This window comes from Urocitellus parryii, chromosome 8 (genome assembly GCF_045843805.1).
Source record: "Urocitellus parryii isolate mUroPar1 chromosome 8, mUroPar1.hap1, whole genome shotgun sequence".
Classification (NCBI taxonomy): Eukaryota; Metazoa; Chordata; class Mammalia; order Rodentia; family Sciuridae; genus Urocitellus; species Urocitellus parryii.
Genome location: NC_135538.1, coordinates 43993167 through 44281524, shown reverse-complemented (window position 1 = coordinate 44281524; position 288358 = coordinate 43993167). Strand labels below are relative to the sequence as shown.

Sequence of the window (288358 nt, the reverse complement as noted above, 5' to 3'; positions counted from 1 at the left end):
GTCACCCTGCTAGAAGTTGAAAGTCAAGAGGTGGATCTGGGCGGGACTCTTTGGAAACTTCTCTGGGATCCCCAATAAAACTGGAATGTAGGAGAGGCACATTGTCCCCGTCCTCTATGAGAGGACCCACTGTTTTCCTTTAGAGTATCCCCTTTCCCTTTTCCTGTCCCTTCAATAAACACACTCCGGTTATTCTGAGTGATGTGTCTGAAATCTTTCTGACTTGGTTGCAAGAATTGGGGTTTGAAGGGTGTCTTCAGTTTCTTGGAAAGCCCCAGCCCTGTAACAAGAGTGCCCCTTGCCCCTGCCCTGAATCTAGCAGGCCCCTTACCCTCCTGAGCTCCTTCTGAGTTCTTAGAGGATTTCAAAAGCTCCTCACTTGGTTTAATCCTGCTGCCCCTCATGTGGGAACTTCATCATGCTCAGCAAACTCATGTGGGATTAGGTATCATTTTTACTTGGCATGTGCAGGAGTGTTTGAAATTACCCGTCAGCTCCGACGTTCACTATTAGGAAAAGGTAGAGTTATGCTTTTCGCTAATTCTCAGCTTAACATTTTTCAGATAACAATTTTCCTTTTTGTATATGACTTTCCCATCCCCAAGACAGGCAAAATGAACGTGCTTATAAAAATGATATTTTTGTAGTTACCAGGGGCTGCGGGATATGAGGAGTTACTGTTTTAACAGATAGAGTTTCTCTCTGAGATTATGAAAGCATCCTAGAAATGAATAATGATGGTGGTTATACAGCACTGTGAATGCACTTAATGTCCATGAATTGCACACTAAAATATGGCAAAGATTGTAAATTTTAAGTTATATATATTTTAACACAATAAAAATAAAGTGATACTTTGACATGAAAGGTTTATACAGACATGATACTTTCAAGTAAGAGAGTTTTCAGGGACCCCAGTTTTAATAGTCTCTCATTTGGAGCTAGAAACCTATAGTAAAAATACTGCCTTCCAGAAGTTATAGGGACTTTATTGAGGTGACCAGAATGCTCTGCTTCCTCATTAGCCTATAAATTATTTGCATAGAATTAGATGCTTGCGGGGCTGGGGATGTGGCTCAAGCGGTAGCGCGCTCGCCTGGCATGCGTGCGGCCCGGGTTCGATCCTCAGCACCACATACCAACAAAGATGTTGTGTCCGCCGAGAACTAAAAAATAAATATTAAAATTCTCTCTCTCTCTCTCTCTCTCTCTCTCTCTTCCCTCTCTCACTCTCTCTTTAAAAAAAAAAAAAGAATTAGATGCTTGCAAAGTACTCAAAGGTTGGTTACTTTTGGAAACTTTCAAAGTCATTGACCCTTTTCAATTCATTAATCCAATTTATAGACCAACTGTTGGTGCATCTCATCAAATGTTATAAACGCCACAAATAGAGGAAGCAAGTGTCTTTCAAGCAAGCAGTGTCTAGAAGATGATTGGTTGGGATGTAACGCTTAATAACTTTTTCTTTTAAAGCTGTCATTTAGCAACTTTTTATTTAGATTTTCAGGAATGATGGTTACTGAAAGGAGAGGTGAAGGATAGTTATAAAAGTAAATCTTCCCACTCCTCACCTCTCCGTTCTACTTAATTTGAGATTAGCTGGCATCATCCAATTCTAGATTTGGTAAGACATTTATATTTTAAAAGTAGCTAATCCTCATGGAAACACCTAAACATGTTTTTAAAGTTCTGATGTTTGCGTGATATTGCTAAAAATCATTTCCTGGGATGGATTATTTTCTATTTTTCTGAGGTGAGGTAGTTAGGGAAGAGATGGCCTTCTGTGTCTTAGCTTTATTTCAAGAAAGATTGTGCCTGTGAAATGCAGATTATCTTTTTTTCCCTCCAAGCATCTTTCTCTATTCATTCTTCTTCCTCTTTCTCACACCAGGCAGTACAGTAATCATACTTTAAATTTGTCTAGCATTCTCTTCTTTCCATTTGATCTTGAAACAACCATGTGTGATAGAAGATGGTTAAGGCAAACATTGTTATTGCCATTTTAAAGATTTTTAGATAATGAGATACTGACAATTCACAATAGCTAAATTGTGGAACCAACCTAGAAAATGGGGTATATATACACAATGGAACATTACTCCGCATTAAAAGAGAATAAAATCATGGCATTTGCAGGTAAATGGATGGAGTTGGAGAATATTATGCTAAATGAATTGAGCCAACCCCAGAAAACCAAATGCTGAATGTTTTCTTTGATATGAGGATGGTGATCCATAATGTGGAGGTTGGGGGAGCATGGGAGGAATAGAGGAACTTTAGACAGGGCAAAGGGGAGTGAGGGGCATGGGGGTAGGAAAGATGGTGGAATAAGATGGACATTGTTACCCTAAGTACATGTATGAAGACACAAATGGTGTGACTCTACTTTGTGTACAACCAGAAACATGAAAATTTGTGCTCTATATGTGTAATACGAATTGAAATGCATTCTGCTGTCACGTGTAACAAATTAGAATAAATAAATAAATAAGTGCATATATTCAATGTGGAAAAAAAAGAGAAAGAAATGAGATGCTGAAAATTTAAGTTTACCTAGGTAGCTAGGTACAGGAAAACTTGGTCCTGAAACCCACATCTCCGGACTCTTGTCTAAGTACTAGTTCTATAGCTACAACCAGGATTCCAAGAATCAGGTAGTCCATAAAGAGAACAGGGACACAGCATAACCAGACATATGGACCCTGTGACTTAGACAAGTGCTCAGCACAATTATTATGTTCTCCCTGGAAATACTTCCACACACTGCTATCCTGGCTCTTGAGTGGCCCCCATCCACCCATACATCCACCCAGAAAGGAGGTGAAGGAAGCATTCAGTTGGAGGAAGTCAAGAGATACATCTGCCCTCTGGACCCTGGAGACTACAATGTTGAACTCCTCTTAAAGTCAGAGTGAGCACTAAATTCAGCCATTTTTTGGGTCCAGATAGCTGGAAAGATAACCTATCAAAATTATTTCTCCATATGTAATAAAATGAAATTAGATTCCTATTATCTCTGATCCTGCACAAAACTCAACTCAAAGTAGATCAAGGACCTAGGCATTAGATCAGACACCTGCTCCTACTAGAGAAAAAGTAGGTCCAAATTTTGATCATGTTGGCTTAGGAACTGAATACCTCAACAAGAAGTAAAATCAAGAGTCAAAAATTGGGATTGTATCAATCTAGAAAGCTTCTTCACAACAAAGGAAACAATCAAGAACATGAAGAGAGAGTCTACAGAATGGGAGAACATCTTTGCCACCTGCACTTCAAATAGAACATTAATCTCCAGGATACATAAAGAACTCAAAAAACTTAACACCAAAAAAACAAAACCCAAATAATTTAATAAATAAATGGTCAAAGAAACGGAATAGACACTTCACAGAAGATATACAAATGGTCAACAAATTATATGAAAAAAATGTTCAACATCACTAGCTATTAGAGAAACGCAAATTAAAACTACACTGAGGGCTGGGGATGTGGCTCAATCGGTAGCGCACTCACCTGGCATGCGCGCGGCCTGGATTCGATCCACAGCACCACATACCAACAAAGATGTAGTGTCCGCCGAAAACTAAAGAATAAATATTAAAATTCTCTCAAAAATAAATAAATAAATAAATAACCTCACACTTGGCAAAATTTCAGTATTGTCTAATATTCCTTAAAAAAAAAAAAACTACACTGAGATTTCATCTCACTCCAGTCAGAATGGCAATTATCAAGAAGACAAGTAACAATAACTGTTGGTGAGGATGTGGGGAAAAGGTACACTCATACATTGCTGGTGGCACTGCAAATTGGTGCAACCACTCTGGAAAGTAGTATGGAGATTCCTCAGAATGCTTGGAATGAAACCACCACTTGACCCAGTTATCCCACTCCTAAGCATGTACCCAGAAAACATAAAATCAGTATGTTGTAGTATCACAGCCATATCAATGTTTATAGCAGCTCAATTCACAATATCCAAGCTATGGAACCAACCTAGATGCCCTTCAACACATGAATGGATAAAGAAAATGTCATACATATACACAATGGAATATTACTCAGCCATAAAGAAGAATGAAATTATGACATTTGCGAGTAAATGGAAGGAACTGCAGACTACCCTAAGTGAAATAAGCCAATCCCCCCAAAACAAAGGCTGAATGTTCTCTCTGATAGGTGGATACTGACTCACAATTGGTGTTTGTGTCGGGGGGATGGGCTCACTAGATTGGACAGGGGGTAGTGGGGGAAAGGAGAGAGGATGGTAATGGGAAAGACTGAAAGAATGAATGAATCGTATATAACTTTCCTATGTTCATATATGACTACACGACCAGTGTAACTCCACATCATGTACAACCACAAGAATGGGAATATATATATATATATATATATATATATATATATATATATATATGCATTAGAATGTGTTCTACTGTCATATATAACTAAAAAGAACAAATAAAATTAAAAATAAAAGATGATCTTGATCCCTTAAAAAATAAATAAAATTATTTCTCAAAAAATAAATTCAGTTGTCATACTGAATGTGTTAGTCATTTTTCTGTTGTTGTAAGAAATACCTGACAAAAATAAACTTAGAAATAGGTAAGGTTTATTTTGGCTTACAGTTTTCATGTTTTCCTTTCATGGTCACTTGGCCCTGTTGCTTTGTGGTCTGTGGCAAGGCAACAAACACATCATGGTGGAGAGTGCATGGAAGGGTGTCTGTGAAGCCAAGAAGAGAAAGATGAGACAGGCATCCTACAATCCCTTTTGAGGGCACACCTGCAGTGACCTAAAATCTCCCATTAGACCCCACCTCTAAAGTTTTCACCACCTTCCAATAGTGACAAGCAGGGGACCAGGTCTTTAACGCATGGTCCTTTGAACATATTCTAGACCTAAATTGTAGCACTGAATTATTACCCGGGTAATTCTAGCTTAGCATATACTGGATTTGGGTAAATTAATTTAAAAAAATGTCTCCATTTCCCTTTTCCCTCAAAGGACTGATTTAGTAATGTTAAATTTCTAAAGATTAGGGCTGGGGATGTGGCTCAAGCGGTAGCGCGCTCGCCTGGCATGCGTGCGGCCCGGGTTCGATCCTCAGCACCACATACCAACAAAGATGTTGTGTCCGCCGAGAACTAAAAAATAAATATTAAAAAAATTCTCTCTCTCTCTCTCTCTCTCTCTCTCTCTCTCTCTAAAAAAAAAAATTTCTAAAGATTAGTAAAATTATTATTTTTACTAATTTATGTCCATCATGCTGGAATGTCATAACTTAAGAACTCTTCACTAGCTTCTTAAATCAAGCCTGTATTTTTTTCTTTTTTCTTAAATTTAAAAAAGAGAACCTGGTCTGAGAAGCCTGAAAAGTAACTTTTAATGTATACCAGAAACAATTTCTAACTTTTATTCTCCATTTGCTATTACCTGGAGAGGAAAAGCCTTAGGAGAAAATCTCCAGTTATAAATCAGATGACAAGTCACATTAAGATGCTCAAGTGAGAACTAAAGGCCAATTCAGAATTAGATCTATTTTGGGGGCACCCTCTGGTGGCTGAAAAGAGTCACAAAATCAGTGTCCACGTGTACAAGATTGTAAGTTTCACTCAGTAGGACCCAGAAGACTGTGATTTTTGTGCCTTTTTCTATGGCCATCACTAAATTTTCCACACAACATTGAAAATGTATACAGACCAGGGAAGCAAGAAGGAGTGGAAGGAATTTGTAACCATATGACTTGGACGTAAGTCAGAACTCTGTCATTTGGTAACTATGTGAACCTGTGTCTGCTGGGTCAGTTTCCACAATTAAGGCAGGATCTGGAGTTTCTCACTGGAGATAAGAAGCAATGTCAAAACTGCTAAATACTAAATGGCATATGATCCCATTTATCTGATATGCCCAGAAAAGGCAACTCTGTAGAATCGGAAAGTAGATTAGTGGTTGCCTGGGGCTGGGGAAGGGAATGGGGATTAACTATAATAGGCATGGGGGATCTTACTGGGGTGATAGAAATATCTAAAACTGGATCATAGCGATGGTTGTACAAATCAGCAATTTTCTAAAGATCATTGTATTGTACATTGAAAATGGGTGGATTTTATGGTATATAAATTATAACTCGATAAAATCATTTTAAAAAAATTCCTGGAGGGAAAAACTGAGTGGATAACCTCTGGAGACATTCTAGGTCCAGAGCCAGAGCATACCTTATAATTGAATGGGAGGAAAGGGACTATGGGCTAGGGAAGTGGGTGAGCAGAAACAGTGTCTATCACTTGTGTTGTTGGAACTTTATTGTCCACTCCATACAGTCCTTAGTGTGTGCCCAGGTGGGCCAAATGGGGCCAGAACACCATGACCTGGTATAGCCTCCTGTTGCAGGAAGGCTCAGGGCTTCCATGAATTCAAAATGGGAAGTTCTGATGATTCAGGGCATTTCTGATGGGGCTAAATCACTAAAGCAACCAACTTGATGTAGTTGCCTCAAAATGACCGTTTTGAAATGTAAAAACCATGTTTTCTTCATTACTTTTCTCAGTAACAAGTAATTCAGTGTGGTTTTGAAATTGGGCTACATTCAAGAGTGGGCTGGGAAAAGAATGTCTATTTTTTACATTACTTACTAGATTGTGCAAACTTGAGAAGGAGGATTTCTAAAAGTACCAGAAGAAAACTCAAGTGAATACCTCTACAGAGTTAGGATAAAGAGGAATTTATTAGGAATAATACCTAACCAGAAACTATGAAAGAGATAATAAATGGATTTTTAAGTGGGGGGCCAAAGAGAAAGAGGAAGAGGAGAAGAAGAAGGAGAAGAAGAAGAAAAAGTTAAGACAAAACAATGTGTTAGGATATAATACTATATTTTACAATATCAGACAGAGATTTAATGTTCTCAGTATAATAGACATTTACAAATCAGAGAAAAATGGATAAAGGATAGATAATTCACAAATGGAAAAATAAATTAACAAATATAATCTGTCAATATATAAAATAGCATTTAACTTGGTTACTAATTAATAACTGTATTAAGAAAACAATGAGATCTTTTTTACCTATGAGATTAGTAAAGATTAAGAGTATAGATTCAAGAGTATAGCTTGAGTAAACTAGTACAGCTTTCTGGGAGGCAATTAGGCACTATGCCTCAAACTGTAAATATGTGTACCTTTTGACCCAGCAATTTCGTTTTGGAGAATTATTTTGTGGTAATAATGACACATGTGTGAAAAGATACATTGGGATGTTCATGACTAAGTTATTTGTGAAAGCAATGCCCATCAACAGGTATTTGATTACATCAGTATTGTACATCTGTCCAATAGAATATCTTCAGCAATAAAAATGATTATGATCTATATTTGGGATCATGGGAGAAGTATTTAAATCATGTTGCTAAGTTAAAAATATTCATGTAGGGCTGGGGATGTAGCTCAGTGGTGGAACTTGCATGAATGTGTGAGGCCCTGGTTTCAATCCCCAGCACTGTTAACAAAACAAAAAAAAAGACACAGTAACCAAAAAATAGGATCATAAGAGCACAGATGATATGATCACACTTTTGTTTAAAAGTAAATTGCATGTGTGTGTGTGCTTGTGGGTATGAGGGAGAAAATGAAGATGTACTACCAGGTATCCTTTAATGAAGGACTTGTTGCCCTAGGTGTCCCTTTAGGGATCATCTCAGCTGCAAAGCCGCCTCCTCCAATGTCCCATCTCCCTGAAGAAGTGGGGTGGTCACATACTGGTTGAGGCAGGAATGGAAGGCCAGGCCATTCCAGCCCAACACAGCACAGTTCTCCTGGGCCATTTCCACCACAGAGCTCCCAGTGGGAACAGCCATGGCTGTTGTCAGGCCTGTGATTCAGCCTGATTTCTATCTTTACCCAATTCTGCTTTCTTTCCTTGCTTTCCACAGGTGTTGACCCCAAGGACAATTCTTAAAAGATATCATGCAGTCAAATGGTATCTTCCATCCAGATTCCTTAGTTTAGAGCCTTGAACTATTTAGCAAAAACCATATGAGGTCTATGCTGAAGGAACTATCTTTTAGTTTCCCTTTGACTGTTTTGTGGTTTTTTTTCTAGACTTAGGCTGCATCTTGTGGTCATGTTCTGGGGCATAGGGAAATCTTAGGGCTAAAAGCCACTGCTGCTGAAAACAAAGTTGTTGGGTTTTTTTTTTCTCCCTAACACAGACTTAGAAAATACTGAATTCATCAATTGTGGTGAAAACTATGAATTATTTCCTAAAACCCACCCACTTTCATTTGTTAATAGAAAGCCAAAGGCTTTATTGGCCCATGGTTGTGCAGCTAAAGACTGCATTTCCCTTGTGGCTGGGGGTGTGGCTCAAGTGGTAGCGCCCTCGCCTGGCAGGCCTGTGGCCCGGGGTTTTGTCCTTAGCACCACATACAAACAAAGATGTTGTGTCCACCAAAAAAAAAAAAAAAAAAAAAAAAAAATATATATATATATATATATATATATATATATATTATTTTTTTTTTAAAGACTGCATTTTCCACCCTTCCTTGCAGCTAGATGAGATTAAACAAGTAATATCTGGCAGTAGACTCAAAGTTCCAGGCTGTCTCCTTAAGAGAGCAACTTGTCTTGCTTCCATCCCCTGCCTTCGTGGTAACTGGGATGCAGAACCAGCAGGTATGATTGTGAAAGTTCTATGCAACACTCTAGGGACTGAATAGGCAACAAGATGCAAGCAGTTTGGAGACCTGTCCCAAGGAAACTACCCTAGCATCCCTGAGTACTTACACTTGAGCCATGAAGATAGAAACAAACTCCTTAGGGCACTGAATTTGTTGATGGAGGAATTGAGTGGACTGAGTGTTTATTATGTAATTATTTATTTACTTGTCTATCTCCCTCTTTAGAATATTTGTTTCTGAGGCTTTCCACAAGTGTTTTTAAAACGTGTTAGTAATTGAGTGGTGGGAAAAATTGTAGAAAAGGTGAGCTGGGGAACTAAATCTTAACTTCAACTTTACAATTTCAGGTAGCTTAAGTTTCCTCAGGACTCTCTAGCCTGGCAGGGTGAGGGCAGGGACAATAGGGTCACATCAAGAAATGCATAGGACAATAATTATCATCACATCAGTATTCATAGCTTTCCCCTGCAGAGAAAAGTCCCGTGTTTCCTACTTCACGTTTTGTGTCAAGTCACCTCCTTTGTGATTGAAGCTCACAGCCATCTTTCAGATCAGGTTAATAATCATTGTGAGGAGCACCATTGAGATGGCAGGTTTGTGTCAGAATGGTTGAAAAAGGGAACTGGGAGGGGATACCCAGGAAGCTACAGCATGTGAGAGTGGGAACCCGGAAGAAGGGGACTGGAGATTATAACCCATAGTTTGGTTTTTTTTTTTAAATGTCACCCAAGAGATACAAGTTAAGACTAGAATTGGTTTGCTTTTGATTGTGGTTTTGTATTCTTTGAATGACACCACAGTAAAGACTGGGGCCACAGTCAATGGGATTTTTATTCTTTCACACAGGTAATAACTAATTTTACTGGCTTTTACCCACCTCTTCATGAAAGAATTTGGTGTCTTTCCCAATTCACAAACTATTTTAAGTTTTCCCAGATATTGCTTCTCTTGTAGAAATGAATTCTGACTCTCAATGGGATGTCCACTGCCCATGAAGACCCAGGAAGGCAGCCTTGACTCTCCATAACTGCCACTGGTATCCTGGGGTAAGTTGCTATCTCTGCCCAGAGTATGGTCTTCATATGCTCCAAAAATCTTCTGTTAAGGGTGGTTCTTTATGCCATGAATTGTCCATCTCTGACCTGGCATTGACTCTACCTTCTGAGTTTGTTCCTTTTCTCCACAGAACCCAGATGTGAGTCTATTGCAGTGGATTGGCAAACTTATTTTAGTAGAGGGATAGATAGCAACTATCCGAGGGCTGGGGATGTGGCTCAAGCGGTAGCGCGCTCGCCTGGCATGCGTGCGGCCCGGGTTCTATCCTCAGCACCACATACAAACAAAGATGTTGTGTCTGCTGAAAACTAAAAAATAAATATTAAAATTCTCTCTCTCTCCCTCTCTTTAAAAAAAAAAAAAGAAGATAGTAACTATTTGAGGCCTTATAGGTTATACACTGTCACATGTTGCTCTTCTTTTTTTTTATTCTTTACAATCTTTAAAAAGGGTAAAAATTCTTGTTAAGTTGCACACAGTACAAAATTAGTCTCTGCTTGATTTGGCCTGCAAGCCACAGTTTGCAGACCTCTGTTCTCTAGGAATGTCCCAAGAAACTCATATCCATAATCAAAGACTTCCTCATCTTAAATTGCATCCCACATGTGTATACAAAAATTAAAGATAAAATATTCTTTCTCTCTTCCTTAGCTGAAAAATCATCAATGCATTTGAAACTCTTATGGTCCTGCCCCTCAGTTTAAATGACAGGTCCAAATCATTCTCAGGCTCCAGCTGGGACCTGGCGTTAGTCTAGTTAAAGCTAATCTTAGCAGAATGAACTGAACATGAGAGCCTTATCAGCTTTTCAGCTTCAGACAGCCTTGAAGTTGACACGCCTGAGCTGTGGCAGGTGGGCAAACCACAAGTAGCCAACGTTGCCTTATACTTCAGGAGTCTGAGTGCATCTTTGGACGGTTGACAAACCGACTTTTGTTATTCATTTGTCTGATGGATGCACAGTGGGAAGCCATATCTGAAGGCTGGCTGTTTCTGAGCTTTATCAAGCATTATTAGTTTATTTAAATGATCCGGAAACCTGCAGCCAGTTCATGGAATTTTGAATACTCAGGAAATTGAGCTGATTATGAACAAGATTACTGAATTTGCAAAAATGCACTTTGTTCTCATCTTTTGACAAATATAATTTTGCTTCAGTTATTTAAGATGTAGCTCCTCATGGTTGGTAAGGAAACAATCTGCTGTGAATGTGCAAAGTCGTGACATTTGCAAAAGTGGGACCTTCGGGCAGCAGCCATATGGTTCATTTCTGCTGCTGAGTGAGCTCCCTGCTAGACTGTGTGTGAAAAGGTATGGGAAGTATTAGAATTCTGTTTTGGCAATAGAGAATTAGGGAACATTTACTAAATACATTTTCTGTGCATCCATATTTTAGTAGAATTCCAGAGTATACAAAGCGATACAATCAGTAATTTATTCAGTAAATATTCTGTGTGAGACACTGTGCTGAATATTGATACTATTTTTTTTTTTTAAGATACTGTGGAAGAAACCCAGGGCTTCGTATATGCTAGGCAAATGCTCCACCACTGAGCTACATTCCTTGCCCCTAATATTAAGTATTTAAGCATAGTGAATATATTTGCTCAATGAAAAAAAATCCTGATACCTCCTAAAGAAAGAATAGAACATTTAAAATAACTGTTCTAAAGTGTGGTCAGTTTATGTAGCAGACATAAAGCCTGTAGCTATTTATAGCACCCAGGATTGTAAAATCTATGCAAAAATGTGAAGTAACACACACACACACACACTCACACACACACTCAGTACTTTATGGGAAAAGAAAAGGAAGCTGGATCTGCCTAATTAAAGGATGTCTTTTCTAACACTTTAGTTATTTGAAAGCTAATTTAAGCTCTGAGAAAAAAATGTAAGTCATCTATTAAGTGATCATTGGGGCTGCTCCAAGGCAACTATAGATCTCAAATGTAATGATTTAAATGTCAGTATTTTCAGTCTCCTTTCCTGTGGTGATACAGAGAACTCCATTGTCTATTCTCTCGGACAGCTCATGCTGGCAGATTCCACATGCAACCACAGAGAGCAATTCTCCTTCTCTGGAAGTGGGCGTAGTGGGAGGAGCACTCTGCTCCTGGGGTTAGTTCAGCTCATACAGCTCTAGCCTGCTGCAAGGAGAGGGTCTGGCTGGGGGAGGCACAGGGCAGCACTGACTGGCCAGGAGGTCTAAAGCTCAAGAACAGACCCTCCCTGGGTTGGTCACACACTGACCCACCCGCTGACTTCTGCAGTGGGTGGAGCAACACTAAACCCCAAGCAACACTAAGGGTTTCATTGGGCCAGCCAGGCCCCCACCTCCGTATTGCTGAAAATCTATCCTTGAAGATTTCCTCATGCAGGACATCTAGAGATGAGCAGAAGAAACTGAGTCCTGGGCAAATGAAAAGACTGTTTGGAATGAAAGAAAGAGCCGTCATGTAGTGTGTGTGTGTGTATGTGTGTGTTGGTGTGTGTGTGTGTAGTGTGGAAATTGTAGAGGGGTGGTGATGGAACATTGTCAACTCTTCTTGAAAACTTGAGAAAAATCCAATTAGATTTCTACCTCACAGGATGTAATAAAAAAAGCAATAAATAAATAAATAAAAACAGATGAATTATCTGTATATAAAAAGATAAAAGGAGACTGGACATATTTGAGGAAATATTTAGGTGAATCAACAAAACTCTGTGACTGAATTAGATGTGGAAAGCAAGGGAGAAGGAAGAGTTAGGGCCAACAACTAGAAGTCCGGCTTCGGCAGTCATGGGGCTCCTGTGCCTTTTCTCAGATTTGGAGCTGGGTGGATCACCCTGAATCACCCTCTACTTGCTGCTCCCTGCTGCTCTGTCACCAAATCTCTCAAACAAGGCAGTCCCTGAATTCCATCCTACGATAATCACTTCATTTTGCCTTTAGTTAATGAATCTATTTTTTTAAAATTTCTTCTAATTAGTTATACACGACAGTAGAATGCATTTTGGTTCATTGTACACAAATGGAGCACAGCTTTTCATTTCTCTGGCTGACACAATGTAGAGTTGCACCATAAATGCAGTCATACATGTACCTAGGGTAATGATGTCCATCTCATTCCACCATCTTTCCTATCCCCATATCCCCTCCCCTTCCCTTTGCCCCATAAAAGTTCCTCCATTCTTCCCATTATGCCCCTACCCTCTTATGGATAAGCATCCACTTATCAGGAAGAACATTCTGACTTTGGTTTTTGGGGATTGGCTAACTTCATTTAGCATGATATTCTCCAACTCCATCCATGTACCTGCAAATGCTATGATTTTCTTTTCTTTTAAAGCTGAGTAATATTCCATTGTGTATATATACCAGTCTCTTTATCCTTTATCTATTGAAAGCCATGTAGGTTGCTTCCACAGTTTAGATATTGTGAATTGAGCTGCTATAAACATTGATGTTGTGGCTGTGTCACTATAGTATGCCGATTTTAAGTCCTTTGGGTCTCAACTGAGGAGTGGGATAGCTGCATCAAATGGAGGTTCCATTCCAAGTTTTCTGAGGAATCTTCATACTGTTTTCCATAGTGGTTGTACCAACTTGCAATGCCACCAGCAATGTATGAGTGTACCTTTTCCCTACACCCTCGCCAACACTTACTATTGATAATTGCCATTCTGACTGGAGTGAGATGGAATCTTGGAGTAACTTTGATTTGCATTTCTCTAATTACTAGTTTTTTTTCATATATTTGTTGATCAATTGTATATCTTCTTCTGTGAAGTGTCCCATTTATTGATTGGGTTATTTATTCTTTTGGTGTTGAGTTTTCTGAGTTCTTTATATATCCTGGAAATTAATGCCCTATCTGATGTGCATGTAGTAAAGATGTTCTTCCACTCTGTGGAATCTCTCATCACATTATTGACTATTTCCTTTGTTGAGAAGAAGCTTTTTAGTTTGAATCCATAATTCTTGATTTTATTTCTTGTGCTTTAGGTGTCTTGTTAAGGAAGTTAGGACCTAATCCGACATGATGAAATTTGGGCCTACTCTTCATCTATTAGGCGCAGGGTCTCTGGTCTAATTCCTAGGTCCTTTATCCACTTTGAGTTGAGTTTTGTGCAAGGTAAGGGATAGGTTTAATTTCATTTCATTGCATATGGATTTCCAGTTTTCCCAGCACTATTCATTGAGGTATCTTTTCACCAATGTATTTTTTTTTATGCCTTTGTCAAGTATGAGATAACTGTATATATGTGGGTGTGTCTCTGTGTCTTCTTTTTTTTTAAGATTTATTATTTAGTTTTTCGGTGGACACAACATCTTTGTTTGTATGTGATGCTGAGGATCAAACCCGGGCCGCACACATGCCAGGCGAGCGGAGGCGAGCGCGCTACCGCTTGAGCCACATCCCCAGCCCAGTGTGTCTTCTATTCTGTACCATTGGTCTACATGTCTATTTCGGTGCCAATATCATGCCAATAAAATGAATTTATTTTTTATCCAAAACTTGGGACATATATATTCCTCTTCAGTCTGACACTGAGACAGAGCTGTGTCTGCAAATGAGAGTGTAAGGTATTTGAGACTGATCTGCTTTTAAGACTCCAAAAGTGTGTTTCAATGGGGGATCAGGAATGCAAATGTAAATTCTTTGATAGTATGTATTCTAGCTCCTCAAGTCAGTAGGAGAATCATGGTTGATTTTATAAGTGCATATAGGTAAGGTTGATCTAAATGAACCTTGGGGTTCTGTAATCCTCAATGTGACCCCTGAAAGAATTGTGTTTCTGTAAATTATACTCTATATATGTATAATATGTCAAAATGATGCAGTGGTAGTGCACTTGCCTTGCATGTGGGAGGTCCTTGGTTCAATACCCAGTATCACAGAATACACTCTACTGTCATGTGTACCAAAAAAGAACAAATAAAAAATAAAGAAAGAATTCTGTTTTTGAAACCATTCTAATCCCATAAAACTCCAAGAAAGTAAAAAAGGAACAGAATTTCTGATTTCTTTCCTTTTTATTAACTAAGTAAAAGAAGCCCTAATCCATTTCTTTATCAATGGACTTGAGTTCCATTTTTAGGCCAATTGGAAACCTAATGAAGAAAATATGACTAGAGAGAGGCCCTTCAGCAATGATGGGAGCAGGAAGTGCCAGTTCTAGTCACCACAGCAGTGCATTGATTTGGGGTGCAAACAGCAGGTTTTTTTTTTTTAAAGATGGATACAATATCTTTATTTTTATTTTTATGTGGTGCTGAGGATTGAACCCAGTGCCTCACACATAGTAGGCAAGTGATCTACCTCTGACCCACAACCCCAGCCCAAGACAGCAGCTTTTAAACTAGCATATAACAGCAATAATAGTCTTTCCTCATCATTTCTGGAAATTATAGGAGCTGTGTTATTTCAGATTTGATAAGAGGCCATCAATGTTCTGATAAAATAAAAATTTTTATTACATCTCACCTAACACAATATCTCATTTTGAACTCTATTTCTATCAATGTCTTTGGAGGCTGGGAAATAATTATCTGCTGTGTTTCAAAGTGTCTTATCGTATACTATCTTTTCAAGGATATTTATATACAAAACCACCTTGGAAGATAGAATCTCTCTTTGGGGTAGATTGATTTCCAGGCAAGGATAATAAAGATAGTGTCTCTCTCCAGGACAGAGTTTGGATGGGTTTGTTAGCAATGCACTTGTAAGTTTAAAGGCATCCTAAACTTGAGGTTTCTCAGGTGTGACATGAACCAAATGCATGCATAGCATCCACCTGGGCCCACCTTTTCATCATCACAGCAGATTTTGGGCTCAAGTGAACATGAAGCTCATGTTGCCTGCTATGCTATGAGGAACAAGTCTTTTGTCTTTGGCCAGGAGTCTCATATCTTCTGCCAGTTTCAATGACACTGACTGGCTCACTTTTACTTTCAAGCAGGGAAACACAAAAACAACAAACACCCCAGACCTTCACTATTCTTTACATTATTGTCTTGTCATCTCTTTGAGCCATCATTTGACTTAGAGTTGGAGGAAATTATGGTGTAGAAAAGATAAGGACCACAAAGGCAAATTAAGTGACTAACGTGAGATTAGTGTTGTTCTCTTCAAGGATCTGCGAACATCCTGATCATCTTTGCCTCTTTCTTGCCCCCACAAAGCAAGGATCAAGTCAGTGTATTGCAGGCATAAACCTAGTTATTGCTAATAATAGTTCTGCCATATAGTGATACTTCCATGTACCAGCCCCTACTTAACATATGGTTCCTGGTTGTCGAAACAGTTTGAAAATTTGGTATTAACCCTGCCCTAAAGGCCAGAAACATTAAAAAAGCTGCCCAATATCACAGAACGTAGTTGTAGAGGCAGCGTTCCCACACAAATTTATCTGGTAAAAGCTCACATTCCTTCCACCACACCCCACAATATCACAGCTATTCAAAAAAGTTTTCAGAGGAAAACAAGAAATATTTTGGTGGTGATGTTGGCCAGTTTTCTTAACTTCCTCTCCCCAAAAGACTACTACCCCAGTTCCTGGCTTGCTGCCCTAAATTTATTTGATGCATCTTATTACCAATCCACAGCTATTCTTCTGTCCTTTTCCCATTAGCATCTCCTAAAATGCAGAGCTATTGATAGTATTTTTTCATAGCTGTTTAGAAATCTGTGTGAGGAAGTGGGCTAAAAGGCATTGGGTTATGTATGATGAAACAGAACAAATGAAAGGAAGTATAAAATGAACTGACACTTGACAGCAATGAAAAAATAATCCATGACCTCAGCTTCCGGTGCAGTCCTCAGGGTTTACTATGCATTCCCCGGAAACCTGAGCTGGGAGCTTACCTCTCCAGATCTCCTCCACGGGGGCTCATTTGAGGGATAGTTGACATTCAGTCTATAGTTTCAGGAAATGAGACTTCAATTCCTTGTAGTGTTAACTTTAAAGGGAAGGACTTTGATGATTCTTGAAAGGGGAAGAACATTTGAAGAAAGCCAAATGAAAAGATGGAAAAAATCATCACTCACTTTTATTTTCCCTTGCACAGCACCTGCCACTGCATATGTACTGGATGCGAAATTCCCTGTGGCCTTTGAGCAGTGGCAGAACATCCTCTGCATGAGCTACTGATTTCTATATTTCCAAGCTCCTCTTTTTTTTTTCCTCAGACTTCACCAAACTCCTCAGCTCCAGGAATTGCTTAGGGCAGGGAAGATTTACCATCTAAAATGTGTTTACAAACTCCCCCTCCCTGTTAGATGAAATAATGCTATATTTTCCCAGCAAAATGTTCATCCGTCGCTGCTTTCAGGATAATGTCAAGGGTAAACAAACTCTAAAGTATACCAGAGTTCAATATTTTAATGTTCATTTAAACTATCATTAGAGTTGGGTTAGTGAAAATTACATAGTTGAGAAGTCATTTGGAAAGGCCCAGGGATGCAAAAAAGAGAAGAGAGCATAAGAGGAATTAGGGAGATGGTTCCCAAGGGTAGAGAATGAACAGTATTGGTACAGGAACTAATGGGATTGATCCAAGTCTCTGTGGTTAAGCAAAAAAGTTCAGTGTAGGGCAAGACTTTTGAAAATCCTCCTTTTCTTATCTACTTGTTCTTACCCAACTGTCATAGTCTATTCAGATCTTGTAGCTCCTGCCTCTTTAACTGCACATGAGTGTAGACTACAGCAGCGATTAGGTTAAAGAAGGGTGAGGCCTGGCCTTAGAAGAGGTATCCAAGGAGATTCCTAAGAAGAAAGAAGAGACATGATTTGCAGTTTTTGATCTGTTTATCAATAGTCTCTGGTTACTTCTGTGGATAGTCAAACTAGCTATGTCTTATTTCCTGTCAGCCCAGCTAGTTGCTAGCCATTCTCCGCCCCCGCCCACCCCGCCCCCAGCAGTACTGGAAATTGACTCTACTAGGGGTGCTTTGCCACTGAGCTACAATGCTAGTTGTTGTTGTCCTCCTCCTCCTCTTCCTCCTCCTCTTCCTCCTCCTCCTCCTCCTTCTTCTTCTTCTTCTTCTTCTTCTTCTTCTTTTTTTATTTGTATTTTGAGCCAAGCTAAGTTGCAGAGGCCAAGCTTGCCCTTGGGATCCTCTTACCTCGGCCTCCTGAGTCACTGGGGTTACAGTTTTGCCACTCACTGCACTCAGCCCTGGCTACCTTTTTGACTGATGCGGATTTCTATCGCTGCAAGTTTCCCCACTCTGACTGGTTTTGCCAAGCCACATTGTGGTTTTATTGGCAGAACAGTAGAGTATCTCATTATTTAAAAACATTGGGTTTGTGTGGCTTGTGGAACAAGTTTTATTTCTAACTTTGGTGTTGGTTTTTGTATTTGTGTGGTGTAAGTTAATTTGTTTATTCTAATTAGGTATATGTGACAGCAGAATGCATTTTGATTCATGGTGCCCAATTGCATCCCAACTTTTCATTTCTCTGCTTGCACACAATGTAGCTGTGGTTTTGTTTGGGGCATAAGCAATGTGACACAGCTTTTGAGGCAATGGATGTTATAAAAGCTGCAGTGTGGGACCCTCTGTATCTAAGTATTTTCCTATGTACTGTACATCTGCCCATCTGTTTCTGGACCTCGGCACATCTTTCTCTGCCTTTCTCTTTGCATCACTTCTCTTTTTAACTCTTCGTCTCCTTTTATTTCCTTCCTCTGTTTTTTGCCTCCTCTCCCCCACCCTTTCCTCTCCTTTTAGTTGGATTGAGTGCAAATAATTGTATGTTATCACTAAAAACTATACAGTTATCTTTCTTTCTCCAAAAGCCCCTAAATCAAGTGGCGTTTTCATGTACGTACCTAATTGATCTTGTTTTCCATCCTTCTGATCCCTGATGGAGTTTTCTGAGAATGTATATTATATCAACCATATTATAGTCAATACAGTATGCTATGCCCTTCAAAGGTGGTAAGAAATAAACTGGGAAAATGAGAGCAATTTCTGGTGTAGAAAAATGAGACAATAATTTCTGTAAAAAATGTAACATTTAATTAAGCTTCCTGATTTTAAAGTTTTTTTAAGGCATGAAACATATGGCCTCTAAAAAGCATGGAAAAAGAACTGAAAATGTGACAAGCTGGTCAAAGTTTGAATTTCCTTCAAATCTACAAACAAGGCATTTAAATCTTAAAATGATTCAGACCTGTGTCTGGGTTGCTCTTAATCTATTTTTTTTTCTTTAAAATAACCAGAACACAGACCTCCAAAGGGCTTTAGACTATGAGTACTTCCAGAATCCTAAACTCAAGAAAGTTTCCAGAGCCAGTACCATACCATTTTGCATTCCAGCACTAAATACAGGAGTTGAAATTCCTTAAGAAAAAAAAAAAAGCTGAAAATTGTTTTTCCCTCGAATATAGTATCACACTTTCTAAGAATCTCTCAACAGCCTATAATTACTGGAAGTCCTCACATTTCATACCAATAATTCAGTATTAGTGGGAAACTCAAAAGACATGAGGAAAGACAGAATTCATTATTAATGAAAGTACCGCAGCCCTTTAAGGGAACACAGTGCACTTAATGCTCAGTTTATTTCATCTCCATCAATAAATCCATGCTAATTGTTTATGGCCTTCCTTGGTAGGTTCTCGGGGGAAGATGACAGCTAATTAAACAAACACACTTTGGCCTTAATTAAGCCTTCCTTTCCTGTCTGTGTCTTCATGGGCGCTACTTTCATGTAAATTAGACATTTCCTGCTTTATTTTTCACTCCCATTACAGAACTGGCTCAGATTATTTCTCTTAAAACATGGTCCAATTAAGTTCCTCTTATCTAATGAAATGCATGTATTCTCCCAAATTTTGTATTTTAACATGAGGGGAATTCATTTAAAAAATGTGTATCACTCATCATCACTGCTTCCTTGTCCACACAAGACACTGTGCACTTAACCTTCCCCTTCTGAAAGAAGACATCCGAACTTAATACTTGGGAACATCGCATTTGCACAGCAAGCAATGCACTCAGGCTAGTGGAAAAAAACTAAAGCTAACAAACTGGTTTACTCAGAAAAAGGTCGATTTACTCCTTAGCTATATTTCTGTACTTGTTAATGATTCTCCAGAGGCCGGGAGAAGAGAACATTTTCTCTCAAGAGGGTGAATCGCAGCCCCAGCAATTCAGGTTCTTCCTGGGCATGGTCCTGCTCCAACCCAAGTGTAGCACTGCGGCTATCTACCAGTGGTGCAGAGAGGGGTGTGTACGGGGCCGGGCAGGCGGCTGAGAACACTGCTCTATACCAAGCAGGGGAGATTGAGTTATGAATCTCCAGGAAATATAAACTAATTGGGTAATACTGATGGGCTCCAACCAGATTGTTAAAAATTATAAAATGAGAATTGCTTTAACAACTATTTAGCATAATGTTTAAGGACAAAATACATATAATATTTTTATATTATATATGTATTATATCACATACTCAGTAAGAAATGCTTATAATCAATCCAGTAAATTGAAAATAAAATTTGATATCTCTGTATTTGTCAGTTTACAGGATTCTAAAGTGGATGCTGCATACAGAATGGTAAAATTTTCAAAGGTAGCCATGTCTTTGGTCAGTCTGGCTAACTGCTGTTCATTGGAAATTTGTGGACCTCCGGCAGGCTCAGATAAAGGAAACATCCAGAGCCCCTGCAACTGAGTTTCTGAGTAGAATCATTCTGGTGGTGGAGTCAGCATGCCATCCTTATTCCAGTATACCTTTCACAGCCTCTACAGGAAGTCCAACAAAGGCTGCAAAATCACCAGCGATTATCAAGGCGAATGCTTGGTATACCAGGGCAAAGGCATATCTCCTTGTGGCATCTCAAGTGTGTCCATGATTGGCTGCACCGTTCAGACCACTGGTGGGCACTAATGATCACACAGATACCAGAGAAATCTCACTGCCAGATTCTCTGTCCTACTGACTAAATTCCCCCAAGTTCAGAATTCGCAGATTTTATAGCAGGTGGTATCCTTTTTTCCAAAGATACCTCGTATTATTCATGTTATTGTGAAGCAATTATGAAGCTAGAGGCTGACCATCCACTGGGTATGTAGCAATTCCTCCCCCAGGCGTGCACAAAGACCTGTCACCACTGAGCCCATACTCAGGCATGGGGTCAGTTCATTCAGAGATGGGGACTTTGGGGATGTGATTAAGTTATGAGGACTCTGCCTTCATGAATACAAGTAATGCCTTGATATAGGAAGCTTTGGACTGCTGCTAGGCCCTTTTTCCTCTCTTGCACTTCTACCATGTGAGGGCACAAGAAGGCGGTGCCATTTTGGAAGTAGACAGCCAGCCCTCACCATGCACTGAATATGCTGGTGCCTTGATCTTGGTCTTATGAAGCCTCCAGATCTGTGAGAAATATTTTAAATTACCTCATCTGTGCTATTTTTTCTAACAACAAGTACAAACCAGGCAGCATCCCTGCCTCATCTAAACTGGGTTGTGTTCTTTCTTGGTCCTCTCATCCCACCCTACACAATACTTCTTGCACGGTTTTGTGGAACTATTATATATCAACTTTTAGACTTGTTGATGTATTCATCTCTCTGCAGTGGCCAGAAGCCCTGTGTATTCATGACTGATCTTACTGTTCAGCATAGTTGTTGCTAACTGTCTTTTCTTTCATTACACAAACTGTATTGAAATAATTTGTGTGCTGAGCTCCTGTGGGCCAGGGGTGAGTATGTTAATTGTTTTTCATCCTGTGTCAATCAGGATTCTTAGCTACAAGGAACATTCTGTATGGATTTAGGTACAAAAGAATTTTGCTGAAAGAAATTGGTAGCTCACTGAATCAATGGGAAAATCAGAAAATTGGATTTGCAAAGGTAGGGAAAAGAGAAACTAAAAGCAACCAGGGCCAAGGTCAAAATCCTGCCATCAAGCAAGGGTGCACCACTCATTGCCTTTCTAGGGCATCACCAACTATTCCTGAAGACAAGAGACCTACCTCTGCCACAAATCTCCCACAGGTGCACTGTCCACACTCCCTCTTTCTGGTCTCTCTGGCTCGAAAGTCAGACTGGGGTGTGTATAGATTCTGACTGACCAAGCCTCAAAGGACCCATTGTCTGTGTTCCAGAGAAGCTGAGAAAATGAGTAGCTGGTGTTTGTGACCTGGGCAAAGAAGTAGGGAAAACCCCTTAAACAATAAGGGCAGCTGAATATTACCAAAAGTAATCTACAGATTTAATGCAATATCCATTGAAATATCAGTGACATTCTTCACAGAAGTAGACAAAAACAGTCCTAAAACTTGTATGGAAGAATGGAGGATCCATAACAGACAAAGCAACCCTAAGTAATAAGATCAATGTGGAGGTATCATAATACCTGCTCTCAAATAATACACAGAGCTATAGTAACACATACAGCATGGTATCGGCATAAAAAACAGACATGAAGATCAATAGAAGATACAGAGACAAAATCACACAGATGCACTTATCTGATCCATCACAAAGGTGCTACATACACACATTGGAGAAAAGATATCCCTTTTTAAAAATGGTGCTGGTAAAATTGGTTATCTAGAAGAATGATACTAGATCTCTCTCACCTTGTGAAAAATCAACTCAAAGTGGATCAAAGACTGAGGAATTAGACCAGAAATGAAACTGATGGAAGAAAACATAGTAGTAACACAACATATTGGTGTAGGCACTGACTTCCTTAATAAGATTCCTAAAGTTTAATACATTGTGTGCATGTACGAATATTTAACAACAAGTCCTATCATTATGTACAACTATAATACAACAATAAAAAAATGTGGAGAAAAAAGAAAATAAAAAGGAAATTTTATTGGGAAAAAAAGACTCTTGAAGCTTAGGAAATAAAACCAGGAATCAATAAGTGGGATAACATAAAATTTAAGTTTCTGCACAGAGAAGGAAACAAGAATTCAAAGAGAGAGCCTATGGAATAGGAAAAAATCTTTACCAGCTACTTTTCTAATAGAGGATTAAAATCCAAAATATATAAAGAATTCAAAACACTTAACACCAAAAAAAAAATAATAAGCCAATCCATAAATGGGCAAATGATCTAAAAGGAAATTTCTCAAAAGAAGAAATACAGGGGCTGGGGATGTGGCTCAAGCGGTAGCGAGCTCGCCTGGCATGCGTGCGGCCCGGGTTCGATCCTCAGCACCACATACCAACAAAGATGTTGTGTCCACCGAGAACTAAAAAATACATATTAAAAAAATTCTCTCTCTCACTAAAAAAAAAAAAAAAAAAAAAAGAAATACAATGGCCAACAAATATATGATAATAATGTTCAGCATCCTTAGCTATCAGGGAAATCAAAATTGAAACTCCACTGAGACTTCATCTTATTCTGGTTAGAACATCAATCATCAAGAATATAAATAACAGGCTGGGGATGTGGCTCAAGCGGTAGCGCGCTCGCCTAGCATGCGTGCGGCCCGGGTTCGATCCTCAGCACCACATACAAACAAAGATGTTGTATCTGCCGAAAACTAAAAAATAAATATTAAAAAAAGAATATGAATAACAATAATTGGTGATGAGAATGTGGGGGAAAAAAGGTACACTTATACATTGTTGATGGGACTGCAAATAGTACAACCATTTTGGAACGAAGTATAGAGATTCCTTAAGAGAGAATACTCACCATATGACCCAGCTATCCCACTCCTTGGTATTTATCCAAAAGAACTAAAATCAGCATACCATAGTTATACACACATACCAATGGTTATAGCAGCACAGTTCACAACAGCCATCAATAGACAGATGGATAATGTAGTACATATACACAATACAGTTCTATTCAGCCATAAAGAAGGGAATTATTTTGTTTACTGGCAAATAATTGGAACTGGAGAACATCATGCTATGTGCAATAAGCTAGACTCAGAAAGTGAAGGGTTCAATGTTTTCTCATATGTAGAAGTCGCGGGCAGGGGCGGGGCGTTAGTGGGGGAAGAAGGCAAAAGAAGAAGGAGAAAGAGGGCTGGGATTGTGGCTCAGTGGTGGGGCATTTACCTAGCATGTCTGAGGCACTGGGTTGGATCTTTAGTACCACATAAAAAAATAAGCAAATAAAATAAAGTTATAAAAAAAAGGAGGAGAGGAAGGAGGAGGAGGAATACAAAAGGGGATCTTATCAAAGTAGAAGGACGATCAATAGAGTAGAGGAAGGAGATTGAGTGGGAGAGTAGGGAGGGCATAGGAAAGTACTGAGGAATTAACTGTATCAAATTATGCTGTGTCCCACTTTTATGTATAATGCTCTAATTAAAATCACATTGATTGTAACGATGATAATGACAGAAAGGACATCAGTAGAACAGAGCAAGCAGATCAGGGGAGGAAAGAGAAGGTACCGAGAAATGAGATTGATCCATTATGTGCATGTATGAATATGGCATAATGAATCCTACTATTACATATAATTATAATGCATCAATATAAAAATGAACAAAATTAATGGTGGCTGAGATCATGGTGGTCTGAAATATCCGTTAGAGATCCCCTAGGCCTACCACAGCTGGGCAAACAGATAAGTAAAGGCAGATTAAGAAGCAAGTATGAATCAATCTCTTCTGTATTTCAAGAAACCCATTCTGCCAAAGAGAATCTTAACCTGGCTCTCTAATGCAATACTTTACAGGTGGTGAAGACAAGGATTGCCGCAGTCTGGCTGGGCACAATTCAGGAGCCACTTGTCAAAAGAAACGAACTTTATTTTTAGAACCACACAGGCCAAACAAAACAGCTCCTCAGGAAAAACCCTCAGAGCCCAACTGCCACCACCAGCTTCCCACAAGCCTCTCCCAAAACCACAAGCCTCACCACCTCCCACAATCCTCCTGCTCTTGAGGCCGATTGGCTGGGTCGTGTGGGCGGAGCCAAAAAAGTCCCCCAATGAGCAGCTCTGTGGTCTGAAAGGGCAGGGAAACAGCCCAATGAGCATCACCACAGAGCAGCCAATCAGCTAGATGTTGCTGGGGCCACTGTGAGCCAATCATCAGCTGGCAGTCTGAAAGGGCGGGGAAACAGCTCAATGAGCATCTCCAATGAGCATCACCACAGAGGAGCCAATCAGCTAGATGTTGCTGGGGCCGCTGTGAGCCAATCATCAGCCGGCAGCTGGAAGTTTGCTGGCAGCTGGAAGTTTGCTGGGGCCCCTTGGGCTGTGGCTCTCAACAAAGGATGGCACAGGTTGAAAGGAAAAACTAATGTGAGTGAAGTGTCTTTGACATTCTGTGTGGGCACAGTAGAGATGATCCTCACTAGGTTGGAATGTTCAAGAGCAGAGGCCCAGCATGTCTGTCTTATCATTCATCATATCCCCAGTGCCCGGCACAGTTCCTGGCATATAGTAGGTACTTGATCAATGTAATTGCTGGTGAACATTCACAAAGGAGATTGTGTGCTATTTTACTGACATCCAGAAGCTTAGGTTCTGACTGTCACAAAGCTAGTGAGCAGTGTCTCCACCTGGTGCCCAATCCCATGCTCTTTCCATCATGATGTCTGTAACATACATCACCAATATGCAGGGACTGCTTGTGTGAGATTCTGGGATTTTATTTTTAAGCATCTAATGAACAAAATCCCTCTGAAGACCTTGTGGATTTGGAGTGTGACTGCCCAGCACCTCCCAAAGGATCACATTATTAAAAGTTGATTCTTTAAAATGGGCCTGACCTCAGGGCTCAGAAGGCTTCAAAGCCCTGTTGCAGGATGACTCTTTAGGTAGGCATTTTATAAGTCTTCAGACGAGGCAGTCTTTCCATAATGATCAAATGGCACGCCTTCCGAGGAGCCTCCTGTTCTCCTGGCCCACTCCCAGATGAGATTGATTTTTGAAGAAATGTTTTCATCATGGAGTTGAACGCAGGCAAGCCTCCTGCTTTGCATTCCCAGCCTCGGTAAGTTCCTCTTTCAGGCACTTCCTGCCCCCTAGTGGTGAGAAGTTGCAGAAAGGACGGCTGACCTAGATTTGGTTTCTAGGGCTGCCCATTCACTCGTTGCTCAAGAGACAAGAGCAGGAAACAGACAAAACCCTTCAGGCTGCCCATACAGGGTCCAGTTCTGAATACATTTTAGTGAGGAAAAAGTGTCCATGAAAAAAGTGTTTGAGTATATTTAATGAAAAATATAAAGGAATATTTTGCCCGACCCCCTTGCCACCCTCCATGGACATCACTGCCCACATATTCCTGGTGGATGGTGCCCCAGAGCCCAAAGCCATGGGAATGGTCCTGCCTGGTGTTTTGAGGTCAGCAACCCTGCAGTGTCACTTCATTGTTTTTTAGGTGCTGAACCAAGGCTAAGGCAATAAGGTGAGCAGCTGTGGGGGACGGCAGGTAGAGGAAAGGGCACCACCCTCGGCTTGGGGCATTGCCCTGGCTAGTGACCACCAGAAGAGTGCTTCCCCACAGGCATAGCTCTATCTCAGGAAGTGAATGATGACTGGATGGAAGATGAACAAAGGACCCTGATGAGTTTGGTTGTCCTGCTTTGCCCTAACACAGTTGTTTCTTTTGGAAGGTGTCTTGATATAGTTCACAGAGTACTGGCCTTGGAGTCCAAGAGTTCTTGCTCCATCATAGTCCATTGTTAGCTGTGTGACCATGAAAAATTAATAAGCCTCTCTGATCCTATTTTTGTCTGTAAAGCCCAGTTAATGATACCTGTGAGAATTGCTGTGAGATCTAAATACCTACCTACCTATATATCTCATATACATCTCTCACACACATATAAATGTCTAAATGATGCCCTAACACATAGTAGGTACTCAATTTTGGTCCACTTCCTTCATCCTTCATATGCTCATGATCCTCCACGCTCCTCAGATCTCTGTGTTGTGTCCTGGAGGACAGCAGTCCTTGCGCATCATGGGGCAGGACCACCTCAATACCCTGGCATCTCCATGCATGGCTCTTGTTCCAGAGATGAGAAGACAACCGCACAGCTCACCTGATTCTGAAATTTCTCAGTGCTAAATTTCCATTTGGCAAGTTTGGGGTTTGTTTTTTATTTTTCTTTATTTTGTTTTTAGATGACATTGGAGACCTGATACTTGAGGTTTCTCCCATGCCTTGCTGGAATGCAATCTCATTTTTCTATAGTGAATGAGAGCTGCCTTCAGCCCACTGATAATTATATCTACCCAGAGACTCCCAAGTTCCCTTTATTGACTTATAAAAAAAAGTTAAGGGTGCAGATAAGGTGGGGCAGATAAGGTGGGGCGTGACGACGACAGGCCCTCCAGGAAGGAGGGGACTCAAGTCAGTGCCTGGCAGACCTGGCCACATCCTCTTCTCACATCACCTGCAAAACTTCTGTCTGGCCCAGAAGATGCTCTCTTCACCTGCTAACCCAAGCCTAGAGGCTCCCCTTCAGGCTTCTGGGGTGGGGGCAATTTTTGAGGATATATAGAACATTTCCAAAAACTGTTATAGTTATACTGACCACAACTTTTATCATAAAAATGATAAAAGTTGTGGTCAGTACAATGGAACACATTACATACATCCCTTAAATCACCATGAAATCAATTAAAATATATTTAAACCTACACACCTCAAAACTGCCCTTTGTAATAAACTGCACTCTATTTTGGTCAGGTGCTTTCCCTAAATCACATGTTGCACCCTGCCAAGTCTCCGGACGTTAAAGTGAAGACAGTCTCTCATGCACAGTAAATGTTGGTGCAGAAATACTGAGAAAAGAAAGGGGAAATAGAAAATGCAGATAAATGCTAACTATTCCTTAAAATGTCAAATATCTCATTTAACAAATATTTATTGAACACCTACTACATGCCAGGCACTCTCTAACTATTGGGAGGACAACAGTGAGCAAAACAGACAACCCCAGCCCTCACAGAGCCTCATTCTAATGAAGATAATACGATGCTAAGCCATAGTGGAGCCTCAGGCAAAACAAGAAATCAGCAACACTGATCTTTATTTTAAAATTTGATAGTCTGTTCATCGTGGATTTTTTGTATTTTTACTTTTAAAAATACTACATCAATATATTTATCTTGATTGCTCAATTTATTTATTTATTTTTGTTCCCAAATCAATCACCTATTCTTCTAATCCTAGTTTTAGCCCTGAGACAGATGCTGGTAGACGCCGGGTAGGTGGTAAGGTATACTACCCAAATTTCCAATTAAGGCCAATGGACCCATTTTCCCCCAGTTGCTGAGGATGTAGGCAGCTGACAGCTCACAGCTGAATTCCCCTCCTGAGACTGCCCTCAGCTATAGAGAGCCTTAGCCCTCCTCAGGGTCAGCCTTCATCCAATGACTGATGGAGAGAAAAGATCCCAGAATAATCAAGGCCAGGAGACCACACTGTCAAAAACAAGGCAAGAGAAAATATTTCAACAAACAGCAAAGTCGGAGCGGCAAGAGGGAAACTGACTCACAGAGGGCTGTGGAAATGGCTAGAGTCCCTAGAGACAAGATAGAGTCAGGCAACATATTACTCAATCCAAAGTGCGGTCCTTGAGCAGCAGCAGCAGCACCTGAAAATTGTTAAGAACACCACCAGTTCTTAGCCTCAGCCCAGGCCTATTTAAGTAGAAAATCTGGGGGTTGAGAACCCCAATCTATGCTTTAACAAGGCCTCCAGGTGACAATGCACTGATTAATAAAAAGAAAGAATGACAAGAAGGCGAAGGCAGTTGTGATAATAAAGGGTCAAAATTCTGTGACTAGCTTCTGTACTGATTCACTTTTTGGACCCAGAGCCTAGTGTCTGGGAAAAAAAGGCCAGGGCCTCAGGAGGAACCACTCTGCAACATCTTGGCAAGTCTGTGAGACAATGATTACCCTAGTCCTTCCCCACAGCGACCAACAGATATTTAATTGGGTAACTATACTGAGGGAAAAGAAGTAGACTAACATTCTGGGAACCACTGGATACAAGGTGAGTTCTCAATGACACCCGGTGTTATACAAAACACAGTCCTCCAGTAGAGCAGATGCACATGGCCACGTAATGCCTAGATTCCTAAAAAGCATCCACCTCCCAGTGGATCCAGCTGGTCCAAGGACCTGCTCACTAGCCATGCACTTGGCCTCTGAATGTGTAAATGGAATGGGTAACACTTGTAAGTTGGTAGAGTACATGCATGCTCACCTTGTTTCCTGGCCTGTGGGCAAAAGCAGTCATAGTGGGGAAGTCACAAGCCATCTTACATACACCCTTCAAATGACAAGCATCTCAGGGCAAATGGCAAAAATTAGTTCCATCCATAAATACCGAAAGCAAGCACATGGTTGATCTTCTTCAAATCTCCATTTAATTTATCAGTTTGACTCCTACAACAATCAGATAGGTCCTGGAAGATATCAGTGGAATACCCCAGGCTCTGTCACTAGCAGTGCCATTAAGGTAGCTTCTGTGGCAGGAGCTGTGGTCGGAGCCTCAGCTGATCTGGAGGAAGCAACTGTTAACTCAGCTGTCTCCTCTGCCATCCCTTCCAGATGTCCCTCACCCCTTGTTAGCACCTGAGAAACAGACAATATATAAATGAGTAATTTTTTAAAAAATCAGTTTTTTAGATGTTGATGGACATAACATCTAAATGTAATTTTATTCATTTTTATTTATTTATATGCAGTGCTGAGAATCGAACCCAGTACCTCACACATGCTAGGCAAGCACTCTACCACTGAGCCACAACCCCGGCCACAAATGAGTAAATTTTATGTAAGTTAGATGTCAAAAAAGTCATTGGATTGGAAAATTGGATAAAATGAAGACATTTTGAAATCTTAACTCAGGGCAGGGTTCACTGAGAGATGATATTTTCTCAGTCTGAATGAATGTGAGTGTGGGATTCTTTGGCAATTTAGGGGGAGAATAGTCCTCAAAGATGGAACAGTAAGCAGTCAAAGACTCTGCGGCTGGATCATGTCTTTGCAGAAACAGGAAGAACATCTGGGAAATTGGCATACTATGTCAAAGAGGTAGAAGCCAGCCAGCCATGTAGGGCCTTAAAGATCATTGCCATGTGAAATTTTGCTTTTATCCAGAGTAAGATGAGCTTATGGAAGTTTTGAAATAATAAGTAACATGACCTGACTTTACTTATGAACAGGGTCATTCTGACTTTTGTGCTTAGACTCTAGGCAGATAAGGGGTGGGAGGCTAGGCAAGAGATAATAGTGGCTTGGACTGTACATTAGCAGCAAATGTGGCAAGAAGTGAACAGATAATCAGATTCTGTAAAGATTTTTGATATCCCATAGGATCTGCTAACATATTAGATGGTAATAAAAGGTAAATTGTCAAAGATGACTAAAGTTTTTGGTCTAAGCAACTGGAAGGATGGAGCTCCATTTAATATGCTGAGATGGATAAAGTCTGAAAAAAGGACCTCCTCACCAGCCATGCACTTGGCCTCTGAATGTGTAAATGAAATGGATAACACATGTAAGTTGGTAGAACATGTGCATGCTCACCCCGTGCAGTATATTTTGGGAGATCAGGTATGTTATTTGGGATATTGAAATTAAGATGTCCTCAAATACCCAAGTAAAATATTGAATAGGAGTTGGATATGAGTGTGGAGTTCAAGAAATGAAACTTCAGCTAATGAACGGGTATTAAGAACTCTAAGATTGAAATGGGGATGTAAGAAATAGATGGGGATGAAAGAGAACTAGACCACTCAAGCATTAAAGGTACAGGAGAAGAGAAACCAGGTAAGGAGTGGAAAAGCTGAGGAGGTCAGAAGAGGCTGGGAAGGAAAACCACAGGCACAATGTCCTGTAAAGCCAGGGAATATCAAGGAAATTAGGGAGAGGAGAGACTCCAAATGTGAGGAATCAAGAAAGGTAAGAACTGAGTATAGCACTGAAAGTCACTGGTAACCTTGCTAAAGAAAGATTGGCATAAAAGTTAGGGCAAAACCTTAACTGGGATAGAAACTACTGGGGTGTCTGGAAGGCATCACTCCTTTCATCCAAGGATGGAGCATGATGTACATACAGATTCTTATTTTTTTCCACCTTTACTAATTCTAGGTCTACATGAGGAGCCTCACTAGGGACTTAGTGTACCTATTATGGTTTAGATGTGAGGTATCCCCCAAAAGCTCATATGTGAGACAATGCAAGACAGTTCAGAAGTGAAATGATTAGATGATGAGTTGTATCCTAATCAATGGATCGATCCACTGGTATGGATTAACTGGGTGGTAACTGTAGGCAGGTCAAGTGCAGCTGGAAGAGATAGGTTTGGGATTTGTATTTTGTCCCTGGTAAGTACAGCTTACTCCCTCTGCTTCCTGATTGCCATGCCCTTCTGGGGTGATGTTCTGCTTCACCTTGGGCTCAGAGCAACAGAATTGGCCATTTGAAACTGTGAATGCCAAATAAGCATTTCCTCCTTTAAAACTGCTCTGGTTGGATCTTTTGGTTACAGTAGCAAAAAAGCTTACCAAAACAGTGCCTCAGGCAACAGTGTCATTCCCCACTTCACACTGAGAGCCTTAGGAGACAGCAAATCATCTTAGATATGGTAGATCCCTCAAGATGATCTTGGGGGGGGGGGGTAGGGTAGAACGGTTGCCTAGCATGCGTGAGGCACTGGGTTCAATCCCTAGCACCACATAAAAATATTGTGTCCACCCACAACTAAAAAATAAAATGTTTTTTAAAAAAAGATGATCTTAGGCCTTCCAACTATAAAAGGAGTTTAATTTCCCTACAATGATAAAAGAGATCATTAAATATTGAAATTGCATTACTTCTCCATTTAAAATTATTTGGTACTATTCCTTCTGAATAGTTCTGAAAAAGATTAAAGGCGGCCTAACGTACTTAGGTATTTCCCTCTCCTCAAAGAGGATTTAGTCTCTGCTTTGTTGACAATTGTAAAGTTCAAAAATCTGGGATATGTAAACATGTGTCTTAATTGCTGAGTATTCCTAAATGTATTTCAGGGAAATACCCTTCACATACTCTCATCTATTGATTTTCATCTAAGTACTTTTAACAGCTATGATATAGTTGTGATGAGCAACTTCAGCATAGGAAAACAGAAGCTCCATAGGCAGTGACACAATAAACAGTTCTCTGCAGTCTGCAGCCTCATCTGCCCTTGGAGTATGGCCAGAAGCTGCTGCTCACAGTCCCTGGATATCACCTGGCTGCAGATGGCTAGCAATTTACCTGGCTCCTTTGGGAAAGACGATCCAAGTATCTTCAGAAACATGTTCTCTCAACTCAGGCAGTAGAACAAAATCAATAAAGTTTATAGAATTATAGGACCTGTAGCCAAAAACCCCTTGGAGAAAGGGATGTGGTAGACAGGCCAGCCACTGCTTCCCACTCAAGTGACTGTCTCTATTCACAGCCCAGGCTGTTGGGTTTATGCCAGGTGGCCACTCACACTCCACCATCCACTCCATTTTGAAGCAAGGCGAACAAATCAAGATTTTTGAAATAAAAAGCACAGAGCCAGAATCAGTGAGATGAGATGGGTGCTCATTTGGAAGAGTTAAGAGAGACCTAGAACCAGGCTCCAAAGTCTATCAAAAGCTATAGAGGACTGGAGTGAACAAGCCTTAAGCACAGACAACAGGCTTTCCAGGGGGCAGGAAGCCAGCCCACTGACAAGTAGTGGGGAGGGAACTTGAGGACCCAGGAGAGACATAGGGAAGAGCTTCAGGCCTGACTTTCCAGCTCTACAGCCATATTGATCCAGTCAGACTTTCCTGTTCTTAATGAGTCTCCCTGCTATATTCTTACAGCAAACCTACTTTTATTTCAGCTAGCTTCTGAGGTTTCTCTTTTTTTGTAACTCAATAATACTGACTCAAATATGCCTGGCCCTCTGCTTTTATGGATGAAACAACTGGCCATGACAAGATTACGGCTGGCCAATTCTAGAACCCAATTCACCTGATCAGTGGGAACTGATACATAAATTAGACCTGAAACCTTAAGCAATATTTCAACACTGGTTTAATTTATTATGAAAACCCTAAGTTAAACCATGTTTGTCTCTACATTAACATAACTTGTTTTCTCATGGCTCAACTATGCTAAGGCATTAAGGTTCCAACCAAACAGAAAAAGTGGTCTAAAAATAATTTGTATTCATAAGAGAAAATTTAGTCTCTACTTCGTGGTAAGATCAGGCCCAGTGTAAGTATGTGTGTGTATACACACCATATTTTCTTCCTTGTATTATATCTCACACTAGAGTATTTACATAGACACATCAACACTTTTATTTCATCTAGTTCATCGTTTGTCAAGTATACTTTCACAAATATTATCCTTAGATGCATTTTTAAGCCTTTAAGTGAAGAGGTGTATCTGTAGAGTTGATTTAAGAAAACAGAGTGTGTCATAAGGGGAGTGACCACCACTTCCTGTGTATGTTCTTAGTGATAGTAAAGAGGATTTGTGTGGGTGATGGTTCCATACATACCACAGAGACTATGCTGCACACAGATGGGACACTTACAGCAAAACCCCAATTGGAGAGAGTACTAACATGAGCCAAGAGCCCTTTATCCCCCTTGGATGTTAATAATATGAAAAGCGGACATGAAAGATGTTATTCTGAACACTGAGTAACCGGCACCAGCTTCCTCTCCCATCTGTGAGGTTGTTAAGCTTGGAACTAAGTTGCTTGATAAACTATCTGAAAGGCTCACAAGGTCCTGGGTAGTCCCTAGTAATAACCCCAATTCCAGAGTAGGTGGGTTCTGAACTGCTCAATGCTGTGGTCTGGCTAAGAGTTCCAGGAATCCTCCTAGTGGTTGCCCTAAACTCTTTTCTAGCTTTTGTCTTCCAGGTGGGTTAGCATTTGGGTAAGAGATCAAGATCACGTGCACATAAAGAATATGTAGATTTGAATTGTCATTAACTTGTCTTTGTACTTTGGAAGTAACAACTTCTTTAAAGACCCTAATTGGCTCTAGAAAAAAACTGACATTTTAATTTAAAAAAATGTAAATTGGTTAGAATTAAAATTTGTTAACCAAAAATGAGTCTTTATTATTAAAATTTTGTTGGTATGCTTTCAGAAAAAGCCTAGAAGAGTTAAAAATATCAGAATAATTTGCTTAGTTTTCCTGTATCTCTATAGAATACTGAAATTATAATAATAAAATTCTTTTTTAAACTTTTTAATGTAAATATACACTGAAGATTAATTTTTTACAGGGTCAATTTTTTATAATCAATTTAAAGTCTACTCTTTTCGCTCACAAAAATTAAGTATAGTTTTTATTGTTTATAATTATTAAAATGATATTAAGGAGTCCAATGACCTGTGATAAAATATTTTGGCATGATGAGTTGGAATTAAAGGTTAATTTTTACATCTTTCTTTATTGTCTGCAATACGATCCTTTAGATTCTACACATTCTCTCTATGTGTTTCTTTGATACACACAAAGACCATATGAGAGATTGTTTTAGTTGTACAATTACATAATGTAAGAAAGGAAGGGCACAGCAGGATAAAATGTGATCTCAACATATTAAAATATTTTCCATTCTGCAGCCACTAAGAATGACCCAATAGCAGTGGTAGAACCTTTGCTCACTAGTGACTCTTTTGTGTATCTCTGAGACCCAGAATTTGGTCTCTAAATATCACTGACTTCTAAAGAAAATAGATCTACCTTGGGGCTGGCTGATTCTGTAACATGGGGGAGGAAAAAATAAAAGTGGGTCTGGATTGTTCTCAGATAGCATGGATGCTTTCAGAAATATCAGGGTGCTAAAGGGACACTGGAATCAGCACAAAGGGACCACTGACCAAGCTGTGAGTCTGAATCAAATACAAGTACAGCAAGGGGCCATAATGCAAGAGCAGGCTGTACTAAAAGTTTAATTTTTTTTTTTTTGTAATTAGGTGTTTACACCAAATATTTTTCGGCTAATAATTTTGTTTATAATATTGCCATATGTGGTTATTTCTATCTGGGTAGGCACCAAAGAATAAGCAAGAAGAAATTATAATTCAGCCAGATGAGCCTGGTAATAGGTACTAAAGTTGCACAAATAATAGGATGTTGTCAGCCTAATATAAATAACAGGAGTATGATGGGCACAAATAATACCATACAGAAAATAGCCCAGGTGGTCACACAAAAGACCAAGGAAGAGATACAATTAAACACTGTATTTTAAAATATGAATTACTTAATGTTCTTGACAAGTTAACTAGAAAAAACTACAAAAATTATTTGGTTTTTTGTGGTGCTGGGGGATGAGATGGATATCATTACCCTAAGTACATGTATGAAGACACGAATGGTGTGAATATACTTTATATAAACCAGAGATATGAAAAATTGTGCTCTATATGTGTAATATGAATTGTGATGCATTCTGCTGTCATATATAACAAATAAGAATAAAAAATTTTAAAAAACTACAAAACTGAATTTCTTATCACTAAGAAATGAAACAGAATGAAGATTCCCAAAAGAATACAAACATTTTAAATGATAACAAGAGATCAAAATACCCTAATGACAAGCCAATAGGTTAGGTATCGTCAAGCATGTAAAATCCAATGTGTGTCATTACTACAAAATATACCAAGTTTCAAACATAAAAAGTCAGCTCCACAATGTGGCTCAGGTTTGAATTACTCTTGTCTATACAACAACCATATCCAGACTAGATTCAACTGGTCAAAAACCCAAATCCTCTCTTTTCCCCTTTGTTGAAGAATAATGAAACTCAGGAAAGAAAGAGTACTAAGAGTAGGAATACATTAGATTAAGAATTGTACTATACAGGAAGTAACTGACCAAGTAAAGAAATAATAAATTACTTACACTATAATCTTAATGTTTTAGAAAAGGTGTAAGTCAATTTTATGATCATTACTTGTATCTTTTATCAGCTGTTTAAGATGTTTGAAGACTTCAAAAGACTTATACATACAGAATTTGTACTCATAGTTTAAATTTTTTTAGAAATTTTAATTAGTCAATATTTGAATTAATGTTGAAATGCTTAAGAAAAATTTGTTTACCAAATTTGGCTTTCTCTAAATTTAATGAAGTAAAAGCTTAGAAAAGTACATTTATTTGAGTAATTTTCATGCCCAAAAGTTTTTCAGACAATTAAGGAATCAATCATTATGGTACAAACGCATAATTCAGAAAAGAAAGACTGTAATTAAGTAATCCCAAGGACCTTGCTAGAAGCCAAAGGAAGAAGTGATTTAAATGCACACAGAAAAACAGAGTTTAAGTTATCTATTCCTGTCAAAAATAATCATTTGCTTTATTTTAAAGACAAATGAATCATATCTTGGTAGGAATCACATTTCCATATTAACCACTTGGGTACATGTGACATGATGTATGGCTGAGACTAGGGTACACTCTTTTTTACTGACCACATAATAATTTAAGTTGTGTGAAAGGTAGGTCCCTGAGAGGAAAAAAGAATCTGAGGCACATAATGTTGGATCAAGAAAAAAGAAAACTCAAAAGATCAGTACTTCAGAAATCTACTATTTGACTAGCTGTCAGATCTTCAGAATGCTATCGAGTTGTAAGGATACCTCTCAGAGAAAAGTATTAGCCACATTTAATCTGGTGCATGAGAATAAACACAAAAGCAATATTAGAAAAACACATGATAATTCCAAGTGATAATAAATATTCACCATACTTAGTACATCCTGGGTAAAGATAAAAAAGAAAAAATAGAAGAGTTCATCTGCCTTTGGACTTATGAGTGCTACCTTTGAAGCATTTTTTTCCTGGAAAGAAGGGATTTAGGAATGAGCCCCTCCTCATTTAAAAAAATAAGATGAAATAACAAAACCATCTTTGAGAATACTCCATTTGCAAAATTAAGCATAATCCATTCATTTCGAGTGCTGTTATCACTCTTATTCAAATTAGACAACTTTTTTAAGTCATGAAGATAAACCTGAAAAATAAAACTTGATGGGGAAGCTGGTATTTGGAATGGTACTCAAAATGGACATGGATGATAGTTCATACACTTATAAATACTACACTGATAATCTGAGGGTATTATGTTGAGTCAGGGAAGGTGAATTTGATCAGAAAGCTTTCCACAATTATGGCTTTTTTCTCATCTCTTCATCCCAGTCAAAATCTAATGCTTCATCATCTAGCTCTGATAGAGTGAAGAGAGAATTTTTAGAAAGAATCAGTTTCTCAGCGGAGCCCTGCAGCTGAAAAGATTTCCTTTTACTCTCAAGCATTGGATCTGTGGTTGGAGGAGGCGGGCTGGGGCCTCTCTCACCCCAGTTCTTCCTTTCAGGAGGAGGAGGGGACTCTGATTTGGATTCCAGCAAGGAAGTAAAAGAGAAGTTTGCCAATTTGGCCAACGTGCCAGCGTGAACCTTGTTGCTTTTCTTACTGGATGAAACCTCTTCCTTTCTGTCTGTCTCACAAGTTAGATGAGAATGCCCAGTCTTGTTCCCAAGCTCCAACTCAGGCTGAATAACCCTCTTTTCAGGGCCACATTCCTTCTCCTCTCTTGATCCATCCTTCTCTGGTGGCTGATGTAACAGCTCCTTTGTTTCACTCTGTTGCTGATTGAAGTTTCTGTTTCCTGAGGTAGAGGTCAGCTTTTCTGGACCCTGCACAGACACAGCTGCTTCTCTTCGTATTCTATGTTGGGGAATTTTAGGACTACAAACTGTTATTTTACTTGTGCCAGAAGATGCATGACTGTGTTGTTCAGAGGAGTGAATCAGTTTTGACTTCTGTTCGAAAGTAAACTTTGCCAGTTTGGCTACTGGGAGAACTGGATTAACACTTTCAAGTTCAGACTCTTCTTCCTGAGCAAGGGATCTCAATCTCTTTCCCTTGGATATTTCTGGTGTTTTTTCTGGCCCATGTGCAGGAATGGACTGAGCAGCAGAAGGGTCTGTGGGCTGTGAAGGCACACTGGTGGTACTTTTGGATGACATCTGGGCCTTCTCCTTGCGCAGCCTGAGCAACCTGCTAGGGACATGCTGAGTCAGTACTGAGTCGGGCTCATCAGTAGGGACTGCTGCTTCAGACACCAGTGCTCTCCTTTTGGCCTTTTTACCCTCCACACTTCCTGGCCTCAGTGGACCACCTGTTGCTCCTGGTGATAGAAGTGGCCCAGATTCTTGGCCTGGCCCACTCTTTTCCCTACCTTGAGATTTGTTCTTAGAGATTTTCATCGCCTTGTTTTTTTTAGTTGCTTCAGGACCAGGAGAGAGAACAGTATTTTTAGGTTCTATCTTATTTGGTGCCATGAAGTCAAACCAGTCCAAACCGTCATCTCTGCCATCTTTGAGCTCAGCTGAATGTCTTCTACTTGTTGTTTTGTCAGACCTCAGATGGGGTTGGAGGTCTAGAAGTGGGCCTCCCTGGGGACTGCCTCCAAGGGAGGAAGTATGTGGGCTACAGTTCAGGTCCTGCTGTGTTGAAGTTCTAAACTTTGGTTCTTCCCTTGTATCATTCCCTGAGGACCCTGAAACAGTTTCTGTCTCCATTACCCGTGGTTGGGATTGGCATGCCCTTTCATTCCGTAACCTGGAATGGAGACAAATAAGGAAAATAGGTATTGAAGGGAAGAGAATCTACATTAACCTTTTCATTTCTTCAGTCTCTGAGATCTCATCTTAAAGGTTTAAGTCTAACATAATTCCAAATTAATATCAAACATAGATGCTTAGGGCAGCAAAAGGATTATCCTTTATTAAAAAAATCAATATAGAGTTCAGTGCTGTGATAGGCATTCTAATTTTAAATAAAATTGTAGCAAAATTAAGAAAATGAATCAATGGTTACTCTACAATTTTAAGTCTCTCTGAAAGTTCATTTAATTCATTTAAGATTGGAGGTTTGTGTAAAATGTTCAGTCTTATCTCTCATGCAAAAATGTTCAAATATAACTGGCTTGTTGCTCTCTGTAGATCTCTTCACCCAACCAAGGAACTGGATTTCAGTGCACCTAAAAGTCACTTTCCCCAGGAATGAGGTTTCTATGATACCTCTATGCTGGCACTGGCACTGGCACTGCCCCTAGAACATTCACATTCATAGTGGACAATTGCAGGTAACTCTGACACCCTTTCCTGCAAAGCCCAGCCATGCTTCAACATAAAATCTGGACAGTGGCTCTCTTATCAATCTGATAGAGAGCTAAAGCCAACCCTCTCTGAATGATCTGTTCAGTGATACTCATTCTAAATATTGGGCACATTAGAAACTGAATTTCTAACAGGGATTGTACTACTCCCAAAGTATGCCCATTAAAAAGCCCTTAACACCCTAGAAACATCTTCTCAATATAAAGTGTGACATGACCCCATTTCCATGTACTAAATCTGAAAAAAAAATTATGCCCAAAAGCAGATGAGAAAATTATTCTAAAATTACGTGTAATCATAGAGAAGAGACTAGAAGGAAATACAAATTTATTTCCATACATTAAAATGTTAATAGTATTTATCTATGGGAAATAAGATTATTATTTTTGTTTTCTTATTACTGCTAATTTCTAAAATAGCCCACCTACAAAGAACATGTTTTACCTTTATACTCAGAAAAAAGAAGTTTTAAGAAAATATTGAGTTATAGTCATTTACAGTAAATTTGGAAATATTGACATGGAAAATCCATGTTTATTATGACTAATTTGAGTTATAATTAAAAAATCAAGTAGCTTTCAAAATTACTGTTGTTCAGCATCAAATAGAGGTCAGGAGGACTCACTTGTTAAAGCTTTATAACAATATACTAAATGATGAGAAATTTTAGGAATAGAATAATTTTGCCCTATTATTTTTATCTAATTCTTACTCAGGAATTAAACACTCCCACAAATAAAGTTTGTGCAATTTTATTATACTTTCTTATAAGACATCTTTGTGCCCTCTGCTTTCTGATTCCCCAAAGTGAGTACTAGAATGTCATTATTTGAAGCATGCTGTCTCTGGTAAAGCATTTTCTAGAAAGTATGACAAAAATATCAGTGATTTTTTTTGAATTATGTGATTTCCTTAAGGAATGAAGAACTCTTTCTTGAAGAGTAAAAACCTATACGCTAGTTGTATTTTTCTCACTTGATAAGAGTAGGTCAGACTTTCAGCACCTGGTTTTGTTGCTTTGAGGATCAACATTAGAATATACTTCTGCATTATGAAGAAATACAATAAGAAACAACATTTTATGACAGAATCCTATCTTTCAGATAGTCACATACTTTTTTCCTCCTGTTCTTTCCTTTAAGCAAGTCATTCTGAATTTGGCTAATCCAACTGTCATTTTTCTAACACACAACACTGGTTCTCCTTTCTTGAATGCATCATTTTTCAGCTTCTGGTAGCTTGGGCAGGTCAAAATGAGTAGCTCCTCCAAAGGCTAATCCACATCCAGGAAGGGCTTGAAACAACTGGCTAGGTCAGACCATAAACCACCCAACAGAGTAACTGATCTTAGCATCATGCTCTGGATCATAAGAAGAGATGAGAAGCCAAAAGAAAGGGGGGCTGATTTCATACAGACTGCAAGTTAATTGCAGCCTGTCATCTGGGCACTGGTGGGATAAAGCCAGTCCCTTCATGCCTGACTTCCCTAGGGGGGCTCTGATTAGGTTTTATAAATAAAAAAGAATGCTGCTAGGAGAAGGAAGCAAATGGAAGAGAAAAGAATTCTCAAGGTTTTCTAGATTCCCTCCAATAGATGAATGGATAAAGAAACTATGGTACATATACTAAGTGGAATATTACTCAGCATTAAAAGAGAATAAAATTATGGCATTTGCAGGTAAACGGATGGAGTTGGAGACCATCAAGCTAAGTGAAATAAGCCAATCTCAAAAAATCAGGGGCCAAATGTTTTCTCTGATAAGTGAATGTTAATTCATATGGGGGAATATGCATGGGATAAGTGGAGGAACTTTCTATGGGACAAATGGGAGGGGGGCGGGGGCAAAGGGGTAGGAAAAACGGTAGAATGAGATGGACATCATTATCCTAGGTACATGTATGACGGCATGAATGGTGTGACTCTACTTCATGCACAACCAGAAAAGTGAAAAATTCTGCTCCATTTGTGTACAATGAATCAGAGAGCTTTCTACTGTTGTGTATAACTGATTAGAGCTAATAAATAAATAAATAGTAACAAAGAATTCCAAGGTTTTACTTAATACAGTATCTATCCCATTGTGGTCCCCAAATTCTCCTGGAGTTGCTCCACCTCCATATGCACTTCATTTATCAGATTCAGGTCAATTATTAAGCCATTCACATTAACATGAAGATGCCTGAATGAGCAAGCTTGCCATTCCTTACTACTCTTTCTCAGGTATACAAAGTCTAGCTTTGCAGAAACCCATGTATTTAGGAAATAGGCAAACATTAAAGTTATGGTCAAATTTCTTCAGGCAGCCAGAGTCCATGCTTCCACTGATTTGCTTTGACTAACACATTCCTTCCCATGTGTCTGTCATGACTATTATCCACATCTTCTCAAATCATGAGAAAGCTAAGTTTCTGAGGTGTCGCCCCAGCTGACACAACATGGAGTAAGTAGCAAGCCATCTCCCCTGAGCCTGCCTGAATTTCTGACTCCCAGAAAGTGAGCATTAAAGTTGTGGAATTTTTTTTTAAACCACTCAGATTTAGAATGGTTGATTTTACAGCAATAGATAACAGATAATAGATAATAGATAACAATGCTCTTTAAACAATATAGATAGATTCTATTCAGTTTACATTCCCTTGTTTCACTAAATGCCAGAGAAGTTATTTTCCACTATGTGCCTTTCTTGGTTTTCCTTCCTCACCTTTCAAGTCTTTCAAGCTCTTCATTTAAGAGGCTCTGCAGCTCCAGTTTTTCCAGAATAAGTTCACACTGTCTCTGGTACTGCGCCTGAGGATTTTCAGGAAAGGAAGTGTGGAGAGCGTTCACACCTCCCAGCAGTGCACCTCCCTACGGGGTGAGAAAATACCAGAGTCACAGGGCCATCCAGCACATAGCAAGGACACAGAAGGGTCTTCAGCTCCCAGGTGGCTAAGACCAGCACTAAATACCCCCACCTTGGGATGAGAATCAACTAGGAAAATTTTTCACATTTTAATAGTTCTCTTTCCCAGTTCTGGATGGTAATCATTGATTTAAGAAATGATACTGTCATTAGAGAGACTGTGAACATCACTCAGGTGTGCTGAGAAGAGTTGAGACACACTATTTTCCACCAATGAGCAAAAGCAATGTCAATGATGCAATGAAAGGTCTCTATAACATTTCCCCCTTCTATTAAATGATTATCTATGGATATTTTTCCAGCATTTACTAGGTCTAGCTAGAATAAGATCATTTTTATAACTCTTGATAGTATCTTTTTTTGAAAGAAAGCTTGTAATAAAGGTACACATCAGATACACAAAATATCCTTACCTGCATTGAAGACTCCATTACTGATACCACAGTAATAGCGTCTTCTAGAGTCACAATATCACGAAACATTAGCCGAGCATGAGCTAAGAAAATAAAATGCATTTGAATTTAGGATTATTTAGGATGATACAGGTAATTCTCTACTCCTGCTCTCCTCCACACACACACACACACACACACACACACACACACACAAATCATGCTTTATGAATGAACACTAATAACAAATTAATTTTACTAGAACAAGCACAAAATTCTACATGCAACCAGTTTTACAGTTGTTTCTCTAACAATAGACCTGATCCTTCTGCACACGTCATGCAATTTTGTATACATCCATGAGAAAGTACTCTGGACAGTATAGAAAGGTGCTACAGAAACATATATTTAATACTTTAGCAACTTTTAGTCCTTGTTTTAATCTATTATAAAACTACACAAAATAAAACTCATTTCTCAATTCTGTTTTTTTTTTAAATCTATGATTTATGAGCTTTTCAAAACTACTGACAAGCAAGCTTGAATTTTGGGTACTCTTGCCCTAATATTAGACATAAATCCTTGGAAAAAAATGAGGTCCATTACTTTTATGGTATCTTTTATTAAGCTTATATTATTTTATCATGTGATTCATAAAGTTCATGGGAAGTTTTTAAAATATTATTTAAACATAATCTAAAATGTAAAAGCCAATGTTAGAAAATAAATGTTTGAGAGGCACATTAGCTATACGTGTATATGTTAAGTTCTATGACTTAGGAATGGGACAGGACATGGCATTGTTGATTTGGTTGTTTTAACAATGGGGATGGGTCATGACTGGAAAATACTGAGCAAGAACCACAGAAGATATATGGAAAACAATTCTAAGCAAGTAACTGTTCCACTAAAAAAGCTAATAGAACTGAGAAGACATCAGAAATGAGGCTTTCTAAATAGTGGTATGCTAAGTTATGGGAGGTCTTGAGATGTCAACCAAGATTCCTCTTTCTTAAAGATACAACATTCCACTTGACATCCATTATCTGTCCTCTGATGAGTGGAAGTCTTAGGGCTCACAGCCTTTTCTTTTTAAGTGACTGTGAGCATCTTAGAGTAGGGATTATCCCAATTTATTCTTGACTCCACAGTTCCAAGCTACATGCTCTGCACACAGTAGGCACTCAAGAGAAGTATCACCAAATAAGAGATAAACCTTCTGCTAATCTAATCAAGCTTTCCAACAGGCGGATGGTTGTCCTGGCGGCATTCCGGGAATCACTCTGCCTTTGCCTCTGGTAGTACCGGAGAAGAACTTGATTGCCAGCATCAGACAGAGTGGGCTGGAGAGTCCTAATGAGGCAGAAGTAGGTTTTCATCTTTTCCATACTCCACAGCTTCTCTGATTTGCTTGGGTAACCTGTATATTACATGTTGGGTTAGTAAAATTTAAGAACAGGAAAATATGTCATCTTAAGGGATTTGATAAAGTTCTTATACTCATTTTTTTATAATTTTATTTTATTTATCTTTGGTACTGGGGATTGAACCCAGGAGTAACTTACAATTGAGTTACATTCCCCAGTCCTTTTTATTTTGAGACAGGTTCTTGCCAAGTTGCTGAGGTTGGCTCAAACTTGTGATCCTCCTACCTCAGACTCCTAGTCACTGGGATTATAAGGCATGTGACACTACACCAGCTTCTTGTACTCATTTAGGTTTTTGTGTTCATTGAAATCTAGTCCTATTCTTTGTAAAGCATACATTCTAGAATGGACAGACTTATAATCTAAGCTTAATAAAAACAAGCTATCTCAAGGGTTAAAATTATTCAGAACACTTTTGGTCTGCTTCATAGTAACAAATGTAAAGCTCACTTTTAGAGATTTCAACTCATAAAGCAGTTCAGTTTTCTTAATGTGCAAGAGTTGAATGGAAATTTTATATCATAAGGTTGCACCCTTTCATCACAAAGGACATATATATAAAAGCTCATTGTACCAGGTGGAGAAAGCCTCTTTTCCTTCTCCTCATTATTCTGGGGCCCCTGAACCAGATTCTCTCACTCACTCCCCTCTGTGAGATTTATTTAATTTTCTTCAAGAGAAATTTCCTTTAGTCAGGTCTAATCTTTCCTTGCCATATTGGATTATTTGTATATTTTCACATACCTTTATTTTCTAAGATAAAGGAGGAAATTACACGATCCCAGTCTTTATTTTTGGTATCAAGCAAAACCAGGATCAGGTCAAATCGACTTAAAAGTGGGCTGCCGAGGGCGATGTTCACAGACACAGACTCCTGGGGATCATACTGGCCTTTAGGGTTGGTTGCTGCTAGTATGGTGGTCCTTGTGTTTAGCTTGCACACGAGGCTATGGGGAGAGAGGGTGAAATTCACTGACTGTGAGATTCAAATAAAAACCAAGATCAATCTTGTCACTAAAATGGGACTTCATTTTCACCTTGAGAATCCAGAGGAAAAAATGTGACATAATATAAGGTGGTATCACAAATAACAAGTTCAAATTAGGTATACTGAAACTAGTTTATCTTGAAGAGAAACAACTGTTGAATGAATACTCTTTATGCTCCTCTAGTGAGCACACTCTGCTAAGAGCTAAGAAGTATATGAAATTAAACCAAACATGGATACTATTCTTCAGAAGCTCGTAAACTACCAACTATAATGTAATTCAAGGCAGCAAATCCTAGGTTCTATAAGTATAAAGTTCCCAGGGAACTAAGAAAAATGTTATTTGTCTATGTGATGAAAAAGATGACCAGGAAAACACTATGATATGACTTTTAAACTGGACCCTTCAAGACACCTGGACATTTTTAAATGGATAGAGACATATACCAGTGGAGAACAAGAGGTAGGGATGACTTTGGGGAATGGTGAGCAAAAACTTTCTGTATATTTACTTGTTTTGATTTTTCTAATCATAAAAGAGAAAGGAAGGGAGAAAAGAATAGGAAATCAGGAAATTAAGGATTGGTTTACTTTTTTTTTTTGCTATTCCCCAATACCAAAAAAAAAAAAAAAAAAAGAAGTGCTTAACCACTGAGCCACATCCCCAGTTCTTTTTATTTTTTTATTTTTTATTTTGAGGCAGGGTCTCACTAAGTTGCATGGCTACCCTTGAATTTGCAATCCTCCTGCATAAGCCTCCTAAGACACTGGGATTACAGGTATGTACCACCATGCCTGAACCATAGAGTTTTTGAGGAGCATTTATGAAAGGGTGTGTGTATGTGTGAGGAGGTTTGGGCCTGGTGGTGTGCTGGACAGGGAAGGAATGTATATGAGACATGGGTGGGATGCTAGTGTAATGGTTCAGTAAAGAGGTACTAAAGTCCTAAGTGGGATGGTAGCAGGATAGGTATGGATATGACATAACTTAGATACTGTTCTTAAACTGATAAATGTTGAACAAGTTCTCAAAATAATATGTATATTCATTGACAATAAGAAATGTAAAATAAATGATCTGTAAATGGGTATGTTCTGCACTTGATTCCATTTTTAGTTATAGTGGGAGGTCTGCTTCTCCTAAGTCACAGTCCTATGACATCAGCAAACGTGTGCTACAGCTGTTAATCTTCTATCTATTTTGAGTTGGCTCTAGAAGTTACTTCATTCCCTGAGAACGAAAAAGTTTAAGAATCTTTGTGGCAAAAACAAAACAAAAACAAAAACAAAACAAAACAAAACAAAAAACATTCATTGAACAAGAAATACAAAGTGCTTTTTACCAAAGACTTAATCCCCTTTAAAAAAGATTAGTAAAAGGAGAAAATTCTGAAAAGATAGTCCACATCTTACAATTTATGTTCAAAAATGGTTTCTACACAGCTAGTTGTTTAGAACTTGGGAATCATTTTCCAAAAAAGCAGTGCAGTAAATGGTTCCTACTGATCCCACAAAAGCACATTTAATATATAATCAGGTGAGACTTTGTATTTACCATAAAAGGAGTATTTTTGCAATACTGGCAATGAAACAAAATATACTTGCATATGAAATAATGAAAAATATTTTTAATACTATGTACAATTAATCATTCTTCCTCTGTCTGATCAACTAATATTTATAGGCTATTTTCTATGTGAAAAGGATATACTGAGAATTCAAAAAGGTGTTCAGCTAGTTCCTGACTCCAATTATTTTACAATAGAATTGCTGGAGGATGAGGAGGCCCAAGAGAGCACCTGGCAGATAGTAGGTGTGCAAGGGATTCTGACTATAGTATCAGGAGACAGAAACTTCTAAGGATACACCAGAATATCTATGAGGGATACAATCCGATGTGAGATGCAAAGACAGAAAGAAGGTGGTAAATTATTCCTGAGGTAACCAGAAAAAAAATGAAATTAAATTTCATGAAGTGGACCAAGTTAAGAGTTGTATGCAATGAGAAAAGGCTTCCTGAGGTGAAGAAATGAAAATGAGGAAAAACAGGGGAGTAGATAAAAGAGGTGACAATGTGGAATAAGAAGTTAGGAAAATCTCTATAGCAAAGAAGGAGGATTCAGACAATGCCAGGAAGTCTCTAGGCAGGTGAAAGAGGAGAAGGCAATTAATAAACCTAGTGGTTACAGACCTGTTATCATTTCTGTTAAAAACTGAAAAGGGCTTTAGAAAACAAACAGGTATGTTCTCAACAAACAGGTATGTGTTCGTTTCTCTCTCTCTCTCTCTAATCCAAAACACTCTGTGCATACTGGTGGCTCACAAAGACCACTGAATGAATGAGCTCATGAATTAGTATAAGGTAATTCATTTTTCTAATCCAATGTGAACATAACTTTCTTCAATTATATTAATAAAAATGATTACCACATTTGTAATACCAACCACTGTTAGATTTATACATATTATTTCATCTTCACAGAAACCTGAAAGTGAGTGCTATTATCACAAACTTAATAAGGAAGCTAGAAGATTAGATATTAACTTCCCCAAGATTACAATGAGACAGTTTTTCTGAGATTCAAACCTATATCTGCTAAGTTTCAAAAATCAATGTTTTTTTCTTTTCCAGATCTCCTCCCCTATGGGCTGTAACATTTTAGATGTACAACTCCCGTGATCTCAAGATTCTACCTGATGTTTTTAGGTATCTATTTATTTGCCTTATTTGTTCCTACTAAATTTGTTACTCCTTGAGGGACTGACTTATTGCTATTATCCTTACACATTAAATGCTCAATATATTTGTATTAATTAAATGATAAATAAAAGTAAATCTTAGTTCAGTAATCCTAAAATTCAGTTACTATATTTTCATAGACTTTAACAGTCATAAAACAATGCTGATACACATTTTTTTCTTCATTAACTTCAAGGAATGAAAACACTGGTTTCTAGAAAAAGCTAGCTGTGGGAAGCCATTCTAACACGTGATTGGGTGACTCCTGTTAAGGGTCTGAGGTGCTTTGGCAGTGTCGAAGCTTTCCCGACCCTTTCCTGATGAGAGAGCCCATCCGTGTGGGGGTGTGCCTGACCACTGACCCCGGGGACCCAATCACTGACCCTGACCTTGGAGTGCAGCCCCCCTCAACCTTCATTGGATGGAATTCTCCCCTAAATCTCTTGTTCCCCAATAAAAGGCTAGTCCCCGGCGTGTTCACTCTCTCTCTCTCCTGCTAGCCCTGAGTAATCCTTGCTGCCCTGCTGGGCGGCTAGAGGAGCAAACCAGAGAGGGGAGCTGTCTCGGACCTAGCAATAGAAATAAGGTAACTGAGTCTGTGTGTTTTATTTCGATCTCTTCTAACTAACTTTATGCCTAGAACCTCATTAATGAAACCATTGCGCAGGCCGCGTGGTAGAGCTAGCTTTCCATTCATTAAATCCATGTTTAACCTTACCTATAAACACAGTAGTAATTTTCTTAACATTATAAACTTAGGTAACACATATTATTTTTACCAGTACAATACTTCCAGAAAATGCTCTTTTTTGGGGATGATCTCCATGACTCCCTTTATGACTCTTATTGAGCAATCTCCATGTTTACTTGTAACAGAGGCCACACCAGTGTCTTTGGCAGCATGATACACAAGAGCCAAAAGGTACAACAGCTCAAGTGTACACAGATGAAGAAAATGAGTTCTACACATACAATGGAAAATTATTCAGACTTAAAAAAAAAGGAAATTAGAATACATGCTACGACACAGATGAACCTCAGGAGCCAGTCACAAACAAAAATACTGTGTGATTCTACTTAGGAGTTATCTGGAGTAATCAAGTTCATAGGAAAAAGTGGTTGACAAGGGTTGGGAGGAGGGGAAATGGGGAGTTATTTAATGAGTAATGAGTTTCAGTTTTTAAGATGAAAGACTGGTTTGCACAATGAAGTGACTATACTTAACACTAATGAAATAGTACACTTAATATAATTAAAATGGCATATTTTGTTTTGCACTTTTACTCCCCCATGTCAAAAGGAATAGAGGCTGTTATGAACTGAATGTTTGTGTCCCCCACCAAATTCATATCTTGAAGCTCTAACACCCAATGTGATGGTATTGGGCAATGGGACCTGTGGGAAATAGTTTTAGAAGAGTTTATGAGGGCAGAGTCCCCTTAATGGGATTAGTGTCACATACATACATATACAAGAAATATACAGTGTTAAGCTACTATTTGCTATGGCAGTTAATCTACTGTGAGTAATATACAGTAAAACCTCTAGCACGCTTCAGATCCTTTGGCTATGGCAAACCCAGTAACAGTTGAGTGGTCTCCTTACCAAAAGAATCTGGATAGAAAACAGTCTGAGATGGAACTTTCAAATATCAATTTCTAGACTGTCTCACATGTCTACATTAATTCAACCTCAGTTTTAAAAAATCAAAACCATTTAGTACAAAAAAACCAAAAAACAAAACCTATTCTCAATGCATTATATATATATTTGGCAATCTTAAATACTAGGTACGTACATTCTTTCCCACCTTTTAACAAGGTCTTTAAGTTGAAAATTACCTTTCACACCTATATTAGCTCAATGAGTAGTAAGACAACTCATAAGCAATGGGAATAGGAAAGAGGAGATGGAGGAAGAGTTCTGATTATGTGGTCATCTAGAAGAACACAAACTCTCAAAGTATATGATTTTAGATTATATTTTCATATCTTGGTGGCACATCTGGATGCTTCCAAGGAACACTTCTCAACCTATTCTATAGTCCCATTCAGTCCTCTCAGGGGGATTATGTAGAATGACTAACTTCCTCCTCTCAACAGGAGAGTAGTCTACAAAGACACAGCTTCCAAGATCTTGGGAGGTAGAGGCAGATTATCTGGGTGCACAGCAATCAGTCTGGAGCAGTGGTCCCTCTGCCAGGCTGTCCAATGAGACCTAACAGATTCCAAGGTCCATCTCAGAGACTCTGACTCAGTAGTCTAGTTGTGGGCCAGAACACTGATCAGCAATGGAGTAATCAAGTTCAAGTTTGTGCCATGGCTCTTAGAGGGCTGTTAGACTGACAGTGTACAATAAATGTTTACTTGTCTGTCTTGTAAGCACATCAAGAACAAAGGCCTTGTCCTTTCATTTTTTTGTGGGCCAGAAGCTGGCAAACAGCTCTACACTGATGAGTGCTTAAGACATGAGTTTTGAGCAAAACTATACATTGCTACCTTGCTGTTTAATGTTCAGATTGTTCTTCCTACCTGGGCATGTGAGTATAATTTAATAGCACCAAATATATAATTATAATGCTAAGTTGTCCTTAGCAAACAGCTAGAATATCCTCTATTATTGAAGAATCCAGTGATACTCTGCCCTTGATGAGGCATTATCTATAGTTAAGTTTGAGAAGAACCCTGATTTTTCCCAAATCATTTATTTAGTTTGGTATTCAAGGCCTTGAAGGTCATCATCACATAAAGTTCTTTCAAAGGACCACGCACCATTGTATGGCACTGTGCTGCCATTCTCTCAAGCACAGATGCGCATTTGCACAGTTTAAAAAGAATTTACCTAAACTCAAGTACTGTCATCCCTTTTTTAAAGTTCACATTACACCATTTGCATTTTGTTTTCCTGTTCTATTTCATTAAGCAGCTAGGGAAAATGTAAGTGAACTCTCAAACTTTAAAAATATTTGCAGATTTAAGTAACATAAACAAAGAAAAACAACATTAGTGGTCTTCTCAAACATGCATTGACTCAATAAGACCTACATTTTGGTTATTGACACTGTGATTTACATTTTGGTAGACTCTGGGCATCCTGAGCATTTTACCACTTTTTTTATTCTGATTATAAGTTTTATACTACAGAAATCAGGTAGATTCCCTCCCAGTCACGTAAGCATTTAAATGGTAAGTGTATACACTATGATGGCCCCTGAAGTTGTATGCCCACCATGTGAAACAATGTAAAAAGTTTAACCTTAACTCTAAAAGCAATTTGTGAAGTTAGCACAATTAAATGGAACAAAATAAGTATACTGTTTCTTTTTATAAAAAAGAACTTTCTAATAGTCTGCAGTACATATAAAGTGACACATTGAAAAAAAATGAGAAATTTCTGTAGTCTTGGAGGCCAGGTGGTACCCTGATTCAGTGGTTCACACTAATATCTTTAAGGGAGATTGTATTTCAAACCAAAACCATTTCACAAATCAATACCTTTACCTTTAGTCACCTGAGATATAGGAGAGAGAAAGCAAAAAAAAAAAGACATTTTACAATTTGATGATGCAAGGAAGATACCATGTGTCTCAAAGGAAAACCTATGTAAGTGAACCCTGAGAGACAGGGTGGTAGCCTGGTGAATGACTCCTATCCTGGAGTTTCCAAGCTTTGGGCCAAAATGAGTAAAGTGTTTGAAATGGAGTTTGAGGAGAAGGTTAGGGTTTTAAGGTTTTTCCTAAGGGTAAAATTTGGAGTACTATATTTTATTTTATTTTGTTAGAATTAATGATTAAGTGTTCCTGTCTTCACACTTAACCCCATGTATTACTAATTAACACCATGTTATGCTGCAGGTCTCTAGAGACATTTTCTCGAGTTTTGCACTTGGCAATTTACTGCATACTTTGCATCAGAAAGATTAACAGTCCTCTAAATGGTAAAACTTGAGATTCCGAAAGCTATTAGCCTAAAACATTAGATGGGCCACTGTTGGAGATAGAACCAACTTTTTCTTAAACTGGAGAGTGACATAGAGTAAGTGGTATGAAAAACGAACATAAACTAAAGTGGAATTTAAAGAGAGTTCTCATGGGTTCATACTGCCAAACAGATGATAGATAAAACACTGGTGATTCAGGGCACACTTTACTGCTGAACTGAAAGCAAAAACAATGTATTATTCTTGCATTTTTCTGTGATATTGTCAAAATAAAAGTTAAAAAATAAAAAAGTTAAAAGGCAACTTATATAGAGGAAAAAGTATCACTTAGTTGGTTGAAGCTTTAATCTGGAAAGAAATTATAAAAACTATTATAGAGAGGGCTGGGGTTGTGGCTCAGTGGTAGAACACTTGCCTTGCATGTATGAGGCATTGGGTTTGAGTCTTAGCACCATATATAAATAAATAAAATAAAGGTCCATTGACAACTTAAAAAAAATTGTACTAAAAAAAACTACAATGGAGTGAGACCAAGTGTCTACAGCTCACTAGTACCTGAGATTAAGTACTATCTTTAAAACCCTCCCATTCCTTCTGTATATTTCTTTGAAACCCAGTGAGCTCAAAACTTTTTTTCATAAGAATCACCTCCTATAAAGATTGATTTGCTAGGATATTATTCTGCCTGCCTAAACTACTATTTTCCAGCACTGAGGAACCTACCTTTTCTTCTGACCTGCTCTGTGGTATACTCCTGAAGTGACTTTTTTGTCCTCATTACAGTCTGGATAGGCCAAACACTGGAGTGTTCACTAAGCACATAAACCTGATTCCTTTTGTGTAAACTGCCACAGAGGAACTGAATGGACTGGCAGCTGACCCAAGAACAGTCAATCCATAAAGTGGCCAGAGGCCAAGGAGCTGTTCTTGAATAAATCTTTTAGTAGGGATGACAGTATCTAACTGGGCCTCTTTTGAAGAAGTTGAAATGATGGAAGAAAAGAGAACTCAAATATTAAATAGAAGTGAATGAGTCTAAAAGACCCAACAAACACACGAAATAGTGAATCACACTGTGGGAAAGTAGGTTTGAAGATGACTGAACCTCTGATGCTGCAGCGGCAATGAGGGAACAGCTGGAACTGAGGCTAGGTCTCAGGGCACAGAAGTGTTTGCTCTTTCCACTAGGACCACAACGACTTCTCCATAAAAATATTAACAATTTAATTATGCTTTACTTTAAATAAGGGATATTCACTGCTATTGTTATTGTTGGGCACTTGTTTATGAGAGATGACAGTACCAGTTTTAAGTAATTCTGTAAAGTCACAAAGAAGAAAAGAAAAATTTGAAAGGGAAAACATTTTCACTTCTTTTGAGTTCTTATTTCTGTATGGAAAGCTTAGAGCCTAGTAACCCTAGGTAGGAGAGATTCAAAAACAGGTTATATGACTGCTCTGATTCTAAATAAAATTTAAAATTTTTGATGCATAAGAAGTGTTAAGTCTGGTTGAAAATTTCAACAGGCCAGCATATGTTAGAAACATCATGTTGAAAATCAAATACAACGAGATGCTTGTCAACACACAGTAGTCCTACTGTTCCTGGGAGTAGGCTAGAAATGAGTTGAGTAATTTCAGAAGAGACCACTGAAACCCAGGTTTGTTATTACAAGGTAATTAAAAACTCTCTTCACTAAATTGATCAAGAAAAAGAAATCTTTCCAACATGGAGAAATGACAAAGAAAAAGAAAACGAAAGAAAAACCAAGATGGGGAAATAAAACATACAAGCCACTGAAAGTATTATATAATTATACAGTATGCAATGTTTAGAAATTGACTCTTTGCTTATGATAAGAATAATATGGTATAAATGTCTTTATAAATTCCAAAATAGTTTAGTGAGGAGAGGAACAAAACCAAATGTCACCAATATCTATACCTGACACTCAATAAAGACCTATTTAATAACAATAACTAGAGAACAAAGTCCTGTAATTCCTTAAATGCACTAAACTATAGTGATCTTTAAATGAAATAAATATGCTAAAATGCTCTGCAAAGTAAAAATTGTTATGTAAAGGTAAAGAAATGGAAGCCTAAAATATTGGTTGTAATCCATGTCTTAGTTCAAAGAGTTATTACACTTTAGATAGCAGCCAAGACAAAACAAACGTTTGCAGGTTTTTATCTTAAAACCATAATAATACAAATGTTTAACACAGTAACCATAACAACAATGTCTACCACAGTGAGGTGGTCTAAAAAGGAAGGCAAGAGAAAAATTCATTAAATCAAAGTACTCAAAGTGCTTCTCAGGCAAAACTCTGATATATATATATCAGATATAATATATATATATATATATATATATATATATTATATTTGACAGATGGTTTAAAGAAGAAACAATGAAAAATTGACTATAAGTACAAGTAGCAAGATAATTAAAGTTCAAATCTCTTGCCTCCAAGCTGTGAATCCTCTCCTTTTCAGCAGACAAAAGAAATCCAATCTGAAAGTTATTCTTAAAATTACTTCCTCTAGAAGATGTCACTCCAACTAAAAAAGGATTTTATGACAATGAATGTACATCTCCCCTGGCACTGTTATTTTTTTCCATGCCCTTCCAATCTATTCTTATGTGGTGTCTTTCTATGCTGTTCTACCAACAGGGTACGAAAGCTCAAGCTGTATACTTGTCCTGTTCGCCACCAGCCAGGGTGACACAGGATGACAGGATGAGCACAGGGAGAGTTAAGTGTTCAGAAACTTCAACAACATTTGACAGAGTGATTTCAAGTCTGGTGAATGTAAAAATAAAGATTTGAGTTTATATATTTTTAGAGTTATGGTTGTTGTGGTATATATATAATTTATGTAACAGTAAAATCCACCTTTTTAAAGGAGCCCCTCTGTAATCATTCGCCTCCCACAACCCACAACCTCTAGCAACCACTGATCTGACTTCCCTCCTTCATTTCATCTTTTCTGGAATTTTATATAAATGGAAGCTCTGTAGCTTTTAATGCTTGGTGTCTTTCACTTTGCATAATACTTTTAAATATTCACCATGTTGATGTATGCACCAACAGTTTATTCCTTTAAATTCCTAGTATATATTTATTAAAATCCACTCATTCATTTATCAGTTGATGGATTATGTAAGTGTTCTAGCACCATTTTTTTAAGTGGCTATCCTTTCTCTACTGAATTATCTTGGCATTTTCCTGAAAAATCAATTGACTTTGTATCTGTGGGTCTATTTCTAGACCTGCATTCTCTTCCACTGATCTGTGTCTATCCTTATCTGAACACTACACTATTTGATACAGTAATAAAGTCCTCCAAATTTGTCCTACTTCAAACTTGTTTTGGCTGTTCTTGTTGCTGTGATTTTCCATGTAAATTTAAAATCAGTTTATTAATTGTTTTCTTTCTTCTTCTTCTTTTTTTTTTGGTACCAGGGATGGGCACTTAATTACTGAGCCACAATCCCCAGACCTTTTTTTTTGGTATTTTATTTGGAGACAGGGACTCACTGAGTTCCTTAGTGCCTCCTTAAGTTACTGAGACTGACTTTGAACTTGGGATCCCCAGCCTCTCTAGACTCTGGGATTGCAAGTGTGCACTACCATGCCCAACAGTCAGTTTATTAATTTCTACCAAAAATAAAAAATTGGTATTTTGACTGGAATTGCATTGAGTCACATTGCTTTGGGAAGAGCTTAAATCTTAACAATAACAAGTCTTCTGATCAATGGAATTAGTATCTTTCTCCAGTATTCTCCAGTGTTTAGGGTATAAATCTAGAACATATTTTGTTAGATTTATTCCTAAAGAATTCCTGTTTGAGGATGCTCTTATAAATGTATATTTTATTTTGACTTCTAATTGTTCACTGCTATCAGATAGTGATAATTAATTTTTATACATTGGTTTTGTACTCTATTGATATTTTTAGATTCGTTTATTATTTCTAGTAATTTTCATAGATTCTTGGAATATTTTCTATATAGGTGTTCATGTCATACAAAATAAAGACAGTTTTAACTTATTCCTTTCTAATCTGAAATGTGTTTTCTTTCTGTTTCTTACCAAACTAACTGGACTTCTAGCATAATACTGACCAAAAATAGTTATGAGTAGACATTCTTACTCCTACTCTTAAGTGGGAAACATTCGGTCTTTTACCACTAAGTCTGTGATGTTTTTTGTAGGTTTTTCAGAGATTCCATTTAAAAGACAAAGGAACTTTGCTGAAAATTTTATCATAAGTAGTTAATTTTGTCAAAAACAATTTCCCTTTCTATTTTGGGATACAGTTTTTTTTATTCTGCTAATATTGTATATTATTACTGACTGATTTTCACATTACACCAATCTTGCATTCTGTGGTAAGACCTACTTGGCTATAAAGTTAATCCTTTATCTAGTGTTGAATTTAATTTACTAAAGTATTAGGAATAATTTTTGTGTCTATATTCATGGATGATATTTGTTTGAAGTTTTATTTTCCTGTAATTTTCTTGTCAGGTTTTTTTGTTTCTATTGTATAAATGTATTTTTTACATTTTTTTAACTTACTGATGTGTCTGCATTTAAAGTCTGTTTCTGTAGAGCATCGTATAGTCAGAGCTTGCTTTTTTATTCAACCTGACAGTCCCTGAATTTTAATTGTTTTACACAATTTATTATTAGTATAATTATTCATACAGTTGTATTTAAATCTATTCATCCTGGAGCTAGGCATGTATGTAGCTCAGTGGCAGAGCACATACTTAACATACAAAAGGCCTTAGATTCAACTCTCAGTACCACAAACTCTTTTTGTATTAATCTGTTATTTTGCTAATTGTATTTTATTTGTCCCATTTATTATTTGTTCCCTTTCTGATTATTTTTTATGATTCCATTTTATCTCCATAACTGGCTATTATTATGACTCCTCTGTTTTCATGTTTTTTTCTAGAGTTTACATCGTTAAGTTATTTGTCTACCTTTAAACATTATTGGACCACTTTATGGATAACGTAAAAACTTTGTAACAGCAAACTTCCATCTCCTCCTTCTGTTCTTTAGGCTACTACTGTCATGTATTTCTATTTTTGCTATAGATAATTACCTTGGTAAATGATCACTAAATCTGGTTCTGTTGATTATTTTTTAATTTTCTCTTATGTCCTACCATTTCCAATGCTCTTCATTTGTGCAGAACCAGATTTTCACTGGGAATCATGTTCTTCTGTCTGGAGAACTTCCTTTAAATAAAAATGTCTTACTTTAGATCTGCTTGTCTAAACAAATATTTTGCTGTAAATTTTGAATGCTGTTTCCTAGGTTGACAAATTTTCTTCTCAATTCTCATCTCTGTTTTTCCTTATGAAAAGTTTTTATTTTTCTTCTGGCCTTTTAAAGAGTTTATCTTTGGATTTCAGCAGCATGATTATAATGTGTCCAGATACATAGTATGAGTGTGTGTATGTGTGCCTGTGTAGTATTTTCCTGCTTGAAGTCCCCTGAGTCCTTTGAATCTGTAATTTGATATTCATCAATAATTTTTGTATAATTAATTACCATGGCTTCTTTAAATATTCCTTCTGCCTCCTTTTCCTCTGTGATTCTAGTAAACTATGTGTCACAAAATTTGGCATCATGCTATATCACTGTATGTATGTATTTTTTACTCTTCTGTCTTTTCATGTTTAGTTTTAGGTAATTACTATAGACCTATAAGTTAACTGAATCATTCTTCAGCATAATCTAGTTTGCTCAGAAGTCTAAGGCATTTTTAATTCCTAATATTGTATACTATTTGGCTTTTCCAGTTGATACTTATTTAAAGCTTCTATTTCTACCTATGTCTTGTCTCTCTTCATTCATGCTGTTTTTCTTTCTCACTAGATACTTCAACATATATAGTTATTTTAAAGTTTGTGTCTTATAATTGCAACTTCTGTCTCATCACTAAATCTGGTTCTGTTGATTACTTTATCTTTTGAAAACAAAATGTTCTTTTCCTTTTTCCTCCCTTCTTTCCTCCCACCATTTTTCTTTTCTTCTGTATTTGCCTTGTAATTTCTGACCATGTACCAGGCACAGTGAGTGGAAGCACAGCAAAGAATGAGATAAACAGTGTTTATACCAGAAAAGGACTGGTTCCTTCTAAAAGGCCATCAGTGTCTATCAGGCCATCATAGTTAAACTGGACATTGGTGATATTATTGTTACCTTATGTACCACAGACTTTTAATCCTTTCAGTATCGAGGTGCCTTTACCTTTCACTGAGTGGGGGGTTATTACAGTGCAGTGCTGGAGGATTATCGTCAGTGTCACTACTCTACAGCAACCATTGTACATCTATATTATAGAGGGGGTCTCTCTGTATACTCCTGTATCTTCCCCAGTGCCACACTGTTGTTGCTTGTTATTCAATGTACGCTCATTTTGGGGCCAAGGTGGATCTTAGTCTCCTTTTTCTTAGGCAAGGTCTATGTGCCTCTTCTTGAATGGGATTGAATACAGATGGATAAGGCTTTCTCTTCCTCCCACCTATGACTGTTGGACTCTGCCATGAAAGTATGGTGGTTCTTGGGCAGAGGGATTTTTCTGTCCTTCTTCCAATGGTAGCAGACTGCTGCTCTGTACTATATTTGTATTGGTTCAACATCTTAGACTCAAGAGAATTTTTGCCTCTATTCATCGAGAATCAGTGTGCATTTGCCTGTCTCCTGGTGGAGCGAAGGACTTATCCAGAATCAGACGGGTTGTTTGGTTCTTCCCTTTCCACAGAGGTCCTGTAAATGCAAAGGCTTACTGTCGTTCCCCCAGTTATTTATAGCTATTGCTTCAAATAAGAGGTATCCTGGGTCTCAGGCCTATCACCCAGAAGCAGTCACCTCCTTTTGCTAACATTACTGATGAGAAGAAAAGAGGAGCTCTCTGGTTTTCTTCCCTGCTCAATTTTTCTCATATCTGGTACAGACCACTGGAAAAGAGCTTGCAAGTGAAAAAGAGTTCTCATTGTGTTTAGAGCTCCCAGTTATTCTCAACTGGTATGCTAACCCACACTTGAACTTTTGGGAATTATGAAATTTTTAGTTATGTCTTATTTCTGTGGCAGCCACCTTTTCCTTCATGCTCTGTCAATGGTAAAACAGTTTGTGTGCTTCAACTTTCCCTAGAGGGGCTTGTTATACTTTGAAATTAAGATTCCTTGTGTTTATGACCTCAGTGCTCTGATAAATTTTCAGAGTTGAGATTTTTGTAGGCTATCTATATTTCTCTTATAAGGATTTTTTAGGCTTATATTTTGTAGATCTTTGCCTTTTCACTGTTATAGTAATCCATTTTTATTATGTGTTTTATAAAAGCATGGCTCGGAGAGGAGTGGAGTGGTGCACACTTGTAATCCCAGCTATTCAGGAGGCTAAGGCAAGAGGATCCAGAGTTTGAGGCCAGCTTGGGCTATTTAGTGGAAATTCCCATCTCAAAAAACAATAACCACAAAAAAAACCAAAACCAAAAACAACAACAAAAAAAAAACAGGCTCTGTGATGGACTGCAAAAACAATAAAACTGGTTATTGCCATAGTCAGTGAAAAGCATTGTTCTAATGCATAAAATGGTTATCAAAAGATGTCTAGCCTCTTGGTATCATGAAAATTGTTCAGCTAGAGAAAGCTGACTGTGAAACTCACAGCATATTTTAGATACCACAAAAAGTTCATACTAATTCACATTTTGCAAGGAGTCAGATAGTAAAGGTGGTTAATAAAATATTTCTGCTTCCAAATATTTATTCTGTAGTCTGTTATATATGGCACTAATTTTCTCCTTTTCTTAAACAGATTCATAGAATTTGTCTTAAAATTTTCCTGATAGAAGGATTAATTATTTAGAAAACTTGCAAAATATCCCAGATTATCTCTGGAAAAGGCACATGAAAATAAAACATAAAATCTACTAATCGCCAAAGATATCAATTAAATGGAGGCATAGAAATTCATTCTTGGAAGGCACTTAAAAACTATATGTCTAATTTCCCTTTCTAAAAAGTTTAGAAGTCATAATTATGCTTTCTTGTGACACTTTTATTATGAACTTACCACTTTTTCATTTTTTTTTGTCTATCTTTTCCAATCAAATAGTAATATCTCAAGGACAATTTTCAGTGCATTGTTGCACTTCTTAGTGTTTGGCAGTTCTTGGCATATGGCAGGTTCTTAAGAAACAGAGTGAATGAACAAATGAATAGATCTAATAATGGTTCTGCCTAGTTCTTTCTGGTATGCTTTTCCTATGGGGGCTATATTCTGTTCTCTTTTCATTCTTCCCTCAATTCCCATTACTTTTTCACTAAGATATATAAATAGATCTCATAGAATCTATATATACCAGCTTCTGTCTGGCTTCTAAGTACCCACTACTATTTGAAAACACTGCTGGCAGCTCTACTTGCACCCTTAATAGCAACGTTAGGGTTGAGATAGCTCTAGTCCTGTGGAAGGCCTGGAAGCTTGTTTGTGTAGGTGGCTAACCTTTATAGTCAGGTAAGTTTCTGGTAGCCACCTCAGGGCCTGGGTGAGTGGATTTCTGTCTAAACCTGGCTTATTATTCATTCCTTTGGTTATATGTAGACAGAGATTCATATACTTCAATCTTGAGCATCACTGAGTCACAAAAGGCACTTCATCTTATGAAAATATATATTACTTATTATTTAGGTTTCCATATGCTGTGGTCAACCTTTCATAGATGTATAAGAGGCTACTGAAAGCTGAAACTATGATCTTTTTTCCTTCTTGAATCTTTCAAAATTCCTAATACAATGATATGCCCAGAATACAATATTTGCTGAATAAAAGAAAAAAATGAGTTGATTCCCATATTGAAAACTTTTCATAAATCCATTCCATTGGTTATATCAATCTACATTTATACTTGCTTTTTCCCCAATAACTCATTTTTACTTCCTCACATACCTCTGCATTCTAATAAGGAAAAACTTGAAAGGTGTATCTTGAATGGTAATAGCTGATAATCCAGATAGAACAAATAAGGTTCCTATTTTCTCTAAACCATGAATTAAATAATCTGTTTCCATAGATTTTAAAGAAAAGAAATACTTACCCAGCCTTAGCAACACTTATGGTTTGTTGTTCCATTGCTTCGTGGATGCTGGTTCTATCGTGTTCTTTAAGGCTGTTAAACTCATCGATACAGCAAAGGCCTGCATCTGCAAGTACTAATGCCCCAGCCTCCAAATTCCATTCTCCTGAGTCCTTTACAGCAGTTACCGTCAGACCTAAGGAAAAAAGGAAGATGTCAGCTTTTATTTTCAAAAGCATGTCTCATACCTATAAAGGAAAAAATGCCTTTATATTAAGAGAAAGGTGTAGAATCAAGGATTTTATTTGTAGTCTACCAAAAATGGATGGCATTAGGACAATTACTTCAAGTACCAGGCAGTAGAAGGCCCCAGAAGTTCTTATGTTCTGGAAAATATTCAGGATTTTATTGTAACTAGAAGTCCCCAAATTTTCTGTATCTCCTTTTAGGTGCCCTGACTGAGTGCTCTACTATTGGAAGAATCAAATAGATCTCCAGAGATCTTATGACAAGAGGGTCCATATATGCTATTTATAGAGTAGGGTCTGATTATAGAAAACAGGAATTATTACATGAATATGTATACATTTGTTAAAACCTACAAATCATAAAAACCAAGAGTGAACCCTAATTTAAATCATGGACTTGAGTAATAATGATGTGTATCAATGTAGGTTCCTGAACTCTAATAAATGTTTCTCTCTAAAACTCGAGTTGTTAGGGGCTGGGGATGTGGCTCAAGCAGTAGCGCGCTCGCCTGGCATGCGTGCGGCCCGGGTTCGATCTTCAGCACCACATACAAAGAAAGATGTTGTGTCTGCCGAAAACTAAAAAAAAAATAAATATTAAAATTTTCTCTCTCTCTCCCTCACACCTCTCTCTTTAAAAAAAAATAAAATAAAATAAAACTTGAGTATGTATGGAGAAGTGGTATGGAAGGAACAAGGCATTCATGGGAACTCTATTTTCTGCTGTTTTGTTACAAACTTTAATATACTGTAAACAACAAACTTTATTAATTAAAGAAAAAAAATTGTGGCAGCTAGGCAAAGATTTCATATACATAATATCATACAGTATACAAAGAAAAATGATAACTTGATTTTCACCAAAATAAACAATATTTGTTCTTCCAAAAACAATGTTAAGAAAATGTGAAAGGCAAGAATTTAATGTGAGAGAAAATAACTTTAAATTCTGTCTTATTAAATGACATGTATACAGAGTATAGAAAGAATTCAAGAAACTCCATAAGAAGTAAATAGGAAAAAAAAAGACCAATAAAAAATGGGCAGAGTTGGGGATAAAGCTCAATTGGGAGAGTGCTTACCTTGCATGCACAAGGCCCTGTGTTCAATCCCCAGAACCACAGGGAAAAAAAAAAAATGGGGGCAAAGATTTGACTAGATTTTTTACCATAGAAAATAAACACACAGCAAATAAATATGCGACAGATGTTAAACATATGCTCTCTTCTGACAGTGCAGGCCTTTGTGACTGCCCTAACCAATATGGTTAAAGCAATGCTCTGTGATTTTCAAGGCTGGATCATAAAAATGCCATGCATTTCTGCCTTGTTTTCTTGGAACGCTAGGTTTTGGAACCAAGCAATTATGTTATGAAAAAACTAAAAGCAACCCAGATAGAGGCCTTTCTGAACAGAAAGTGAGACCTAGGACCTATATCCCTGGGTGCGCTACCAACCTATAGCCAGTACCAAGGTGGCAGCTATGAGTGAGCTATCTTGAAAGTAGGTCCTCCAGCCTCTAGTTGAGCTATGTTGGCTGATGTACAAGGGAAGAGAGAAAACCTGTCTTAGCTGAGACTTGCTTCAATTGCAGATTTGCAAACAAAAATAAGCTTCTGGATTTTGGAGTGTTTTTTTTTACTCAAGCACTGAACAACCTAACCAAAGCCAATAGAAGAAAGACCAACAATTTAATGGAAAAACCATGAAGAGACTTAAAAAGGTATTACACAAAAGAAAAATCCTTACAGTCAATAAATATATAACATGGTGCTTACTCTCATGGGTAATGAGAGTACTTCAAATTAAAGCCATAATGTGATATCATTACATACCCACAGATATGGCTAATATCTAAAAATCAATTCTCACATGCTGCTAATGGGAGTAATAACAGACACAACTACTTTGAAAAAGAGTTCTTGACAATATCCAACACATTGTGATTATATATATTCAGAAATTCTACTGCTAGGTCTATTCCCTAAAGGTGTATGATTGTGTGTACCCAGGGACAGATGTGTATAAGAACACTCACAATTCTTAACATATACATAATTCTCACAAATTCTTCTTGGATAGTTAAACCTAGAAACTGAAGAGTCCACCAACCAGTAGAACAGATAAATAAATTGTGTTACATTCATACTAAGGAATATAATGCACAACAATGCAAAACAAAATACAGCTAAACACAACATATATGAAACAATGAAATAATATTGAGCAAAAATATAATTTGGTTAATGTAAAGGGAAATAAAACCAAAACAGGCAAAAAAAAATTGGTGTTAACAAGATAACAGACCTACGCTACAAAAGATTTTATGGGGAGTCTTTCAGGCAGACATGAAAGGACACTAAGACAATAAATCAATTCTAATCTATGAAATAAAAAGCACTAATAAATATAACTTCTTGTTATTGTTTTTGTGATGCTGGAGACTGAACCCAGGCCCCTGGATGTGCTTAAGCATACACTCTACCACTGAGCTATGCCCTCAGCCCCTAAAGGTAACTTTTATGTATATGAAAAAGAGTATAAAACATAATTTTGCTTGTAACTCTCTTCTTCTCTTATCTGATTTTACAGAATATTAAGTTTACAAAACATGTTGATTGCTTTACAAAAGATAATAATTTGTATGGATAATAAAGGAAGATGGAGGGAATGGAATTATTTACTAACGAGTATTTTATACAATAAAGTACTGAAGGAATACAAGAATGAAGAGACATTTGTAGAAAACAAAAAGAGGAAAATGGCATAAATATGTTCTTTATTAGTAATCACACTAAATGTAGACACACTAAATGTGTCAATGAAAACAAAAAGGTTGGTTTAAAATAAAATATGATCCAACTACATGCTATCTATAAGATATACTTTCGACGATCTCATTCAAACAGTAACCAAGAGAAGATTGCAGTAGCTATGCTAATATAATACAAAATATTTTAATACAATCTTACAAAAATGTTACTTCAAGAACTGTATTCACAAGTGAAGATATAATTACAGTGGGGTCTATACTAGTTAGTTAAACTATGATATATGGGCAAAATCTACCCTAGTCGCCTATTTTTGTAAATTTAGTTTTCCTGGAATACAATCATGCTAATTTGTTTAGTGTTGTCTATAGTTGCTTTCACACTACAAAGGCAGAAGTTCAGTAGTAGTGATAGATAGACATCATCTGGCCATCCCAAACTAGAATATTTATATCTGGCCTTTTACAGACAAAAGATGCCAACTTTTTTTTTAAACATTTTTTTTTTTTTTAGTTGTAGATAGACACAATATCTTTATTTTATTTATTTTTATGTGGTGCTGAGGATTGAACCCAGTAGCTCAGATGTGCTAAGCAAGCGCTCTATAACTGAGCCCCAAGGATGCCAACTTCTGATGTAAAGTGCTAATTTCTACTTTGGGACATCACACTTTAAAAGAGATACTAATTACATCAGAGAAGGGTAATGAGATAATGGTGAACATGTAAAGAATACCATTTAAAAACAGTTTTAAGCCAGGCTCTATGGTGCTCACCTGTAATTCCAGCTACTTGAGAGGCTGAGGCAAGAGGATCCAATAAAGTAACTATTCAAGAAAAGGTAGAATGTGCACTTGACAGTGTAAAAAGGTATTTATGCAGTGAATAGGTAACCACTTAAAAGACTAAAAGTTCTAATAAAAAAACTACAAGTTTTCAACTCTATGATTCTTAGAAGTATACAAGGGCTCTTCCACTCTCTGTAATCTGGGGCAGAGATAATTACAAACTAGGACACCTAAGTATTTTAGCCCACTTAATTAATTTCTTGAATCCCAGTGATAGAAGGGAAAAAATGTTAACTTTGCCTTTTCAGAGGGAAGAAGGGAGAAAGAAATATTATTTATAGTGCTTAAAAGGTGATTATATTTAGGAAATCTTTCCTTATAAATGCTGGGTTTGTAGGAATAGGGAAGGCAGTAGAAGGCAGCCAGGGGGCAGAAGGGTAAGCCCAATTCATTCTTGCTTCTTGGAGATTTGTGTGTTCAACAATTCAGCCAGCATTTATTGTTAATATCAAAGAATATGCTGATGAAGGCAGCATAATGTGCTCAAATACTTTGTTGGTCAGGGATTAAATCTAGCTATATAATAATGTTTAATTATAAACTTGAACTCCCCTGAACCCACCCTTTCCAATCCTGCCCCCTCGCCCAACCAGATACTTTACATCTCCTTCCTCCCCCACACTTTCTTTTTAATTTCCCAACTAGAACTTCCAATTGATATACACTTACATATAAATATCCTTTAAAAAGCACAGCTGTCATGGGAAGTTATAAAAATTGAAATTGCTCAATTAAGTGTTTGGCAATTTGGGCAGAAAAATTAACAAAGGATAACAATAGCACTTATCTTCATGTTGACTTGTGGTGTGTATGTATCCTAAGGGAACGCTCAGTGGGTCAATGAAATTTATTGTATAAATATTACATTTCCTTCATGATGATATGGAACTGCTGGCCCATTCTAATAAGATTCCTTAAGAACACAATGGGTGGAACGGTTATTCCGTTTACCAGAAGTTATTGGTAAACCAGTTAGAACATCTACACTTAGAACAACTGAACAATAAAAAGGGAGCTAATCACATCATGGCATCACTTCTGGAATGGCCTTGTAAGAAGCTCCACAGACATGCTCCAGTAAAACCAGTGTAACTGGAAATTATTTTTAATAACCTAACCAGTTACAGTTTTTAGAACACAGTAAACACACACACACACACACACACACACACACACACACACACAGAGTCTCACACACACATATACACACACACAAACAAATTTACTCAAAAAATCTTGATAAGAATAGCAGGAGTCTATGACACTTAAATCACAATCTGCACCCCCCACACACAGCGTTTAGCTGGATAAAAGCTTCACAATGGATGGGTGTAGTCAATAAGAGGGGCTCTGTATCACCTCAGTCTGAAAAAGGCATAATATATCTCACCAGAAAAGTTAGATAGCATTTTTTATCTATTCAACTCTGATAATACAGGCTAAATCCCTGATGGCCAAGACATCAGGGACCTTCTTTCTTCCTATACTCTATCACAACCCACAGACCTACGTGTGACATACAAAAATACAGGGACAGGGGTTCCACTTAAGTTCAATTCAGCTCACTCTTAGGGTGAATATTCTAGTCCTGAAAAGGCAAAGCTAATAAGAGCAGAGACTACCATTCCTACCCAGAGCCTGGGACAGTGGCTCAGAGAGTTTGACCAGGTGGAGAGGCTACTAGGATTTGGATGATTTAAGTATATGCCCAAAGGGTTCATGTGTTGGAAGTTTGGTCCACAATGTGGTAGTGTTAGGAGGTGGTATGAAACACTTAAGAGGTGCAAGATGACTGGGTCACTGAGGGCACAGACCTTGGAAAGAACTGATAATAGTTTTTGTGGGACATTGGTTAATTCCTGTGAGAGGGCTATTTTTATAATAGCAAGACTGGCCCCTCCATGATCTTTTCCTGGTTTCTTACATTTGATCTCTCCCACTTGTACATGCTCTTACTATGCCATTCACCATAATATGATTCAGCCAACGGGGGTGAATAACCAGAGTGAGCATCATGATCTTTGGACTATGAATCTCCAAAACTGTGAGATAAATAAATCCCTTTTCTTTATACATTATCCAGTCTTAAGAATTTTGTTATAGTCATGGAAAACTGACTCATACTATACAGACAGTATAGTATCAGACACAAAAACTAAAAACTCCAAAGTTCTCCCTAAAAAAACTGATTTTATTTGGAATACAGTGCAGAGAAGTGACTGCCTACTCAAAATTTTGAAGAAAATAAGGAGGAGGAGGAGGAGGAGGAGGAGGAGGAGGAGGAGGAGGAGGAGGAGGCGGCGGCAGACTGGTAGCTTATTTAGTAATAAACTAAACCATAGTTGGTGCTAGTTTACCATTTAGAACCAGGAAAAGAGCTAAGAAGACACCTCTTAGGGTCAGAACAAATCTCAAATACCTAACAAAAAACTACTTCTGACCAGATGTAACTAGTCCAGAATACCTAGCAACTTATGCCCTGGGGTTTTGTCAAAACTAACAGAGAATGCCAGGCCTATAATCCCAGCAGCTCGGGAGGCTAAGGCAGGAGGATCGCAAGTTCAAAGCTAGCCCCAGCAACCTAGTGAGGTCCTAAGCAACTTAGCAAGACCCTGTCTCAAAATTTAAAAAATAATAATAAAAAAAAAAGACTGGGGATGTGTGACTTGGTGGTTAAGCACCCTGGGCTCAATCCTTTACTAAAAACAAAAACAAAAAAGTATACGGTAGTAAGCAATAAAGGGAGCCTAACAGGTACGTATTACACCAAATAGGGCAGACAGCTTAACAAGGAGATTCAGAGAAGAGAAAAGTCTTGCTGAAACCATTATCACCCTCAAGTGACTGCATGCATGCAAAAGCCTGTTCCCTTTAAGGAGTAACATCAGAGACTATACTGCCAGGGTCACTTAATTCACTAAAATAACCTAGCTGAGTTACTTAACACATAAACAACAAAAAATAAGCCCTGGAAAGGGTGAAGGGAATCAACAATATACTAATTAAAATACTCAGTTTTAAACAAAAATTATAAGACACACAAAGAAGCAGGAAAACATGGCCCATGCATAGAAAAAGAAGGCAAGAGACACTGGCTGTGAGAGAGCCCAGATGTCAGCCTTAATACGCAGAGACTTCAAAGCAGCAATTATAAATGTTTGAAGAACCAAGGACAAGGAAAGGACAATAACTCAACAAATAGAGAATATTAAGATATTAAAATGATAAGAAACAAATGGAAATTCTGGATTTGTAATGCACAATAACTGAAATGAAAAACTCACTGGATGGCTCAACTCTAGAACTAGCAGACAAGAGTTGGTAAATCTCAAAACACATCAGTAGAACCTATGCAATACAAATGGAGGGGAAAGGTATAACAAAAAAAAAATGGGTAGACGCTCATAAAAATGTTGTATGTCTTTAATGGACACATATATAAATAATAGGGATATTAGGAGGAGGAAAGCTGATGAGACAAGCAGAAAAAAATCTTGGAAAAAATAATGGTTGAGAACTTTCCAATTTTGATGAAAAACATTAGTTCACACACCCAAGAAGCTCAATAATCCTCAAGCAAAATAAAGAAATTCACAAAAACATAGTCAATACACTGAAAACCTAAGGTAAAAAGAAAAAAATAATTTTAAGTAGTAAGAGAAAAACAACTTTTCACTTATAGGGGAGCCCCTATAAGATTGAAGAGATAACTGTTAACCAAAAAGACAAAAAGTAACAAATGTTGGCAATGATGGTGATAAAGGAGAACTCTTCTACACTGTTGGTGGGAATGTAACTACTATAATCAATACAAATAACCATATAGAGATTTCTCACAAAACTAAAAACAGAAATACCATATGCTCCAGCAATCCCACTACCAATCCCATTACTTTGGCGACTTTGATAGCCAAAGGAAAGGAAATCAATATGTCAAAGAGATAGCTGTACTTCCATGTTTATTGTAGCACTATTTGTAATAGCCAAGATAATACACTTGTGTGTCCATCAACAAATTAATGGATAAAGAAAATATGGTATATATGCATAATGGATTATTATTAAGCCATAAAAAAGAATAAAATCCTGTCACTTTTGGCAACATGGATGAGTCTGGAGGACAAGTGTTAATTTGTAAGCCAGGCATAGAAAGACAAACACTACACAGTATCACTCATTTGTGGAGGGTAAAAAAGTTGGTATCCTAGAAGTAGAGAATAAAACAGTGATATCCAGAGGCTGTGAAAGAGAGAGAGGACATAAAGAGGTTGGTCATGGTACAAAACTATAATTTGATAGGAAGAATAAGTTCCAATGCTCTACAATATAGCAGGGTAACTACAATTAACACTAACTTATTATACTCAAAATAGCTAGAATAGAGAATTTTGAGTGTTCTCACTACACAAAAAAATGATGTTTAAGGTGACGTATCTGCTAATTACCTCGACTTGACCAATGGATACTTGGACTAAAATACCACACTATACACCATAAGTTTGTATAACTATTGTTAATTAAAATTAAAAATAAGAAAAAGATTAAGAGTTGACTTATCAGAACATGTGAAGGTCAGAGGCAGTGGGACAACATACTCAAAATGCTAGAAGAATTAAACTGTCAACCAAGAATCTTATATCCAGCAAAACTATCTTCCCCAAATGAAGACAAAATAAACATTCCCAGATACACAAAGCTGGGAGCATTAGCAGCAAGCAGACCCATCATAAAAGAATTACTTTTAAGAAATTACTTAATGTGCTTGCTTCAGCAGCACATATACTAAAATTGGTATGAAACAGAGAAGATAAGCTCAGCCTCTGCAGAAGGATGACATGCAAATTTGTGAAGCAGTCAATATTTTGTATAAAGTACCAATAAAAAAGTGGGAAAAAAGAAATTAAAAGAAAGTTCAGGGTCAAAGCAAAACCACCCCAGATGGTAATTTAAATCCATAAGAAAGAAAAACAAGCATCAGCAAAGGTAATTATGCAATTAGCAAAATCAGTTTAAAGGCATATTTCTTTCCTAAACTTATTTTTAAAGAAATTGTATAAAATAACATAGGTAATTACATTGTTGGGCCTATAAAATATAGAACCATAATATATTTCACAACCTAAATTTTACCTTAAGGAAATGGGAAAAAGAAGAGCAAACTAAACCCAAAGCAAGCAGAAGGAAGGCTAGAGGTTCTAGGTAGGGCAATTAGGCAAGAAAAATAATAGGCACTTGAAAGGGAAAGGGAGAAGTAAAAATCTCTCTATTTTAGAGACTTTTTTTTTCAGGTGACATGATCTTGCATATAGAAAATCCTAAGGAGGCCACTAAAAATTTATAAGAATAATTGAGTTCATCAAGACTGAAGGATACAATAAAAATTGTATGTCTATTCAGTTGCAAATACAAATAAAAAATTATGATTAATGTTTCAATTTACAAAAGCATCAAAAGAAGAATAATGTACTTGGGAATAGTTAGCAAAAGAAGTGCAAAATTTATACTCTGAAAACTACAAAATATTATTGAAAAAACTAAGGGGGACCAAATAATTGAAAAGATATTTCACATTCACTGATGGAAAAACTTAATACTTTATTAAGATAGTAATACACCTCAAAGTAATCTTTAGATTCAATGAAAATCCTATCAAAATCTCAGATGGCTCTATGCAGAACTAATAAGGTATTCTTAAAATTCATATGGAAATTCAAGGGATCCCAAATAAACAATCTTGAAAAATGAACAAAAGTGGACTTATTTCCTGATTTCAAAACTTACTACAATGCTATAGTATCAAGAAAATGTGGCAATAGTATATGATTAAGGATCAACCATCTGGGTGCAGTGGTGTGTGCTTGTGATACTAGTGACTCAGGAGACAAACAGGATTTCAAGTTTAAAGCCAGATTCAACAATTCTGTGAGACTCTCAGCAACTTAGCATGACCCTGTCTCAAGATAAAAAATTTAAAAAGGGTAGGAATGTAGCTCAGTGGTTGAAAAAAAAAAATCGAGAGAGAATATGGATCAATCACAACTCACAAAACAGAATTGTCTGGAAATCTGGAAATAAACTCATTCATTTCAGGTCTATTCATTTGCGGGGGTTACCAGAGATTGAACCCAGGGCCCCTTAACCACTGAGTCACATCTCCAGCAAGTTTTAGATTTTACTTTGAGACAGAGTCTTGCTAAATTGCTTAGGGCCTCACTAAGTTGCTGAAGCTGGCTTTGAACTCATGACCCATCAGCCTCAGCCTCTGGAGCTGCTGGGATTCAGGTATGAGACACTGCATCCGGCTGGTCAATTCATTTTTGATAAGAGTTCCAAGTCAAAGTATACTTTTTCCATTAGATGCTGTTGGTAAATTGGATATCCAGAAAAATATGAATTTGAAATCCTGACTTCAACCTATACACAAAAATTAATTTAAACTGGATCAAAGACCTAACTGTGAGGTGCTAAAAGTATAAAACTCTTAGAAGAAAGCAGGTGTAAATTTCCATGACCTTGGATTAGACAATGGTTTTTGAGAAACTACACCAAAAGCATAAGCAAAAAACAAAAACAAACAAAAAACAGAAGAGAGAAAATGGATACAATATAGGCCCTTTGCTACAAAGGATACTACCAAGAAAATTAAAAGATATCCATAAAATTGGTTTAGATTTTTGCAAGCCATGTATTTGAGACTTGTATTTAGAATATGTAAAAACCACAACTCAATAATAAAAGAATAAAAAACGACTCAATTAATAATGGGCAAAAAATCTGACTAGATACTTTTCCTTAGAAGACAGGCATATGGCCAATACATAAATGAAAGGTGTTTAACATCTCTAGCCATGAAGGAAATGCATATCAAAACCACAATAAGATACTGCTCATACACTATCATAGCTGTAATCAAACAGGAACAAGTGTTGATGGTAATTCAGAGAATCTGGAAGACTCACACATTACTGGTGGGAATGTAAAATGGTGGCTCCTCAAAAGTCTATATGTATATGTGTGTGTGTGTGTGTGTATATTTATATAACCAAGGAATTCTATTCCTAAGCATATACTCATAAAAATGAAAACCTGTACATAAATGTTCACAGCAACATTATTCATACAAGTCAAAAAGTAGAAATAATCCATCAAGGGATAATAGATTATTGGGTAATTAAAAGGAATTAAATATCAGTAAGTGCTATAACATAGATGAAAACATCAAAAACAATGAAAGATGGAGGTTGCAAAAGACACCTATTATATAATTCTACTTATATTAAATATCCAGGATAGATAAATCTATAGACAGAAAGTAATTTAGCTGCTATCTACTTGTGGGGGGGAGGGAGCACTGGGAGTGATAGGTAAGGGTATAAAGTATGTTTTTGAGATGATGAAAATATTCTAAAATTGTGGTGATGGATGCATAATTGTGAATATCCTAAAAACTGTTGACTCAGTTACCTTAAATGAATGAATTATATGTTATGTGATATGTTTATATCTCAATAAAACTGTCATTTAAAAAATATTACTGTGTAATCATACCAGATGATACTTGGAGGTGGATTTATTTTATGTCAGAATCAATACCTCTGCAGGCACAAATTATAGAAACCAAACATCTACCAATTAATTACTTATTAGCTCATTTGTGAAAACTGTCCCCTTCTTAACCTTCCCAGTTTTTGACTCTAAATGACTGTGCATATAAGGCCTCCCATCTTACAAAGCCTACTTGCCTAGTTTCTGCCAAGCGTGACTCCATCTAATGTCATTTGTCTCTATAGTAACCGACTAGAAAAGGCTGCTATGATCAGCAGTGGCTCTGTACAAGCAGTGGTCTAGCCTAGAGATGTCTTAAAGATTTGAGTCCTTTATTGATCACACTTTTCCCCTGTATCAGGTAAGAGGAGATCCTCTAATGAATGGGAGAGGCAAAGGTTAGAGACAGAAAAGGATGAAACATAAAACACGAAGGAAGAAAGACTAAGGGAGACTAAGTTCAAGAATGTAAAAGGAGCTTGATTTAAAAGAGAATGAAGAAGACATAGTAAAAAAAAATAGACATAGAAACAAAAACAATTGTGTTAGGCATTTCTATTCATATTCTTTTGGCCAAAACCAATATTATATTAAGACCAACAAACTGTCAACAATAAACATAATTATGGTGCTTCAGAAAGCTGAATGAAGCCAGACACACAGTGGCACACACACCTATAATCCCAGCACCTTAGGTGTCTGAAGCAGAAGAATCACAAGTTTGAGGCTAACCTGGGCAATTTACAGAGACACTGCCTCAAAACAAAACAAAAAGGGCTGGAATGTTAAAATGGGCAAAAGAAAAAAGACGGTTTCTTTTTACTATTTCTAAAGGACTTTTAAGTAGCCTGTGTTTTTGAGCTGACCAGTATCCTGATATGGTAAGAGGATGAGGTGATATCATCCCATTTAACAAGTAAGGATGCTGGTGCTCAGAAACCTACTTTCTTAATTGTTCAGTGGTATGGTACTTGCCTAGCATGTGCAGGATCCTTGGTTTGATCCCCAGTACAAAAAATAAAACAGGAAGCTGAATAATATAATTTATAGCTATCAAAGTTATAAATATGTAAATCATAAGGAATTAAATATATCTATATTTTCACAAACTTGTAATCTCATGATGGGAAGCAATGAATATAAGTGATGACTTTGATTAATGAAGTAGAGCAGAGAATAGGGAAAGAACACATTATGCAATGGACATGGAAACCTTATAACATGTACAAGGCTACATTTCAGGATGTATAGTTCTGTCCTCCTCTTTTGCAGCAGAAGGCTGGATCTCTGTAGTAGCTCCTTGGGGAGACTCCCCCAGCTTTGCCTCGGCTGAGTCCTCTGCTCACTCACTGCCTACATGTACCTGTATTCTCGATTGTTAAATGGGATGATAACACCTCATCCTTCACCATATCAGGGTACTGGACAGCTCAAAAACATAGGCTACTTAAAAGTCCTTTAAAAATAGTAAAAAACAAAAACAAAAAACATACCTTTTTCTTTTGCCCATTTTAACATCCATCAGTGAAGTTACAAGTAATACTTTCTATTTTGTATCACAATTATTTAATTACATAAATTACCTTTCTTACTAGACTATAATGTCTTTGTAAGTCTTATCTTTGAACATTTCACTGAGTCCAGCACAGAAATCTCACATAATACTCTCTGTATATATGCAATGAATTATTACCCAATCATTACTCTGGAATTTATCCCATTTAGCAATATCCATAAACTACAGCAAATTTCTACATTCTACATTTTTAAAGAAAAACTTAAAGCTATCATTAAATTTTGACATTTCATCATTAGTCAATAAAAGACAGCCTTTTAAACTAAAGTTCATTTAAAAACTACTTTGGTAGAGCACTTGCCTGGCAATGTGCAAGACCCTGGGTTCTATCCTCAGCATCACAAGAAACAAACTATCACAACAACAAAACCCAAAAGAACACCAAAAAACAAGTCTTACTTTTTTTTTTTTTTTAATGATGGGGACAATAATACAAATGACTCTTCAAAGGCAACTCAATGAAGTGATAACATTAATTATCCCAGATGAAAAACCAGGTGATGTGAACAAAACTAAGACATTAGTACTTTCATTCCTATGATAACTTTTGCAACAGTCAGAAATTGAGACTCAACTTAATTCCTAGTTATAATATATTTTAATACAACACATTTTAAATTAATTTTATTTAGTTCTACGGTATTTTACTTTACTCTTTCATCTTGTGTGTGACCTCACTTTGACTTCACATTTCAGATTCTTAGAAGCCCTCTATAGAGGAGACTTGGACCCACAGAGACAAGTTACATCTTGTTTCTTCAAAATTCAAGCTGTATGCTCAATAATAGATACTTCTCTGAAGAATGGCTACACCCACTACACCACACCCCCACTGGCACAGCTAAATGACCACCTCATTTCATACCACAAAACTCACTTTAAAAGTCATCAATACTAGGATTAAATAAGTTCAGACTTTCAAATAAGCTTAATTCTTAGTGGGAAAAATGTATCATAGCCATATTAGTTTGCTAGGGCTGCCATGACAAAAAACTAGAGACTGGAAGCATAAAACAATAGAAATTTATTTTCTCACCATCTAAGAGGCTAGAGTTCAAGATGAAGATGTTAGGTTAGGTTGATTTCTTCTGAAGTTGAATAAATGGCTCTCTTCTTGCTATGTCCTTACATGTTCTTTTTTGTGTGTATGTATGCCCCTGGTGTTTATTTATAAGTCAAAATCTTCTTATTTTATGAGGACACCAGACTAGACTAGGGCGAACACTAATGACCTCACTTAATTTAATCACATAGTTAAAGGCCCTATCTCCAAATATAGTCACATTCTAAGGCACTAGATGGTAATGTTTCAACATATGAATTTTGGGGAGACATAATTCAGCCTAAAACAACAGCTAACTAGGTTCATTTATTTCTGCCCTAGGCACTAATTTAGGTTTTGTTCATCTTAAAAGCCAAACAATCTCTCAGCCATTCTTCCCCTAGAAATTTGGGGCTTACATTTCACATAGCTGTCCAAACCTCTTCTGTAACCCTTTGGGTACTTAATGAATGAAAACATACATAGTGATCCATCAGTTGCAATATGGCTTGTTGTTTGGGAGTCATCAAAAAGTTGTTAAGTAACAGTTCCTCTGAAACCAGAGAGAGATGCTTTTTACTTTTTTTTCCCTTAAAGCATACTGTAATTTCAAAATATCCATCTGATGAATTATTTTGGTCTTGTACATGGTGAGGAAACTATTGAAAAAAGTGCTCAAAGACCCTTTAATATTTTCAATGAGCACTAATAACATTTAAGAGAGGCAGTGTGAGAGGCCTATAATTCATTCTTGCATATTCCAGTAAATTATTATTAAGGGGCTGGGGTTTGTGGCTCAATGGTAGAGCACTTCCCCAGTATGTGTAAGGCAATGGGTTCGATCCTCAGCACCTCATATAAATAAATAAAAGAAATGTCCATTGACAACTTAAAAAAATCATTATGAAGATGTTTTTTTCCTTAAATACTGTTGTACATGACATGTTTAAAAAAATTGTAAAATAAGCCAAACTAGTGGTATTCAGGTAGATCTTCTCAGTTTCTGATACAGCACATCCATCAAAACTTTTTTTTTTTTTTTTTTTTTTGTAAGTCTGGCTTCATTAGAAGACACCTTAGGTCAAACTGCAAAATGCATTTGTTTCTTTTCTAGGGGGTGCTAGGGATTATACTCAGGGGTGCTTTACCACTGAGCTACATCCTTAGTCCTTTTTATTTTGAGACAGGATCTTGCTAAGTTGCTGAAGGTTTGACTAAAATTGCTGAGGTTGGCCTCAAACTTGCAATACTTCTGCCTCTGCCTCCAGAGTCACTGTAATTGCAAGACTGCTCCACCAGGCTGGCTGCATTTCATTTTAACAAGCATATAACCTCATTTTTAAAATACAAGTGAATTAGCATCTGCAATAATCAGACAACTGCATGCACATTGTCATAGGACTCATGTTTCAATCTTTGAATGGTCATTTTACCTTCCCTATCCAGCATATCTTACATTACACAGCAATTTCTACTTTATCTTTACAGGTATAAAGACCAGAACCAATAAGAGTGAAGAGTATGTTGTTTATCAGCCACAGTAATCTGTTTCTATCACCAAGTATGACTTTTTTACTAATATGTGCACAAAAAACTAGACTTGAAGAAAACTTATGTAGGTCCTATTAGACTATCCAATCCATTGACAACAAAATGGCATCCCCCTCCCAGTCTAATTAACTTTCTTTAACGTTGGGACACCTGATATTAGCTGTCCCACATTAACTTTAAAAGATCATAAGATGAAGACATCTCATCAAAAGAATGCCTGTAATTCCAGCAGCTGGGGAGGCTGAGGCAGGAGGATCAAGAGTTCAAAGCCAGCCTCAGCAACTTAGCAAGGCCATAAGCAACTGAGCAAGACCCTGTCTCTAAATAAATTATAAAAATAGGGCTAGGATGTAGCTCTGGGTTCAATCCTGGGTACCAAAAAAAAAAAAAAAAAATCTACTTAAGTATGAACAATGACCAAAGAATGACTAATTAAATTTGGGGCACTATACAAAGAAAACACTCTTCAGATACTTAGGAAATAATTTCACTTTGAATTTTAGTCAAGTTTAGTGGTTTCATTTACAACGTTTAAGGAAAAAATGATAGTTTGTGAATAAAACCATCATAAAACAAACCTTTATGTCACTCTTGATTAGTAAATAATAACAGTTGACACACACATGCTAAAAACTATTTTTCATAATGGTAGTCAAGCAGCATAGATGAATCGATGTTTCCTAGTTCAGATTTTAACTGGCTACAGTAAAGTAAAGGGGCCTCAAAATTTGTTTTACTGACATTTTTATTTTTATTTAGTAATGGCTTAGGTTGTAAATTTTTTAAAAATCAAATGTTTTAATATACCTTTGTGTTCTTTCCATTTCCCTTACCTACATTTGTCGTCGTTTTGGGTCTTGGACACTTCCATTTTCTTCTTTTATGCTCCCCAAATGGCAAAAACCTGGAGTGTAACTCATCATGTCTGTTTTTGTTTTGTTTTTCTCATTCTAGAAGATCTGGAATGGTAGTTACAAAACCCAGGTGCAGCCAAGGATTACCTATTTGGATTTTCTAAGCAAAGTGTGTGTGGAAAATCATCTCCTCGCCCTTCATTTTGTATGTATTTAACGGCGCTGTCGTGCCTAAACGTAGACACTAGCCAAGAACTCGATTTCCAAAATGGCTTTGCTCCTTCAGAGCTGACATTGGTCTATAAAATAGAATTTATTTCCACTGCAACCAACCCTTCTCTCTACTCCAATTACATGATACAAGACAGCTGAGCCTAACCAAGTGTGGACAACTGAATCTGATCTGTTAAATTCAGCAGAGCCGACAGATCCGTTGCACTGATGTAAAAAAGAGTGTTAAAAGGAAAAAAAGGAAAAGAAAAAAAAAACCCCAAAACCCTCCCGGACCACACGAGGGGCGGGATCGTGCCCTCCCGCCCCGTCCGCGCCGCGGCCACGCCCCCACACCGGCCACGCCCCTTCCCATCCCTGCCGCGGCCACGCCCGACGTGAGGCGCGGGAGTCGCCGGGCCGGGGGCGGGGCCTGGGCCGCCCCTCCCCCAGCTGCCGCCGCCGGCGGCCTCCGCGAGGGCCTCCCAGCCCGTATTCCACTCACTTTGTTCTCCGCCTTTGTCCTAATCCACACCAGCAGGTGGAGCCGCAGTTAAAGTTTCCGAGTCCATTCCGGGAGCGGGAGCCTATCTTGTTTGCCGCCGAGGCCCTCGCTGGAGGAGGAGGGTCAGAGCTCGGGTGCAGCCAATCGCGGGCAACGCTGCTAGTTATCAGAGCAGAATGGGCTGTAGTTTAGTGAAATAGGAAAGCTGCAAAACACTGTGGAGTGCTCTCGTGTAAATAAAAAGAGGAAAAAAAAGTTTCTCAAGTCGCCGCTGCACGACGTCGGGCCGGTGCCGGGGCGGGGGTCTGCGCTCTTCCGAGCGGCCGCGCGCTGGACTTTATTGTGCCGCAACAAGCCCCCGTCCCCATTGTTTGTGTTTTTTTCAAAATATGGCAAAGGTTCAGGTGAACAATGTAGTGGTGCTGGATAACCCTTCTCCTTTCTACAACCCGTTCCAGTTCGAGATCACCTTCGAGTGCATCGAGGACCTGTCTGAAGGTGAGTCGCGGCGCCGCCGCCCGCCCAGGCTGTCAGTTGCGGCTGCAGACGTTGAAAGTTTCCCGGGCCCGGCCTCGCGCGGGCGGCCGGCCGCGGCGCCGGGCGGGCTGCGGCTCGCCTCTGCGGAGGGAAACTTGAAGTTGATGGACGACGGCCGCCGAGGCGCGCGCAGGTCCAGCCGCAGCCCGGGCGCCTGCCGCGGCTCAACTTGCGAGGAACTTGTTCGAGCGGAGGTAGCCATGTTGTCAGCTTTGTCTGGCGGGCGGGAGGGCGGTTCGCGGGACCCGCACTCGCGCCCGCGGCGCCGGCCGGGACTAGTGCCGGGCTGGCCCCGCGCCGGGAGCTGCCTCCGCGACCCCCGCGGCCAGTCTGGGCTGGGAGAGGCGTATATATGGTCGCCGCGGCGAGTTAGCAGCGGAGCCATCTTACCCCAGTAGAGAATTGGGCTGGCGACCCCAGCGTCACGACGCCTCCTCTGCCCCGCTGCGGGTGACGAGCACGGCGCCCCGCCTGCCCACCTTCTTGCCCCTGAGCCGAAGGCAAATCCATTTTTAGAGCTTACGGCAGAGTTGCCGTACTCTCCTGGCCGGCCATGCCCGGCCGCTCCGGGGAAGAGAGCGAGGCTGTCCTCGCGCTGATTTCTGGTTTCCTCGGCCAACCAGCGGGGAAGGCGGGAGCAGGCTCGGCCCCTCCGCGCCGCTGGCTCCCCGAGGGCCGCCCGTCCTCCCCGGCCGGTCCTCCCGGCCAGCGCCGGGGATGCTCGTGGCGCCCAGGATGCTGGCGCGCAGGCTCCCAGACCAACGTGGACTCCTTTTCCTTAGTGACGGAAATCTTCTCTCCTCTCTCTCAGGAAGAAACATATTGCTAAGATAGGAAGTTACATTTAATCCAAGAGCAGAAATAAGATACTTTAAAAAATTCCCAGGACTTAATCTCTGGCTTCTAAATAGTCCGAAAGAAGACCGTCTTCGAGAACGTGTTGAAATCTAATTAAAATAACCACATCCAGACAGATACAGAATACACCCTGAACATAAAACACAAACGTGGGCTAGGAAATAAAAGGTAAAGTCCTGATGGCAACGCAACAGTCTTTAGTATTTTTACGTTTTTAAGATCTTAAAAAGAATCTTTTAAATACTTGCAGTAGTACATACAGTACTATTTAGAAAGCTAAAACTTGATAATCTTTAATCTGTGCTTTTTTTAGATTTTATTAATACAATTCAGTGCTTTATTTTCAAAATCTGAGTGGAAAAAAAGTTTGACTTAAGTATTAATTTCACAGTTAAAATAGGGGACCATCTTTGAGCTTACATGTATATTTGAAAAAATGCATTTAAAATTATTAGGCTAATCATGGCACTGTAAAGCATTTTTTCATTTTAAAAATCAGTTCTTAATCTCTAAAATGTATTTTAAGTAAGATGTTAATTTTAAAAGCAATGTGCACTCATTGCAATAAACTTTTTAAAAAGTTGTACAAAGTAGCAGTCCTCAGTACCTACCCTCCTTTAGCTAACCACAATTAACACGTTAATATGTGACTTGTTTTAATATATACATCAAGCATAAATGCATGTATTTCATATGGAGCATATTCTGAAGGATTTCTCATTTATTAAAATGTAGTAATCTATAAAGAGGTTATGGATAATAAAAGATTATTTTTCTTACTATTTTGAAACCATTTGGTTACATACATTACATGGTACTACTAAAAGCATTTCAACTGCCAGCCCATTTTTCATACCTAAGAGTCAGTCATTTTTCTTCCAATCAATTGCATACACAAATGGGTAAATATAAGAAAAATATTGATCAATCCATCCCAATTTATACTAGGTGTTTTGGGCATTAGAAGACCTTCAAGTTACCAGTTTTTCTCAAAGATGCCTTCCATTTTAGGATGTTACAGGGTCTTTACATGGCTAGTTTGAAACCTGCCATTTATAGAAGCCAAACTGTTCCATTTTTAACGTGGATCCTTCAGAACTCAGCTCAATAACATCACAGATTTCAAGAATACACCTACTTCCACTGGTAACACTTCACATGGGGGTACCATCACTGGGCATTTATTTAGTACTTTTTAAAATATTTTAAGCTGAGTCATTGAGGAGCTGCAAAGGAATCTTTCAAAAAGGTGCCATGCTTGTGTACTCCACCTAGAGGCTGTGTGGATTAAGGAAGTTGAGTTTACTGAGCAAAGGTTCCTTTTAGGTTCCATACTTTTATATTGTAGTTAGTTTTTAATAATCTATTCCTGAAATTAAACTTCAGAATATTCTGAAGAGAATTTATAAATTACTCTTTCTTGATCCCCAAGCTATAATTAAGCCACCATTTTTCATACTGTAACTGGTCAAAGTCCCCTTTAAAAACTACACTATTGGTTTGCTTCAGAAAAAGCCTTATATAGTGTTTGTTCTTCAGATAATTGGATTGTTTCTAACATAAGGCCTATGTCAGGGAGTAAAATAGTTCTACAAAATGAAAGGTCAAGATTTAAGCAGAAGTTGGACTGGGGTTGTAGCTCAGTGGTAGAGCACTTGCCTGGCATGTGTGAGACACTGGTTTTGATCCTCAGCACCACATAAAAATAAATAAATAAAGGTATTATGTCCATCTACAACTAAAAATAAAAAGATTTAAGCAGAAGTTACAAAGCCTTCATAAGAATTGACTGATCTTTTTACCAATTTTTAAGTTTGTATATCAATAATTACAGCTACTGATAGTTGAATATTTACAGTGTATCAGAATTGAACATTGTGATTTATACTCAGCATTAGAATAAGCTTGAAAATTCAAAGTGCTGCATCTTTACCCTAAACCATAGGTCTTTCCATAGGTCTTTCCAATTAATTTTAAATCCCCTTTGTTGACTTCCTTGGGTCACTCCCACCACCACAAACAGAGATACTTTCCACCTGGGATTTCTACAACTGAATGAAATTTAACTTTTTATATAAATGAATAAGCTCTTTCAACTGGTAACCTACTTAAAGTAGATGACCTTATCCATTCCTCTTTGAAATACGGAGGGCTGGATAATTAAATCTAGGTTAAAAATAATAAAACAAGTAACACTAATTTATAAAAATTGCTGGCCATTTAAAATGCAGTAGGTTCCACAAAGATCCCACAGCATAAAAATCAATGTGTATACATTCCTTGATTTGGTTGGCTTTTACTAGCTAAGGCTAGATTATCCCTTCATCCCTTCTTACTTTCACCTCCCCACACCACCACCAATTACACTGCCTTATTTCACTATTAATTCAAGAGCTAGAGAGGTAAAAATTTATCTTCCCAGTTATGTTTTGGAGAGTCCAGACTTTGGAATTGCCCTAGCACATCTTGGATTTGATTCTTTAATATGTTGTGTAGATGAGTAGGTTAGAGTCCCACATAAAATACCTAAAAATATATACATGTATTGCAAAATTATATCTATATAATAAAGCTGTTGAGGTTTTACCAACAGTGTTAAGTGGCAGAACCAGTGCAAGCAGGTTTATAAATTATGGGTACATTCCCTATGTCAGACAACATGCCAGCTTATACCATTGAGTCCAAGATCCTAGTGGTACAAATACATATGAAATTAACAATCTTATGAAAACCTCTATGACAATTCTCAGTCTTATCCTCTCTTGGCTAGCTTAGTAGCTTTCACATCTCTTTCAAAAGCTTCTTGGCTTTTCGGTCACCTACCTAATTAGCCACTAGTTTCCTAACCTACTTTATTGATTCTTCTTTATCCCATCAATTATAATGGCTTTATATACTACTGCCAATTTCCAAATTTTATCAGACCTATTTATCTCCACTTAAATATGTAGTAAACATCTCAAACATGTCTACAACTAACAGGATAATTTTCCTCTCCTCCCACCTCAACCCCTGCAAAAAAAGTGTCTCTTCCTGCTTCTGTCATCAGAATTTATCCAGGATATAACTGTTTCACATCCACCATGGCCACACATAGTCCATGATACCATAATATTTTGCCTCCATCATAATTTTTTAATACTTTTTTTAGTTGTAAATGGATCTTTTTAATTTTACTTATTTGTATGCAGTGTTGGGGATAAAATCTAGGGCCTCACACATGCCAGGTAAGTCCTTTACCACTGAGCCACAACTCCAACCCCTCATCATAATTTTTTGAAATAGCCTCCTGTTGTCTTGCCCCCTTATAGTCTATACTGAACACAGCAATTTAAATGATGTTTTAAAATGAAAATGGATCCCTGTCACTTCTCTGCTCAAAACCCTTCAATGGGGCTGAAGGTATGGTTCAGTGGTAGACTGCCTGCCTGCCATTCACAAGGACCTGGATTTGATCCCTGGCACCACAAAAATAAAGAAGACATTTGGTGGCTTCCCATGTCATTCAATGTAAAAAGTCAAAATCTTTAAGTTGGCCTTCAAACCCTTGTCTTAGGGTTGGTTACTGACCCCCTTGTTCATTCTGTTCAAGTCCAGCCTCACTTTTTTCTGACCATGCCAAGCATGTTTTCTCCTGACTGGATGCTCACATTCCCTGCTTCTTCATCTCTATGAACAAGTAGGTGTTCCTGTGAGAACCCAAATGCGGAAATGTACGAAAAGTGGGCAATGTGAGTGGTCAAAATCTAGGATAGAGCCATGACATAATAGGCCCTCAACAGTCACTGATTTTTAAGAACATGTATAAACCTGAAGCAGCTTTCAGTTCAATAAATTGCAGTTTATAATAACATAAAAATGTACCTATCATTTCTTTTATTAAGATATAAAAATATCTATACAGTTACACAAAAATGGCACTAACTAAATTCTCTTGTAAGTGATCCAGAAACTCATGCCTTTGGGGGTGTTTATGTGGTCTCATTGAATCTACCGTGCAGGATTCACTCATGAATCCAAGAGCAGGCCACACATATTAAACACCCTAAGAGGATGAGGAAGTCTCTTAAAGATGATTTGTATTTATAGAATTGTCTTCCTTCCCCTACTAAAGAGGAGGCTCCTTTAAAGAGTAGCAGTTTTACTTATCCCTGTGTTCTCCAGAGTACTTTGTAAAAGGTGTTCAATTAAGTTTGCTATTGAATTACATATCAAAGTCTTAGAGTGCACATGAGTTTGTTTTATACTCCTTGTGCCCATTGCTCCTATATATACTCTGTTGTGCAAACAGGTGGAAGGTTCTGGGTTTCCTCTTCCCAGTTTAAAGAATATATGACCTGAGGGAAAAAAAAACCCTGTGGTCCTTTAACCACAGTTAATATAGTTAGTAATAGGCATCAGTCCCAACTAAACCAGTAATGTGCATCTTCAGTTTATAGTTTCAGCCATGAGAAGTGATGATAAAACAGCTACTTTGTTTCAGTTGATGAGCTAATAAAGCCCTTACTTCTGAGTCAAAAGGGAGTTATGCTAATAATGATTTTTCTACTTGAGAGCTCTGTGCTGATTTGAATCTCACAAGACAGGCCTTCCAAAGTATATTGAGGAGGTTGTTAAAAGATGACATGCAAAAAAGGGCTAAGGAATTCCTTAGCCAAATAAACATGGGAAGTGCTGGACTAAGGTTCCTGGTATTCTTTATTAAGGGATGTCTCAGAACACAATGTTGGCATGCTTTATAATAATCTTTTAAGACAAGGTGTATAGCATTTCCCACGTTTCTGGTCATGCAGTCTTTTTTGTGAAGAGCACTGTTCAGGGACCAGTGTTTCAGAAAAGATCATTTTGAGAAAGTGGTATGAAGAATGAACTCTGGTAAGAATTTTATAAGAAGCGGTTCATTGCCTTTCTGGATTTTCTGCTATTCGAAATCATTTTGCAGCCAATGTATGGCTAAGTAGACATTAAAAGGGTCTTTTGATGTCATCTGGGAATGTAATTACTGATATGAAAAAATGTTTTGGTTTTTAACTCTAGACTTGGAATGGAAAATTATCTATGTGGGCTCTGCAGAAAGTGAAGAATATGATCAAGTTTTAGACTCTGTTTTAGTGGGTCCTGTTCCTGCAGGAAGGCATATGTTTGTATTTCAGGTAAGATTCATCTTAGTAAACTTGTATACCAGATGTTTCTAAATTGACTGTCTCATGGTTCTTATCCTTTGACTTTTGTGTTAAATCACTGCTTCAACTACTTTTAATCTGTTGTCTTTCAGGCAGTCTCTATCATAAAGGGACTGCACTTCTTGGTTTTTGTGTACTGAAGTGATGTTAATAATATTTTGCTTCAGGGAAGTGCACAGCATGCAGTAAATCTTATACTATATGATGGCACACATGGTGATTAATCTTGGGCTCTTCTAGTAGATCAGACTTTTAAGATGGCTGTCCAGAACATGGATTCAAAACACTTTTTGCTAACTGGTACAGTTAACTGCATAACCAGGCAATAATATGAATCAATAGTAAGGGAAACTAGACCATTTAGTAATAAACATTTTCAGTTTATGGTTTCAGCCACTAAGAGTAATGGTAATATAACAAAAACAAAAACTTTATTTCAGAGTAGTCAGTAACTAAGCTACATTAACTATAGATGGAGATGTGTGATATTGAGGCATTGAATTTTGAGGGGATCAAATCCAGGAATTTCTGCATGCTGGGCAAGCACTCTATAAATGAGTTTATCCCCAGCTGAGTCACTGGAATTAAAGTCCAGTGGTTTACTAAGGCATCTAATCTACATACCTTATCAAGGACTACTGTTGTAAGTCCACTAGTCATTTGTGAAGAGGAAATCTACTAATATAAATTATGTACTGACAATATTTGGTCTGTGCCAAGGCTTCAAACATTGTCTTCTGTATGCAAAAATGTGATTTCTTTTAATTCATGCTAAGTTGCTATATAAAACTATTGAGTCATTTCTAAATTCTCCATGCTTCTTGGAGGGAGATATTAATAATATTCCAAAGAGTAATTAGCCATAGGTGTTTTTTTTTTTTAAATAAACTTATTAGTTTTTGTTATAAGTATTTCTACCAACAAAGTCTCACTGAAAAGTCTTCATCAAGAAAGAAAAGTCTGGGGCTGGGGTTGTGGTTCAGTGGTAGAGTGCTCGCCTAGCATGCACGAGGCACTGGGTTTGATCCTCAGCACTACATACATGTAAAATAAAGATATTGTGTCCACCCAAAACTAAAAAATATTAAAAAAGAAAGAAAAGTCTAACTCTTCCTGTCACAGACATTCCTGTTTTCTCACTTCATAGTGACAAACCGTATTCAGTTAAATTGGCCCTGTCTGAAATCAGCAAAGAGGGATGAAGATGTGGCTTAATAATGGAGCACTCACCTGACATGTGTGAGACTCTAGGTTCAATCCCCAGGGCCACAAATAAACAGGCAAAAGAATCACTCAAACACAGTCCAGCCCTAGGGATGCCTTTCCTAAATATAGAATTCAGAGACTTGTTCTCTTAGCCTTAGGAGCTTTATATTAGGAATGCATAAATAATGTATCAAAGCAAATGGTGAAGAAAAGCTCTAAAACACATTAAAAGGGTTAAATGAGTTGTACGAGTGTATAATCTTGTGAAAAGTGGGTAACTCAGAACGCCCAGTTCTGCAGAAGGAAGCACTGCCATTACAGACCTTGGTCAAACCCCACACCGCTGTGTGTGAATTTAGACAAGCTCATCTCCCTTAGAGACTCCACTGTAGGTAGGATCCTACCTTCATGAGAATGTTATAAAGAATAAAACAGTATCATCACTGACAATCTAATTACATCTATAATTAGAACTAAATTTTTATTTTCTTAGTTTCTTGAAATTGTTATATAAAGAGGCAGGAATTGATTTGGCGACAAGCTTGGGGAACCCTTACTTTACTGATAGTAAGTAATTCATGGTTTAGTAAAAGAAACTTGGGTTGACATATAGTGCTACTATAAATACTTAGATAAATGCCTTGGTTTTGAAATAATCTATTGAGAATCTTTTTTTTTTTTTTTTTATTGTTTGGAACAACACTCTCCTAAGCTCTTGGTTAAGTGTTATAAGGGAAAAAAAAAATCAATAGTATTTCCTTCTAGTGATAAGTAACTTTACCTAGATATCAGTGTACATATTGCCAAAAAGAACAGAAAAAACACGTCATTTGGATCATATGTGTCTCCCATGTTTACAAAATTAACAATATCAACAGGAAGTGGCTAAGGTACAGTTTTTGATGTGTTTTAAGTAAAGCATGCCATAATATTCTCCTGTTCTGCTATGATTCTGCTTCAGAATTATTCAACTTGCCTGTTTCTTGAGTTGTCAAAGACTAGCAGTAAGACAGCCAGACATCTGCCTCATATTGCTGGTTGAAGGCAAAGATCAAAGATCTCTGTCCATCATTTTCTTATCCTGAATGATCTGAAAGACTTGCTACTTTCTCTAATTGAATTTGCTAACCTGAGTAGTTTAGCAAACAGATTTTTAAACAAACATGCCGAGAACCCATTTGTTGTGTGATGAGAAGCAATATGGAGGAGAGTTCCCATAGTGCTACTGAACTATTTCCCATCTCCACCTACTGCAACATGAGAAGCCCTATGGGTACTTTAAAAGTAACCTAACCCCTCTGGGGAAGAGGTGTGTAAGATCTCTATGACAATCATCTTTGGGATAAGCTCTCTGTCCTCATCATGGTGTCTCTCCAAGGAGATCAAAAACAGCTTCAAGACAGGATCTGAATAATGAATAAATTTCAAAACACTAAATGCTTAAAGCTGTACCAAACATAAGATTATAAAGATGAACTAGATGGAACTCCTGCTCTGGACAAATTAGGGAAGACTGAAGAGTAAACATAATTTGATTGTTGAGCATACAAGTACATTTTAAAAAGCTGCTAACTCTACCTTCTTAGTTAGGGCTTATAAGGACACAAATTTCTTCAGGATGTGAGGGAAGTACATTTCAGGCCAAGGGAACACTATGTTCAAGGCACAGAGGTGGGAAAGATTATCAGCACATCTTAAAGAACTTGTTTAGTAATTCATATCTAGAACAAGAATAGAATTAAAGGAGGTATGAATGGAGTTATTGGAGAAAAATTATGAAGGATCTTAAAAATGAAGATAACCAAGATTTTGATCCCTACAAAATGGGAATAATCTATGGTTTTCAAACCAGGCTAAAGGACAGAAACAGATCTGTGTTTGAATCCTAATGCTGGCAGCAGTACAAATGATAGGCTAGAGGTGAAGAGACAAGTTAGAAGGTTTTTGCAATATTCCAGATAAGAAATGAAGACATGAAGCCAGCCTTCAGCAATGAGAGATGTTGAGAATGACTGGATGAGAGAGATAAGCATTGGCTGAAATTTTACCTAGGCCCAGGATGCTCCTTAGTGTCCTGACAACAGTAAGCTAATTTGTTGGAATTTGCTGGCTGCTTCAGGTTGAACTCAGATGTCTCAGGTATTATCACTGCCCATGTCTTCTCTGTCTGTGCCTCCTTCCATCCAGTCCATGTCTTTATTTCCTGTACACTGCTATAGATACGGCCCTAGCCTTTTCTTGTGTTTGTAGCCCCTTCTCTTCTCGTTTCACCTTCTGCATTAAAACAAGGTCTTTGATATCATCTACCTAAAACAATCTTCACCCTCATTGAATTTCCACCAATATAGGTGATTTAAACAGCATGTTTTTTTTTTTTTTTTTTTAGCAAAGTGACTATTTACAACAGTGGATTATTAACATTTTTTTTAAATGCTGCATGCATTTCATCTTCATTTTATACTGATTTACAATTAGAATATCTGTTAAGTGGGCATGAGAATATAAGTGTCCTGGTATAATAAACATTTCCTGCCAATAGGCTGTATAAAGATAATATTTATTAATTAGGTCTGTAAATTATAACTGGACAAAGTTAAAATCCATAAGACTATTGATTTGATTGCTTAAGAGTACTTAATTATAGCATGGATAAATGAGCAATATTTTTAAACTATAAGCCTATCTCAAAAATGAACACTTGCCTTCCTAATGTGATTTCTAAGTTTCAGATGCACCTTCAATTGATAGTGTTAAGATAATGAAAACTCAAGCCTTTCATGCCATTAACAGCTTTTTTGTGTTTCTTTTCTTTTTAAATTATTTTAGGCTGATGCACCTAATCCAGGACTCATTCCAGATGCAGATGCCGTAGGTGTAACAGTTGTGCTAATTACTTGTACCTATCGAGGTCAAGAATTTATTAGAGTTGGCTATTATGTAAATAATGAATACACTGAGACAGAATTAAGGGAAAATCCACCAGTAAAACCAGACTTTTCTAAGGTAAGATTCCTATCATTACTTTTAAATTACTTATAGTTTTTGTAGGAAGTTGCTATTTCACAGTACACTATGAAAGTGGCTTTGATACAAAATAAATTTGAAGTCCTTGTGCCATCTGGGCAAAGTGATTATTGTTCCATTATCATGAAACACCTCAAACCCTACATCCAGTGAATTACTAGTATTAATGTTGGGCAGATACCTTGACAGTTTCTGATGGTTTACAAAAATGAAAGTGCCTCTTGTAGAACCAGGCCTTTGTTTATGGCTCTGTCTGTTGCATTTTTCAATGCGTCAAGATTTACCTGATTTTAACTTTTAGGACAAGCAAGTTCATATCGGTAATATTATTGATTAATCACTATTTTTATCTATAAATTTTCCCAAAATTATAGGAAGAGATTTTCTGTTTGCATTGTATATGAATATTGTTATCTTATGACACCTAAATGCTTTGTTTTAGCTGCTATTCTTAGAAGTTAGACTATAGGTCTTAATTTTGTTTTTTTTCCTTCTGTACTAGAGATTAAACCCAGGGGCATTCTACCACTGAGCTATATCCCAGCCCTTTTTCTCTTTTTCAGTTTGAGACAGGGTCTCTGTAAATTGCCCAGGCTGGCTTCTAACTTGGATCCTCCTGCTTCAGCCTCTGAGAACTGAGATGACAAGCATGTGCCACTATGGGTGGCTTAGGTCTTAAATATTTCTGATTATGGAAAACAGCTTAAATTCCGTGAAGTTAAAATATGATTTAGTAGTTTCAAAGATATAGTTTCCATTAGGAACCATTAGCAGTTTAACAACTGGTGATTTTGTGAGGATGCAAAGTAAGCAAAGTTAAAATGGCACTATCTGTCAGACCTTTCAAGAAAAATTTCGTGACTGTGGAATAGAAAGTTCTCCTTTCTGATAATAAGGCTGGAATGCTTTTTATCCTATTTGTGGGGCCTTCCATTGATCTATCACTTGTATTGAAGAAAACAAAGAACCTAGTATATTGTTTCTAAGAATGAGCCATAATATTTAAAAGGTAAAAAGCCACTATAATGAAGTTACTATGTATTCATAATAATATAATATTTGGGGAACTTATTCATTTTCCTTGAAAACATCAATCTAAAGAGATATTGTTTCAATAAAGCATCCTCTGAAGCATTCACCTACAAAAGACTTTTTCCCTCCCTTTTAGGAAATAAAGTTTAGAAGAGTTAGATGGCTTATTGGTAGTGAAAGATCTATATGAATTCCCTCAGATTCTCCTTTTTTTGTTTCTCAGTCTTCGTTTATTAGTTAGGCCTGAAGGGCTTTATTTGACTTATACCTTTGTATGTGAATGCCTCTACTTGCTATGGTGATCTAACTTTCCTAGTGTTTACCATTTATATATTTCCTTCCTCTAGCTTCAAAGGAATATTTTGGCATCTAATCCCAGGGTCACAAGATTCCACATTAACTGGGAAGATAACACAGAAAAACTGGAAGATGCAGAGAGCAGTAATCCAAATCTACAGTCACTTCTTTCAACAGATGCATTACCTTCAGCATCAAAGGGATGGTCCACGTCAGAAAACTCACTAAATGTCATGTTAGAATCCCACATGGACTGCATGTGACCACCTGCCATCCCTTTAGTACAGATTAAGCTATTAAAAACAGAACTATTTCCCTGAAATTCCGTAAGTACATAGTCAAGACACAATGTGAAGAATTTGTTTAAAAACATCCTGTAGAAAGTTTATAAGAAAACCAGTATTTGAGCAAATTGTGGAATATAAATACAACTATTTTTAAGTAATTTTTTTTCTCTAATGTGTTATTTTATTTGTTCTGAAACTAATCTGATTAAAGCATATATATTATTTTCTTCTCCTTTATATGTAATTAAAGCACTTATAAAAAGGAAAATATGAACCATCAAACCAGATTGTGAAGATGTCTTAGCCTCTTGGACAATAATCTTGGGACCACTATTTTACTGGCCTTTGAAAGAACAAAGTTGACTTCAACTAAATGTTTCTTCCTGTGAAGACAAAGTGTGGTTTTAATTTAAGAGGCAAATTTCCACTGATTAACAAAAAGGAGTCCTTAAAAGGGGAATTTGAAGTCAACTAAAAACGACCAAGAACTTTAGGTTTCAGTTTTTCCAGGCCACCATAACATCTTGTAGCTGCTATTATAGTTCATGTAATATTGGACAGTAGTTGGTTTGGTTTCTAAAATAATAACAAATGTGGCTAATTGTTTATAAGGTCCTCTGGCTATGGTTTTGGTTTTATAACAGGACATCAAAACACATGAACTATAACTCATTTTTGAACAGTGATTTCGACATATCAAGAGCATATAAACTCCCTAAGTTTAAGAACATGAGATTATAATAGCTCAAATATGCTTATTAGATTTATAAAAGTACTATGAACTTTAAAAATTCTTTTGATAGATCATCTGTTGTTGGCACTATTTATATAAAAACAGTGGATTTAGAAAGGTATATTTAGCTTTATCATAACAGATTAGTTACTATTTTGGAAATAACTATATTTTCACATCTATACTACTCTTCCCCATGTCCTCTGACAACTCGAGAAGAATAGGATCAGGCATATTTGTAGTTGACACATTCTAGATAGCTTTTCTAGATAACAGGTTTTTGAAAAGCAATAATGGAAAGGAATTTATTAACTAAATGGGTCAAAGGTTATTTTTCTTTGATGATATCTAGGTACTTCAAAAAGTCTCTATACTCCATTAAATTAAAGGTAGAATATTTTCATTTGACTCTTGCTGCTAAGCAAGGTAGCCATATGATTACAGCTTATGCAGTGCCTTCATATCTAAAACTTTTATACTGCACTTTTTAAAGTTTTTATTTTGAGGAAAAGAAAAAGCATTTGTCTAAATACAGACTCTTAAGTTGTATATATTTCATGTCATTCTAAAAAAGTGAATTTGTGAAGCAAAGTTTTGCTAAATATTAAACTTTGGAATTTAATATGCCAGATTATTAGAATATTATCCATTAACTAGTTCATCGATTTTAAAAGCAAAATGCCTCCGACTGTTAAAACTATATGAAGAAAATATCATCTTTGTCTAAATGAAATTAAAAGAAAATGTTAAGGTATTAAAATGAAAATAAAAGTAATACTTTCCAACAAAGAGCTCAGTGATTAATCTAGTAGGAATAAGATATGTTCTAATTAGAAATAAAACATATAAACTAAATCACCAAATAATGCAATCCACCGCTGACTTTTTATTCTGACTAATTAAAAGATCACTTTGTAGTGACATCAAAGAGTTAGGTTTTTATATCAATTTGGAAATTGACAGCTAATTTTCACACAAATTTCGGACTTAAAAACAATTACCTTTTATTACCTTAAGTTTTATGGCTCTGTTAAGTTAGTTTTAAAAAAAAATTAATGACTGAAAATCGATTTGGAATTCAAATATTAATAACTAAGAACTAGTGTGTAGCCTTTTTTCTCCATGGTAGCCTCATTTATAGACACTATATCTGAATTTAGCTGGCAGGCTTAGAATTGTTTTTCCCGCCTTTTGATCATGAAGAATATAAATGTGAACAAATCACCTAACGGCACTGTAGAGATAAGCTGAGTAGGTTGGAGGAAATCAGGGTATCATTTGAGCTGAGAACACAATCCAGGAATCTGAGGAAGCATATGTGCATTTGTCCTTTATAACCCTTTAGATTTCTATATGGTCTTACCCTGTGGTTTTAGAATTTTGGATTTCTAGTTTTATCAAAAGTCTGACAGCAGTTTTCAAATTTTTTTTACCATGATCCAAAAAAAAAAAGCATGACCCTGTAGCAACACAAGTTTATATTAATTTTCAACGCATCCTTTAGTGTACCTCACTATGTGCTGCATGACTCCCTAATGGGTTGCAATAACAGTTTGAATAAAAGCTAATCTGGTCCTTTGAGTAGGTGAGAAGTAGCAGTCAATTTTCTATGATTATGAAATTTATATTCCCTCTATCAGTCTTTTTGCTCATATTTGGGTTATAAAATAGCATAAAAAAGAGGGGAAATGCTAATGTATTTTTACAATTCACTAACACAGTGAGTTAATAGCCATTCATGATGAAACTTCCTAAATAATCTTATGTTACTGGTAGTCCACAAGATGACTTGGACTTATTTCTTGACATACCAGGTAATTAGGAAATATTCCATGTCAACATTCCACATAATTACTTGGGAAACATCTTTCTTTGTTGCAGACACCACTTTATACAGAACCCTAGAACACTGGATTGTAAAGATTCTAAAGTACACAAGTGTTCTTTATATAATCTTTCCTACTTCCTTTCAGTAGTAGGTTTGTCCACTATTTTCAATTTATAAATTTCTCCTTGTTAATGCATATTAATGTACTGTTCTATTTTAAAATTCGAGAGGCCATTAACTTATATGGGAACAGTGGAATATCTTGTTATATGATAAACTTTGAAGTGTAAGCTTCTCATAAGAAATTTGAACATAGGCTATGGAAATTAGGCTCTCTTAACAAGTAGCAAATAACAAGATGTGTGAAACCAAAGGCCCATTTTTAGAACAGGAGAAACATTCCAATCAAAACTGTAAAAATACAAAATAGCATCAAAATACATTTTTAAAAATATTTTTTTTCTGAATTCCGAAGTTGCTTTATAAATATTTACATCGTATCTGCAAAGGCTTTTAAATGTTCTTGATGAAGAATCATTACAATATATGAATGAAGCACTATGTTATATATATGAAAGTATGCTTTCCAAATAGTAAAACAGATACCTATCTTTACCAAAGAAATTTCAGTAAGAAATACTATTACCCATGAGACCTATGAACATGAAAATGCCTTAAGTTCTACACCATCTATCTAATGTTTTGTTTACTGGAACTTCATAAAATGCCAGATGATATGTACATTTTCCTGAATAAATCTGTATGAAAGTAATCATTAGAAAATGAGAAAAATCATAGCAAAACTAAGATGCAAAGATAAGTAAAGGTGAAGCGTTCTAAATATTTCTTAGAGCTACAAAAGTTGCACATTTCTTTCAATTTTTGGCAGTTACTCTTAGAAAAATTAGCTTGACATTTATCCTAATATAGGCACCTTTTCAGAAGACATAAAGTCATTGCAAGCTTCTGAGGAATGTTTAAATTATTTGAAATTGTCACGTACAGTACCTGCACTGGTAGATCCAATTCCTGTGGTCAACACAGATCTTGGTGTAATCTTGGCTGCATATTTGAGGAATTGAGATTTCCCTGTGCCAGGATCCCCAACCAATAAAAGATGAGGTTCACCTAGAAAAAATTAAATAAAATTTAAAATTGCTATAAAAGGATCCATGAATAAATATAATCAAAAAGAAAATGATCCACTTGGAATGCTAACATAGTTTATTTTATACAGTGTTATTGATGTATACTTTTATGTAAGGTTCAAGAAAGGATTTAACTAGACAATCTTTAGAACAGTTAACTCTCATAGTAATAGTAATCTTTACTTGATTACTGAATGTGACATTTAAAATCTAAATTCTATTAATAGATTGTGTGCTATTTCCAGATGTTTAGGCCCTTGCTTAATTTTTTAAAAATTTGGCTTATAAAATTTCTGATTTTATTCTACCAATTTTAAATACAAACTACTGTTATTAAATCTTTCCATTCAAGTCATACAAGTATTTTATTCTATTTTTATTTAAATATTTCTAATTGTTGGAGATTTTTAAAAGTGCTTTATATTTGTCAAATCATGTAAGATCTAACAAATAAGCAAAAGCATTTCTTATTTTATGAAAATTTTAGTAGCTTAATAAAATATCTATCTTTAAAAAATAGGTGGTTGCAGTGGCATACACCTATAATTCCAGTAACTCAGGAGGCTAAGGCTGGAGTGTTGCAAGTTAGCCAGACTCTATATCTTAAAATAAATGAGTGGGAATGAAGCTTGGTAGATCTCTCAAAATAATTAAATATTCTTATATTTCAAATGCAACATAAACGAACAAGTGACCATTCTTTGGTACTTGTTATCTCACTGACCAAATGTCTTTAGTTTACTCTAGTGTTTTCTAAATATATTAATAGACAATCCCTATTTAAGCTCAGCAATTATCAGAGTACAATGTAGATAACAGATGATGAAAACACATAATGTATACAAACCCTATACTTAGTATTCTATGCTGAACTATTTTTTAAAGTCTCTACTAACAGCCTGATTTACAATAATGTTCTTTTAGTTATCTAGTTTACTCTTTGGTTATTATGGCCCATATGAGGGACATTCAAGTCAGTTAAGTGTGTTAGCTGCAAAAGAGCTCTCTGCTATCCAAACATAATTATACACTTAGAGTAATCTTTGCTTGAATGTGTGACCTACAGCAGCATCTCATGGCAGATGGCACATTTGCTATCTACCAACAGAAGGGGAATCAGCAGGCAGATGACTGAGAGCAGCAGTCTGAGAGAAATATACCGACAGTCCCAGATGAAGAGACTGACTTGGCAATATTAAAAATGCGCTATTTCTAATCTTCTTGAAGAAAGACTCAGGATCCCATAAAAATTACTAGTAATAAAATCATAAAAATTTTATTTAGTAGCACCTGTATAGGGTAGATCAATACTATTTACCTATTGAAAAACTTAATTTTTTAAAATGTTTCTGGAATTTGGGAGAGTAGCTTCTGATAAAGGTGCTGAACTAAGTATGAAATACACAACAGTCAGAAAATCTCAAAACAGTGCTTTTACTAGGAAAGAAAAAGCCTAGCTTCTGTATTTATATGTGTTAATTTTTTTAAATATTTATTCTTAAGTTTTAGGTGGACACAATATCTTTATCTTACATTTATGTGGTGCTTAGGATCGAACCCAGTGCCCCGTGCATGCTAAGCGAGCTCTCTACCACTGAGCCACAACCCCAGCCCCTGTGTTAATATTTTTTAATTTTCAAAACAGTATACTAACCTCTGACCCTTGTTCCTGTAGCATCAGTCCTTTGAATCCCACCAGCCAGCACCATGGCAACAGCAAGCTTTACTAGATACATCCCAAACACTTGAGGGCACAAGCTGGCCAGTATTTCATTCCTTCCTGGGAAATGTAGAAAGATCAGAAGTTACCAGCAATTTTCAAGAAATGCTAACTGGAATCTCCTTTCCTATCTTAACCGACTATAAACATATTCTTTCTACTAATTTAAAATGATCATGAGGGCTGAGTCTAAATGATTAAAGAGAGCAACTGTTGTGGTTCTTCTTTTCTTATTAATGCAGTGAGAGGATAGTCTGATTTTTATTCCTGAGACCTGCCTGCTTAAATCTCTCATACTTCTGAAGAGGCACAAAGAAAGGGATCTCCTTTTCTTCCTCATCTACTACTTATCAGGCCAGCATTTCCTTTAAAAGTATACCAGCTATACTTTCCGTGAGATGATTTCAGTAAACTTAATCCACTCCTAAATTAAAAGGAAAGTATTGAATGTTAAAAATGAGTCAGAACTTAACAGCCAGAAATCTTTAAAGGGGTAGTTGGAGCTTATGAAGCTTCTCGAAAAGTGGTAGAGAAGTAAAATCAATCCACCCTGCAAGTCAATTTGACATTTACTCTGAGGATTTTGGTAAATTCTTTTAATCTGGAATAGGTTACTGGAGTTATCAGAGTATCAGTATTAAGATCATCGCAAACTATAGCCCCAGCAAATCAAGCAGGAAATTTTGAATTCTTATAATTATGTGCTTTAAATGAAAGACTATCATTGTTTTTAAGTTCTGTTCTTATACATATCAAAACACCAATCTGAGAATCTCCATATCCCATTCATCAATTAGTCTTTTATCTCATCACTGACCTAATCAATCTATAATACTCCAGCAGGCCTTCCCCGAACCTTTCCATGATTTTTAAAAAAATTTTTTTAGTTGTAGATGGACACAATATCTTTATTTTGTGTGTTGCTGCTGATCGAACCCAGTGCCTCACGCTTGTAAGGCAAGCGCTCAACCACTGAGCTACAACCCCAGCCCCCTTTCCATGATTTATGGCCCTACACACAAGGACTTTTTGTATTGACACATTTTTGTTTGTTTGTTTGTTTACTTGTGTTTGTTTGTTTGGAGGCTGAGCATTGAACCCAGAGCCTTGTGCATACTAAGCACATGCTCTGCCCTCAGCCCAGTAATGAATCAAATTGACTCTGTCAGGTGAGCTATGGTGATTGTGACCTGGGATTGCAGAAAAGTAAAGAAACAAAAATCTTTTAGTAAAAAGGGAACCAGAAAGGAAATGGTAAATCCAGGAAGTTCATTCATTACCAGAAGTCCCTCCCTTTCCAGAGTTAACAAAGTTTAGAGAAAAAAAGTCAGGGATCTAAGCAGATAAGGTCTGAAATGAGGTAGGTAAACTGACCAGAATCTATGGCTTACACATAGAAGGAAGATACCCAGCTAGCAGATTTAAGAATAGTACACTGACTTGGGAGTCACCCAAGTCAACACTGTTCAAGAGCCAGCTTTGTTGAGTTGAATAAAGGTAGATTTAGTATCTAACGTGCTGATGGGAAGCATATCCCAGTGGTAAAATCACAGGCCCCGTATCTGGACTCAAATCTGAGTGCTATTATTTACCTCGGATTTAACTCTGGGTGTTTCTCAACCTCTCTGCTCTATTTCTTTCTATATAAAATGAAGATAATATTGGTATCTCAGAATTCTTAAGGATCAAAGGAGTTAACAAATATACAGCATATAGAAAGTTCCTAGCACACAGTAGAGACTTCTTAACCATTAATTCTTTCCTGAATTATTTGTGCTTGTTTCTGATCTCAAGATCTCCTTAATACAAAAGATACACAATGAAGGTAGAACTGGGGTACCAGCAGTAAGCAAAAGGGGAAGACCATTATCCTAAATGTGCTGTCTAAGTTGAAGAACATGATTCCTTGGATTATAGCAATAGGTGCTTCCATGGCTTTACTATGGAAAATACATTAGCGTGAATACCATTCCATCAGCTCCTCCTGAAATTTCTGGTTCTAGACCTTGTTAGTGGTATAGCCATGGCCAAGTTATCTCCTCTTATGGCATGGCCCTCAGTTACATCAATGAAGAAAACCTTTGATCTAAGATAACTAAGTCACCCTAGAGAGGGTTCAGATGGCCCAACAGACCTCAGCACCAGGGTTAAGGGGTCCTTGAGGTCATTATAGGTCAGAATAAAACTTCTTGAGTCTCTTCCAAGTCAATATCCATAGTATCGAGAAACAAGTCAACCTCCAAGAGGAGAAGAGCAACCTCCAGCCTTAAGACGCAGAAGGAAGATGTCCTGTTGGAAACAGGTCCTCATCTTCACCTCTCCTTCACCAATACACATATAGACTTTGAAATGGTCAAATATAGTGCACTGGTACCTGATATATAGGAAACTAAGATAGAAACAAGATAGGTTTTTAAATCATCAGCACAAAGTACTTGTGAAGGTTTGGTCATCACAGCATGATGACCAACCTTCACTGTTATAATGCAGAGTTGAGCTGTGACACCGAAATGAATAAGGAATGACCATGTGCCAAGGAAGAGTACAAATTATTATTATAAGGACCTCATCCTAAGAAAACAATTTTGATCAAAAGTTCACTTAAAAATATATGTGATTCTTAAAGCACTTCGTAATAAAGCCACAGTAGAGAGAACTTTGGGCTCTTTTCTATGTAGATCAAATAAAAGAAAGATCAGAAACTATTACATGTGTGTTACACACTTAAGTTAAAAAAAATCCTGCAAAATATAAACAAGTTCCCATGTTTAGGTAAATGGAAGCTATTTTATGAACTCTCATCTGTCTAGTTCTGCATGGGACGTAAGAATAAATATATATTTGATTTGTGGTGAAGTTTATTAGAAATAGTCTATTACAGGCTTCAGTTTAGTTTTCTCAGAAGGTGCCTCCAAGGAAGAATGAAAAAAGGGGAACATTTAATTGGTGTCTATTTCATTTGGTATTTCCAATAAAAATATATATATACCCAAAGGCTGTGATATTTTATTCTATGTAATTATACCTTAGTCTGATAGAATTTTTGCCGTGGTGACAAAGTTTATTCTTTGTATCTTCTCATCATTTCCTATGTCCTCCCTATTTAAAAATCTTCAGCTAAAACAGGAGAAGTTGTCTTTATTGTCAAAAATACATTAGAAAGGGGCTGGAGTTGTGGCTCAGTAGTAGAGTGCTTGCTTAGCATGTGAGGCACTGGGTTCAATCCTCAACACCACATAAAAAATGAATAAAAGTATCGTGTCCATCCATCTACAACCAAAAATATATTTTAAGAATACATTAGAAAATAATGGCTTGAAGAGAATAAGGTTTTACAACAGGATGAGTTTTGACTTTTTAAAGAATTGCATTCTTAATTGGTAAAGAAGGTAGGAAACTCTAAAACTGCTCTGACAGTATAACAGTTGTTTAAAATAACTGAAAGAAGTAATCTCTAGGAAGATCTATAAGTAGAAAAGACTATGCCAGAAAAGGGAGACTACATCTAGAGGTACTAATGCTACTCTTTGAACTACACCACTGATTTATGCAGTACATAAGGCTGTTCCCAAATCACAGACACCGTATTTACCTACTGAATTTAATACCATTAGTTCATAAGCTTCATTCCCTTGATCACAAACCTGCGAAGGGATCATTCTTATAGTCTTCCCAAAAGTCTTCAAATTCCTTTCGGATTTCCTCATCCATAATAATCCTTGATGACTGCTCATTATTTACTTGGACGTAGTTGGCTTTCAGCACTATCTCCACTTCACAGCGTATATCTTGCTGAAAGGGTTTCCACCGTTGCATTACAACCCCATAAATAGTGAGGTCATCACCTGGAAAAAGCACCAAGTAAATCCAGCAATAGCTGCATCATGCATGTTGCACACAAATTCATGTAACAAGGGACCTGAAATTATAAATAATTTGCTCATCCAGAAAATAATTTGGGAGTAAAAGGACACCCCTGGGCTGGGGATGTGGCTCAAGCGGTAGAGCGCTCACCTGGCATGCGCGGGGCGCTGGGTTCCATCCTCAGCACCACATAAAAATAAAAAATAAAGATGTGTCCACCAAAAACTAAAAAATAAATATTAAAAAAAATTCTCTCTCTCTCTCTTAAAAAAAAAAAAACAAAGGACACCCTAGATTCCTAATTTTTTTGGGGGGGGATCGAATTCAGGGGCACTCAATCACCAATCCACATCCCCAGCCCTATTTTGTATTTTATTTAGAGACAGGTCTCACTGAGTTGTTTAGCACCTTGCCATTGCTGAAGCTGGCTTTGAACTTGCAATCTTCCTGTCTCAGTCTCCCCCAACTTTTTTTAAAGGTACTTGTATATGCAGAACTAAAACCTGAAATCAGTATTTTTATTTTTTATAGTATGTGATAAACAAAATTATCATTCTTCACAGGAAAAATAATTTAATGGATGATTTATTCATTGTTAGGCTGGGCAACATGTTCATCCTCTCAAGAGTTTCTAACAATTTAGTTCCAATTTAGAGGAGATGCTGCAGCCAGGGTATCAATTTGGTGTCAAAAAGAGACAATCTCGTGATGCCTAGCACCTAGTGTAGTTTCATACAAGTTTATTTTTACTTAACATATTTGTTAATATTTTACTCACTACCTCCTTTTAGAAAATTAATCAAAGGAATTATGAAATCAATGAGTACCTTTTCTATTTCAAAGCAGGAAAGCACAAAGTGACAACCCAGCTCCTGCTTTCCTGGAGGTCCCTTCCTACTTGAAAAAAACACCTATTTTTGGTAGATAGAATATTAGATTGATGTATTTTTCCTAAAAGGCCTGGGTAGTTCATATACACATTCACCAAATGATAACATCTGTGCTTATTTCATACAATGCAATTTATCAGTTAACAATGAAATATGAATGCTTGGCATTCAGTATTTTGGTACTGCAGAAACAAATGCCAAAACTAAAAGAACAAAAACCCATGAACTTAATCCCCGCAAATTTCAATCACATTGAATACAGGATGTTGGACATCTCAAGACTACATCTTGGTATTTATATTTTGCACAACACTGTCTCAGAACTAAGAGGCAAGTCTTGATGCCCAAGCCTTTGTGCTATGTGTATGCTATCTGCTGATGCAAAATGCCTTTCACTCTCTAAATTTCAATATGTAATGTATAATCTGAAGAGCTTTTGATTTCCTGAAGAAAAGTAGTCCACAAATGCTGAAAGCCTGGAACCAACAGTGCCAATTTACAGAATAGAAAGTACATTTCTAGTTACAGGCAACTTCAGAGTGATAAACACTAAACAGGCACTTTACATGTTTCCAAGATTTTTCCTAAGCCACTGCTTAGATGGTCTTCAAAGCCAACTGAGAATAATAAATAATTTACTACACTGTGTGTCCCAATCTTTAATTTATTTATTTAGTTATTCATTTTTAATTAATTTATTTGGTACTGGGGTTTGAACCTAGAGATTCTCTACCCTTGAGTGACATCCCCAGACCTTTTTTTAAAGATGTTTTTATTTTGAGACAGGGTCTTGTGAAGTTGCTTATGGTCTTGCTAAATTGTTGAGGCTGGAATTGAATGTGTGATCCTTCTGCCTTAGCCTCCCTAGTTACTAGCCACATCCCAGCCTCCCCAAACCTTTTAGATAAAAAGAACTGAGGGAGTATGTCTCAAAATTAAAAAACAAAAGAGTCTGGGGATGTAGATCAGTGGTAAGCAAACAAATACATACATACATAAAACCATAATCAAAGCAATCTTTATGAACATTTACTTGAAAGAATTCTATATTATCGTCATTCTAATGGATTTCTACTGAGGAACTTAACTTTAGATATAGCACCCACTAGCAACAATCTTTCAGTAAGCAGTATTATATGGAAAATGTGGAGTACTGAAGAGTGTCCAAGAATGAGTGTCATCAAATTTGGATTAAATACCAGCTCTATTGCTCATTTGCTATGTGTGACCTTGGACAAATTACCTATTTTCCTGAGCCCGTTCTTGACCTACAAATTGAGAATAATTAGATTTACATCACAGGACTACAATGAGAATTAGGTCAGATTATGTATATAAATTAATGTAATATCAAAAATATAGTAAGTGCTCAATAAGTATTAGCTATTTTCATAAAAAACTTGCCTTACATTTATAGAGCAACTAATACCTCTGTAAACTCTTCAACATTTAAATATTTTCATTCATTCAAATACATCTTGAATACAAGATTTGTGTCATTAGAACAAATGTGAGATACATGTGGTAGTCAAAGGCAATGACCATTAATTTTAAACTTTTGTATTTTTTATAGTATGTTCAAAAACTATTATTTTTCAGGAAGCTAAAATTCTTTTAAACAATTCAATCTCTTTTTGTGCCTCTGTCTTCTACAGCATCTGTACTATTGCAGCCATTTCTAGTCAGACCCATTTTCTCATCTGCTGCACTGACAGTTGTCAGCACATAACCTCCAACTTTACTACTCTGCATATTTCAAATTGGAGTTTGTAACCTAAGCTGTAAATTCCCAAAGGGCAAGGAGTATGTGTATATATATTTCAACACCAAATTTTATCAAATTATTGCTAATTATTGATATAAAAAATTCTTATGCACTCTTTCTGACCTATCACCATAGTCAGTACCCTATCATATCCACACCTAGTTGCTTCATCAGCACCTAAATTGCTCTACCTACTTCCAATTCTCTCCTATTGATTCCAGAGGTCTGGGGCTACAGATAAATGAAAAAAATTGCTATTGACAGACTGCTTCCATCCATCCTTTATTATTAATGACATTCAAAAGAAAAATAGCTTATGATTTATTTTCAATGCAAAAATAATTGAATTTAATTGTAAACATTCTCTACTAAAGAATATTCTTTTCAAAATTAATGTGATTCCTTTCATAATGTCACCAATACATAGCAGAGAAGAACAATCACCTCCTTTTTTTTGGCATTAGATAGACTTTCAGCAACATTTGACAGTCATATTCTTTGACTCATTTTATGTAAGTGTCCACTAAATCCACTAGATTCTTTGTGTGTGTGTGTGGCAGGGGTAAAAGGGAAAGATAGATAGATATGTAAATAGATATGAAAGCCCCACACATGTTAAACAAGTGCTCTACCACTGACCTATATCCCCAGCCTGTTTGTAAGTTGCTGTAGTTAAGTTATGACACAAAGAAAGGGCCCTGGAACAGAAATAAATGGATCTGGATTCATACTCCTTTGCTGCCACTTAACATTCTAAGTGACCTTGGGCAAGTAGTTCTTTGTCTATAAAACAAGTAGTGGGGCTAGATCTCTAAGCTCCCAGTCCAGTTTTTCCTTTGTATCATCTCCCACCTCCATGCCAGTCTGTACTCTCAAGGCGAACAATTAAGTTTCTACATTCCTTTGCAGTGATCTTGGGGAAAATAAAAAGTGACTTTTCCTAATCAATACTTAGGACTGCCTATAGAAGCTAAGAAACTTCATTCTTGCTGGGTATGGTGGTATATGCCTCTAGTCCCAGTTACTCAGGAAATTGAGGTGCTGAGGTGGGAGAATCACTAAAGTCCATGAGTTCAAGACCAGCCTGGTCAACATAATGAGACTCCATCTCAAAAAAAAAAAAAGTTCATACCAGATTTGCAACTGTCTACTAAGTCATCTTCCAGGATAACCTTCATAGATCGTGGAATACTTCCAACAGATAGCCTTTGAACCTAGCAAAAAAAAAAAAAAAAAGAAAACAGAAAACAGATACTAAGCCTGCTTAAATACATACTAAGTATCTAGAAGTCAACAGTATTTGAAATTACTGTTTCCATTTCTCTGGTATTTTCATACAATTTAATTCTGATGGGAAATTTCAAGGAATTTTTCTTGAAAACTGTACCATCAGACATGAATTGGATGTCAACATACTTTATATACAAACAGAGATATGAAAAATTGTGGCATATATGTGTAACAAGATTTGTACTGCATTCCGCTATCATGTTATTTTAAAAAATAAAATCAATTAAATGAAAAAAATAAGAATAGAAATCATGCACTGAGTGATGCAAAAGATGGTGTACACCTGTAATCCCAGCAACTCAAGGCAAGAGGATTGCAGGTTCAAGGCCAGCCTCAGCAACTTAGCAAGGCCCTAAGCAACTTAGTGAGACCTTGTCTTAAAATACGAAATGAAAAGGGCTGTGATGTAGCTCAGGGGTGGAGCTCCCTGGGTTCAAGTCCCAGTACCAAAACAACAATAACAAAAAAGAGAGGTACAAAAGAAAGAAGTCTGAGTCCTTAACTGAAGAGACTATATACTAGCCTTGGATTGTCTATCTCCTGCTTATTTTAGATGAGACAACAAACCTCTGTGATTAGTGAAGGAAAATCATGCTCATTTTTGTTAAAGATAAAGGATACCTCCTTTGGCACAGCAATTAAAACTGAACTGAAATCCTGAATCCAGTTGTACCCATGTTTCACAACCAGTTAAAATCACTGAATTTCCCCCTTTCCTAAGTGAAGCATGGCTATTTAGAATTCTTAAATATTCATCTTAATAATAAACATACTTAACCTAATTATTAAGTTATTCCATATCTTTTTAGCAATGTTCTATCTGGAAAGATGATTATGTCATGGCCTCTAAATCTAAAAACTATATTCTGATATATGTGCAACAGTTTTAAGATTGATCTTCCATAAAATGATGACAGAAGTCTGTGTACTCCTTTTGTATTACCTAATCCTAACAATTTGACCACAATGGAAAACCACTTCCTCAAATTTGTTGTTTTTCTCATTTATTGGATCACTTACTTGTTCCTGAATTTTGATTTCCTGGTAATCTCTACACCGGGATGGAGATGCAGACAAATCTGAAAGGCAGGTGAATTTAGAAGAATCACAGCTCTCCAAGCTAGGACATGAGGATGGGCGGCAGAAGGTGTAGTACTGCTCAAAGTCAGCCTTGACCACAAATACATGTTTGCATTTGTTACACATGTAATCTCGTTCAAACTCCAGCACCTTCACCAGACTTGTTCGAATCACTGTCCCGGTGACAGATAAAAAGTGTCCCACATCCTTGGTTTTAGGGATGTGTTCCCTCACCAGCTCAGGACAGACAGGCAACCCTAGTAGAAAAACAACATCAATTTACACCTTCAGATTTGACTCCATGGAATATACTCTTCCTATTTCCTGGGAGAGAAATTACAATTTCAGGAAAGAAAATATTTGTATTTTACTTAAGAAAAAAAAATCATCAACTCAATTAAGAACATAGAAAGGACTTCAAGTAACAATTTTCAAAGGACTCTCAAAAGCATATATCAAGATGCTGTAATAACCAGGGTTAAAAATAGAATTTATCCTCATAAATTGGCTATCCCAGTAGGATCTAAATATGGGGTGTAATTGTAATCATATTTCACAAAGAAAATATTGCTACTTGCCACACATAAAATAAGCTGCGGATTCCTTCAGTAAGTCACAAAGCAGAGAGAGAGAGATGACAGACAGCATGACGACCAAAGAGTTTCACAGAGCTACCTGATTGTTTTTTTTTTTCAGTTAAGTTCAGTATTTATAAATACATAAATCTGATGGTGTTTTTAGGTCTTGATTTACCTAGAAGTTTATCCACAGCATCACTTTATTCTTTAAAACCTGTGTTGTTCAACATAAAAAAGAAAACAAACAAAAAAACAGGGAACTAAAAAGATGCAAAATGCCAAAGAAAAGTCCAGTGCAGAAATGCCCTTTATATTTGGCTGCAATGCATCACTGAAATGGAGAGATGCTGGTTGTCATGGTCAAGGCTACTTCCCAACAGGTTTATTAGGGTAGCATTTGCTATACTAGTTCATGCCCTGTGATCTGTTGTTTTCTCCTGAGAATTAAGTGGCTCAAAACCTGATCACTGTGCACACTAAAGATTAATCAATCAGGTTTGCCAAACTCATGAGAAATAACCATAGTAGGTATAATAATACTTTAAGATTCTATAGTGAGCATTTTGATGCATGCACTATAAAAGCCTAACAATAACAGTAATAATCAGAAGGTAGTCCAGGCTGGCCTACCCACACTTACATAAATGGCATAACTTAGCAAAATCATCAACTGATGCAAAATGGCATAAACAATGTCTTTTATATCTGAAGGAAACTTCTACCCAGGAAGAATAAAAAGAAGGTATTCTTTGGTTCCATGGACAACTTCTCCTTACAGATGATGTTCCAGGTCCACATATGCTAGATCATGACAAGTCTACATGAAACCCACCCCACCTTTTTTTCTTTTTTTTTCAATCAGCACAAGAAAATGTGTTGGAAACCTGCTTCACATTTGGAAAGAAGGCAAGTTGTAGGTATCAGGGAGGAGGCCCAGCCCTACCTAGGTCCATGCTCAGCACTCCCCTCTGTATCCTCTCTAGAGGGTAGCCAGAATAAGGGAATCCCTTACTGTTCTTCCTTAGCAAGGACACTGTGTCTAACCAATTTTACTATCTCATAAGAAAAACTATGTAAACAATTCCAACCAATTTTCTAAGAAAATTAACTTTTATAAGTATCTTCTGCACTTTTATAGTACAGGGCAATATGTCATCATTAATGTTCTCAAATTAGAAATCTTAAAAGTACAGTTTACATCCTACTGAATCATGCAAGTGATACATGTTAGGCTAAGGTGTTTTTTTTTTAATTAGTCTAAAACATGTCAGATTAAATGGCTTGTTTTATATAGAAAGTATACTTTTATTTAAAAAGGGTTACAGAGGTGAGTACATTTCTGGGTCTTCAGGTTCTTTTCTTTCATCTCACATGAAGATGTTTAAGATTTTATATTAAGTATGAAATATGATATGTCAAGAACTATGTAATGTTTTGAACAATTAATAATAAAAATTTTTTAAAAAGATTTTATATTAAAAAGACAAAGGCAACAAAATTTTAAGCACAACTGGCCATATATAGTCAAATCTTAGAAGTATTGAAAAAGGCTGAGATACCATTTTATAGGTTAATTTATTATTAATAAATTTATTTTGACACAGAGAATTTTATTCCTATATATATTACTATGTATGCTTTTCAATTATCCCAGTTGAATCACTTGGAGCTCAGCTACCATTAGTGCTGAACGCAAGAACCTTTAGCATTCTCTGACCCATTCCCTGATAAAAGAACAAAAAAAATTTTTGAAATAAGAGATATGTCCACATCAATTATTTTAGGGCCATGGTTCTCAGAGTATAGTCACCAGACCAGCAGCACCAGCATTATTGAGAGGTACTAAAAATGCAAATTCTCGGGGCTGGGAATGTGGCTCAAGCGATGGCTCGCTAGCCTGGCATGTGTGCCGCCTGGGTTCGATCCTCAGCACCGCATGCAAACAGGGATGTTGTGTCTGCCAAATAATAATAAAAAAAAAAAATATTAAAAAAAAGTTCTCTCTCTCTCTCCCTCTCTCTAAAAAAAAAAAGAAAAGAAAAAAAAAAGAAAATGTAAATTCTCAGGCCTCACATCTGCTATCCTCAATAGGAAACTCAGGGGAGAGGGGGGCAGCAGCGACAGCAATCAGTGTTTTAACAAGCCTTCCAGATAATTTGGATGCTAATATTTGAAAACTACTGCTTTAAATAATTCATGAATATTATTCTTTGTTATCTACTTTTCATGTAAACCACTGAGAATACCAAATAAACTTTAGGCTAATAAAAATTCCAGACGACAAAGTAAGAAATATAGGTAAAAGAAAAAAAATATATAGGTAAAAGAATAAAATTCAATGTATATCCTGGTAAAACAAAGCTGGAAACTATCTTATATTCCTAAGGAGAGTAAACCACAAAGGCATCCTGAGTTCTAACAATTAAATTCCTAATCTGGAGTCTAATATAGAGGTGCAACATACTGAAAATCAGACTATTTCAGGCTCTGATCTTTTACACATGTTGTTCATTCTTCTGGGAACCTCCATCCTTCACTGGCCTTATCTTCTTGAAACCTCCAGCGATTCTCCTAGAACTAATTCTCTGTTCTATGAGCTAATATATACCTTAAACATTTCTTGAGGGAGGCATGCATTGTAAAACAAATGCTGTCATTAAGGTCCTTTACAATTCTGTTTAATATGTACATATGCATGTATCCATAGGCATGTGATAAATATTTAACTATATAAGATATCTCCCCCAGTCTTGAGCACCTTTTTGAGAAAGGACTACCCCTTACTCTTTGGTTTCCCAAAATGATATGATACTAAGGTAATAACATAATATTTTTTTTCAGATAAGAATTGAAAAAAATAGGCTAAATTCATCTGAAACTGATAGGGTCACTTAAAACAGAATTTCATTATTTAAATTTAACATAAGAGAAGTATAGAACCACTTTCTAACTACTATTTCAACAATTTTCAATTGTTAAAGCCCCCTTTTAACAATCTTTTTGCAAACTTATTAAAAAGGAACAGTTCTTCTTGACCCACCAAGAGATTATCTAAGTGCCCTGATGCATAATGATTAATAATCTTCATAATTTTAACCTAGAAAATGTAAATGCAGGTACTATTTTTCATTTAAATCAAATTTCTGCTGGGGAATCTTAATTTGCCTCCAAGGAGGTCTACTCTAACGTTTTTGGAATCGTATTAAGCATTTCTGTTGATTATAAATCCCCACCCTCCTCAAATGTACTATAAGGTAAACATTTATTTTTAAACAAAAGGGTATGTGTATTTTCCAACTTAATTACAGGCCGCTTTAAGTATTCTGGAGTCGGCTTTTAATTTCACCAAGTCCTTCTTTTTCATAAACAGATTGAGGTTGTACCTGCCTTTATTAGTTTATATAATGAGGACAAACTTCAAATTTAAAGAAAACCAAAAGGCTAGGTGGTTAACATGGACTCTAGAGGTAGTTTGTTCAATGAGATAAAGTAATTTACTCAATCTCCCAGCCCAGCACATAGCTCTAACCAGACATCTTCCAAATTCATTTTTCTCCTTTCATCATTCCACACATCTTCCCAGAAATGATTCCCATGGAATGAAGTAATGAAAAATTATTACACTGTAGTGCTACTTTCCTAAAATTCTTAAGAGTGACTCTTCAACTCTATCCACTTTGTTAAAACTCATTTTTAAATGAAGATAAGGATCAAGGAGCCAGGAATACAAGGACATGACTTTGCCACCAAAAGTTATGATTACTCCACTGTAGTTACTTAAAAATTAAGATGCTTAATCTGTCATTCCTTCAACAAAAATGTATTGGGTTCCTGACAGGTAGACAGTACAATGCTAATCTTAATATATAAGAGTAATTAATTTCCTAAAATAGTTTTGAAGCTCACTGGGCAGAATCTACCACTTTTCTAATCCTTACATTACCAACTCTTTTATTATTAGTAGTCACAAAACCTCATAAAACTGCTTGGGATTACAATTTTACACACATAGAGAATTACACATATATTATTGTCTCCACATCTTTTTTCCCCTCTATTGGATGTCTGTTACCCCATGTCCAGAGATGATAATCATTATTCTAATTTGAAAGAAGTAACCAATAGCTACCCAACAGTTATGTATTTTACGTAAAAATACAAATTAATTTTTAGTGCTCTGAATCCCACAGGTATTCTGTTTTCCTAAAATCTTCATAGAAAATTACATGGCAGTAACATTCTTAAAGTGATCTACCTGATATCCTGGCATGTAGATTCTGCTTCATGGAAGCACCCTCAGGCTGAGAAAGGGACTGGAGAATTGTCAAGGCTGACCTTCGCAGTGCATTATCAAAAACAGTTAGCACTTCATTGGGGAATGCATTGAAATATTCTCCAATTTCCATGTTGGTCTCGAAAAGGTTCATAGCATTAACTACAACTGGGTAATGAGCATCTTCATCTCTCTCCTTCAAGATCAGAAGAATGTCATTCTTATGGTATTCTGAAGCATATGACTCGAACACTTGACCCACCAGCATAACTTGATCATTATTCATCTTGAATCTAGATTACTAAAGAAAATGAAAAAATTGTATTATCTCTTTGATATTCAAGATTTTCACAAAATCAAAATGATTTTTTGGTTGTAAATCATCCTGGTTTTAGGTCATGCTATAATCACAAAAATAATATCTGAATTCAAACCTTAACTAGATCTAGATTATCTGTTATAGTTAGTTGTGCAATAACATGTACATTAAAAATGAGAAATGAAATTTAAGCCAAAAAATTAAATGGTACTGATTATGGAAATCCAAAATGATAAAAGTATTTCCCATATCTTTTCCCAAATCTTTCTCTTCATTAACCTTATATTGATATTATAATTTATGTAATATATGTAAAAGGTAACACTTTTCTTTGACCACATTACATACATACACAGTTGCTCTCAAGTATAATGTCTTAAACACGAGTCTTTTGTCCAAAGTCACTGCCAGTGGAGTTCTTTGCAAGTGTCCTGGTTCTAGGCTTTTTTTTTTTCCTTTTTCAATATTTTTTATAGTAGATGGACACAATAGCTTTATTTTATTTTTATGTGGTACTGAGGATTGAACCCAGTGCCTCACATGTGCTAGGTAGCACCCTACCAATTGAGCTACAGTCCCAGCCCTGATTCTAGGTTTTATTCAAAGAAAAGCATACCATTTTTTTCTTTCTTTCTTTAATTACACACACACACACACACACACACACACTTTCATATATATTCTACTACATAAATGGAGCCAGTTTTAACTTGAATAATCAATTATTTTCTTTAGAAATGTTTATTTAGAGGTAAGTTTGTTTCCTAATCTAGGAAAACTTCAGACTTCAGCAAAAACAGCTATAAAGAAAACAAGCACACACCTGTAATCCCAGCTATGGAGGAGCTAAGGCAGGTGGAAGTTCAAAGTGAGGCTGGGCAAGTTAGTGAAACCCTGTCTCAAAAAATACAATTAAAAAAGGGCTGGGGATGTAGAGCAGCAGTAGAGCATATACCTAGCATGCATGAAGTGCTGGGTTCAACCCCCCAGTACCACATACACACAAAGAGCACAAAAGAACTAGACAAACTGAGGAAAGAAACACTAAGTTTTTGAATAATAAATAAGATTAGAAATAAACATAATATATACCAAACTTCACCTATCTCATTCCACTGGCAAACATCATCACCATCATCTTCTTTCTAAATATACACTTGCAGATTAAAAAGGGCCTACCCCCATTCCATTTTCATGAATACAGTCAGACCACAAATTATATATGCATAAAACCAATTCGATGTCCATTTCCTAATATATACCTTGCAAAAGACACTATTCTGGCAAATGAAAAATATAGGAAAAAAAAAAAAGGTTCTATGTCCTCAGAGAACCAGAAGACAGGTCAAATGAAAACTGCCCCACCAGTGGTAAAAATGCAATACAAATAGGACCACAAAGGAGAAAGGAATTAAATTTAAATGGGGCAACAAGCCCACTTGTGGGAATGTAGCTGCACTGGGGCAGTTACAAGTGAACTGTTCAAATATTTGTCCAAATTTATACATGGTTTGGAAACAGAGCAAATACCTTAGAAGAGGTGTACTTTAATCCAATTTACTCGATTCATCCAACATTTATTGTTCTAGGCTGTACAAATACGAGGATTAAATAAAAGTTTAGCATCCTGAATACGTGTTACATATGCGATATATGATAGCCAGTGTGAGATTAAGAGATGAACAAATTTACATAGAAGAGAATAAGTGAACGAAAATTATGAACACCACATAGATACGTGATTTTGTTTTAGTTAGGTAATAAAAAGTCAGCTGAATATAAAACAGAAAAGCCCTTGACAAGAACTAATCACACAGCGCTTCTACAAAGATATGGTCTTTGCTTAAAAACAAACAAAACTACTGGGATCCCAAGGGTGGCTGCAAGAGAATCCTAAGATTCTCTTAGATGCATATTCAATTTAGAGCCACAAATTCAGCAATCTGAAAAACAGCTCCATAAAGTGAAGAGGGCAGCTGCAGAATTCAAAGTTCAAATTAAAGTTGGATGAAATTTTGCCTAGTTAGACCATCAATTTATATCATTTTATGGACCAAATTTCTGACAACAGCATACTCTTTCAATACCTGTGCAATACTGACTACTCAAATATTTTATATGCAGTTTGTTCACTCTATTAACACGCCCACCTAGATACAGGATTAAGGCACAACTCTGGAGTTCCCTTTTCCTTTTTTTTCTTATTGAATATTTGGAGACAAAAGCATTTTGCCTTATTTAGTTCTCTTGACCAAAGTGAAGGGCCATAAAGGAAAATGCAGAAGCCTGGGGATCCTGGTCGCCCCGCCTCTCGCCGGCTGGAACCGCGCCCGGAGTCTAGGACACGCCCCGTTCCCCGCGGGAGCGCGCCCTCGCCGCTCCTCCTCCCGGCCCGCACCGTGGCGCGGCAGACGTGGAGCCGACCCGCTCCCAAAGGAACGCTTTACAAACTAAATTCCTAATCCACAGGGTCTGGGCGCTCAGCCCCTGCCCTACGACACCTCCGCTGGTCTGACCCGTTCCGGGCTCTGCTCCCGGGCAGCTCCCACGACGGACCGGTAGCGGAGCTAAACAGTTTCTTAACTAGAAAGACGTGAGCGAGACTTGAGACTAACTACTAGAAAATAAATAAATAAACCACCGTGAAACGAGGCAGCGGCTGTCACTTACCGGCTGACACGCAGTGTCAGAAGTCGCCGGGGACGCGCTCCTCCCAAAGGCGCGGGAGCTCCGGCCCAGCGGCGGGGTACTCCTCGCAGTCCCCGGGGCACGAGGAACCCAGTGGGGGCGGGGCGTGCGCGTGGCCGCTCGGAGCGCCTCGGGCCGCGGGGGCGCGCAGACTCCGCAGTGTTAGCTTCGCGCGGCTGCTCGGCCAGGCCTGCGCTCCTGAAGATCGCCCAGCCGCGCACAGCCTCAACTTTGCAGCTCCGGCAGCTCTTCCGGGTGGAGACGCAGGCGGGCGCGCGCCCCGAGTCGCGGTGGGCCGCGAGCGGTGGGGCGGAGCGGGGCGGAGCCGCGCGGGTTGAGGAGGGGCCAGGAGGGTCGTGGGCGGGGTGAAGGGCGGAGCGCCGCTGGGATCTAGCGGCTTGCTCAAGGCCGGACTAGGGAAGGGGGCGCTGTGGGGCCACTCGGGAGAACCGAGGATTCCAAGGAATCTCCCTAACCCACGGTCGCAAATCTTCTCCCGTTTTCTGTAAAAGTTTAAAAATTCTAGATTTTTTTTTTTTTCTGGGGATTGAACCTAGGGGCAATTGGCCACTGAACTACATCCCAACTCTTTTTTTTTTTTTAAGCCAGTGTCACTAAATTGTTTAGATTGGTCATGAATTTGTGATCTTCCTGTCCCCCTCCTCAGTTGCTGAGTTTACAGGCGTGCACTACCGCACTTGGTACATTTTAGGTTTTGTATTTAGATTAAGGATCCAATTAGAGCTAATATTTTAGTAGATGTTGCAAGAGTAGATCTTAGGTCACCGTTTTGTGTCTGGCTCTGCATTGGCATTTGTTGAAAGATTTCTCCTTTTCCCACAGGATGTGGGGGAAAAGGGAACTTCATACTGATGTAAAAAATCAGTTGTTAAAAAATGAAGAGAAAGAAAGGAAGAGGAAGGAAGGAAGGAAGAATGAAGGTAAGTAGAGGCAGAGAAAGGAAAGGGAGGGAGAGAGCAGGGGGAGGGGAGAGGAGTGGAAGGGAGGGGAAAAGAAAAGAAAGCCTGGCCTTGATTCTTCTACATTCAAAATGAGTCTTGAAAGCAGATAGTATTGCCCTTCAATTTTATTCTTCTTTTTCAAAGTTGTCTTGGCTCTGGTAGAACCCTAGTGTTTTTGTGTGAACTTTAATAAGCTTGACATTTTAGATTAGAGCTACATTGAATCTGTGGAACCATATGAGAATAATTTACATGGTAACATTGAGTCATATGATTTGAATGAAACAAGCCTTTCCATTTATTCACGTGTTATTTCTGCCCATAATATTTTGATCTTTTATCAGTTTAATCCCCTGAACTAGGTGCGGTGATGCATGCCTGTAATCCCAGCGTCTCTGGAGACTCAGGCAGGAGATTCCACGTTCAAGGCCAGGCTCAGCAATTTAGACTATAGCTTAGTGGTAAAGTGCCCCTGAATTCAATCCTCAGTACTGGAGGCGGAAATTATCCCTAAATCTAGGGGTTTGGGAGGAAAACTACACTTTTTTATGCTTTTCAAAGTGGCATTTAAATTTTTCAATTTCTATTGGTCTTTGCTAATATAGAGAAATGCATTTTTTAGGGCTGGGGATGTGGCTCAAGCGGTAGCGCGCTCGCCTGGCATGCGTGCGGCCCGGTTCGATCCTCAGCACCACATACCAACAAAGATGTTGTGTCCGCCGAGAACTAAAAAATAAATATTACAAATTCTCTCTCTCTCTCTCTCTCTCTCTCTCTCTCTCTCTCTCTCTCTCTCTCTCTCCTTTCTCACTCTCTCTTTAAAAAAAAAAAAAAGAGAGAAATGCATTTTTTTAAAAAAAAAATTAGCGGTAGATGGGCACAATACCTTTATTTGTTTATTTTTATGTGGTTCTGGGGATTGAATCCAGTGCCTCATGCATGCTAGGCAAGCACTCTACCACTGAGCCACAACCCTGGACCCTGCAACTGTTTTTTTGTAGTAGTTGTTGTTGTTCAGCATTGATGTTGTATCTGCATTTTGTAAAAACCACCTATGAATTCTAGTGGGAAGGCTATTCCGTGGGAAAAAAAAATTGATTTTTTAATATTAAGCCAACTTTGTTTTTTTGAAAAAATTCCAACTCATTCATGATGTATTATTATTATTATTATTATTATTATTATTATTTTTGTGTGGCACTGGTGATTGAACCCAGGGCTTTGTGCATGCAAGGCAAGCACTGTTAACAACTGAGCTATATCCCCAGCTCTGTATTATCTTTTTATATGTTGTTTGCTAATGTTTAGTTTAGAACTTTTGCATGTTATGTTTGGGGTATTCATGTAATTTTTTGTTTGCTGGTGTTTCAGGTTTGTAATGTGTTTGTCTTATTTTATTATCAGGTAATGCTAACTTCACAGAATGAGTCAAGAAGTTTTCTCTTCCTTTTGATTTTCTAGAAAAATTTAAAATTGAGGTTTCTTCCTTAATTGTTATAATTTACCTGAAAAGTAATATTAACTTGGCATTTCCATAATGGGAAAATTTTTTAGCTACAAACTCAAATTCTTTGAAAGATAAGTGTCGTTCAAACTATCTATTCCTCTTTTTTTTTTTTTTTTTTTTTTTGTTCTTGTTCCAAAATACTCCATTTTATTCTGGAAATATCCTCAGTATAAAAAAAATACACTAATTAAGCAATAATGATTTCACCTCAGACCACTTATTTGAAATAAATAACCTCAAAGAGTGAAAGTGTTGAAGACAGTTGACCCCACTCTTTTCATTAATAGCCAGGAAATGACCCAAACCAAAATCATTATAGACAATCCACATCAATTTTCAAGAAATGTTTGGACTAAAGGGTGACATGGCATTTACAAAATTCTAAGCGACATACCAGGTCAGGAGCATGGTATCAAAATATGTTGACAGAATCATAATTTTTCATGGAATTCTAATGAATTCAGGATCATGGATATTATTTTATGTGAAGATTTTTAATTTATTATTATTTTTAATTTGTCATAATATACATCCACACAATAAAACAGTGTAATTGGATCAATTTCATTCCCCAATCCATCCCTTTTCCCTCCCATCCCTTCCCCTATTCCCCTTCATTCTACTTTTAAAGAAACACTTCTATGTTTCTGATGATTTTTTAAATTTTTAATATTTATTTTTTAGGTGTAGATGGACACAACACAATGTCTTTATTTCTATGAGGTGCTGAGGATTGAACCCGGGTCTCGCCGTGCTAGGGGAGCGAGCGCTCTACCGCTGAGCCACAATCCCAGCCCCCTTTTTTTTTTCAATTTGTTCTAATTAGTTATACATGGTAGTGGAATGCATTTTGTCATGTTGTACACAAATGGAGCATAACTTCTCATTCCTCTGGCTGCACGTGGTGCTGAGTCATACCAGTAGAGTAATCATACGTGTATATAGGTAGTAATGACTGTCTCATTCTACCGTCTTTCCCATTCCCACCGCCCCACCCCTCCTCTCATTCCTGTTTACGTCTACATAATCCAAAATTCCTTCAGTCTCCCTCCCCCACCCACCCTCTATGGATCAGCATTGTTTATCAGAGAAAACATTTGGCCTTGGGTTGTTTGGATTTGGCTTATTTCACTTAGTATGATATTCTCTAGTTCTATCCATTTACGTGAAAATGCCATAATTTCATTCTTCTTTATGGCGGAGTAATATTCCATTCTGTATATGTGCCACATTTTCAAGCAGCAGGAAAAGATAATTCATTGAAGTTCAATATCAGACAGTCAGAGACTCTTAGATGTTGGGAGCCACTCGGGACAGTAGCTATATACACACCTTTTAAGTCCCGGGTACTGAACGGGTATTGCACCCATTGCAATGCAACTGGACTTTACCTCCACTCAGATGAAAGCTACAGCTCCAAGAGTGGGCATCACCTAATGGGGTTGAATTACACCCACGTGTTTGTTGAAACCCTACCCTTTGCCCTTTTTTGGATAGAATGTTCCATGGATTAGCTCCTCCCATTTAATAAAACCCAGGTTTGAGGAGTGCTCCTCCTCCTTTCTTGCCTGCCTTGTCCTCCTTTGGGGAGTTGTGGCTGAGGAGCAGTCACTGAACCCAAAGAAAAAGGTATTTCTCTTTGTGTGATTATTTTGTATCAGTTCTAATTCACTTGGAGTGACCCTGATTGATTTAGTCGCGTGAAGCCGCACTTAGAGACCCATAAATTCAGTATATTGAAAAAAGAATAAGAAAGAGTGTATTGGATTGAAGCCAGTAGCAGCAGTGACAGCAGGATCAGTTAACTGCAGAAGTGAGGGATAATAACACACAGAAATAATGGACCAATTGGGCATGGAGCAACTGTCGGACAGAAAAGCAGGCTGAGCTTAGCTGAACCAGAGGTTGTACAATGAGCTGGTATTTGAAAAGTATTGAGTTTCTCAACTGGTGAATGGAGAGCTAAAGCAGGAGCCATCAAGAGGCCACTCTGCAGTTTGTTCCTGTGGGAGCCTGTGAAGTCATAGCAAATATTGCCATGCTGTACAGGCAAGCACCTACTGTGTGGCTTAGGGTGTACCTAGCAGAGCACAGAGGTACAGGCGCAGAGAGGATTGTACCCAGCAGGATTCAAGTCAGAGATATGCTGGTGAGAGCAACTTGCTTTCCCTTTGAGTCTGATGGCTCACATAACCAGTTGAAGAGGGTGAGGAAACTGAACAGGTGGGCATGCTTTCACTCTGGAATTCTGTACACTGAATCTGGAAGGCCACATTTTTGGGTAATAGAGTGTGTAAATCTGTGGAGTGTTGGCTCCTCTTCCCTTCTAGTAGAATTCTCAGGAGATCCCTTGAGATGCAGATGGGCCTCTACCTGGCCCAACAGGTGTGTCCATCTAATCTCTCCAGAGCAAGTACCACCCAACAAAGTTCCAAAGGCTTGATTAAAGCCAAACCTCAACTGCCAGAAGTTTCCAAGTAGAACTCTGTAGCAGTCCTACCCTGGGAGCACTTTGATTTAGTCTGTCCAGACAGAACTCCAAATGATAGTACTTCCCATTCTGTTCTTCCTTATAATTAGTGAGAAGGGAAACTGAGAACTATTTCAGCCAGCTGTGACTCCAGGTCACTCTAGCTGGCAAGTCGGTGAGCAACACAAACAGAGCCAAAGTTTAACAACTTCCAGTCTTTGCTGGAGGTTCATAGCCCAAGGGGTACATAGCCCCAGAAGAAATGGAAAGAAGGGTAGTCTGGCACAGTGAGTGAACACCCATTTTTGTTGACAGTTTTCATAACCTGAGCACAGAAAATTCATTTTTCATTAAACCCCACCACTACCACCAACACCCAGGGTTCATGCTGTGCTGATTGGTTTTGTGGATGTACATATGCATATTTGCTTCTTTTTTCTTCTTTATATTTATTATTTTTCTTTGTTTTCTGAGGGTTAGGGGTTTTATTTTTCTTGTTTGTATCTTATATAAAGGGCATTTGTGCTTTCATGTCATGTTAGGAGGGGAGAAGTTTTAGGAGTAGGGCTAAAGATAGGTTCAGGGAATGAACATGTATAAGCATATATTTAAATAAAAAAAATGAAAATATCTGTGCAATTATGTAGAAAAACCTTTATAAATGTGTATATGCTCACAAAGGAGGGTTTTCAGTCTATCTCTGTTCTGATGTTTTGATTTAAAACTGGGCCATAGACTCATAGCTGAAAATATTTTAATATATATGATATTATAGGTGAGTATATAAATGTATTTGGCAAAATATCAATGAATATTCATAAAAATATAAATGATTATATGTGTAAGGGCATTTGGTTTTTCTTTAGTGTTAGGTAAGAAAATATTTTAGGTAAGGGTGGTCTAGGGTTAGGGTTAGGAAGTGAACATGAATAACTATATATTTGAATTAAAAAATGGAAATTTACCTGTGAATATATAAGAAAACCTATTAAATGTACATGTTCTCAGAAATGGAGATTTTTTTCAATCCATCTCCATGCTGACATTTTTGTTTAAAACTGGGGTATGAATTTATAAGTTAAAATATATTAGTATATGATATTATAAGTGAGCATATAATGTATATGGCAAAATATCTGTGACTATTTATATAAATGTAAATGATCTTATGTGTAAGAGCATTTGCATTTGATTTAGTGATAAGTGTGGGAGTACATTCATGGATAGGGCTAGGCTTACAATTTGGAAACAAACATTTATAGCTATGTATATGAATAAAAAATGAAATAATACATAAAATTATGTCAGAAAACTTATACAAATTTATATGTTTTCATATATAGATAGTTTTTGGCTACCTCTGTGTTGACATTCTGGTTTAAAACTGGGGCATGCGTTCATAGGTGATATTAATATATATGATATTGTTACTATATAAATGAACAAGGCAAAATGTTTATGGATATTCATATAAATGTGAATTATTATATGCAAAAGGGCACTGTCATTTTTATGTAGGGTTAGTGGCAGGATAGCTTTAGAGCTAGGGCTAGGGTTAGGTTTAATGAACAAACGTGTCACTATAAAGAAAAAAATGAAAATATACATGAAATTATGTAGAAAAAGCTATATGAACATCTATCTTTTCAGCAAAGGACAGGATTCAGTCTATCTCTGTGATGACATTTTGGTTTAAACTGAAGCATAGATTCATATGTGAAAATATATTTACATAAATGATATTAAAGGGAGATCCAAGATGGCGAGCTAGAGGGAGGCGGCATTCCTTGTCGCTCCATGACTCAGGATTCAAGCAGAGGGAATACCTTTTCTTTGCCAGGTAGCCTAGTAGCTGTTGCTACCCATCAGTCCCCTGCTGTTTACCCCTGAATCATCTTCTGTGGATCGCCTGCCATCTGGTAGCATATCACCCACTTTTTAAATGCAGATGGCTTGCTGACTGCCACTTATCATCCATCATTTGCCCATTTGCCTGCCTCTTGCCTGCTCATCACTGGTCTTTTGAAAAACCAGCCTCTATCTCAGAGCAAAGTTTTTCCAAGGAAGCGGGGCGTGACCCTTGTGCTTGGAAAGACCCACAGAACACTCCTAGGCACACACCCACCCTGCTGAGTTGTTTATCTACAAATAACAGGAGAGATCTGCTGTGCCAGGTGTCTCTGACTCATTCAGGCTAGGTGAGGACTCATAGCAACCCCCTAGCAGCCACCAATCTACATGAGACAGGAAAAATACCTGGGATGCCAGATGACCCTTCCAGTAGTTTATGGTGGTTGATAATGTGTTGGGAAACCATGTAGTTCAGCACGAACACCCCTCTTGGCTTAAACCAGTCAGTTCAAACGAATCCCCCTCTTGGACTAACTAATCACCCCTACCCAACTTGTTCCGCCAGTGACTGTGCTAATCATGTTTTAGAGTTATTTTATGATTTTCCTGCAGTGTGTGATGATTTGCTAAGAGATGTTATGATGTATGTGAAGTCCCTGCCTTCCCCAAAGAGTGTATAAAACTGCTGCAAACCCTGGGCTCAGGGCCTCTCAGTGTCACCTGTTGCTGTGTGCACGCGGAGGACTGAGCTAGCTTGCAATAAACACCTCTTTGCTGCCTAAATCGATCTTGGTCTCTGGTGGTCTTTTGGGTGTCCCGAATTCGAGCATAACACTTTCCTCTACCCATTGCCCACTGGCCAACGTCCATCACCTGCCTTCAGCCTTCAGACCACCCACAGATCACCCGCAGATCGCCAGCAGATCACCCACTTCCCACTGCCCACTACCTGCTGCTGCCTGGCAGTCCATCATCACAGTACCAGCAGATTTGGTTACACATGGCAGCTTCCGTCTTGGGACACCCACCAGGACCCGTGGGGTTTGTCATCACCATCGTTGCTATCTCAGGCGTGGCTGCCTCAGTTTGGGAACACCAACTAGGGGCTGGATATATATTGTCAGGGTACCTGCAGGTCTGGTTTCACCTGAGGTCTTTGCTGAGTGTGCTAATGGCCGTCATCTGGTGGCCTCTTTGCAGGGTCACTCCCCTGTGTGAGCACATCCCTGGTGGTCTCTCTGCAAGTTAAAAAGGCATTGAGATCTTGGGACTGCAGCAAGGCAGAGCCTGGGAAGCTAAAGCCCAGGTTCCTCAGATAGCAGTTGGGTCTCTGTGAGTCAGTCTGGGTCTGGCAACCTGTGGAATGCCAGAGACTAGGAGCAGTTCCTCAGGGGGAGCATAGGTTGGAGAAACTAGAGAAAACTGGCTCTCTCCAGCTCAGTGAGTCCTGAACTATGCAGGGGACAAAAGGGGCCAGCTACAACAGGTGGGAAGACCAGAAGAGGGCATGAGAGTGTCTGCACAAAACTCGCCCACCCAACTGGTCCCATGCCCACCTATTGGAGCTAACATCAAACTTAAGATAACCCCACCTATCGGTGGAGAAGGGAAGCAGAGAAAAATTTTGAAAGCCAACAGAAGCAATTGTTCAATTTTCAATTGAGACTTTCAAAATCACATACAAAAACATATTTAAAAAATAATGCACCATGATCAAGTGGGGTTCATCCCAGGGATGCAAGTTTGGTTCAACATATGGAAATCAATAAATGTAATACATCACATAAATAGACTTAAAGACAAGAATAATATGATTATCTCAATAGATGCTGAAAAGTATTTGATAAAACATAGCACCTCTTCATATTCAAAACATTAGAAAAACTAGGGAGAGAGAAACATACCTCAACATTGTAAAATCTATCTGTGCCAAGTCCAAGGCCAACATCATTCTACATGGAGAAAAATTGAAAGTATTCCCTCTAAAAACTGGAACAAGACAGGGATGCCCTCTTTCACCACATCTGATCAACATAGTCCTTGAAAGACTAGCTAGAGCAAAATTAAAAGAATGAAAGAAATTAAAGAAATACAAATAGGAAAAGAAGAACTCAAACTATCACTATTTGCTGATGACATGATTTTATATTTACAAGATTCAAATTCCACCAGAAAACTTCTGGAACTAATAAATGAATTCATCAAAGTAGCAGGAGATAAAATCAATGTCCATAAATCAAATGAATTTCTATACATAAGTGATGAATCCACTGCAACAGAAATTAGGAAAACTATCCCATTCACAATAGCCTCAAAATAAATAAATAAATAAATAAATAAATAAAATACTTGGGAATCAATCTAACAAAAGAGGTGGTAGATATTTACAATGAAAACTACAGAACACTAAAGAAAAAAATTGAAGAAGATCTTAGGAGATGGAAAGATCTCCCCTGCTCTTGGATAGGCAGAATTAATATTGTCAAAATGGCCATATTACCAAAAGCTCTATATAGATTTAATACAATTCCTATTTAAATACCAATGACATTTTTCATAGAATTAGAAAAAGCAATTATGAAATTCATTGGGAAAAATAAGAGATGAAGAATAGCCAAAGCAATCCTTAGCATGAAAAGTGAAGCAGGAGGCATCACAATACCAGACCTTAAATCATACTACACAGTAACAAAAATGGCATGGTATTGGCATGAAAACAGACATGCAGACCAATAGAACAGAATAGAAGACACAGAGACAAACCCACATAAATACAGTAATCTCATAATAGACAAAGGTGCCATAAACATACACTTGAGAAAAGATAGCCTCTTAAACAAATGGTGCTGGGAAAACTGGAAATTCATATGTAACAAAATGAAATTAAACCCTTATCTCTCACCCCACACAAAACTCAAAGTGGATCAAAGACCTAGGCATTAGATCAGAGACCCTGTGCCTAATAGAAGAAAATGTAGGCCCAAAACTTCACCATGTTGGCTTAGGAACTGACTTCCTGAACAAGACTCCTAAAATGCAAGAAGTAAAATCAAGAATCAATAAATGGAATGGACTCAAAGTAAAATATTTCTTCTCAGAAAATGAAACAATGAAATCAGTAATGTGAGGAGAGCCTACAGACAGAGCATTAATCTCCAGGATATATAAAGAACTCACAACACTTAACACCAAATAAAACAAATAACCCAATCAATAAATGAGCTAAGGAACTGAACGGATACTTCACAGAAGAAGAAATACAACTGATCAATAAACATGAAAAAATGTTAATCATCTCTAGCAATTAGAGAAATGCAGATCAAAACTACTCTTAAGATTTCATCTCACTCCAGTCAGATGGCAATTATCAAGAACACAAGCAATAATACATGTTGGTGAGGATGTAGGGAAAAAGGTATACTCATACATTGCTGGTGGGACTGTAAATTGGTGCAACCACTATGGAAAGCAGTATGGATATACCTCAGAAACTATGAATGGCACCACCATTTGACGCAGCTATCCCACTCATTGGGTTATACCCAAGGACTTAAAATCAGCACACTATAGTGAGGTAGCCACATCAACGTTTATAGTAGCTTAATTAACAATAGCTAAACTATGGAACCAACCTAGATGTCCTCCAATGAATAAAGAAAATGTGATACATATACAGAATGGAATATTAGCCATAAAGAAGAATGAAATATGGCATTTGCAAGTAAATGGATGGAACTAGAGAATGTCATGCTAACTGAAATAAGCCAATCCCCCAAAACTAAAGGCCAAATGTTTTCTTTGATAAGCAGACATTGATCCATAGTGGATCAGATGGAGGTAGGAAGGGTAGGGAATAATAAAGGAACTTTTGTTTGTGCAGAGAGGAGTGAATGCAGGAAAGCAGCAGTGGGGGTAGGAAGGACTGTAGAATGAGACAGACATTATTAACCTAATAGCGTGTATGATTACACTACTGGTTTGACTCAACACGATTCACAGCCAGAGGAATATGAAGTTGTGCTCCATTTGTGTACAACGTGTCCTAATGAATTTTTTTATTTATATTTTGCCATCAAGAATAGCAAAACTGGGGCTGGGGTTGTGGCTTAGTGGTAAAGTGCTTGCCTGGCATGTGTGAGTCACTGGGTTTGAGTCTCAACACCATATATAAATAAAATAAAGGTCCATCAGCAACTGATATATATATATATATATATATATATATATATATATATATATATATATGTATGTGTGTGTGTGTATTTAAAAGAACAGCAAAACTGAATTACAAAAAAATGAGACTGAGATGATTTGAAATATAATTCAAGGAACAGAATTAAAATTTTAATGACTACTAGAAAAACTAGGTACTAGCATTAAGTATTATTTTATGTTTTAAAAAGATAACTGGAGACATTGAGACTATGTACATATTATGGCTGATTGTGCATACTCTTCAGTACTCTTTGTTAAGAGGGGAAAATACTATAAATCTACAGAAAAATAAAAAACAAATAATATTATAGTTGAAAATATAAATGAAACTGTCAAAATATCTATGAATATTCATGTAAATGTACATGACTTTAGGTGTAAGGGCTTTTGTGGTTTGATGTAGTGTTAGGGGAGGAAGAAGATGTAGGAATTGGGCCATGGTTAACGTTGGGTTTCAAGCTTGGGTAACTATATATTTGAGTATAAAAATGAAAATGTACTTGAAATTATGGAGAAAATCTATATGAATGTCCACGTTGTCACAAAGTAATAGGTTTCACTGTATGTCTGTGCTGACATTTTGGTTTAAAACTGAGCCGTGGATTCATAGGTGAAAATGAAGCAAGAATGAAAGACAGGCAGTTATTGTAGACAGGTAATTGGGTCAGAAAGAGGAGATAAAAAGTGGTTTGGGTCTGGAAAGTTGGAGACTGCCTCTGAGTGAGTGAAATGCTAACCCTTTCAGAGTCTTTCACCCATCCCCAAGGTTACCTGCCTATTTGTTCCTCACAACAGGTTAATTAATGCTGTTAATTAATGTCTCCTGGGTTGCCGCTCCTTTCCTGCCTGGGATCACTTCACCTTTGGCCCTTCCAGCCTGTTGACTTCTCACTTTTTTTTTCTTTTTCTTTCTTTCTTTTTATGTATTTCTTTCACACACGACAATAGTGGAATGCATTACATTCATTATTATCCATTCACAACACAATTTTTCATAACTATAAAGTTATATAAAGTATGTTCATACCAAATTATGCCATTATACATGAGCTCTCTTATTGATTTTTTTTGCATTACAATTCTTAATACACCTTTATACCAGAGTTTATCCTATCTCTGTTTGTATATAAGGTATGTTGACACCAAATTCACATCATCTTCTCCTTTTGGCCATTCTACTGGCATCTCCCAGAACTAGTACACAGGATAGGGAAAGGAAGGGGAGAGATAAGCAGGGAAGAGGGAAGGAGAACAAAGAAAATGTAAGAGGTTTAAAAGGGGGGAGGATCCTCCCACTTCTTGGGATACAGGATACCAGCTGTGGCCCCCTTCTTCCTCCACGGAGAAGTCTGTGTTACTATGATTTAAAGAAAACTTGTTTTTTACGCTTACCTCAGGGCTTCTCTGGTACAAACTTCAATGTTTGGGGAGGCAGAACTTGTCTCTGGTAACTGGCAGTAACAACAATATATAAATATATATGATATTGTAGGTGAGTATATGAATGTATATGGAAAAATATCTATGAATATTCATATAAATGTTCATGATTATCAGTGTAAGGTCTTTGGCATTTTAATGTAGAGTTAGGAGTGGGCCTAGGTTTAGGGGTAGGGGTAGGGGTAGGGTACAAACATGTAAATACTTATTTGAATAAGAAAAATACATGTAGTTATGTAAGAAAACCGATATAAATGAATATGTTCTACTCAAAGGAGAGGTTTTTTTGGAGGGAGGTACTGGGGATTGAACTTGGGGTTGCTTGACCACTGAGTCATATCCCCAGCCCTATTTTGTATTTTATTTAGAGACAGGGTCTCATTGAGATGCTAAGCACCTCCCTATTGCTGAGGCTGGCTTTGAACATGCAATCCTCTTGCCTCAGACTCCAGAGCCGCTGGGATTACAGGTATGCGCCACCACACCCGGCAACAGAGAGGTTTTGGACTAGCTTCATTCTGACACTTTGGTTGAAAACTTGGCATGGAATACTAATTGAAAATATATTAATATAAATGATATTATAGATGAATATATAAATATAGATGATAAACCATTTATGAATATTTACATGATTGTGAATGATTGTATTTGTAAGGGCACTTGGTTTTGATGTACTGTTGTATGCTGGAGTAGCTTTAGGGGTAGGGCTAGAGTTAGGGTCAAGGAATAAACATGAATAACTACATATTTGAATAAATAAATGACAATATACATGAAATAGTGTAGAAAAACTTACATAAATTGCTGAGGGCCATTGTCAAGTAGGAATGACGCTTCAAAATTTCCTTGCCAGCGTACCCCATGTTAAATGGATTTCGCTGTTGACATTGCATGTAAGGTGACCTTGCTCAAGGACCAAGGCGGATCCGGGTTTAGAGCTGATCAGGTTTGAGGAAGTATCCCACTCCTTAGGGTGTTCCTGGTTTAAGACAAAAGGAGTTTTAGGGAAGTTAGAGGTTGAAGATTATTGCTGCTGGGAGTAGGGCGTGCCTGCTGCCTGAGTTCCCACTGAGTTCTCGTGGAGAAAAAGTATTTAGAACGTGTATTGTGCGGTAGATTGAGAATTTCCCCTGAGCGTGTGTGGAGGCTGGTGTGAGATCGGGAATAAAGAATTGCTGTTTGAACCTACAAAGCTGTGTGGTGGCTCGTGATCTTGTGCCAAGCCGAGACATTGGCATTTGGCAATAAATGTTCTCAAAATAAATGTGTTCTCAAAAATAGATATTTTGGTGGAAAACTAGGCCATGGATTCATAGGTGAAAATATATGATGTTATAGCTGAATATACAAATGTACATGGCAAATATCTATGAATATTCATATAAATATCAATGATTATACCTGTAAGGATTTTGCATTCTAATGTACTATTGTGGGATTAGGTTTAGGGGGTCTTGGGTTAGGGTTTGGGAACAAACATGTACATCTATATATTTTAATAAAAAATGAAAATATATGTGAAATTATGCATGAAAATATATATAAACATATATGTTTTCACAAATGGATAGGTTTCAGTCTACCTCAGTGCTGACATTTTGATAATATATATATTATATTGTATTACAGGGGAATATACAATTGTACCTTTAAAAATATCTATGATTATTCATTTTAATGTACACGATTTTATGTGTAAGGGCTTTTTCATTTTGGTGGAGTTTTAGGAGAGAGAGTAGGTTTGGGGATAAAGCTAAGGTTAGGAATATGGAACAAACAAGTATAACTATGTATTTGAATTAAAAATAAAAATGTACATGAAATTATGTAGGAATATATGTATGTGATACTATAGGTAAATATATAAATGAACCTGGCCATATATGTATATATATATCTACATAATATATATACATATATATGTGTGTGTGTGTGTGACACATATATATGTGTGTGTGTGTGTGTGTGACACACACAGATTTCGGTCCTGCTCTAAGGTAACATAGTGATTTAATAGTGGGCCATAGATTCTTGCACTGAAATATATTAATATATATGTTATAGGTGAGTATATAAATGAACCTGGTAAAATATTCATGAATATTCATATAAATGTAAATGATTATCTGTGCAAGGGCTTGTGGTTTTTGATGTAGTGTTATGTTGAGAGCCACAGCTGAAGGGGCCCCAGCAAACTTCCAGCTGCCAGCAAACTTCCAGCTGCCAGCTGATGATTGGCTCATAGTGGCCCCAGCAACTTCTAGCTGATTGGCTCCTCTGCGGTGATGCTCATTGGGCTGTTTCCCTGCCCTTTCAGACTATGGAGCTGCTCATTGGGGGACTTTTTTTGGCCCCGCCCACACGACCCAGCCAATCAGCCTCAAGAGCAGGAGGAGGGGGGAGATGGAGAGGCTTGCAATGGAGATTTCACCTGTAAAAAGTTATAAGGCCTTTACTATTATGTTATGTGTTGTACGTATTATATTATGTGTGCACACTTGTGTTTTATGTTGTATGTTTGTATGTACATATATCCATATATCATATATGATGAGCGCTCATGAAAAAATGGATCCAAATAATGTTTTTTTTAAATGGTTTAATTTAAATTGGGTAAACAGCTGATGAGGATTGTTTTAAAATGTGAACAAAAAGGAGGTTAACAGATCTGTTTCTTTACTTTCACCTTTCCTTTTCATTATATTTAATAATTCTGTTCAAGATAATGTAAATTGTTAAGAAAGTTGTTCTCTTTTAGTGCCTTCTGGAATGTTACATAATTTTTTCTTTAGCCATTATTGCCAGAATTCCTATCTTCATCCCAGTGCTGGTGAAGACAAAGATAAAACCAATCTACAGCTTCTGCAATAGCCATCACTGAACTGCTTGCAGAACTTCCCTGGACTATGTATCACTTGTATGCATTGTGAACTCAATTGTATGCATTGTGAACTATCTGTTGGTGCAGTGACTTGTGGTAGTGTTGGGGTATTTTTGCTGATGGTGTCATCGGTGGTACAATTTTTCCAAAAGGAGCCATCAATTGGCTTGGTGTATCTTCCTCCCTTCTGCTTGTCATGATCGTTCAGCTAAAATTTTGGGGCCAACAGAGGTGAGGCAAAGAACCTCCCCCCCCCCCCCCCCCCCCCCCCCCCCGCTGGTACAAAGACCTATCCACAGGTGTGGCTGTATATTGGACTGGTAGTCAATGACGGGTAAGATCCAACTGCAATGGTACCAACCTAAGACAGGAGGCTGACGCCCTGAGGTCAGCTCATCCGATTACCGGTAAGGACCATACGTACTATTGGACAGGCACGGTCCCTAAGCCACATGCTTGTTGTTTAAACAGAGAGGGGGAGATGTTGAGATGAGAGCCACAGCCGAAGGGGCCCCAGCAAACTTCCAGCTGCCAGCAAGCTTCCAGCTGCCAGCTGATGATTGGCTCACAGCGGCCCCAGCAACTTCTAGCTGATTGGCTCCTCTGCGGTGATGCTCATTGGGCTGTTTCCCCGCCCTTTCAGACTACGGAGCTGCTCATTGGGGGACTTTTTTTTGACTCCGCCCACACGACCCAGCCAATCAGCCTCAAGAGCAGGAGGAGTGGGGGAGGTGGAGAGGCTTGTGGAGAGGCTTGTGGGAAGCCGGAGGTGGCAGTTGGGCTCTGAGGGTTTTTCCCGAGGAGCTGTGTAGTGCGGTTTGTGGTTCTAAAAATAAAGTTCGTTTCTTTTGACAAGTGGCTCCTGAATTGTGCCCAGCCAGACTGCGGCAGTGTTAGTTATGGGAGTAGATTTAGGGGTAGAGTTAAGGTTAGGGTTAGGGAACAAATATTTATAATTATATATTTAAATTTAAAAAAAATATATATATATATGTATATATTTGAAATTATGTAGAAAAACCTCTGCAAATATATATGTTCTCACAAATGGTAGATTTTGGTCTAGCTCTGTTGTGAAATGTTTGTTTTAAACTGGGCCTTGTATGCTTCCTTGAAAATAAATTTGTATATATTATAGGTGAGTATATAAATGAACCTAGTAACCTATATATGAATATTCACATAAATGTACAAGATTATATGTAAAAGTGCTTTTGTTTTGATGTAGTGTTAGGGGTGGGAATAGGTTTAGGTCCTAGGATTAGGGTGAGGGAACAAACATGTTTAACTATATAATTGAATAAAAAATGAAAATATATGTGAAAGCATGTAGGAAAACCTAAGTAAATGTATATGCTTTCAAAATGAATAGGTTTTGGTCTAGCTCTGTGCTGACATTTTTGTTGAAGACTGAACCACAGATTCACAGGTGAAAATATATTAATATATATGATATTTTAGATGAGTATATATATGTACTTAGCAAATATCTATGAATATTCCTTTAATTGTACATTATTTACATGTAAGGGCTTTTGGGTTTTGATGAAGTGTTAGGCATGGGAGTAGGTTTAGGGGTAGGGCTATGGTTAGGGTTAGGTAATGTATATGTGTTACTACATATTTAATAAAAAGATGAAAATATACGTGAAATAATGTAGGAAAACTTAAACAAATGTACATGTTTCCACAAATGGATAGGTTTTGGTCTAAATCCATGATGACATTTTGGTTGAAACCTGGGCCATGGATTCACAGGTGAAAATACAGAAAATATATTAATACATATGATACTGTGGGTGAGTATATAAATGAAATTGGCAAAATATATATGAATATTCACATAAATGTACATGATTATACATGTAAGGGCTTTTGTATTTTCATGTTTTATTAGGTGTTGGAGTAGGTTTGTGGGTAAGGCTAGGGTTAGGGTAAAAATGTGTATGCATTTATTTAAATAAAAAATGAAAATAGACATGAAATTATGTAGGAAAACCTATACAATTATATGTTTTCATGAACAAATGAGTCAGTCTAGCTCTGTGCAGATATTTTGGTTTAAACTAGGTCATAGATTCATATGTGAAAATATAGTATTATACATGATATTAATGGTGAGTATATAAATGTACCTAGCAAAATATCCATTAATATAAACAAAAATATACATGATTATATGGGTAAAGCCTTTTGTGTTTTGATGTACTATAGTGATGGAAGTAAATTTAGTTGTAGGGCCCAATGTTGTTTAAAATTGTGCCTTGGATTCATACATGAAAATATATTAATATGTATGATATTATTTCTCAGTATATAAATGTACCTGCCCAATACAAATATTTATATAAATGTACATGATTATACATGGGCTTTTGTTTTTTGATGTAGTGTTAGGAATGGGAGTAGGGTGAGGGATAAGGCAATTGTTAAGGTTAGGGAATGAACATGTGTAACTTGTGTATTTGAATAAAAAATGAAAATATATGTGAAATTATGTAGGAAAACTTATACAAATATGTATATTTCACAAATGGATAGGTTTTGTTTTAGCTTTATGCTGATATATTGTATTAAAACTGGGCTATTGATTGATACATGAAAATATATTATTGTATGATATTATAGGTGATTTTACAAATGTACCTGTAAAAATATCTGTGAATATTCATGTAAATGTATATGATTCTATGTGTAAGGGCTTTTGTGTTTTGATGTAGTGTTAGGGGTGTGAGTAGGTTTAGGTCACATTTTCTTTTCTCTTAATGAACTGTATTTTACCATCTTTTAGAACTATTTGGTTTATATAATTTCTGCCCCCACCATTCATATTGTTGTGGTTGTTAGTAACATGGATGGCACTGTTGCCACCTGTGATTTACATCAATGTCAGAACAAGTTCATAGCTATTTATTGATGTTGCTGTTGGCATCTGCTGATCTTGTCATTCCTTTTTGTGGTAATTAGTGTTGTAGGTGCCATATTAGGCACCTGGTATTTATTTTAATGGTATATATTGTTTACTGCTTTTTTGCTTTTGTTTCCCGTTTCTGTGAGGTGTACTACCAGTTCACAGGGTAGAGACTCTGCTGCTGAACTACACCCAAAACCCAGCCAAAAAAAAACTGCACCTGGGTCCACACACTAGCTATACTCAAACTTCAATAATACCTTAATACAAATAACAGGGGAGACAAAAACCCCTAAGGAGAAGTCCTTAGGTCCTCCTCATGAACATCCACTTCTACAGCAAAAACAGAATGAACCACAAAGACTATGGGCACCACAACTATGAGGGGTCTCAATGTATACTGTTTCCATATCCCTTTGGAATATAGTATTATTAACTGAGGAAGAGCAGGTGTACCTCATACACCTTGCTGGATACAAAACTTGTTGAAAAAAGAATCCCATTCTTTTTTAAAATACAGTTTTGGTTGTATATGAACACAATACTTTTCTTTATTTTTATGTGGTGCTGATGATTGAACCCATTGCTTCACATGTGCTAAGCAAGCACTCTACCACTGTGCTACAATCTCAGCCCATGAATCCCATTCTTGTGAGACCCATAGGGAAAGTGGGATCCTCAAACTCTGACACAGCACATGCTGTATTGAAATATACTCATAATCACCAAATAACTAGCAGGAAAACTATACTATACAACCCACTTGGAAATGAATTGAAAAATTCATAAATACCTGGTATCCCAGAGTGCTTTGCCAAGAGAAGTGTGTGTCCTAAAAACATACACATAACCATAGAAGAGAAGTTCATCTCAACAGATGCACAAAACTCAGCACAGGAATACAAGAAATAGGAAAAATAAGGTAACTTGATACCTCCCTAAAGTTCTTAATTTAGGACAACTGACTTCAAAGACATCTAAGTGGATGAAATATCAATAAAGAATTCAAAAGGATGAATACAAAATGATCAAGGAATTCCCAGAGACCACAGAAAAACAACTGAATGAATTAAGGAAGTTAATATAGGATATCGAGAAATCCAATAAGAACAAGCCACTGAAAAAGAACCAAAGAGAAATCTTGGAAAAGAATGACACTACATGTGGGGTCTCTGATGCCCTTATGGCTGTGGCATGCCTGGTGCCTGGGAATGTTTCTGTGCAAAGGTGCAGGTTGCCTAGCTGCTGTGGTAATGCTTTCCATGAGGAGATTCTGCTAGAGTCCTGTCAGCCTTGACCTTGCTCAAGCACATAGCTTCTGGGAATAGAGGAACTTTCTTTTTCTTTTTGAAATTATTTTTTAGTTGTAGTTTGACAAAATACCTCTATTTTATTTATCCATTTCTATGTGGTGCGAAGGATCGAATCCAGCGTCCCATATGTGCTAGGCGAGTGCTCCACCACTGAACCACAACCCTAACCTCAGAGGAACTTTCTTGCTAGACAATCACAATGTTTCACCAGCTCCTGAACCTGCCCTCATAACAGTAACTTTAAAAAATGGACCTTCTTGAGAGCTACACAAAGCTCCTAACATTGCACATTGCAACTGAAGAATGCAACTATGAAAAAGTCGTAATGTTGTTAGCCTTGTAACTTTCCTGAATAAAGAATAATGCATAATGCTTGTATAGTCTTTAACCTGATGAGACATATATAAATGAAGATTGCTGACGTAACTCTTTAGACCTGCTTCTTTATCAGAGAGCAGCACTCCACCTGACCCCAGCTTTATCTTCAAAAACATCTAAATATGAGTCTTTATTTTTCTTATCTTCTTGTGTCCCTCATAGAAACCTGCTAGTTGGGCTGTGCTTTCACGACAACAATAAATAAAAATAAAATGTTCAGTTGAAAGTCACTCTTAATGGAGTACACCATGTAGGAGAATCTCAGAGCTGGAAGACAAACTGGCCAGCCTTGAACATTCAGATAGTATGAAAAGAAAGAAAGAAAAACAAAGAAAAGAATCATGATCAGAATATACAAGTACTCTCGCACAAAATTAAGAAACCAAATTTAAGAATCACTGAGATCAAAGAGTGTTTATGAACTCTAGGCTAATGGCATGGATAACTTCTTCAGGGAAATAAAAGAAAATTTTGCAAATCCTGGGAATGAGATGGACATCCAGATATAGGAGGTATTCAGAACCCAACATAGACAAGATGAACTAAGAATCTCCACAACACATTATACTTAAAATACCTAATATTTAGAACAAGGACAGAATTCTAAAAGTCTCAAGAGAAAAATATCAGGTCACATGTAGAAGTAATCCAATCAGAATTACTTCTGATTTCTCAGCACACTCTCTAAAATCCAGGAGGGCTTGGAACACATCATTAACACATCATTAATGAACATTGTTATGGCAAAGCTATCCTCCAGAATTGCTAATGAAATAAAAACATTCAAAGATAAACAAAAAATAAAAGAATTCAGGACTACTAAGCCAGGACTATAGAAAATATAAAAAAATACTACATACAGAAGGAAGAATCAAAAACAAATTCCAAGTATCACAAATGAACAAATCTCATTTGAAGAGTAAGTAACCAAAGGCCAAATGTTTATTTATAATAAACATTATAAATAAGTCAAAATGACAGAAATTTATAAACATGTCTCTAAAATGATACTGAATAGCCAGGCACAGTGAAGCATGCCTGTAATCCCAGCTAGAGGAAGGAGATTCTGAGTTCAAAGTGAGCCCAGCAATTTAGTGAGGCCCTAAGCAACTTAGCAAGACCCTGTTTCAAAATAAAATATAAAAAGGGCTGGGGCTGTGACTCAGTGTTTGAGTGTCCCAGGGTTCAATCCCCAGTATAAAGAAACAAACAAATAAATAACAGTGAATATGAAGGGTCTAAACTCTCCAATTAAAGACATAGGCAGGAATAATGGATTAATAAACAAAACCCAACTATATAGAGGCAGATAGCCACAGGCTGAAAGTGAAATGATAGAGACTGATTATAATATGCAAATGGAGCCCCCAAACAAGCAGGATTAGCTGCTGTCACATTTGACAAAGCAGACTTCAAACTAAAATTAATCTGATAAAGAAATCAGGAGAATGATTACATTCACAATAGCATCAAAACAAAACAAAATACCTAGGAATACATGTATTCAAGGTGGTGAAGGACTTCTGCAATAAAAACTATGGAACACTGAAGAAAGAAACTGAAGAAGATATTAGAATATGGAAAGAACTCCCATGTCCATGGATATGAGAATATTGTTAATATGGCCATGTTACCAAAAGTAATATACAGATAAAAGAAACTTTGCAACTCCTCGAAGAAAATAGGGTGAACATGCCAACATATAGGGAAAAGCAACAACTTCCTCAGTGAGATTCCTAAAGCTCAGAGGAAATAATACCAGGACTTATAAAAATGGATGATGCCAAATTACAAAAGCTTCTGCACAGCAAAGGAAACAATTCAGAATGTGAATAGAGAACCTACAGAAAGGGAAAAAATCTGCTAACTACTAACATCCACAATATATATATAAAAAAAAAAAAATTTACCACCCAGCAGGGCATGCCTGCAGTTCACCTAAGTGAGCCTGTAATTACAGCAACTTGGAAGGCTTAGATAGGAATATTACAAGTTTAAGGCCAACCTCAGCAATTTAGTGAGATGTTGTCTCAAAAATAGAAAGGGGTAGGGATGTGGCTCAGCGGTAAGGTGCCCCTGAGTTCAATCCCCAGTACTGAAAAATATATAATTAAGTAACCCCCCCCCCCAACAAAACAAAAACAAGTTGCTACACACAAAAAATCCCCAATTAATAAATGGGCCACTTAACTAAACAGTCACTTCTCAAAAGAAGAAATAAAAATGACCTACAAGTATATAAAAACATGTTCAACATCTTTAGCAATTAGGGAAATGCAAATCAAATTAGGAAAATGCAAATAACACTTAGAATAGCAACCACTGAGAATGCTAACAATAAAAAATTGCTGGAGAGGATATGGGGAGAAAGGAGCAGTTTTACCCTACTGGTGGAATTTTAAGTTAGGACAACCATTATAGAAATCAATACGGAGGTTCCTCAAAAGACTTGGAATGGAACCACCATATAACCTATCTATATAACTCCTTGGTATCCTAAAGAATTAAAGTCATCATATTATAATGATACATGCCCAATCACATTTACAGCAAGGTGTCCTTCATGAATGAACAGATAAAGAAAATGTGGTACATATACACAATGGAGTTTTGTTCAGCTATAAAGAAGAAATTATGTCATTTGTGGGAAAATAGATGGAACTTGAGAGCATTATGTTAAGTGAAATAAGCCAATCTCAGAAAGTTAAGGATTGTATGTTTTCTCTCATATGTGGAGAGGAAAAAGGAAAAGGAAATGAAGGTGGGAGAATCTCACAAAAATTATAGGGAGACTAGTAAAGTAGAGGAAAGGAATGGGGGTGGGGGAAGATGAAGGGAAAGGGGAAATTCTGGGCAACAATATGAATCAGATCATATGGTTATATTGTGTACATGTATAACTATGTAACAATGAACCCTCATATTATGTATAATCATAATAAAAATATGTAAAATATTTAAAATCTAAAATATAAATAAATACAATAAGCATAAACTCATTTTTCTTTCTTTTTTTTTAGTTAAAGGGAAAGAAAACCCAAATTTAAATTAAGTATTTTGTAGAAACATTTTTCCAGGAAAATAACAGAGATAGCTATCAACTGTGCAAACTCATAGGCAATGGTTTATTCCTTCAGGATTTTATGAGGTTTAAATGAGATAATCCTTACACTGCTCCTTAGCACAGGCTATTATGTAACCATTTTAAAAAAGTTGGTATTTAACATTATTATAATCACCCATTGGTCATGTATTATTTGTATTCATCACGTTCACCCAGATTCTTCAAAAATATGCATTACTAAAATAATTTTTATTTTATATTCTTCAATGTCCAGAATTTACACAAATGCTTCAATTCTAGCCTTGTAAATTTGAACAATTTTGTTAAAATTATACATAATAATGAATTATCACATTTTGTTATAATTAATAAAGTCAAATAACTTGATTTCATAATCATTAATGCAATATACTTTTGTTGTTAAGTCTCACTTGGAATTTAAAAAGTATTTTAAAATGGAAGCAAATTTAATAGAAAAAAAGAAAGAATTCTTGTTTGTTTTAACAAAATTTATTTTGCAGTAATTACAAAGATTAAAGACTCTTCCATCTCAAATAAAAATAACTGCTATAATTACACACATATTATAGTACCTTATAGAGTGATTCCAATAAATATGACAGGAAATACAGTGGATTTTTAAATTGGAAAACAAATACTTTCTCATTCACAGTGTTTGACACAGGAAAGCCTGTTCACAAAAAGATTTGTATAAAGTCATGCTCTTAGTAACAGTCCACACAGAGCTGTGTCAACACAATTCTTTCAGAACGTGAAGTACCGGGCAAACCACTCCTGGCGCTGGGGATCTGGAGAAGCCACCGGGGAAGCTTCACTCTGAGGAGGACTGAATTCACAAAAAGAGAGAATGTAACCCAACATTAAGAGGTTTTGCAAAATAAAGGGAAAAAGCACATAAAATATCAATGTAGATTTTCCCAACTGGTTCCCCATGTCAGAAGCTATGTTTTAATGACTTGCTACTCCCTCTACACTATGATCAATTCTCCACTCATGAGAGCACCAGAGTGCATCAGTCAGTTAAGGAGGAGCCCCATCACAAATATTAAAAATCAAAAAACAATTGAGAAAAATAATGTCACCTTTGGAAAAAAGTTTCTGGAAAAATTGTGGGAATTAAGAGAGAATAAAATAACATTCTCTTTGAGCACCTTTCCCCTTTAGTTAATTAAAATTTCAGAATCTGACAAAAACATTTGATTTTCACAGATATGTCCTTATATATAATTGAATTAAAGTAACTAAGTCAAGGTATAGTATTTTTTACTATTTGCATATTTATATTAGACTTTCATTTCATAATTCTATAAGCAGATACTCCAAGAAAAGGAGTGCATTAAAAATAGAATTTCTCCTTTGTCTTCAAAGTTACATAATTTATACTATTTTAACTAAAGATTCTTCAGGTTACTTGAGAAAAAAAAAGAATCCCTACCGTCTTTGGGGGAAATTACAAGGCACGCAACAATGTGTAATGGAAACTCCAGTAGTCATGTTCCTTGAGCTCATGCACATGCATCTTACTGATACCTGAACGTACCCATGCACAAAGGAAAATAAGCAACACAAAGTATTTAGCAGAAGTCACATTAAGAGATGTTATTTGACTATTTTTCACTATTTAAAATTAGTCATTAACTACATCATAAATCAGTTTTAAAGAAAACTTTTCTACTTGTAAGACTCTTATTAGTGGTACCACCTGACATTTACAGTCTTTAAAATTTAAAATTATAAAAATAGAAAATATTGAACTTAAAGGAGCTTTAAAAAAGCTGTAGTAAGGTGAGCATAAAACAAATGCATTTTTCTGTCTTTATCTAATGGCTGGATAGCTGCACTTCACTTAAAAATTAATTCATTAATACATTTAATCAATGGTTCTACAGAGATTCATATACAAAAAGTCTGGTAAACAGGTAAGAAAAAATATAAGAAACAAAACCAACTAATAAAAATTATTTTAAAGTTCTGCAATAAGGATAGATTATAAATAAAAAACTGGTGACAATACTAAAAATGAAGCAAATTCATCCATAAATATTAAAATGTTAAACATGTGAATTACATGAACACCTCTTCCATCATTTGAAAATGGATTGACAGTAAAATAAAAAAAAATTCTTTGAACAGAATAAAAAGGGAGTTCACTAGAGAGGTGATATAAACATTTTAAAAATATTTCACAGTAATATTTCTTTTCTTAGGATGTTCCTAGAGTAGTGGATTTCTGTAATGTAAGAAGATAAATTTTCTCAAGTTAAAAAAAGAAAAGAAAAAAAAATAACTGGTGAGACAGGGCTCACCTCAAAAATGTCTTGGGCTCTTTGGGTGGCACTGGCTGTGGAAGTGGTTTGCTGCTGTTGAACTCAATATCGTGGACTGGAGAGTTAGGAATGGGATCCAGGCGGTTAGGATGTCCATTGCCCACTCCACTGGATTCCAGAGCACTTAGATTGGGAACACTCACAAACCTGTTTGTTGGTGATTTATCATTCTTCTTCTTTTGCTGTTTTAAAAATAATACATGTGAGGACAGTCCCTGCATAAGGACAAATGAGAAAATAAGAACAGTACAACAGTAGAAGATGTAAATTTGGCATGGGAAAATTTTGGAAGCTTTGTATGTATTAAATTAGGATGTTAAAAATTAACCAGTGTTACCCAAAGTGTGGTCTGGGGATCCTTAGAAGTGTTATCTACATGGAATCCTCAAAGACAGACATGCTACCAGGACAGAAAGAATGAGGTAGAAACATTCAGGAGTGGTTCATTCCTAATTGTGAACCACTAATTGTGAAATTAGGGGAGGAGAAGGATGTGGAAAGGAAAAGAGAATATTGGAAGGAAAAAGGGAAACAAGTTGGGGAAAGAGTAGGTCTTGCAGATATCATCAGGTTACATGGATTTAGGCTAAAATTAGGAGAAGGAATAAAGTCAAAAATAATTTTAAAAGAGAAGTCCATGAACTTTAATCATCTGTCAAAGGGAGGCAGTTCTTGCCTGGAAAAAAAAAAAAGGGAGTGAGAAAATACTTGGTAATGTAGTTTGAAACAAATCTCACATTTCTATTTAAGACCTAAACCTTAGAGAGATAATTTGGTTTTAAATTCACTGTGACAGCTTTCTCAGGAAAGAAAATTAAATCTGTAAAACAGTTTAATTTCTCAATTAATTGGCAGAAGCTTTGGCTGGCTCATAATTTTTTTTTTTAATTTAAAGTTTAGAAACAAAAGTAATCAATGTTTTCCCCCCCTTTTTTGTTTTTTCAGGAGCACTTGATCACTGAGCCACATCCCCAGCCCTATTTTGTATTTTGCTAGAGATAGGGTTTCCTCCAAGTTGCTTAGCACCTCGCTGTTGCTGAGGCTGGCTTTGAACCTGTGATCTTCGTGTCTCAGCCTCCCAAGCCAATGGGATCACAGGCGTGCACCACCACGCCCAGCAGTCAATGTTTCTCTTACATAAAATTTTAATCAGTCTTTAAAATTAATAGAGATAAAAAGAACACATTTGCAGACTGTCAAAAACCTAGCAGCTTGCAAATCATTATCTTTTAGTCTCAAAATATTTTATTCATACTTCTAGAATCAATGAGTATAATATTGTTATGCAGAATAAAAACTACGTGTAGAGCATTTATCTGGCAAGTATAAGGGGCTAGGTTCAATCCTCAGCACCACATGCAAATAAATATATAAAGGTTTTATGTCCATCTACAACTAAAAAAATTTTAAAAGATATTTAGAATATTTTTACTTTTTAATAATTAGATGTATGCTAATTAAATTTATGGTTTTCTCTCAAAATGACTTGAGTTTGAAAAAATACAATTAGAGTACACAATAGTACTTTTCTTTCACTTATTATAAAGTAATTTTCTTACTACCTAGACATTTTCCTTTGTGTCATATTCTGTGATTTACAGATTGTATGACAAGGAGGCTATTTTAACATTATTGTTAAAAAAAAAAAAAGAAGGAAGAGTAATACCTTCTTCAGAACTATTTGGGAAAACTGAAGTCATTGTTAGGGATCAAATGTAGCTGAGAAGTTCTTATAAATCTATCTTGCATTTTCTTATTCTAATCACCAGAGGGCATACTAAGTACTCTATTTTTAAGAAATCAAAAGCATCCTTTGTGAAGCTCTACAGTAATGATTTTATAGTTGAAAATTTTCATTCCAATAAAATAACAAATGAAAACATATTTCTAATGTCTTAATTCATCAAGTCTTATAATTTTGATTTACAACTAAAAAGGTTATGCAACCCTAAATTATCACTTTAAAAATAATTCTATTCATCCATCCACCTATTAATTTCTTCAGAACTGTTTATATAATTTCTTAAGTCTCTACTTTAGTCATTTCATTGCACAAAACAGTTCAAAGTTTGAAGCATTTTAACTTGTAAAAAGAAGGATGGGTTCAGTGTTCTTAACAGAGAAGTTTTAAGAGCTTTGGAAGCAAAATTTGTGAGTAAGGGCCTACTAGAAATTGTCATGATGAGAAACTTAATAAAATATTTAAGAAAAAATAACTTTATCATTAGCACTTTTATTTATTCTACTACTGACTTCTCCCCAAAGATTCATAACCCCTGGGAAGCTGATACACATTTATTTATTCATCACTTGCTTTATTTCCAGAATAATATATGGTGAATTGACAAAAATATGTTGAAATTTTGCAACTAAGCAAATATTCATTGAATACCCACGTAGTCAAAGCACTATAATCAGAGGCATGGAAACTGGGGTAAAAGAAAGTATAAGATCTAGCCATGTCCATTTCAAGGCTCTTCTATATATGTCTTGGGAGAGTAATAAAGTATGAGAATAAGCTATATTTAATTTTTATACTCAAGAAGTAAAGTCCTTTTCTTTCTTTTTTTAAAAAAATTATTTAGTTGTAGATGAACACACAGTATCTATATTTATTTTTATGTGGTGCTGAGGATTGAACCCAGTGCCTCACACATGTGAGACAAGTGCTCAGTCCACTAAAGCCCTTTTCTGGACAACAAAAATAAATTCCATTAAGACTGTAGGCTTTTTTTTTAAAAATATTTTTTTTTAGTTGTAGATGGACACAATATCTTTATTTTTATTTATTTATTTTTATGTGGTGCTGAGGACTGAACCCAGGGCCTCACATGTGAGAGGCAAGTGCTGTACCACTGAGTTACAATCCCAGCCCAAGACTGTAGGCTTTAAGCTAGGGATAGCAATGGGTCTCCAAGATTGGAGTGTCTTTCTGGACCCCATGAAGGATTGTGATCAGTAAGGATAAGACAAGAAATCTACAAAAGGAGAGTTAGTAGTTTTTTTTTTTCCTTTGGAAATACAAAAAACAAAAAGATAGAACCAAGGTTTTATTAGTAAAATATTTTAAGGCATATCAAATAAATATTAAACAGTTTCATTCTGAAACTAATAAAGAACTCATAAATTCTGGTGCCAGATTATTAAGTTAAAAATTTTTTTTGAGATTTTTATTCTTTGCCTCTCCAAATAATTTAGTAAATTTTTAATCAAGTGTAAGTCATGCCCCTATTTTACAGTGTTTATAGTACATACCTTAGCCAATGGATTAATAACACCAACAGTAGGACTTGAGTTAAACACTTTGTTGAAGTTAGTTTCTCGATTGACTAATTCCAGCTGATAAAATTTATTATCCTCCTGTGCAAAAGAATTATAAACATCTTTTCAACATTTTCGGTTGAGTATTTAGAAACTTAAATGTATAAATGCTGTTTTACAGTCTTACAGAACTATGGTGTTCATGAGGGTGAAACAATCCTTGGCTGCATTTCTGGCCCTGCTAGTGACTGATTGTGTTGCTTTGGAAAGTTTCTTTATTCTTTGATGCCTAAAACCTACCCTTCTGTGAAGATAAACTATGCTTCTGTAATACCCCTCCTGAGTAAGAACTGGAAAACCAACAGCTACTTTATGGACCATAAAATATATTTATCAAAACTGGTAATTGCATGTGTGAAGAGATAGTAATTTTCCATGAGTCTAAAGCTACCAGATAGAGCTATCTATGAAGTCTGTGCTCATGTGTATGATGCTTACATCACTGGGTGATTGGTGGATAGAAACAGTGTACCACACTATTTACCCAAGGCCTCCTCCCAAGTTCCATCTATGGAACCTAATCTACCTTCTTGTTTTCAGTGGTACTTCTAGATCCAGAAAACATCCAGGATGAGTTTCCTAAATTCTAACACACACACACACACACACACACACACACACACACACACACATATATTTAGTTGTTAATGGACCTTTATTTTATTTATTGGTACATGGTACTGAGAATCAAACCCAGTTACTCACACGTGCTAGGCAAGTGTTCTGCCACTGAGCCACAACTGCAGCCCAAGAAATATACTTTTAATAAAAGGACTTAAGAAATAAATGCTGCTCTCAATGCTTTCTTTGTATGCTAATATCTAAAGTTTTTAGTTGAATAAATCAATGAACATGTACAGCGATTAGGATTCTATTTCTTGTTTTACTTTGAAAAATGTTCATTTACTAGTAGCAGTAAAAAGCAGTATTTTAATTATTGACATATCATTTTAGAAGACTCTGAAATGTTTTATAAATTTTAAAACACTTGTATATTTTTTCATCCTTAAGGAAAAATGGCTTTAATGTAGGACATTTATTTATTGTTAAATCTGTATTTTCTTCCCAGACACCCTTCTCAGGGCCCTTGGCACTTCTATGTTATTGAGTCCACAAGAGACCTGGAATCCTTTTTATATAGCATCTCTGGATCAGTGTGTGATGGAACACAGTTTAGGAAATTAACATGATTTCCTAAACTGTGCATGGATGTGTTAACTGTTCCTTCCCAGCCAGTTCTAATTCTATATGTATAATACACATACATAGATATACTTCATTGGTATATTAAGTGTTTAGTGGTAATGACATATCTAATACTTGACGTGTCAAATGTTCAGTTGCAATGGAGATATTCTGTACTTTTCGTTTTCATTTAGAATTACTTAAAAATATTCCCCATGTTTTCCCAAACAATAGTCTATTGATAACTAACAGGGCTATAACAAAAATAAAATATCTTACAATTAGTTTCTTTATGACCTGGTCTCTCTCTGTAAGCATGGCTTTTAGTTCTGTAATCATCTGTATATCTTCTGGTTTTGATTCTCTCTTTAGATATTTTTCTTCTACTTCTTCTAGTCTAAAAACAAGAAAACCTTTAGCTCATTGATATGACTCAAACACATCCTTTTGTAATAACCTAGTTTCCAATTAGACCAGGTAAACAAAAACAAAAATTAAAAAAAAACCTTTTTTTGTAATAAAAAAACTTTCAAACCTAATCATATGATTGCCTCAAGAGCTATAGTGTTATATTAACAGCTTTGCAGGGACAGATAACATTTAATGCTTTGCAGGTTACTTTTGGAAGAATTTGCTCATTTTAAGTCACTGAAGAATATCCAGAGATGAAGTGAAGTAAGGTGAGGTGAAGTCTGCAAAAGAAATGACATGCTGAATGATACTAACCTAACAAACATGGGTTTAATGCTAGCAATACAGGTTTACTATTGGGCTCGGTTACCATAAATACAATATTGTGAGATGACATAAGGTTTGGTGACATACACAAAAGGAACAAGAAAATATACACAGAAATGGGAATGAAAAGACACACGTATATGACATCATTCTCTCCTTATTTATGAGAAATGCAGTTTAAAAATTCTATATCAGCCAATACAAATAACTGTGGGAAAAAAAGGTTCTTTAAGTAAAAGAAGAATCTTCTTTCTTTGTAGGCCTATTTTTTTCCCTGAATGGTAAGAGACAGCAATAAGACTGAATGCCACTGAAGAATAAATCAGAGGTCTGAGAATATAGGACAGGGCAGATTAAAATGAATGCAAATGGAAACTTCTGGCTTAGTTTGAAAGAAAAAAGCACGTTCAGCTTTAGAAAATATAACTAATTAGAATTATTAAACATTTTTATTGTTTTCAGAATATAAAGGACAGAATTTAAGCTTAAGTCATGGGTAATGAAGATTCATAGAAAAATTTATTCACTCAACAAATATTGAGTGACTTCTAAATGATTATCTAGAAACCAGTGATCTATCCCTGCATCACTATTCTCAAATTCCAGAAGGGTACTAGGAATAAAAGCCCCCCTCAACTCAGTCTAAGCTAAAGATTTGAAAATAACACATTTGGCTACCTACCTTGCCTTGACTGAAGCTCTACATGTGTGGAGGGCTAAGGGTGACGAGGAACATGGGGTTAGAAAATAACCACCTAAGGATCTTTTATTATCTATACTTTTGCTCTTTTGGGACAATGCAGACTAAGAGAAAACTAATGTGATTCTCTGAGCTCAAGAGTGGCCCTCTATTGCATCATGATATGGAAGGGTTTACTCTTATGTATTTTATGGGCAATGATTTTAGGAAGGTTAAGAAATACTATCTCTTCAAGGAAATGACATTTGGGCTTTGTGCTGGGGTAGCCACAAGATGTCACTGGAGTACTTTATTTTAATCACTACAAGCAAAGTACAAGACTTGTGAGCTGCTTCCTGTACTGAATAAGAATATTTGATATAAACGGTAGTTAAAAGCTAAATTGACAGCCTTATTTAAAACTATTATTTCTTTTTAGTTCCATTATTTATTATTTAAAACTATTATTTCTAGTGCAATGAGAAGTTAAGGTAAAGTGAGTATAAATCAGTTGAAACCTCTGAACCTCCTTCACTGCATAATAATGTGCTGAACCCACATTCTAGTGCATGTTCTTATTAAGCATAAACATTCATTACCTACAGAATTATCACAGTTAATCCCCTCCACAAACTATCTTTACATTTCCAAAACATTTTAATAAAAAAGGTACCTGGATATTAAAGAGAAAAAATGATGGATCAGAAAAAAAGCTATATAAATATAAAAGGGAAAGCATTAAAGGAGAGAACGAGTAATAGGATACAGATTTAACTTGCAGATATACCTCTAGAATTATTATTTTCAATATTCAAATGGAGAGAAATCTTGGTTCTCTTATGGTATGTATTTCAAGCCAACCCTAATCAACATTTTCCCTTGTTTCAGGTATCCAGGAAGTTCTCTAAACCAGCGTGGCTTCTCCAAGACCAGCTATGACTGACTTGACTGGTTATGAAATGATTCTTTGTTCTTTAATCTTTTTGATCACATGAAGGAGAGTGCCTGTTTGGTTCTATATATCATAACTGGTCTTCTAACATATGCTTTTACTCCATTTTACAACACTCAGGCAGACCCTGAGCATTAAGGCTAGATAGAATAGAACTATTTTATTTTCACAGAATTTACATATGCACAATTAGAGCTTAACTCCTACTTAGAGAATGGGTAAGATTATTTTCAATAGTGATCATAGTTTTACTATAGTGCTACCACAGGAATGTCGAATATTATCCTGTTAAATTTTTAAGTCAAAATGAATAACTTAAAAGTATTAAAAAATAATAGTATAGGTAGCCAGAAAGGACCAAATGCCTAAAGGTTGTATAAGAATGATTAAAGCTTGGGGCTGGGGATGTGGCTCAAGCGGTAACACGCTCGGCTGGCAGGCGCTGGCGCTGGGTTCCATCCTCAGCACCACATAAAATAAAAAATAAAGATGTTATGTCTCCCAAAAACTGAAAAATAAATATTAAAAAATTCTCTCTCTCTCTCTCTCCCTGCTTAAAAAAAAAAAGAATGATTAAAGCCTGGAAAACATTTCCTTGAGGGAACCATACAAGTACACACAACCTTCTATTTAAATTACAGATTCTCATTAAAAGTAACACAAAGGCAGAATAGAAAGGAGAAGTAGAACACATAAAATTACTAATTAAGGGTCACTGTTGGATTCTCAACAGGCATACATGCCCTGATTTTTTTTTTTTTGTCTTGGGAATATGTAGGTCAATGTGTACAGTCAATGAACAAAAAAGGCATATGATCTGAATGCCTAAAAACTTGTACAAAATATTTCACCAGAAATAGTCCCCCCATTATGTTTCGTAAAAACAGATGTTTTGTTAAAAAAAAAAAAGCAGTGAATTAAGACTTTAGAGCTAAACAACAATATTAGGAGGCACACATGTATTCTAGAATTTAAGTTTATAGAGATGAAAGAAATCTATTATGCCAAGTAAAGAAAATATAGGACTTAAGAATTTTAATAATGAACTTTTCCAAAAAACACAGAGCAAAAGACTCTGATTTGCAACAATAGGACTAGAATACTACTTCCTCACTTCCCACAAATTCATGAAAACCACCTGAATAATAAATTAAAAATCAAACAAAATTGTTGTGGTATCATAGATAAAAGGAGCTAAACTTTTAAATAATAATCAATTATGGTATGGTAGAGTGTTTTATTTTAATTAGCAATTACTGACCTATTTAAAGTCCAAGTACAGATTCAACACTTCTTTCATAAGGAAATGAGTTTTTTTTTTTGTTAAGTACAGTAACAAGTGAATGTAAAGTAAACCTAAACAATCAGGAATAATCTCTAATCCATTTGTTTTTTTTGCACAATAAAGATCTGCCATAATACATCATTTAGGTAAAATTGAATAGCCTGTTCTCTCATTAAAACAAAAACAGGACATTTTAATTATATACAAGGTTCTTATTAAATAGATACAATATACTAAAGAAAATAAAATTTTTTTAAAACTGTCCAAAAATCTAAAAGGACTTTAATACCCAACATTAAAGAAGATTTCCAATAATCATTCCATAAAAGACAACCCATTCTTCCCTGGAGTCCAGCAGGAGCTGGGGCAGCAGCAGGAGGAAGCAACTTGCAGCTGCTTCAGCGTTTCCTCAGCTCCATGCTTTGGCCTAAAAGATTAACCCACATTGCTTTGAGCCCTTCACCAACACCTTCTAAGAATCCATGGGTTGGGGCTGGGGATGTGGCTCAAGCTGTAGCGCGCTCGGGGTTCAATCCTCAGCACCACATACAAACAAAGATGTTGTGTCTGCCGAAAACTAAAAAATAAATATTAAAAAATTTAAAAAAAAAGAATCCATGGGTTTTCCTGATTTTGAAGTTTTAAAACCATGGCAATTAATTAGGAGCTTCAAAAGGTGACCTTAGTCCTTTGGAACAGGCTGGGAATAGTTCGGATCTTCTTTCTCCAGCTCCACAAACTAGGAAGGACTGTCTCTGCTCACTACCCAACTACAAACTACTCAGCAGATCCAAGAGGACTGCATTTAAGAATGTGGCCAGAAGTGTCCAAAACTTTAAAACTGTGCTAATATAGTAGTCACTAGTTGATATGAAGCTATTTACATTCAAATTAATTAAAATGAAATTAAAAATTCAGTTTCTGTTATATTGGCTGAAGCTCAAGTGTTCAATATTCATTTGATACAAACTTTACTTTTTATAAATTAACCTTCTCAAGGGGATAGGACACATAGACAAAAGTGTTTTCTTTTTGTGAGCATGTTTTTTTTTTTTTTTCAGAGTAGGAATAAGGGGATGGCAAGATTTCAGTCTCTGCCCAGTAAACAAAATGAGGCTAGAAACAGCGATAGTGACATCATAGAGGTTTATTGCTTCTCATTTCTGTGGAATGCATGGGGTTATAACCTCTTCTTCAAGGCAGATATTTGAGCTTTTACTGTGGCTCAAAAGGCTTTAAAAATTATAACAATAGCAATCATCAAAATTACTGTGATCAAAGAAATAATAACCTAAGTCTCTCATGATTTCAAGGGAAACTTCAAAAAGTGAACCTTCAAAAACTTCAATATGATGGGGAATCTTCATAAAATTCATTCATGACCATTCACTGAGTGCCTACTGATGTGAAGATTATGACTGGTCCAACAGAAAGAACACCTCATCTCAGAGGACATGCAAGTAAATGCCAATGACCAGGGGTCTGTCTTTTGAGAGACAGAGAGAGAGAGAGAACGTGCACATGTGTGTGAGCACGCTTGCACTTATGTAAGTAACAATATTGATTGAATTGCTGACATGGATGAAACAGGAGAAGACATCTTAGCTTTGAGGAAGGTAATCAGATAGTAAGAATATAGGCGGTTATTCCAGACTTTAGAGGACAACACAGGAGACTCTTAGAAGGAAACTGAGAAGGTTGGCTTGGCTGATACAAAAGACAGCAGACAGGACATAGAGCTGTTATTATTATTATTATTATTTTTTAGAGATACACATGAGAGTTTATTTGTCAGAGTTGACAGATAAAGGCACATCTCTCCATAGACAGAGAGGCAATAGGGGCTTGAGGTTTGGGAACTTTATGGGGCAGGTTCAGGGATTAGAGACAGGCGGGTCCTAAAGCAGGCAGTTAAGGGTGGAGTTGGTATGAGGGAGTGGTGATATGCCTTAGGGTGGGAAAGAACCGCAGGCGTAAAGGGTTGGGTTGGTAAGAGGGAGTGGTGAGCCTTTCCCAGAAAGGCCCTTGGGCAGGAAAGCAAAAGTTTTCTTAAAATGGCGGCTGTCACTTAAGATGGCCATCTAGTTGCTAAGCGAAGACCTTACAAAAGGAATCTTCCGTATTTTCCCATTGAAGCCCTAAACCACCCCTTTTTGTTGAGTTGATAATGTAAACCTTTACTTTGGGCAATTCCATGAGTTTCCCATTATTGGGAGTTCCTGTATGCAAGTGTGAAGAAAAAATTGACCCAGGGCTGAAGGTGCAGCTCAGTGGTATTGCACTTGCCTAATGGACACAAAGGCCCCCCAGCACTGCAAAGCATCAGTTCCCGGCAAGTTTCAGAGGCCTCAGTCCAGAGTCAGCCAACTCCATTGCTTTGGCCTGAGATGAGGCAGCATATCATGGCAGAAGCATGTGAGGGAGGAAAGTAGCTCAGGACATGGTCACCAGGAAGCCTAGAGATGTTATTTGATGATGCGGAATAAGATCTATTGGAACTAAGTTCAAGTTTGATTTCGGCTCTAAGGGTAATGGGATTAGTCACTAATTATGATTTTATTAATGTGAAATATAGGTGTATGAACTTTTAAAAATTGGAAGAGGAGAGACATAAGGTGAATAAGCCATTAGAGGGATTTTAGAGTTAGTTAATTCTAAAATAACCTAAAGTGGACCAGGCTTTAGGTCACAAAGATGAACTGAATACAAGTTGCCTTGACTAGCCCAGTTTATAAGTATCTAGAAGTGGTTAAAAATATTTTTTAAGGAATACTAAGTAATGTTTAGAAATTTTGATTTTAACAACACTGGATTTACCATGTTATCAGTAGTAATGTCACTAGTAATGATTTTCCATTACGGATTTTTAAAATTGTAGAACAATTAAATGCTTGTTGTAGAAATTCTAGCAATACCTAGAGGATTATTTAAAAGAAAAAGTTTTTCCCACCCTTAGTACCTCCTATTCTACTCCCCAAAGTTTGTATTTGTTTTTTAGGATATTTTTATTTTTATAAGATATGTATTATTATTGTGTGCATAGGATTATGACATTCCTATTGATCATAATATGGTCTTTTTACTTAACATACATAATGAGTATATTTTGAGTTGTTGCCATAATATCAGTGTCCTGTGAGGGATATTCTTATAGTAAGTATTGTCTTGGAAGAAATGTAGCAATAGCAGCTGATGAAACATAATCATTTAACTGCCTTATCCTAATGAAAGAACGTATCACACTACAATTACCATCTTATTCTTCCTTTTTAAGTATCATTTTATTAGATTCAAAAGAGTACCTAATCAGAGCTTAGAAACAATGTTCCTCAGTTTATTATCTAAACATGAATTTTCTTTAACATAATATGACTTACGACACTTGTAAAGCTGCATTTATTTCCTTGAGTAGTTCGTTAGTCTTATTAAAATCTGCCCGCATGATATTTTTCTCTCTGAGATGGTCTGCTGTCATGACATCCAGCTCTTTTTCAAGTCTCTTGTTTAAATCTTGTTCATGCAACCTGTTTAATTTATTTTTAGTTAAGAAAAAGTTATTCTGAAGTCGAGCTTTCAATACTTTCTATATTCTACCAGAATTGAATTTTTTTTGGAAAATATATGAAAACGTAACATAAACAGCCTAATTTAAGTGACTAATCTTCTAGTTCATGTTAAAGTTGTCTCCTTTAATGCTTTTACTAATAACATTTTTAAAAGACTTTAGTTAATTATGTGCACAATTTCCAAAGTTAGTGAATACATAATATATATAATTCAAAATACAAACATTTCATCTGTATTCTGGGTTATAACATAGTCATCAAATAAAGAAAAAGTGGTTTTCAGTATCTTACTAAAAGTCCACGTAGCTGCAAAAATAGGCACATATTTCTAAATATCACTGCAACCATCCTTCATATAATACTGTATATTCCTTCTGTTGTAATTATCAGCATACCTCATCTGTTGGTTAGATTCACTTCGTATTCTGAGGATTTCTTTCCCCTTAAATTCCAATTCTTTGGTGAGGGCAGTTATGTTCTCATGAAGGTGCTGTACCTCCTTATCCAAGTCAGAGATGTGATGCTCTCTGTGCCGTAATTCCTCCTGCAGATCTGTTATTCTACACATGTGCTCCTTATTCTGTAAAACACAAATAATTCTGAAAAGTTTTTTTACATATTGGCTTTCTGTGTTTAAAGGAAGGAAGGAAAATGACATCCTAGCATGCTAAATGTAATCATTCTCATAAACTTCAAAAGCAAACTGTTAAAATGAAAAAACATCAATCCCTCCTTCTCTTTCCTTATATCTAAGAAATACTTCTATGGTTACAATTTCAATAAAATCAGGGCTGCAAGAGACGCAAAAGATCACAAATGCACAGCTCTCTCTTTTTATAAATAAGGACACCAATACCTAAGAGATAATTTGGCCAAAGGTAATTTGTAATCAATGGAAGAGCTGAGAATAGAGTACAAGTCTCTTACTTAGTAAGCTTTATATGGTCTTGCAGTAAAATGTTGGTATGATTGTCCTTTAATCTAAAAAGGATCTACATCTGTAGAAGTCCTCCAACTCATGCACATATCTCATGGTGTTTAAATCATACTTTGCCCCTTTAGTGCTAGTCTTGTAGTTATCTGATAAATAAGTTACCTTCCATTTTCCTAAAAGTCACTGTTTTCTATAAGTACTGTAAGCCTAGATACTGTCAATTTCAGTGACAATTGAAAGAATATAATCTGCCTCCATGGTTAATATAAAGTGTGCATGTAAAACTCCCTAGCAATGAAAAAAAATTGGTCTGAACATTTAATACAGGTGAAAACTGACAAAGTAAAAATTATAAGTCTAATAAACTAATAAAAAACAGCTTTTATTGCATGGTGCCTAAAAATCCAACCATCCAGATATATACACATTCAAGTTCACAAACTACCTAATTAAAGGAAAGTACACTGGGTCAGTAAACAGTGTTTTACAAGTATAAACAGTAGCTCTGCTAGAAAGCTATAGAAATATAAATTGTTCTTTTTCTCCTTGAGCAACTACTCCTTCTATAGCTGTGCTATATAATGTACGTGTTTAAAGTCAAGTTTAAATTAAATAAAATTAAATAAAACTGAAAATGTAGTTTCTTGGTTGCACAAGACATATTTAGCCTCAATGACTACTGACTGCTACAATGACAGCACACACACACAAATAGTACACACTACCATGGATAGTTAGTTCTTCAGGGTAGTATTATCCTCACTCTTCAGATTATATTTCATTGTTCACTTTCCAAACATGTGAATAAAATTCAAAAAATTCAATTAAAGTTAAAAAATAAAATATAATTTTGTGATCAGTATGCTGAATAGAATAGAATCATTTACTTCCCTTGAAAAACAAAACTATTCAACACATAGTAAACTGTAACTAGTGAAAATGATGTTGGTTGCAAAATAATTTTCAAAAAATTGTGAAAATTCGGTTTACTCATATTTCAGAAATCATTTCTGAACAGAATATTTTCACTTACCTGTCTTCTGCTAATGTCTATGCTTCTCTCTAATTCCATTTTAGCAGCTGCCAATTCTTGATGATGATTATGCCTTAACAAATCAATTGCAGCTGCATGTTGATGATTTAGTTCTGAGCGTAAGGAAGCTGGAATGCAAAGACAAAAGTTTAGCAAATTCCAAAGTATTATCAATACTTCAGATAAAAATTGTAAAAGTTACAGAATATTATTTCAAAGTAGGACACATGTATGCCCATTACATTATTTATTTATTTATTTATTTTATTTAATTTTTTTAGTTTTAGATGGACACAGTATCTTTATTTTATTTAGTTTTATGTGGTGCTGAGGATCGAACTCAGTGCCTCACGTGCAAGGCAAGTGCTCTACCACTGAGCCACAACTCCATTCCCTGCCCATTACATTATTATTAACAGACTATTAGGAACTATCATGAATTGAAATAGATTGTTATTTACTATTCTGAAATTGAAGTTTATCTGGCATTGATAAAGATAAGAAAAATTTCAAATGGTTAAGTGATCAAGGTATTTTCAAGGTATGTGTTCAGTTTAAAAACAAAGTGTTAATGGAGATGAAATGTTTTCAGCTCTTCTATTTCACTATTAAAATAATAAGATTTAGGGGTTGAATGATACCATAACAAATATTTAGGCACTAACTTGCCACCCAAGTAAGAATTCTTCCACAACAGCTCTGAAATATGTTAGGCACTGGCTAGTCACATGCTTTTAGAGGTCATCACTTTTATTTGAGTTTAGAATTGACCTTTTCATACAATCCAGTTATTGAATTCCAGACACTATTCTAAGGGAGAATAAAATATGATCTTGTCCTTGTAATTGCACAAGCTAGAAGGGAAGGCATTATTCTATGGAAGTAAGTGGGTTATTGGAGATGTCCCAGGAGCAAGAAAGTGGGGATGTTATCACAAAGAGATCAGCATAGTAAATGACTCTAAAGACAAAAGACTGAGTTAGAGCTCTCTAAGCAGAGAAAAAGTCTTCATCAAGAAGCTGTGGTTGTAGCTCAGTGGTTGAGCACTTGCCTCTCATGTGTGAGGCACCACATTAAATAGATAAATAAATGAAGTAAAGACATTGTGTCCATCTACAACTAAATAAAAATATTAAAATAGACATTATTATTGCTATAGTATATATGTGATTGCATGACCAATGTGATTCTGCAACCTGTATACTCAGAAAAATGAGAAATTATATCCCATTTGATTCAAATATATGATATTTCAAGATCATTGTACTGTCATGTGTAACTAATTAAAACAAATTAAAAAAAAGAAAAATATTAAAAAACACAGAAGGGTACATATGCAAAAGCAGAAAAAACCTGGTCTGTCTGACAAACTATGAGATTTGGTATGGTAGAGGTTGCAGTGCATGTGGTGATACTGGAATAAAATGAAACCCAATCTGAGAAAATTTTAGTAGAAAATGGTTTTTACTTTAACTATAGGTCCCTTGTTCTCAAACTGCAATAAGTGGCAATAATACTCCCATAAGAGCTTGGAGAATACACGTTATCTTCTGAAACATGAATTTTACTTGATGATTTTTTTGGGAAATTCATAACTTTTTATCTTTTTTAAAATATTTTTTCAGTTGTCAATGAACACAATACCTTTATTTCATTTTTATGTGGGGCTGACCAGTGCCTCATATGTGTGAGGCAAGTGCTCTGCCACTGAGCTACAATCCCAGCCCTATTACTTTTATCTTAATATGAAAATATGAATAATGATATAAATGAGTAAAATAAAAATTATAAATTTTTAAACTAAAATACAGAAACTTTGTAGAAATGTTGTGCTTGTAGCTCCTGTAAAGACTTCCACATAGGGCATAAGTTTATCTCCTCCGGTGTTGAGGGTGTCTTTAAAGAATAACATGTCTGGCCCTAAGGTAGGACATGGGGACTCACTGAAAGACTTAAACTGGGAAGTCATATGGTGAGATTTAAGCATTACAAAGCTCACCATGACTGTAGGCTGGAGGATGAACAGCAGGAAGAAACATCAGCAAGAAGGTTTGGCAATAATCAAGGTAATAAATGACATGACCATGAACCAAGTGTAGCAAAAGGACTAAAGATGAGGAAAGAGATTAAGAAGCACTGAAGAAGAAGAGCTGACAAAAAGGATGAGGCAGTGAAAGAGAAAAAAAATTGAATAAAGCTCTACTTTCTAAGATTTGGCAACTGAGTAAATGGTGATATCATTAATTAGAATGGGAGGTCCAGGAATGAAAACGCATTTTAGCTTGCAGGGAGATAGTGAGCTCATATTTTAAATTTCTGAGTATAAGATGGATTATCTAACATGTAGTAAGAACTATAAATCTGTGGACAAGAGAAGATGTTTGGTCTAGAAATACAAATTTGGAGCCCCAGCACACAGATGGTGGCTTAAGCCAGGGAAGTGAATTCAGTCAATGAGGGAAAGTCTGAAGACTAGAAAACAGACAAGACAGCTGGGGCTAAATCTTGGGAAATGGCAATATTTAATAATACATGAGGAAACAGAAATGGTAAATGAGATTATAGGGTAGATGTCAAAAAAATAGGAATACCATGAGTATATAAACCATCATAGACATCAGTCAAGGGGAAAAAGATTCAAGAAGGAGATGGTCTAAGGGCTCATAGGGAAAATAAGGTGACATCTAGTAAGTCATAATAGTTTATAGATTTGTAAGTTCAAAAGTCAATGGTAGCCTCAGGAAGAGCAGTTTCAGTGGAATGATGGGGGTAAAACAGACCTGAAGGAGCTTGACAAAAGACTAGTATCTAGAATATGAAGAATGCTCAAAACAATAATAAAAATAAACAATTATAAAAGAAGATATTCAGATGGCAAATGAGAACACAAAAATGTTCAGTATCATTATTAGGAAACTGCAAATTAAAACCACAATGAATTATCATTATACTCTTCTTAGATTGGCTAGGATGTGAGGGAACAGGGTCATTCATACAATACTTAGTGGGGTACAAAATGACATAGCTCCTCAGGAAAACATTTTGGCAGTTTTTTTTTTTTTTAAAATAAACATGTAACTAACATGTATCCCAGCAATTGCACTCTTGAGCCCTGGGCATTTATCTCAGAGAAAGGAAAACTTACGTTTATATACAAACTTACACATAATTGTTTATTTATGTATTTTTTTAAATGACAACTTTCTTGTACTTTCACATTCACAGACTTTTTGTTAGGTGCAAATACTTATACATGGGTCAACTGAAGGCTTTTGCATATCTCTTGTATTCCGTATTTCTTTCCATACTATGTTCATTTATATGTATATGCTGGACAAAGTGACTGCAGGCATCCTCACATACTTTACATTAATATGAGTTATCTTCACTGTTCATGTTTGATAGAAAGAAGTCTTACCACAGTCTTTGGTCAGGATTACTTTCCCATGAGTTCTTTCATCTATGAGAACATAGTAGGATTGAATGCTTTCCCACATTGTTTATATAATGGGATTTGTGGGTTTTTTCATGTATTTTAATATATCTGGAAGAAATAAAGACTTTTCCACATTGCTTACAAACATAGGGTTTCTTTTCAGTGTGAGTTCTTTGATGTCTGAGAACATGACTGGACCAACTAAATGCTTTTCCATGCTATGTGCATATATAAGATTTCTCTCCAGTATGAGTTCTTTCAATTTTTAATGCAATGGGAAGAACTAAAGGCTTTTCTATACTCCTTGCATAATAGGGTTTCTCTCTACTGTGAATTCTTTCATGATTTTGAAGGGAAAAGGAAGAACTAAAGGCTTTCTCACATCACATGCATACATAGGGCTTCTTTCCAGTGTGAGTTCTTTTGTTTTTGAAAGGAACTCGAGGCTCTCCCACACTGTTTATAGACATAGGGTTTTATTCCACTGTGAATTTTTGCATGGTCTCAAAAGGAACCAGAATAACCAAAGGATTTTCCATATTGCTGACATACATAGGGTTTCTGTCCAGTCTGAGTTCTTTCATGTAATTTAAGGGAACTGAAACAGGTGAATGCTTTTCCACATTGTTCACATACATAGGGTTTTTCTTCAGTGTGAATTCTTTTATGTCTGCGACAGGAACTAGATTCACCGAAGGCTTTCCCACAATCTTTACACACATAGGGTTTCTCTCCAGGGTGAGTCCTTTGATGTGTGATGATATTCCTGGTTTGACTGAAAGCTTTTCCACATTCCTTATATATATATATATATATAGCATTTCTCTCCATTGTGTATCCCTTAACATATTTTAAGGTAACAGAAAGAATTAAAGGCTCTTCTAAACTCTTTGAATATACAGGGTTTCTCCCTAGTGATTGTTTTTTCATGATATTTAATGGAAAAAGAATAACTAAAGACTTTGCCACCATGCATACATTCATATTTTTTTTTTCCATTGTGAATTCTTCCATGGGTTCAAAAGGAACTAGAACAACTAAAGGCTTTACCATACTGCTTACATACATAGGGTTTCTCTCCAGTGTGAACTGATTCATGTAATTTAAGGAAACTGAGACAACCGAGTGATTTTCCACATTGTTCACACATATAGGGCTTCTGTCCACTGTGAATTATATTATGTCTATAAAAGAGTCACTGAAGGGCTGGGGATGTGGCCCAAACGGTAGCACGCTTGCCTGGCATGTGCGGGTCACTGGGTTCGATCCTCAGCACCACATTAAAAAAAAAAAAAGATGTTGTGTCCACCAAAAAACTAAAAAATAAATATTAAAAAAGTCTTTCTCTCTTTAAAAAAAAAAAGAGTCACTGAAGGCTTTCTTACAATCCATACATACACAGGGTATCTCTCCAATGTGAGTTCTTCAATGTTTTCTGAGGGAACAGGGAAAATGAAAGGCTTTCCCACATTGCTCATATACACATAAGGTTTCTAACCATTGTGAGTTCCTTCATGTCTTTGCAAGTGACTCAAAGACGACTTTTTCACATTGCTTACATCCACAGGGTTTATTTCCATTGTGATTTTGCTCATGTCTTCCCAAACTAGTAAAACAACTAAAGAGTCTCCCACATTGCTGACATCCATGGGGTTTTCTGCCACTGTGAACCCTTTCTCGGTATTGAAGAGTGCTGTGATTAGTGAAGGCTATACCCCATGGTGTGCATATATGTGGTTTCTCTCCGGTGTCAATCCTTTCATGTACTAGAAGGGGACTGGGACAAGTTAAGACTGTCTCACATTGCTTACATTCATGGTGTTCCACTCTGAGTCTGCCCCTGCTTTGCAAGCACTGGTGATAAATAATAGCTTTCCCATATTTCTGATATTCATATGGTTTATGTCCAGTGTGAGATCTGAAGAGCATATTTGGTGATAAATCACCAATGAGGACTTCTCCACACTCAAAGCTTTCACATGTTTTACACTAGGAAGAGTTGTATTGTTCTCAACATTGTATTGTTCTATTGTTCTGGAGTTTGGCTAAAGATATTTCATGTTCACTACTCTCGCAGAGTCTCCCTAACACTTGACATAGATTTCTCCTAGAAGTTTTACATGAATCTTCATTGGTCTGGTGGTATCTTTCTTTTCCTAGAGAGGCTTCTAAAGGTTTGCACATTGTGGTAGAGCTTCCTCTTGGAGGGATCTAGCAAAGCCCACTTGTCCACAGTGAAGTTCACAGCCATATTCTCAAAGGACACCAACTCATCATCCATGTGTAAAGTCAGATGAGATGTGCCTCTTAAGGGATGAATGACCAAACAACCACTTCACACACGTGGCTTTCATATGGCTTTACTCCAAGAAGTGTTTTCTTGTTAAGAATACGATCTGGAATCTGGCTGAACATTGCTTCACATTGTCTACTTTTTTTTATATTCACTGAGTCTCTCTACCATTTGACTGATTTCTCCAGGGATTTCTGTATTCATCTTCAATGTTCTGGTCTTCCTGTTTTTGTCCTACAGAGGCCAGGTTCCTGAAGGTTTCCTGCATCACAGTTCTGCAGAGCTTCATCTGGGAACCAGTTAGCAATGCCCACTCTTCCTGGGTGAAGTTCACAGCCACATCCTCAAAGGTCACTGGCCCCATTTCCTGACTTCTGGAGTCTACCAGAGTCCCTCCTAAAAAGCATGTACATAGTCAGTGACGGCCACAGAGCCATAGAGGTTGAGCCACCTAAGACCTCTCTCAGCACTTCACAAGCTATAATGGCTATGTTGGTCCAGGAAGCACCACTGGAAGTAAAGGTGGGTGGCTAAATAATGTTTATTGAAGCTTTACTTGAAATAGCCCAAACTAAAAGCACAGATGACTTCCAGTAAGTGAAGGACAATGAACAATGGTATGTCCTTACTGTGGAATAATATGCAACAATGAAAAGGAACAAACTTACTGATACACACAACCACCTTATTGATTCCAGAGAATTATGCTGAGTGAAAAAGCCTGTATCTAAAGGTTAAATATTTGTATTATTCCATTTATAAAACTGGTTGTATTTTAAAGTGACAAAATTATAGAAATGGACAATAGATCAATGGTTGTCAGGAATTACAGATAGGAAGGAGAGAGAAGTAGGTGAGGCTACAAAAAGACAAGAAGAATTCTCATAGTGCTGCAAATGTTCTGTATCTTGATAGTATCAATGTCAATATAGTGGTTATATCATTATTATAATATGATATTTTACATATATTACTATATTATAGTTTTAAAAGATGTCACCACAGGGCAACTGGATAAAGGGTACAAGGAATTTCTTTGTATTCTTCCTTAAAACTACATGTGAATTTATAATTACCTTAAAATAAATACATTTTTTGAAAAACTCAAAATTCCTTGTCATTAAAAAGATATTTAAATAATGTTTCAATGGGTTAAACACTAATAGTTACAATACCTGGCCTGTAAAACTCTCCTCACATAGCTGTGGAACTGTGTATTCCCCTTTGGCCAGAAATATCCCACTAAAGTACTAGCCATGCCCTATTCTGCTTGGCTTCCAAGAAAAGAAAAGATTGGGCACATTCACGGTGATATGGCTATGTAGACTCCCTTTGGCCATAATTATATAAAGGTCACCTCTGCTTTTGACAATCAGCTCTGTGCAAATTCAGAGCATGAGTTCACTTTTTAGTTCTCTTTGCTTAGCAAAATCTCTAGCATATACTCAGGTACTTCATAGACCTTTAGTAAATGTTCATACTTAATATGCTTTTAGTGCTAGCTATTACAGTGTCTTTTCAAGTAGAAAGGAGAGAGAACTGTAATGACTTGGCCAAAGACTCCCAGTAGCAATAGAGAAGAAGAGGGTCAAATGGTTTTCCCTTTGAGGCCCCAAATATTTATAACACTTTGTTCTTGTTTGCTCCCAATTCCTACTTGGAAACAATATGCACTGAACTGTGACAAACATGCAATAAAAATATTAGTAGAATTTAGAATAAAACCAAACAGTAGAAAATTGGATGGTGGGAATAACAAGTTGCCAAATGACACTAAAAATAAACAAACAAACAAAAACAACATAGAAAAATAAAGCAAACACACACACACACACACACATATAGTTTTTCTTTAAAAATAAACTTCTTTCTATGAAAAGATCCATTCTGTAGATTTAAACCCCATATAAAATATATCTTGACAAAAAGGCAGACCTAATCATTAAAAGAAAATCCTGAAGTGGAAAAATCAATATGACTATGTAGTTAAAAGATACATGGTTCCATGGGTCTGTCCATTAGACACTGACTGAATTCTGAGATGCCTGACTCAGTCCCAAGTATCAATGAATACTGCTTTCATAGCCAGAGTATAGAGAAACCTGAGTAAACTTTCTATTCTACCCACTCTATTCTACCTCACTTGCCTTTTTAAATAAAATATGCTATGCATTTCAATATTATTTTGATGCTTCAAAATTTAAAAATAAAAGTGTTACTTCACAAGAATCTTAAATGGAAAAATATACAAATAAATATGACAAATTATAATCCTTCCAAAATACCAAGCATAGCCTTTCCTTCATCTTCTAATTCAAACCGAAGAGTCTGAAGTTCCTGTTCCATCTCTATCCGGAAGCCCTCCATTGACTCTCGGTGTGCATCTTTCAATGACTGAAGCTCTGCGGAATGTTTTTGTTGTAAATGATTTTCAAGAGCCTAGACAGGAAAAACAAATTTTAAAATGATTAAGTTAGAATATAGGGAACAAATGCAGATAAGACAGGAAATACTTACTAAAACTCAGTTACTAGTTAAGAAGTACAAGGTATTTTAGTTCATTTTCAAGAAAATTAAATATAATATAATCACCATTAGAAAAAAATTGTAGGCTCAGTCTAGTAGAATAAGAATCACCACCAAACCAGTTTGAATCAACATACTTTGTTTGAATTGGAAATATGAACCTTTTACCTATGGTAGTTTTCAAATAAAATAATTTTCTAAAGCTGCTAAGGGTTATAAATTACCTAAAACTAATAGACAATTCTTCTGTAAGCACATTCAGACCTAGAAAAGAACAGGAGGAAAGCATCACCAAGAAAAGATACCTTTCTTGTCGGAAAAGAGCAATGAAAGCTTTTTTTTTTTTTTTTTTAACTTTTGAGTTTTTAATTTTGTTTCAGATGGCTGGGCAAGGTGTCTATATCCTAGAACCTCTTTATAGTCACTAAACATATGAAAGGCACTTATACATAAAAAGGCAAGGAGAAAATTGGTCATGATTATCTAACAGGGAACAAGAGCTCCGAAATAAATTATCTTACAAAAATAATCAAGCTTGCTTTTCCATTTTTCTACTACCTGTAAAAATGAAAAAAATTGCTTTCCAAATGTTAAAAAAGTCTACAAGCTAGTATATCAAATTATGGCTATTATTTTTTTCATATTAAGTCCTTCAAATAAATATCTTACATAAATTTAAGTTTAAAAAAATCAGTCAAGTATTTACTCTGTATTTCTTTGGTCCACTAATAGACCATTTATCAAACTGACATTAACTGGACTGTAGCTCATAACTACAAATAGTAATGTGCATATCATTGACCCTGGAGGCACATATGTGCATATCATATACTTGTGAAATGGCTAACACTGCTGTATTTACTACTTTTATAAGTAGCTTCACCCTGTACAAATCCTCTTTTTTAACAGTACTAGGGATTGAACCCAGGGCACTCTACAACTGAGCCACATTCCCAGCCCTTTTTATTTTGAAACAGGGTCTGACTAAGTTGCTAAGGCTGGCCTCAAACTTGTGATCCTTCTGCCTCAGCTTCTCGATTTGCTAGAATTATAGCTGTGAACCACTGCATCCTGTATCTTCTATCCTATCTTGAATCAAACTGCAAAGAAAGAACAAAAGATAATACTTGCCCATTATAGGCACTTACTCAGGCACTGTTAAAAAAAAGGCAAAAATCATAAAGCTTTTTAGACTTAATAATTATTGAAAATGGGATAAATGCCAACACTGCTTTCAAATTCCTGAATATACAGTACACAGTCAATGCACTCATGTGGAAAAAAACAAGTGAATGAATATTACAGAACTTTGGCTTCTATCTGGTCTGCTCCTGTTCTATTCTAAAGTTTCACATGGCCTTGGATGCTGAAAGAGATTTAATAAAATGTTACATTAACCAACTTTAAGAAGTACAGTGGAAGGGCACAGGACTTTGTTATCCTCCCAGATATTTAAAGCTGATTTATTTTATTGTAATTTGCTATTTTTATTAATAGTATGATTAAAAACAAAATTCACTGAATTATGGTTTTTGTCCACACCATTCAAACTCTCTTCTGGCTAAAATATTGCAAAGTGAATCCAGTAGACACTTGTCATTTCCCATGGCCTGAAAGATTAATTTAACTTTAAAACAATAGCAACAACATGAAAATAGTTAACAACCTAACTGGGTTGAGGACAGAGATAGTAAACCAAGCCAAGCATCCAAAACTTTAAAACACATGAATACTTTCCATCCAGGATAAAAAGTAAAAAAAAAAAAAAAAAAAAAAAAAAAAAATGAGCATCCAAAGTAAAGAGAACCACAAGACTGATCAAGCAACCAATCAAAAACCACTTGTCCATAATTTGAGCTAATAGTTCGGAGCTTGAAGTTTTCGCCTTCATTATTATCAGTAGTTCCCAGAGTCACATCTTCGATGTCAAATGTGACAGTGGATCAGGAGGCAACTGCAGGCAACTGAAACTGCACCATTGATACTAATGCATGTAGCCTGATCTCGCTGCAGAGTTATATCTGTTCTGCTCCTCTGCACATACTCCTATACCATCTCTTCTGTCTGGCTGTCGCACAGTTTCAACTCTGAATGTTAATGTCTGCCCACAGATATAGGTTGGAGTGCTGGAGTAGAGTATACCTGAGGATTCAGAATCATTCCAGAGTGCTATATTTCTTCGACTGCTCAGGTGATATCCCTCAAAGCCAGTTGTCTGCTCATGAGGCACCAACGTAGAATGACCTATTTGGGGGATGCTCCATGGACTCCACTCATGTTGGACATCTTCTCAGGTGCAGACTCTGAACTGATAATCAACTTTGGGGTCTATGTGCAATATTATGAATTCAGTTTCAGAATCTACATATATATCTTCAAAATGTTTTGAAGAGCATTTTCAGAACTGAAGCCTGTAATCTTAGTCTGCGAAATCGTCATGCACCTTACGCCATCATTCTATGATGCCTTCAGGTTTCTCTATTAGTTTTTCTATTTGCACTGGTGGGAGAGATGCTACTGTTCCATGCTTCAAAATGTTATCTTTAATATGTTAAGAATTGAATCATCCAACTAAGCAGATAAACAAGGCACATAAACCAGTAAAGGCACTTCTGTAAGTTCTCCAGTTGTCTGTGTGAGACCTTTGTGGTGAAGCTCCAGTTTCTCATTCTGCTCTTCTATACCACCAAGAACGGCAATCTCACCTTCTTACACTAAGTCCTCTGCCGTGTTAACTCCATGTCAGCTTCTGGCAGTCATCTAGTGGCTTAATGGTGTTTTGTTCAATGGTGTCCACCTCTTGCAAAAGAGTCACCAATCCTTCATTGAGGAGCTTCCCAAAGGTTCCCTTTAAATCATTAAAATGTGGTTTGAGGACATCCCTTGTCTGTGATGCACTCTCTTTGACTTGTCTCTGCACCTCCTGCTGCCCCTCCAGCAGGTGACTCAACTCAGGCCTGTAGTTCTGCATGGCCTCCACGTTCTTGTGGCCTTCTGCAGCAGCAGCTCTGGCTCCATTTCCCTGGTCCCTCTCATCAGGCACGTGGCAGGCGTCTGCAGGAGCACATATCGGAGTGTGCCCTGCACTGGCTTGAGGCCCAGCACCGCCTCGGCCTCGCTTGTAGCTGTTTTTTTTTTTTTTTTTTTTCACTCAATCTTTGCTCCTACATTTGTGTGAAGAAGCAAAATCTCCTGGGAGAAAGTAGATAGGATAGTAAACTAAAGACTTCCATGTGATTACTTTAAAGATCCTAGCCAGAAAGAACAGACCACAATAAGTGGCATAAGAGAAAAACTATGCCATAGGAAAAAGAAGAGCTCAGAGTATTTCAAACTTAAGAGACTGAACTGTTCGAAAGGGTTTGTTTGTTTTACCATAATTTATAAAATGAAGCAATCCTACAAAAGATTATAACAAGGCTGCATTTCTCTAACCATTGCCCTAAAATACTATTTTTCAAAATTAGCAATTGACTACTTATGTTGTCTTAGAATATTTTATTTCTGAAAAATAAAGCATGGTTTCTTTTTAATTTTTTTTGTTTTAGTTATAATTGGACACTTTACCTTTATTATTTAAAAAAATATTTATTTTGTTGTAGATGAACACACAGTATCTTTATTTCTATGTGGTGCTAGGGATCGAACCCAGTGCCTTACACATATGAGGCAAGCACTTTACCACTGAGCTACAGCCCCAGCCCCACCTTTATTTTTTATTTTTAATGTGGTGCTGAGGATCGAACCCAGCATCCCATGCACATGGTAGGTGAGAATTCTACTGCTGAGCCACAACCACAGCCCTGGGTTTCTTTTAATATAGGTAAAATAAAGGATTTATGCTACTTAGGTAGTTTGCCTATCTAACGAATACAATAAAATCGTAGGTTCTAATTTTCTTTGAGAAAGGATTCAAGTTAAGTGATAAAAGACTGTGTGAAATTAAATTACTGATATGAGAACTCTTATGTTATTCTAGTTTACAAGCGGTATCCAATGAATAGACTGTTTGCAATCAGGCATAATTTTTTTTAAAAAGGAACTTCCTTGACTTTCTGGACAAAATCCATAGACCACAAACAAGTTAACTTTTTTTTTTTTTTTTTTTAGAAATAAGTTCTTTTTGTGAGCAACCTCTTTTTGTAACATATCATTTCTTAAAATAGTGCTTGTGGGCTGGGGCTGTAGCTCAGTGTCACAGCACTTGCCTTGCATGTGTGAGGCATTGGGTTCGATCCTCAGCACCACATAAAAATAAACAAAATAAAAGCATGCTGTCCATATACATCTACAAAAAAAATTTTAAAAAGTAGTGCTTGTATCTGTCAAAAAATTAAGAAACAATCTATCTAAACTCTATTCTTCTGTCAAATCTTTGTCTTCATTAAAATAAGGTCCTTGAAAGAAATTGAAAAACATAGTGTTAGGAAATTAAATTAAAACAAGTTAGACTAAGACTATTTCAAACTAATATTTTAACACAAAACTGAGTAGTGGATACATGAAGATTCAGACATGTAATATGATTAATATAATAATGTATCAACTTGATTTAAATCCCTTCTGTCTGAGTTGTTGGTGTCACACTACTTTTCATAGAACCTTTGGATAAAAATAAGGAAATTATAATATTTTGAAATGTTTCCAATTTCTCTATTTATGAATTTTTTTGTACATGGGGAAAAAAGGAATGTGAAGATAAACTGGGTGGGATAAAAAACATAAATCCTTTGGATACCCTTATTTTTTGTAGACATAAGACAAAAATTAAAAATTTGAGGGAAGACTATTACAAATACAAAGAGTACTAAATGATTAGAATTGTTATATTTAGCAGAACCATGCTAAAAAGGTTAATTGAATTTATTTCTTCTTTAGCTTTTTAAAAAATCACAATATATAACAAAGTAGAGAGTGTATGAGTTTTAGCATTATGATCACAAACAAATAAAATGTTGGCCCCAATCTAGTCTAGTGTAGTGTTTGATTAGTGTATATGTTTAATCATTCTGATAATCATAGGAAGTCACATCCTGGAAAATTTATTTATTTCTTTTTTCTTTTTTTTATTATTAGTTGTTCAAAACATTACAAAGCTCTTAACATATCATATTTCATACATTTGATTCAAGCAGATTATGAACTCCCATTTTTACCCGGTATACATATTGCAGATTCACATCAGTTTTACAGCCACTTTTTTACATACTGCCATACTAGTGTCTGTTGTATTCTGCTGCCCTTCCTATCCTCTACTATCCCCCCTCCTCTCCCCTCCCCTCCCCTCCCATCTTCTCTCTCTACCCCATCTACTGTAATTCATTTCTCTCTGTTGTTTTTTTTCCCCTTTCCCCTCACTTCCTTTTATATGTAATTTTGTATAACAATGAGAGTCTCCTTCCTTTACCATGCAATTTCCCTTCTCTCTTTCTTTCCCTCCCCCCTCTTGACCCTGTTTAATGGTGATCTTCTTCTCATGCTCTTCCTCCCCATTGGAAAATTTATTTAAATAAAAATAATACATAATGCCTTGGGGCAAAAAAAAATTCTTAAGAATTTGAAGGTTAATTATGTTTGAACATATGTCATATTAAACTTACTCTTTGTTCCTTTTCCTTTTCTTCTTCCATGGTTTGAAATGCGAGAACATGCGCTTCTTTTAAGGATTTATGCCTCTGCTGATGTTGTTCCTCTAATTCTTCAAGCTCTTGGGTAAGTCTTTGTCGTTCTTGTGTAAACTGGGCTTGCAGTTGTTGCAAAGAAGTTTGAGACTGGGAAAGCTGAATTTCCAGATTCTGTTTCAGCAGAGAAATCTACACCACAGAATGGCATACAATGAAGAATAAATACAAGGCATATCTCACACATTGCTAATCTCATTTCCTTTCATTGCTGAAAGCATTTCAAAAACATTTTATAAAATAATTCTCTTAAGTTTAAAATGCTTTATAGTAAAATCTAATCCTGAGCTATCTTCATTTAAAATTCTATTTTCAGTAGATGTCTTGTTTGTAAACTATCTAAGGAACATGATAGCCTATATTTAGAAATTTAATGAACACCCCTGCTGCAACATAATAAAAATTAGTAATATGAAATAACATATTTATAAGGTCATGGTCATTTCAAGGAGATAATATGAAAAGTTAAGTGCAATTATTTGTGAAGAAGTAAAGTAAAATAGTTAAGCTTTATGGACTGAGCTAAAATCCTAGCTCTGTCATGTGTTTGCATCTACACCTCACCACTGTGTTAGAACTGTGTTACTACAGAGTCATCTAGAACAGCTCCTGAAGCCAGGCACAGTGGTGCATGCCTGTAATCCCAGCAGCTCTGGAGGCTGAGGAGGAGGACTACAAGTTCTAAGCCAACCTCAGCAACTCAGCAATGCCCTAAGCAATTTAGTGAGACCCTATCTCAAAATAAAAAATAAAAAGGGCTGGTGCTTCTGACATAAACAATTCAATAAATAAGCTAAAATTGTTTGAGAATTAAAGACCTACTCCTTAAAAGATTTGTCAGCTTATAATTTAGAATCATTGTTTTAAACATTGTTTTGAATTTCATTTTTGAAATTTTTGCATTTTGATTTAATTCAAATGATTTGCAAGCCTTTAAGCTTTTTTAAAAAAACAATCACAAACATGCCAGGCATAGTCACACAGTCCCTTGGGAGGTTGAGGCAAGAGGATCATAATTTGAGACCATCCTCAGCAAGTTAGCAAGACTCTGTCTTAAAAAAAGAAAAAAAGTAGGGGCCAGGGTAGGCTGTGGATGTAGCTCAGTGCCAGTGCCAGGGCAGTTCAATCCCTAGTATCATAACAAACAAACATCCCTTAATCCTAGAATTATATTTTTACATTAACATCAGGTGCTTTTGTTTCACTATGGAAAACTGATTTGTTACTCCTTTTGAAAACAAACATCAGTCCTAATATGTTAGCATTGTTTGGAAGTTTTAATATACTTAAAATGAAATATTTTTAAGAATAAAAATCATATATGTATATATTGTACATATTCATATATGCATTTGATGAAACCATGTAATTTGATCTATTTATATTCTCATGTAAGACTACTAAACTTGAAACAATGTAACTCAACCATACTCTAAAAGTCTGAGAACAAGAATTTAGGGGAACCAGATAAAAAGCCATAAGTTCCATAAATATCTTAAGACATCCTATGTGTTTATGTATAGTAAAGCTGTTTCCATGGCCAAGAAAGCCAAGGAAAGAGGAAACTTTAAAGTGAGTTTGTATAATGGGAAAGACCTTCCTTTCATTGCCAGATGGCAGATGTAAGTTACCTCACATATCTTACAAGAAAAGGCAGAGAAAGGGTCGGGTCTCACCAGAAATGCAAAGCAAGAAAGGAGGAAAGAAAACCCACTGGAACTGGAAATGCCAAAGGCAAGTGGCTGTCTTCCTTTAAATCAGCAGGAAACAGTCATAGACTGCAGTGAGCTTAGGTGGATCATTAGGAAGGGTTTTGGATAAAATTATAAATCAGGATTAATTGTAAAAGTTAGCATATGCTTTTATGGAAACAGTCAAGCACTGGTGAGAAATGATACAACTGGCATAGATATTCAATGTTATAATTTTATTTCCAAAGAAGTGACTGTATCTGTTCAAAGTTTAGGAATTCTACTCATTAATTTCTATGCAAATATAAGATTTCAGAGGTTATTTTATGTTTAGAGCCAAGAGGGAATTGCAAGGCTGTGAATCTAGGTAATGCAACTCCCCATTCCTCTCAATGGCTCCAGAACCCATGGTTTAGAGTCTGAAATGAGTCCTACAAATGTGAAAATAACATGAGAATGCACAGCTGCATTTAAGGCCATACTTATAGAGTAAGAATTATTCCATGTGACTTCTCACCATTTTATGCAAGGATAATCAGGATGAAAAAAATATTAAGGACATCCTAGAGAAAATAAAATATAATGATCATATAAAAATTATAGAATTATATAAAATACAATAAAAAGAGAAGAGGCAACAAAAATGTTTTTGAATGCTGATGTGTGAATAGTAGAGCAATTCTCTTCCCAGCCAGCTGGTTCTTGAAGTAGAAAAAGCAACTCTATCCATTCTCTTCCCAAGTTCAGTATTAGTCATTTCCAGGTGTGCAACCCATGGTGATGCCTAGTTATCTCTAGTAAGAACTGGTTAGAGTATATGTGGGAAAGGTGGGAAAAGTGTTCATTTTATGTGAGATTATGGTTGATGTTCTCAAAGATATTTATCAGCACGTGACTAAGTGGGGACTAAAATAGACCTAGCATTCTGCTCTCCAAGTGTCTGCCCTGGTACAGATAGTGTCCACCCCAAAAGAATTGGCATAATTTTCTTTTTTGCACACAAGCACCATTTGGGCAGGCAATGAATCTGAATCCTACCCTCTAATTGAGTGTGCACTTAGGTCAGTTAGGAAGTCAACCATTTCACAGCATGTACATATTTTGTTTTCTGCAATATCTACTTTAAAAGTTCACTGAGTCAATAATCTTCCATTGTGTCACTTTGACTATAATAGTGTCAAATTGTGTTAATCTGACTACAATATTTAAGAAAAAACTTTTGAAGAAATATGACATTAAAATGAATGAATGAAATATCACAGTAACATATAATAGCCATGCATTTAAAATCTAACCAGTTTTAAACTTCTCCAGTTAAAATATGCTTAAATATTTTACTGTATTATAATATACTTTACCTTGAAAGAACTCCAAAATAATAATTTCCAACTTAGGATGTATAATTAGTCTTTAAATCTATACTCAAGAAAATAATATAAGCTATATGCAGAAGACATTATCATGCAGTTTAATATTTAAATATACTTATTTTTGTATTCTTAATTTTGAAAAGCATACCAAAATAATAAGGCAATCTAAAATTTTTTAATTCATGCTCACGACAGAAATGTGAATGATATGCAGAAAGCCTAAATCATGCAATGAAGCATCAAAACTCATTTATCTTTAATAAATAAATTAGTAGAATCACAATACATAAATCAGCCTTTATTCAGCATAAAAATTACATGGCATTTTAAAAGACAATGAGTAAAGCAATGTAAAATGATCTAATATTTTATAGCTATAATTTAAGCAGCTGGGTTTAATACATTTTATGGAAGTACATATTAATATAAAACTTCTTTAATTCAAAACAACCAAGAACAAAGATTTAACTTTCCATCAAAAGATTTGGGCAATAATCTAGATTAGTACTTTCATTGTAGAATTATACGATACATAGAAAGGCATTTGTTAATTAATAAGAAGTAGTAGATGCTTTGAATTGTATAATATATTCAAATTAGGTAGATCATTTCTACACATTTGTTACAGCTTCAAAATTTTAATATTCTTATCCATTTTAAATAAATAAAACATAATCTTTATTTCAGAAAAAAATTAGCTCTTATTTTTTAAACTCTTACCACAGCAATTTAGATATAAATTATGTAATATTTTCTACTGATTAATAAATATCAGATATTTTTCACATTTAAAACTACACTGGCAGTAACTGCCCCCTTCTGACTTCTACCACTTAAATACTATTATCTTTCTTAAAATCAAGTGTTGCTGTCTCTTCGAAAATATAGTACAGAAGACAGAATTCTGTAAAATTGTTACAATAAAATAATTAGAATTTAAAATATATGGATACTTTTTAAAAAAAAAGAGAGACAAGGGTTAACTCACAAGGGTTCTGTACCTCAGTACGGTACTTGTAGAACGCCCTCAAAATAAAACTGAAACATCAAATCTGAAGTACTGGATATGTAGAATGTTAACATGGGAAGTTGTTATTAATTTTGTACATTTAATCTACAACCTTTGGTTTTTAAAAATTAACTATTAGGTATATATGACAGCAGAATACATTTTGATTCATTGTACACTACAATGTTTGTTTTTTGATGCAATGTTGGTGGCCCCCTACAAATCAGTCTTACAGCAGAAAATCAAAGAATACAAAAAGTATACAATTTGTTCTAAAAAATAAAGTATGTCTTAAGGTAATATCTGTATTCTGTGTTCTCAAACCTGGCGTATCAGGTTTAATAAACACAGTTGCTAGACTCTGACCCCTTGAGATTATGATTTAATCTGCAATTGGGGCCAGGCAGTGCAGCATATTTTTATTCCTAATTACAAAAGTAAAAAGCATTTATTGTGGGAAAAACTAAAAAATATGGAAGTATATAAAATAAGAAGTAAAGTCTCTTCATTCCCATTCCTTGTCCCAATCCCAAGAGGAAATGAGTTATAACACTTGTTATGTATCTCTGTAGATTTTAACTCCTGGTGTCTGCCTTGATAAAACTGCCTGGTTTCTTTTGCTGCATCATGTGTAAACTAATAGATGATTTCACTAAATGTAGAGACTGTATCTACCACAATCTGACAAAATATTGGCTCTGTCTTCTACACAGAAGTTTCTTGGTGGTCATGGGGCATACTTCAACAAGATCGGCATTTATTGTCCAAAGCAGAGGAAACAGATACCTCTAGAGCTGCTGATGGTGGCAGACCTTCCATCTGTATCAGAGAAGTAAATATGACTTCAGATGTGAAGTCATGAAGGTCCTGACCTGCAGGTGTAAATAGAGTGGTTCTCACAGAGCCAATTCTGTGTAGCTTCCTCAAAATTAGTATGATCAAGGATTATTTAATGATATTTGGTGATTTTCCTTTAGGAAGGCCAGTGAATTTATGCTTGTAGTTTTTCCTCTTCCTTACAATAACATTCATAGGGTACACATGGTATGTAGATATGCCCCATTTTGCTTAATTGTTATTTTGGAGACAAAGTTTATGTTACCCAAGCTGGCCTGAATTTACAGAAATGGGCCACCATGCCTGGCTACCCCTTACCCATTATTTTGAATGACTATACACATTTCTTATGGCAATTACTGTTCCTTGTCTCTCCCCTTTTCTTTCTTTCTAGTTAAATGAACTTTCGAGTTTGTTATGGGATTAAATGGAAATCCCCATCTTAAAAAAGGTTAAGTACCTCCCTTTAGTAAAATAACTAGGATAAAATTGTCCTTATTAATTTAGGCATTAATATTTAGTTAGATGCTTTCAAATATATACATTAACACAGAAATTGCCAACCTAGGCTTAGTAGAGGATATGGTAATACACAAAAGAATATTAATACATCAATGACTTATGTAAATGCTCATGTGTAACACTTAAAGGTGCTTAAATACTTCAATTCCTTTTAAACCTCTAATTTGCTATTACTGAAGAATCTACTTAAGAAAAATAAGTTTGCAAAATAATCATTCTGAAAAAAAATTTGGTTCAAAAAATTTATAATTTTTGTTTTTTTAAAGACTTGTAAACTGAATTTATCAATTAAGAACCACAATAATGCTTCATAATTTCCTAGAGATACTTGTAGAATGTGTTACCAATCACATTCTCATTCAGAACTAAAACTATTTAGAAAGCATCTATAAAGAAGAGATGTATGTATCAATAATCACTTGCTTAAAAAGATGACATATGTAGAAAAAAACCTTTTGCCAGGTGCTTAACTTTTACATGGGAGGCTGGATAGACATAGCGTGCAGAGAGGGTAGGTTATTCTCTAGATTTGAAGATTAGACTTCACAGGACATCTCTAGACTTGAAGCTTTGATCTCTCCAGGAAAGGATTGGTAAACTAGAGCCTGTTTCATAAATTAAGTTGTACCGGAACACAGTCATACCAACAGGTTGATACATAATCTGTGAGTGTTTCATGCTACAACTGCAGTCAAGTAGCGACCCACAGAGCCACAAGTATTTACCATTTGGTCTTCTACAGAAAAGTATACTGAGTCCACTGCTCTAGGATATCAAGAAAAGTATTCAAAGATAACTCTGTTATTTTAAAGGACAAGTTAAATGTGGGTTTGGTATGAAAATAAAACTTTTTTGTTTTTTTTTGGTGAACTGAAGGTTTCAGTGTGTGAAAATGTATTTCTGTTAGTAATTATAAAATTATGTAAACTACGTTCTAAACCTCATGAGCCTTCATAACTTCCTGATCCTTTTAAATAAAAAGTGCACTAACACCACTTTTTTTAAAAAAAAGATTAACAAAAATAAATAAATATTTATATTCATTTCCATATTTATGATAATCCACTAGTTAATAGTTTAAAAAATATTGCTATATCTTTCAAAGTTAACATTAAAGAATGAATTTTATGTTTGAGAGCTAAGATCTTGTTTGACTTTATTACTAAATTGTGTTTTTAATACAATGTGGTAGATGTATGTACATACATAAATGAGTGGCTGAAAGTTAAAAGCAATTAGTATCCATATAACAAAGCATTTTCTATTGAATTCCAAATTTTTACTTAAGTTAAAGCTTTAAAGCAGTGATGTCATTTATGCAAAATCAAAAGTGCAACATGCCCTTGTGTATAAATTGTAAGTGCCGCTCACTTACATTGTTGATAGATTTATGCAAAGCTTCACCCAGAGAATGCCGCTATGAAGAAAAGATCACAGGAATAAAGGGAAACATTCAGAAATCAACTAAGCGAAAGAAAGTGGAATAAAAAGGGAGAGTAAAACACAGAACATTAATTATAATACGTTCAAGAAAAAAATAAGCTGAAAACAGTTCTGAGAGAGAAGTTAGACAAAAAGAATTTTAAGACACATTCTAAATTATCTACAGTTTCTTAAACTGTATGATTGATTGTGGGGCTGGCGGACTTACCTATGCAAAATATTAAAGGCTAAAACATGCAAACCAGAATTCAGTTTAAAAGATGATGGTTACTGAAGAACCTAGAAAGGCTATTATTGCTGTGAATTCTTCCCAGACATTTAAAATCTGACCACTGAAAGCATTACACCAAGCACGACTAGAGATTCAGGAAGGATTTCTCCAGGGAGAAACAAGAAGAATCACAATACTAACCTGAATGACTATTTTGGGGCCAGAAATAAACATGAGATAATCATTAAAAATGTGAAGATTTAATAATAATCTGCTTTTGTACTTGAGAGGAATAGAAGTTGAGATGCTTTTATATATTTTTATTCATTTTCTAAGCGATATTTGGCAAAATTATTTCCATTTCTTCAGAAGCTCATTGAAATTTTAAGTGATAAATCATTGGAAAAAGCAATATCTTTTTCCCTTCAAATATAGCGAGAAATGTGATTTCATTTTCAATTGCTCACTTGTTTACTTTTACAAAATACAAAGTGTTTCCAAAATACAAAGTAATATTTTTTGATTTATCTGACTAATTTAAATTTAAAAGTTCCTTTAAAGGCTGGGGATGTAGCTTATTGGTAGAGTGCTTGACTAGCACACACAAGGCCCTGGGTTTGACCCCAGCACACATAAAAAAAATTTCTGTAAAATGGTAGTTTTTACTCTGAACACATCAAATTTTCAGATAGACTATAATTATTATTTTTTACATATTCCTTAAGGCATCACAAACTGAAGATAACTTTTACATGGAAAATAACTTTTGCTAATAGTTTAGTTTAACATATTTCAGGGTATAGTTTACTAGAGTTAAAAAAATAAGGTGAGAAAAAGATACTTCCTATTTGATTACACAGTTTATCAACTATCTTATTATTTTGTTAGTTACATTAATTTTCTTTATACTTAAACACTCATTTGTATAATAATAAGAAATTTAATCTTTCCAGACTTGATAAAACTTAAGAAAATTGGAGGGATCTTCAGCTGTAATATTTTTTACCTCTTTGTATTTCTCAGAATCAATGTTCTAGAACTAGAAGTCAATCTAAAAAGTGTGTTATTATGAGGTAGATTTTATTTTTCATTCTTATGTAGGTATGATGTAGGTATGATGCTAAGTTATGATCTCAGGGGTCAGCTTACATAAAGACACTACCACAGTGTTGTTGGGCAGCAATGTTACTACAATTGGTTAATATAAAAGTGAAGTGAGATTTGTGTTTTTATTTAATAATATTAGATTACTACTATATTTCAGAAAATATCATAAGTGCTGAGTGAGATAAAGAGCCAGGTAAAACAAACAACAAACATATAACCCAAAATAAATATGATAAATGATATGAAAAATTATAAATATGACTTTTTTATTTTTTAATTTTAGGTGGGCCAAATATCTTTATTTTATTTTTACGTGGTACTGAGGATCGGACCCAGTGCCTTGTGCATGCTAGGCGAGCACGCTACCACTGAGCTGCCAACTATGATAGAAAATAACTGGAGATAATATTGGGTTGGTAGTAAAGAAAAACCTTTTGGAAGAAGTCACATTGAAACTAGGTGTCCCTGCAGAAGCAGACAGGAGAAAACCTTGGGAATGAGTGTTTTAGGCAAACAGTTCAGCTAGGACAAAGACCCCAAGTAGGCAGTGAGCTGGGCATGAAGAGGGGAGCATGTCTGTGAAGTGCAGTTCAAGTGGTACAATGGAGGACTAAGAGCCTGACCAAGTAGTTGCCCTGAGGATCATCAGCAGGGTAAACAGCATGACCTGACTAACATAAAAGTGAAACTGGGGAGAAAGGGGAGGAAGGCCACTGTAACAGTGGCTTGGACTAGAGTTTACTAGAGAAGAAGGAAGAAGATAGAACTGGGGTATATTTGGAGGTAGAATAAAGAGGATTGAGACGTTACATGTAAAACAAAGCAAAGAGAAATAAGACATTACTCTTTAAGTTTTATTTTGAACAACAAACAGTGCCAATAAATTAAGATGCTGGGAGAGTGGGTGGGGGTGAAAATCAATATTTCTGAGTCAGACATGCTAAGTTTGAGATGCCAATTTGTCATCCAAGTGAATTTGACTTGAGGGAAGAGGTCATGCCTAGAGATTTAACTTGCAAGTCATTGACACAGACAGTATTTAAATCATAAGACTAGTTGAGATCCCAAGTGTTATAGACTATTTGTGTCTCCCACCCCCCAAACTCATATGTTGAAACCCTAAAATCTAACATGATGGCATCAGGAAGTAGGGTCTGGTAGATTTTTCAATCATGAGGGCAGAGCCTTCCAGAGTGGGCTTAGTGCCCTTAGAAAGAGCCCCAGAGGATTCCTGCAGTCCTTCACATACCATGTGAGAACACACTGAGAAGATGGCTGTCAAGGAATCAAGAAGTGATCCTTCCCCAGACACTAAATCTGTTAGTCTCATGAACTTTGTCTTCCCAGCTTCCAGAACTATGAGAAACAAATTTATATTTAAAGCAACCCAGACTATTATTACAGCCCAAGCTTAGACAGGAAATTTATACTAAGAGATAAGGGTGCTACTCTAACACTGAAAATGTGGAAAAGGCTTAGAACTTGGTAATAAGAGGAGAAACAGTTTTTAGCTGCATGCTAGGAAAAAACCTACTTTGATATGAGCAAATCTTTAAAAGTGATTCTGGTAAGGGCTCAAAAAGTAAAGAGGGTAAATACAGAAAAAGCCTTAATCTTTCTAGAGAATACCTGAGAATCCTGAGAAAATTGTTGGTAGAAATATGTATTGTGAAGGTCATTCTGATAAATTCTCAGAAATAAAGAACATGGTATTGAAAACTGAGGAAAGAGAATCCTTGTTATAAAGAGGCAAAGAAGTTGGCTAAATTGTGCTCATGTACTAGAGTCTTATAACTTAAAGTGAAGAAATTGGATATTTAGCTGAAGCAATTTCTAAGCAAAGTTCTAAAGGTCTTGGTTGGCTCCTTTATGGAAAAATGCAAGGGGAAAGGAATGACTGGGCACCATGTAATCCTGGTGACTCAGGAGGCTGAGGTAGGAGGATTGCAATTTCCCAATTAGCCTGAGTAATTTAGTGACACCCTAAGCAACTTGGCAAGGCTCTGTCTTTTATTTTTTAAAATATTTTTTTAGTTGTAGTTGGACATAATACCTTTATTTTATTTATTTTTATGTGGTGCTGAGGATTGAACCCAGTGCCTCGCACGTGCTAGGTGAGCACTCTACCACTGAGCCACAACCCCAGCCCCAAGACTCTGTCTTAAAGTAAAAAACTGAGGGCTGGGAATGTGGCTCAGTGGTTAAGCACCCCTGAGTTCAATTCCTGGTTCCAAAAGAAAAAAGAAATTAGCATGTAAAGATTTGGAAAACTCTCAGCTTATCCACATCACAAAAATAAGAGTGTATTTAGAAGAGCAACTGTTTAATAAAGAGATTAGTGTAGGTGTGAATCATGGGCCTGATGAGTTACCTCAGCAGACACTACTCTTTGGGAAAAAAATAAAGATGATGACAGACCCTGAGGGTGGTTCAGAGATCAGCAGGGCTGCATCCTTGGTTTCAAAAGAAGGGATCACTGCCTCATTTTCAACAGACCAGACAATTTCCAAAAAGCTGTGGGGGAGAAACTATCCAAGGACATGGGGTGGGATCACCTGAAGCCTTGGGGACTTAACTGCTGTTTGGCAGTTACAGGGGCAGAAGTGCCAAATCTAGTGTGTTCAAAAGGCAGGATTCCAGCCCAGTGTGACAGAAGGTAGGACTTCCCCTCCAGTGAGCCTTGAAGGCAGAGTATTAAGCCAAAAGATTATTTTCAAGCCTTAAGATCTCATGAAGTCAGCCTTGTAGTTTGGACTTATTTGGGATTCATTACTCCTTTCTTTCCTATTTATCCCTTTTGGAACAGAATATCTATCCTGCTCCTGTCCCATCATTGTATTTTGGGAACACAAACTTCCTTGGTGCTACATAGTTTGGATACTGAACATCCCCCAAAGGCCAATGTGTTAAAGGATTGGTCTTAGCTTGGTATTCTTGAGAGATGGTAGTCCCTTTGGGAGGTGGGACCCAGTGGGACATCATGGGGGTGTGTCCTTAAATAGGATCATTTTTGCATATGAGATTTTAGTTTATTCAATATTCCTTTGAGCTGACATTTATAGTTTTAGGTTTAAACTAAAATAGATTACTATAGTCTGGGTGGCTTAAACAACAAATACTTATTTCACACAGTCTAGGAGGCTACGAAGTCCAAGTTCAAGATGCCCACAGATTTGGTATCTGGTGGGTTCCTACTCCCTGGTTCATATATAGCTGCCCTATTATTGTATCTTCATGTGATAAAAGGGCCAGGGGAACACTTCTAGTTCTCTTTGTAAGGTTCCCCTTCATGACCTAGTCAACTATCAAAGGCTCTTCTTCCTAATCACCATTAAATAGGGGGTTAGGTTTGAACATATGGATTGGTGGGGGACATAGACATTCAATCTGGTCCAATATATTCATGTCCTTCTCATATGCAAAACATGGTTATTACATGTTATTATCTCCAGAAGACTTAACCTTATTCCAGCATAAACCCTAAAGTCTAAAATCTAAATATCATTTAAATCAGATAATGAGTGAGCTGAGACAAATGTTTCCAGTTACAAACCTATAAAATCAAGTGTGTTAGCCTTCCATCACTGGAACAAACTACTTTAGATAATTAACTTATAAAAACAAAAAGTTTATTTTGCCTCTCAATTTTAGAGGTTCCAGTCCATGACCAGATAGACCTATTGCTTTTAGGCCTCTGGTGGAGATACTGGTTGGCAATAGCTGGGACTGTGTGGTAGAGAAAAACTCCTGGCCAGGAAACTAAGCAGCAAGATCTGTGTTAACCAAAACTGATGCCCTATATAATAGCCAATTTGTTTTAAAGCTTTTTAAGTTTGTTGTTAATTTTTGAGTGAGCGAAAGGGCTTCAAGAGATTTTTCTTCAACTGACTGAGAGCACTCAGAGATTCCAACATAGAAAACTTACTAAATTTATTTCAGGATTTCTATTCTTGAAGGATGAATATAATCAGAATTTCAGATAAGTAAGAAGAAAAATTGAAAATAATTTTAAAGCTATTAAACTTAATGTTGGTCTATAAATATTGAAATCCACTAAATTATAACCTTTTGAGGACAGAAAACCTATCCTCATGCTTTGCATCCCAAATACATAAGTAGGAGCCTGACACTGAGTAAATGATCAATAAATGCTTACTAAAGACTAAGTGAATCATGTGGACCTAAAACATCCAGTTAGATTGCACTGCTCTATTTTACTACTCTCCTTTCCCACAATTAACAGAAGCAACAGAAAAAATTCTAGATAACTAAAAAGAAATGTTATTTAGGAAAAAGAAATGGATATATGTGTGTGTGTGTGGGGCGGGGAGACATACACACAGAGAGACACAGAGAGAAAGAGAAAAAAAAATCCTGTTGGCAAAAGTCAACAGATTCTAAGACCTAGAAATGTAACCTCTGGGAAATGAATACTGAGTACACTACATATACTAAATGGTTGTCTGGAATATATAAATCTGAACACAGAAAGGTTACCAAGTGGGAAGCAACATTCACTAATGACTCCAATTTTGTCCTTCTCTAACCTGTTCTCCAAACTGTAGTTTTGAAAGGACAGTATTTGAATATTTCACACTCCTGCTTAAAACCTCTTGACTGTTCTTCATTGCTCTTTGGATAAAGTCCGAAATCTCTAAAAAGGCAAACAAAGCCCCAGACCATCTGACCCTGCCTGCCTTCCCACCACTCAGCTCTCTACTCTGGAGAACAAAGGTGTTGCCTGGGCTGCCTGAGGGCCTTCACATACACTGTCTCCTCTGCTCAAAATGTGCTTTTCCTCTCCTCTTGTCCTGATTTTTTTCCTTTTAGGCCTCAGATAAATAATCCTGCATTCAGAGAAGCCTTCCCCCAATTCTCATGCTAGGTCAGGTCTTCACATTACACATGTTCATATGTTAGGAGCCACAGCAAAAATATTGATACAGGCACCTTTGGGTTTAGTGACTCCCAGCCAGCAATTCACATTCATATGGTAATTGGACTCCTGCTGTTTATCTAGGCCCGTTTTGGGACTCAGGTTACTCATGTCACTCTTGTAATGGGAGAGTTCCCATTGGTTGGGAAAGGATGGTAGGAGGGTGTTCCGGGGGAAGTGGAGCCCCCCCCCCCAGGTAGAACACACACGTGGTGGACCCACTTGTTAGGGGACGCACACGGCCTCTCACAAAATAAAACTTTGTCTCAGTTTGACTGGCTTGTGTTTTTGTGCCCAACCGGGTTGCAAGATTGCAAGCCCGCGTGCACTGACAGCCCAGCAGGGAAGCGCTCAGCAGGGGTGCGGCAGGCAGTGCACTGACAGCCCAGCAGGGAAGCGCTCAGCAGGGGTGCAGCAGGCAGTGCTCGGCGATAGCAGCGGCAGGAACGGGGCTCAGCTAGCCCGCTCGACCCGCGGCCGGCGAGCCGCCTGCGGCATTCATATACCACAGTTGAAATTTAACAGCTGTTTTCCTTTCTAGACCTTGAGCACCAAGAAGGCAAAGACCACTCTGACCCCACAGTACTGACTGGTCTGACATAGTGCCTAGCATACCAAGAGGCACTCAATTTTTAATAAACAGATAAATGCATGAAAAGAAGATTAGAAGCAATTCCTACCCTAGATTTCAGGACTGACTTCGTTCATTCCTTCGTTCCTTCCTTCATTCCTTCCTTCCTCCCTCCTTCCTTCCTTCCTGCATCAGGGATTGAACCCAGGGACACTTAACCCCTGGGCCATATTCCCAAGCATCCCCCTCTCCTGCCTTTTTAAAAATTTTGAGACAGAGCCTTGTTAAGTTGCTAAGGCTGGCTTTGAACTTATGATCTTCCAACCTCAGCCTTCTGAACTGCTGGGATTACATGCAGATGCCACAGTGCCCAGCCTCAACACAGGGATTTAAAAACAAAAACAAAGACAAAAAGACAAACAAATATGGGGTGATGGACCAAGACTAAAATTGCTTAAAAAGCCTGGAGCTTGTCACAAAGACCTCTAAAGTGAGACTGAAATTTGTTAGTGGGAAATGAGGTACTCTGGGGACTAGTTATACTTACCAGAATCACCATACTACTGTATTATCAAAGGTGTTCCATTGTTATGGGGCTAAATTTAAAGCACAACTAATGCTTTATACATAGACGATATGCCACGGGAATATATATGCATGACTTTCATAATTATTGCTTAATTTTCATCAATTCTAGTTTGAATAAAAGATAAATAAATTAAAATTCTCATTACTGACAAAAGATGTGTTATTTGTTAAACTTCTTACTTCCTTGAGACAATATTGATACACTGCAATGCAAATAAAATTTTAAAGCTTAAAAAAATTCCTAATTCATTTTTTAGCATGTAATACCATAGTTTCTTAATTTTTAACATTTTTCTAATGTTAATTTCAAGTATACTAATACTTAGAGGAAAGCAATTAACAAATCTAAGATTTAGAAATAAGATTTCACAGCTCTAATAATTCTCCTAAAGCAAAAAATAAAAATTTATGTACCATTGTTCAATATTTAAACTAAAATAGTGAAGAAGATATGAATGAATAAAATTTAGGTGGAAAAAAGCTACTGTGTCAGGTAATTCTCTTTTTTAGTAGTTGTTTAGTTGTCAATGGACTGTTATTTATTTATTCATTTACATATAATGCTGAGAATTGAACCCAGTGCCTCACACGTGCTAGGCAAGCACTCTACCACTGAGCCACAACCCCAGCCCTTGTGTCAGGTTATTCTTAACATTTTTCTCAGAGACTCAGTCTAAGCTTCACAATTATAGATTGATTGAAACCTTGCATGCAAAATAATTTCTTTTTAGTATCTTATATGATGTAGGAATGAATTAAGCTGATTGATTATTATTACTGCTCTAATGTATTTCTTGAGTGTGATCATGGGCACCAGCACCTGGGAAGGCATGTCCTGCATCACAGAAAAGCCACATGTTCAGTCCTCATTAGCTGACTGCCTGTATTTTAAAGCTAGTTATATAGATTTTGAAGTTCCATCTCTTAAATGTACCAATTTAAGAACTGAACAATTCTAAAAAGGGAGGAGGCTTTGGCATGGAAAATTAAAAATTAATAATGAAATACTTTCAGATTGATTCAGAAAGCTGTTTAGCATCTTCAAAGAAAAAAAAGATTCAGGAGGAAGAATACAAACCACGTTAAGTCTAGTGAAAGAGGATATAACGTAGCTGAAATAATGACATTTTTTTTTCACTGAAGATAAATTAAGGACACACTTTCACATTTACTAAGGAAAATACTACAAATTAACTTTGAGCAAGGAACTGAAGTAGAAATGAGGAAGAATAATGGATTTGGGATAGGTTTTGGTAGACCAATTCCACTCCACATTTTCTTTTTAGTTTTTTATTTGTTCTTTTTAGTTCTATTTAGTTCTTTTTACAGTATAATGTATTTTAACATATCATACATACATGGAGTATAACTTTCCATTTTTGAGGTTGTCACTTCACATTTTCTGAGAGAGTGAAATTAAGTCTTATCAGCTATTGGCTTTTCATCCCCCAGCAACAAGTGATCTCCTTCTACCTTTTTTGCCTCTATTGCCTTTGACTTCCCTTTCCCTTCCTCCAGTCATCTCTTCTTAGAGCTCAAGTGAAACCCTACATAGTTTTTTGCTCTCCCAATTCTAGGCACAGAAGATTAAAAATCTTCTTGCTCAGCTTCTGTTCCTCAGGGTACTGACCAAGACCTCTGACTATTGGGAAGAGATGACTATTCCAGGTCCCTTATGTCAAATTCTGCTTCCTTTTATACTTCCATGAAAAGGTAATGCTTCTGGGCTGGGGATGCAGCTCAGTGAGAAAGTGCTTACCAGCATACCCAAGGTCTGGATTTAATCCCTGGAAGAGAGAGAGGAAAAGAAAGGGAGTACTTTTTCTTGTTTAAAAACTTAAGCACTTAAGAAAAGGTGTCTAAAAACCGAGGAATTGTTTTTCTTATATGCGCAAATACTATTTCTAAAGAGCAAGGATATTTTCATTGCCAACATAAACAAAGAGAAGGAACAGCAGAATGAGTACTGAGCTCTAAGTCCAAACCAACCCCACAGTTTCAGGATCTGGATAGTTTAGATTGGAATTATCTAATAAAAATATCATTGAGAGCCACAAATGTGAGTCATGTGTGCAATTTTAAATTTTTAGTAGTCACATGAAAAAAAAAGTAAAAAAAGAAGGTAGAATTACTTTAGTCATGGTATTTAACCTAATATGTTCAAGAATTACCTTTTAAGCATGTAACTGTACAAAAATACTAGCAAAACATTCATTTTTTTGACAATTTTGTGATACATAGTATGTTTTACACTTAGATCTGATGAGCTTTATTTCAAGTGCTATATAGCCACTGTGGCAAGTACCTACCATACTATGCAGCACTGGTATAGAAATCACAAAGCAGTCAGCAATAAACCCTAATAAAAACAGGGTTTTAACTGCTCCTGATGAAGAGCATTTACTTTGATGCTCCATTTCTTAGCGTAGTCATTGCTCTTTCCTACTGACTGTAAAAAATTCTAAAAATATTGGTCATTATAAAATCAATACAACTAAAATGCAGCTTCCCACTCCCTCTCCCCACCCCAAATAAGTAGCTGATCTTAAATTATGGACTCCTCTTCAGTGCCCTGGCTAAATCCCAAGTCAACTTTAACATTTTCTTCTCTTTTACCAAAGTATACCATTTAATTGTGTGCGATTTTTCTTTAAGGTTTCTCTTCCATTTTCAATGACATGTTTAAGTCAAGTTTTTTTTTTTCTTTTTTTTTTTTTTTATTGGTCGTTCATAACATTACATAGTTCTTAATACATCATATTACACGGTTTGATTCAAGTGGATTATGAACTCCCGCTTTTACCCCGTATACAAATTGCTGTATCACATCAGTTACCCTTCCATTGATTGACATATTGCCTTTCTAGTGTCTGATGTATTCTGCTGTCTGTCCTATTGTCTACTATCCCCCCTCCCCTCCCCTCCCCTCCCCTCCCCTTTTCTCTCTCTACCCCTTCTACTGTAAATCATGTCTTCCATTTGTATTCTCTTGACTTACCCTTCCTTACCTCTTATATGACATTTTGTATAACCCTGAGGATCGCCTTCCATTTCCATGCAATTTCCCTTCTCACTCCCTTTCCCTCCCACCTCTCATCCCTGTTTACTGTAAATATTCTTCTCAAGCTCTTCGTCCCTACCCTGTCCTTGTTTACACCCCTTATATCAAAGGAGTCATTTGGTATTTGTTTTTTAAAGATTGACTAGCTTCACTTAGCATAATCTGCTCTAATGCCATCCATTTCCCTCCAAATTCTATAATTTTGTCATTTTTTAATGCAGAGTAATACTCCATAGTGTATAAATGCCACATTTTTTTTATCCATTCATCTATTGAAGGGCATCTAGGCTGGTTCCACAGTCTTGCTATCGTGAATTGAGCTGCTATGAACATCGATGTAGCAGTGTCCCTGTAGCATGCTCTTGTTAGGGCTTTAGGGAATAGACCGAGAAGGGGAATAGCTGGGTCAAATGGTGGTTCCATTCCCAGCTTTCCGAGAAATCTCCATACTGCTTTCCAAATTGGCTGCACCAATTTGCAGTCCCACCAGCAATGAACAAGAGTGCCCTTTTCCCCGCATCCTCTCCAGCACTTATTGTTGTTTGACTTCCTAATGGCTGCCAGTCTTACTGGAGTGAGATGGTATCTTAGGGTAGTTTTGATTTGCATTTCTCTGACTGCTAGCGATGGTGAGCATTTTTTCATGTACTTGTTGATTGATTGTATGTCCTCCTCTGAGAAGTGTCTGTTCAGGTCCTTGGCCCATTTATTGATTGGGTTATTTGTTATCTTATTGTCTAATTTTTTGAGTTCTTTGTATATTCTGGTTATTAGGGCTCTATCTGAAGTGTGTGGAGTAAAGATTTGTTCCCAGGATGTAGGCTCCCTATTTATCTCTCTTATTGTTTCTTTTGCTGAGAAAAAACTTTTTAGTTTGAGTAAGTCCCATTTGTTGATTCTATTTGTTAACTCTAGCGCTATGGGTGTCCTATTGAGGAATTTGGAGCCCGATCCCACAGCGTGTAGATCATAACCAACTTTTTCTTCTATCAGATGCCGTGTCTCTGATTTAATATCAAGCTCCTTGATCCATTTTGAGTTAACTTTTGTGCACGGCGAGAGATAGGGATTCAGATTCATTTTGGTGCAAATGGATTTCCAGTTTTCCCAGCACCATTTGTTGAAGATGCTATCCTTCCTCCATTGCATGCTTTTAGCCCCTTTATCAAAAATAAGATAGTTGTAGTTTTGTGGATTGGTTACTGTGTCCTCTATTCTGTACCATTAAGTCAAGTTTTAACTGGGCAGAATTATTTGTACTTCATGTATTCAATGATTTCTTCTTTGGTTCCTGTGCCTCAGTTTCGGTTCACTCTGTTCAATACCTGTGAAGTGCTAACTTACTAAACGCCTGGCACAGTTTTAGCTGCTGGGGATAAACAGTGAACAACACAAAGGTCCAGGTCTCAGTAAACGTAAGAATCAATGCAATGCTGTGTAGTAATAAATGTTTTGAAGAAACACAAAGCAGAATAAGGGGCAAAGGGTAATAATGCAGGCTGCTATTTTAAAGAAAGTGGTCAAGGAAAAATTTTTGAGGAGTTAAAACGTTGAGTAACCAATTGAACAAAATAAAGGGGAAAAAAACACAAAGATAGGGAAAATGGGTTCCATGTGGAGGGACTGGCAGGTGCAAAGACTTCAAGATGGATTAGGCTTGTAGGGGGGTGTGTTCCAAGAATTTCAAGCAGTCCAGGATGGCTGTAAAAAGAGGAAAAGAGGAAAAAGGAAAGTGATAGGAGATCATGTTAACAACACAGCCAGAGACCAAATTGTGAGGGTCTCAGAGGCCATGGTAAGCGTGTAGGTTGTAATCTAAAGGTGACAGGGAGTCCCTGGAGAGTTTGGACCAGATAAATACATAAGCAGTACTTTGCTGTAGGAGATCCAAAGAGAGTTATAGTTGCAGTAAAGAGAGCAGTATAAGGGGCTTGGGATATAAGGTGGGATTGTGGAGGAACTGGTAAGCAGTGGGCAGGTTTTGGATGTGTTTTGAAAGTAGAGCAGTAGGGAGTGCTGTGGACTGGCTGCACAATGTCAGAAAGAGAGAATTGTCAGACATGGCTGAGTGGCAAATGGATGGTAGTGTCTAGGCGGAGGAGTTTGGCTTTGGTGGAGAGGTGTGGAGGGATGATGTGCATTCAAGAATTCTATTTCATGTTGGCAAGGATGTGGGGGAAAAGGCACACTCATATATTGCTGGTGGGACTGAAAATTGGTGCAACCAATTTGGAAATCAGTATCGAGATTCCTCAGAAAACTTGGAATGGAACCATCATTTGACCCAGCTATCCCACTCCTCAGCATATACCCAAAGGACTTAAAATCAGCATACTACAGGGACACAGCCACATCAATGTTTATATAAGCTCAATTCACAATAGCTAAGCTATGAAACCAACCTAGGTTCCCTTCAACAACTGAATGTATAAAGAAAATATGTTACATATACATGATGGAATATTACTCAGCCATAAAGAAGAATGAAATTATGGCACTTGCCAGAAAATGGATGGAGCTGGAGACTGTCATGCTAAGAAAAATAAGCCAATCTCCAAAAAACAAAGGTCGAATGTGCTCTCTGATTTGTGGATGTTTACTCACAATAGGATGGGGGAGATATCTAAAGTATCTAAAACTGACTCTAAACTAAAGCACAGAATGAAAATAATAGCTTTTGGAAAATTCTACAAAATAAAAAAATATCTGATGCAAGGAAAGTGAAAATTTTATGTTCCTCTATGCCCATTTTTAGATAGGTAGATGAAAAGGCTGAGATGTGTCAAAATTAATTCTTAAAAGTTTAAATACATATCAAAGACAAATTTGAAGAAATCAGGGAAGAAATAAAAATGAGAATAATGATACAACATATCAAAACCTCTGGGATACTATAAGGTGATTTGAAGAGGAAAGTTCATATCACTGAAAGGCCAGGCACGGCGGGGCACACCTGTAACCCCAGTGGCTCAAAAGGCTAAGGCAGGAGGATAGGATCAAAGCCAGCTTCAGCAACTCAAGTGAGGCCCTAAGCAACTTAATGAGACCCTGTCTCTAAATAAAAATACAAAAAGAGCTGGGATGTGGCTCAGTGGTTGAACACCCCTGGGTTCAATCACGGGTTTAAACAAAACAAAGACTAGAAAGCAAAATCAATAGAACAAGAAAATAAAATCAGACCTGAACACAATGAAATTGAGATTAAAAAAAACCAAAAAGGCAATGAAAGAAAACTTGTATACAAAATTGGTAAACCCTTATCCAAGCTAAAAAAAGAGAAAAACTCAAACTGTTAAATTCCATGATGAAAATGGAAATATCCCCAGACACTACAGAAATACAGAGGATAATTGGAAACTATTTTGAAAAATTAAACTCCAATAAGCTAGAAAATCTTGATGATATTGACAAATTCACGCATATATAGATAGATAGATCTACCTATCTATCTCTCTCTATATATGACCTACCTAAATTGAACCAGGAGGATATTAAAATTTAAGCAGATCAATTTCTAGAAATGAAACCGAAGAAGCCATCAAAAGCCTACCAACACAGAAAAGTACAGGACTGACTGAATTCCCAGCTAAGTTCTACCAGGCCTATAAAGAAGAACTAGCACCAATCCTCCTCAAATTAGTCCATGAAATAGAAAATGAGGGAATTCTTCCAAACTCATTCAAAGACACATCAAGAAAAGAAAACTTCAGACCAATATCCCTGATGAATATAGATGCAAAAATTCTTAATAAAATACTGGCAAATCACACATTAAAAAATAGTGCATGATCAAGTGGGGTTCATCCCAGGGATGCAAGGTTGGTTCAACATACAGAAATCAGAAAATGTAGTACATCACATAAATAGACTCAAAGACAAGAACACATCATCTCAATAGATGCAGAAAAAGCATTTGACAAAATATGCATCAATTCATGTTTACAATACTGGAAAAACTAGGAATAGAAGGAACATACCTCAACATTGTAAAGGCTATATGACAAACCCAAGGCCAACATCATTCTAAATGGAGAAAAACTGAAAGCATTCCCTTTAAAAACAGGAACAAGAAAATTATGCCCACTTTCCCAACTTCTATTCCACTTAATCCTTGAAACTCTAGCCAGAGAAATTATGCAAAATAAAAAAACAAAGGGATACAAAAAGGAAAAGAAGAGCTCAAAGTATCTGTTTGCCAATGACATGATTCTTCTATATTTAGAAGGCCAAAAAAATCTCTTACCAGTAAACTCTTAGAACTCATAAATGAATTCAGCAAAGTAGCAGTATACAAAATTAACACCCATAAATCAATTGTGTTCCTATACTCCAATGATGAATCAGCCAAAAGAGTAACTAGGAAAAAAATACTTAAGAATCAATCTTAACAAAACAGAAGAAAGACCTCTATAATGACTAACTACAGAACACTGAAGAAAAAAATTGAGAGGAAGACTTAGAAGATGGAAAGACCTACACTGCTCTTGGATAAGGAGAATCAATACTGTTAAAATGGCCATACTACCAAAAGCACTCAGCAGATTCAATGCAATTCCCTTCATATTCCAATGATGTTCTTCATTGAAATAGAAAAAGCAGTCATCTAATTCATTTGAAAAAATAATTTGGCCCAGAATAGCCAAAGCAATCCTTAGCCAGAAGAGTGAAGCAGGAGGCCTCACGAAACCAGATCTTAAATTATATTAGAGAGCCATAGTAACAGAAGCAGCATGAAAACAGACATGTAGACCAATGGTACAGAATTGGAGAAACAGAGACACACTCACATAAACACAGTTATCTTATACTAAACAGAAGTGCCCAAAACATTCATTGGTAAAAAGATAGTCTCTTCAACAAATGTTTCTAGGAAAACTGGAAATCGATATGTAGCAAAATGAAATTACACCCCTATCTCTCACCCTGCACAAAAATCAACTCTAAGTGGATCAAAGACCTAGGAATTAGACCAGAAACCCTGCACCTACTAAAAGAAAAGGTAAGCCCAACACTTCAAAATATTGGCAGAAATTGACTTTCTGTACAAGACTTCTAAAGCACAAGAGATAAGATTTAAAATCAATAAATGGGATGGCATGAAACTAAAAAGCTTCTTCTAGGCAAAAGAAACAATCAAGAGTGAGGAGAGAACCTACAGAATGGGAGAAAATCTTTGCCACCTGTACCTCAGATAGGGTGTTAATTTCTAGGATATACAAAATACTCAAAAAGCATAACACCAAAAATACAAATAGCCCAATAAATGAATGGGAGGAACTGAAGAGACCCTTCTCAAAAGAAGTATGAATGGTCAACAAATATATGAAAAATGTTCAACATCTCTAGCAATTAGAGAAATACACATTAAAACTACACTGAAATTTCATTTCACTCTAGTCTGAATGGCAATTATCAAGAATACAAGTAACAACAAATGTTGATGAGGATGTGGGGGAAAAGGAACACTCATATATTGTTGGTGGGACTGCAAATTGGTGCAACCACCCTGGAAAACATTATGGAGATTCCTCAAAAAACCAGGAATGAAACTACAATTTGATCCAGTTATCCCACTCCTTGGCATATATCCAAAGGACTTAAAATCAGCATACAACAGTGACATAGCCATAAACATCAATGTTTATGGTAGCACAGTTCACAATAGCTAAGCTATGGAACCAACCTAGATGCCTATCAGCAGATGAATGTATAAAGAAACTGTGATATGTATGTATGTATGTGTGTGTGTGTGTGTATATATACATATATATATATATACACACACATATAAATATGTATGTTTATACATATGTATGTATATATAATGAAATTTTACTCAGCCATAAAGAAGAACGATTTTATGACATTTGCTAATAAATGGATGGATCTGGAGAATGTCATGCTAAGTGTAATAAACCAATCTCAAAGAATCACAGGTCAAATATTTTCGCTGATATGTGGAAGCTAAACCATAATGAAGAGGAGAGGGGAGAGAAATTCAGTAGATTAGACAAAGGGGAACAAAAAGAAGGGGCAGATAGGAATAGGAAAGACAGTGGAATAAATCTAATATAATTTTCTTATCTACACATATGAAAATACCTAAGTGAATCCCACCACTGTGCCCACCCACAAGAATGGGATCCTAATTAGAATAAGATATATCCTATGCTTGTATATCTTATCAGAATGGATTTTACTGTTATACATAGCTAAAAGAACTAATAAAAACATTTAAATTCATATCAAAACAAGTTATTTCATGTTTTCCTTTGCTCTAAAGAGGATGAAATACAGGTATGCTAAGGTACAAAAATAGTCTCATGTTCAGTTCACTCAGAAACTATTAAATATGTGAAAATGCAGATACTCTTGATGCTTTTTCATAGTATATGCTTCTGCCCAAGCCCTAGACTTATTCCCTACTCTTAATCCTTTAATATCATCAAGCCCAAGCCTGCTTAACTAATTAATTTTCCTAAGTGCAGAACATGATAGAGGCTTAGTAACATTCTGTCCTTCCAGGTCCCTAAATAGAATGTAAAATGAGTGAGTGGTGCACACATATAATTCCAGCCTATGATTCTAGTGTGTTGGGGAGGCTGAGGCAGGAGAAACACAAGTTTCAGGTCATCCTGGACAAGTTAAAAAATAAATAAAATAAAAAATCTCAAAATAAAAAATAAAAAAGACTGGCGATGTAACTTGGTTGTAGAGCACCCAGTACTGTCTAAAAAGAGAAAAAAGAAAAAAGAAATAGAAAGTAAAACAAATGTGTAGATGGTAATTAGCAAGGTAGTATGGCTAGAACTTTTAATAACAACTATTTCTTGTTCCCATTTTTGTCTGAATTTCAAAGGTTTCAAATGATTCACGAAGCTCTCTCTCACACATAGTATGTAATTCTATTTCAGAATAATATCATAAATTATTATGAAATACCAGGTACAAATTGGCAGACCTTAAGCATTCATTTTTTTAAAAAATTGGTGAATTATAGACCCCAAGCATTCTTGAAAGACACTGTACATATGTACCTAAGTGACAAATAATCTTAGAAAAAGCCTTTCCTGTTTATTTTGAAATTAATCATGATCACAAACAGAAACATAATTGTGGATTTGCAACACTAAAGCACCAGCTGCTTTTTGCCCAAATTCTGCACTTGTTTATCAACTGATGACTCATGTAGTCTATTTAATTACTGCTTTAGTATGAGAATGCTAAGAATTCATAAAGTTAGAGGTTATGTAAATAAGTAAAAATGTACAAATTACTTTAATTATAGTTATAAAAGTTCTGGAAATAAGAAAACATAAAAAAGACAGATTTCAAAATATTATCACCATTTGCTTATGTGATACTATCTCCAAGGGGCTTCAAGTACTAGCCCTTTGGTGAGAAAGAAGTTAACTGCTTGTTTTTGAAGAGTGGTTTTAATTAATCAGGGTACATTTACTAAATGTTCCCTTCTGTTGTGAAAAGGTATCTAAGAACTTAAAGGAGATTTTATATTTTCAAAGAACAGCTACCTTCTCTACTTAAAATCTCTAATGTGTTCAGTTCAAATACTAAACTAAGAAACATCAATTATTCACAGTTAAGATGATATATATAAAATAATTTCTTAGCTCAACATTTCCCAAATTTTTAAATATGTTGTCTTAGTTTTATTCACTTTAAAATTTTTTTAAGTTTGCCCTATGAAAAATAACAAAATACAGTGAATTTGAACACAGTGCTTTATAGTATTTTCCTAGCTCAAGAGGGTCAAGGAAAATGAATCTTTAGAAGGTACAGGTTTTAATTACCTGGTTTAAGAGATCTTCGACTTTCTTCTGCCATGAGTCCCTGGCAGCATTTTTCTCTCGCTCTTTTAATTGCAGCAGCTGAGACATTGCTGACTTCTTATCCTCTTCGTGTTGAAGCCTTAACTCTTCACGAAGTTTAGAGCATTCCTGTCTAGAAAAAAACCACAAGTATTTACTTTGTAAAGAGAATTATTTCTCTAAGTGAATAATGTGAATGACATACAGTCATTCACAGCTTTTATAAATGCCTAATCCTCCTCAAATGTTTGTGACTCAGAGTAGGAGCTGATTATTTCATAGCTAAGGACCATAAGGTAAACTGGTAACTTACTCATCACTTGTTTATCCACTGATTAAGGACAGAACAGGTACTAGAATAAATAAGTCTGTTAACTTCTGACTAGTTCTCTTCCTATTTAATAAAATAGGAAATAAAATCAGAAAAAAATAAAATCTGAATTCAAACAGAAAAAAAATCTAAAATCTCTGCATCTAATCCTGGAGAAAAAAATCATTTAAAATACTATCTTTAACAATGTAAGTCATACAACAGGAAAACTTTCTTGCACATCTGTATTGGAAAGGTGACATTACAGAATAAAAAATATACCTAAGATTTTCAGTCCACTTTATCTCCAAGTCATGGGCCATTTTGTCCACTCTAAGATTCTCTTCTTCCTTCATGGCAGCAAGTGTTTCTTCATGCTGGTGCCTCTCCTGCTCTAGCTCAGCCTGAAGAATAAAAACCTTTCACTGAAGATATCTTCAAAAGCAAAGACACTGCTGGTTATTTCAGGTAAGTATCATGTGCTTGTGTTACAATTTTTAAGTTCTTATGAAACAATAACTGTGATGTTATCTATGACAATTATTCAAGATTTTGACAATAAAATATATAGTACACATCTATCTATTTATTTTCAATGCTGGGGATTGAACCCAGGGTCTCACACATGCTAGGCAAGCACTTTTGGCACTGAGCCGAATCCCCAGCCCTACACATTTCTGTTTTAAAGCTTGTCTAAACTATATTAAGATAAATAGTATAAAATAAATAAATAAACTCTATTAAGATGAGTAGTATAAAATAGTATAAGTTATTTAAAGAGTTCAAAGTTGGGGACTGGGGACGTGGCTCAAGTGGTGGTGCACTCGCCTGGCATGCGTGGGGCACTGGTTGCGATCCTCAGCACCACATAAAAATTAAAAAAGATATTGTGTCCACCCAAAACTAAAAAATAAAAAAAATTTAAAAAAGAGTTCAAAGTTGGCATTAATCATATAAACTAAACATTTCTTACCATGGGTACTTAACAACAGATTGATTATTGAATAATTTTTGCATATACAACATCACAGTTATATTATTCAAATTAATTCATATTCATATTCAAAAAGCATTATTTTTTCAAAGCTTAAGCACATAGCTGCATCCCTCTAACTTGATTAAAAGAATTATGTGGAACTTAGGCTACTATTTTTATAGACAGTAGTCCACATGCTCATTTGTTATGGTAATATAATATGATATATATGAAATCCCTGTTGATAAGCATAGATCATGTAGCTCCCTGGAGCACAGGCTAGAGATGACCTATTTGGACATCACAGGCAACCATGGACCTCTGCCAGCAGTGCAGCCACTCTAAGGACACTAGGTAGTAGGAAAGCAGATGATGGTCCATCTTCTTACTACCACGGTGACCTTTTCTGGACCATCCAATTCCTAACAGCATGTGGTACAGCAGGTTTTGAGGAGTATATCCAGATGAAAAAAAAAAAAAGTAAGTCAGTCAGTCATGGGAACTGCCATTCAACATTGATGACCTGGTTATTAAACAGTAACTATTGAAAACTGAATTAATCCAACTGTTCTTTTCAAGTCCCCTGCCTCCAGGAACTGCATTTTATTAGACTGCATTTATTATTTATTAGAATGTTTTGGGCTGGAGGAAGAGAGGTTGCTTTGTTTTTTTGGGTACTGGGGATATATTCAATTAGAATGAGGTCACCCTTAATCCAATATGACCCATTCCTACAAAATGACGATGTGAAAACAGAGAGAGACTGAAATTATGCAGCCAAATGTGAAGGAATGCCTGGAGCAACAAGAAGCTGAAAAAGGGTAGGAAAGATCCTCCATTAGAGATTTAAGAGGGAGGACAGTTCTGTCAATACCTGATTTTAGACTCTGAGCCTAGAGACTGTGAGATAATAAATTTTTATTGCCATAAGTCACCAGGTTTGTAGTACTTTGTTATAATAGCCCAAGGAATCAATACACTAATTACATACAATTTGATATTTTAAATAAGTCGTAATCAAAGTGGCTAAATTATATTTTTTATTTTGCTGATGTTTATCTTACATTAGAATTATACAATTACCTCAACATTTACTAGAACATCCTTGGTTTCTTTCAGTCTGCCTTTAGTCAAGTTAAGCTCATTCTGAAGTCTTTCCTGGGAGTCCTGAAGACTAGCAATGAGTCCTTCAGCAGAGCCAAGACCTTGTTCACTTTTCCTTACCAGATCTTGGAGGCGGCCAATCTGCAAGTACATAGAACACTTTTAATAGGCCTCATTTTAACAGACTAGCAAAACAGTCTCACAATTCCTTTTTTAGAGTTTTTTTTTTTTAGTTTTAATTTTACTGAATGAATAATAATAACCTTTATCATCTGTGTTTTTTTTTTTTTTTTTTTTTGTGTGTGTGTGTGTGTGTGTGAGTGACAGGGTGCTAGGAATTTAACCCTGGGGCAATTTACCATTGAGCTACATCCTTGGCCCCCCCCCCTTTTTTTTTTTTTTAAATTTTGAGACAGGATCTCACTAAATTGCTTAGGGCCTTGTTAAATTGCTGAGGTTAGCCTTGAACTTGCCATCCTCCTGCCTCAGCCTCCCAAGCCCCTGGCCTATATTACAGACATGTGCCCTCACGTTGGCTCATCTGCTGTTTTTTGAAAAGACCTCCATATTTATGGCTTCCCTTTTAAGACAACTTTGTAAAAAAAAAAAATGAGTGTATCTCTCAAGCTCTTGGTTTTAAGAAAAAAAGAGGTTGTGAGGGGAATGAGAAAAAAAAAAAAACAAGGAGAGAAATGAATTACAGTAGATAGGGTAGAGAGAGAAGATGGGAGGGGGGGAGGGGGGATAGTAGAGGATAGGAAAGGTAGCAGAATACAACAGTCACTAATAGGGCAATATGTAAAAATGTGGATGTGTAACCGATGTGATTCTGCAATCTGAATTTGGGGTAAAAATGGGAGTTCATAACCCACTTGAATCTAATGTATGAAATATGATATGTCAAGAACTATGTAATGTTTTGAACAACCAATTAAAAAAAAGAAAATTCCTGATATTATCATATAACAAAATACCGATAAAAGGAATTTTAGAGCAAGATAAAAATTATAATAAATATTGAAAAAAAAGTACATGAAATATTTTAAAATCATTCTTTAACTAAATATATTCCATTTTAGTCCAGTTCTTCTGCTATTTACAAAAGTGATAAATTTAAGTCAATACTGACAAGTTGATGTATGTATTCTAGAGAATAAATTGTGATTTCTGAGTTTCCATACAAAATTTGTCTAGTGAAATTTTTAAGAGTTGAATTTATGTAATCTTGAAATTACAAGCAAATGGACAATTTGTTGATTAGGTAGGTCTCTACCCTCTAATTATAGGAAATAAATCCATGAATAAGACCTTAAATTATTTAGGAAAATGCTATGAAATAAAAACTCCATTTTAATGAATGCCTATAAAAAGGAATTGGAGCAAGATAAAAATTATAATACAGATTGAAAAAAATGTAGATGAAATACTTTAAAACCAAAAAATGGACAAGCCTATAAAAATCCTATAAAAATTAAACTGGGAATTTTAAAATATTATTAGAATATTTATCATTATAAATACAGGTATCACAAATAAAACTAAGATAAAAGGTCTCCAGCACCTCTCTGACCCATAGCCCTCTCTAGGCACACAGCCCTCCATGAAAGTATATGCTGATATATGTATATGCTCACCAATTCTGGGGAAGGGTGCAGTACATTACCTGGTTAGTGTCTCTAAAAGGATGCTAACCTCATGAAATGATATATGGAGACTCCCAATTTTTCTGTATCTTAAAATATTTTCATAGCAAGAGAATTACCTGTTTCTTGAAAGATTATTAAAATTCACCCACTATATTCTATGGGTTTAGTGCCTCTTCAGACATATGTTAGTCTATTTTCTTTCATGGTTATAACTGGTTTGGTTGGATTGTTCAAATACTTTGAGTCATATTAAAAATTTAAATTTTTACACAAAAATTTTCTTTCTGAATTTAAAATATATACTAGCATGGGGCTGGCTGTAGCTCAGTGGTAGAGTATTTGCTTTCCACTGTAAAACACTGGGTTCGATCCTTAGCACCACATACAAATAAAATAAAGATGTTGTGTCCACCGAAAACTAAAAAATAAATATTAAGAAATTCTCTCTCTCTTCTAAAAAAATACTAGCATATTCATATATAGCATTTGCTTACACTGTTCTAAAATTTTATCTGTCACTAACTATATTAAATGGCCCTGCTTTCTCTATTTTATGTTGCTTATTTTTATCTTCTCTACATTTTATATTCTCTGGCTTGCCATAAGTATGTATCATGATGGTGAATGAATGACTGTAAGGACAACAGCCACAATAGAATTCAAAGATTATTTAACTTAGCAGAAAATCTAATTTCAAGACCTGGGTATACCACTAAAAAAGAGAAGTAAGTAATAACAATCAATAGGGGAGGAATAATAAAATTTAACAACATAAAGAATATTCTTTTACAATCTAGAAAAATTTCAGATGACAAAAAAATTTCAGATATGTAATATGAAACATGAAAACATTTATAAAGAACAGTGTTCAAGTTACCACATAAAGAGTTAAAGAGAAGGTATGTTAAAGAAACTAAGAATCTAATTAGAGATAGAATGAACATTTAAATAGGCAAAAACTTTAAAATTCTGCACAATTAAATATACTATAAAAAGTAAGTGGCAAACAGCTGATTAAAATGTTTCCTAAAATATAATAAAAATGGATATGTGTGGAAAATATTTGCTATTTTCCAATATAAAAATCTCTCTTTGGCATCTGGGCAACCTACCCTCCCCCTCCCTATTGGTCCACATAGTCTCAGTAGGGAGTCCAAACTCTAGTATGCAGAGCTTGATTAGAGTTTATACTCTAAGTTATAACTCATAAACTAATTAGGATGTCTCAATCTGTTGCTATCAGGAATGTTTCAGGGCAGGCATGTGGATTAAATTTATACTCACAGTAAGGAGTCTTAGGATCTTTTAAAGGAGTGCCTATAAAGACCCTTTCCAGTTGCACATGTACCTAAGGGAATCTGTGATTGAAGTATGAAATCAACAGAAAGACAGCAAATCCAACTTAAGAAAAAACAGAGTTCCAGTTCTGAATGTAGTCATGCCAAATAATAACATTTCCTTTTTTGTTGGATTAGTTTGAGCTAGAATTTTTGTGATTTGCAATAGGGATCAATATTCAGATTCCTTTTATTAATGTGCACCTTGAGAGAATGCAGTTAGTAGGAACCTTCTCCCTTAAATACCTATCCATCTACATTTACTTTCTGCAACACCAGAGTAAATTTATAAATCTCAAATATGGCCACAGGTATAAGCACTAAATCTCAAGAAAGCATGCACATATTTGTACTTAGCATTTTCCAGTTGCTTCCCACAGTTCTTAGCATAATATTAAAAATATTTCGCAGGGATTAAAAGTTTTCCATGGCATAATCCTTACCTATATCTCCAGCTCCGCTTGGCCAATTATCCTTCTCTGATCTTGATACTTACTAAGAGGAAGTGTAAGCACTGTGGTTAAGAATTAAGTTCTGAAATCTCACTGCCTGGATTGGAATTCTGGCTTTACCCACCTACTACTGGATGAGGGCAAGTTATGTAACTTTTCAACTAGTTTTTTACTGCATAGGGTTGTGAGGATTAAAGGAAAGAAAAATAAAAAGGGCATGCTAAATAAAACTTTACTTTGAAATGTAGTAAGCACTAAATAAAAAGCACAGTTACTATCATACTCCATTTATACTGCTATTTCTACAATTCTTAGAAATATCTCATGTCTCAGGGTCTTTGTATAAGCTTTCCTTTGTTTATTATCCTGTCAAGCTCACTTACCACCATTTTGCAATATGGGTAGACTTATAAGTACGTGTTTCTATGTCTCTCTCCATGATAGCAGGAACCAAGTCTGACTTAGTCACCACTTTAACCACAGTGCCTAACGGTTCTTCAGTACTTAACAGTCATTCAATATTTATGGAATAGATGAATGAGTTAGTTACTGAAAAAGTTCATGTATACTTAATAGCAATCAAAAAGAAACAAAATCTCCTTTAGCCTCTCAATATGAAGGTATCGAACTTTGAAAAGCCCCCCCCCCCCCCCCGCAATGCCTTTGCTTTATTGACTTTGAATTGTACCAGGATCACTGCTAGGCCATACTGTCAGGTAGCAGGTAGACATGAGCAGTAGGAACATGGAGTTAAGGGGATAATTAAATAGACAGGGCCTACATGCTGGTCTTCCACAAGTTTTCCTTGGAAAAGCAGTCTACCCAAGGCCATTCTGGTCCTGCTCTATGTTAAGTCAACAGAGAATATTACTTTTCCTTGACAAACAACCTGTCATATGTAGGGCTATTCTCAGAGCTAAGGAATATATGTCTGTGTTAGTCAGCTTTTCATTTCTGTGTCCAAAATACCCAACAAGAACAACTTAGAGGAGGAAAAATTTATTTTGGCTCAGGTTTCAGAGGTTCAATCCATGGTGGGCTAACTCCACTCTTGTGGGTTCAAGGTGAGGCAGAACATCATGGTGGAAGATCATGGTGGAAGGGTATGGTGGAGAAGCACTACTCGGTTCATAGCGCCCAGGAAATAGAAAGAAGAAGGGGCCACAGGGAGGATGAACCCTTCCAGGGCATGCCTAGTGACCCACCTCCTCTAGTCACACTCCTCCTGCCTACAGTTAACTCCCAGTTATTCCATTCAAATTAGAATGGATCAATTAAGTTGTAGCTCCAATAATCTAATAATTTTACCTCTGAATATTCCTGAATTAACACAAGTTTTAGGGGGAACCTCATAACCAAATCATAACAGTGTTCAAGACCTCTCCCTGATAAGAACACAAGTTACTCTGAAAGGGGACTTTTATAACCTTTATACATACAGACTCAAGATTCTCAGACTCAGGAAGAGAGGATAATTAAAAACAAAGCCCAAATGATCACAAAATCTATAAAACAAGATTATTAGAATGAGTCAATATGGGCCAAGGTGACTAAGAGCTGCCTTTAGATTTTTAGCATGTCATTTTAATCTCATTATAATTGTAAAATTCCCCACCCCCTGATGATTTATATTGTGACTTAATAATCTGATGCAATTCTACTATCAGTCAAAAGAGGTAGTACCTGAGTGGGGCTCTCTACAAACAGAACTAGAGAACAAAGCAGTTGCAATGTCACTTTCCTCCCTGAGATGACCCACCCCTTTAGGGTGTTTTTCCTTTCCCCTCTAACAAAATTTGCTCTACTTTTAATATGTTCTGTGTCTTGCTTGAAATCTCCTGTGAGAACACAAGAGCCAAGAGACACAATGTTATCCAAATTGCCCCTCATTTTGATGTTTGGTAATTTTGGAATTTTTTGGCACAAGGCTGAAAAAGGATCTAATTTTACCTTTCTTCTATGTACAGAGTTTTAAAAGAACACTTTCATCCATTACTATTCTGATTAAATCTACTTACTCTAGCTTCCAACCCAACTTTTCTGTTGAAATCATAGAAAGGTCCTTGGAGAACTCATGATTGTACAACCTACTGCCATCATTTCAGGACTCATACTCTACAAGCAATGTACGAAATTGCAAGGTACTTCCCCCCTCTTTTAAATATTGCTTTTGTGGTTTTCTGATATCTATTAATCCTCATTCGTAGACTTCTGATTTTTCCTCCTTGATACCTTTTCCTGGCCTGATTAACTCAATATTGGTTCTCTTTTTCTTATCAGCTATACCTGGTGAGGTCCTCCACTTAAAGGGCTTCAGGAACTGACTACTCTTATCCGCCAGGCCTGAACTCCACTTATTTCCAGCCCACATGTCTTACAATCAGTTTGAAGTCACATACACAAACAAATCATTGTCTTGCCATTCCAATAAACTTTTCCTCCTGTAATGCCTATCAATCAAAAATGGCGTCATTATCTGTCCAAAAACCTGAGCTAGCTAGCTACCTGAGTCACTTTCTATCACCACATAAATTCCTGCTTATTTCTATACAATTTCCACCCCCAGTTTTATTTCTAAATCAGTTTTATTTGTAAATCATTTCTTGCCTGGACTAATTTAATAGCATCTTAAGTCATTTATCTGATAACTCTAATTACCAACACCCTCCCCACACAATTCATCTTCCGACTACAACTCAGCTCTTTTTCTAAAAAGATCATCTTTAGAGCAAGAGCTAGATAGAAAGGCAATAATTAAAAAAAAAAAAAACTAAACAAAATTATATATCTATTTTACAGGAAAAACATTAACCTGATGAGCAAGGTTTAGTAGGAGCATCTCTGATACCCTGGGCTCCTCAGCATATTGGGACTCATGGGTGAAATATGCTTCACCTGGTCACTTGGGGAGGAGGGTGCTTGGGAAGGGCGACTCTCAGAGTTGAGAGCAGTTCCTTGGCCAGGAGCTGGCAAGACAATGGAGACCTCAGTCTGGGGTTGTGGCTCAGTGGTAGAGCGCTTGCCTAGCACATATGAGGCATTGTGTTCAATTCTCAGCACCATATAAAAATAAATAAAATAATGATATTGTGTTCATCTACAACTAAAAAAAAATAAAAATAAAACAAAAATGGAGATCTCATTCACACAGCCACAAGGAAATGATTTCTGGTACCCAGCGAGCTTGAAAAAGAACCTCTCATTCCAGGTGGGATTGTGGCCTCAGCTATCACTTTGATCTCAGCCTAGTAAGACCCTGAGCAGTGGATGCAGTTAACCCACAACTGGACTCCTGACCCACAAAACCGTGTGATAAAAAAGATGTGCCATTTTAAGTCACGAAACTTGTTGGAAATCTGTTACACAACAAGAGAAAACTATACTCTTACTTACAAGAAAGTTGATTTAGTTTTCAGTAATATGTGTTAATTTAATGTTTCATTCACAAATATTTACTGATGTGTTACCATGTATCAGACAATGTATTATTTATGAATATAATTATGTATGTGTTAATTTAATGTTTCATTCACAAATATTTACTGATGTGTTACCATGTATCAGACAATGTATTAATTATGAAGTAACATTTATAATAAAACCAAATTATTTCCATTTTAAGAAAATATTGACATATACCTATATATGTATATGTGTATGTGTATATACATATATATGCATAAAAACTTATGTCCAGAAGAAAACCTATAAACTTGAATATTAGAAGAATATTTAAAATGCCATAATGGTCAGATTATTAACTCTCAGTCTAATATTCTGTTTCTGAAGGTGATCCCAAATAAAATTTCAAAGGATAGCATACTTATGCTTCAACTGAGATGCTGGAGTCACTTAATATCATATTATGATTTCAGCATTTTTGAATTTATCATCTAAACTCTATATATAGTCTATTTTTAGGCTATACCACTTATAAGGGTAATTAAGATCCATAAACTTATAGAAGAGCATATTAATTTTTTTCTAAAATCCTCTCTTTTAGTCTTTATAAAGTATCTCCTAATCCTTTCCTTCTCTCTGCACAGATATATCTACTAGTCCTCCCATTAAAATGAAATAAACTCTGATTTAAAAGGAAAACATTTCAGACTAGATTTGTAGTCATATGTGGTTTGCAAGAGGCACACACAGAAAACTGAAAGACAAAGCATGGAAAAAGATATACTATCCACATCAAACTAAAAGAAAGCAGGTTATATGTTAGAGTCTGTAAACAAGTCTGGATGGCGCCTGGCAAAATGCCAGAGGGAGTGGTTTGTGAAGTAACGCCAGCGAGCCATTAAGTGTGGAGATTCCTTATTGGTTGACTGCTGTATGAGTTTATGTTAATTAGATAAGCTGTGTGGAATGTATAAATACCCCTCCTGTCCTACAATAAACGGCTCCTACTCCTGCTGTATCAATGTACACAAGTTGTTCATCACCCCCCCACCCCCGGCTATTTTGCTGCAGCCGGACTGCGGCAGTTATACAATATCAAATAATACAACATAAGCTAAAAAGTGTGATTTACTAAGTATCTAAAATATTTTTTTCTTTTATATGAATACAACAAAGCTTATAAATCTAAGGAGAAACAAATAAATACACCATCATAATACCGGTCTTTAATAACTGATCAATTAAGGAGATAAGTACTTGTAGAAATAGATAAAGCAATCATGAAATTCATATGGAAAAACAAAAGACCCAGAATAGCAAAAGCAATTCTAAGCAGGAACTGTGAATCTGGAGGTATAGCGATACCAGATTTCAAACTGTACTACAGAGCAATAGTAACAAAAACAGGCAGGTGGACCAATGGTACAGAATAGAGGACACAGAGACCAATCCACAAAATTACAACTTTCTTATATTTGATAAAGGGGCTAAAAGCATGCAATGGAGGAAGGATAGCATCTTCAACAAATGGTGCTAGGAAAACTGGAAATCCATATGCAACAAAATGAAGCTGAACCCCTTTCTCTCGCCATGCACAAAAGTTAACACAAAATGGATCAAAGAGCTTGATATCAAATCAGAGACTCTGGGCCTGATAGAAGAAAAAGTTGGCTCCGATCTACATATTGTGGGGTTGGGCTCCAAATTCCTTAGTAGGACACCCATAGCCCAAGAGTTAATAACAAGAATAAACAAATGGGACTGGGCTGGGGATGTGGCTCAAGCGGTAGCGCGCTCGCCTGGCATGCGTGCGGCCCGGGTTCGATCCTCAGCACCACATACCAACAAAGATGTTGTGTCCGCCGAGAACTAAAAAAATAAATATTAAAAATTCTCTCTCTCTCTCTCTCTCTCTCTCTCTCTCTCTCTCTCTCTCTCTCTCTCTCCACCCCCCTCTCACTCTCTCTTTGAAAAAAAAAAATGGGACTTACTCAAACTAAAAAGTTTTTTCTCAGCAAGAGAAACAATAAGAGAAGTAAATAGGGAGCCTACATCCTGGGAACAAATGTTTACTCCTCACACTTCAGATAGAGCCCTAATTTCCAGAATATACAAAGAACTCAAAAAATTAAACAATAAGATAACAAATAACCCAATCAACAAATGGGCCAAGGACCTGAACAGACACTTCTCAGAGGAGGACATACAATCAATCAATAAGTACATGAAAAAATGCTCACCATCTCTAACAGTCAGAGAAATGCAAATCAAAACCACCCTAAGATACCATCTCACTCCAGTAAGATTGGCAGCCATTATGAAGTCAAACAACAATAAGTGCTGGTGAGGATGTGGGGAAAAGGGTACACTTGTACATTGCTGGTGGGACTGCAAATTGGTGTGGCCAATTTGGAAAGTAGTATGGAGATTCCTGGGAAAGCTGGGAATGGAACCACCATTTGACCCAGCTATTGCCCTTCTCGGACTATTCCCTGAAGACCTTAAAAGAGCGTACTATAGGGATACTGCCACATCAATGATCATAGCAGCACAATTCACAATAGCTAGACTGTGGAACCAACCTAGATGCCCTTCAATAGATGAATGGATTAAAAAATGTGGCATTTATACACCATGGAGTATTACACAGCACTAAAAATGACAAAATCATGGAATTTGCAGGGAAATGGATGGCATTAGGGCAGATTATGCTAAGTGAACCTAGCCAATCTTTAAAAAACAAATGCCAAATATCTTCTTTGATTTAAGGAGAACAACTAAGAACTGAGCAGGGAGGAAGAGCATGAGGAAAAGATTAACATTAAACAGAGATGAGTGGTGGGAGGGAAAGGGAGAGAGAAGGGAAATTGCATGGAAACGGAAGGAAACCCTCAATGTTATACAAAATCACATACAAGAGGTTGTGAGGGGAAAGGGGGGGAAACAAGGGAGAGAACTGAACAACAGCAGATGAGGTAGAGAGGGAAGATGGGAGGGGAGGGGAGGGGGGATAGTAGGGGATAGGAAAGGCAGCAGAATACAACAGTCACTAATATGGCATTATGTAAAAATGTGAATGTGTAACTGATGTGATTCTGCAATTTGTATTTGGGGTAAAAATGGGAGTTCATAACTCACTTGAATCAAATGTATGAAAGATGATATGCCATGAGCTTTGTAATGTTTTGAACAACCAATAAAAAACATTAATTTTAAAATAAAATGAATTTGTCAGTCTCAGGAAAAAACAAAGGAGATAAGTATCAGAAAGAATAGAGAAGATTTGAAAAAATAGTTTAAAATCTTAATTTTATGGATAGACATAGTATTCACTGCATTAAATGACTGAAATCATTCAGAACACTTTCATGTTCTAGGTCACAAAGCTAATTTAAACAAGTTTCAAAAACTGCTTTCATGCAAACCACAATTTCTAACCACAATGCAAATGAGGTTAAAAAATAATTTCAATCTCACTCTTCCAGAGAACAGAAGAAGGCATGTGTTTTATTTAATTTTATAAGGCCAGTATAATCTTGACTTGAAAACCAGAAAAGGAAGATATGAAAAAGGAAAAATACAAAGCAATATTACAAATATGGGCTCAGGAATCCCCAAACAGGTATTAACCAACAGAATCTTACATTATATCAATAATGTATAAATTCAATGTTGATTTAATATGAGGAAACTAATTAAAGTAGAACATTAATTAAGAAAAAAGTATGATCTTAATAGGTATAGAAAACTCAACATCTATTCATGATATTTTTAAATTATAAAACTAGAATTGGAAGAGAATTTCCCTGACCTGATAAAGGGCTCTTATAAAACAGAACTCTGGAGAAGCATTTTGGGTTAACTGGGAAATGTTGATATGGTTCCTTTAATAGCAGGAAGCCAAATAAGAATGTTTACTATCTCTGGAGATCCTAGTCAGCAAAGCAGGACAAGAGAAAAGATGTCCCAGACTGAAGGGAAAGTACAAGCATATGGAGGAATGAGTCAGGCAGATGCTTGGGGAGTCAATCTAAAGTGACATCAAAACACTAGTAGGGTGCTAAAACATAATTGAAAATGTAGCCAGAAGGAACATAAGTCACATATTTACTAGATGTCTCCTCAGTGAAATTAAGGAATGTAGGTTGGAGGAACACTTAGATAAGCCATTTAGAATTGAGAAAAGAACCCTGCGGGCCTGCATGAGAAACACAGATGGTCAGTAAAGTGTCTTCTAATGAGAGCAGTATTCAGTAACTCCAAGGATCATGTTCTGCTGAGAGAGGTGTGCAAAATGGGCTGGGCTGATTTCAGTAACAGTCTGATTACTACTCCATCCTTTCCAAATATAGCACTTAGTCCTTTCTCTGGATGAATGTAGTGAAATAAAGGTAGTGTGTCCAACTACAACTAAAAAAAAAAAAAATAACACCACTGAGTGAAAATTAATAGCCTGCTCAGGGGCACTCATGCATTTTGGTGTGGTTTCTTTTTTTTTTTTTTTTTTTGGTGTGGTTTCTGTGGGAAGAAGTGGAGTGATGAGAAAGCGGACTTGAAGGCTATTGGGGAAGCTGATGCTGGTGAGGTCAGAAGAGATAAGAAGTGTCAAGAGTCTGAGGAAGATCACACAACAAGCTACACGAAGAATTAAAGGAAAGAAAGGGAAGAAGAGAGGATGAAGGCCTTTCTAGCCCATAGCCTCAACCTGGCAAAAGAGGGAAAGAGAAGGGATGAAAAACGTTGTGATTTTAAAAAAGTCTTTACATTGATTTTATTCATAAATTTGTGATAACATTTTTATCATATCCTTTTCTTTTCCAGGATAAATGATATTTTCTTTGAAAATTTAAAATTTATTTTATTTTTTGATATTTTTTAGTTGACAATGGATCTTTTATTTTATTTATTTATATGTGGTGCTGAGGATCGAACCCAGGGCCTCACACATGCCAGGCAAATGCTCTACCACTGACCCACAATCCCAGCCCCTTAAAATTTATTTTAGATACCATTATATAGAACTTAAAACATTTCTCTTTTTAAAAACCAGACATATGATAGGGAAGATTTTGCAAAAGAGAAGACGCGCCTCTTCCATTTATTTCCCAGTAAGGTAATATTCTCCTTTGTTTACTCTTCCCTAGAAAACCAACTTGGTTTAATGTTTTTGATAGTAAATTTTTACCTTCTAAGAAAAAACTCATGAAAAATTAAGCATCAAGATTTTTAAATTATTTTTGTCCTAGATATGTTACCTTCACTACCTACACAGTGTCACCAGAGTAAGTTATTATTAAAAACATATATAGTGTAGGGGATAGGCCTAAAGAATTCTTGCCTCTTGATTAGCTGTATTCAGCTTGCCTTCCAGGGCTTCCTTCAGGTTTTCTAGCTCTAGTTGAAGCTGATTTTTATCCTCTTCCAGGTTTAGTTTTTCCTTTTTATATTGTTCCTCTAATTCCTTAGAAAAAGAAATATTAGAAAATAAACAATATTGAAAACATTATAAACTTAAGATTCCAAGAAAGACTTTTCTGTCTTATATTTTGACAATTTTCAAATTAGCCTTACCTTTAAACAGTATCAGAATTAACAGCGACTCTGCTCAATCCCAGTAGCTTAGATTCTACCATTCAATCACATATGATATAGCCATTAAGTAGTTTTTTGAATAGAAAGAATATATAGCTGGTTTAAATTGTTATAGTAAAAAAACTGAGAAGTATGATTTCAATGATAATTTGATGAATAAAGAAAACATTACTATTCTACAGAATTCAGAATTCTTTTATGTTTACATTTAAACAAATCCAGTAACACTTCTGGAACTCAGATGTCTAATATAGAAATAACAGTAGAGTATTAGCATGTTCAAAATTAAGACACTGAATAGCAAAACCAGTAAAACTGATACTTACTCAAGACTACCTACTCTTTGCCAGGTGTGCTATTTAATACTTGGGAAACAAACGTATTAAGACATAGTGGCTGCCTTTAATAAGCTCAAGAATGAAGTAATATGGAAAAAAATGTTCAACATCTATAGTAATTAGAGAAACATAAACCAAAACTACTCTAACATTTCATTTCACACCAGTCAGAATGGCAGTTATCAAGAATACAGACAACAATAAGTGTTGATGAGAATGCAGGGGGAAAGGCACACTCATACATTGCTGGTGGGACTGAAAATTGGTGTAACCAATCTGGAAAGCAGTATGGAGAGATTCCTTAGGAAACTTGAAATGGAACCACCATTTGACACAGCTATCCCACTCCTTAGTCTATACACAAAGGACTTAAAATCAGCATACTATAGTAATGCAGCCACATCAATGTTTATAGCAGCTCAATTCACAATAGTTAAACTGTAGAAGCAACCTAGATGCCTTTCAATAGATGAATGGATAAAGAAACTGTGGTATATACACAACGGAATATTACTCAGCATTAAAAGAGAATAAAATTATGGCATTTACAGGTAAATTAGGATAGAGTTGGAGAATATCATGCTAAGTGAAGTAAGCCAATCCCCCGCCCCCCCAAAAAACAAAGACTGAATGTTCTCTCTGATGAGTGAATGCTGAGTCATAACTGGGGTGGGGTGGAGTGGAATATGGAGGTAGGTACCTTGATTTGGCAAAAGGGAGGGAGAAGTGGGAAAGATACAGGGGGACAGGAAAGATGGGTGGAATGAGATGGATATCATTACCCTAGGTACATGTAAAACTATACATATGGTGTGACGCTACATCATGTACAACCAGAGAAATGAAAAGTTCTTCTGCAATTGTGTACAATGAATCAAAATGCATTCTGCTGTGATATATACCTAATTAAAATAAATAAATAAATTTAAAAAATCAAGTAATTAAAGATATTAGTTAGAATTAGACATACAGAGAGGGTACAGGAGTATATGGATGGGGAACTGATAAGGTCGTTTGGTAGGGAAACCTTTAGAAAGAAAGCAATTCCTAAGTATGGTTTAAAAGGGCTACAGCAGGAAGGAAAAGGAGGTGGAGTAAGAAGGGAATGCAAAGGCAGAGGAAAAAGCAAGTGATATACCATGGAGGTAAAAAAGAGCATGGAATGTCACAAGATATTCAACATCCCTACACTGTGAGGGGAGTAGAGTAATAAATGGATCCAATTTTAGGGTACCCATGACAAACTGAGGCGTGGTGATATGCTAGGAGTACTCACAGGACTCCTTGCACAGTGGCTCTGATTTATTACAGCAAAATCATTCAAAGTACAACTAGCAAAGGGAAAGGAATGTGAGCTGAGGTCTATAGGAGACAGGCAAAGCTCCAAGAACACTTTCACATTGAATACAATTTTGTAGCAATTTATGACAATTCACTGTGAAATGCTGTCTACCAGGAAAGTTCATGAAATACTTGGTACCCAGGTTTTTGTTAGCAGCTGGTCACCTATGATCTGGAATTGTATGCATGAACAGTTTAGATACAATGAGTCATTCTTATGAGAACCTTGCTGAAATCTAAGTTCCAGATACCACACAAGAGCTGCTTTGCCTTTCTAAGGCAGTGCACACTAGTCTCAAGCCTGCATGTCAACTCCTCTGCTTGGGTTCTCTGTGTACTCACTTTCAGGTGGGTGAACTAGTTAGGATGAAAAACATAATCCTTTGGGATAACTTAACAATGAGGAGCAGAGAAGTCATCTTTAGCTAAATATTCTTTAAAAACTATTCTAGTAACATGGTTTTAGCTTAGACTCAGACAAGCAAGAAGGCAGGAGGGAAATGAAGCAGCAAGTTACAAATAGTTATTTTGACAAAAGAGAAGAGTACAAATAAGGCTACCACAGATGTTTTGAATATGTTCACATATAGGAAACATCAAGTAATCTTATAGCAATCATGCTTTAAGAAATTTAAGTGGGTTAAGGCAGGCTTCTGGGGTGGCCTCAAAATATAGTGCATAAAAGAATTATTAAGAGTAAAATAATGAAGTAAAAATGATACTGATAAAAGATAATTTGATTCTGGCACGGAAAACAATACAGAGATATAAAGACTAAAAGCAAGACACGCACCATTTAAATGTTCCAATAAGAAAGGAGAAGGATACAGTGAGAGGGGTACTGAAATGAAAAACAATAGTAAAAGATAGCTATCAAAGATATTACAGAAGTAGCAAGTACCATTTATCATTTTACAATAAAATCCTGAACATCCAGAGCCACTCAGCACACATGATTAAAGCAGCACACGTCAGACCTGGAATAGTGAGTGTGCATAGAGTACATAAGTGTTTAGCTATATAAGCTTAGGGAGAAATAACATTCTGAGAGAAAGTCTTACTTGAATTTTAAATTTTTAAGGTCTTGAAATATTTTTTCCAACTAGTTGTATCACAAAAGGAAAGAACACTGAAGCAGAAGATCTAAATCCATATTCCACTTGTTCTACTTACCATGTTTGTGGCTCTGCATTTGGGTTTATTAAACATATTAAACTATCTGTATAATAAAAATAATAGTAATCTCCAAATCTTGAGTATTAAGGAATATACTATAGGAAAGCTCTTTTTAAACTCCAAAATGCTACTATATATAAGGTAACAGTCATCATTAATAAATGCCTACATGAGGTGGTGTTTAAATGCCTTGGAGTTTGGGATACATGAAACCTGAGTTCAAGGCCTGAGTTTCATTAGTTTCACATGACACATGACTAAGCACATCCCATCTTCAGTAAAATGGCATTAAATGAAAAAATATATGTACAACATCATGGCAGTATCTGCCACATGATAAGAAATACTAATAACCAGTATTTTTTTCATCATCATGTGCTAGGACATGTCTGGAAACCCAACACTTTAACTTGAGCCTCAGAGGAACATCATGGCTCGCAGAGCTCAAGGTAATGTGGCTAATAAGCAAAGAGCTCCATGTAAGGCCAAAGTCTGTCATATATTTCATTTTTTTTTACTGTGCCAATACTGTTATGTAGAATCATTAGTAAGCTGACGACTTAGTTGAGTCATTTTCACAGGAAAGGAAAATAGATGCTTTAACTAGTTGAGACTTCCTAAAGGGTACACTTAGTTGGTTGTTTCATGAAGAGACAGTTCAAGATCAAAGCCAGTATTTCTACTAAAACAACAATGCCATATATCAGTTCAATAAACTATGTCCCATGTCAAGAACTTCATGTATGATTCTATTTGAACTATGATTTGAAGAATGATTATAGGACAGGAACCATCAAAATGAAGCAAATTATTCCTCTATAATATAGGCTATGTTGGATTTCTCATCAGTTTACAACACAATGATAAATTGAATTTTTACTCACCATTTGCAGTTTTTTCTTATCTCTAATTGCATTGCTGTGGACAGCCTCAATCGCCATATGGTGCTTCCAGGCTAATTCTTCTAAAGTCTTAGAATGGGCTTCATTTAATTGAGTCACCTCTCCTTCCAATCTATTTTGCAGGTTTTTTAACTCCATTTCATAATATTCTTGCTGAGTTCTCTTTGCTTCATTTACTTTCTTAAATTAAAACCAATAAAGGTCAGTAGTTTCTATTACTGCTATTAGTATTTGAACACCTTACAAATATGTAAACTTGAATAAACTGAATGCTATGAGATCTACTTTTGAAATATAATAGATCACTGGTATACTCAGAAAGTGACAAGGTGGCAGAGGTAAAATAAAATATTTTAAATCAAGAAGTAAAATAGATCATTATTAAGTTAGACTCATATATAAATCGAAAAAAATGAAGTTTAAGAGAGATTGACCTCCTGTATGTAAAGTAGCATGCAAAATGGTTCACTCACTAGCTATCTCAAGTGATACTATTCAATAAAATTTTGAGTTCCAATTGAATATTCTTTAAGCACTCACAAGTCTAGTGGCAAGAAAATGTTAAAAGACACTGAGAATATAATTTTATAAGTCCTATGAAAGGGGTGTCCATCATGTGTTGTGAGAATACACAGGAATGGAGCTTAACTGGATGGAAGGTGAAAGGTTGTGTGTATGCACATATATTAAGTTATTGAGAGAAGGAGAAAGGAAAGGATGACCAAAACTCCTACATGGTACTGTGGGTATCTGAAAAAAAAACAAATAAATATTCAGCAATGACTCTACAAATAACATCTGACTTATTTAATCTAGAAATCTGATTTGCTGATATATGAATTTTCAAAACTTAATGCTTGTCATCCTTTTCAGTTGTATAAAAATTTCCTAGGTGTATGTGCAGACGAACATGGGGGCATATACCTATAATCCCAGCTACTCAGGAGGAAGAGACAGAGGACAGAAAGTTTGAAGTCAGCCTGGGCAACTTAGTGAGATCTCAAAAGTTTTTAAAAAAAGGGCTGGTGATGTAATTCAGTGGTAGGGTGCTTGCCTAGCATGCTTGAGGCTCTGGGTTCAATTCCAGTATTGAAAAAAAAATTAACACAAAAAGAAATCTGATTAACTAAATGCACCTTCCATTGAAATCAGAGTTCACTCAGTTTCTGGCTTGAAATAGGTTGAAATGTCTTAAGTTTTTATATTCTAGATTATTACCCAAGTATTTTGAATATATACATATTATGGAATACTCTAGCTTTGTAAATTTCCTCATGATAAAAATAAAAACAACTGCAGAAGTAAGAAATGCACTGTTACTGTGGAAGTAGGAGTAAACACTCCAAATACTTTAAATCTGAAAACAAGCAAAACTGACCTTTCTCCCCTCCCTTTTTGAGGTAGGGTATCTTATTATTCTTTACCTTCTCTAGTTCCAGGATTTGCTGTTTTTGCTCTTCATCCAAACTTTGAGTTCTGCTTTGCAAAAAAGCTCTTTCCTCCTCAAGCTGAGATAATCTCTCATTGGCCCTTGATTTTTCTGATTCTAAATCTTTAATTGTAACCTCCTGGGTCATTTGAGTTGCTTGAAGCATTCCAATATGACCTATGCCCCCCCCAAAAGAAAATCCTTTCAATTTAGAAATCAGTTATTGTGATACTAAACAGTTTGTATTTAATTACACAATTGTACTTTATACCTAAGTAAAATAAATTGGTCTGCATGTACAATTTTTTCTTTGGTTTCTTCACTGTATAAAATGGAAATATTTACCATGGGAATGTTTCTTATCCAACTAAAATAATTTAAATTAGAAAGTCCATTTTCATTTCACTGAAGTTGCTCTCTGTACCTAATAAGTTTCTGTCTTGTCTTTTTTCTTTTTTAACATTGTAGGCTACACAAGCTGAAGTAGAAGCAACTCTTCATTGGTTCATGTAAAAGTCTCCTGGGAGTAAAACAAGGTAAGAGGATGCACAGACTAACACTATGAAGCCAAAATGAGCAATTTGTTCTTTTCTAATTTCTTCTTTTTTCTAATTTTAATAGAGAAAGAATTTGTATGCAGGGAACAAAGGTGGCAGATAGCAGTTTCGTTGAGACTGAATTTGTTTTAGACAAGAGACTAGATTAAAAAAACAGGTAAGAACAGCAAAGTTATGAAAGAATAAAATAAATGGCAATGAAAATGCATGGGCAAGGGGAGTAAAATGAGAGAGCAGATGTGAATTTGAAAACAGAGACTCATAGAAAGCATGGTTTAATGCAGTAGTTCTCAAAGTACCAGCAGGACCAACATCATGTGAGAAAAAAGTCTGCCCCAGACCCAGTGAGTCAAAAACTCTTAGGGATGAAGCCAAGCATCATTGATTTCACAAACCTCCAGGTGATCCCGATGCATGTTGAAGGTTATTAAAAATTACTACTTTGTGGGAAGAGATATCTGTGATTTATCAATAAGCCAATGAAAATCAGAAAAGGTGTTAATCAGCTTTGCTGGGCACATTAAACACTACAACAAAACACAACTTTGGATCTGACATAAGTCAGCTACCTCCTCTAGTAAGGGCTATGAAATGAGCAACTCAGCCACTTGAGAATGGACAACTCAGTTTTAGCATGTAAAACAATCCTTGATAACAAGTCAAATGAAAGTTGCATATAGTTTAACTAATTTAAATGCTCTAAAATGTAGGCTTTTAAAGGATGAAAGTCTCTTAGAATGTTTGATTTTTCTTTTACTGCTTTATTTATTGGTGATTTTACCAGCTAAATCTTAGTTTTTCTACAAAAATATATTTGCTTCTTATGGTTCACTAATAAGATAACAAGAGTCCTTTAACATAGAGTCCAAATAATTTTAAAATATTAGTAAAATAGGGCTGAGGTTGTGGCTCAGAGGTAGAGTGCTTGTCTAGCACATGCAAGGCCCTGGGTTCGATCCTCAGCACCACATAAAAATAAATAGGTAAAATAAAGAAAGGTATTGTGTCCAACTACAACTAAAATATAAATATTTTTTAAAAATATTAGTAAAATGTTTAAATTTTAAATCAGAAAAAATTGTTAAATATTCAAATTTTGTCTTGAAAGAATATTTTAGTGTTGGTTTTAGCTGAGCTATAATTATAACAAATTATGGTCAGACATACTGGCTTTGAGGACAAGATCAGAAGCTTGCTGTTGTAGACGTTCTCTGGCAGCTGCTAGCTCACTTTCCACTTCTTTGTGCTTGCTTAATAAGGCCATTTCTCCCTCCTTGGCATCATCAAGCTGTTTTTGAAGAACCTAAGAAAGATTAGAGAGACATATTAAAATGCAAACATGTCACTAAGTTAAATCCTTTATTTAAATTATAAGCATAAGCTTTCTCTTGTTGAAAATTCCTACTTAACTATACCTAGTTTTAGATCTGTACACAATGGTGACATTTATAACTTTTTATTTGCACAAATTATATGCCCCAGTCAGGAAAGACTATTCTACTCTTTCTAATTCATTCTATGCTACATAGATATTTTTAAAAGTTATTAAACTTATTATGCTAATGAGATAAAACTTATAGAGACTTTTAGCTATTTTCAAGAACCATTAAAACAATTAATTTTTGTTTGATGGGCAGACCACTGGAAGAGGAAGGAAAAAAGATAATTAAACCCTAAGCCCAATGTTTTAACTCTCCCAAACCACTTTAGGAAAATATTAACATGTTATTTAAATAAAATACCTTCATAAAAAATCTATAGAATTTTAAGCTTATCTTTTTAGGCCCTAGATGTCTGAGATTCTGACAGAACAGGTTCAGCGTAATAAAAATCATGACTTCATTGATTTTTCTCACAAAGGAAAAGGCAAAAATGGAAAAAAGAAAAATTTAAATTATGAGAATGCAAAGAAGCTGATCCTAAACTAGCTAGGTGCTCTCCAGTCTACAAAATAAATATATTTAAAAGAGAAAAGAGAAAGAATTCATGTGTGGAATACAACTCTTGAATTACCTGAACATTGCTCTCTGCTGTGGCCAGTGCCATCTGCAGTTTTTGGCACTTGTCAAGAAGACTGCCAGCTTCATCCTGTACCATCTGTAATTCTGTCTTTAATTTTCCTATGGTTTTTCGTAAAATTGCTTCTTGTCCCTGAAATTCTTTTCGAAGATCAGCTTCTTTCTCTTTGCTAGCCTGTAAGCTTTCTGCTGTAAAAAGCTGTGACCTTTTCAAAGTATCAAGTTCACGTTCATAAAAAGACTGAGCTTTATTCAACTTGCCTTCATAATCTTCAATGAGTTTTTTCTTTTCAAGCCTTAGCTCTTCAAGTGTTTTGTTTAAGGCCTCCACCTCCATCCTGTGTAGTTCCTCTGTCTTCTCCAGCCCTTTGTTTACTGAGGCGCTGTGATCCTGTTGTGACTTCAACAGCTCTTGCATCTCCCTTCTGTGAGCAGTCCGCAAATCTTCCAATGCCAATCGTTTGTCTTTTTCAAACTGTATTTGGAGCTGTCCAAAGCTCCGTAATCTTTCTTCAAATTTCCTTCTAATTTCTTCAACCTCTCTGGACATGGTTACTATGCGTTGGACATGCTGGGCTTCTGCACAAAGTTGCATGTCCTCAACTCTATGCTTATAAGCTTCAAATTCTGTTAAAGCCTGTTGCTTCATTTTTATATGATCTTCTAAGGATGCTTCTAAAACTTGAATCTTTCTCTTAAGCTCTAACTCCTCTGTTACTTTGCTTTTATACTGCAGTATTTTTTCTCTTGTTTCTGCAAGAATTTGTTGGATTTCTTCTTCATGAGCATCTTTTAGGGCTTGAATTGCAGATTCATGCTCATCATTTTTAGTGTTCAAAGCATATATTACCTGTATGGTTTTAAGGGAGAAAAATGAGTAAACCATATTCTTTTACAACCTTAACTTATTCTTTCATTTGGATTGACTTTTATGCACATAATATTAGTTATGTAAATATTAATATTTACCATGAAACCTCAAGTTTTTTTACTCATAAATTGATTTGCTTAGAAATTTCTATCCTAGCACAGACTTTTAAATGATGATTCAAAGCATTCAAAATTAAGCATGTTGTACTACAAATTAAAGCGGGAGGAGGAAAGGAACAAAGGAGACTTGACTAAAAGAGAATGGGAGCCCTGGTCCCTATGTCTTCCCCAAAGCCTCTTATGTCTGTTTAAATTAATTTTAAATTTCCTTTTCCAATTCTTTAAGGCTCTAGAACACTTCCACTTCTATTTACAATAATGAACAAAATCTGCTGTAAATAGAAATTTCCCTTGTTTCTTTAAGAGAACAAGTTTCACTCATGGAATTTATTCCCAACTTGGGCTGGTTCCCCTGTGGCTCCACAAAACACCAGTGAACAGAACTCCAGTTTGGGAGAGCCCCAGATATACAGGGCCCAAATGGGGTTTGGTCCTTTTCCTCCTGTCTTGTCCCTGTGTTCTAGAGCATCCTATGGGCATCAGAAGTGCTCTCTGCTTAGGTATTAGAGTCTGATCCCAGTGCATTGGGCTCAGCTCCTTCAACACCTATGTCCTCTAGCACATCTTTGCTCACCACACAACCTGAGGTTTGTTTTTAAAGCGGATCCTCTTCTTTTTCAAGTTGGTGGTCACCTTTCAAGATCCAATTAGAACATTTCACATACTAAATGCTGTGATTTTATTCACTGTCTAATTTTTCCTCTGCCTTCAAAAAAGCCGATTACTAGAACCAGAGTGCTATGGGGCTAGGTCTTTACTTTCCTTTTAGTCCCTGTATTTTAATGATTCCACTGAGATTTCCCCAATTTTAATTCCACATGACAACATAGTCTCTATATAGTAACACTCTCATCCCTCCTCTCTGTTCCTTTGATGCCTTCTATCACACGACTGTGGCCAAACCATTTAGTACATGGATACTTCCATGACTAGTACTTAAGACTTAGAGTTGTGCCTGATTTCTCCTGAAGCAATAAGAAGTAAATACTATATAAACCAACAAGAAGCTAAAAACTGGTATCCTGGATACCTGTTTATTTTAGTGTGATCTTACTTTGACTTTAGAAATAGATTCTAGCACCAGATACCAGGAACAGGTTAAAAAAAACAAAAACAAAATAAAAACTAGGATGTGAAAGTTTAAATTTTTGTAGAGAACTCATTCATGCAGCCTGGGAAAACTGAGGCAGACTCATCTGTTCTCCAAATATTCTTGATAACTCCAGACCCTACTTGCTGAATACAGGCTGTCATCCTCTTGGCCTGCCTACCTTGCAGAAGGCATAATACAGGCAGTGCAGTTCTACCCCACTGCAGGGGCTCACTCACAGCACATATGGCTTTGCTTTCAGATCCAGTAATCTGTCCATATACTCACTTGGTCTGCTGTAACTATTTTGAGATGCAATCATTAGAGGTAAGAAGATTGAAGGGTGGTAGGAACCCATCTATCTTACATAGGAAAATATGTGCACAGAAGAAAAATAAGTGCTGATTCAGTCTGTTTTTTTTTTTAAATCCAAATTATGTTCCTAATGAGCTAACACAAATTCCATGGAAGATTCCTTTATCTATGCATTGAAGCTTAAAAAGATAGTCTATAATCCAAAAAAGTTGGGTGGCTTGCTATTCCTATCTCTTGAGTTCATACTTGCCTAAGTCAATGGCCAGAAAAGACTGGAAGGGTCTGTGATACTGCAATATAATAAGAAATACACATTTGGTCTCTGCCCTTGGTTCCTAACATAGAGCTCCTAGACCTCCTAAACCCCTTGGAATTTCCTAGGTGATAGGACAATCTTTTGTTTGAAGGAGGTTAGTAACCTTGGTAGGCTGCAAGATAGCTTGAAGAGCCAAATATGTGATAAGAGTACTGGAACTTTCAACCACATCCGCACATCCTGCTTGACCTCTAAGGAGAGGAGAAAGGGCTTGAAGGTTGCTTTGATTATTAATGATCAAGGATTTATCAACCATGCCTACATAATAAAGCCTTCATAAAACTCCAAAGGACAGGGTTTGAAGAACTTCTACATTGCTGAATACATGGAGGTACTGGGAGAGTGGTGTGCCCAGAAAGTTTTGTGCCCTTTCCCATAGACCTTGCCCTATGCATCTCTTTTGTTTGGCTGTTATCTGTAGTATTTTAAAGAAAAGGGTAAATGTGTTTCCCTCAGTTCTGTGAACCACCCTAGCTATATTAATTGAATGCAAGAGTGGGGAGTGGGAACCTAAGATTCAGAGCTTGTCTGTTACAAGTACAGGTCACAACTTGAGGCTTGCAAAGTTGACAGTTCAGTCCTATAAGACTATGCCCACTTCAGACGCTATCTCCAGGTAGTTAGTATCATAACTGAATTGAATTACAGGACATTCAGTTGGTGTACACTGGAGAATTTTTTGTTCATAGGGAGAAAAACCATACATTTTGGTGACCAGAGGTGAAGGGTTCAGTGTAGAACTAAGTGTGAGAGTAGGAAAAACATTTTGTTTTATACCAAATGGAGTCACAAAGAAAAAAAAAGCAAGTCAACCAGTCAGAGAGGAGCCCATTTGCCAGAATGCCTGGGTAAAGCTGGTGTAGACCTCTGGCCTCAGGACTTTCAAGGACAGGTCTGCACCCATTGACACTTTATCTTACCACAGGGAAGAAAAATAAAATTCAAAGACATAAACTCCCAAGATAAAAGCAAGCCATATCTTTAGCACCTTGCTCCGGGAAATGATCTTAAAAATGACCAGTTCATGGTGGGATTCCTTATTTGGTGGAAGAAAGAGGGAGGTATTATGTAAGCTTCCACTTGTAAGTGACTTATTAAAACACTATTTTTCTAATATTTAATTTACCTCCAACCTTTTAACAGTCAGCTGAAGCCTACCTGCCTGCCTTCCTTTCTTTTTTGGTATTGGGGATTGAACACAAGAGCATTTTACCATTAAACTATATCCCCAGCCCTCCTCATTTTTTTTTTTTTTGAGATAGGGTCTCACTTGATTGCTGTACTTTCCTTGAATTTTCAATCCTCCTGCCTCAGCCTCCACAATCACCAGAATTACAAGTGTGCACCACCACATCCTGGCTTGGCTTATCATTTTTTAATATCCAGCATGTTCATTTCTTTAATATTATTCTCTGTAGAAATCCAATAAATATTTGATTAACTAGATTGGAAAAGTCTTGATAACAAGGTTGGAAAGATATATGAGGATGTCAGAGGGCCTAGAAAAGAAACTGGAGATATAAAAGCATAATGGCACTCAAAAAAAGTGAGTAAAGGCCAGGTGCAGTGGTGCACGCCTATAATCCCAGTGGCTCATGAGGCTGAGACAGGAGGATCATGAGTTCAAAGCCAGCCTCAGCAAAAGTGAGGCAATAGGCTGGGGTTGTGGCTCAGTGGTAGAGCGCTTGCTTAGCATGTGTGAGGCAATGGGTTCTACCTTTAGCACTACATAAAAATAAATAAACTTAAAAAAATAAATAAATAAAAGTGAGGCACTATGCAACTCAGAGAGACCCTGTCTCTAAATAAAATACAAAATAGGACTGGGGATGTGGCTCAGTGGCCAAGTACTCTTGAGTTCAATTTCCGGTACCTCCCCCACCCAAAAAGGGTAAATAAAAGTGTGAAATTAAAGGGGACACAGAAAGGAATTATCAACATGGAGTTAAAAAGAATAGAATTTACACAAAGCAAAAAGAAAAATGTAACAACTAATACAAAAATAATATAGTGAGGAGTTTTATTTCACCTTAAATTCTTATCTATAGGCTGGCAACTTCAAGGCCAAATATGGCCGCCGCTTGTCTTTGTAAATAAAGTTTTATTGGAGCAAAACTATGTCCAACATTTACAAAACATTTGTTTATGTATTGCCTACAACTGCTCTCACACTATACAAGCCAGAGTTGAGAAGTTATGGGAAAGATCATTATCAATTTAAAATCTATATGTAGGCAAGTTACCTTAGTCAAAATTGGTATCCAAAAATTAAAAAGATGAAAGAGTAGAATTTATACTAGCTTTGTTTATTCTCTACCAAAACTTCTAGAATTATGTGATTCTGAAAGTTTATTACCTAAAAGAAGCAGAAATTCATAATGAACACATATTAGTATCTTCCAGGGAAACTAATATTTAAATGTTTGTAAAAACTTAAAAAGAACCAATAAAAGGATGCCAAGCATAATAAATCCTGATGACCATTTGAAATAGATCATTATTTTAAAATGAGATTGCTGTATATGAATTTTCAAGTTATGTTTAACTGGATATAGTATCTTCTAGTTGTTCATCTTTCAATATAAATTAGTATTTTTCTCTAATTACTATTTCTCAGAGCACTGTAATATAAAAACTCCCCATGTTCTTTGAACTCACAGAAGATAGGATTTGAAGTAGCAGAACCAACCCAAACTGGATTATTGACTACAGGTAAATTTAATTTTTCCAAGCTTCAAGTTTCTCAAATATTAAATAAAAATTGTACTTATTCTATCCTAGTGACACTGTTGTTAAAAGATCAAATTTTTAAAATGATAGCATATGAATTTTTTTAAAGCATAAAGCAATAAAATATAGTAAATCTTATTTCTTGGTTGCATTATTTATTTGTTGAGAGAATGAGACTAAAGTTAAAAAGAACTTCAGTAAGTAATTATAATTATCCATAAAGTTGGCTATTATTTTCCAAGTAGGAAAAGGAAACTCTTTAAAGTCTCTTTTCTCTTTTAAAGTATTTTTTGAAATATTTTTTCAAAAAAATTGTAGATGGACACAATGTCTTTATTTTATTTATTTATTTTTATGTGGTGCTAAGGATCAATCCCAGTGCCTCATGCATGTCAGGCAAGAGCTCTACCACTGAGCCCCAGCCTCAGCCTCATCTTTTAAAGTATTTTAAAAGATACTAGAAGACATTTGCAGATGAATCATCTAAGCATTTTCATGGTTCCATTTTATGTCAATAATGGATAATTTAACTACATATTTCAAGCTGAATAAGCAACAGTAATTTTTATTTTTTCTATGAAGATTTTCAGATACTTTTTCCCAGAGACAGAATGAGAACAATTCTGAATGTGAGTTTTTAAATTGCTACTTAGGTTAAAATAAGTAGCTTCTGAAAAGGTTTTCATTGTTGGCTGCTATGGTCTGAATTTTATTACTCCAAAATTCATATGTTGAAGCTCTAACACTGGATATGATAGTATTTGGAGATTAGATTTTTCAGAATGTAGTTAGCTATAGATGGAATCATGAAGCTGGAAACCTTGTAATGGGATTAGTGTCATTATAAGACAATAAACCAGAGAGCTTGCTTCCCATCTCTGTCACATGAGGCCACATACAGAAGATGGCCATTCGCAAGCCTCATTGGGAACCACCTTGATCTTGATTTCCCAGCTACCAGACTGTGAGAAATAGATTATTGTTGTTTAAGCTGTCATATAGTAGATCTCTAAAGCAAAATGTGCACTATCAGCTTATTAACTTAAAATAACCTAACTGCTGTATATTATATCAGCAGACTTACCACACTGCTAAAGTAAGGGAATCATTGAGTAAGTGTTGGTATAACCACACAATATACCATGAAACCAACAAGAAATCATCCCCAAAATAAAAAGCACATTTTATTTTAGAAGAATATTTTATATGCAAGAAAAAGTTTACAATATAAGGTAAGTATAGCTGAGAGTGGTGGTACATGCCTGTAATCCCAGATACTCAGAAGGCTGAGGAAGAAGGCTGGCAAATCCAAGGCAAGCTAGGCAACTTAACAAGATCTTGTCTTAAAATAAAAAGGACTTGAGATGTAGCTCATTAGTAGAGCACTTGCCTTAGCATGTGTGAAGTTCTAGGTTCAACTCCCAGTACTGAAAAAGAACCAGGGAGGCTAAGGATGTAAAGGGGGTTCAGTGGTAAAGTAACCCTGGGTTCAATCCCCAGTACTGTAGGTGGTGTAAGGAGGACAAAAAGGCAAGTATACAAAGCTATATACAATAAGACATAATTTTACAGGGGGAAACTAAGTATAACTGAATTTTAGGGCTGGGTTGTGGCTCAGTGGCAGAGTGCTTGCCTCACACACTTGGGGCACTGGGTTTAATCCTCAGCATGACATAAATAAATAAACAATAAAGGTATTGTGTCATCTACAACTAAAAATGTAAAAAAAAAGAAAAAAACCTAAATTTTAACTATGAAGATTCACTACTTCTATCCCTTCACTAATTAATGCATGCTACACACACACACACACACACACACACACACACACCTTAAAAAAAAAGACCTTCCTTAATTCCGGTGATTTCTCAAATTAGAACCTCACAATAAAGACTAACTATCCCAGGTGGGGTGGTACATAGCTATAATCCCAGAGGCTCGTGAGGATGAGGAGGGAGGATCCCAAGTTCAAAGCCAGCTTCAGCAACTTAGCAAGGCCCTAACACAAAATAAAGGGCTGAGGATGTGGCTCGGAGTTAAGCCAGGGTTATATCCCTCGCACCATAAAGAAAAAAAGGAATGAAAAACAACAATGAAAGAAGAAAATTTAAGTAATATTCCTTTAATAAACAACGGAGCAAGTTTCCTCAAAAATTAAGCAGTGAAATAAAATTGATTTACAAAAATTACTTTCCCAGATCTGCCCACACCGGCCTGAGTGGGACGCAGGCTCATAGTAGGTCCAGGTCCATCTTGCCACTGGCAGACAACCACCAGAGCCCAGCCTCTGGCACCGGATTGTCCCTTCCAACCAGCAGAATACCGTGGGAGGTCAGGCCCAGAGCAGATCTGCCCTCACTGCCTTGTACGGGACCCAGATCCAGGGTTGGTCCAAGTTCGTCCCCTCACCTGCCACCTGGAAGCCCAAGCCTAACCCACTTCCATTTTGGGACACTGCAGTCATGGCCATAGCCTTCCCCACACAGTAACCCCTATCTTTTTGAAACAGACAGGGCCTAGAAGCAGCTGCATCTCAGAGCAGGCATCCCAAAGACAGTGTAAGGCCCACCCTTTCAGCCCCATCTCTGTAAGACACTGCATCCATCTTAGGGCACCCCACTATTATTTTGAGTTACCTCAGCTACTGCCACCAACACCTTTAGATGCAGTAGCATACACTGAGGGACATCAGCAGGGTCTGTAAGCCCAACATCAAGGTGAGGTATAGACAATCTGCATGGGTACTACAAGAATATAGGGAAGAAACTATAATATCTCAAATTTACACTGCAAGAAAGGAAGACACATAGACAACATTAAAAAACAAGCGAGGAAAGTGCCCCAAACAAACCAGGACACTATAATAACAGAATCCATGGACAGCAAAGTTGATGAAATGTCAGAGAAGGAGTTCAGAAGGTTCATAATTAAAATGATACGTGAATTAAAGAATGACCTAAATGAGCAAATACAGGCAAAAATTGATCATCTAAAACAAAGAGATATGAGAGCAAATACATGTAGCAAAATATTACTTCAAGAAAGAGATAGAGACCCTGAAAAAAAAGTTAGAAATCCTTGAAATGAAGGACACAATAAATCAAATAAAAAAGCATAACCAAGAGACTAGATCACCTGGAAGAAAGAACGTCAAATAATGAAGACAAAGTATACAATCTAGAAAATAAAGTTGATCACACAGTAAAGATAGTAAGAAGCCATGAACCGAAAATCAAGAATTATGAGAGCATCAAAAGACCAAATATAAGAGTTATTGGGATAGAAGAAGGAACAATCTCCTCAATGTGAAATGAAAAACAATGATGAAAATCAGCAGAGGGATGTATTACAATAAAGGAAAATCTAATCAGAGGAGATGCTAAGTCACATTAAATACCAAAAATAAACAAAAATGGCTGGGAATACAAATCATGTCTCAATAATAACCCTAAATGTTAATGGCCTAAACTCACCAATCAAAAGACATAGACTAGCAGATTGGATCTCACACACACACACACATAAAAACAAACAAACAAACAAAAATGACCCAATAATATACTGCTTCCAAGAGACTCATCTCAAAGGAAACAACATCCACAGACTGAAGGTGAAGGGATGGGAAAAATAATACCACTGACATAGAATCTGGAAGCAAGCAGAGGTTTCCATCCTCATACCAAATAAAGTAGACTTCAAGATAAAGTTAATCAAAAGAGATAAAGAAGGACACTACATACTGCTCAAGGGAACCATACACCAACAAGACTTAACAATTATAAATATATAGAGCATCTATGTTCATCAAACAAACTCTTCTCAATTTCAAGAGTCAAATAGACCACAACACAATAGTTTTGGGTGATTTTAAAACACCTTTTTTCATCACTAGATAGACGTTAAAAAACAAAAGCTGAACAAAGAAACTACAGAACTCAATAATACAATAAATAACTTAGACTTAACTGACATATAGAATATGTCATCCAACAAGAGAATACACTTTCTTCTTAGCAACACATGGATCCTTCACTAAAATAGACCATTTACTATGCCACAAGCAACTCTTAACAGATATAAAAAAGTAGAGATACTACCCTGCATTCTATCAAACAAAAGCTACTCCAACACCTGGAGACTAAATAATATGCTACTGAATGTACTGAATGAGTTGCAGAAGACATCAAGGAGGAGATAAAAAAAATTTGTAGAGGTGAATGAGAACATGGATACAACTTATCAAAATCTCTGGGACACTATGAAGGCAGTTCTCAGAGGAAAGTTCATTGCATGGAGTTCATTCCTTAAAAGAAGAAAAAGTCAACAAATAAATGACTTAACATTACATTTCAAAGTCCTAGAAAAAGAACAAAAAATCTATACCCAAAAACAGTAGAAGACAGAGAATAATTACAATCAGCTCTGAAATAAATGAAATTGAAACAAACAAACAAACAAACAAAAAAACAATTGGAAAAAATTGACAGAAAAGTTGGTTCTTTGAAAAAAATAAATAAAATTGACAAATCCTTAGCTACTCTAATGAAGAGAAGAAGAGAGAAAACTCAAATTACTAACATACAGGATGAAAAAGAAAATATCACAACAGACACTACAGAAATTCAGAAGATAATTAGAAATTATTTTGAAAGCTTGTACTCCAATAAAATAAAAAATATCAAAGGCATTGACAAATTTCTAGATACATATGATTTGCCCAAATTGAATCAGGATGATATACACAATATAAGCAGATCAATTTCAAGCAATGAAATAGAAGACACCATCAGAAATCTACCAACCAAAAAAAGCCCAGGACCATATGGATACACAACTAAGTTCTACAAGACCTTTAAAGAAGAACTAATACCAATACTCTTCAATTTCTTTCAGGAAAGAGAAAAAGAGGGAATACTTCCAAACTCATTCTATGAGGCCATATCACCCTGATTCCAAAACCAGGCAAAGACATATCCAAAAAAGAAAACTCCAGACCAGTATCTCTAATGAACATAGATGCAAAAATTCTCAATAAAATTCTGGCAAATCAAGTACAAAAAGATAGTTCACCACCAGCAAGTGGGATTCATCCGAGGGTTGCAAGGTTGGTTCAACATACAGAAATCAATAAATGTAATTCATCACATCAATAGAATTTAAAGATAAGAATCATATGATCATCTCAATAGATGCAGAAAGAGCATTTGACAAAATACAGCACCCCTTTATGTTCAAAACACTAGAAAAATTAGGGATAACAGGAACATATCTCAACATCAAAAAAGGCTATCTATGCTAAGCCCCAGGCCAACATCATTCTAAATGATTTTTCTCCAAAATGGAACAAGACAGGGATGCATGCTTTTACCACTTTCATTTAATATAGTTCTTGAAACACTGGCCAGAGCAATTAGACAAACGAAAGAAATTAAATGGATATACATAAGAAAAGAAAAACTCAAATTAGTACTATTTGAGGATAACATGATTCTTTACCTAGAAGACCCAAAAAATTCCACCAGAAAACTTCTAGAATTAGTAAATGAATTCAGCAATGTAGCAGGATATAAAATCAACACCATAAATCAAAGTCATTTCTGTATATCAGTGACTAATCCTCAGAAAATGAAAGGAGGAAAACCACCCCATTTACAATAGGCTCAAAGAAAAAAAAATACTTGGGAATCAACTTAATGAAAGAGGTAAAAGATCTATAAAATTAAAACTATAGAACCCTAAAGAAAGAAATCAAAGAAGACCTTAGAAGATGAAAAGATCTATAATGCTCTTGGATAGGCAGAATTAACATTATCAAAATGACCATACTACCAAAAGCACTATACAGATTAATGCATCCAATCAAAATCCCAATGACATTCTTCATAGAAATAGAAAAAGCAGTCATGAAATTCATCTGGAAAAATAAAAGACCCACAATAGCTAAAGCAATCCTTGGCAGGAAGAGTGAAGTATGTGGCATCACTATACCAGATCTTAAACTATACTACAGAGCAATAGTAACAAAAACAGCATGGTACTAGCAGCAAAACAGACTGGTAGACCAATGGCACAGAAAAGAGGACACAGAGACTAACCCACAAAATTACAATTATATTATACAAAGGCACCAAAAACATGCTTTGGAGAAAAGATAGCCTCTTCAACAAATGGTGCTGGGAAAACTGGAAATCCATATGCAACAAAATGAAATTAAACCACTATCTCTTACCATGCACAAAACTCAATTCCAAATGGATCAAGGACTTAGAAATAAAAGCAAAGACCCTGCATCTACTAGAAGAAAAAGTAGGCCCTAATCTCCATCATGTCAGATGAGGCCCCAATTTCCTTAATAAGATTCCTTTGACACAAGAATTAAAATCAAGAAATCAATAAAAGGAATGGATTCAAACTAAAAAGTTTCTTCTCAGCAAAAGAAAAAATCTGTGAGGTGAATAGAGAGCCTACATCTTAGGAGCAAATTTTTACCCCTCACACATCAGATAGAGCACTAATCTCTAGGATATATAAAGAACTCAAAAAGCTAAACACCAAAACAACAAATAACCCAGTCAATAAATGGGCCAAGGACCTGAACAGACACTTCTCAGAAGATGATATACAATCAATCAACAAATATATGAAAAAAATGTTCATCATCTTTAGCAATTAAAGAAATGCAAATCAAAACTACTCTAAGATTTCATCTTACTTCAGTCAGAATGGCAGCTATTATGAAGACAAACAATATAAACATCCTGTTGGCCAGGATGTGGGGGAAAAGGTACACTCATACTGCTGGTGGTGGGACAGCAAATTGGTACAGACAATATGGAAAGCAGTATGGATATTCCTTGGAAAATTGGGAATGGAACCACCATTTGACCCAGCTATCCCTTTCCTCAGTCTATACCCAAAGGACTTAAAAACAGCATACTACGGGACACAGCCATATCAATGTTTATAGCAGGACAATTCACAACAGCTAAATTGTTGAACCAACCTAGATGCCCTTCAGTAGATGAATGGATAAAATGGATAAAAAATGTGGCATATATAAACAATGGGATATTACTTAACAATAAAAGAGAATAAAATCATGGTATTTGCAGGTAAATGGATGGAGTTAGATAAGATAATGCTAAGTGAAGTTAGCCAATCCCCCAAAACCAAATGCCAAATGTTTTCTCTGATATAAGGAGGCTGATTTACAGTAGGATAGGGAGGGGGAGCATGGGAGGAATATACAAATTCTAGATAGGGCAGAGGGGTGGGAGGGGAAGGGAAAGGGCATGGAGTTAGAAATGATGGTCAAATGTGATGGGCATCATTATCCAAAGTACATGTATGAAGACATGAATTGATGTGAATATACTTTGTATATTTTTGTATATTTTATATACACTTTGCATATATTTGTATATGAAAAATTTGTGCTCTATATTTGTAATATGAATTGTAATGCATTTTGTTGTCATATATAAATAAAAACCTTACTTTTTTCAAGAATATTATCACACAAAAAGATTATTATGAGAAAAATCTAAATACTTAATGAGTTTGATAGCATAGTAGTAAGTCTTTATCAATCCCAACTTCATTCATTCTGCCTTCCAATATAAATTTACTACACACTTGCTATGCGCCAAGGACCATAACTGCACAAAAAAATACAAGAGTGAACTAGATGCATGTGCACAGCCTATTATTCTCATGTGGCTGAGTGGAGAATGACCATAAAAAATATTTATTCAACTACAGCAAATTTTTCATAAGTCTTATAAAGGAGGAGAAACACAAAATGAGACTTCAGTAGAGTGGGAGTGAAGATGGAAATATGTTGAGTCTTTCTTTAATTGAGTAAAATACTTTTACATCACATAACCAGAATCTCTCAATCAAAATGTTAAGGGAAAAGCTATAGAAAAGAGTTCCAGGTTGAAGGAACAGTAAGAGAAAATGAAATAAAGATGGGAAATCAAAGGACTCTGTGAGGGGGAAAGTTGGGCTCTGGAGTCAGAAAGGTGGATTCTGGAGTCATTACTCAGCTGATCAGCTGGACAATATCTACAAGAGAGAAACTATTGAGAAAGAGTAAAAAGGACCAACGACAAGTCCTTGGAGAAGTGTAGGGAGCTGCAGAAGGATGAAGACCCACGGTCAGGCAGTGTGCTGGGTGAGAGTAAATGTTAACAGAGGCAAGGCATCAAGATTAGAGACACTAAGGATGGTCTATGGACAGCACCAAAGGCCACACAGGATCTAAGCCACTGCATTCAGTATTTAAGTCCCAGAAATAATTTTGAGAGAATAAATTCAGTGGAGTGGTGAGTGCAAGAGCTGGAGGACAAATGGAAAAGTGGATGAATGCATAATTAATAAGAGGAGGCAGTCAGCTGGTAGAGAAAAAAATCAAGAAACAATTGGCAAAAGAAAGGAAACAACTAGAGACCACCATAAGGATGGCTTCAGCAAGCAGTGAAGTTCAGGGGGGACTTCCTCATTTGTAAAAGAACAATGGAAAATGCAATCCAGAGAAGGGTTAATTGGTGCCCCTTCACTTTATCGGCCCTGAGGATGCTAGGAACCCCAGTGAGGCCAGCCTCAGTAAACCTTTCTAGTCTGTATGCCTCTGACTCATGACAGACTCAACTATGCAACAACCAGGTGAGCAGACCCTTTTCGACACTGCTTCTCCGGGGATGGTTTTCTAATCATCAATGTTTTATTTCAATTTAATTATATTTGCAGTACTGGGGATTGAACTTGAGGCCTCACACATGCTAGGCAAGTGCTGTACCTCGAGCCATGTCCTCAATCTTTAATTTTTTTTTTTTGCCAGTTTCACAAATTCTGGATACTGCTTCACTTTCCTTTTCTGATCAATCCAGAGATAGACAGACAGACTGACTGGGGAAGCAGATAGGATTCACCTTCAAAGTGCATAAGCAATACATGAGGTGCAAGGGAGTCTAAAAAATAATAAAGGAGAAATCTCAGATTCAATAATTTTTTTAAAAAAGGATCTGAAATATTTTATGCTAAGGTAGAAAATGTTTTTAATTATTAAACCCTGAATTCTTCTAGTTGAGTTAGTAAAAATATTACTTGGCCATAAGACATCAGAGTTGAAGAATATTAAAAAGAATATCTCAAATTTCTCAAAGATAGGAGGCTACTTACTTTACCATTAGGACCTATACTATCTGTTCTAGAACATAGATGAGAGTGCCACACCTCAGTTTATAATTAATGGTACTCTCAGACCAGCCTTGTAAGTAAAATTTTCACAAATTATCAAAGATAACTCACAATTTATTAAATATTTCTGATGAGCTCTGAATTACTATTTAGGGAATCATTTATTTCTATAAAATGGTTTTCCATTTGGAGCCTAAATATTAGTACCATACTCCACTATGCTACCCTGACTATATAAAGGCATGTTAATAAAATGTGTTTAAAGTTGTTTTTCTTTTGGAAGTGATGAGATTAGAGTATAGAGGTAATAAAAAATAGCATTCATTTATGCTACTTAGCTTACCTCAATGACAGCATTACTCATCACAGTGTAAAAAAAGAAACTAAAGGGTTTGAATTCAAGAATTAATGCCAAGTAGCTCATACTAGCAAATTAAATAGATAAAAGAAAAAATATATAAAATAAGGTCACAAGTGAGCATGCACAAAGAGGCAAGCCCTATACAACATCACTTTAATGAAATATGTCAGAAAAATAATTTCAAACTTTCAGTACAACACATGTGCATATATGCTGTGTACATACTTACAAAGGTGCATGTACACAAGGACACACACACACACACACACACAATTTTCTTTTTTCTGAACCAAATGAAAATAAGTTAGTTATCAAGACTTCTGGCCCCTAAATATTATATTATCTTCTTAGATCAAAGGCAATAGCATTATCACATCCAAGAGATTAAACTTTATAAAATATTCTCTATACACAGCCCATATACAAGTTTACCAAATTATTCCAGTAGCAAAATTTATAGCAGCTTTGCTTTGTGAATGCAGATCCAGTCAAGGATCCCACAACTGTATTGAGCTGTGATATCATTTTAGTCTTCTTGAATCTGAAACACAGACATAAACACAAATTAAGTTGTTTGTTTTATTTTTTTACTTTCATGACACTGATTTTTTTTTGTTGTTGTTTTTTTAAGAGATAAGTCTGGTTGTCTTGTAAATGCACTGGCTTTTATGGTCTTTATTTTTATAGGTTTTTTTTTGTGTGTGTGTGTGTGTGTGTGTGTGGTGGGGGTGCAGGGACTGAGGATGGAACCCACTTAACTACTGAGCCACATCCCCAGCCCTTTTATATTTTATTTAGAGACAGGGTCTTGCTACGTTGCTTAGGGCCTTGCTAAGTTGTGGAGGGTAGCTTTGAACTTGTCATCCTCCTGCCTCAGCCTGCTGCTAGGATTACAGGCTTGTGCCATCATGCCCAGCTTTTATAGGGTTTTTTGTTTGTTTGTTTTTAATGTCAAGTTTTTCTTTCTGAAAATTTTATTTTGTGTTTTCTCAATCCAACCTATCTGTAAAAGTTTCTTATGTCACATTATGAGGATAAATTTATCAGTCTGTATTTACTATATTACTCTTCTCCACCCACCATATCCTCTTCTAAATTGGTGTTCTGGTAAGAAATTTAAAAATTGGAAAAATATTTTAATTTTGTTTACAAAAGGTTTAGTCCCTAAGACAAGCCATCCTCCCTATGTATGGCAAGTCCTCCAAGGAACTTGCCTGTCTATTAACAGCTGTCTCTGGGATTGTGGTTCTTTCTTTTTCTGAGTGAGAGTTGTAAGCCAAAATCAGGCTTGATCTGCTCATAACTAGCAGATGAGCTATTTAAAGAGCATTTTAACAGTCTTTTAGAATATGATAACTCTTTAATCTATATTGTTGAAACAAGTATTCAGTCACATATTCATTTTCCATTGATGACTATAGAACAGAATCTACTAGGTAACTGCACTGAAGATCTAGCATTCATGGTGAGTGGAATGGGAACAAATGTCACCCACAAAGAGTAGTTCACTCTTGGCTAAAAATTAAGTACTTCCATTATTTTCTCCTTGGTTCAGTTCCTTTTGCTTTATTTTGTCTCGTTAATTTTTGGTACTGGAAATTAAACCCAAGGGTGCTTTCCCAATGAGCTACATCCAAGGCCCTTTTTATTTTTTATTTTGCTTAGGACCTTGCTTAGTTACCAAAGCTAGCCTTTAACTTGTGATTCTTCTGCCTCAGCCTCTCCAGCCACTGGAAATATAGGCATGTGCCAAAGTGCCTGGATCTTTTGTTTTAAATTATAAAGGAAAATTTTAAAAAGAGAGAGACTGCTCTTCATACATTATTAACCAAATTAACTACAGTAAAAGACTTGTGTCCAAATAAAACATTTACTAGGCAGTTAACAACAACAACAATAACAACAACAAAAACTCATATGGATTTATTTAAGCCAACAGCTGTTTACCCTGATTTTAAAATAACATGAAAATCTTAATTGCTTTGGAAAAGAATTATCTTTTAAGATACACTTATTCTCTGTTTCCATAACTATTGTTGGGAAAACTTTTTGGAAAATATTTATAAAGTCTAAAATGTTGTATTTTCCTATATGGTAATGTAGATACAACTCTTTCCTCAGAAGATTTCTGAAATAGCACACAGAAGTCTCACTATATTATACAGCTGTTTTTCAGAATCCATGCAATAGGATCAGCGCTACCAAACTTTAACAAAACAATCAATCAACAACTTTTGCAGAATACCTACTATGTTGCTCAATTTTTTGTTTGTTTTATATGTATTCCAGCAAAGAAGAGTATGAGTGTTCTTTTTTGTTGAAATACTGGAGCTTGAACCCAAGTCCTTGTATATGTCAGGCAAGTGTTCCACTGAGCTAGTTCAAGTGTGTTCTTACTCTTTAATAGAACTGTTTGTATGTCTGCATATGAAGTGTCCCCCCAGAGCTCATGCGTGAGACAGTGCAGAATTGTTCAGAGGTAAAATGATTAGATTATGAAAGCTGTAATCAGATGACTGGATTTTATGGGCTAATAATTTGAATGGATCAATGGTTGGTAACTGTGGTCAGGCAGGGCATGGCTGAAGGAAGTAGGTCACTAGGGGAATGGCCTTGTGGATTTATTATCCCTGACTCCTGGCCCTAAGCTCTCTCTGCTTCCTGGCTATCATAAGCTGAGCTTTCCTTCACCATGCCCTTCTGGTATGATGTTCTGCCTCAACTCAGGCATAGAGCTATGGAGTTGCTTTTCAAACCATGAGCCAAATAAGCTTTTCTACCTCTAAGTTGTTCTAATTGGGTATATTGGTCACAGTGATTCAAAGCTCACTGACACGTGTGCCACTCTCTACAGTGCCAAGAAAGAACTGGATGAAGTCTGAAGTAATCAGAAAGGCCTGAAAAGGCAAAGACAATTATAGAGAACTATGAAGAAAGCAACTTGAGCTAAGGCACAAGAAGCAGAAATTTTGGTGTTTAGTGTGTCTGATATATCCTCAATAGAGTCAGGATGAGTGCCTAGGAAAGTCAATTAAATTTTCTAGTAATTAATTGAGTAATAAGAATTTAATTGTGGAAAATGGGTCTTTATAGTAATTTTAGGAGATTTAGAGTCTCTATTTTAAAAATCAAACCCCCTACCAGGAACCAAGAGTGCTATGAAGCCAGTAAGAAGAAAGGATGAGTAAAATGTTTCATGATGAAGTAAAATGTTTCCTGAAATTCCTAGGAAGAAAGAAGAGACCAGCTGGTTTATAGTGGGAAGCAGGCAGGAACATGTCTGAATTGAGACTTTACAGAATGTTAAAATTTCGAGCCAGAGGAAACAAATGAAACACTCTGTTAAGGCAAAAGGAGGTTCCCCCAAAAAAGAAGACATCAAGAATCTGGAGACAGGAAGGAACTGGATAAGAACAAAATCTAGCTGTAATAAGCCATGAACAGTCTTCGTGTAATCATTGCCTTCAGTTGTGATTCACCAGCAAGTACATGAGCACATCAAGGCTGATCAAAAGCATATAACCAAGGAAGACAAAAAAGAAAGGTTGGTCAAAGGATTTTTAAGTTCCAAAGGTCTCTTATCAAAGTAATTGTTACTTTTACACCCATGAGCCTATGATGAGTGTGCTCTTTCCAATTCCTGAGATGCCCTCAAACTGTCTTTTCAATTGTCTGTAAAATTTTATAACAAATTGCTGAAGGCAGAGCAAGCAAAGTATAAAAATCCAAACCTATGGAAGCACATCTACAATGGAGTATGCCTACTCACAGTCTCTTTTCCAGGACCTCAGTGGGTGAGCACAAGAAAAACTACAGACTGCGCAGAAGACTCGAGACAGCACTCCTCAAAGAGACAGGCCTGAAACTGCAGGAAAAACATGAACTCTCCTCATCTCCTTCTCATCTAAGGAATGAAAGTCAAAGCTACCAGAGTAAGGAAAAGAAGCCCTATTCTTCCACCACAGCTCCTCCACTACCAGAGTACAGATGACACCTTCAAGGATTAGGGAAAAGAAAAATGAAACACCTTTGTGGAAAGAACAGGAAGCCACTGAATGTAATGAAAACAAATTTATTTCAGAACTTTGGGGATACAATAAACACAGCTGTTGGTAAATTAGATCTCAGCCTGTTTTTGTAAATAAAACCTCACTTAAAGGTTCTCACATCAGTTCATGCCTGCCACCATCCAATCCAAGAATTACTGAGAATTTTAGGCAGGGGAGGTGAAACCAGAAATGATATTCCTTCATCTACTCTTCAAGTTCAAGGCTCTCTGGTAATATCTAAGACCTAAACTCAAGAAAATTAGCTCCTAAAAGCTGGGAAACTTTTGCTGTACTGGTAAAAACAGATTAGGATAAAAATAAAGCTGTTTCTTTTTTCTACCTGCCCAAATAAAATACTATAACTGCCTATGAGTTTCCCAAAACTGTTCCATTTTTTGTTGTTGTTGTTCTAATTATAACATGAAGTTCCTTAAGAGGAGTCAGTCTTTTTGAAAATGTATTGGCTTCTAATTGTCCCTCTTATTTCCATCTGCTCAGCAGCTTACATGAACATTGCCAACACCTCGTTCTGGTTTAGGCCTCATTACTCCCTTTTCCACCAAGCCATATTTCTCCAGAAGAGGAATAACCAAAGAAAAAACTGTAGACCAGTGACTTCATAACTGCAGTAACAAAGATTTTCTATATTTTTAGGCTCAACTCCAAATTCTCAAATATAAAAAATCCATTTTTTTAAAAAAGCACTTTTCTATTAAAACACTTTATACTGTAATTAGGAAAGTTCTAAATATTTCATAACTAATGATGTGTCTTCTCTCTACACTTTTGCCAATGCTATTCATTCTAGGAATCTCCTTCTTTTGTTCAGTTATTGAAAACTGCCTATTGGAAAAATTATATGTACTGTATATTTCCTGATTACTACAGTAATCTCTATAGTTCATTTTAGAAAAAAATGGAAAATAGATGAAGATAAAGTAAACAAAAAATGTGTCAGTATTTATCTTATTTTTCATCTCTTTCCTTGTAATAGAATTTAAGAGATATGAGGGAAAAACACAAAGAAGAATTGAAATCTCATCAAATTTTGTAATTTGAAAAGTTAGAAAAACAACTATATTCATGTTGGGAAATGTATACTTTGGAAAGCTAACTGTATCAAGTTGATCTTCAGATTGCTAGACAATTTTACAGTAATTGTTATGCCCATCAAATAAAAATTTTCCCCAAATACACCATAATTCTTACTACACCCATCTAATGTCCTGTCAGTGTTATTGCTATTATCAATTTATATTTTTCCTTTCAAAGAAAATTCAGATAAATATATGATAACTACACAGAACAATATTGTCAAAACTAGATCTAGAACACCATGCAAAAAATATTTTCTTAAGCCAACAGTAACATTAGCCCTATTTCAACCAACATTTGAACTCGGGGAAGACACACAATATGTGGATTCCTATATCATTTTGAACAGACCTCTTTTATGTATAACATATTCCATTTCCATATGCATGTATATTTGTATCCTACATTTGTTTTCCCTGTAGTTGGCTCTAAGACATCTTACATATAAACACACATGGGCATCAATAATGTATTGTCAACTAACGTTTTGATCCATGTCTTAGAAGGTTCTATGTCACAAAAACAAAAAAGGATAATAATGTTGCAAAAATCTAATGCTATCAAAAAATATTGGAAAGGTCACCACTGCCCAATTTCAGAATGTGGCCACCTCCATCTTGGGATGCTGTAGCTGCCATCACCATCTCAAGATGTAGCAGCATCCATCCTTGGACACTGGCCAGGGCCTGGAAGTCCATTATTAAGGTTCCTGCAGGTTTGGTTACACCTGAGATCTTCCTGATAGTTGTGCTAATAGCCACCATCTTGCTGCTTCTTCACATGGTCACTCCTTTATGTGAGCACATCCATGGTAGTCTAATTGCAAATTAAAAGAACACTGAGATCTCAGGTCTACAGTGTGGTGGAGCCTACAGAAACTGAAACCCGGATCAGTGTGTTTGCAGCTAGGTCTATATGGGTGGGTCTGAGCCTAGCAATCCTGTAGAAAGTCAGAAATTGGGAGCTTTCCACCCAGGCGAACACAAGTTAGAGAGTAAAGAAAGAGAATGGCTCACCCCATTTCTATGAGTCCTGAATTGCATGGGAATGGACAGGGCTGGCTACAGTGGGTCAGAGGCTGTAAGAGGACATAAAAGTATCTTGCTCTAGATTTACGCAGCCAGCTAGTCTGGCACCCACTGGGTTCCTAGGGCCCACTTGGGCCAGCATTCACTGGCCCAGTACCAGTCTGGTCCCCGATTCCCATCCAGCACCCAACAGGGCCCTCCAGCTCCCCAATCCCCAGGCTCTCAACCCCTCCCTAGCCACCAACCTGGCCCAGTGCTTGAAGCTATGTGGACAGCCCACAGTTCTCAGTGGTGGCGTTGATCCACCTGATATACAACAGTTCTCCATGACAGGTGCACAGGTCTCTGCACTCAGCCATCAAGAGTGCCTGGGAGAGAAATGCCTGACTGGGAATTTGAAGAGAGATCAAGTTTGGAAACTAAATCAGAGATTATGGGGTCCACAGGCAACTCAAGGAGCTAAGATCAGGCTTCTACATTGCACGAGTGGAACTTAAAAAATATTCCTGGGGTGCAGTCTTCCAACACAGACTGGCAATTGCTATACCCTGCCTCTTAGAGTCCTGCCTCTAGCTACGGTCAAACTCCAGACAACCCTACCTATTGATTGAGACGGGAAGCTGAGAAATTTCTTAACTCTAATGGGAAACAACTTCATTTTTCCATCAAGATTCTTTTTTCTTTTCTCTCTTTCATATCTCCACAATTCTGAAGCCAAAGTTTTTTCACACAATGGTTTATTGATGACTGGGATGTCTGAATAGTATATTACAGTTTTGTTGTGAATTCTTTCATTTTTACTCTTTTCTTTTTCTTAAGCTTTCTTTTCTTAAGCTTTCTTTTCTTACTTTATATTTTTCATCTCACTTATCTGTTTCCCTTGATTCTCTTGCTCTCTTTGCTCCTGCAAACAGCCAACCTCTACTGATTCCTCTTTCACTCTTCCTAAATCCTTTGCTTCTATCTTCTCTCCTTCTTCCTCATAAACATCACATCCTACACCACTGCTGTTGTTTGTCTACCATTAGAAATTGTAAACCCTTTTGTAAACTTGTTGATATTGTAGACAAAAATTGATACATTATTTCTGTTTATTGGAACAAAACTATCATACACCATATATTAGATATCTTAATAGGAGCTATTTGGTTTAAGGCTGTATATTGTTTGCATTGGGTGCTGTTGATTTTAGTTTCCCCCTTAAAGACAAGGCACTGGAAACCTTCAGGGATTCTATACTCTACAGGGTAGAACTGTACTGCCTCAGATCCACACTGGTAAGTGGGAAGACACACAAACAACATGAAAAAACAAGGTAAAAAAAGCTCCCCAAACAAACCAAGATGCTCCAATAATAGAATCCTTTGATAGCACAGTAAAAGAAATGTCAAAAGAATTTAGAATATACATAGTTAAACTGATTCATGATGTAAAGGATGATGTAAGAAGTAAAATCAGAGATAAATTTCAGGAGGTGAAAAACCATTTCAATAATAAGACAAAGATTCTGAAAAGAAATCAATCAGAAATCCTCAAAATGAAGGAATCAATAAACCAAATTAAACATTCAATGGAAAGCATCACCAACAGATTAGATCACATGGAAGCTAGAACCTTAGGCAATGAACACAAAGTGTATACTCTTGAAAATATAATTTACCACATGAGAAGATGGTGAGAAAACATAACAGAACTCTAAGAACTATGGGATAGCATGAGAAGATGTTAAATATAAATTTAATATTTAACAAAATAGATGTTTCGCAGTCTGGCTGGGCACAATTCACAAGCCACTGATCAAGCAGAAACGAACTTTATTTTTAGAAAACACACACACACACACACACACACACACACACACACACACATGCAGCACCACACAAGCTCTTCAGGAATTCCCTCAGAGCCCAACTGCCACCACTGGCTTCCCACGAGCCTCTCAACCCCCCACTCCTCCTGCTCTTGAGGCTGATTGGCTGGGTCGCATGGGCGGAGCCAAAAGAGTCCCCCAATGAGGAGCTCCGTGGTCTGAAAGGGTGGGGAAACAGCCCAATGAGCATCACCACAGAGGAGCCAATCAACTGGAAGTTTGCTGGGGCAGCTGTGAGCCAATCAGCTGGAAGTTTGCTGGGGCCCCTTCGGCTGTGGCTCTCAACATAGTTTGCTGGGGCCCCTTCGGCTGTGGCTCTCAACAAGATGAAAGTGCAGAGATGCAAACCAAAGGAATGCAGAATCTTTTCAATGAAATAATATCAGAAAATTTCCCAAAATAAAGAATGAAATGGAAAATCAAATAAAAGAGGCTTACAGGACACCAAATGTAAAAATTACAACAGACCCACACCAAGGAATATTATAATGAAAATGCCTAACATATAGAATAAGGATAGAGCTTTAATAGCTGTGAGAGAAAAATATCAGATTACAAATAGGGAGAAACCATTTGGATCTCAGCTGATTTCTCAAACCAGACCCTTGAAGATAAGAGGTCCTAGAACAACATCTACCAAGCTCTGAAAGAAAATGGATTCCAACCAAGATTCCTATATCCAGCAAAATTAAGTTTCAGAATTGAAGATGAAATAAAAACTTTCCATGATAAACAAAAGTTATAAAGAATTTGCAACTAGAAAGCCTGCACTATAGCACATTCTCAGCAAAATAACGCATGAGGAAGAAATGGAAAAACAAACAAACAGTGAAAACCAGCAAAGGGATGAACTACACTAAAGGAAAAGTAATCAAAGGAGAAACTAAGTCAAATTAAAAACCAGAAATAAACAAAAACGACCAGAATTATAAATCATATCTCAATAATAACCCTGAATGTTAATGGCCTAAACTCATCAATCAAAAGACATAGACTGTGTGGCTGTGGCTGAGTGGTAAAGTGCTTGCCTCACATGTGGGAGGCACTGGGTTTGATCCTCTGCAGAAGGAAGGAAGGAAGGAAGGAAGATAGGTATTGTGTCCATCCACAACTAAAAAAAACATTTTAAAAAGGCATAGACTAGCAGATTGGATTAAAAAACAAGACCCCCAAAATATGCTGTCTCCAAGACACTTACCTCATAGGCAAAAACATCCATAGACTGAAGGTAAAATATGGGAAAAACGTACCACTCACATGGATTTCATAACAAGCAGGTTTCCATACTCATCAGATAAAGTAGACTTCAAGCCAAAGTTAATCAGAAGGGACAAAGAAGGCCATTTCATACTGCTTAAAGGAATTATACATCAGCAAGACAGAACAATTGTAAATATTTATGCCCCCGACAATGGACCATCTATGTACATCAAAGAAACCCTTTTAAATTTCAAGAATCAAATATACCACAACACAATAATACTAGGTGATTTTAACACATCTTTCTCACTACTAGACTGATCTTCCAAACAAAAAATAAACAAACTATAGGACTGATCATTATAATCCATAATTTAGACTTAATGGACATACATAGAATATTTCCTCCATCAACAAGCAAAAACACTTTCTTCTTAGCAGCACATGGAACAAAGCAACTCTTGCCACATACAAACAAACAGAGACAATATTCTGCATTCTATAAGATCATAATGGAATAAAATTAGAAACCAATGATAAAATAAAAAATAGAAGCTACTCTAACACCTGGAGACTAAATAATGTTTTTAAATGACAAATGGATAGCAAAAGAAATAAGGGATGAAATAAAAAAAAATTCTTAGAGGTAAATGAGAATAGTAATATAACATATCAAAATCTCTGGGACACTATGAAGGCAATGCTAAGAGGAAAGTTCATTGCATTTAGCTCATTCATTAAAAGAAAAGAAAGTCAACAAGTAAATGAACTAACATTACATCTCAAAGCTCTAGAAAAAGAAGAACAAATCAATACCAAAAGCAGAAGACAGGAAATAATTGAAATCAGAGCTGAAATCAATGAAATTGAAACAAAAGAAACAATTCAAAAAATTGACAAAATGAAAACTTGATTCTTTGAAAAAATAAATAAAACTGATAAACCCTTAGCTATGCTAATGAAGAAAGAGAGAACTCAAATTATTAAGTCATGATGAAAAAGCAACTATCAAAACAGATACTACTGAAATATAGAAGATAATTAGAAACTACTTTGAAAATTTATACTCTAATGAAAGAGAAAATCTTGAAGACATGAACAAATTTCTAGAGACAAACAGAATTAGGAGTGTTGAGAGCCACAGCCAAAGGGGCCCCAGCAAACTTCCAGCTGCCAGCAAACTTCCAGCTGCCGGCTGATGATTGGCTCACAGTGGCCCCAGCAACATCTAGCTGATTGGCTCCTCTGCGGTGATGTTCATTGGGCTGTTTCCCTGCCCTTCAAATTGCCAGCTAATGATTGGCTCACAGTGGCCCCAGCAACATCTAGCTGATTGGCTCCTCTGCAGTCATGTTCATTGGGCTGTTTCCCTGCCCTTCAGACTGCCAGCTGATGATTGGCTCACAGTGGCCCCAGCAACATCTAGCTGATTGGCTCCTCTGCGGTCATGTTCATTGGGCTGTTTCCCTGCCCTTCAGACTACGGAACTGCTCATTGGGGGACTTCTTTGGCTCCGCCCACGCGACCTAGCCAATCGGCCTCAAGAGCAGGAGGATTGTGGGAGGTGGTGGTTGGTGTGTGAGTGAGGCGTGTGGAAGCCGGTGGTGGCAGTTGGGCTCTGAGGGTTTTTCCTGAGGAGCTGTTTTGTTTGGCGTTTGTAGTTTTAAAAATAAAGTTTGTTTCTTTTGACAAGTGGCTCCTGAATTGTGCCCAGCCAGACTGTGGCAAGGAGGACATATAAAATTTGAATACATCAATTTCAAGCAATGAAATAGAAGATATCAGAAGCATACCAATCGAGAAAAGCTCAGGACCAGATGGATTCTGAAGTCATGTTCCATAAGACCCTACAAGAATAATTAACACCAATACTCCACATATTATTCCATGAAATAGAAAAGGAGGGAACCCTTCCAAACTCGTTCTATGAAGTTAGTATCACCTGGATACCAAAACCAAAGACACATCACGGAATGAAGACTTCAGACCAATATCCTTGATGAACATAGGTGCAAAAATTCTCAATAAAATTCTGCCAAATCACACACAATACATATTTTAAAAGATAGTGTGCCATGATCATGTGGGGTTCATCCCAGGGATGCAAGGCTAGTTCAACATATGAAAATCAATAAATGTAATTCACCACATCAATAGACTTAAAGACAAGAATCATATGATTATCTCAATAGATGTAGAAAAAGCATTTGTCAAAATATAGCACCACTACTTCATGTTCAAAACACTAGAAAAACTAGGGATAACAGGAACATACCTCAATACTGTAAAAGCTATATATGCTAAACCTAAGGCCAACACCATTGTAAATGGAGAAAAATTAAAAGCATTCCCTTTGGAAAAAGAAAAGTATACCCATTTTTACCACTTATATTCAACACCAACCTTGAAACTCTAGCCAGAGTAATTAGAAGAAAGAAATTAAACACATAGTGTTATGGGGAGCCGCTTCAGAAAACACTCTTTTAAGTACGAATTCAAATCAGAGAGCTTTATTTATCTGGCCAGGGACTGTTACCCACCCGTAGAGACTGAAGCTCTGTGGGAGAACAGTAATTTCCTGGCCTGAAACCTGGGAACTTAAAGACGAAAACCACAACTCAGGGGCTTTCCTTAGCGTCATGAAAGCAAGTTAATCATAGAAGCTAATACAGCAATTAGCATAGCAACTCACAATTGCATCTTGGGTTTAAACAGGTATTAGACAACCGTGTACTGGGTTTGAGCAGGTGGTTAGCAGAGGCAAGAATCTACTTCAAAGTCTTGGGTCACCAAGACTACCATATTCTGGGTTGAGTACATTTTGTGGGGTACAAAGTACAGAAAACAATATATTATAAGAAAACAGCTTTCATTTCAATTTCTCAGAAACAGCTCTTGTAACAGCTTTTTATAAAAGGTAGCAAAATGGAGTTTTAGGCCTGTCTATGACAGTTCTTGATTTGTAATTGTCTTACATCACTTACAAAATCTTAATCTATAATCTATATTTTTATTAATCTAAAACCTATAACTTACACTCTTATTGATTGCATTTTTCAGTTCACAACACAACAAGAGGACAAGAAGAACTCAAAACTGTCTCTATTTGTTGATGATATGATTCTTTATTTAGAAGGCCCAAAAAACTCAACCTGAAAACTTTTAGAACTAATAAACAAATTCTGCAAATTAGGACATTATAAAATCATACTCATAAATCAAATGCATTTGTACATATCAGTGATGAATCCACTAAAAGAGAAATTAGGAAAACTACCCCATTCACAATAACCTCACAAAAAAAAAAAAAAAAAAAAAAAAAACTTGGGTATCAATCTAACAAGAGGTGAAAAACCTCTACAATGAAAACTAAATAAAGAAGACCTTAGAAGATGGAAAGATCTACTATGCTCTTTGATAGGCAGAATTAATATTGTCAAAATGGCCATATTGCTGGAGTGGTGGCGCATGCCTGTAATCTCAGTGGCTTGGGAGGCTGAGACAGGAGGATTTTGAGTTCAAAGCCAGCCTCAGCAACAGCAAGGTGCTAAGCAACTCAGTGCAACCTGTGTCTAAATGAAATACAAAATAGGGATGGATAATGTGGTTTAGTAATCAAATGCCCTGGAGTTCAATCTCTGGTCCCCTCCCCCAAATGGCCACACTACCAAAGTGTTATACAGATTTAATGCAATTCTAGTTAAAATCCCAATGACATTCTTCATAGAACCAGAAAAATCAATCATGAAATTCATTTGGAAAAATAAGTGACCCTGAATTGCCGCAGTCTGGCTGGGCACAATTCAGGCGCCACTTGTCAAAAGAAACGAACTTTATTTTTAGAACCACACATGCCAAACAAAACAGCTCCTCAGGAAAAACCCTCAGAGCCCAACTGCCACCACCGGCTTCCCACAAGCCTCTCCCAAAACCACAAGCCTCACCACCTCCCACAATCCTCCTGCTCTTGAGGCCAATTGGCTGGGTTGCATGGGCGGAGCCAAAAAAGTCCCCCAATGAGCAGCTCCATGGTCTGAAAGGGCAGGGAAACAGCTCAATGAGCATCACCACAGAGGAGCCAATCAGCTAGATATTGCTGGGGCCGCTGTGAGCCAATCATCAGCTGGCAGCTGGAAGTTTGCTGGCAGCTGGAAGTTTGCTGGGGCCCCTTCGGCTGTGGCTCTCAACACTGAATAGCTAAAAAAAATCCTTAGCAAGAAGAGCATAGCAGGAGGCATTACTATACTACGAAGCAACAGTAACAAAAATAGTATGGTATTGGTACCAAAATAGACATGTAGACCAGTGGTACAAAATAAAAGACACAGAGACAACCCACATAAATACAGTTATCTCATGCTAGACAAAGGCACCAAAAATCATCCATTGGAGAAAAGACAGCCTATTCAACAAATGGCGCTGGGAAAACTGGGTATTTGTATGTAGCAAAATGAAACCCTCTCTCTCACCCTGCACAAAATTCAATTCAAAGTGGATCAAAGACTCTAGAACAGAGAGGCACTAGAATAGAACAGAGACCCTGCACCTAAAAGAACAAAAAGCAGGTCCAAATCTTCACCATAATGGCTTAGGAACTGACTTCCTTAACAAGACTCCTAAAGCACAATAAGTAAAATCAAGAATCAATAAAAGGGAAAAAATCTTTACCACCTGTACCTCAGAAAGAGCATTAATCTCCAGGATATATAAGAAGCTCAAAAAATTTAACACACATGTTGAGAGCCAATGCCATTAATAAAACAACTAGCTTATGAGCAAGCGAATCATTGGTGCAGAGAAGTCATTAGACTATGGAAACATGAAGATTTAAACACATATTAAATTATGTAGAGACATTAATGAACAAGGGCAAGTCGTGGCAGCTGCAGTACAACAGGTTTTAGATGCCAGGCCAAAAACATGCTACAATTGTGAACAAACAGGCATTTTAAAAGGAATTGCCCCATAGGAGGAGGGTTTAACAAAATTAGGTATCAAAGGAGTAGAATACTGGGTATTTGCCCATGATGCCATGGAGGGAGACATTGGGCTAATGAATACTGTTCTCAAACCACCATAGAGGGTACTCCATTATCAAAAAACGAACAAGAACCAGGTGTTTATCCATGATACCGTGGAGAAAGGCATCAGGCTCCATTGACAAAAAATGGACATGGGGGCCCAATGCTCTGGGGCCCAAGACCACAAATATACGGAGCACTGGAGGAACCCAGCAACCCTATCAGGGTAGTGCCCAGGAAACAATTAAATCCCTCACTAGACAAACCAGAGGAAGTGCAGGATTGGACATCTGCGCCTCCACCAGAACAGTACTAACTCCAGAGATGGGAGTTCAAATCATTCCCACAGGGGTAAAAGGACCTCTTCCCAAAGGAACGGTAGGCTTATTATTGGGATGCAGTTCTTCTACTCTAAAAGGACTTATGATAAGTCCTGGGGTAACTGATCCCGATTATGAAGGTGAAATAAAAATTATAGCCAGTTCTCCAAAGGGTGTATCAGTAATTTCACCAGGAGATAGAATAACACAGTTACTAATAATACCCAGCCTACATGATAAATTTTCCAGTCGTACTGTAGAAAGAGGTTCCAGGGGATTAGGCTCCACAGGTGTAGATTGGGCTATGCTTTCTTTAAATTTAGATTCTCACCCCATGCTAAAACTAAATATTCAAGGACATGAATTTAATGGGCTACTGGATACAGGTACAGACCTTAGCATCATCTCTCGTCAAGAATGGCCAAAGGCCATTACAACAAGCCACTCAAACACTTCGAGGCCTAGGAGTGGTGACTAATCCCCATAGAAGTGCAATGGTATTAGATTGGAAGGATCCTGAAGGATGTGAAGGAACTATACAGCCATATGTATTGGATCATCTTCCCGTAAATTTATGGGGACGAGATGTCCTAGATCAATTAGGACTAACATTAACAAATAACATCCAACCAAATGCATCCACTATTATGGCTAGACAAGGTTTTAGGAAAGGAAAAAGATTAGAAAAACATAAACAAGGTATAGCAGCACCAATACAAATAGATCAAGGAATGGATAGATGTGTTGAATTTTCAGAAGGGGTCACTGAGACAATAAAAATTACTTGGAAATCAGAAAGACCAGTATGGGTTCCTCAGTGGCCCCTGACTAAAGAAAAGGTACAAGCAGCCCATGACCTGGTCAAACAACAATTAGCGGAAGGACATATACAACCTTCTGTATCTCCCCATAATACTCACATTTTTGTCAGCAAAAAGAAATCTCATAAATGGAGATTATTGCAAGATTTAAGAGCCATTAATAATGAGATGGTTATTATGGGACCTGCTCAGTCGGGGATTCCTCAATTGTCTGCTTTGCCAAAAACCTGATATGTTTTAGTTATAGATATTAAAGATTGTTTTTTTTCAATTCTAATTCATCCTGAGGATAGTCCATGTTTTGCATTTACTATCCCTGCACTGAATCATGAAGGTCCTGATCAGAGATATGAATGGAAAGTACTCCCTCAAGGGATGGCTAACAGCCCAACTATGTGTCAAATTTATGTTAACAAAGTAATCCAGCCACTTAGAAATCAAAATCCTGAACTATAAATATTTCACTATAGGGATGATGTATTATTAGCACACAAAGATAAAAACACATTGCTAGAATGTTATGCCACACTTACAAACTTATTAAAAAATTATAATCTAGAGATAGCAATAGATAAAGTACAATTAAATTTTCCAATTAATTATTTAGGAGTTCTATTATCCTCAACCATGGTCCGTCCACCAAAAATTCAAATACGAGTAGATCAACTCAAATCACTTAACGACTTTCAAAAGTTATTAGGAGACATAAATTGGATAAGGCCTTATCTAGGTATACCAACAGGAGAGTTGGGACCTTTATTTGATATCCTAAAAGGTCCATCAGATCCAAATTCACCCCGCATGTTAACGCCTGAAGCAAGAAAGGCATTAAAAATCATTGAAACGTATATGGAAAATATGCATTTGGATAGAATTGATATAAGTTTGCCTTTATTATTTACTGTACTACCAACAAAAAATATTCCTACAGGAGTATTTTGGCAAGAAGGTCCATTATTATGGATACATTTATCTTATTCTTCTAACACTATTCTTACTAGGTATCCTGAGGCTGTAGGACAATTAATACTCAAAGGAATAAAAGCAGCAAAGGGAGTGTTTGGAATTTCTCCCAATAAAATTATTACTCCATATACTATGAATCAAATTGATGAGTTAGTATTTAATGAGTTAAATACTTGGACAATAATCATGTGCAAATATAATGTTTCATTTGATAACCACTTACCATCTAATACTTTATTGTCTTTTTGGTCATTGCATCCTGTAATTTTTCCAAAAATGACAAGAAAAACACCTATCATGAATGCTCCAAATATATTCACTAATGGGTCAAATAATGGTATAGCTGCAATAGTTACACCTGATCAAACTTTTACATTTTTAGTACCCAATCAGCTCAAAAGGTAGAGCTTAATGCAGTATTACAAGCTTTTGTGATGTTTAAAGATTCTGTATTTAATTTATTTTCCGATAGTCAGTATATAGTTAATGCTATAGTACCCCTTGAAGATGCTGGTAGGATTTCCCCTTCCTCTACTGCTTTCTCTTTGCTTTCCATTATACAAAGTCTAATCTGGGACAGAAAAGATCCATTCTTTATAGGACATATCAGGGCACATACAGGATTGCCTGGAGCCCTTAGTTTGGGCAATGATTTAGCAGATAAAACTACACATGACATACATATTTTCTCTACACTAGAAGAAGCTACAAATTTTCATAAAAAGTTCCATGTCAATGCTAATACTTTACAAAAGCGTTTTAAAATAACTAAGGAACAAGCTAGACAAATAATAAAACAATGTCAAAATTGTGTGACCTTTTTACCACAAGTTAATCTTGGAGTCAATCCTAGAGGACTGATACCTAACCATATGTAGTATTGGACAACCTAAGGCAGGCACGGTCCCTAAGCCACATGCTTATGTTTAAACAGAGAAGGGGAGATGTTGAGAGCCACAGCCGAAGGGGCCCCAGCAAACTTCCAGCTGCTAGCTGATGATTGGCTCACAGCGTCCCCCCCCCCCCCCCCCCCCGCAAGTTCCAGCTGCCAGCTGATGATTGGCTCACAGCAGCCCCAGCAAACTTCTAGCTGCCAACTGAGTGGCTCCTCTGCGGTGATGCTCATTGGGCTGTTTCCCTGCCCTTTCAGACCACGGAGCTGCTCATTGGGGGACTTTTTTTGGCTCCGCCCATGCGACCCAGCCAATCGGTCTTAAGAGCAGGAGGGGTGGGGGAGGTGGAGAGGCTTGTGGGAAGCCGGTGGTGGCAGTTGGGCTCTGAGGGGATTCCCGAAGAGCTGTGTGGTGCGGTGTGTGTATTCAAAAAATAAAGTTTGTTTCTTTTGACAAGTGGCTCCTGAATTGTGCCCAGCCAGACTGTGGCGCACACACACACACACACAAAAACCCAAATAATCCAGTCAATAAATGGGCTAAGGAACTCAATAGACACTTCACAGAAGAAAAAATACAATCAACAAATATATGAAAAAATGTTCAACATCTCTAGCAATTAGAGAAACACAAATCAAAACTACTCTAAAATTTCATCTCATTCCAGTCATATAATGCAATTATCAAGAATGCAAGCATGAATAAATGTTATTCAAAAATTGCCAATGGGACTGCAAATTGGTGCATCTACTATGGAAAGCAGTATGGAGATTCCTCAGAAAATCTGAAATGGAACCACCATTTGATTCAGCTATCCTACTCCTTAGTTTATGCCCACAGGACTTAAAATCAGCATTCTACAGTGATACAGCCACATAAGTTTTTTTTTTCTCCAAAGAATTTGCTTTTTTTTTTTTTTTTTTGCCTATATATGTTTGATGGAAAACTACTGTTGGTTTTGCTGGGTTGTAAGTAAGGGCTTTGTTATTATTTGTTTCGAAAATGACCACTTTGCTGAGCAAGGAATGTATTGCAACACAACATGAGGGCAAGAGGAAGATAAGTTAGGAAATTATTTCAGTGTTTCTGGCCCTAGAGCCAGAAGGAGTGGAGGCTTGTACCAGGACGTGCAAATGGAAGTTGGTGGAGAATTTCATGATTTATTTTGGCCTTCAAAGATATAATAAATCTGTAACCTACACATGACCTAAACTTGAAGCCATTTTCACCAAAAATGAATCAAAAAAACCACCAGAGACAGGATAGAAAACAGCTCTACCAACAGAGACCAGTAATACAAAAGCTATGTAGGTAGAGACTTTGTACAAAAGTCAAAAGGTTTAAATATCAATCCACTGAGCTGTCTTATAGAAGGTATCACAACATAACAAATCAACTAAAAGAAAGTTACCAACCTCTTATACTGAATTCTTTGTAGGTAGTGGAGAACCAGTGAAAGGATTTCAGTGAGGAATAACTTGACCTAACTTGTATTTTAAAACTAAAGTTCTAGTTGCATTTTAGAAGAAAAATTGGATGGAGTGAGATTAAAAGAACAGTCAAAAGCACCAATACCTCAGGAAAGAGTCTTGTTGAGAGCCACAGCCAAAGGGGCCCCAGCAAACTTCCAGCTGCCAGCAAACTTCCAGCTGCCGGCTGATGATTGGCTCACAGCGGCCCCAGCAACATCTAGCTGATTGGCTCCTCTGTGGTGATGCTCATTGGGCTGTTTCCCTGCCCTTTCAGACCACGGAGCTGCTCATTGGGGGACTTCTTTGGCTCCGCCCACGCGACCCAGCCAATCAGCCTCAAGAGCAGGAGGATTGTGGGAGGTGGAGAGGCTGGTGAGGGGGTGAGAGGCTTGTGGGAAGCCGGTGGTGGCAGTTGGGCTCTGAGGGTTTTTTCCTGAGGAGCTGTTTTGTTTGGCGTGTGTAGTTGTAAAAATAAAGTTAGTTTCTTTTGACAAGTGGCTCCTGAATTGTGACCAGCCAGACTGCGGCAGAGTCTCAAAGTTCCAAACATAAGTCTCAAGGTAATGACATGAGATCCAACTGAAGAGCTAATTACGAGGTCATTCACAACAGGGGAATCTGGTGTTTGACGGAATGGAGGAGGAGAGACACACTGTTCTAACTATTAAGTCTGCTAATGATATACCTCTACAAATTTCATTCTATCTCCAACCAAGGATCATACCTTATACTATGGTTTGTATATGGTATGTCCTCCAGAGGATCATGAACTACAAGTTTGGCCCCCAGTGTGGGGCTGAAAAGATGGTTAAGAACTGAGGCCTAGTAGAAGATAATTATAATTAGGTCATAGGGCTCCACTCCTATGACTGAATCTCTCAGGAATGAGTTAGATCTTGACAAAGCTGGTTGTTATAAAGTGAGTTTACCCCATGTGCTTGCTCTTTTCTTCACACAGATTTTTCCCTTTCAGTTTCTCTATCACATTGTAGCTCTTGCCACAACATAAGCACCATGCTGTTTAGCTTTTCCAGCCACCAGAATCATCAGTTAAATTAAACTCTTTAATTATGAAGTTTCCAGCCTCAAGTATTTTGTTACAGTAACACAAGATGGACTAAGACACCTTATGACTTATAGAGGATTTATACAGCATCTACTAATTGAGATTACTCACATGCTTCCCAGACAGTAACCTGCTGTAGGAGAAAAACCTAGGATGGAATGTAATGTAACTCTGGCACCTCTGACTCCCACATTTATAGCTCTGTTCTTGGTTTCTGGTCTTCTCAGCAGAGCAGGCTCTTCTAAAACCCTCTACCAACTGAGCTATATCCCAAGCCCATCAAATCAATTTCTCTGTGACAGCCTAAGGCTAACTGTGCTTTTAACATTTTATGTCCCCAAACCAGGTAGATATTACACACTTATAAATGTCTTTTGATCACTATGTGAGATAGTCTCAACTTGGTGTAAGGATAGCAGGTAGCATAACAATCACTAAGTGGCCTACTAAAAAAACTATACATCTGGGACTGGGGCTGTAGCTCAGTGGTGGAATGCCTGCCTTGCACATGTAAGGCACTGGGTTCAATCCTCAGTGCCACATAAAAATATACTATGTCCATCTACAACTAAAAAAATTATATTAAAAAAAACTACATATCTGTTTCCCTCTCCATCCTGATGGTCACTCATCCACCACCAAGAGGAGTGGCTGAGTGAAAAAAAGACTGAAAATCACCTACTGCTTCACTAAATACAAAGGGCCAATAAAATTAATTCAGCAATCAAAAATAAGAAATACTATGTCTATCAATTTTACAAAAATAAGAATTCTGAAATATAACAGTAGTATCACAAATTGAATTCTAAGAGAAGCAACTTTGTTTTGAAATATTATTTCTGTTATTTGCTATGGCATGAACATTTTTAGGTTTCAATCTACTTCTCAGTAGGAACTACATATAGTTTAATGAGACAAATATTATGACGCTGTCCCCACTGAGAAAAATCTCAGTGTTCTCATGAAAGGATTTGAAGAAAGGTAATGAATTTCTGGAAAAGAAGTTTAAGGTTGTAAACACATACATTCTTTATATAAAAAAGATTCATATTTAATGACAACACCCCTTATATTCCCCTTTTCTACTATACCATATCCACTTGTCTCTCCCACACCAGAGTTTATATTTGATGTGAGAAAATGAGCACTTGTAAAGGAAATTACATTTTTAATAGTATCACGATATTAAGAAATATAAAGTCAGACAGAGGAATACAAAGGCTTTGCAAAAGTAAGGTCTACACTGATATCTACTTCAGGGAATGGAAATGAAAAAGAAAATCTAAAAGAGATTTTAAAAGGGGAAAAGGGAGAAAGAGGTGGTGGGGAGAGAAGAAAAAATTTTAATTCCATTCAAAAAGATGGAATTTAAGATAAGGTCAGACAGACTAGAGATGAGAAAGGAAACTAGATCATTTTTTGTTTATTTTCTCATTCTTTGGCATGTGGGAAATGCTTAAGAGAAATGATTAATTCGATTTTGGACATGTGGCACCAAGATGATAGTAGCTATCAGGTTCAGATGACAGTCTTACAAGAAGAAATGAATTGAAACTTCCTAAAATTAGGGTTTTTCCATACCACAGTAACATTCTATGCTCACTAAAATATATTTATTTCCTTATCTAAGGACACCACTTGGCATTGGGTATTAAAGTAGCTGGCTACTAAATCATGGTTTTATCATAAAATCAAGTTTATCAATTCCATTACTAAAATCTCCAAATATCTGCAAGGAGTAAAGCTATTCATGTAATCTATTAGGAACATCCTAGGCTTATGTCAGGAAGTTCCTTTCTTCTCAAAGTGATGTGAATCTAGGCATAGTATGTGTAACATTTATACTGTGATTTAATGAAGCTAAGAGACTAAAACAGAGGAGCTCCACTATCATAAACTCGTAGCTACATGGAGAGTGGAGGCCCTGTAGTCAACTTTTTCAGCTAAGTTCAGCCTTTAAGTCATACTAGTCCAGGTGCCAGATGTGTAAAACAGTTATCTTGAAAGGGGATTCTTCAAATCCAACTGTTTCAACTCCCAGCTGCTCCAATCACATCCAGGCACTTGAGTCTTTCCATCTGAATCTCCAGACACTGGAGAAGAGACAAACCACCCAGCTGTCTCTTTCTGAACTCCTAACCCAAGAATCTGTGTGCATAACCAAACGGTGCGGTTTTGAAAAGGAATTTCCAAAAGTAAAACAGGCATCAAGAGATAACCAGAGCAACACCAGATAACTGGATGTATGCTGAGTAACATGGCCAACCCTCACTTCAATAAACACATTTCACATTGTTCTTTCCTGAGACTTTCATTTCCATTCCAATTAATATTTTTGCCAATAATAAATACCCATTCTTAATTTCCCCAGTCAACTTTAGAATTCATTATACTCAAGAAAACCATTTCCTAGGGTTTTGTTTCTTTTTTAGCTTATTTGTGTTAAAACTTTCTATCTAAACATACTCTTCACTCACTGGAATTATTTCAGTCTTTTCATTCCTTTTATTCTGATCCATGTTTGAATTAGGTCATGACTAAAGATATAATTACTTGAAGCAAAATGCTGTGCACCCAACTATAACCAAGATAAGTGAAAATTCTGTCAGGCATAAGAATTATTCGGCCCTTATCGTAAATAAAGCACTATGCCAGTACTTCAGATGTTTATCATTATAAATGCCTTATTAATGTGGGTTGACTGTACTGAACTGTGTAAAACTACTCTCATCTGCATAGCTCTGCTAATTTGTCAGAAAAGCACATAATACGTTCAACAAAGATTATTGTTTGATATATAATTTTAATATAACTCTTCAAACCATTCCATTTATATAAATATCCTCTATTTTATAATGTACTAAAACTAATAGGTATAAATCAGTCAGTCACAAATCATGGCATAAAAAAAGTAAAGCTCAATATTCTTAACACACTTCATTTCCTTATTTATAACTCTTTAAAACTATTCAGCAAAGAAAAACTTAATCCTGTTGTTTCTGACTATTTAGTTCCTTCTAGATTACAGTTTAGTCTTTTCAGAAAATAATCAGTTAAAATCAGAGATGATCACAACTTCTCCTGACATCACTTCTACTCTCATCCTGCTGATGTATGCCCTTCCAGAGGCAGCTATATAGGAGATTGGTTTTTTTCACTGAAATATAACAAGGTGAACCAGCTGTACAACTGGTCAATACTATCCATCTCTCCAGGTGGCCTGCGGAAGGCTAAGGAAGGAACCATTTTGTAGCTACTGCACAGGGGCAGACAGCCGAGGGGGCCAATTTCTGGCAAATCTGAGTTTGGCCTGGAATACAGGCCCACTAAACACATACTCTGCATGATATAGAGTGTGCTGAAGTTGTTGTGGACTGATTTGAAAATTAGGCCAGACTTACCCCATTTTGTTCAGACACCTCACCCTGTGTGAAATTGGCTCCCCTTCTACATGAGCCCACTTACATAGAAGCTAACACCACCACCCTCACCCTCTTGCACCCTGATCACAGTATCCTTGAACTATGAAACTAATTCAAGCTTGTTTTTCTAAAAATGTACTAAAGGTGTGATTTCTGAGAATATGTACTTTCCACTTTATGAAATGTTATCTTGTGATTATAATTGCCTCCCCCCCTTATTTGTGGTTTTAGTCCTTATAAGCTGATTCCCATCCCCAATCAGGGTCAAGAGTTGCAGAACTGCTTGCTCTCCCTGCTCCCTTGACCCTGGCCAGAACACATTCTTTGTCTTTTGCTTCAAAAAAGACCTGGAGTTTTATTTGGAATTTTGGAATACCACCTTAACAAAGTGACCAGGCAAAAAATCAAATGTGGAGAGAGGTTTACACAGGGGACAACTGGTTGTGGAAATATGCCCGGTGGTTCTACCCCTTGTCCTCCAATCTGACTGTTTGCAAGATAGTCTGGGAGAGGCACTTCTGGCTAGGAAAACAAACAAGAAAGTGTGCAGGGTGGGAGAGATTGTTTGGAGACTGAACAAGAGACGAGGAAATGTGGAGTTCAAAAGTGACATAGGGGACTAAGAATTGACTGAACAATATGCTGTCTCCAAGAGACTCACATCATAGGCAAAGACATCCAGACTGAAGGTGAAAGGATGGGAAAAAAACATATCACTCACATGAGTCACATAAACAAGCAGGGGTTTCTATCCTCATATCAGATGAAGTGGACTTCAAACAAAGTTAACTAGAAGAGACAAAAAAGGTCATTTCATACTGCTTAAGGGAATCATACATCAGCAAGACGTAACAATTGTAAATATTTATGCCCCTAACAATGGAGCATCTACCAACATCAAAGAAACCCTTCTCAATTTCAAGAATCAAACAGACCACAAAACAATAATACTGGGTAACCTTAACATGCCTCTGTCCCTCCAAAGAAAAACCAAATGAAGAAGCTACAGAAGCAAAAAATACAATTTGATAATTTTAGACTTAACAGACATATATAGAATATTTCATCCACCAATGATTGAATATACCTTTTTCTCAGCAGCACATGGATCCTTCTCTAATGTGATATAAGCTTATCACATATGTTGGCATACAATTATAATATTACCTTAATATATTTTTAGCATCTGTAGTGTTATTTTGATAGTTCCCTTTCCATTGATATTAATTTGTGTTCTTACTTTTTTCTTGATTAGACTTATTTTTTATCAAATTTTAGCTGTATTTTTCTTTATATATTTCTGCTCCTACTCTTATTTTTCCCTTCCTACTACATAAATTGAAAATGATTTGATGGTTATTCTAGCTTCTGATACAAGTACTTTAAATTATAAATGTTCATATGAGTACTGTTTCATCACAGAAACTCTGATATTTTAAGCTTTTATTAGCACTTAATTCAAAGCACTTTTTATTTACTTTTCTTGTGTTTTCTTCCTTGACCCTTGAGATATTTATAAATGTGTCATTTAATTTTGAAATAGTTGACATGTGGGAATGGGGTTCTATATATCTTAAGGTGATTGATTTCTAATGTAATAAATTATGCAGGAAACAGTGCATAATTTCAAATTTTAAAAAATAGAAATGCTTTTTATATTGATTATATTGGTTACATACATGTCAAAAGCTGATCAAATTGTATACTTCAAATATGTGCATTTTATTGTACCTGAATTTTACCTCAATAAAATTATGAAAAAAACCCATACACAGTAAAAAAAAAATGCCTGCTAAATTGACATTGTGTTTAAAAATGAAGTTATATGTACCTCAAAGATATTAACTCTAAAGGCAATATTTAACACAATATCTTCTTGTTAAATAATTTCTGTTATATTTCTAAAATATATTTAGATTTGACAGAAAGTATTTTCAGATGTAAGGTTAGGTATCAACAAAAAGGTGACAAGCCTAAAAAAAGAATTTCACATATCTATTAAGCAAGAGAACACTGGTATTTGTATGTATGTTATTTATTATCTGAATATGACATAAGTTGCAGGAATTTTATGCAAATAAATTAATAATCAAGTTGGAAACAACAAGTTGATCAAATAATTCACTTAAATGCATCACATTTTGTTTGCTGGGTTGGGGATGTGGCTCAAGCGGTAGCGCGCTCGTCTGGCATGCGTGCGGCCCGGGTTCGATCCTCAGCACCACATACCAACAAAGATGTCGTGTCCGCCAAGAACTAAAAAATAAATATTAAAAAATTCTCTCTCTCTCTCTCTCTCTCTCTCTCTCTCTTTAAAAATAAAACTTTAGTTTGCTTAACATTTGTTAAATACTTACAATTTTCTAGTTTGCTCCTTTAAAAAACCTTCAGCATGCAAGATTCTGCATTCTAATGCATTCCACTTTATTTATCCATAGGATTACAGAACAGATCTCAAGTTAATTCCAGTGTCCATCCCCACACCCTGACTCCTCTCACCACTGACTACCATCCCCACTTGACCGTATTATAGTCCCTTCAATTTCTGAGCTAGCATGTAAACAATAAGCCAGACAAACACACAAAACTAATTCCCTACATCCTCAGAACTCCCTTTATGCCCCCATTCCTTTTTCAAGATTGTATTTTATATTGCACCTAACTAATCATAGTATCTGAAAATGATTTGGGTATTCATCAAACTGCCCAATGCTGCCTTCTGAAAGGGGCAACATGGCACAGTTAGACAAATCTAAGTTCAAATCCCAGCTTTACTAGCAGGGTGACCCCAACCAAGTTACTTAATCTCTTGAACACTCTGTTTCCTCCTGAATCTAATATTAATCTTATGCAACATTGTAGGCATGGCTTATCCTACTTTTTAGATTTATCACTCAACCTTCCTCATCATAGTAAGCTCTAGTCAGCATCTTTACATACACCAATGGTCCTCTCAATTCCTAAATTTTCTTTTACTCTATTGCTACATCCTAGCCTCACTTCCATTCCTACATAGTAATTCAATGGTAGATTAGCCAAATTATTTTCTACTGAAGCTCTGTAATTTTACTAAAATCCAATTATTCTGCTCTATCTATCAGACAAAACTCAAGGTTCTGGATTAGCTATAGGTTTTTCTATACCTATCAGATAAAACTTAGGTTCTGGATTATTCTGTAATAACCCACCTGCTTCTCTCCCCCATATCCAACCAATGATCCTCTCCACAGGAGTGCAGAGGACTTTGAAAATGTGTGCGTAGTCACCTGCTCTCCTATGCCACAGTGGTTCTGAGTAACCAACAGGATTCACACCCAAGGGGATGGCATGTCACTTTATGATTATGCTACAAAAAGACCATAGCTTTCATCTTGGTCTCTTTCCCTCCCCACCTCTCAGAGCATTTGCTGTGGAGAGTTCCACATGGAAAAGGATTACTAACAGCCATATAAGTGAACTCAAAAGTGGAACTTCCAGTGCTAGTCAAATCTTCTGAGACAAGAACCCTAGCCAACCTCATGAAAAGCCCTGAGCCAGAACCACACAGCCAAGTGACACCTACAATCATGAGCCTCAAATTATCGTGAGATAACAAATGTGTGTTTTAAGCAGCTAAGCCGGTGGTGGAGGGGCTTGTTATTAAGTAATAAGTACCTAAAATATGTTCTTCCTAACATTACTATTTCAATTCACACTAATCCGTCATGAATGCCTAGTCATTCATTCTCTCTCTCTCATTCATCAAATACATAAGTAGTACCTAGTATATGATAGAGACCTGTTGTCCTACAAGATATGATTACAAAGTCCTGAAAAGGTTATCTCCAAAATGTTTCTCATATCTCTTCTTTCTCTGTTACTACCATTCTAATTCAGGCTCTCATCATTTCTCAGCAATACTATTACAAGAGCTCACCAATTTGTTTCCTTGATTCTCATCTGCCCCTATCTATTTGAGGCACAGAAACAGCAACACAATAAGGATTAAGGCAGGAGAAAGTTCTCTTAAGGAAAGAATGAGCCCAGACAAATGACTTAAGCTTGACAGTCTTGATAGTTTCAAAATAGAAAAGTAGCTAATCTATTCAATATGTATAGAAAAAGAAGAACACAACTGTCAATTCAGAGATTAGCAACATCATATGGTGCAGCAACACTAGCAATCAGATAAAAATGGATTCATGATTTTATAGAGAGCAATATAAATACCTGCATTAGTTTCTTATTGATACTTTAACAATTCACTACAAAGTAAGTTACTAAATATACAATCCTAGAGGTCAGAAACGTGAAGAGTTTTACCAGGCTGACATCTGAAGGCTCTTGGGGAGAAGTGGTTTCCTTGTCTTTTCCAGGTTCTAGAAGCTACCTACATTCTGTGGCATATGGTTTCCTTCCAACTTCAAAACCAGCAAATGCTAGTCAAATACATACCGGTCACTCTGACATTGAGTCTTCTACCTCCCTCTATCATTTACAAGGGTCCTTGTGATTACACTTGCCCCAAATAAATAATCAAGGATAACCTTATCTCAAAATGCTTAAGTAAATCAGATAAATCCGACCTGCAAATGTTAAAGTAATAGTCACAGGTTTCCAGGATTAGGGTGTGTACATCTCTATAGAGAATGATTGGGAGGGGTGTGATATTCTGCCACGATCTAACAATGACACACAATCAAGAAATTAGAATTTGGGTTAGGGTCTTAGCTCAGTGGTAGAGCGCTTGCCTAGCACTTGTGAGGCACTGGGTTTGATTCTCAGCACTGCATATAAATAAATAAAGATCCATCAACAACTAAAAAAGTATTTTATTTTATTTTATTTTTTAAAGAGAGAGTGAGAGAGGAGAGAGAGAGAGAGAATTTTTAATATTTATTTTCTAGTTCTCGGCGGACACAACATCTTTGTTGGTATGTGGTGCTGAGGATCGAACCCGGGCCGCACGCATGCCAGGCGAGTGCGCTACCGCTTGAGCCACATCCCCAGCCCCTAAAAAAGTATTTTAAAAAAGAGAAAGAAATTAGAATTAAAAAAGCAAATAGCAAGGGTGACTCTAGGTTGAAGGGAAAAAGTATATATGATCCTCAAGAGAGCAACATTTGAATCATGGGCTTGGTTCAAATAAAATTTTTACTCCAGATAGGTTAACTTTTCTAACTCCCTCACAACCACAGAGTACTCTTATCTGGGGGCTCCTTTATCTTCAGTATTTTCTGATCAGCACCAGACAAGTGGGACAAGAAAAAGTGGACAGGTATGGACATTTAAGGATGGCCTTTGTCAGGATACAGATCATGTGCCTAAGACATTCTAAATTTGAATAAATAGTATTTAAAAGCTTTCTATATGAAGTATAAGGTCAATCCAGAACTACCCAGCCAAATGTGTTACAGTTTCAGAATATAAGCTTTCTAGTTATCTTCAGGTACCTAGAGAGAGTTAAAAAAAACCAACTCCCACATTGACAGTTTATGCTGAGAAGGAAGTAACTGCATATGTATTTTAAGCAAATGATAAACATAAAATACTTTATTTAAATTAAAACAAACAATACTATATTTTTAAAGCTTTTGCTGCAGATTCTAGAATAATATATCTATATCTATATCTATCTATCTATCTATCTACTTATTATTGTTTTTTTTTTTCCTGGCCTAGAGCAATGTAGCATATTCAGGTTCTAATTATGAAGATTACCACTAATGGATAAGGACAGAATGTGAATGTAATTTTAACCCATGCTTATGATTGTACGGTGGCTACTGGGTGACTGTCAACTCACACAAAAGAAGAATAGTCCCACCCCCACGATCCCTTCCACCTCTCTTAAAAGAGCGATAATAAGAGTAAGTCACATCCTTATGAGGGTGGTTAGGGTGGTAACAAGAGTCACAATCACACAGGCCCATGACAACAGCTGACAAGTGAGAGCAGGGGCTAAGTAAACAGCAGATGCAAAGTTCTGCCTCCATTTTTAGATATAACTGATCCTCTATATTCACGAACTCCATATTTGCACATTCACCTACTTGTTAAAATGTGTATGTAATCCCCAAATCAGCACTTATGGTGGGTTAGATAAGCTTCATGCAGGCATGAATTGTGCTTGCTACTGGCTATGAGTTCAGTGTTATTCAATCAACAATATATAGTAAAGAAAGTATTTTAAACAGAAATGCACATAAAACAATAGGGTGATGAGATTATAGGCATGTTGTGACCAAGTGCTGTCAGGAATCTAACCGTATACTTTCCCTGGAACAAAACATAATCATATGAACCATGAGAACTAACTATTTTATTTGTTGATGAATCTTTACTTTTGAGAGTTGTGGTCCCTAGCAATGTAAAACATATCTCTATCAGAAAAGAGAATATATGAGAAAACATACTTTAGTGTTAAAGATGATGACAGCAGAGTCCGAATCAGGTAGAGGGAACTAGAAAGTGTGTAGCACTTGACATTTGTTGAGTGCTTCTCACCTATATAAATTAACTCCTTTGACCTTCATGATAATTCTGTGAGGTAGGCTTTGTTATTATTACATATGAGGACATGATTTCTGAGAGGTTAAAACATTTTGAAGGTTATACACTAGCATGTAGTGACATTGAAATTCAGATAGAGATCTAACTGAACCACATCTCTGACCCATATGATGGACACTGCTACCTCATTCCCATTTGGCTCTGGGAATGTGGCCTGCCCATGACAGACATGGACCTAACACAGAAACATTAACTTTACAGAAATTTGTAACCATAGAATGAATGTATCAACTGAAGCATTCTCTGATTACAAATTACATTAATAATTTTAATAGTTAATTAAGAAAGTTGGAAGGCACTAGCATTTATTTATCTAAGAAAAGCAGATATATAATTTTTACCCCAAAAGAACCAAGTCAAATAGAAAAAGTTGACCAGAGTTATATATTTAAAATTTGTCAGGATTCATGGATTGATAAATGTTATAATTATTATGTATGATAAATATAATTCCATGACATTTTTAAGACTATTGAAAAATTTAAAAAATATAGACCAAGATGGAATGTAAATTAACAGGAATAAATAATTAGTAATGCCTACCACAATGTCTTTAATGAGCTAGCATTCAACTAATCTACCAAACACATGATCCTATATTATATGCTCTGCTGTGTATATTTTCTTTTATTACTGTGTAGATCATTAAACACACACAGCATTGATACTCAAATACACAACTTCCCCCACAAATTGCATATACTTTGTTTATATAATGTTTCTCTAGGCAAAACATTTAAGAGTAAGAAAAGAATACTATTTAGTATGTTGATCATGAAATGTTTTCTGAAAGAAATGCGATTCTGCTAAGACTGTACTTTAGGAGGAACAAAATGCAAAATGCAAATGTAGGTTGGGCATTCCTAACTTAAATACCCAAAATGCTGGTAGATAGAAAATTTTCTGAGCACCAATATGATGCTAAAAGTAGAAAATTCCACACCAGGTGTTATGTAAGAGGTCACAGTCAAGACACAAATATAAAAAATGTTGTATAAAAATACAAAAAATATTGTATAAAATTACCTTTAGACTGTGTAGGAGTGTATATGAAATGTAACCAAATTTTGTGTTTAGACTTAGGTCCCCAAAATATTTTATTATGTATACACAAATATTCCAAAATCTGAAAGTTTGAAATTCAAAACACTTCTGGTCCCAAGTATTTCATGTAAGTGATACTCAAATCATACCTGTGAACACAGATACATATTCCCTAGAATAAACTTAATCTGCTCAACTAAAAAGGTCAATGCCTAGAATTTTCATAGTCAAACTTTATACTTCATTTTTATAAGAAAGGGAGACATAGCAAATAAAAAGGAATTAATGAAATTTATTCAGAAATAAAGTTTCAGCATTTATAAGTTTGGCCTAATAGATTTAGTATAAAATTGGCTTAATTTCCTAGGCATGTTACTAATGATCATAATAACAATTTGGAGGTGATAAAGGATTCTAGTGCAATCTGAGTATGATATGGTTTAAAATCAAGGTGGAAAATTATAATCCTTATGGTAACATCTATTTATCTAAGCTCATTCCCCAATAATTTCAAGTAAATAGGAATTTATCCTAATATTACTAAAATTATCAACTTTTGATAATCTAAATTCTAACAATGCAATATTTGGACAAAAATTTTTCACTTTCAAACTCCTTAAAGCTCAATATAGAGATGGTACATATAAATGAGAGCTATAGATGAGCAATTTTTAAAAGTACATCATAAATACTATCTCCTTTATAATAAGTGAAGTGGTAGAGAGTAACAGAGTCTGAAATATCAGATACACACATTTTTGATGTTGATCACCAAATCTTTTGTTCTCTCGTCTACTGTAGGGCTTTTGGTAGGTTCAGCCTTCATTTACAAATCAAGATGACAGCAGTAATAGATACAGGTAAAAACTATATATATATATATATATATATATATATATATATATATATACACACACACACACACATAATATCACACACACACACATATATATGTGTGTGTGTGTATATATATATATATATATATATAGAGAGAGAGAGAGAGAGAGAGAGAGAGAAGAGAGAGAGAGACTTACTATATTTTTATATATTCTTGTGGAAGTTATGGTAGGAAAGAATGATATAAGTATTAATGACATAGGCCTGAGGTCAACAAATAACAGTAGCTTACTGATATAGTTTAATAAAAAGCTAAAAATAAAAGATTTTCTAAGATATTTGCTTTAGCCTCAAATGTTAAGTATACCAAAATTCTGACTACAACTGACAGTCCACAATTTGTGAAGGTCAGTGTTTCCAAAATTTATTTTAAAACATGGATTGGTAGTAAAAGAATATTTTCTAGTACAGGTAAAACATCCCTAATCTGAAATACTCCCAAATCCATTTTGTTGTTGTTATTTGAGATGAGGACCAGGTGCATTGCCCAAGCTGACCCTGAACTCCTGAGCTAAAGGGATCCTCATGCCTCAGCCTCCCAGGCAGCAGAGGCTACAGATGGTGCCACTGTGGCAGGCTCCAAAACTTTTTGAATGCTGACATGATATGCAAAGATTTTGAACTCTAAAGCATTTTAGATTTGGGGTTAGGAATACTCAACCAGTAAAATCTATGTAAATATATTTTAGATAGGGCATTTTAGATAGGGCATACTCAACTTATAATATGTTAAAGGCCAGAAGTTCTCAGGTAAAGCTAAAAGAAACCCTGTGGCTCAGAACACACCTGAAATATAAAATAAAAACCTGAGAAATTTTCCCCACATCAAATTACCATTTATAACATTTTTTTTACTTTTTAAAACCCCAAATTCAGTTAGCAATTGTCCCCCCTCAGGTTTCCATTTCTAAAAAGGGCTATGAAGCACCAATTCTGACAGTTTTACTTAATGTCCTTTTCATTCACAAGTGGCCTGCAGAATAGAAACTCTATATGGTAAAACAAACTAATTCCATTTCTGGATGCTCACAGATAAGAGTTTTGCTTTTCAAAATCTCACAAGGTCAATCAAAAGAAAAGATAGTATTTTATCCATTCAGAATCTTACTTGCTTTATAAGTTCTGTATAACTTTTCTTCCTCATCTCAAATTTAAGTGATACAAAATTTTCAGAAATACTCATAATTTTAAGAGTTAATATACAGGGACTTTACTAATTCAATTAAAACAAACAAATTACTTCAATAATATATTCCTACCAGACCCTTATCCTTCATACAACTTTTTAAAACCTTGGGAATTAGAGAATAGTAAAGAATTTTTATCAACAAAGAATAAATGATAAAAACTGGAAAGTTTTCAATTTGTTGCCTTCTAGAATTGGGTCTAGGTAACAATACAATTAGGAAACCAAGCAGTTAAGGAAAAACATTCTAAAATAACCATAATAGTAACCTTCACACCAAGCATAGCAGTCTCCAAATTAATGTAACTACATTTTTTTAGGTCTGGAATGGCTAAAGCTGTTAGTAAAAACATGAAAATATTTTGACATTTATTTTAAAACAGAGGCACACACATACAGCTCTATTACAAAATTACTGAGCCATAGTTACAAAATATACTATCTATAAACTCAGAAATTTTCTACATTGTATGGGAGAAGCACATTGGTTGTACTTATTATTAAAAATCCATGAGTGAGATAAGTCAAATATGGTTCCTATAGGAAAAAACAATAACAACTCTGTAACCTCTTACTGAACAACCAATATTAGGAATAAGGTAGATTTACAGAAAAGAAACCTAGTGGTGTAGCCACCCATCCTAGACCAATTCAGAGACCTGAGTTGAAGTCCAGATTCTGCCAGTGACAAGGTTGTGTGATATTCAAATAACTTTGGATCATCAATTTCTGCATCTATAAATGAGAGGATTAGGGTTGTCAAGTTTAAGGTTTCTGCCAGCTCTAAATCTTTTAACTCTAAAGGCAGTCCCTTTTTGAAGTTTATGGAAAATTAATGAACAGGATATCATGCTCTTGTGTCCATTAGTAAAATACACAAAATTAATCCAAACCACTCACCTATGACTAAAGATTACATCCAGGCGATTGCACAAGAGGATGGCTGAGCTGCAGTGTTAACAAAGGAGAAAAAAAAAAAAAGATGCTGTATTTGGCTTGTACTAGTCCTAAACTGAAACACAGCCGACTGTGACTATACTTACAACTCTAGTTCAAAAACCCAAGTTGTACCAAAAGTGGCTATTTACTTAGGTAATTCATAATCTCCTAGATTATTAAACTATTAAAAAGCATGCGCGCACGCGCACACACACACACACACACACACATACACACACAATTAGTGAAAATCAGTCTTATTTAATGTAGAGGAAACAGGACTGTGTGAAATTTTCACTGGTTTAAGCTTTCTATAAACACATTGTGGTTTTAGATATAATAAAAGCAGAGTTATTTTAGTTAACTTCCTAAAATATTTGGTAAGAAACTAGTATATTAAAGATCTACATTTTGAAGTGCCAATGTTTATATTTTACACAAAGTACTTGATATTTTTATTTTTATGACAAAATAAAGTATATTATGAAATATACATATAAGAATATTATGAAATAATATAGCTTTCTGAAGCAGTTCAATGGGAAGCCAATAAATATTTCAATATGTAAGAATATTTTCACTCAGCCAAACTAATCTATCATTAGCCCAGAAAAGTAGCAGATACAATTTCTCAAAAATGGCCCTTTTTCTACTATATAGCAAAACTACTTGTCATATCATTACCACTACAACTACCATCATCTTCTTCAATAAATACTCATTAGCTTCTATGATGCACGCAAAGCATTAATATCAAGGTAAGACAAAATACAATATATGGTCCCTATAATGAGAAAGGTATAATCAAAATCAGGGGAAAAAGGTATATTTACAAAAACAATAAATTATATTTGCGAATTACAGATAATAAATATTATAAGAATTCTGAGTAAGGAAAGTCCAACAAAGGCTAAGTAGGTCAGAACATTGCTTGTAAAAGGGCCACAGTATTAAAAGAAGTAGACTTACTGATGCTAATCATAGAATACAAAACTACTTTCTGCTTCTTGGAAACTCATACTCTACCTTCTCCTAGTTATGTCTATAAGTGATAAGTGGACTGAGCTGTACTGAAGTATAAGCAACAATGGAGGCCTTTCATAAGAAGCTAACACAGCAGGACATTAAAAGGGAAGTTTCTACTAAGAACTAAAGACAACAGAATTAACGCTCCAAAGCAGATGCCAGAACATTCCTAAAATTTCAAAGGAGGCAGTCTAAAGAAAGGAATGTCAGAAGTGTCTTACCTCCTACCCTCAACCAACACTAGTAAAATGTGACTTCAAGGAGATTACAGAGCTGGTTATGGAGATATCCATGAGATTTATGATAATAAGGACCCAGGCCTTTTCATGGGGAAGAGAGAAAATTCTCATTCCACATCTGAAGCACAGGAAAAAAGGCTTTGAAGGGATCATATGAAGGGCTTGATATAAGCACTTTCAAGAACATCTGACCTAGACACCTGATTCATCCCTGGAAAATCTAAAGAATGGGAGATGAATGAAGATGCACTGGAGAACAAAAGAGATGACTGAACTAGGCCCACTCCTAGTTTTGTACAAAGAATGATTAGTTCCTAGGGACCAGATATGGGTCTTACAGGAAGAAACAGAAAGCTGTGGTAGAGTCAAATGGATCCATCCAAATGGATTATCTGGAGCTGGAACAGACTTCAACAAAATGATGATGAAGATACTTACTGCCAGCTCCAAGAGCTGAGGAAGGAGCCAGCAACCAGCCAGAATGCATTTTAATTTTCAAGGAACTTAATGTGAAAGTCTCAAGCAACTAAGATGAAAGACACAGGATCCTCAAGTGAAAAATCTTGAAACATCTACCAAGACTATAAAAGCACTAAAGATAGATCATCATCTAGATTTTTAGCTAAAACTCTGAAGCTCCTTTTCCCTCCCCCTCTTCCTTCTTCCTCCTCCAACTTTGGAGGGATCTAAAACCAGGACTGGCAAGACAAAGAAGGAAGAGTAGAAAAGCAGGGTCAGAAGAAAAAAAGTCAATGAAGCCCTTCCCCGATTACTAACTTGCCCCTTGCAATATGCAGGGCCAAAAAAATGTGCATGGGGGGAGAAGCTTCATCTTTAATTTGGGTTTGGTCTAGAAATTTTATTTGTTTATTTGCACTGGTCATTTTAATAATCAAGCTGAGATCTTTGTGACTTAGTTATTGAAGGATGATTTTTATTATCTAAGAGTAACCAGAAATATCAAGTTCACTCATGTCAGAGAATAAACCAGCCTAAGAGTAAATTGAAAGAGACAGAAAGGGGCCAAAAAAAGAGAGAGATTAAAAAATAATACTATTATAATTATATCCTACCAGTTTCCTTTTTAATCTATTGCACTATAGAGTCCAAACAGAGGGCCAGAAGCAATGGCACATGCCTGTAATTCCAACTACTCAGGAGGCTGAGACAGAAGAAGGATTGTTAAATTACAGACTAGCCTTGGCAACTTGGCAAGACTCTATCTCAAAATAAAATGTAAAAAGGGCCAGGGATATAGCTCCCAGCCCCAGTCCCCCTGTATTCAATGCCCAGTACCAGGCAGGGGTGGGGAGGTATCATAGGGACAAACAGAGAAGTATGTAAATGTGATCTTATAAAACAGAATGGATTCCACCCAGCTTTCCTGTCTTACTGAGATGGTTCAACCATAACAATTTCAGAACTATGCCACAACATGAGAATTATTATTAATTCAAGAATCTAATATTAATTCTTAAAATTTGACATGGGTGACCTAAATATGCTAGACATCTTAACAGGCTGAGGACTATGTCCTGCTCCCCACTGCATCTCTAACACTTAGCAAAGTACCCTTACATAAAACCTGCTTTAAGAACTGCAGTTCTTACCACAAGAAGCTGCTATCTTAGGCTCTTGAAAGACAGAATATGAACAATTATGCATTCAGATGAGACTTTTTCTTCAGTTAAAAACATACTGAGCCTTATTATATACAATACTGTATAGTAGAAAACTGTCACCCTTATCCTTTCAAAGCCAGCCAGATTTCTTGAAATATGCCTTTCAGTACTATACTACAAACAATGTGAATGTGAAACCTTTACTGATATTCAAATAAGAAAACAACTACTATATGCATTTTTATAGTGTTTGGGAGAAATCCTCAAAATAAACACACTATGATATCATGGTATCCAAAGCAGAAATTTTAAAGGGGTATTTAAAATATACTATGAATATTTTATGAATACTATTAGTATATAGTAAATATTTTCAGTGATGGCCTGAATGAAGAGCCTATAACTCTCTAAAATAGGTACTGTCATCCTTACTTTAAAGATTTGGGAACTGAGTTTAGTGACTTGCTCAAGGTCATGCTACTAGCAAGTAGGGGAGTGGAAATTTTAACTCAAGATGTGTGCCAGATTCCCAAGGCACATTTTTAATTATACTGCTACTATAAGGCTGAGGAGTGATTTTTACTGACTCCCTTCCCCAGAAAATAGATCCTGCTTTAATAGTTATCTTTATAGTAACTATAAAAATGTAAAATATTAACAAGTTGCATCCATAGTTCTACTTAATCTCTCTATTGGTGTGAATGTATTAGTAAACTCTTCATGAGTAAAACTTCATGAAGCAGAACTAGCAGAGTTTCCAATTATACACATACATAATATATATGGACATACATATATACACATATGTATGTATGCACATATGTATGTACACACATTCATGATGCCGTGCTTATGGCACAGTATTTGCAATAAGTGTATATGACTGTACAATTTGACAGTTTCCAAATGGTACATAAGAAAAGCAGGTCTTATTGTACATTTTCAGGAACTGAAAGGAACTGGCTGTATCAAGATTCCTATTACAGGATTGTTTCATTGTCAGACTTTATCTCAAGTAAATATAAAGGCAAGAGGTAGAGGTGGAAGAACCTCTATAGATATTTCAGTATTCAATGGTATTCGTCCCTTACCTGGCATGATTTTGCCACCCCTCCCTTGCCCCACTCTGCCCCAGGAACATCTAGTAATGCTTACTATCATGATAATGGGGAGGGAACAATTGGGGTAGAAGTCTACTGACACCAACTATGTAGGGCAGTGATACTGCTAAACATCCTATAATGCACAAGACAGATCATCAACAAGGAATCAATCAATGCAACACTGAGAAACCCTAGTATAAGGTATTAAATGTCTGAAGCACTTAAGACGTTGACGGGGTGGTGACAGTGTTTAGATACCATAACTACAAACACTGATCAGAGTCCCAGTAACCCCCAAGAAGGATTAGATACAACACTCTGCAGTGATGAAGCACTGGCACAGGGACAGTGGCTTATTAGATTCAAGGAGCTTGGTGTGAAGGCCGAAAGTGCTATCAACATCCATGTAATATCCTACCTTCTGTGAATTTTTTTTCTGATAAAAGAACAGGAAATTGAAAAGTGTAAGTAGAAAGAAATAAAGTTTACTGAAGTGAAACAGCTTTCATTAAAGAATACACAGTTCCACTACCGATTTATTGAGTGTTTCTATTACAGCAGAACTCTGGGGAGTTACAATCTAAAATAAGAACAAAGGATGTGTGGACATCTTCTAAGAAAAAATCATAATAAATAAATAAATACGCATGTACTTCACTTTGAACATTAATATTATTAAGATCAAATGCTATTGCAGGAGAGCCCCAATTGGAGAAATGCTCTGATGACTCTCTGTTATCATTTCTTCCTAGTTCTTTCTTTCTGTGAATTTTGGTACTCTCTGTCACAAGAGGAAATAGTAAAAACTGGATACTTAGCAACCTCTGAGACTGTGTTGACGTCCAATAAAAAACAAAACAAAACAAAACAAAGAACAACAAACAAAAACAATTTCACAAAATATTGCTTGCTTTGCATGGTTGAGATTTACTGTTAAATACCTGCACCTTTTCTTTTTCACCTCCATTGTCCCCTTATTCTTTAGTCCTTCCTTGTTATTTTTCTAACCTCAGTAACATTTCTCCACTGAAATCTTTTTACCCTTCATTTATTCCTTGTTTTATTACGTTTCATTCCTTTTTTATTATTCCTTTCCCTCCTTCCAATTCTAATGACTTAGTGTACTCTCTCAAGAAGACCAATAGTGAAAGTATATACTGAGAATTTTGGAGTCAGACTTCAGTTTACCTAGTAATATCCTGCGACCCCCTGCCTCATGTCTTCATGTCAGCATACCAACACTCATTAAGTAGTTATCACCTCTACTAACTTCCAAAAATCACAAATCACTTCTTCACACTTAATGGGTATTGCTAAATTGCCAGTAAGATCTAAACAGAGCAGGATAATTGATCCAAAATTCTCTTGCTTCAGGCATCAACTCTTTTCTATTATCAACATTTACTAAATTAGAAGACCTCACTAACACAGGTGCCATCCTAAATCACAGTTGGTAAACATGCAAGCGATTTGCTCTTTGAAAACTATCTTTTGGTAAACTGAACCGCTTAACAAAACGCTGGCACAGTGTGATTCATCTAATAAGCCTTGTTTGACATTTTATCAGGATAAAGAATGACTCATTAAATCCCCCAAATGGCACACAAGGTATGTTTTACCCTCCTACATCCCTTGGAATAATCTCAGAAAGTTTATTCTCCCCATAAATTCATAACCAATAACAGATACTCATTAATTCCGAGGATTCGGGTCATGTTAGGTAAATACGGTACTGTACTTCATTTGGTACTGTAGTGTGATGCCTCCTGGAGCCCTGGCAGATGCCTGGAAGCAACAGTAAAATCGTGTTCCGTTGTGAAACTGAGAAAGTAAACCCTAATTTGTTCTGCGTGGGTTAACCCTAAAGGGCAAAGAGGTGCAAGTCCCATAAATTCAGCAAGTCCCATAAATCCAGTGGTACTGTCTAGTTTAAATCCGCGTCGTCAGCATTCCACCTAAGTTTGAGTGGTTTTGGAGATAAATCTCAGGCTGTTGCTTCTCGCCAGGAGCCCCCTTGGGCTCACCCCAGGACAGGGCTCGCCGCCTCGGGGCACACAGGGTCGCCTCCGTCCCCGCCCCGCCCCTTACCTTAGTAAGCTGGGCGATTTTCTTGCTCATTTTCAGGTGCATGTCCTGGCTGTAGTCCACGCAGTGCCCAGCCAGCTGCGCCCCGGCCGGCGAGGGTGCGAATTTGGCCGCCCCGGCTGCAGAGCCGCTGTAATAGTGCTGCTGCCAGCTCATGCCCGGGGTCGCCATCTTCCCGATAGACCCCGGCCGGGGCACCTGTGTCCGCGCCCGCCGGGAGGCCCACCGGGAGGCCCGCGGAGCAACGACGTCTGGGAGGCAAGAGCCGAAAAGGTCTCTCCCCGACCCGACCCCTGGTGTCTGCCAGCCTCCGCCGAAGAGGCCCTCCTGTCTGAAACCCCCGGGTCACACCCTTCCAGGGACGGGGCGGTCCCGCCGGCCGGAGGCCGCAGACGACACTGCGCGGGGCGGACGCTCCGGGGTCCGGCGGCGGCGGCCGGGGACCAGGCCCGCTCTCGCCTCAGCCCGCGCCCGGAGGGGGCGTCGTGGGCAGCGTGGATCCTCCGGCCCCGCTCGCAGGCGGCACCCGGGACCAGGCGAGACGGCCGCCGCCGGGGCTGCGGAGGGAGGTGGAGACGGGGCGGGCTACCGCGAGGGAAGGCGGGGACATGGAGGAGGACGCGGGAGTCGTGGAGCAGCCGTTACCAGGGTGCGCGGCTCAGGCCCGCGGAGCGCCCGGGGCTGGCGACGTCATTTCCCCGCAGTTAAGCCCCGCCCCGCGCCGCCGCCAGCCCCGCATCCCCGCATCCCCGCATCCCCGCATCCCCGCATCCCCGCATCCCCGCATCCCAGCATCCCTGCATCCCCGCCGCGGGTAAGGGCGCCCAACCCGGTGTGCTGGACCCCGTTAGGCCGGGCTCAGGCTGCTAGCCCTGTGTGCTGAGCTTGCAACCTTCTGTAAAAAAATTTGGACAGAGAAGATGAGGCCATGGTCACCTTCGTTTAGCTCAGTGCCTGGCACTTGGGCTTTACAGAGCCTTTCCACGTGCATCCTCGCGGGTACAGGACCCCAAGAATCAGCTGTTTCTCTAGAAGAGCGGCAAACTCATGATCAGTTTCCTAAGGACGATGATCTCAGCACCAGAAATGTGGGTAGTGGAGTAATGGGGAATCCGGTAATCCCTGCCTTGATCCTTCCTCCAAACTCACACAAGTATTATTATTACAATATCTGGGGCCGACCGACCTACTGTGTGCCAGGGCACTGTCCCTTAATGCCAAGTAGGTAGACGTGTGGAGGGAGTGCACCGCTCCAGTCAATTGCAACCCCACTTTTCTGCAGTCTAATCGACCGTGGAACAATTATACATGTGAAATTGAATTGGCTAGAAATCAGTAAGAACAGGAATAGAGTGAAAGTACAGGGGGAAAACAAGATGGAACAAGACTACAGCTCCTTAAGGATTCTGGGCTGTACCAAAGACTGTCATTACTTTCACTTTATTACTTTTCTAAGTATGTTATTCACTACTATTTTTCTCTTGACATTCTACTCCTAAAGGTAGGGGGAAAAAATACACGTGTGTGTGTGTGTGTGTGTGTGTGTGTGTGTGTGTGTGTGTGTGATCCTGTGTTGGAGTAAATGAGTCAGGTAAACATTACATTTAAGGTAATGTGAATACAAGTTTTAAAATGCAGACTCATACCTGTTTTTTTAAAAAATCTGTTCTCCATGCAGCTTTGCAGAATTTAATCCCCCCACTTTATGCAACTTCTCTTTAGAATTCAAGTAAGCTGTTATAAATCAAAGAATTTTAACAAATTAACTGAAGGTGTCTAAATGTGACAAAATCTAAAGAAGGTAAAGATTGAATAGAATCCTGAAATGTTTCCAGATTCCTGTAATTCCAGAAAGGAAGACTAAATTGGCTACATCTTTTCCTGGATGCCAGGTACTCAATCTCCCTCTAATAGACCTTCCAGATAATAAGTAGCTGCAAGGTTTTAAATGGAGCAGATGGCCAAAAACAAATATCATGCAATTTTTTCTTTCTTCTTAAGCATTAATGATTAAATGAAATAAAAGAATTAGGAACCAGTGTTATTTTATCAAATTCTCGGCAAGGAAGAGTCACAATAATTTTAGAAATCTTGAATCCTTTACATTCCAAGCAGAAATATGTGTTCAAAAAGCTTACTATGTTTCACATAATTTTATAGCTAGGTCTTGCTAGGACAAGACGGTGTTTTTTGTTTTGGTCTCTGTATGGTGGGAAGAGCATAGGACTGGTAAGGAAACTCATGTGTAGCCTCAGCTGAGTCATGGAACCTGTTCATCCCTCACTGCTGCCTTTGACTAAAAACTGTTATCCCTCCCTTCCAGTTCTAACTCGGATGTTACAGGTTGTGGCACTGATCCATTGGTAATTCACTCTGAACCCCATCACATGGGGTTCTGTCATCACTGCATGATATAGCCCAAACGGACACTTTTCCTAAATTCCATCCTCAAAAGATATCTGGAGTAGCATTCTGGGAATTAATATTTTTTCTCTAATGCAAATGGGCAAAATAAATCATTTAATGTAGAATTCTATTTAGTTATTATATAATACACAGAAACAAAGAATAACATGACATACTTACAATCCTGTCATCCAGCAGCTCACTTTTAAAGGATCTAGTAAAGGAGGTATGCAATAGAAAAGGAGAGAAGTTAGGAAGGCCATCTTTAGTACCTGTTTTTATCATGTGATTGTTTATGTAGAAATATTTACCCACATGCTCATTGAGTTCCAGGTGCTGAGACTGCTATGATGACTTAGAAGCAGTTTCTGTCCTGAAGAGGTTGGCAGTCTGGTATAAAAGACACAGAAGTAAAGGATAAGGTGCAACACAGTGAGGTAAGTGTTAAAGGAACTCTGAAAAGGACACAGCCTAGCCTTGGCGTGTCAGATAAGGATTCACACACAGAGAAAGGTGGTGCTTTAACAGACTCTATGAGTTTTTTAGATAAAGGGAATAAAGAACATAGGCTGTGTACTCTGGGAATAGCAAGGGCAAAGCCCTGGATATGAGAAAGCATGACCTATTTAAGGAGCAATAAGTCATACAATATGGCTAGAACAAAGTTTGAGTGGCATAGCAGGGTAAAAGGTAGAGCAGGTAAGATTACTCATGGAAAGCTGAGATTGTGGCTCAGTTGTAGGGGCACTTACCTAACATGCATGAGGTCCTGGGTACAATCCCAGCACCTCCACAAAATAAAATAAAATAAAATAAAATAAAATAAAATAAAAATATCACTCATGGAGGGGATAACTTGCCATGCCTTGACAAGGGGATTGGGACTTTGGTCTGAAGGCATTCAGGAGCTGCTAAGGAACTTAAGAGGCAAATGAAACAATCAGATTTTGCATATTAGTTGTATAATTCTTGTGACTTAAGGAAAATTAATTAAGGAGCACCTATATGGACGAGGAGACTCACTATGTTGCACTATATCCTTTACTTGTGGGTCTTCTTCATCAGACTGGTAACTTCTTCAGGACAGAGAGGGCTCCATAGTCATTATGGCAGCTTCAGCACCTGGAACTCAATAAAACTATTACATTTATTCAGGCAAGAGACAATGAACTGCTGACCGAAAATATGGTAGTGAGAATAGACAGAAAGGGGTGGATATGAAACATCCATAAGGTAAAATGAACAGGCCATTGAGGCTGAGGAAGAGAGACAGTCAAGGAGGAAGACCAAGAAAGAGGGACAGATAAGTTCAGTGTAGAACACGTTGACATTTGAGGTACCTGTGAGACATCTATGTGGAGGTGTTCAGGAGCATTGGATGTAGAATAGGAGGCATAGTGCAGTAATCAAATTAGAACACAACAGGCAAAGGTAGTGACATAAAGCTAACACAGTAGGTAATCATCTGTGAACATTCTAGAATTTCTCTTTGAGGAAGAGTCATAACTAAGCAATGGAAGCATCGGGCCCAAGAGTATAATGCCCAGGAGGTAACCTCATAGCAATGCAGAACCTTGGCCCCAGCAGGGGTGAAGGTTGGTACAGAGGAACAGTCACCAAAAGCAAGTAGAGAAATGGGCAGAAATGAAGTTTTGAAGTTTGCATGATGCCTTCCAGAAGGGGTCCTAGCAAGTGAGAACATAGTTATAAATGTTTATAAAAGCTTAGGGGCTGAGGTTGTGGCTAAGCGGTAGAGTGCTCGCGAGGCCCTGGGTTCTATCCTCAGCACCCTATATAAATGAATAAATTTTAAAAAAATAGAAGATCTTTCAAAAAAAAGTTTACAAAAGTTACATTTTTCTAAATCCTCCAAAAGCATATATAGTTCAGGCCCCAGAAGTCCTAGATTGACCCCAGGCAATAACTAAAGTAAAGAATTAAAATTAGGATTGAAATGTGAGTTCAAAAGACAGTAGACCTGCCAGGCATGGTGACATATACCAATAGTTCCAGCTACTTGGGAGGCTGCAGTAGAAGGATCACTTGAGCCTAGAAGTTTGAGACTACCCTGAAAAGAGGCTTTACATGTTCCAGGCAAATGCTGTTCTTCTAAGCTGCATCCCTAACCCTAAACCTCAACAACAGAAAACAAGCAACCTGATTAAAAAATGTGCAAAGAAGAAACTGAATAGTCATTTTTCTAAAGAAGATGTACAAATGAGTGATAAGCATGTGAAAAGATGCTCAATTGATCTTTAGGGAAATGCAAATTAAAACCAAAATGAGATGGGCTGAGGTTGTGGCTCAGTGGAAGAGAGCTTGCCTAGCTTGTGCAAGGCCCTGGGTTCGATCCTCAGCACCACATAAAAATAGATGAATGAAGCAAAGGTATTGTGTCCAACTATAATTTAAAAGTAAATATTAAAAAGACTCACAATGAGATGCCACCTTGCACTCATTAGAATAGCTACTATCAAAAACAAAACAAACAAAAACCAGAAAATAAATATTATATGGAGAAATTGAGTCCCTTATGCATTATTGTTTAGAATGTAACATGATGCAGCCATTATAGAAACAAAACAGTAGTTCTTCAAAAATTTAACATAGAATTATTGTGTGGTAACAATTCCACTTTTAGATATATATCCAAAAGAAATGGAAGTGAGTACTCAAATATCCTTTGTACACAGTATTGCAATAACAACCCAAATGTCCACTTACATAGTATAAGCAACCCAAGTGTCCACTTACAGTAAATGGATAACAGAATGAGGAATATTCAATGGTGTTGTGTTCAGCCTTAGAAAGGCTGACATATGCTACATGGAAGAACCTTAAAAACATTATACAGTGGCTGGGATTGTGGATCAGTGGTAGAGTGCTTACCTAGCACGGGCGGGACCCGGGTTTGATCCTCAGCACCACATAAAAATAAAGGCATTGTGTTAAAAAAATATTTTTTAAAAAACATTATATATGTGCAGGGCTGGGATTGTGGCTCAGTGGCAGAGCACTTGCCTAGCACGTGGGAGGCCCTGGGTTTGATCCTCAACACCACATATAAATAAATAAATAAATAAATAAATAAATAAAATAAAGGTATAATGTCCAAGTACTACTAAAAAAAAAATTTAAAAATGCTTTAAAAAACATTATGCAACCTAAATAAGCCAGTCAGGAAGAACAAATTCTGTGTGATTCTATTTTTATGAGTGAGGTACCCAGAGTAGTCAAATTCATAGAGACAAAAAGTAGAATGATGGTTTCCAGGGGCTATAGAGGGGATATGAGGAGTTACTCTTTAATGACTATAGAGTTTCAGTTTGGGCAGATGAAAATGTTTTGGAGATGGATAGAAGTGATGATTGTATGACAAGGTGAATGTCTTTAATGTATTGAATTACACCCTTAAAATGGTAAATTACATATTTGATATATTTTACCACAATAAAAAAATGGACACAACTTTATTCAATAGAAGGTATTCTTTCTACTTATGAGAAATCTGTTCCAGAGTCTAGAGAGAGGAATGCTGTTCTGTCAACCAACAAGCATTTATTGACTGCTTCCATTGTGAAGGTGAAACAGTCATTTCCAACCTGAGGTTGGGGTTTACAAACAGGACATCCGGATATAAGGTTTCAAAGAAGAGAGGATGGGGGAAATGTTCTTCTCACCCCTTTTTTCTATTCTCCTCCCCATTTGGACCAGTAGAATCATAGAGACCAAAGTAGTCAATTGGAGAATGGTACCAAAAATAAATATCTGCAAAAATGCCTGTACTAAATATCTACAAAAGCCCATGGAGTTGATGAGGTGATCTCTAAGGAACTTTCCAGCTCTTTTCTCTTTTATATCACAATGTTATTTTCTTAGGAACATCCAGTACTTGAATGGGAGTTAACCTAAAACCATGAAGCAAGCTTAAGAGCATGAGACACTCAGAATCAATATAAACTCTACAAGCAACTTAACTTCAGTGGAAATCAAGAAACACACAGACTTTTGTAAGACTTTATGCAAATACAGAAAATATTTTAAATTACAAATTTTCCAAATGGCAATCTTTCTCTAAGTATTATAGTATTGTAGTCTCTAAGTATTATAACGGAAAGAGTACCAAAATCTTGATGTTCTAGACCTGATTGTGTCACTCAGCCACCTCTTTTTCTTCATGTATAAGACAAAGACATTGGACATTGGATAGTGAGTGTTTCTTATATTTCCCATGTAATACACATTGAATAATTTCATATTTTAGGGAAGAATTTTGTTACATTTACTTGGATATACCACACATCAGTTATTCTCCAACTCTCACTTCCACATCTTAACATACTTAAACTGTGATAAACAAAATGAGGTTATTGATTTCTTTAGAAAAATGATATAATTCAGATGATTGTGTTGGATACCTTCTAAAATGGCTGATAAATAATAAAGACTCAATAAATGTTTATTTCCAGTATTTAGTTAACTTCACTATCTTCACCATTCTTAACTGTTCCTTTATTAACAAAGCAAACCTATTCTATAAACACAACTAACTAGTAGCCACTGGTTTATTCATCTACTTTAAGTTTCTCTAAAAGCAGGGACTTAAACAGGTAGTTAGCTTGGTAGGTAATCTTTGGAAGCATGAAGGTGAGATACATGCAAAGGAAAAGCCATTGAAGGATACATAACTGAGTTGGCTACCACTTTGATCACTTAGAACTCAGTTCCATTAGGGACTCTTCAAGAAACCCTGTAGGATGCATCTAAGAAGTTTCCCTCCCTGGGATGAAAGGCTGACACATTCATCCACTGATTCCCTTCACTCATTGATGGAGGATGGCTCCCAGGAGAATTAACTCACCCGAATGTCATTCAGGGCAGGCTTAGTGAACATCTGTGACTTTGAAGATAGTGGTGAGTTGGGACAGCAGAAAGATACAGCAGGCACTTGGGATGGGGGGAGATGCTGTGACATGCTCTGGAACTGTCCAACACCTTTGCAGCTGAAATTAAAAGTGGCAGAGGGCATTAAGTTTTCTATCCCTTGAACTTTTCAGAAGCATTTTACCCTATATTAAATATTTTCTGTCACCAATGTTTTAGTGTCAAAGACTGACACTATTTCTCAAAAATACTCAAGAAGAGAGAGTTAGTGTAGCAAGCAGATGCCCCTTGCTGCAAATGCCCCAAAGACCATAAGGGGCCTTCTAGATTTTCACCACTCATTTAAGATTTTTCTTACTCTTGGTGAACATTTCAACTGATGTAAGTGATTTCCTGAGGAATTCAAGCTCTTGGTGAGCTTGCCTGTGTCAGGCTGAGGTCATTATTGAGATTTTTGATTCAATGTCTTTGTGAGGCATGGAAGAACAGAGGAGTCCCAGTGAATCTTTTAAGATCTAGAAACTCCTTCCTGCTTCCATTATTTAACAACAATCTTAGGTGCTCATGATAATCAGAATCAATTATCCTGCCCAAATGAAAAATGCCTTTCTTTGTCTTCTAGCCCTGTGGCATGAAGAGCCAAAGTAGATAGGTGGTAATCATAGTTATAGTTCCATGAGATCCTTACTGTGTCCCATTTTGGAAGAGTTTCTCCTTACTTCCAATAGTAAGAAAGACCTATACTCTAGCAGAGCCTAAGACTGTAGGAAAAGGATGCACAAATTCTGTAAGTGGATCATTGAGTATGATGGTGAGAGGAATCATTCCTATTTTTCCGTCTTGGTTTCTAGGCTATGTATTCCAGTTATTATGTACACAGCACCATATATCAGTAATTGGCTCAAGTCACATACCCCATCATGTAGGACAACTCTAGACCATGCAGAGTGTTGTCTCCATGTGAACCAAGGCCTTAATATTCCTTTCCAGCACTATATCAGAACAACTGCTTTTGGATAACGTGCTATGTGTAGTAACACGGAATCCCATAATCTTGTGCTTGTTGTCTTGTTGTACCTCCTTCACCATGGTACAAAGTGATGAAATGAAGGATATCATGTCTGTAAATAAAGCATTCTGTAACCCATCAAATAATCTCAGAAGTGACACTCACAGGTAAGGAGGCTGAAGATGTATTCAGAATAGAGAGAATTCCATTAAGGATGACTCATCTGTCCCTTGAAAGGAAGGATCCAATATAATCAATTTATCTCTAAGAGTCTTGATGGTATCCCTAAAGATTGGTATTCTATTAAATGTTTGGTGTTGGTCTTGACTACTGACAAGATAGAACTATAGAAACGGTATAGCTATGCAGTAGCTTGGTGAAAAGATCCAATATTACTGAGGCCGTGCATGGCCTCCATATCTGCCAAAAAGCTGCTCTGATCATGGATCCATTACACTGTCATTGGCATGTGAAGAATAAAGGCTGGCTTATATCAACAGAGAGAGCATACAATTCTCCATATGTTGTTAAGAGTCTCTTTGTTGATGGATGCTATTATGGATTGGATTCTTAATGTCCCCTGAAAAACTCATGGGTTAGACAATGAAAGAATGTTCAGAGGTAAAATTATTAGATTATGAGAGTTATAATCTCATCATGGATTAATCCATTTGATTGATTAATAATTTGAATGCTCTGGGCAAGGTAGGGCATGGCTGGAGGAAGAAAGTCACTGGGGACATGGCCTGAAATATCTGTCCATGGATCCTTTTCTCTCTCTGCTTCCTGGCTGCCATGAGTTGAGCAGCTATGCTCCACCGTGCCTTTCCACCATGATGTTCTGCCTCATTTCAGGTCCGGAGGAATGGATTGACCAATCATAGGTTGAACTTCTAAAACCATGTGTGCAAATAAACTTTGCCTCCTCCAAGTTGTTCTTGTCAAGTATATTGGTCACAGTGATGAACACTGACTAGCACAGATGCTTTCTAGTGGACAATAGTATGAGACATGAAGATGTGCATATTGTTTCCCACACAGGTATATCCAACATGACTATACTCAATATTATACTTTTGCCATTCTAATCCCCTAACCAATAAGCCAAGTAGTTCAATACTGCACAGAAGAGCATATATATCCTATATCAGGCTAGTTCTTCCTCTTCATATGAAGTATGAAGGTATCGCCTTACTTACTTGTCTTTTAAGGCTACTTGAGAGTGGGTAACAGCAAACCACTTTACTTAAATAGCATATTTGGCCTTTCATTTTAAAAACATGCCTGTATTTTTTTCTTTTAGATAGTCACAGGAACATCTTACAAGGCCATAGGTGTGCAATGGTGGAGAATGACAGATGCAACAGAGACAGGAGCCTGGCCACCTGTTTATGAAACTCACTTGTGCCCTGTGGACTTGCTCAGGCCTGATTCTACATGCGTTGTTTCCATCATGTGATAGATTGTGGCTGTGCAAACTCACCTCATAACTTAGATGACTTGACAATGTGTAGCTCAGAATAGGTATCTTCAGTTACAGTTTCTTAATATCCCCTGGTCAGCTGCGCAGTGTCTAGAAGGAACCTGTGGCATACCAGAAGCTGCTTTTCAAACAGTTAGTGGCTCTCTGAAGCAGAAGCCATCACTTGATTCTGAATCATGGAATTCTGAGTTGCCACTCTTCTACTGGATACCCCTAGTATCCCTCAATCTGTTGGCTCAGGAATGCCTGCTTCATTTTTTGATCCTGCTGCAGTTTTCTCTTACTTTGAGCCCCACTTGAAACTTAGCAAGCTTCTGAGTTATTTAACAGATATGACTACTACAGAAGCAGTACCCTGTAGAGGAGCTACCTGCCTCTACAATATAGAAACCAAATTTTTGCAGCACCTCTTTCTAAGTGTTAGGCATGCAAAGTTCAATAATTAAGTACACCTATCACCTATATGCACTCAGACTTGGGAGGATGAGCACAGATAGCCTGCATTTTTCCTCTGGCCTCTTTAAGCCCCTAGCTTATTGATGGGAGTCATAATACTATTTAGGTCCCCTGTTAACAATATCTATATCTAACACCCCTTGCAAGCCCTGGGTAAATAGATCTCTTTGGCAGGAGCGACAGTTAATGTATGCATTTATGATAGGATTTCAGAATCTTTTTCTGAAGGCCTCAGGCTTCCCCTTTAGTCATTGGGCTCTGGGTCTGGTAATGGGATCAGCTATGGAAACTTAATAAAACATTATGCTTTTCTATTGTGATTGCTAATCCTGGCCAGCTGATGCTTATCTGCTTTTGATTTTTTTCTAGTAATTAAAGTTAAGGAATAATTTTGTAGGCTGTCGGTCTTTCTCATCCCTAGGAACACAAAAGCCTCTAAGCCATTACTCCAAGTTTGTAGGATCCCAACTCTCTGGTTATCCCTTTAATCCTATTCCCTGTTACACTAATTATACCTAAATGGCCTTGGGTATTTAAGTGCAGTTACCTGGATTCTTAAATTATGGAACTTTTCCATTCTCATGGACTCTAGGGAGCTACATTCAATGATAGTAAATTATTCAGTGAACCATGATTCAAATAAGCAACTTCCACTGAGCTTTTAACACATACTAGTGTATTACATGTTGTCCCAGTTAAGGTAGTATCCTAGGAAACATAGGCAATAGGTCTTACATAAAAATTTCTTTTTTTTTTTGTATCTCGAGTATGAAAAACTTTATTCTTATATTCCCACCTCCTTAAACCTTCTGACCTGTTCCTTAAAACCTGAAGGCAGCTCTGGCATTTCTACATCATTGTTAAGTCCTAGGTTTCAAAGCACCTTCTTAGCAAAATTTTGGGACAAATTCCAAGTGTTCTTGACAGGATATTAAAACCTGAGTCATAGGAGAATGTTCCCAAGCCAATAAATTCTCACCTATTCAGCCTTATATCCCCACTCACCCTATTTAACACTTTAAAAATCTGTTGCTATAGCTCTTTTCCTCTTTCCTGTCAGAATTTTTCTGCAACTCTTCAGTACATTATTCTTCCTTTAACAGAGATTGTGCCTCCCATGTCATGATGTGCTAGGACCTGACACATTGTCAATCTAAAAGCAATTAAGGAATCAGTAAAGGGGATCCCAAGGAGGATGAGCAACCATTTTGCAGGGCACCCAACTTGGAGGTGTTCATTCTCTCTAGGCAAGGGATGGCTGTTCTTTAGCAATGGGGAGGAAATTGGCTTTCACAGCCTCCATCATGTAAATGCATCAGGGTTTAAGGTCCTCATCTGTATCCTTGCAGATGCCTTCACCCCAAGTCTCAGGGTTCCACTCCTTCTTATCAAAACTGTGACTCTGGCATAGGAAACCAGCACATTCAGACCCTTTTGCTTTTGTGACATTTTTTCCTGAAGGAGCTTTGACTTTCATGGAATGCCATAAATTGTTGGTTGGTGGAAGTGAACTTGCCTTCTCTTTAAGATATTCTTTGAGGCTTCTAAATCAGTTCACACACACACACACACACACACACAAAAAAACCAGTCGATTACACTATTTTTATAATGGCCATTGCCCCTTTTCATTCCAATGTTAGAAATCCTATATAAGAGGAAAGATTCTCCTTCCACCACATCTGATCCACCACACATACGTGTTTGATATCATGCCAGGAATTATCGACACCACAATTACCACCAGTAATGGAGCTTTGTTCTCATCTGACTGATAGGTAAACCATTCCCATAATTCCATCCTGAGGATTTGCTTGTTTGGCTTATATTTGTTATTGCTGTTTCAGTTTGGGTCCCCTCAAAAGCAGAGACTGCGATAATGATTTGAGTTTAGGTTATTTATTTTCAAGATGATTTCAGGAAGTAGAAAGGAGGAGGAAACTTATGGAACAAAGCAAGATGGAAAAGCGAATAAAGGGTATGTTATTGTGCTAACTACACTGTGGCCAATTGAGCTCAAGCCTTCTGAGGAGCCTCTGAAGAACCGTGTGGAATACAGTTCAGAACAGTCCCTGAAAAGAACAGGAGGCTGAAACATTAATCCACTAGGTTTCCATGCCCCACTGGCTGGGGCTTCCCTGGAGACAGTCTTCCCTGTACTTTGGGCTTATTGTGCATACTGGTATATAAGCTCCTGTTGCTTAAGAGAAAGACATAGGAAAGAAAGTCAGAGAGATAAAGACTCCCTTGGGATAGGAGTCCGTTTGCATGCCTAGGAAAGTACACTGCAGCTGTGGTTTGAATCAAAGGTGGGCTGAGCAGCACAAGTTAATAGGAACATCTGCTTCATCACCAAAGCCAACCCCATATGATGGTGAATAGTCTCCTGGGCTCCTTCAATTAAATATTCCCATTTCTTTCTTGCTAAGAACCCTAACTTACAAGCCCTATCCATTCTTGCTAGGATGATCTTTGTCTCTGCAAAAAGATTGAGTGGAAGAAAAAAAGCAACCACCTGTGTTTTATAAAGTTTTAGTGTTTGAAGTTAGGAAAGATCCCAGCACTAGCAGTTGGTGATTTCCTGTCCGTTTTTTTCCCTACCTGTGTTATTGGAGGAACAACTATAAGCAAATTATTATTTGGTCACCCCTTACCCCTGGCTCCAAAATCTGGTGCCCAGGAGATAAAATTTTACTCTTTCATGGCACCTTCTGGATGTTGCCATGAAGATATTAAAGATTTCAATATTTGAAATATCTAGATGAGAAATATTGTAGGTTTGTCCATCCTTTTGTGAACTTCTGGTTCATCTTCCATCCTTTTTTTTGTCCAGGGTGGGGGCTAGTTAGCTGAAGTAGTAAGTTGTTTTCTCTTTTGGGTCCTTTTTTCATTGTGGTTTCCTCCCTGACTTTGGACTTTTCAACTGATCTTATTTGTACTTGAATTGTCTTTGTGCACCTCCCCTCAAAGCAGCTCTTGAAAAAAGTTCTTCAGACCATAAACAAACAAAAAAATTACCCCTCTGAAGTAGTGACATTGTGTGCCAGAAGGAAAAAGGTACCTACTATGTATTCTGAGTTGGTGGCTTAAAAACAGTTTTTTTTTTCCCCTCAGCTTGCTGTCTTTATAGTCTGCTCTCTTATGACATTTTTTTCTTCCCTGCCCCTGGGGTTGTCTTCAAGCCATTGACATCTGGAATTTGTATATTTTACAGTGTGGGACAACCTTGCACATTTTGGAAGTGTGTTTTTTTTTTTTTTGCATTACTTTGGAAGAACAGGGAGAAATAAAAAGCTAATACTAGAGAAAATTAATATTGTTATCACTTGCTAGGCTGAGGTTGTTTGTCTAAATGTTTAGATGCATGATTTTTCTTTACCTTCTCACACCAATCATTGCCCTTTCTCCTACTTGCTCCTCTCAGTTCTGGGTCTGTCTCTGGCATCAGTAGGCAAGGGTTGGTCTCAGGTAGCCCATCAAAGTTCAGAACTTAGAGACAAAGCAGTGCACTTTCTCTACTTGAAGCTCTTTCTCCTTTATCATTTGAAGATTTTATGGTGTCACTTTGGGGAACAAGAAATGGGCTTAAGGAAGAGGAATTCAGCAAGTACAAAGTGTGGGGGTAGACAAGGCAATAAAGAGAAGAGTTCAGATTTAGAAAAATTACATCTAAAGGCATCTTGGGGTCAGAGCAATGATGACATTGCCTTCTATTCTTTCCATCTAGTGATTCACACTCTTCGCTCTCACCTCTGTCTCATGACTGGTTTTACTCACACTTCAAAAGTACTACTTCCTTTTTCAAAAATTGTTTAAATTGTTTAGCTTTTAAATTCTCCACCTCCTTTCCTCCTCCTCCTTCTTCCTGTCTCCCCCAACTTCTCATTCTCACTTTATAGGAAGAATAATTAGAAGCAAAGACTGAAATAAAAGGTGGGCCATCACTAGCACTATTTGTAGAAACAAGTTTTACATACACACATGATTGAATTTTTAAAATGAAAAAATCAGATGTCTTACTTTTGGTTTCACCTGAAAGTAGATTCTGAGACAAGGATTTGAGTGTAAGCAATTTACTTGGGAGGTGATGCTAGGAAGTATGGTGAGGGAGAGGGGAAATGACAGGAAATGATAGGAAACAAGGCTGAAGATGGTCATTCAGTTGACTACTGTGTGCAGTTGGGGTTCAGTATCACTGTGTATGTATGCCCTGAGAGACTGTGTAAAACACATCTGAAATTGTCCCAACAAGAGATAAGTAGTGGATAGCTGTAAATATCTGCCCTTTATTTGTTGAGATTTGCACTCAGGGAAATTAACTCCCCAGGAACCCTTAGGCAGAGAAATGCCAGAGAAGCCACCAGAGGGAAGCAAATTGTTTACCCAAACACAGTAACCTCCAGTGTGGCCTGAGGAGAACTGAACTGGGCACTGACATTGATCAGTTATGTATCTTTGTTAAAGTAAAGCCATCTGCTAATTTAGCTTTTTTTCTTTATGTTTTACTTTTCTTAAAACATATAAAATACTTTTCTGTATCCTTGTTGGTTTTTTCTAGGCCCTATGATAATAGTAATACCCTATAATGTCTCACATTTCTCATAATATACTTTCATATCAATTATCTCATTTAAATCAAAACAGGCTTTGAGATGAGTATTAGTAGTTTTACTTTACTTTAAAATAACTGTGGCCAAGGTGAGTTAAATATCCCCCCCCCATACAACCAAAATGAAAGCAAGTGTCAGCTATTCAAATCTGGCTCTTTTGATTATGATATTTATACTTTTCCCACCATACCCACATTTTTCTCCTATAACAGCACAAATTTCTTGAGCTTGAGCATGAGATGGAATATACTGACGATAATTAAATATTATGTACAAATCATGTTAATATTCATAATATGAATTTCTTGTAGCTATTTCCCTAGCTGGTGCACATGGGATACATAGTAGAAAACAAAGAATCACCATAAAGGTAATTTTTTGGTAGATAACAAAGGTTTCAAACCCATTACAAACAGAGAAATATTAGAAAGAAATAGAACAATAGAAGTTAGGGAAGCTACAGGAATAGCAGATTGTTTTCCTTCCTGCATTGGAAATGCAATTTTCAATGCAAAGAGTAGAGGTGTTTATAAATGTAAGACAATGGCCTCTTAGGATTTGCTGGAGGCCAATAGTTAGTGCAACTCATATTTCTCCCCAACCATTACTGAAATTGTCACGATCCAAAGACAAAGAAGGCATGAGAAAGGAAGCCTGTGCCTAGAATAATCTCTACTTAGAATCAGGCTTATAAGCTAAAAGGAACTATAGCAAAATTGAGCTTTAGTATGTATCAAGAAAGCAGAGAGCTATTACCATGGAGAAAAATCTTGACTTTAGAATATCATTAAGAAAAGACAGAGAATTTTAAAGAGCAATGTGAGCTCTCAGAGTAGGTTTTAAAGTCAACAGACTTGCCAGCAAATACTGCCAGACCTGCAAGCAAATATTGCAAAGACAGTATAATAGCAGGCCTTGGTTTCCTATATAAATCTCCCTGTCCCTTATTTTTTCTCTCTTTTATGAAAAACTAAAAATGAACTCTATGCATTTTCTGAAATTCTAGTATGTCTCTATTTTGGTTAATTCTTTCTGGCATCCTAGTGTGTTGCCTGTTTTTATTTTCTTCTCAGCACTCATGAGTCTGACATTGTCTGTTCAATGTATCCACAGTGCTGGCACATAACAAGTGCTTAATAAATGCTGACTGACTTGGTGACTTGTCAGGAGAGGAAATTAAAAGGAAAAAAGACAGTACTAATTCCATTCAGCTATGCTTCCTGTGTTTGCTTTGGAAGATGGGGGTAGAGGAAAGGCCAATCATTTCAAAATTAAAAATGTTTTTCTTGAAAAGAATAGGAAAAGTGGGGTTCTTGAATACCATTCCTTTCCCCACCAAGTCTTAGATGAAATAATGCTGGATTTTTTGAAGACTACATCTTTCACTTGTATAATCTCAGACTCTGTCCCTGTGTCAGGGATATTGTACTAAATGAATTCTGATTTGCACAGGACTAAGAATTCAGGACACAATATAGTATTCAAAATAAAATAATTCACTTAGAACCTACTCTCTGGCTCTACTTAGAAACCAGAACTGACTCTTTGGCTGCTACTACCCTATTACCAGTCTGACCAGAAAGGCAAGACACTGATGATGGCCAAGAAGAGAAATGGATTGTAGTTAGATCCATGCTGACAGTGGTAAGTAGTGCACCCATCTTCCCACCCCACCCCCAACTATTTACTGAATACCTGAGGATTTCTTGATATATGAGTTAAGGAATTTCTATTATTTAAGCTAATTTGGCCAAGAGACTTTTGTCACCTGTAGTCACTTTAGCTATGTAAAGGTTAAGTTGGTGGTAGATCTTCCATTCCAGCCTGCCCCCTCTGCTCTTTCCATAGTAGAAGATCAGGAGACAGCACATAGTTTTATCTGTCTAATTCACTTGTTAGAAAATATTCATGGAAATTCTAACTCCAAAGAAATATATATTTTTAAAAAGAAGGAGATATGTTTAGTCTTTTCCCTAGTAATAATGCATCGCCTCATATATTTGCAAATAAGGATGGTTTTAAAAGATGTTTGAATTTGCACGTATTCCAAATACCATAGCAAGACAAATGAGGAAAAGGCTGGCTGTCAGCATGTGGAACATTTTTATATGAGAACATGAACTTCTGAGGTCAAAGATGGTATCTCATGTTTGTAGTCCCAGAATTGAAAAACTGTGCCCTAATAAAGGTCTGTCAGATAAGTAATATGAAAAACTGGGAAGGTCTGTTCGAAATGGTATTACACAAAGGGTGTCCTTACAAAGATTTCAAGAATAGGATCATAATGTACAAAGTCAAGATAGTAAAATGTACCAGGCTTTTAGTAATTTTACAATTATTGATTGAATTGCAATAAAAGGTCAAGCAGGCTTTGCTGTATGCTTAACCAGGATTCTTTAGAGATAGGAATCAGGATTTCTGGGAGTGAGGTTCAGAATCTGTTTTAACAAGATTGCCACATAATTATGTACAGGACTCTCAAATTTGCGAATCACTGATTAGTTTTAGATGAGTATGGAAGGTTCTTGCATGGCTGCCATGAAATTCCTTTTCTTCTTGTTAGTGGTTATATGTACTGCTCATGCAGGCCTTTTGAGACCTCTGTGTAGGATAAGTGAATTCCCCTTGGCATGCTTCCAATAGTAACTTTTTTGTGGAAGAAAGATATGGAAATGGGAGGAGTTTTATAGTTTGCCTAGAGTAGAGTGGAACCATCAGCAGGAACTAGGGTCTCTTCCTTCTTCTGAAACGCTGTTAAATGCCCCCCACCTCATCCAGCCTGTATTGGACTCCTGTGGACTTCACTTTGCTTCCTCCAAGTCAATAGCTCTGGAAGGCAGCAAACTCTGGTGGCTGCTTTTGCATCTGCCACATTTTCATGGTGGTGTACTTGGTTGCTACTCCCAAGAACTTTGTCTTGACTTTTAATAAAGACGCTCCATCTACCTTTTCAAATTGTCTACTTTCCTTCAAATTGCAGAAACCAGTTGGTTTCCTATTTCCTCTCTGTGGATTAGAAATAAAAGTCCCCTCTAGAGGTTGGATTGGCTCATTCTTTGGAAAGTATCATTCAGGACTTGATGAATGGAATTTAACGGAGAGGGAAAGGACCTGCTGTCCTACCAACTAAGATTCAGCACAAGGTTGGGTACCTGGGCTGCTGCTGGGTTTCCCAACTCTAAAGGCTTTTGAGTGAAATTGGGAACGCCAGAGTCAATTATCTCTACTCTTCAGGAAATAGAATTTACTTCTAGTCAGTTTCAAAATATCTTCTTCCAAGCTTTTGAGGTCATCCACGAGTGGACCCAATACTACAAATCTTAATCTATTCCTCACTATTTTCCTAAACTAATCTCCCTTCCCGTCTACAAACACGTCATCTTCATACCTCTTTGCCTTCTTTCTTTCTACTTAGATCTTATTTTAACCTTCTCCTTTTGTAAATTCTCCCTATTTGTATTCTTCCATGAAACTCTTTTTCAACTATTCTTGGTCGTATTGCTTTCCTTATTTTCTCAATTTCTGTCTTACTTGTCTTCCAAACCATATAATTTAGCCATTAATTACATACTGTGCCATACTGTTTGCTTTTGTGTTAATGTGTCTTTGTTTTTAATTCTGTGACTAAATTATAAGTGTCCCAAGGCATTTCACATTTATCACTTTACAAATGCAGAAACCTGTGCTAAACATAGAGAAGAACCTAGAGCTACCAATTTAGACCTCGTTTTAGCACTTCAACCTCCAACTCCCTCACCCTGCTCTCCTTCTGTTTAGTTCCATTCCAGGAGGTGCCCTGATTTGGGAATATTTTCTCCAACTCTCATTTTTACCTTTTCTGAAAATCTTTCTCTTTCTTTTATTTTGAATGTTGATAAATGTTCATGGGATGAATATTTTAGTACACAGACTTCCAAATTTCCTTACAAAATATAATAGGGTACAGATTATCTTGACTCTGGCATTTCATAAATCAGTTATGATAGCAATGTGGTAAACTCTGACAAATTGAATCTGTTAATGAATAAGGACTCCTTTGTTCAGGAGGATTTTATAAGAAATATTAGGATACTCGGCTCTTCTTTTATTATTTAAAATGTATTTCTCTTTTATTTCCACTCATAGAGGTTATTACTTAGTTTATCTAAAGGCTACTATTTTAAATGTTTATATTTACTTTAAATACTGTATATTTCTCCCCTGGTATTTATAGCCCACATCTGATAACAAATATAGTTTTCCACTATGTTTTAGTCACCTTTTCTCAATTAAAAAAAACAGTATATTTATTCTTTCTATCTCTAAACATACCTTTCATACTTCTACATCTTAGAGAATTCCTGCCATCACTCTTAGGGGTTGGGCTCTGTTTCACCTAACATAAATCTAATGTTTTAGTTAGCTTTTTTTTTTTTTTTTTGCCTCTTTGTCCAAAAGACCTGACAAGAAAAATCATTATAGGAAACATTTATTTGGGGGCTCATGGTTTAAGAGGTCTCAGTCCAATTCCTCAGGGCAGGACATCATGGTGAAAGAGTGTGGTGGAGGAAAGAAGTTCAGAATGTGGCACAAGGAAACAGAGAGAAAAAACTCCCCTCACATTGGACAGAATAGAAACTCCAAGTACACACCCCAATCAACCTACCTCCTCCAGCCACACCCTACCCACCTAAGGTATCACCCAGTTAATCCAGATCAGGGCATCAATGCTCTGATTAAGCTAAGGTTCTCATAACTCAATCATTTTTACCACTAAACATTCTTGCATTGTCTTGCATTTCATAAACTTTTTGGAATACCAAAACCATAACATATAAGTATGATCTCTCAATAGGGAACCCCTATTGAGTCAGAAGTCCTACTTGAAAGTACGGATCTGAGCAGAGAGGTAATCTTGAGATGGTGGATCAGCTCACCTGGATCATTATTGCTCCAGGCTCCTTTTTCTACTTTCCAGTCCTTGACGTGTGGCTTTTATTTTCCTGGTGTTCTCCTTGCTTCAATACAACTACCTCCCCTTTGCAAGTTTTAAGGAAGGAGCAAACAAAACAAAATGAATTAAAACAACACCTGCAATGGAAGGGTGAAAGCCTTTCTCAGGAAAGTAAAACTTTTAATCTCCAGCAGATTTGAGCTTACATTTCCAGGGCAGAACTGGGTCATAGGGTCATGACTGAGAGGAAGGTGAGGAAATATAGTTTTTTTTTGTTGTTGTTATACTGTGGCCATAATCAAAATTAGGCTTTTTATTAGTAGGAGAGAATGTGAGAAGGATATTGGATTGATAAGTAGCAGTGTCTGTTACACAGAAAAGCCAGAGACAGTTCTTCATGAGGGCAGGATAATCACTATGTGGTTAGCTGAGACACTTAGGCAAGGTTGAAAAAGCTCTGAGCAGAATTTCAAGCACGCAGATGCTAATCCCACTGATTCACTATTCTTCCATTTCACAATTAAAGTATACACCTCATTAGTTAAACCCAAATAAATATTTAGATGTTCCTTACATTGAACACAGGAGATGGCATTGGTCTGTTTCTGTTGCCAATAACACAATATGCTAGACTGGTAATTTTTCACAAAAAAAGAGATTTTTGGCTCATGACTAGAGTTGAAGGCTAAAGAGCCACATCTGGTGATGGCCTTCTTGCTCACAGAGTCCCAAGTGTCACGGGGCATCATATTGCAAGAGACAAGGAACATGCATATGTGTGTGTGTGTGTGTGTGTGTGTGTGTGTGTTC

General features: G+C 36.7%; 3 protein-coding genes, 1 non-coding gene and 2 pseudogenes across 6 annotated transcripts; 2 read left to right on the top strand and 4 right to left on the bottom strand.

Annotated features, from left to right (window-relative positions):
• Positions 1 to 20217: 20217 nt before the first annotated feature.
• On the bottom strand, positions 20218 to 20924 carry LOC113186583 (COP9 signalosome complex subunit 8 pseudogene; annotated as a pseudogene).
• Positions 20925 to 35844: 14920 nt separating this feature from the next.
• Positions 35845 to 112357, bottom strand: Mcm9 (minichromosome maintenance 9 homologous recombination repair factor). Its single transcript, XM_026394066.2, has 13 exons — positions 112104 to 112357; positions 109097 to 109415; positions 104204 to 104520; positions 103026 to 103107; positions 99019 to 99219; positions 95309 to 95434; positions 93515 to 93634; positions 60395 to 60569; positions 44337 to 44539; positions 43382 to 43585; positions 42187 to 42269; positions 41573 to 41718; positions 35845 to 38310 (listed from the first exon to the last, which is right to left on the bottom strand). The coding sequence occupies exons 2-13, from the start codon at positions 109398 to 109400 to the stop codon at positions 36855 to 36857; spliced, it is 3417 nt and encodes a 1138-aa protein (XP_026249851.2). The 5' UTR covers positions 109401 to 109415; positions 112104 to 112357; the 3' UTR covers positions 35845 to 36854.
• Positions 68997 to 69103, top strand: LOC113186611 (U6 spliceosomal RNA). The gene has a single exon (XR_003301312.2). It is a non-coding gene; the product is annotated as a U6 spliceosomal RNA (small nuclear RNA).
• Positions 77766 to 91877, top strand: Asf1a (anti-silencing function 1A histone chaperone). Its single transcript, XM_026394067.2, has 4 exons — positions 77766 to 78019; positions 83954 to 84069; positions 88132 to 88308; positions 89709 to 91877. Exons 1-4 carry the CDS (start codon positions 77911 to 77913, stop codon positions 89919 to 89921), a joined length of 615 nt encoding a protein of 204 aa, XP_026249852.1. The 5' UTR covers positions 77766 to 77910; the 3' UTR covers positions 89922 to 91877.
• Positions 112358 to 135842: 23485 nt separating the features above from the next.
• Fam184a (family with sequence similarity 184 member A) lies at positions 135843 to 267938 on the bottom strand. Of its 3 annotated transcripts, XM_026394081.2 has the most exons (18): positions 267771 to 267938; positions 212844 to 213698; positions 211998 to 212133; positions 210269 to 210450; positions 208827 to 209024; positions 204834 to 204956; positions 192638 to 192799; positions 190861 to 190982; positions 190251 to 190401; positions 165013 to 165225; positions 159172 to 159325; positions 151158 to 151285; positions 149586 to 149770; positions 149002 to 149148; positions 142250 to 142367; positions 140720 to 140824; positions 137444 to 137646; positions 135843 to 135963 (listed from the first exon to the last, which is right to left on the bottom strand). In XM_026394081.2, the coding sequence occupies exons 1-18, from the start codon at positions 267936 to 267938 to the stop codon at positions 135882 to 135884; spliced, it is 3432 nt and encodes a 1143-aa protein (XP_026249866.2). In that variant the 3' UTR covers positions 135843 to 135881. The 3 variants fall into 3 exon arrangements, with proteins under 3 accessions (XP_026249866.2, XP_077658221.1, XP_077658222.1); XM_077802095.1 differs by lacking the exons at positions 149002 to 149148; positions 267771 to 267938 and having other exon boundaries at positions 212844 to 213497; XM_077802096.1 differs by lacking the exons at positions 140720 to 140824; positions 149002 to 149148; positions 267771 to 267938 and having other exon boundaries at positions 212844 to 213497.
• Positions 161339 to 162448, bottom strand: LOC113186596 (cytokine receptor-like factor 3; annotated as a pseudogene).
• Positions 267939 to 288358: the final 20420 nt, after the last annotated feature.

Excerpts from the sequence above, each read along its gene's own strand:
- Fam184a (XM_026394081.2), bottom strand. The coding sequence starts at position 267,938 with ATGGCGACCCCGGGCATGAGCTGGCAGCAGCACTATTACAGCGGCTCT. Across the intron at positions 190,983-192,637 it reads ATGTTCTAGTAAATGTTGAG|GCTGAGCTAGAGCAGGAGAG; the intron begins GTAATTGTATAA and ends TTTATTCTTCAG. Across the intron at positions 159,326-165,012 it reads AAAAGGAAAAGGAACAAAGA|GCTCTTGAAAATCATTTACA; the intron begins GTAAGTTTAATA and ends TTTCCTGTCTAG.
- Mcm9 (XM_026394066.2), bottom strand. The coding sequence starts at position 109,400 with ATGAATAATGATCAAGTTATGCTGGTGGGTCAAGTGTTCGAGTCATAT. Across the intron at positions 103,108-104,203 it reads AAATCAAAATTCAGGAACAA|GTTCAAAGGCTATCTGTTGG; the intron begins GTAAGTGATCCA and ends TTTTTTTGCTAG. Across the intron at positions 38,311-41,572 it reads GAGCTTGAAAGACTTGAAAG|GTTACGGAATGAAAGGGCAT; the intron begins GTGAGGAAGGAA and ends TCTCCATTCCAG.
- Asf1a (XM_026394067.2), top strand. The coding sequence starts at position 77,911 with ATGGCAAAGGTTCAGGTGAACAATGTAGTGGTGCTGGATAACCCTTCT. Across the intron at positions 84,070-88,131 it reads GGCATATGTTTGTATTTCAG|GCTGATGCACCTAATCCAGG; the intron begins GTAAGATTCATC and ends AAATTATTTTAG. Across the intron at positions 88,309-89,708 it reads TAAAACCAGACTTTTCTAAG|CTTCAAAGGAATATTTTGGC; the intron begins GTAAGATTCCTA and ends TCCTTCCTCTAG.